This window comes from Schistocerca americana, chromosome 7 (assembly GCF_021461395.2).
Source record: "Schistocerca americana isolate TAMUIC-IGC-003095 chromosome 7, iqSchAmer2.1, whole genome shotgun sequence".
Classification (NCBI taxonomy): Eukaryota; Metazoa; Arthropoda; class Insecta; order Orthoptera; family Acrididae; genus Schistocerca; species Schistocerca americana.
In genome coordinates, this window is record NC_060125.1 from 93,937,271 (window position 1) to 94,225,628 (window position 288,358).

The 288,358-nt window shown below is 40.7% G+C and overlaps 2 protein-coding genes across 4 annotated transcripts in view; both read right to left on the bottom strand.

Moving 5' to 3' along the window:
• Window positions 1-1,803: 1,803 nt before the first annotated feature.
• Window positions 1,804-146,767, bottom strand: LOC124621904. Of its 3 annotated transcripts, XM_047147398.1 has the most exons (7): window positions 146,344-146,767; window positions 144,716-144,837; window positions 93,587-93,852; window positions 63,860-64,054; window positions 52,294-52,662; window positions 29,186-29,425; window positions 1,804-9,238 (listed from the first exon to the last, which is right to left on the bottom strand). In XM_047147398.1, the coding sequence occupies exons 3-7, from the start codon at window positions 93,826-93,828 to the stop codon at window positions 8,464-8,466; spliced, it is 1,821 nt and encodes a 606-aa protein (XP_047003354.1). In that variant the 5' UTR covers window positions 93,829-93,852; window positions 144,716-144,837; window positions 146,344-146,767; the 3' UTR covers window positions 1,804-8,463. The 3 variants fall into 3 exon arrangements, with proteins under 3 accessions (XP_047003354.1, XP_047003355.1, XP_047003356.1); XM_047147399.1 differs by lacking the exon at window positions 144,716-144,837; XM_047147400.1 differs by lacking the exons at window positions 144,716-144,837; window positions 146,344-146,767 and adding an exon at window positions 93,941-94,004.
• Window positions 146,768-277,329: 130,562 nt separating this feature from the next.
• The window catches only part of LOC124622445 (protein broad-minded-like), a 286,578-nt gene continuing 275,549 nt past the window's right edge, over window positions 277,330-288,358 (bottom strand). The window contains exons 8-9 of the mRNA XM_047148144.1: window positions 280,343-280,555; window positions 277,330-277,466 (exon numbers count right to left, since the gene is read on the bottom strand). Of these exons, the coding sequence (XP_047004100.1) occupies window positions 277,338-277,466; window positions 280,343-280,555 (342 nt within the window). The 3' untranslated portion in view covers window positions 277,330-277,337. The remainder of the gene's footprint in view (window positions 277,467-280,342; window positions 280,556-288,358) is intronic.

The window sequence follows — 288,358 nt, forward strand, 5'->3', positions numbered from 1 at the left end:
CACAATTTGCTATCAAAAGTACAGTTTGGCTTTAGAAGTCGTTTAACAACTGAAAATGCTATATTCCCTTTTCTCTGTGAGGTACTGGATGGGTTAAATACAAGGTTTCAAATTCTAGGTGTATTTTTTTAACAACTGAAAATGCTACATTCCCTTTTCTCTGTGAGGTACTGGATGGGTTAAATACAAGGTTTCAAATTCTAGGCGTATTTTTTTATTTAACTAAGGCGTTTGATTGTGCTGGTCACAAAAATAATATTGCTCCAGGAGTTGGACCAATACGGAATATGGGGAGTATCTCACAAATGGTTCACTTCTTACTTTAGCAACAGACAACGAAAGGTCATTATTGACAGTGTTGGGAATGGCTGTGATATGGGGTCTGAGTGGGGTATGGTCAAGTGGGGAATGTGTCCAGGATCAGTGTTGGGGCCACTCCAGTTTCTAATTTATATAAATGATATGCCCTCTAGTATTATGGGTAACTCTGAAATATTTCTATTTGCTGATGACACTAGCTTGATAGTAAAGGATGTTGTGTGCAACATTGGCTTGGGTTCAAATATTTCTGTTCATAAGTTCATAGCTTGTAGAAAATAAACTAATGCTAAATCACAGTAAGACACAGTTTTCTACAGTTTCTAACACACAATTCAACAAAACCTGATGTCTTAACTTCACAGAATTGGCATATGATTAGTGAAACTGAATAGATCAAATTTATAACTGTTCAGATAGACAGTGAACTGTCATGAAAAGCCCACGTTCAGGATCTTGTTCAAAGACTTAATGCTGCCATTTTTACTATTCGAATGGTGTCTGAAGTGAGTGATCATTCAACACAAAGAAAGTCTACTTTGCTTATTTTCATTCACTTATGTCATATGGTATTATATGTTGGGGTAACTCTTCCCATTCTAAAATGATACTTTTGGCTCAGAAATGGGCAGTTCAGGCAATAATTGGTGTAAGTTCATGAAACTCTTGTCGATCCCCTATTCACAAGTCTGGTTTTTTTATGTTGGCCTCTCAATATATATATTCCTCACTGTTATTTCTTGTTAACAATATTAACTTATTCCCAAAAAAAAGCAGCTTTAACTCAGTGAACACTCAGTAAAATTCAAGCCTGCATTTGGATTAGACTTCCTTAACTCTTGTGCAGAAAGGTGTGCAGTATACTGCTGCATCCATTTTCAATAAGCTACCACTAGAATTCAAAAATCTTAGCAGTAACCCACGCACTTTCAAATTGATACTGAAGACTTTACTCATGGGTCACTCCTTCTATTCTAATGAGGAGTTCCTTGAAAAATTAAGCTGATTCTTGTTGTATTGTTGATTGTGTTTCCTTAAACTTATGACTTGACTTTTTTTGGGTTCATAAACATTTTATTTTATCTGTTATTGCTTTTATGTTGTAATTTCATGTACTGATATGTTCCATGACCTCGGATAATTGCTCCTCAGTTTGGTCCTACAGAACTTGATGTGCAAATAAATAAATATACCAAATAACAAGCAAATTAGGCACAAAAGAGTTGATCAAAACAAAACTTTTGACCTGAACAAAGACCCTAGAGAATGAAAGTCACTGCTAAACATGGAGCAGTACTAACAAATTTTGAGTGAAGTCTCTTACTGTCTGCAAGAAGCCAGTATTCTTTTGGATTTCATGATCAATATTCATATAAAATTCGTATGAAATCTGAACCTCTTATATTATCTGCATATATTTTTAAATTTTACTTTTATGCTTCAGTCTATCTATGACTATATTGCAATTAAAAAATGCACATTCCATACTTGTTCCACCATTTATTGGTGATTAAATATTTTCGTTCCCTTAATGGTTTTATAAATTCTACATTTGTGTCTACCACAGAAATTGCATTTATAATAGCAAAAGAATAAATCACTTCTCGTTCAGACACAGCATCCAGGTTACCATTACATAACCAATCTTAAAGAACTACACTCTCTCATCTTACAACAAATCTTTGCATGTATTTTAAAGCTATACAAGTACTAACATATAAAAGAATAATATAAAGGTAGAGATAAAATTAAATATATTGATTATAACAAAAATTATAAAATCTCTGAAATATTTTCAAAGAGTAAGAAGCTGAACACACTAGATCATTTTATCATTATTTAAGACAGATTTTATTCAGTAATTGTTTTCATTTTTGTAATCTGTTTTCTGCCTTATGAATGGTGTACATATGCCATTTTAAATGTTGAAAATAAAACTCACATTAAAACAAATAACAAAGATCATAGCACTTTCTATTACTTAACAGACTTTAAAATTGACTATCAGGTACAGAGCACTAGCAAAAGTATAACATATAAAAATTTTAGAACTAAAGTGATGGTCCTAATACATTTTACAATCAAAACACTGAGAAATTATCTCTCTGAAGTTTTATGATATTTTTGTACTTGAAGCAAAGAATTATGTCTATAAATACAAAACAAACATTTTGTAATTATCAATGAGTGGCAAGACAGTCTTACAATACTGACTCCAGATCAAGAATTTTAAATTTACTTACAGCAGAAACAATAAAGAAGGGGAAAACACCATTCCAATGGCAAGAAAAGCACATATATAATTTAGGCATATAACATTCAGTTTATGCAGGACTAGTCCAACAGTTGTACCAACAAGTAAAATTATATTAACAATCATGGCCACAAAGTACAGTAAAGTGAAAGTATAAAATATGAGTGTAAGATAACAGGTAAAGCAGGTATAGTGATATGTAATGATAATGCCTGTACAGTGGACAACAGTAAGAATTTAAGGTGTACTGGAATATGATATAAATTCACACTATGAGGCCTTAATGAATTTTCAGGTGTAAGACAAGTTTGTCATAGAAAACGATGTAAGTGGAGGTCATCTATCTATAATAACAATCTTTGGTAGGTGTGTTGGAACCAACCAGAAAAATAAAAAGGAAGAATAATATATATATCTTCCAACTAACATTTAAGATGCTTATATGCTTCCAAAAAGATAATTTGATCAAAGGAACAAAAATAGAACTACAAACATTCAATAAAAAGTGTACAAACTATTTACAAAATTTCAAAGCTCAGAATAATACACTAATTAGTAGAAATATGGACTGGAATATCATTGGATGACACTGCAGAATGTTAATATTAGTGCTTAAGGCAATTTGGATGGTTCAAAAAGGTTCCTCTCACTGTGAAGAAGAAATTGTAAAACAGCAGTTCTTTGAGATGTGTGGACTAAGAGAATGAACAACAGCAAGGTAATGATCAGAAAGTTAGAAATTGATCAAACAGTCATGTGGCATAACAAAGTTAAGAAAAGAATCTACTAAGATTATTGAATACTTAGATCCATACACTATTTGGCAAACATTACAAACAATGCAATGGACAAGTAAGACTGGAAATTACTGTTTGGCTAAAATGAGTTGATGGTCACAGTCATAATACTGTATATTGACTTGACAAAAGGATAACATAAGTTCAAGGAAAACAAAATTCAAACTGATGTAAGCAAAAGACAGTCATAATAGTTGAATTCTTTGTTGATATCTGCATGAGTTGACTAAACCATTGTGACATATTATCCACACAGACCTCATATACAAGTACAGTTACACCATGAAAATAATCTCCGGTACATTGTATTCAAATGCTATGAAAAAGATGTTGGTACTCTTAACAGCACAAAAAGCTGAAGTGCATGACTGATTGTCAAAAATGCAGTAAAACCCCAGTTTTATGTTCCTGGATTTATGTTTTACTACTTTTTACATTCATTTTTGTCGGTCCCAGCAGAAGTCCTATTCTCTCAATGCTTTTCCATCATTAATGATTCTGTGCTACAACATTTCCACCATTTTAAGTTTTTTGACATTAGCATCACCTTTAACATTGATTTTCATACATATTTCTGCAAAAAGTGCACCGTATTCCGATTCTTGAAACAAAGCAGAAAACATGGGCTATATGCAGAGTTATTGATCATGTAATGTAGCACTCATGTGGTAAACCAGATTTTCACTGTCAGCATGCTCGGTCATGGCTGCCTGTATTATAGATTTGCAGTGTTTGGAAGGGTGGGAAATGCAGTAGTCACCAGAAAGATCGTGGGAGGCGCACATTGCCACGGCGCATCATGGACAGTAGTTGCCGCAAGTAAAGTCCCGTCCACCAGAGGGCATGCGAGAATTCGGCCACGCCCTCTGCTGGCGGAACAACAACAACTCAGGCAGCACGGGCTGTGCCCAGTTAGTTTTACATCGGGCGTGCCTAGCAGACAGTTCCCAGTCTACATTATGTGAAGTGCGATGGACAACGTGAATCGTGTTAATACAGGAAAGTATGCCAAGTCACTGCATTAACGTCAATAATGATGTAAACAGTTGCTCTAGTAGCAACCTTCCTTCTGCTCATTGCATTGTGTTACAACAGCTTTAAGTTAATTTACCAGTCATTTATACAAATAAACACCACTTCTGAAGATAGCTGTCTCTATAATGGGTTTTCATGAAAGGTTTTTGCTTCTGCATGAAGTACACTACTCAATACCAGGTGCACAGTCTTAGGGTGGTACAAATTGATGTCAGAGATAGACATTCCTCCTCAAGATGCTCCGCAGCATGACAACAATTTCTATCCTCCTTCTCACCCAAGACATCCCTAAACCGAGTGACCTCCTTGTTGGCAACAGGCTGTAGATTTCGGGCCTATTGTTCTCTATTTACAAAGACTGCTAACTTTATTGTTCTAACCAATACTGTGTTATAATTTTTGTTTATCATAATTTTATAATGATTATCAATACTATGTCTCACATTAGAACACATGTATCTTTTTACATTGGTTTCATGAAAGACTTTTGCTTCCAAGTTGCTGATTTTTTAAATGAGCAAACTTTAAATTGTTTTAATTTCATAGTTTGAAAATATAAAGAGAATGACAGTAAGAGTAATTTATTCATTTTTCTCTTGTTGTGTTTCCCATGGTTTCCTGTATTTTACATTTTCCCATATTTTACACTTTTCTGGGTCAGTCTGTTGGAAAGTTTAAAAAGGGAGTTTTACTGCAACTTAAATAATTCTGTTAGCCATGGGTGATTGCCCCTCAAATTCCATACCTCCAAATAATCCTTAATGACTTTAATTGCATGACGATCACAATGATTTCAATGAAAGAGTAATTTTGTGGCAATAACTTCAAATTAGAATGCAGACTATTATTTGATGCAGTAAAGAAGTAAAGAGATGCTTGATTCAGTCAGCATCAATGTGTGACTTGATATGCAAATAATTTTCCATCTATGACAATAAAGGAAACTCCTGGTTGGAAAATTATATAAAATAATGGGAAGTATAGGGGACTGGTGTGTAGGGCACAGTAACATGTAATAGGAAACAGTTAACACTAGCCTTACAACTCTTGCTCTTTTTCTAGCATGCTTGTTTGTGTAGATGTGTGTGCCATACTAGAAAAAGAGCTACAGCTCAAAACCTAGTGTTAACTGTTTTCTGTGGCGTGTTTGTGTGTGCCTAGATCCAGTCTGGTATGGTTAAGCTGTTGCCTTCCCCTTATTTTATGTAATTTTCTGAAGAGCAGTTCAAAAGCGAGAGTGTAAGATATAAAAACTGATGATAGAACAATAGAGATAAAAAATAAGAAAATTGTGTGGTAAGATTGTTCAACGGAATTTTATGTATTGTGAAATCTTTATAACAAGAATTCTAGGATGGATACAATAGTAAAAATTAGGAAAGACAACCACTCATATGAAAATAAATTATGGGTGTCACATAGACACATGGTACATCTAATAGATCAGAAAATCATACAACAAACCTATCTGGAGGGTGAAATGAATCTATACCATAGTGTTACCTGATCAAGAATAGTTGACAATATATCCCTGCTTAGTGAGCTGTTTGATTCCATTCATATTTTGTCGATGTTTTTTTTTTTTTTTTTTTTTTTTTTTTTTTTTTTTTTTTTTTTTGAAAATTGCATATCTTGTTTTCATTATAGGAGTTTTCAGTATCATAATGTTGTCTGGCAACCATAATTTGAAATTTCATTATTCTTAGGAATAGTTAATTGTTATTTTCTCCATAGAATATGTTTTTGTGCTGGTCATTGTTTTCCTTATAAACATCATCTCAGAACTCCTGTTATGTTATCTTACAAACTCTTTGGACCAATGAGGTGGACTATCTTTGTTTCCCACATTATAACTTTTTTGAAAGAGTCTCTGCATTTGGTTTGAGGAAGACAGATGTGGGAAGCCAAGTCTGTGCATTTCTGTATTATGAAATGTATGCCATAACATCAAACTGTATTGAGAATGTTAATGTTTGTATTACATCAGAACTCCTCTCCATCTGAACAGGCCTTGGAAGGCCCAATGGTATTGACTGGCTGCCATGTCACCCTCAGCCCAGAGGTGTCACTGGATGCGGATATGGAGGGGCATGTGGTCAGCACACCGCTCTCACAGCCGTATGTCAGTTTACGAGACTGAAGCCGCTACTTCTCAATCAAGTAGCTCCTCAGTTTGTCTCACAAGGGCTGAGTGCACCTCATTGCGAACAGTGCTCGGCAGACCGGATGGTCACCCATCCAAGCACTAGTCCAGCCCGACAGTGCTTAACTTTGGTGATCTGATGGGAACCAATGTTACCACTGTGGCTAGGCCATTGGCATTTTAAATAAGAGAGAGCAGGAAATATAAAATCAGTGAACATTAAAAGCAGAGTCTGATTGGAAAGTCATCATTTTAACCAGTGTCATTTATTACATGAGTGAGGAGAATAATATTATTACCCAAGTTGAATTCAAGAATATAATATGATCGTCCAACATTAACAGATTTATGTTCTTTTCATAAACGTGTCAAGACCAGGAGCTCTGAAAGAATCATAATCTGAATCTCACAGGACAACAAGCTGAGTGAACAATTTCTATGAGAAATCAAGATGAGTATATTTATTGACTGCTGCTTACTGCCACAATCAACTTAGGTTGCCCGGTCTCCAACTCTGTTTTCCTACTTAAAATATTATAATATTCTATGTTAATTGATTCCAACAAATATGTTGAAACTTGATTATCTTCATTTAATTATGATCATGGTTATTGAACTGAGGAAACAGAGTTTTACAAGGCCAACAGAAGTCTGCATTCTTGTGGTTTGGTGTGTGTGTGTGTTTTGGATTTGATGCAGAGAAAAAGCATACTTATGCCATAAAATAATAATATTGTAGCTCAAATGATATTGTGATTTTCTTGATCTGTTACACATTACACATATCACATATTGCTGTGCCACACGCTAATTACTTGCAGATGAATGGTTGCCTTTTGATATAATAATTTGTTCACAGAAGCAATAAAATTATTGGTAATGATTTCATTTATTTGACATGCTGAAGATGTTACTTAATAATAAGAAACAAGGAGCATTTAAGACTTTCATAGAAGTTGGTAGGAAATTGAAAATAAAATTAAACATCAATGCAACTAAAATGTTCCTCATGAACGAACAAAAATGTAGGATGAAGACAAACACAAGGAACCTCAAAAAATTCTCAAGAGAGTAGTACAGTTGCGCTGATAAACATATGTACTCCTGGAGTGATGGACATGAAAAATACTGAAAAACACTTTTTCAAGTAGTTAGTGCACAGAATGTACACACAAAATTATAAATATCACTGGACAAATTTCAAATATGATGCCATCTTACATAAAATCAATGAAAGTCTTATTATTTGATTATTTGTAACAAATTGTGGGAACAGATAAGGTTCCATTTTCACAGAAACAACATTTCACACCAGAAGAAAGATGAGGAGGTTAAATTGGAAATTACAAGTTTTATTTATGACAAGATGATTTTGTTTGTAGAACTAAAAGCATAAGTGGCTGATCACTTGAATGCAACAATATGAAAAGAAACAAGTCATTAGACACAAATATAGTTTCCTTGGAAGTTAAATTAACAAAGAGCAAAAGAATGAAATGAAAAAAATAATAAACTGTTAAGACCCAAACAAACTTCTTCCACTGGCAGCAAGACAACATTATCTCACACAGCCCTTGTTTGGAGCCAGTTCCCTCCATCTGATTAGTATCGATTTTTAAACAAAGGTATCAACAGAAATGTCTGAAGTGGCAAAAATAAAATAATGTAAAAAAGATACATTACCCCTATAATAGGTATTTTAAAATTTTGTGAAAGACTTTTTAAACCTCTAAGATCAATGCTTCGTCTTGCAGATAAAGCAAAACCACTTCTAAAGGTAATATCACAACAAAGATATTATTTGAAAAATAAGCCTTTTAGTTTTCTATTATCATTATTATTATTATTATTATTATTATTATTATTATTATTATTTTCACAGACTGGGGATGCAAAGCAATGATGTGTGGCTCCATTTATTGAGCCCACATTACTAATACAGCTAAGTAAATGTACAGACTCACATCTACAAATCCACTAGCTGATGAAGACTGAGGAAAAGCTGCTTCCATTTCAGTTCTGCTCACAAAAGGAAAAGAACACTTCTGATATACAGAGAAAATTCTACGAAATTCTTCCCGAAGGCCTATTGCTATCCTGACACTGGAAGTGGCAATACTGGGGGCAGTCTCTTGAGAATTACTTGAATGCAACATTGAAATAATTTCAGCCTCTAAGCCAGCATTTACAGCCTCTTTTAAGTTTTCAGGAATATTCTGAAAGATATAAGAGAATCTTAATGTTGGTTCTTGTCTTGCAAGTGCAGCAGTATCTATTTGAGGAGCAGGTCCCCTCTTGTTAGTAGCAGTGCCATGCTTTCTTTGGTGTATATTACCCAACAAATGTATAAAACGCCCAACAACTAGGTCAATGCTAGACCCTAGTTCAGAAGACATTCCAAAGAAGAAACAGTTGCTAATAATATGTGAAATATTTCTTGGTTCCAAAAATGTGTGGTTGTCTGCTATTGCTTCTGTTAGTTCAACAAACTCACTCAAGTCTTTCTGCAAATCGGAAGTGGTGCATACATTACCATAGGTACAAAACCACTTGTGTAAAGGTGTTCCCACAACTTCAGGTGGTTGCTGACAAACTGGCCTTCCTGCCACTGCCTCTTCACGGACCAAAGTCCAGCCACTTAAAGGAATAATACTGCAGTTACAATTCCACTCGTTACCGCGTAGATCCAACCTTTGATTAACATGGAAATTAAAAGCATTTGTCACATAGTAATAAGGTGTTTACATCAGACTGTTGAAAATTACACAATCTTACAATTTAACAGAGGAATGGTACTGCACATGTGATATCTCACACATGATAGGAAAAACAAAATTAACTTTTGGGGGGTAACACTGCTTTTGAGATTCATCAGTGCAAAACCAGTTTCATAAATATTGCTTGTATGACATACTGCTACATGTCTCTTTGCAAGCAATATTACAAACTGTAAATATATAATGATTAATAAAACTGAAATAACTTCAAGAACAGAAACAAAATACTCCATAAAGCACAACAATTGAATCAAAATCAGTAAACTGTGACCTATATCAAGTACCTCATTTCAAATAAAATTTTGTCACAGTTCAAGGAATGAAAATCCTAGGATGGAATAACAACAATAGGGAAAGACCAGGATGGAATAATGACAATATTATGAAGAGGATAGTTGCTACTCAGTATATAGCAAGGAGGCTGAGTTGCAGACAGGCACAACAAAAAGACTCTCAAATAAGAAAGCATTGGATCTTCCTCGGAGTAGGAGAAAACACACATTTACATAAGAACAACTCACACACACACATGGCCACTGCCTCTGTGTGCAGAGGCCAGATGGTGACTGTGTCTGATGTGAACCGAAACCTATCTGTAGTGGGTAGCGAGGAAGTGCGGAGATAGGATGAGGAGGGATAGTAGGATAGGGGTGGGGAAAGATGTTAGTACTGCCTGTGGGAGCTTGAAGGAATGTAGTGAGGACAGGACAGGACTGCTAGATACAGCATCAGGAGGCAGTACAGGGGGTAGGAGAGGGGCAGCAAGGTTCACAGGACAGCTTCTGTGAAGTTTGGAAGGTAGGAGACAAGATACTGGCAGAAGTAAAGCTGTGAGGATGGGTCGTGAGTCACGCTTGAGTAGCTCAGTTGGTAGAGTGCTTGCCTGTGAAAGGCAAAGGTCCCAAGTTCGAGTCTCAGTTCAGCACACAGTTTTAATCTGCCAGGAAGTTTCAAGGATATTATTTAGGTTGTGTGGGTAGTAGAATACCACTGTGGCATGGGTGGGGAGGTAGTCAGGAGAACATTTCTCATTTCAGGGTACAATGAGATGTAGTCAAAACTCTAGTGGAAAATTTGGCTTAGCTGATACAGTTCTAGTAGTACTAAATCATAATGTAGTTCTGCTTCATGGCTGTACAATGGGTTAAGGGGGTTGTTAGATGATTGATGAGGTAAAGCAAGGGATACAAGGCTGGTATGGTAATTATGGACTATGAAGACCTTAGTGAAAACTATGGCATACTTGGAAACAGACTGCTCATCAACACATATGCAACTACCATGGATGGCTACTCTGTATGGAAGCAACCTCTTGGTATGGAAAGGGTGGCAGCTTTAGAAGTGGAGGTACTGTTGGTGGTTGGTAGGATTCATGTGGGCAGAGATACAGATTTAGCAATCCTTGAGACTGACATCAAAGAAGGTGGCTTGTTAGGCTCAGGAGGACCAGGTGAAGCAAATAGGAGACTAGGGATTGAGGTCATAGAGGAATGTGGATAGAGTATTCCCAGCCTTGGGCCAGATTACAAATCTGAACCAGGATGGTGTTTAGTATTGTGGGTTATTAGGAAGGGTTCCTCTAGATGGCCCTGAATAGGCTGGCATAGGATGGTGCCATTCGCACACTGTTCCACCAATTTGTTCGTAAGTTATACCTTCATGGGAGAAGTAATAGTCTGTGAAGATATAGTTACTCATGGTGACCAGTGATGTGTTTGTAGATTTGGAGGCAATTGGGCAATGGGAAAGGGCATCAGGTCCTAAAGGAACAGGAGCTGTTGAGAGTCGGTGGAGGAAGTAGTTGATGTTTTTTATATAGGAGGGTAGGTTAAAGGTAATAGGTTGAAGGTAAGGTAAGATAAGATAAGATAAGATACTTTATTGTCACATAACATGTTTTTATACAATCCTTCGATTGAGAACATTGGTGACTCGTCAGTCTTTAACCTAAGTTGTTACAGTATTTTATATACTACAGGAAATATGTCACACATACATTGCTTATTATAATAAAAATACAACATTATATTTTAAATCTTTTCGTAACTCATCGAATCATTACTATAGCCTTCACACACCTATATGAAGTATGGATGTACTGAACAGGATACAAACCGCCATATAATTCTATATATAAACATGAATGTACAGTGAACTTGTATACTTTGTATCTATATGGCTTCGAAAGTATACCATTTGTCCTTGCATCTTTACTCCCTATTCCTATTTATAAATTCTTCGAAACTATAACATTGCTTTTTTATTCATTTAGAAATTCTTCTAGACTATAATAACATTTGCTTTTTAGGTATGTGCCAATGGTCTCCAATGTGGATTCCCCAAATATTGACCTTATCTTATTTCTGATCTTCAGAGCCATGTAATATGGAGTATTTTCATATACTGTGAGTCAGTGACAAGGTAGCATGTATCTCAATTTATGTCTAGTTTCATAGGCATGTGTGAATGTATTTCCTACAAACAGATGTGAGCTTTTCTGTTCAAAGGGAAGTATTTCATATATGAAGATGGAAGGGATTGTCATGAAGTCCAGGCATTTGAATAGTGGTTTGCATGAACTTTCTACTATTGGTTCCTGTCACTGCTCTGATTATTAATTTTTTTTTTTTTTGTAGTTTGAAGATTCAAAGGAGGTTTGTCTTTTCAGCACCCCAAAATATTATTCCATATCTTATAAGTGTTATGAAATACGCGTGGTATACAGTTTTCTTCAATGTTAAATCCGTTAATTTGTGCATTAACTAAACTATTTAATCTCTTCAGTAAACTGTCCACATGGTTGGTCCATTGCAAGTTTTTATTTAAAGTTATCCCAAGAAATTTTACAGAATCAACTGTGGTCAGTTCTTTACCTGAATATACTATTTGTGATATACATTCAGTAGTTTGTGTGGTCCTGAAGTGTATGATTTGGGTGTCTTCAAGATTTAATTTCATAGCATTATCTTTTATCCATTGTTCAAGTTCTTGTAGAGTTTGTTTCGTGGTCCTTACTAATTCGTCAGCATTTTTGCAGCAGACTACAGCAGCTGAGTCATCTGCATAAAGTATTGTATCTGTATTTACTTTGCTACGCATGTCATTTATGTGATATAAGAACAGAAGTGGTCCTAATATCGAGCCCTGGGGCATGCCTGCTTGAATTTCTTTCCAGCTAGAGCAAGTTTTCTCTCCCTTTTGATGTATCACCACCCTTTGGTATCTGTTTTTGAGATAAGATGAAAACCATCTTATAGATTTTCCATGGAAGCCATAGGTACGCAATTTTTGGAGCAGTAGCTTATGGTTTACTGTGTCAAATGCCTTTGAAAGGTCACAAAAAATACCAGATACACTTTGTTTGTTGTCAAGGCATTTACTTACTTTGGAGATTAGTTCATTTACAGCTTGTAAAGTGTTTTGTCCCTTCCTAAACCCATATTGGTTATTGAGAATAATATTACCTTCTTTATTGTACTTTTCTAATTGATTACATACTATTCGTTCAACTATTTTAGAGAAAGCTGGGAGTATAGACACTGGGCGGAAATTTACTAAATCATCTTGTTTTCCATTTTTGTAGACTGGACAGACTTCAGCATATTTCAGTCTGTCTGGAATGCAGCCCTCATCACATGATTGGTTTATTATTTTACAGAGTTGAGGTGCAATGCTGTCACTTCCTGCCTTTATGATATTTGTTGGAATTTCATCCCAGCCCACAGATTAAAATTTTTAAGGGATTGTATGATGTTAGCTACTTCATGCCATGATACTGCAGTAAATTTAAACTCTCTTGATTCCTGCAGTACTGCATCAGGTCTTATTATTCTCTCTGTGGGGGCACAATATCCAACCACAGTATGTGTTACCTTATGTTGCTGGCCCTTATGCCAAATGTACATTGGTGGCAGTAGGATCATCCTCAGTTAGCTTCTCTAAATTTCCTCAATAGTGTTCCTCTAAAAGAATGATGCCTTCTTACCAAGGATTCCTAACTGAGTTCTGGAAGCATCTCTGTAATACTTGAGTTGTGATCAAAGCTACTGGTAACAAATGTAGCAGCCCACCACTACATTGCCTAGATGTCTTCCTCTAATCCAACCTGGTACAGATCCTGAACAGTTGAGCAGTACTCAAAAATAGGTCGCACTAGCAACCTATATGCGGTCTCCTTTACAGATGAACCACACTTCCCTAAAACTCTCCCAATAGATTGAAGTCAACCTTTTGCCTTTCCAATAAATCCTTACATGCTTGTTCCATTTCATATCACTTTGCAACATTACAACTAGATATTTAATCATCCTGACTGTGGCAAGTAGCACACTACTAATGCTGTATTCATACATTACAGGATTGTTTATCATACTCATCTGATTAACTTACATTTTTCTAGATTTAAAGCTAGCTGCCTTTCATCACATCAACTAGAAATTTTGTCTAAGACATCTTGTATCCTCCTATAGCCACTCAATGATGACACCTTACCATCATCACAGTGTTATCAACAAAGAGAAGCAGATTGCTGCTCACCCTGTCCATCAGAACATTTATGTGTATAGAGAATAATAGTGGTCCTATCACACTTCCATGGAGCACTCCTGACAATACCATTGTCTCTGATGAACACTTGCCATTGAGGACAAGATGCTGTATTACTTAAGAAGTTTTCAAGCCACTAACATACCTGGGAATCTGTATGCTTGTACCATCTTTAACAGTCTTCAGTGGTGAAGTACGACAAATGCTTTTCGGAAATCTAGGGATATGGAATCCGCTTGTTGCCCTTCATCCATAATTCATATGACATCATGTGAGAAAACGGCAAGCTGCATTTCACACGAGCAATGTTTTCTAAAACTGTGCTGATTTGTGGACAGGGGCATTTTCTTGTCAAGAAACATTATTGTATTCAAACTGAATGTTCAAGAGTTCTAGAGCAAACAGATGTTGAGAATACTGGTCTGCAATCTAGGGAGTCATTTCTTTTACCCTCATTATATACAGGAATTCCCTATGCTTCTTTTCAGTTAATTGGGATTTTGCACTGGGTGAGAGATTCACAATAAATGCAAGCTAAGTAAGGTGCCAGTGGCATAGTGTACTCATTGCAAAAGCAAACTGGGATTCCGTCCAGACTTGGTGACTTATTTGTTTTCAAATATTTCAGTTACTTCTCTACATGAGGGATGCCTATTACAATGTACTCAATACAGAAGTCTGTGTGATATTCAGACTTTTCCACTTGCAGCCTGTAGCTGAGAAAAATATTTCATATTTCTTAGAAGTAAGAGTAATTCAACCTTTTTTCAGTTCCTGGGCTTCACTTATGGTGATTGTTCCCAAGAAACCAGTAATGAAAAAAGGGCTTTTTGCTTCTGCATAGACACGAGTGTGCCCAATAGTGTCACAAAATTGGATACCTATCTCCTCCAAGGATCAATGACATTTTGGATCACCTTGACAAATACAATTCTTCCAATTGTTACATTCCATCCTGGATTTTCAATTGTTTGAAAGATCAGGAAAAGACATTATAAAGAGCTAAGTATGCCCTTTGGCCTCTGACACACTCCTCCAACTTTTAAACATTTTGCTGATACACTTTTAAAGGATGTAAGGCTGATCATGTGTCTAGTATACTTGGGTGCTGTAACTGTCTTCTCATGTGCAATGAGAGAGAATACAGTACAACTGAGAAGTTTCCTAACTCATCTTACTGACACTAATCTAAATTAAAAATTGGAAAAGGGAGTTTTGTGTAGTAACAAGTGCACTACCTAGGCCATGTATTTTCAGCAAATGGTGTAAGACCAGATCTGCAGTTAACAGAAGCAGTAGACAATTTTACAGTGCCAAGGAATGTTTAAAAAACTGCAACTATTTCTGAGGTTAACACATTACTACAGATGTCATTACTTTATCTTCATAGAAATAGCAAGACTGTTTAGTAATGTATAACATGAAGCACAAGGAACTTGCTGAACTGAAAAATGAAATATTAAGGTGAGAACTTGTGTAATTATGTTATTTAGCAGAAAATTAGAGTTTTTGGAACTAAATGTTTACATTTCATATTTTACAAAATTTGACTTTGGAAGACTTTACCTTTTACAAAACTATTTATGTAAAATATGTCTATGTTTCTCCTGAGTATATTGTCATGCATAAATAATTCTGTGGAAGGTTTTTCCATTGTACATAACACAAAATATACTCCTGGAAATTGAAATAAGAACACCGTGAATTCATTGTCCCAGGAAGGGGAAACTTTATTGACACATTCCTGGGGTCAGATACATCACATGATCACACTGACAGAACCACAGGCACATAGACACAGGCAACAGAGCATGCACAATGTCGGCACTAGTACAGTGTATATCCACCTTTCGCAGCAATGCAGGCAGCTATTCTCCCATGGAGACGATCGTAGAGATGCTGGATGTAGTCCTGTGGAACGGCTTGCCATGCCATTTCCACCTGGCGCCTCAGTTGGACCAGCGTTCGTGCTGGACGTGCAGACCGCGTGAGACGACGCTTCATCCAGTCCCAAACATTCTCAATGGGGGACAGATCCGGAGATCTTGCTGGCAAGGGTAGTTGACTTACACCTTCTAGAGCACGTTGGGTGGCACGGGATACATGCGGACGTGCATTGTCCTGTTGGAACAGCAAGTTCCCTTGCCGGTCTAGGAATGGTAGAACGATGGGTTCGATGACGGTTTGGATGTACCGTGCACTATTCAGTGTCCCCTCGACGATCACCAGTGGCGTACGGCCAGTGTAGGAGATCGCTCCCCACACCATGATGCCGGGTGTTGGCCCTGTGTGCCTCGGTCGTATGCAGTCCTGATTGTGGCGCTCACCTGCACGGCGCCAAACACGCATACGACCATCATTGGCACCAAGGCAGAAGCGACTCTCATCGCTGAAGACGACACGTCTCCATTCGTCCCTCCATTCACGCCTGTCGCGACACCACTGGAGGCGGGCTGCACGATGTTGGGGCGTGAGCGGAAGACGGCCTAACGGTGTGCGGGACCGTAGCCCAGCTTCATGGAGACGGTTGCGAATGGTCCTCGCCGATACCCCAGGAGCAACAGTGTCCCCAATTTGCTGGGAAGTGGCGGTGCGGTCCCCTACGGCACTACGTAGGATCCTACGGTCTTGGCGTGCATCCGTGCGTCGCTGCGGTCCGGTCTCAGGTCGACGGGCACGTGCACCTTCCGCCGACCACTGGCGACAACATCGATGTACTGTGGAGACCTCACGCCCCACGTGTTGAGCAATTCGGCGGTACGTCCACCCGGCCTCCCGCATGCCCACTATACGCCCTCGCTCAAAGTCCGTCAACTGCACATACGGTTCACGCCCACGCTGTCGCGGCATGCTACCAGTGTTAAAGACTGCGATGGAGCTCCGTATGCCACGGCAAACTGGCTGACACTGACGGCGGCGGTGCACAAATGCTGCGCGGCTAGCGCCATTCGACGGCCAACACCGCGGTTCCTGGTGTGTCCGCTGTGCCGTGCGTGTGATCATTGCTTGTACAGCCCTCTCGCAGTGTCCGGAGCAAGTATGGTGGGTCTGATACACCGATGTCAATGTGTTCTTTTTTCCATTTCCAGGAGTGTATTAATTATCACAATACTGTAAGTATAGTGTATTGTTGAGATATTATATAAGTGACAATGGCTGCAACCATAGTGGTAGTTGTAATAGTTAATATTATTTGAAGAAAATAGGTTAATACAATGCCAGTTGGTAATGGCAGTAGGCTGTATTGAATAAATGAAGAAGTTATGCACTAAGTGGTGTCTGAATTTTTCATTCCAAAGAAGTTACCCTATGTGAATTGCAAAAATGATGAAGCATTTCCCAAAAGCAATGACAACAGAATTTTGCAATGAAGATATATAGACAGCAATATACACCCCAATTCCCAACTGGTGCTGACTCACATGCAATCTAAAATCAGGTATTTCTCTCCCTCTCTTTCTTTTAATTTAAGTTTTTTATAATGTGCATGAGAGCAGAAACACTACAAGCTCAGTATCGGAAACTCAAAGATGATGAAGCATGGGTAGAGCTGCTAATAAACATTATTTCAACTGAAAATGTGAAATTTTTCAAGCACAAGATTTTGTAATGGTTTTTATGTGAATGATGAACAGCAAAGTGAAATATTTACGAAATTTGAATTTTAATTTACATCAATATTAAGAAAAGCTGATTTCTTGCATTCTGGATATTTCACGAAAACTCCTAGGACTAGGGGAAAGAAAAGGAAGAAGGGAACTTGCACTCCAACACATCCTTTCATCCCGCCATCCCCCTGGACTGAACCTATGTTAAATATTTACTCTTCTCTTTCCCTTTCCTCTTTAGCCATTCACACATCTTTTCATCCTACATAGTTGTGTTTATCTTTATACTATATACCTCTTTACTTCTGTATACATCCTCTTTGGTTTGAAGCTGGCACAGTACTTACAGTAGAATATCTTTGGCTTCCCTCTGAGAACCACTCCTCCATCCTTGCTACCCTCCCTGTTTTCCTTTCCCTGTTGCTTCATAACCTGGGTTGTGAGTAACTGAATCCACTTTCCCTTCTTCCCTTTCTTTCCCCTCTCTCCTCCCTGATGAAGAAACAAAGTTCCGAAAGCTAGGAACGTAAATTTTCTGTTCTGTTTTGTGTATCTATTGGCTGTACTGAGCTAAGTACTGGCCAGGCCCTCTATCTCTTTGTTAGTGTTTGTTTCACACCTTTATATGAGATTTCCATTATTCAATATAATGAGGGAAACATTCCACGTGGGAAAAATTATATATAAAAAACAAAGATGAGGTGACTTACCGAACGAAAGTGCTGGCAGGTCGATAGACACACAAACAAACACAAACATACACACAAAATTCAAGCTTTCGCAACAAACTGTTGCCTCATCAGGAAAGAGGGAAGGAGAGGGGAAGACGAAAGGAAGTGGGTTTTAAGGGAGAGGGTAAGGAGTCATTCCAGTCCCGGGAGCGGAAAGACTTACCTTAGGGGGAAAAAAGGACAGGTATACACTCGCACTCACGCACATATCCATCCACACATACAGACACAAGCAGACTCCTTACCCTCTCCCTTAAAACCCACTTCCTTTCGTCTTCCCCTCTCCTTCCCTCTTTCCTGATGAGGCAACAGTTTGTTGCGAAAGCTTGAATTTTGTGTGTATGTTTGTGTTTGTTTGTGTGTCTATCTACCTGCCAGCGCTTTTGTTCGGTAAGTCACATCATCTTTGTTTTTATATATAATTTCCATTAATCAATAAGATACAGAAGAACACATGATGTAGAAATGTCTTTCCTCTTCTTTCATTTCACCCTCTTTGGGGTACACTGGATCAATCATTTCTTTGTGTGTTTTTCTTTTCTTGGGGCCCAGTATTTCATCATTCTTTCTGTTCTTCTTTTCCTCTCTTCTTCCGAGATGAATGGTTTGGACTTTTGTGTAGATTTGTCTTGGAACCTTATGTTTTCATCTTTAGTAATTAATTTAGCTGTTTGATCGATAAGTGAATTTTCTGAAATCTTTAATTCTACTAGGTCTTTCTCTGTTTCTATTAAACCAGTTGGGTTTCATTTTGCGGTTATGGAAAAAGTCAAAGATTTGTTTGGTTAATCTGTTGGAATTCATTCTGAGAAGCTGACCATAAAAATTTATCCTCCTTTTTTGCATAGTATCTGAAAGTTTTTCAATTTTCTTGTAGAGAGTTTCATTTTTGATGTATATAATCTTATTGTCTAGAAATTTTGGTCCAATGATTTTTCTTAAAATTTTTCTTTCCTTTAGCTCAAGTTTCTCCATTTGGCCTTTGAAATTCATTTTTAAGTGTTTCTGCTGCATGCAGTGCTTCTGGCTTAACCACTGTCTTGTAATGTGTAATTTTGGATCCCCATGAAAGTGATTTGTTGTTGTATGTATTTTTTGTTAGTAGAAAGGACACTTCAAGTTTATTTCTTCTGGATTCCATTGCTTTGCTTTCCCCAGCATTCCAACTAATACATTCTCCAAGATATTTGAATTCTTTTACTATTTCAACTTTTGTTCTTGAACTTTGATGTATTTACATGAGTGCTTGATGTTTGTCAATACCTTAGTTTTTTCAAACGAGGTGTGAAGACCTATTTTAGCTGCTTATTTCTTTAGTTCAAGGATTTGCTCTTGTGCTTCTTCCATTGTTTGAGCAAACAGGGCCATATCATCTGCAAAAGCAATGCAATTTACTTTAAGGTTCTTCTTTTTGCAGCCCTGTCTTATACCACTCTTAATATTTGTATTCCATTCCCTGACTACTTTCTCAAGTGCACAATTGAACAGCAGTGGTGAGAGCCCATCCCCTTTTTGCAATCCCACTTTTATTTCAAAGGGTTCCAATAATTCGCCCATAAATTTAACTTTTGAAAATGTGTTTGTAAGGCTTGCTTTTATGATACTAGTTGTTTTCTTATCCAAAATCCATTTCTTCCAGGACTGATAACAGAGATTCTCTATCAATTGAGTCATATACTTTTTTTGAAATCAATGAAGGAGATTATATGTCTTTGCCCTTGATTTTTGGTATGCCATGATGTTTTTGAGGTTTAGTATTTGTTCTGAACGTGATCTACCCTTTCTAAAACCTCCCGGATATTCCCCAATTTGTGGGTCCCATTGTGACTCCGCCCTGTTCAAAAGGACTTTAGAAAAAATCTTGTATGTTATATCAAGCAGTGATATTCCTCTGTAATTGTTGGGGTCTGCCTTCAAACCTTTCTTGTGGATAGGGTGGATGAGAGCTGTTCTTCATTCTGTGGGGATCTCTTCTTCTTTCCAGATTTTATTGAAAACACACTGAAGGGATGTAATTGCATTTTTGTCAGCTTTTTCGCGTAGTTTGGCCACTATTTGGTTTTCTCCTGATGCTTCGTTGTTTTTAAGTTCTGAAATGACCTTCTGCAGTTCTTCAGCCATCAGTGGTTCTGAATCTGGCTTATCATGGTTATTTGGGTTGGATTAAAATTTTTCAAGAGGTTCTCAAAGTAGCCTGCTAGTATTTTGCAATTTTCCATGTTATTGTGAGTGATGGTCCCATTTACATTTCGAAATTGGAGGGTGGGTGCTTTGTGTCTTGATAATCTTTGTTTGAAAGTTCTGTAAAACCTTCTTGTGTTGTTTTTAGTAAATTCTACATCAATTTGGAGGAGAGTTTTGTTGTCATCTGTCTTCTTAATCCTTTTTATATTTTTATCTACCAGTTTTCTAACTCTAATGAAATTCAACCTGCTTTCCTCTGTTTTCTGTGATTGCCAATTTTGCCATGATTTTTTTCTTGTTTCAATGAGGGCATCTCAATCCAGCAATCACCAGGCATGTTTTTTACTTTTTGTGTTAGGTGCTATCTGTTCGGCTGTAGTAATGAGGTTTTCCTTGATATCCTCCCAGCTTCGTGTCTGAATGGTTTCTGCTACTTTTGTGAACTCATCCGCTTTTAATATCTTTTCCGTGCTGTACTTCTGACCCTTAATTTGTTTCATGCTGCATTTCCTGTTTGGGATGACTTTGAACTTAATTTTAGAAAGGTTGTGGTCTGAATCCAAGTTTGCACCCCTCAGTACCCTAACATTCATGATTTCTTTGCATGAAATCTTCTTGATTGCCACATGATCAAGTTGAAATTCCCCAAGGCTAGGATTTGGGGATATCCATGTCTTTTGTCTTTGTGGTAGTTTCTTGAAAGCTGTGGATTTAAGAATTAAATTGTGTGCTTGGCTAAGTTCTATTAGCCTCACATCATTTCTGTTTGTTCTCTTGTGTGCAGGATAGTCTCCAACTATTTTCTTATAGAGTTCTATAGAGTTTCTTATAGAGTTGTCTAGTATAAGTGTTATACTCAAGAAAAATTTATTTGATGATTTAATCAAAACCATGTAAGTGTGAATTATCACAACATTTGATATGGAGGGAAAAAGAAGATAAAAAAAAAAAGCAGTTGACCATGACAACCCGGTCAATGACCAGGATTATTTATGTACTGCAGTAACATCTCAGTGCATACGTCACACGATAGCATTGACAGAGCTTTGTAGCTGCTAATACAATGCATTAAGTGATCTGTTCTATGCACCGCAGCCAGAATATATGTAGTGCTCCAATTTGTGATACTTTGTCAAAATGCTTTTACTAAAATTGTGTGGCAGTGTAAATACATTTGTTCTAGTAGGGGAGCACTGCTGAGTGAAGTGATTGTTAGCTATACTCTATGCCAGTCACTACTCAACAGTACAGATACCAATATATTAGCAGAAATATAAGAAAAATTAAAACAATTAAGATAAATTAGACAAAATGTCTAACAATATAACAACACTTAAAACTATAGTGACTCTCAAAGTCAGATGATATAGCTGCTAAAGTCAATAACATTTCTAAAACAAAGGAAATTTCAACCAATTTACCAAAGGAGCTACAAACTGAAATACATTAACAATGGTTTTTGGTCTGGAAGGAGGTAATTGAGCAATTCAAAGAAGTAGATGGTAAAATAAAAAAAATGGAAGTACCCATACAGAAATCCGACGATGTACATAATCAAATCTAAGAGGCACAAAATCAAGTAGTAGTACAAGAGCGGAGTAAAGATTTTGGTGAGGTAATTGGTAGCCAAAATGCTTTGACTAATTTGGATGAGAATCTACATCAATTAATTGAATGGAAGGTACAAGAAAAGATTGTATTACATAGTGTTAAATTCTTTGAGTGACACTGTAGACCAGCAAAAGGAGATTCAGAAATTATGTAAAGCACTAGAAAATAACCAGAAAGAACTTAGTAAGAAAACAGTTCTAAACAAAACTGAGTTATCAAATGATGGAAGTAGTATAGATTTATCAAAACAGTTCCCAAAGTTTAAACTTGATGAGGAAGGGTACGTATTTTGTGGGAGTATTTTCTAAATCATTACCTAAGAAGGCAGAATATCAGAAAAAAGAGACTTTGCCATTGATCATTTGGTAGCAGATTCTGCTGAACGGGGAACAGCACATGTGGAAGAATTCATATCTTGGAACGATATCCAAGAAAAATTTAAAAGAAAATATTGGTCAACTAGTACACAGGAGAAATTAACATTGAAATTGCTGGGCCCTAAGTACTGTAATAGTTTATTGGGTGCTTACAAAAGCAGTGTATAGAATGTCATTTAACTAGATATAAATATTTAGACAACCTGACAGAGAAAACTTGTCTTACTAAGATATTGGTACACTACACAGCTACCTCATTATGAAAGAGAAGAACTTTGATGCAGAGGATGGATAAGTGTTAGTGATTTAATGACCTGTGCAAAGGATTAGACACTTTAAGGAAAAAGTGTAATGGTGATGTTCAAGTACACAATTGTGGAAATGCAAATTCAGAAAATTAACATTATCCTAACAATTTTGTAAGAAAGTGGGAAACTAATTTAGGTCAATTAAGAAACACTGGTAACAACAAAAATAATTTACAAATGAGAAAATGAAGTAATACACAGTCACAATTGGTAGTATCAAGAGTAGATAATGACAGTACTAATCATGCAATACACATGAATATGCCCATAGCTAATAGAATAAAAATGGAAACTTTCCTGTTGTCATAATGGGAAACACAGAACATCCTGGAACAGGAGCCAGGATCCAGGACATGGCAATACAACACTAGTAACATGTCCACATATAGAACACATCAGAGCAAGTACCCATAAAATAAAAATGGCTCTGAGCACTATGGGACTTAACATCTGAGGTCATCAGTCCTCTCCTTCCCTCTTTCCTGATGAAGCAACCATTTGTTGCGAAAGCTTGAATTTGTGTGTATGTTTGTGTTTGTTTGTGTGTCTATCGACCTGCAAGCACTTTCGTTTCGTAAATCACATCATCTTTGTTTTTTGATATATTTTAACCTAAGGACATCATGCACATTCATGCCCGAGACAGGATTCGAACCTGTGACCATAGCGGTCACGCGGTTCCAGACTGAAGCACCTAGAACCACACGGCCATACCGGTTGGCCCATAAAATACTTACATGGGAGTGGTTGTTAGACAAAAATGAGGAAAGTGTTGAAAACTACACAAAACTGATAGTTGGGGAACTATACGGAAAGAAAGTAGATATTTATGTAGACTCAGGTAGTGAGGTTTCCCTGATTTCACAAGAATTTCTACAGATAGTTTGGAATAAAGACCTGTGTCCTATACTACCAACTGCTGGTGTGTATATTGTAGGTATTACTCTCAATAAAGGGAAACTCCACATAATGAAATCAACAGTGTAGGGAATGACAGGTTACTACTTACAGGTCTTTGGAATAAAGACCTGTGTCCTATACTACCAACTGCTGGTGTGTATATTGTAGGTATTACTCTCAATAAAGGGAAACTCCACATAATGAAATCAACAGTGTAGGGAATGACAGGTTACTATTTACCGTAAATAAGAAGCATTAAGTTGCAGACTAGCACAATTGAAAAACACTTACATAATGCTTTTAGCCACAGCCTTCATCAATAAAAGACAGACACACACCATTAATATACACAAACAAGCACACTTCATGCACACATGGCCACCAACTCCAGCATCTTAAGCCAGAATGCAACTATCACATGGGATGCAAACAGTGATATCGAGGGGGTGGAGAAGAGGAAGGGATAGTAGTATATAGGCAGAAAGAGAGAAGAGTGCTGTCTGGTGGAGTGTGCAAGGAGTACAATGCCAATAGACACAGGGTCAGGAGGTTGTGGGGCAGGGAGGTGGGGAGAGAAAGAGCAAAAAATTGATAGGAGTGGGGAAAGACTAGTGGATGCATTGGCAGTGGGTGGCAAATAAACAGGGTGGGAGCTGAGAATGTGGAGGAGGTGATGTGACAGCAGGGGTGGAAACTGTTGGTGGAGGGTCTGGGGACAGTACGTTACTGTAAGTTGAGGCCAGGATAATTACAGGGGTGGAGAATGTGTTGTAAGGGAGACTCCCATCTGTGCAGTTCACAGATGCTTGTGGTGGAGGAAAGGATCTACATGGCGCAGGTAGTGAAGCAGCCATCCATGTTGTGCCAAAGGTTGGTCTACTTTCCTCATGGCCATAGTCTGATAGTGGCTGGTCATCCTGGTAAAAAGCTGGTTGGTAGTCATATCAATATAAAAAGTTGTGCTATGATTGCAGTAGAGTTGGTAAATGACATAGCTACTTTCGCAGGTGGCCTGGCCCCTGATTGGGTTCGATAAACATGTGACAGGACTAGAACAGCAAATGCTGTGTGGGTAGATTGGGAAAGTGTTGCATCTGAGCCTTCCACAGGGATATGATCCTTATGGCAAGAAGTTGGGATTGGGAGTGGCATAGGGATGGACTACAATGTTGTGGAGGTTGGATGGGTGAAGGAACACCACTTTAGGAGGGGTGGGAAGTATCTTGGGTAGGATGTCCCTCATTTCAGGTCATGATAATAGGCAATCAAAGCAATGTAGTAGAAGGATGGGGTTCAGCTGTTCTCAAGTCCATGGTGGTACTGGGTGATGAAGGGGACACCCCTTCGTGGCTGGTTCTTGTGGGTGGTGGGAGGATTGGGGTACAGGGGAAATAGCATGGAAGATCTGTTTGCAGACTAGGTCAGGGGGATAGTGCCTGTCTGTGAACACCTTGGTGAGATCCTCAACATACTGAGCAATAGATATTTTGTCACAGCAGATACACTGTCACCAGTTGGCCAGGCAGTATTCCCTATCCGAGGGATATTTTGGTGTGAAAGGAATGACAGCTGTCAATATGCAGGTACTGTTGGTGGTTGCTGGGTTTAATGTGGACAAGGTGCAGATGGAGCCATCAGAGAGAAGGAGGTCGACATCTACGAAGGTGACTTGATGGGTTCAGAAGGACCATGTGAAACAGATGGGAGAGAAGGTGTTGCAGTTGTGAAGTGACAGAGATAGTATGTTCTGGCCCTGAGTCCAGATCATGAAGATACCATCAGTGAACCTGAACCAGGCTAGGGGTTTGGTTTGGTGTTTTGGGAGGCTAGGAATGATATAGTGAGTTTGGAGTCTGAAGAACATTGTGAAAGGTAGTGTTCAATAGCAATAAGACCATGGGCATGAGGAATGTCAGCATATATGGGGTGGCATCTACAGTGATGAGTATGGATCCAGGAGGTAAAGGGCTGGGTATGGTGGAGAGTTGGTGAAGTTAGTGGATGGTGTCTTTGATGTGGGATTCTCGATTACGGGCAACTGGTTGGAGATGTTGATCTGTCAGGGCAGAAATTCTTTCAGTGGGGGCATTATAGCCAGCCACAGAGGGCTTCCAGGGTTGTTCAATTTGTGGATTTTTGGGAGCATATAGAAGATGGGTGTGTGGGGTCTCATAGGGGTGAGGAGGGAAACTGATTCTGGGGAGACATTCTAGCAAGGGTCTAGGGCTTTAAGCAGGTATATGAGGCTGTTTTGGTCTTCTGGGGGAAGGGGGGGGGGGAGATCCCTCTGGCAGAGTTTATAGTTGGAGGAGTCAGATAATTTGCAGAGCTCTTCAGGCAGGTGGTCACTGTGATTCATAACAACAATTGTGGAACATTTGTCTGCAGGTAGGATGGTTAGGTCAGAATTTGTTTTGAGGTTGAGTATGACTGTTCTTTCGTCTACTGAAAGGTAGGTGTTTTGAGGAAGGGACCTAGGGAAGGAGGGTGAGGCTAAGTTGGAGGTAAGGAATTTTTGGAAGGTGATCAGTGAGTGGTTAGGTGGGAGGGGGGAGTATTACAGTTGGATGGTGGTATGTACTGGAAGAGGCAGGGTTCAATGTTGTAATTAGGGTGCTTACGGTAGGAGAGATTGGTGCCAAAGGAGTTTTTCCATTGCAGGGATCAGGAGAAGGAGAGTAGGTCTTTGAAAAGCCCAGCAGGGTTAATTTTGGGTGTAGGGCTAAATGTAAGGCCTTTGGATATGACTGAAGGTTCTGTGGAGCTGGTCACCTTCCAGGAACTCCTTACCTCCAACTTAGCCTCACCATCCTTCTCCAGGTCCCTTTCTCAGAACATCAACCTTTCAGTAGACAAAAGAACAGCTGTACACAACCTCAAAACAAATTTGACCTAATCATCCTACCTGCAAACAAACATTCCACCAGTGTTGCTATGAATTACACTTACTACCAGGCAGAAGGCCTCTACCAATTATCTGACAACTCCAAGTATAAACTCTGCCAGTGTGATCCCATCCCAGAGGTTCAACACAAACTCCAGTCCCTCCTTAAAGTCCTAGGCCCTTCCCAGAACATCTCTCCTCTATCCACTTTCATCCTCACCCCTATGACACCTTGCACACCCACCTCCTACATGCTCCCCAAAATCCACAAACCCAACAATCCTGGACACTCCATTATGGCTGGTTATCAAGCCCCCCACTGAAAGAATTTTGGCCCTGACAGACCAACATATCCAACCAGTTGCCCATAATCTAGAATCCCATGTCAAAGACACCAACCACTATCTTCACCAACTCTCCACCATCCCCAACACTTTACCTCCGGGATCCATACTTGTCACTGTTGATGCCACCTCCCTAATATGTCAATATCCCTCATGCCCGTGGTCATATGGCTATTGAACACCATCTTTATCAATGTCCTTCAGACTCCAAACTCACTACCTCGTTCCTCATACACCTTACTAACTTTATTCCAACCCACAACTACTTTTCCTTTGAGGGGAATGTACCAGGTGATCAAAAAGACAGTATAACTTTGAAAACTTAATAAACCACGGAATAATGTAGATAGAGAGGTAAAAATTGACACACATGCTTGGAATGACATGGGGTTGATAGGTGTGACCTGAAGCCAAACTGTTGTTCATTTAAAATTTTGTTGGATTCAAAATACCTGTATATCTGCTTACGCACACAATTTTCTACTAACTTGGATATGATTGGTACTATTGAAATGGGTCTGTAGTTATTTGGGAGGTTTCTTTCACCTTTTTTATACACAGGCAAAGCAACCGTGAGCTTAAGACAGTCGGGGAATATTCCTTCATCAAGTACTCTGTTTGAGAGTGAGAGAAGTGGCATTTCAATCTCTTTTGCTATACATGTAATGATGAGATTACTGAGTCCATAATAATCTTCTGTTTTGGAATTACTTAATTTGTTTATTGACTTATGAATATCGTTTAATGTGATTCGGGTCCAAGTGAACTTCTCACTTCTTGTCTGTTTTGCACAAGTGAGCAATGCTTATGCATCAGAGGCAGAATTGATAGGTGGGGTGGTGATGCTATTTACAAAATATTCATTGAGAATATTGTAGTCAATAGGGATACTCCTTTCTTTATTGGTATTATTAAGATGGATGGCTCTGAGCACTATGGGACTTAACTTCTAAGATCATCAGTCCCCTAGAACTTAGAACTACTTAAACCTAACTAACCTAAGGACATCACACACATCCATGCCCGAGGCAGGATTCGAACCTGCGACCGTAGCGGTCATGCGGTTCCAGACTGTAGCGCCTAGAACCGCTCGGCCATCCCGGCCGGCTGGTATTATTAATTTCCCTTTCAATGACAGTCCAGGCAGCTTTACATTTATTTTTAGAATTTAAAATATATTCATCATTTGCATTTCTTATTTCTAATCTGTAAAGATTTCTCATTTTAGTGTAATTTTCCTTGTCCTATCACTGTTATGAGATTTGTCTTTCATAATCATCAGTAGTATTCTGAGTTTGTTAAGTTGTGGGGTGTACCACTTGTTAGTATTTTGTTGCTTATGAGTAATATTACTCTGGTACCTTTTGGTTATCAAGGGGCATGTCATTTCTACTATATGCTTGATCTCTGTCAGGAAAATGGAAAAACATTTATTAATCGTTTTCTTGTTATCCATTACATGAGTCCAATCCATTAACTGGTTTATCATTTTGTTTGCATGTTCCACTACTATAATCAGGCTGACAAAAGATGCTCATGATAGTAGGAATGTGTTCAGAACTGTGCATGTTTTGTGTTGATACATGTAGAAATGAAAAAGAAAGCATGCAACAGGACATCACAAAGTGCAACAGCCACTGAGTATTTCCAGCTGCTGTGAAGGGGTCACTTATGCCCGGAAATTGTGGCTTGGCAATGTTTTGGATGGTGGAGAGAAAAGGGCACTGGGAGGAGCAGGAGATGAATTTCATCACTGGAAGCCTCCTATGTCTCAAGAGCTCACACCTTGTGAGGGTAATGTAAAAGACCACATTTTTATCCCTCATACCTGACCCTCTTTGACATCTGTGACATCACATTGTTGAAGCTGTGAATTTGATAACAAGAGACCAACTGCTTTGTGTGTGGCAGGAAATGGGCCACTGTTTTGATAGTTGTTGTGTAACACATGATGCTCGTATTCAATGCATAAAAATTTGAAATTTTTCTCATTCCAGGAATATTGGAATTGTTTCTCTATGTTTTGTAGTTTGGAAGCAATAAATGTACAAAATCTGTTCCATCTTTTTGAATAGCCCTGCAATTAAGAGTCTCCATAACATTAATGGTGTAGACACTGATTGTTTCAGAAATGTGTATCAGCAGGTCCTAATGTTGCGTAGTTGAAAAAGACTAAAAAAACTTTTATGATATGCTTATATTGCCGACAGTTATGATGTAACACAATTGTCAACACCGTTATTTGATCATCAGTAAAATATCAGAAGGATCTTTACACTTAAAGATTACAAATGACTCATGAACAATCTGTGACATGTCAACATTTCTTTAACAGATTTAACAAATTATACAATTTTTCCTGTTCATACCTCTGAAGACCTATGTTATGCTGTAAAAGCAGCTCCATGTCAAGATTTTCCAGTCTGTTGCCTGTAATACCAAGACGGTTGAGCTTCTGACAGTTTTGAAGTGCAGCTGCAGGTAACTGCTTTAAGTAATTATCAGACAAATCAAGCCATCGTAGTTTTGTTGTACTTTCCAGCAAATTTACATTTAGCTCAGAAGAGTGCGTGTCTTTCATCAGCAACACTCGAAGTTCTGCATTGTGGCTGTAACATTAAATTTTGTTTAAAATTATCACAATATGTGAATAATTAATTAAGCTTTATTTGTACATTATATTTAGCTGTTACATTTACAGCGGCTCTGTATTACTGGACAAGTTATCTTCTACATGACAAATTAAAACATTGTTTGCTATAAACAATTAAATCTTCACCAACTGTACACACAAATTTTTATTTGCGCATAATTTTATGTAAGTAAAATCATTAAAGATCTTCACACTACATCTACAACTACACACATACTTCACAAACCACAATACAATGTATGACTGTAGGTACCTTGTACCACTATTAGTCATTCACTTTCCTGTTGCACTCACAAATGGGGCAAGGAAAAAACTATTATCTAAATGCATCTGTATGAGACCTAATTTCTCTTATGTTGTCTTTTTGGTCCTTACATGAAATGTACATTATTAACAGTAGAGTCATTACTCAGTCAGCTTCAAATGCCAGTTCTTGAAATTTTCTCAATATGCCCCTTGAAAAGAATGACATCTTTCCTCCAGGGATTACTATTTGAGTTCACAAAGCATCTCCATAGCATTCACTTGTGGACTGAATCTACCAGTAGCAAATCAAAAATCTAGCAACATACTTCTGAACTGCTTCCTTTAAACTGACCTCCTGGGGATACCAAACACTTGAGCAGTACTCAAGAATGGGTTGTATCAGTGTTTCTACACATGGTCTCCTTTATAGATGATCTACATTTTCTTATTTCTACACATAGTCTCCTTCATAGATGAGCTACATTTTCTTAGAATTCTCTCAATAATCTGAGTCGACCATTTGCCTTCCCTAGCACCAACCTTACATACTTGTATCACTTCATATCACTTTGCACCATTACAATATTTTGAAAAGGATAGCTGCTGCTCACCATATAGCAGAGATGCTGGGTAACAGATAGGTACAAAAAAAGACTGTCAGAAAGCTAACTTTCCTACAGTCTTTTTGTTGTGCCTGTCTGCGACTCAGCATCTCCACTATATGGTGAGTAGCTACTATTCTTTTCATGATATTGTTATATTACATCCTGGATTTTTCATTATTTCATTTTACACACTTACACCCAGGTATGTAATTGGTATGACTGTGTCAAGTAGCATACCGCTAATACTGTATAGGTACATTATAGGATTATTTTACCTCCTCATCTGCATCAGTTTCTATTTTCCCACATTTAAAACAATCTGCCATTCATCACATCAAATAGATATCCTAAATCATCCTGTATACTATGATGTGTGGCTGTTTGCTGATGATGCTGTGGTGTACGCAAAGGTGTAGTCGTTGAGTGACTGTAGAAGGATACAAGATGACTTGGACAGGATTTGTGATTGGTGTAAAGAATGGCAGCTAACTCTAAATATAGATAAATGTAAATTAATGCAGATGAATAGTAAAAAGAAACCCGTAATGTTTGAATACTCCATTAGTAGTGTAGCGCTTGACACAGTCACGTCGATTAAATATTTGGGCGTAACATTGCAGAGCGATATGAAGTGGGACAAGCATGTAATGGCAGTTGCAGGGAAGGTGGATAGTTGTCTTTGGTTCATTGGCAGAATTTTGGGAAGATGTGGTTCATCTGTAAAGGAGACTGCTTATAAAACACTAATACGACCTTTTCTTGAGTACTGCTCAAGCGTTTGGGATCCCAATCAGATCGGATTGAGGGAGGACATAGAAGCAATTCAGAGGTGGGCTGCTAGATTTGTTACTGGTAGGTTTGATCATCATGCTAGTGTTACGGAAATGCTTCAGGAACTCGGGTGGAAGTCTCTGGAGGAAAGGAGGCGTTCTTTTCGTGAATCACTACTGAGGAAATTTAGAGAACCATCATTTGAGGCTTACTGCAGTACAATTTTACTGCCTGCCGCCAACTTATATTTCATGGAAAGACCACAAAGATAAGATAAGAGAGATTAGGGCTCGTACAGAGGCATATAAGCAGTCATTTTTCCCTCGTTCTGTTTGGGAGTGGAACAGGGAGAGAAGATGCTAGCTGTGGTACGAGGTACCCTCCACCGTGCACTGTATGGTGGATTGCAGAGTATGTATGTAGATGTAGATGTAGATGAGCAGTCATTGTCTAAGAACAACTGCTTCTACAGCTTAAGAAGTCTTTGAGCCACTCGCATATCTGGGAACCCATTCTTTATTCTTGGACCTTTATTAACTATCTGTAGTGGGGCACTGTGTTGAATGTTTTCCAAAAATCTAGGAATGTTGAATCTGCCTGTTGCCCTGCATCCATGGTTTTCAGGATATTGGGCATGAAAAGTACTAGAACAAGTATATACAGAATTTGAAGGAAATGTGCTTAAATAATGAGATAACATGAGAGGTGGGCATTATATCACATTCTTGGAGACATACACACATTCTTAATTTAAGTCATAATATTATCCATATTTTTGACACAATGCATTTATTGATTACCATGCAAAATAAGATGGCTGACCTGATATTTTGCTAATATTTAAGTTGGCATATCCCAATGGTATTTCCTTCTTAATTAAGTTTAGCAGATGATAAAGTGTAAGTGACCTAGGTGCCTGAGGGAGGACATTCTTTGAAACATCCTCTTCAGTGATGACCACTACAGAATCTCCTGTTTTCTCATTATTCATTATGTTTCTTTTCCCCCTGCGAATTTTCCTGGCATGAAGGAGAAATATATCAGTCCTTTGCCTAAATCAACATTGGTTAACAAAAGATCACAACAAAATTCTTAGCAAATTAGAGAACTATGTTGTAGCCAGTAGCATCTGTATGTTGTGCTCTTCAGTCCAGAGATTGATTTGATGCAGCTCTCCATGCTAATCTATCCTGTGCAAGCCTCTTCATCTCTGAATAACTACTGCAACCTACATCCCTCTGAATCTGCTCACTGTATTCATCTGTTGGTCTCCCTCTACAATTTTTATCCTCCATGCTTCCCTCCAGTACTAAATTGGTGATCCTTTGATGTCTCAGAACATGTTCTATGATCCCTTCTTCTGTTCAAGTTGTGCCACAAATTCCCCTTCTCCCCAATTCTATTCAGTACCTCCTCATTAGTTACCCATCTAATCTTCAGCATTCTTCTGTAGAACCAGATTTTGAAAGCTTCTCTTCTCTTCTTGTCTAAACTGGTTATTGTTCATGTTTCACTTCTACACATTGTTACACTCCATACAAATAATTTCAGAGAAGATTTCTTGACACATAAATCAATACTCAATATTAACAAATTTCTCTTCTTCCAAAATGATTTTCTTGCAATAGACAGTCTATATTTTATATCCTCTATACTTCGACCATAATCAATTATTTTGTTCCCCAAATAGCAAAACTCATTTACTACTTCTGTGTCTCATTTCCTAATCTAATACCCTCAGCATCACCGGATGTAATTCTACTGCATTCCATAACCCTTGTTTTGCTTTGGTTGATGATCCTCCATTCAAGACACTTTCCATTAAGTTCAGCTGCTCTTCCAGCTCCTTTGTTGTCTCTGACAGAATTACAATGTCCATGGCAAACCTCAAAGTTTTTATTTCTTCTCCATGGATATTAATTCCTACTCCAAATTTTTCTTTTGTTTCTTTTACTGCTTGGTCAATATACAGATTGAATAACATTGGAGATAGGTTACAACCCTGTCTCACTCCCTTCTCAACCACTGTTTCCCCTTCATGCCCCTTGACTCTTATAACTGCCATCTGGTTTCTGTACAAATTGTAAATAGCCTTTTGCTCCCTGTATTTTACCCCTGCTACCGTCAGAATTTCCAAGGGAGTATACCAGTCAACATTGTAAAAAGCTATCTCTAAGTCTATAAATGCTAGAAACATAGATTTGCCTTTACTTAACATATCTTCTAAGATAAGTCTTAGAGTCAGTAGTGCCTCTTGTGTTCCAACTTTGCTACAGAATCCAAACTGATCTTCCCAGAGGTCGGCTTCTACCAGTTTCTCCATTCATCTATAAAGAATGTGTGTTAGTATTTTGCAACTGTGACTTATTAAACTGATGGTCCAGTAATTTTCAAATCTGTTGACGTCTGCTTTCTTTGGGATTGGAATTATTACATTCATCTTGAAGTCTGAGGGTATTTCGCCAGTCTCATACATTTTGCTCACCAGGTGGAAGAGTTTCGTTGTGGCCGGCTCTCCCAAGGCTATCAGTAGTTCCATTGGAATGTTGTCCACTTCCACAGTCTTGTTTCGACTTAGCTCTTTCAGTGCTTTGTCAAATTCTTCACACAGCATCATTTCTCCCATTTCATCTTCATCTATATCGACTTCCATTTCCATAATATTGCCCTCAAGTACATCGCCCTTGTATAGACCCTCTATATACTCCTTCCACCTTCCTACTTTCCCTTCTTTGCTCTTGATATTCATAAAGGTGGTTCTCTTTTCTCCAAAGGTCTCTTTAATTTTCATGTAGGCAGTATCTATCTTACCCCTAGTGACACATGCTCCTACATCCTTACATTTGTCCTCTAGCCATCACTGCTTAGCCATTTTGCACTTCCTGTTGATCTCATTTTTGAGAAGTTTGTATTCCTTTTTGCCTGCTTCATTTACTGCATTTTTGTATTTTCTCCTTTCATCAATTAAATTCAATATCTCTTCTATTATCCAAAGATTTCTACTATCCCTTGTCTTTTTACCTACTTGGTCCTCTGCTGCCTTCACTATTTCATCTCTCAAAGCTACCCATTCTTCTTCCACTGTAATTCTTTCCCCCATTCTTGTCAATCATTCCCTAATACCCACTCTGAATCTCTCTACAACCTCTGGTTCTTTCAGTTTATCTAGGTCCCATCTCCTTAAATTCCTACCTTTTTGCTGTTTCTTCACTTTTAATCTACAGTTCATAACCAATAAATTGTGGTCAGAGTCCACATCTGCCCCTGGAAATGTCTTACAATTTGAAACCTAGTTCCTAAATCTCTGTCTTACCATTATATAATGTATTTGAAACCTTCCAGTATCTCTAGGACTCTTCCATGTATACAACCTTCTTTCATGATTCTTAAACCAAGTGTTATCTATGAGTAAATTTTTCTCTGTGCAAAATGCTACCATGAGGCTTCCCCTTTCATTCATTACCCTCAGTCCATATTCACCTATTACTTTTCCTTCTCTTCCTTTTCCTACAACTGCATTCCAGTCCCCCATGACTACTAAATTTTCATCTCCCTTCATTATCTGAATAACTTCTTTTATCGCATCATACATTTCTTCAATCTCTTCATCATCTACTGAGCTAGCTGGCATATAAATTTGTACTACTGTGGTGGGCCTGGGCTTGGTGTCTGTCTTGGCTACAATAATACATTCACTATGCTGTTTGTTGTAGCTTATCTATGTTCCTATTTTTTTAGTCATTATTAAATCGACTTCTGTATTACCGTTATTTGATTTTGTATTTATAACCCCATATTCACCTGACCAGAAGTCTTTCCTTCCTGGCACCAAACTTCACTAATTCCCACTTTATCTAACTTTAACCTATCCAGTCCCTTTTTTAAATTTTCTAACCTACCTGCTGAATTAAGGGATCTGACATTCCACACTGCGATCCATAGAATGCCAGTTTTGTTTCTTCTGATAATAATGCCCCCCTGAGTAGGTCCCACCTGGTGATCCAAATGGGGGACTATTTTATCTCTGGAATATTTTACACAAGATGACATCACCATTATTTAACCATTCAGTAAAGCTGCATGCCCTTAAGAAAAATTACGTTGTAGGTTCCCCTTGCTTTCAGCCATTTGCAGTACCAGCACAGCAAGGCCATTTTGGTTGATGTTACAAGGCCAGATCAGTCAATCACCCAGACTGTTGCCCCTGCAACTACTGAAAAGGCTGCTGCCCCTCTTCAGCAACCACAGGTTTGTCTTACAGATACCCCTCGATTGTCGTTGTGCCTACGGTATGGCTATCTGTATCACTGAGGCACGCAAACCTCCCCACTGACGGCAAGGTCCATGGTTCATCGAGGGGAGCTTTTTTATAAGGAACAAAATCGTGGGGGTTCCTGCATACTAATTAAAAGTTCTTTAACAGATTATTTTCAATTTGTGTTTGATGAGGATGTATTTGAAAGTTGCTATATAGAATTTGAGAGACAAAATATTCTTATAATTTCAATATACAGAATCCTAGGTAAAGAAGTGACAAAAGAAACCAAAGAGTCACTGATAGTAACTAGAAAATAGTAAAAGAAAAGAATTATAATAGCTGCTGATTTTAACATTTTACTGTCCCTGCCATTGTACACCACAATAGGGGCATACAAGCTGGACATAGGTAGCACAGCAGGATAGTGTGGAATTATGCTATGTAGGGTGCACGCGACATGTAGTATGCACAGACCCATTGACAGAGATGCTTTCCTGTGCATGACAGTAGACTGGACAGGCTAATGGTTACTCGGAGTTTGACCCTACGGATCTCACCTAATGTGTCATACCATGTGTTGTGCCAAGGGCTTAGCTGTTGGTCACCCACACCAGCCACACACTGAATTCCTCCCATGCTCATCTCTATGAGTGTTTTTACTCTCTGCTTCCCCTAGATCAACTTGCACAATGCAAGTTTGTTTCTCTCTCGTGGGGTTTAGTTGCTCAGCTATCATCAAGCCTGTGAAGTATCTGTGCCAATGGTGTAGTGAAGTGGTGTTTTCCTAGTGTTCACTAGGGCCACCATGGACCTGGCATTTCTGCGATGCTGGCAGGAACAGTTGTGCCCCGAGAAGGAGCAGCAGTAGCAGCAACAATAGGAACAGATGCAGGTACTGATAGCCCAGAATGTAGAACTGCTTTGCACCTTTGTCTTCCTGGGGTGGGGCAGGGGAGGGTGGGGAGGGCAGGCATTCACTGTTCTATTTTCTATGTCACTGACACCATCCCCAAAGGCTTTGCCAGTTTTGATATGTCGATGGAAAGGTGGGAGAATTACCTGTGCCAGTTCCCGCTGCAATGCCAGATAAGGTGTATTTTTCGTCCAACTGATAATGGTGCCTTGTTGTTGTCCAGTATCACATGTTTACACAAAGCTGTCCAAAATCTGAAACCCACAACTGAGCCCAAGAAACTTCCCCTTGATAAACTCTGTTGGTTGCTTATGCAATATTTTGGCTATCAAATCCATGCAGTGACAGTGCAGTTGTAGTTTAAACTGCACCACAAGCTCCCTCAGCAGTTGTATGTGGCCAGGATCGCCAATTTGCAAGGCTTCTAGCACAGGTGTCATTTTGAGTATCCCAAATCTGCTACCTCTTATGCAAAGTTGCTAATTTAGGACATGATTGTCAGGTTAGCTTCTGAACACAAGGTTCAGTCTAAGGCACTGACCTTATCCAACACTTCTTTAGCCAATGATGCCCAAATTGCAGAATCGCATGGGATTACAATGGCAATGGCAATAGATGCATTATGTGGCAGGTGGCACAACTGGGCACGCATTCTAACCAGCCCCTAGTGCCCTGCAGGATATCCCAGGTGGCCATGCCTCCCACCAAGTCACCATGCCTTGCTGCTATCGATAATTCCCATGCAGTAGCATCGCGCTGCTGCCTGTCCTCACCCATGCCAAGCTTAGCAGGTTCACACCACTCCCGGTGTTGTAATTCCCACCAGCACTGCTTTTGAGTACCCAGTATCATTCTCCCTCCACTCATCTGATAAGTCAGTGGTCCTACCTCAATTGTCATTTGTTGGGTGTTCACTGCGACTGCCCAAACGTGGAGGCCATGCATGGGGTATGCCGGCAGATAGGTTATCCAGCAACTGTTTGTGACAATTTCTTTCAGGGGCAATTCTGGTTCTCCGTGTGTTATAAGAATGTAGAATGGCAACTCAGCTTGTTAGTAGTCAATTCACTGTCGGTATAAAATATCATTGAGCTCAATATATTTTCTGTTTTTGGCTTTTGGACATTAATGAAGTGCATTTAATTACAAGCAGCAATAAATAAACCCCTATGGTAACGTAGCAGCTGAGCCTATATAGCCAGACAAAATATCATGCAAAAGCAAATCAGTATCTGCACCAGCACACACAACATGTACACTTGTAAACAATCTAAGTACAGTACAGATTGATCACAAATATGTAAATTAATCTGGAATTTTTTGCTACCTTCAAATGAATAATTTGTCACTATGTTATCTATACAGGTTGAAGTTTGTCTACTCTCTCTCATGAATTGTGTGAAGTTTAGCATGAAACCAAATGCTTGAATCAGATCAATAAATTCTGTTAATTCACTAGATTTGTTTATTATTTTATGTTTTTCGTATCTGCACAGGCCTGACAATGCTGCTTCTGTACATAGTCGACACAGATGTTACACAGGATGATGGTGGCGTGATGGTAGCTGGGGAACAGACCCCATGAGAGAGAAATGAAGTCATGCAAGTCAATGTATGGCAGTCCAAATGCATGTACAGGCAAGCACAGGGAGAATTCAGTATGTGGTTGGTGTGTATGAATAATGACAAAGCTCTCGGCACAACACATGACACGATACATTACGAGAGGTACACAGCAGTCAAACTCCAAGTAAGCACTGGCCCAACCGGTTTACTGCTGCCTGCAGGAAAAAATGTCCACCAGTGTGTTCAACCATACCATGTGTTGTGTGCACGCTCCATGCCAGGTTTCCACACTTTTCTGCTATGCTACCCACACTGGCTCATCTGCCTCCATTGTGATGCCCACTGTTGGGATTACCAAATCCTTCACCCCTGAAAGGGCCATATAGGACTGAAAATGACCAGCATTAACTGTGACATCCAGTGCATGTATCTGGGGAAACCGACACCAGACCAATCACCAAGGAATGCAATGCCAAGATCGCTCACTCAACCGCAGGAGTGCTGAGCTATCAAAAATAGATGAACCAGCCATTAGAAATCGCCATCATCATTTAATCATACAGTAAAGCTGCATGCCCTCAGGAAAAATTACAGCTGTAGTTTCCCCTTACTTTCAGCCGTTCGCAGTACCACTACAGCAAGGCCGTTTTGGTTAGTGTTACAAGGCCTGATCAGTCAATCATCCTGACTGTTGCCCCTGCAACTACTGAAAAGGCTGCTGTCCCTCTTCAGGAACCACACATTTGTCTGGCCTCTCAACAGATACCCCTCCGTTGTGGTTGCACCTACGGTACGGCTATCTGTATCATTGAGACACACAAGCCTCCCCACCAACGGCAAGGTCCATGGTTCATGGGGGAAGTCAATGTAATGTGTTATTTGACTTAAGTAAAAGAAATGTTCAAAATCAAAAACATTTGTGTTTCATCTCGTATGGGAATTAAAGTCATGTGGAGATTTTTGTAAATTTGCAATGGTGCTTAATAAGTGAAGGTCAAAATTGTTGGATGTAAGGTCCACTAGTTATGCAAAACACCGTTTTTTCAAAGTTCCCAAACATGTTTCAACAGCTTTGTCCATCCCATCATCAGTGGATTTCTGTTTTATTTAATCTTTACATTCAGTCTGCATGGTTTTGCAGGACCAATTGCATATTATTTCGTACTGGTAGCTTGTCATGTTTTTGTGTGGCAACCCCTTTTTCCTCAGCATCCTGATGAGGTGTTGCGAAGCACTCATAAATATAATATATTTTCAAAAAATTGGTCATAAAGAGCATTTTACACCTCACCAAAACACACTGTGCACAGAGCACAGAGGTGCTGAAACATGTTCGAGAACTTCGAAAAAACGGTGTTTTGCATAACTGGTAGACCTTACATCCAACAGTTTTAAGTGCAAGCACAAAAAATGCAAGAACTGCAAATCCAAATGATGAAGTGAAGATCAGACTCTGTAAACTTACATTCAGGTATTGTCATTATATTGGCCCTAAAGACTATTTTTTCCTTATTTTACAATAAAATAAGGCGGCTTCTTCTTATTTTGAGATTTTCACTGTAGTGGCATCTACACTTTCATCGAGATCTATACTCTGAAACGACTGTGAGGTGCATGGAACAGGATACATCCCATTGTACCAGTTATTGGGGTTTTGCCCTATACAATTCGTGTTTGGAGCATGGGAAGAATGATTGATTGATGCCTCTGTGCACACAGTAATTATTATAATCTTATCCTTATGATCCATATGTGTGCTATACATAGAGGTTTGTGTATATACCTAGTGTAATCATTTAAAGGTAATTCCTGAAAGTTTGTTAATAGACTTTCCCAGGATAATTTATATCTGTCTTCAAGGGTCTGCCATTTCAGTTTCTTCAGTATCTTTGTGACACTCTTTACGTGGATTAAACAAACCTGTGACCATTCATGATGCCCTTCTTTCTATGCATTCATTATCCCCTGTTAGTCCTATCTGGTACAGGTCCCACAAACTTGAGCAATATTCTAGGTGATTTGTAAGCAATCTCTTTTGTAGACTGATTGCACTTCCCCAGTAGTCTACCAATAAACTGAAGTCTACCATCAGCTTTACCCACAACTTAACCTATGTGATCATTCCATTTCATATCCCTACAAAGTGTTACACCCAGGTATTTGTATGAGTTGGCTAATTCCAACGGTGACTCATTGATATTATAGCCCTAGGGTACTACATTCTTTTCATTTTATGAAGTGTACAATTTTATATTTCTGAACATTTAGAGCAAGCTGCCAGTCTCTGTACCATGTTGAAATCTTATCAAGATTTGACTGAATATTTATGCAGCTTCTCTCAGATAGTACTTCATTATAGATAACTGAATCATCTGCAGAAAGCCTGATTTTGTTATTAATACTGTGTGCAAGGTCATTAATACACAACATGAACAGCAAGGGTCCCAACACACTTCTCTGGAGCACACCCAAAGTTACATCTACATCTGACGATGACTCTCTACCCAAGATAACATGCTACAATTATGAAACACTGCATCTATCTGGTTGCCCTGATCCAAAGCTTTCAGGCAAGTTGGGTTTCACACACTCGATGTTTTCAAAATCCACGCTATTGGCATTGAGGAGGTCATTCTGTTCAAGATACCTCATTATGTTTGAGCTCAGAATATGTTATAAGATTCTACAACAAATCAGTGTCAAGTATATTGAACAGTGGTTTTGTGGATCACTTCTACTACCCTCTTGAGGCTTCCCACTTGCCATTCCATCACTCATTGTCAAATGCATGCAGTCTGCAACTGGCAGAGAAAAAAGCCAAGGGGACATTGAGACAGCTTCATAAGACACAAGGTAAGCAAATCTCCTCCTGTTGAGCCAGGAAAATTGCAAGAAGTTTGATGGGCACTCTCATTAACAGTTGACTGATGTAGCCCTCCACAAGCAACAATTTGCTAAGAACAACTTGCACTGTTGACATGTCTGACACAGTAATGTGTCACAGCAGGAACATTCCACATCTCATTATAATTATTTAAGTGTTTAGGAAGGGGAGGATGCACAACAAGGCCTCTTCTTGTACAAATCATCCCTTAAACACACTGAAATTCCCTGGCAGACCTCTTTGTTTGCTGTCTGACCAGGTGGTACAAATTTCTCGCAGACAATGCCTTCGCAGCCAAAATACACATCTTGACCTTTGTCTAGTTAATGCGCACTTTTCTGTATGAGGAGACCCTTTGTCCAACCACTGTAACAATTGTGTTCATCAGCTGTTATAATGGTCTTAAGGAAGTGAACATTACCATTTGCAGTAGCAAGCAGTTCCTAGCTGTTTAAACACAGATCTGCTTCCTACTGTTAATCAACAAATGCAGAATGAATTTGTGCTGACATGATGATCACAAGTTTGTCACTCAAAATTTGATGACATGATCCTACACTGATGCTCAGTCATCTGCAGCTTCTTGAGCAGTTAATTGATGATTTCTACAGATTACACCACAATCTTTCTGTCATGATCATCATCTGTTGACGTGGAAGATTGTCCAGACTTGGGATCCTCACTGATCTTCATTCCACCCTGTTCAAAATGCTTACACCACTTATAGTACTGTGTGCAACTCATACCCTCCCCATATACACACACACCGATGGCAGAGTGACAGCAGCAAAGCAGCCAGAAGCATTTGCACAATGTATGAGGATAATTTCATTGGACAGAGCATTGCAAGAAAATCATTTTCTCATTTTAAGGATGGTTGTTTTGACATTAATGACCCTCCACATTCAAGAAGACCTTTGGGGTTTGATGAAAATCATTTAAATGCATTCAACCACAACTATCCACACCAGTGTACGGTACTCAAGAACCGGCAAATGCAATGCAACATTTGCATGCAATGGGGAAGGTTCAAAAATCAGGTGTATGTGTAATGTATGCTCTAAGCTAAAATCACAAAAAGCAACAGGTGGCCATGTGCATCTCTGCTTGCTTGTCATCATTTGGCTCATGAACAACACCTTGCAGATGCAATCTAATGACCAGGAAGACTGCATGAAATGATGTTACTCCACAATAATGCTTGCCTGCATTCTACTAGACTGACAAAAAATACTACATGGGAGGTGAGTTGGGAAGTAATTCTGCACACATTTTATTCACCTGATCTTGCACCCTCAGATTTTCACTTTGTCTGTTCTCTATTGAACAACCTTCAAGGAACTTCCTTTCTGGATGAAAATGGGGACCAAAAATGGCTGGATGAGTACTTTGCCACAAAACCTTGTGATTTCTACAGTCATGGAATTGAAAAGTTACCCCAGGATTGGTAGACTGTTGTAAATACTGGAGGAGTATATATTATTGATGGCTAAATTCTCTGTTATGTTTATCTGTTGTGTCCATTAAACTTATGTAAAAATGCTATGAACTTATGCACCAACCTAATAATTCACAAATAATAACTTTCTTTAAGAATAAAAATTACTTACAAAAGATTATAATCATATGATTTGTAAGAGCACTTCATTCGATATTAAGTATTGATTAATGAAGATTATATGAAGTCTGAAAATGTTTGCTACCACAGAAATGGAGGTTAGTTAGTTCACAGCCACTATGCAATTGAGATAAATTGTAACAGATGGCTGTTGGATTATATTCAACAAACAGTTTTGTGAACACTGGAGTTACACAAAACTAGTAATTGCCAAGGTATATGGACCTTTTCATAAAAATAAAAACTTAAATTTGTTCAACTGGGTTGTTCCAATATATTTTCTCACTGTAACACTTTGTCTCATAAGTAGAGATATGATAATATTACTACACTTGTAATATTAATTTAGCTAATCTGAGCAGCAATTCAATAATGAGGGATTCCTCAAGTACAAAAATCACCTCAGATCTTTATTAATTTAGCTAATCTGAGCAGCAATTCAATGATGAGATATCCCACAAAAACAACAATCACCTCAGACCTTCCAACCTTCTCTTAGTCACCATCTGCCACTGGCTCTTTATTTGAGTGAGCAGCTGGCTGGTGATCATAGCCCCTTAAAAAGCTGTGGAGAAATAGCAGCAGATTTGATATGTGACATGACTATTTTTGTGAGTAGTCCTGGTTCTAATAGTATAGGAGAATCCTGTGATGGTTGGAAGAGAATGTGCTGGGTGGGAACTTGGGACAGGTCTTATACCTGGCTCTTCCACACAGATATGACCCATGTGACAGGACATTGCAAAAGGGCATGGCATAAGGTCAAACTTTGATGTTTCGTAGATTTGGTGGGTGACAGATTACCCACTTTGAAAGAAATAGGATGGATACTGGGGTAGGTACTTCACTTTTTAGAGCATGATGAGAAATAGCAGATACCCTGCTCAAAAATTTGATTAAGTTGTTCCAGTCCGCGTCAGTATTGGATGACAACATGAGTGCTCTACTGGATCTGGCCAGAAGAGATAGGTGCAGTATTGGGAACATGTGTGAATATGGTGGGATGATCCATTTGTGGACAAGATGTGAGCAGTTGCAACTGCCTCTGAGGCACATCAAGACCTTCAGAATATTGGCATAACTGTAGATATACCACCAATGAGTGGGTTGATTGTTCTGAAGACACTTTTTGCTATCAAAGGACTGGCCTAGTGTTGAAACGGAGGTACTGTTGATGTTTGCTACACTTTATATGGACAGAGGATCTAAGAAATCATTGTTTGACACTGAGGAGGGTGATGTGATGAAGAGGACCACTTAAAAGTATCATCAGTTGACTTAAGCCAGACATGAGGCTTAGGTTTAAGGGGGGGTTATGAAGAATTCCCCTAAGTGTTGCATAAAGAGATTCATGTATGAGAATGCTACAATGATCATCTGAGGAATTTATTTCCACATATTCCCTACAAAGAAAAAGTAATTGTAAGGATATATGTGATTAGTTGTGTAAGGAATGGTGTTGGGTTTAGAGATGATGGGAGAGGTAATGTTTAATGGTGGCAAGCCTTGGGCATTGGAGATTAGTGATAAGGAAGTGACATCAACTATGTCAATCAGGAAATCTAGTGGTACAGTAGTGTGCTGGAAAGACAATGAAGGAAGTATCTAGCATCCTCATTATATGAAGTTAGGTTGCAGGCAATGGATTGGAAGTGTTGGGAAACTGGGGTAGAGATACATTCTGTTGGAATACAGGCACAAGCTACTATGAGGTGTTCAGTGTGGTTATGTTTGTGGACTTTAGGAAGTATATGTGAGGTCAGAGTGCGGAAGGTGGCTGACATGAGGAAAGAGTTGGACTTGAGGGTTGGATTGTGGGATTTTTTTTTTTTTTTTTTAATTGGTTAATAATATCTCATCTGTTTTTCTAAAAGAATTTCATATGATTTTGTACATGATGTGTTATAATTCAAGCTAAAATCTGTAAAATGAAATTACTTTATTTTCTTTATTACAATCGATGTGTACTAGCTCTGAATGTATTTCAATTTGCTGATGATACGAGTGTTCTAATTACAGGAAACTCAGAAGAAACTCTTGTAAAAAACATAAAAGAAACCACTGACAGGCTAACATGTTACTTTGATGACAATGACTTAAAAACAAACACTGAAAAAACTGTAGCTATGGATATACACACAGCACAAACAAAAAATCTGATGTCACCCAATCTAGAGCTATACGGACAGACAATTGCCAAAACAGCGTGTACCAAATTTCTTGGACTTCATCTACAAGACAACTTGAAATGGAAAGCACATATTGAGCAAATGAACAAAAAATTAAGTACTTCTCGTTTTGTGCGGCGCACATTAAAAAACTGTACCAGCTACAACACTCTTCAGTGTGTATATTATGCAGTTATACACTCTCACCTCCGGTATGGGATTATGTTCTGGGGAAATTCTAGAGATGCCATCAAAACATTAAAAATTCAAAAAAAGAATTATAAGAATAATGGAACGGGTAGATAATCGCAAATCATGTAGACCATTGTTTCAAAAAAGGATGATCCTGCCACTTCCTTGCATATATATACTTGAAAATATAATGTATTTAAAGCAAAATTTACATACAAAAAGACCACTCATCACTCAAAATCACACAATACACAGCTATGATATGAGACAAAAATTGGATGTACATGTTCAAAGTGCCAACACAAAGTTATTTCAAAACAGCCTTAGCCATACTAGTATCAAACTATACAATGCCTTACCAGATACCATTAAACACATACAAAACATTAGTCACTTCAAATCTTCAGTCCTGAGACTGGTTTGATGCAGCTCTCCATGCTACTCTATCCTGTGCAAGCTTCTTCATCTCCCAGTACTTACTGCAACCTACATCCTTCTGAATCTGCTTAGTGGATTCATCTCTTGGTCTCCCTCTACAATTTTTACCCTCCATGCTGCCCTCCAAAGCTAAATTGGTGATCCCTTGATGCCTCAGAACAAGTCCTACCATCTGATCCCTTCTTCTTGTCAAGTTGTGCCACAAACTCCTCTTCTCCCCAATTCTATTCAATACCTCCTCATTAGTTATGTGATCTACCCATCTAATCTTCAGCATTCTTCTGTAGCACCACATTTCGAAAGCTTCTATTCTCTTCTTGTCCAAACTATTTATCATCCATGTTTCACTTCCATACATGGCTACACTCCACACAAATACTTTCAGAAACGACTTCCTGACACTTAAATCTATACTCGATGTTAACAAAAAATTCTGTTCTTCAGAAACGCTTTCCGTAAATAATTCAGATCAAAAAATTTCAGCAGTTCAGAAAAACTGCATTCACAACAATCTGTATTTAAACAATGGTATTGCATGATCCAACACTCCAATCAAAAGTTTTCCATCAGAAAATTTACATCCAGTGGATTTTCTGCACCACTGTGGACATAGTTTTGTGTCAGGCATGAATGACAATCAAAAAATTAAATTTGCTAAAAGATGTCTTGAAGGTGAAGCTCTATTATGGGTAAATTTAAATTTTAAGCCAGTGGGAAACATATCAAAGTTTTGGGAAAAGTTTTTTAAATAAATTTTGGTCAGAAGCTGGACAGGGGAGAATTACCAGCGAATTTTTGAATGGTCCTAATTACAGGAATAGGGACGGTACTTTGAAAGAGCTTTGTAAGGATAAACTTGAAAAACTAACACACCTTGACAAACCATTTGATGAGATGACCATGATTACCAGAAAGGTTGTAGTGGAATTTAGTGCATGGACCTGACGATTGTCTTGAACAATTTTTGTGATATGTTGACAGGCTGGATATGGCAGTAGAAAGGAGTATGTACCGTAATAATCGGAATGATAGATATCACAATGGGAATAATTACAGAAACAGAGATAATGGTAACTTATATCAGGATCAAAGTGTCAATAGAGAGAGAAATTTTGAACACCAGGAGGATAGGAACAATGGGGATAACCATGGGCATTTTAATAGGAGAATAATCATAGAAGTAACTACTCAGGAAACGGCAGTTCGCCTCAGTGAAAGTGCGAGGAAACACAACAAGCAAAGGACCCTCAAGTTACACTTGCAATTAGACAATAATAACAGTGTTAATGATATGGAACATGCATCTGAAATTGAACAGGAGTAATATCAGATTTCTCATTTATGTTTTGATCAAAAGTTTTGGGATACTGTCTTTAATTATGGTGATGTAGGTGCTAATCACAACCCAGAATGTGAGAGTAGTGAGAATTTTGATGTAGTGTGTACTAATGATTTCTTCTCTTGGTCAGAAAACAGTGTTATTGATGTATGTAAATCAGGTGATGACTGTATTGGATCTAAACTAGGTGGCATTTTTAATGTAGATGTGAATGAGAGTTGTGAAATAACTTAGGTTGGTAAGTCTGAGACTGGTAGCTTATTGCAAATGTTGGAAGAACATGATGATGATGATGATGATGATGATGATGAGTATCAGGTATTTGTGGAGTATAAGAATAACGAAGCTTCAGAGTTATTTGTGAATGATATTGACAATAAGGGTAGGGTGAGTGATGTATTTGATGATGTAAATGAGAATCATGGAGAGTTATCTGCGAGCCCAGAGAAAAAACTTTTTGAAGTTTGGTTGAGACCAGATTGATGATAACATAGGGAAATGTGCATTCTGGAATAAGTTAGCTGTGGTTAGTCATTTCAGATTGGTGAAATGAAGTGAAAGAAGATCTTATCAGGAAGAGTAAATTTTGACAGCAATGTGTTTTGTGTTCCTTCTGTAACAAGTGATGTTAGTTGTGCCATGGAATCCATTCATTGTGTTCGATCTTTACCTGACAACATCGGGAACCAGAGTAATGCTATGATACCAGTAAAGTTGATGAAGCCCTGTAAACACAGTGTGAAGGTAGCATTTGATGAAACTGAAAGTGATCTTTTACATGAAGTGTCTAACAACAGAGGAGATGTTTAGGATTTTGGGTATCCTTACATTAAAATTAAGCTTGATCAGTGGGAAGATAACTGTTTGACTGAAACAGGAAGCCCAATTTGTGGTATATCTGAACAATTTAGAGACAAGATCCAGTATAGTAAGAATTTTGTGGAAATGTCCATTGCACGTGTAAAGATAAGAGGAGCAACTGGTAAGCAACGCAAGTATGTAAAAGGTCAAGTACTGTTAACTTTTAACATAGAAAACAACACCTTTGAACATAGATGCATAATTATACCTAGTATGGAAGAAAATATAAACTTTTTGCAGATTCATTTCAGGAATTAAGTATATAAGATGTGATTTCTAAAGTTCTGTCTTACATATTGACTGAGTTTAAATCAATGATACACTATATTTATAGGTTCATACAACTATATAATGATGTTTTGTAATAGATTTGTGGTTTATAACTTGATATATATATATGCCATGAGACTAAATGCGTAGATCCTTCTACAATTTTGAAATGGTACAGTGCCATTAAATGTCTAGTAGTGAGTCCTCATTTCCCATACTGTAAAAATTAGCAATAGTCTCTTAGTATATTTGTGTGTATCACCTTATCAGTTCAATTTTTTCATTGCATTTAACTCTGTTTATTAAAGTTTCATATGTGAACACTTTTTAATCCTATCTGACACAGATCCCAGATACTTGCTTTTGCAACATAAATAGGGCGAGCATATGCCGCGTGATGTGAGGAAGGTATTGAACAGAATATTTAGTACACAAAACAATGTTTCAGGATTTGATGTGAATAAAATGTCTTCTTCTGAAGTAGAAAATGCACAAACAATCACACACTCACAGCTGACACACACCTGATCGCTGTCTCTGGACACTGTGACCATACTGAATCATAAATGAGCCTGATGGGTATAGCAATCCAATGGTAGAGGTAAGAAGGTAGCATTAGGTTGGGGCAGGTGGGGGGAGGGAACAGCAAGGGGCGGCATTGAATGGTGTAGTGATGCTTATGGGAGCATGCAGCTCCATGCCGGGCACAGGGTAGGGCACTTAGGAGGTTTGGAACCTAGGTCCAATTACATATATTTAGTCTCCTATTGTGTGTGCATGATGAAGTTTGCTGGTGGTCACTGACCAAAACAGGCAGCAAATTAATAAACTGTTCTAATACAGCCAAGTGTCATGAGTTTCCTGACACATACATCCATTGCTGCCAGTTGCCTGAAGAAAATATTTAAAATATATTCAGAACCACACAACATGGCTTCATATCTAGACTTTTGAGTGAAATCAGGTGAGAACATTATAAGGAATGTCTATAACTACTCTGTGAATAGATAAGCAATGATGCTACATTACATCTGCATCTACATCTACATCTATATGGATACTCTTCAAATCACATTTAAGTGCCTGGCAGAGGGTTGACCCCAAATAATGAAAAGTGTGAAGTCATCCACACGAGTGCTAAAAGGAATTTATTAAACTTTGGTTACATGATAAATTAGTCAAATCTAAAGGCTGTAAATTCTACTAAATACCTAGGAATTACAACTATGAACAACTTAAATTGGAAGGAACACATAGAAAAGGAAAGCGTTTATGAAGAAGAGATATTTGTTAACATCGAGAATAGATTTAAGTGTCAGGAAGTCGTTTCTGAAAGTATTTGTGTGGAGTGTAGCCATGTGTGGAAGTGAAACATGGATGATAAATAGTTTGGACAAGACCAACCAACCAAATACTGCATTTTGTTGGCTGGACACTTAGAAAATATAACAGATCTACTAATGAGACTGCCTGTACTATGCTTGTCTGTCCTCTTTTAGAATACTGCTGTGTGGTGTGGGATCCTTACCAGATAGGAATGGTAGAGTACATCGAAAAAGTTTAAAGAAGGACAGCACGTTTTGTAACATTAGTCACTTCAAATCTTCAGTCCTGAGACTGGTTTGATGCAGCTCTCCATGCTACTCTATCCTGTGCAAGCTTCTTCATCTCCCAGTACTTACTGCAACCTACATCCTTCTGAATCTGCTTAGTGGATTCATCTCTTGGTCTCCCTCTACAATTTTTACCCTCCATGCTGCCCTCCAATGCTAAATTGGTGATCCCTTGATGCCTCAGAACAAGTCCTACCATCCGATCCCTTCTTCTTGTCAAGTTGTGCCACAAACTCCTCTTCTCCACAATTCTATTCAATACCTCCTCATTAGTTATGTGATCTACCCATCTAATCTTCAGCATTCTTCTGTAGCAACACATTTCGAAAGCTTCTATTCTCTTCTTGTCCAAGACCGAGAGCAGCGGTATCTGCATAGAGTTGTCAGTGTTAACAGACAAGCAACACTGCATGAAATAACTGCAGAAATCAATTTGGGACATACAATAAACTTATCAGTTAGGACAGTGTGGCAAAATTTGGTGTTAATAGGTTATGATAGCAGACAAGTGACACGAGTGTCTTTGCTAACAGATCATCATCATCTGCACTGCCTCTCCTGGGCTTGTGACCATATTGGTTGCAACCTAGGTGGCTGGCAAACTGTTACTTGGTCAGACGAGCCCCATTTTCAGTAGGTATGAGGTGATACTAGGGTTTGAATGTGGCACAAATGCCACAAAGCCATGGACCCAAGTTATCAACAAGGCATTGTGCAAGTTGGTGGTGGCTCCATAATGGTGTAGGCTGTATTTATGTGGAATCGGCTAGGTCCTCTGATCCACATGCTACTTGGAGACCATTTGCAGCCATTCATAGCCTTCATGTTGCCAAACAATGATGGAGTTTTTATGCGCCATGTCACCAGGCCACAATTGTACATGACTGATTTGAAGAACACTCTCAACAATTCGAGCGAATGATTTGGCAAATCGACATGAATCACATCAAACATTAATGGGACATAATGGAGAGGTTATTCATCCACAAAATCCTCCATCAACAACACTTTCACAATTATGGATGGCTATAGAGGCTGGGGACTTAGAACGAGTTGTTGGATCCATGCCATGTCAAGTTGCCCCACTACGCCAGGCAAAAGCAGTTCTGACATGAAATTGTGGGATATTCCATGACTTTTGTCATCTCAGTGTATAGTATGCTAAGAACACAACAATAAGCCTGTTTGATTTGCAGTACAACAGGTCTACATTACTCAAGTATTAAAAATATTTTCCTGTGGACATTAGATGTATTACTGTATTTACACCAACAGAATTATAAAGGCATTACTTCAATGAGTTTGATGTAATGAAAATCTGTAGCTTAAAGAACTATGGGATTCCTAGACTATGCCATAGAAAATTTCAATAGAAATTAAGTATAATTGATAATACGTTAGCCTCTTCTGCAGACAGAATAATTACAGAGAAGAGGTGAACAAACACTTACACAAAGGCTCCTCTGTGGGAGTGAAACTATGTTTACAATGCTTCAGAAATGCACCCTGCACTAGCCGCATGCATTTGGACCCTGACTGATGCTCGAAACGAGAAAACAAATTTTTCTGCAGTACTGAAATAAACTCTCAGCTGATAGTGCACAGGTAGGATAAGCAACTTATTACATGGAGTACTGAGACAACATTATGGCAACCAGTGAGGACAATTCAGACAGCAGAATTAAACTTATACAGAACATAGTAAAACATGGGACAAAATGTCTATACTAATCTGGAGGGAACAATACCAAATATATAAACAATCATTTCTTAAATGCAGTGAACATAAATCACATCAAGTTGTTCATTAGAAAAATCAAAGTAGGATACTGATAAAGCAATTTAAACATCTGTAGCTCTCAACCTGAAATTCATAATATTAAAAATTCTTTAAAAAATGAAAGTTTATCTAAACTGATGGTATTTCCCATACACACTAAAAAGTAGTGTATGTAAATGATATAATCCTTTTTTTAAAAAGGTTCTCACTAACTCCGTGTATTCTTCAAGAGAATATACAACTGTTGAACCCCTTTATAAAGAAAGGATAATTACCTAAGGTGACCTTTTTATCTGATTTTAAATTTATTTCTGCTTTATTAAAGTGAATTAAATGCTATTTAACAATAGAAAGATACACATAAACAGGAAATGTATGACTTAGTAGCTGTGTGCATCATATTGAGTGCCGTGGGGTCTAGAACTTAACTCTACACCTTTCATTTGGTCATTCCCCTTTAACCAGTTAATAGTTCAACTACAGTAAGGCATTAGCTTGAATTCAACTAGATGTGATTGTGAAAGTTCAGTAATTTCTAGGTAGTGTCCAGATAAGCATAACATATGTACTGCTATTCCATTTTCTCTTTCATTTTCCCGTTCTGTTACTAGAAATTCATGGTACGTCAATGAGTGTTATTCCAGATTGACAGTGTTTTAAGTGGCAGCAGTTTGCCCTACTAACCCTTTCTTTAACTGTAAGCACAATTACTCTCATGCCCTGTCTCTGAGAAATATTGACTCCAAGAAAGGTATTCTGAAACCACTGAAAATGACTATAAGATGATGCATAAGCTACTTTTGTTACAACAGTTGCTTCTGGTAATTAGCTGTACAAGTAACTTCTTATCACAGCCTATTATATGGAGACCATGCTGCATATGATGCAAATGTGAGAGAGATGCCTTATTTATTACAGACATGTGCAAACATCCCTCTCTCCTAGATGGCCCCAATCTCTGGACTAACAAGTTATCTTAACCTAAAGCTCAATAGTTGCATATCCTCATTTTCTGTTTGTTGTTTCCACCGTGGAATTTCAAGTATCATAACATTTTTGGCCATGAGTCCCTGGAAAAGTGGTGCAATGAGAGAAATAATGGGAGAACAGTTCAAATTTGTTGGAAGATTATTGTTAAAACAGAAATTGTAATTATACAATGATATATTTTATGGGAACATGAGACCAGACTAAAGTTTGGGTGATGAAGAGTTGTACTGAAAGTTGGAAAATCTTTTTTTCTGTGTATCCGCAAGTATCACAAAGCATATGGCATAATATGCAACAACTGATTGTTATTACCTTAGCAAGTGTGGATTGTAACGATTCTTCAAATAGTTTCCATTCAGTATAAGCTCACGTAGTTCCAAATTCTTGTCAAATATTCCTGTTGGCAGCCTTCGGAAATTATTATCAGCTAAGTTCAATAGTCGCAGCTTGGTCAGTGGTGCAAAAATATTAGGAGGGAGAAGCTGGATTCCATTGTTATACAAGTACAAGCTTTCCAATCCACCAAGTCCTTTAAACACATCTTCTGGCAACTCTGGCATGATCCCATGGTCTTGTATTGCCAAATGTTTCAGTTTATTAAACTGCGAAAACATGTCAGCTGACAGTTGCTGTCGCAAACCCACTTCAGTTAAGTTTAGATATTCCAGATTTGGAGTGTATCTGTAACATGTCACATAAAAATATCAGCTTACAATACAGAGTGACAGCCCCCCCCCCACACAAAAAAAAAAAAAAAAAAAAAAAAAAAAAAAAAAAAAAAAAAAAAAAAAAAAAAAAAGCCACATTATTTTTGACAGATTTTCAGTATGTCACTACCTTTTGGCAATCAGGCATCTAGTAAATACAGATTGTATTTGTTTGATCATGAGTATGTTTCTAGTGATGCTTAAAAATGTGATTCTTGTGTCTTCTTCAGTTTCTTTATTAAATACTGAAAGTAATTTCAACTTAAAAATAAATTGTATAGTCATGCAATACCTCTTTTAATTATATAATATAAATATTATGATTTGCTTTTATTTAAAATAAAAGTATCATGAATTATCAAAAATTATTAATAAAAATTAAACAAAGCAAACCTTAGTAACTATCCCACACTGTATTTCTGAATTTCTTAGGTTCGCACATCCCGAGGAATCTTTTTACATTAGTCAAGAAGTTACAAAGGAGACCTCTAGACAACTGGTTACTGACTCACAAAAATAAGTAATGGAAGACCACACAGGAAAATAAGATATCATCCAACAGCGATACTATTACAGAGGAAAACATTAATTATTGCCTGATTTGATAGATAACTGGCACTGCACAGTAAATGAAGATGAGAAATGACAAAGAAGGTTAATATTTTGACTGCACTTTAGAAACTTCTGTAGTGACTGTCATTCTTTGTGTTACCTATTTGAAGCAAGGAAGTCAGTAGGTTTACTAATCTTTCATAGAGAAATTTGATTATATTACTGATTAAAGTTTTATCAATATTATAAACACATAATGCAGCACTATATCCAAAATATTATTCACATTTCAGTTTCATAGACACTTTTCACTTTCATAAATGTATCACCATACCAGATGACACTCCACAGTTTATATTTAAAGCACAAATTTTCTCACATGGCATTAACAAGTGCAGAATGTAGCTTAAAAATTATCCCATTTAACTCAGTCTACAATGAAAATCATCATCATTTAACAGTTCCAGTTTCCCAGGTACTAGTAATGAGCCTCTTCCATTTCATCCTGTCCAAATACATCTGTTCACAGAGAACATCATCCACAGTCCATCCTCTGGTCACTAGATCAGCCTTAATGAAGTCCATCCACTGGGTTTGAGGTCTTCCACCTGTCTTTCCAAATTTGTTTTGGTTGTTTAGTTGGCTCCATTCTCATCACGTGCTCATACCATCGAAATCTAGATGTGCCAGTTCAATCCAATAGGGATGTCCTTATTCCGGTTTCTTTCCTCATCTCCTCATTCCTTAACTTTCCATCTTGGTCTTCTGGATGGTGGATCTAAGAAATTTCTTCTCTGATGCTTGAAACCTTGATGATTCTCTTTTTGTGAGGGTACATGTTTCAATACCATAGGCCAATATTGGTGTGAAATAGCTATTAAACATCATCAGTTTGGTCAGTTTTGGAATCAAGTCATCCCATAAAAGTGATCTTACTTGTTGGTAAAATCCAGATCCTTATTGCACTCTGTTGATTTCATTTATGACCAAATTATCACTAGAGATTACACTTCCAAGGTCAGGAAAACTGTCCACACACTCTAGATGGTTGTCTCTTAGTTTTACACTTGCTGGTTGTCCATCTCTGTTGACTGCCATCACCATTGTCTTGGTCTTGCTAATATTGAGGTTATATTTCTGGAACTGACATTTCCATTCATCGAGTCTGATCTGTACTTCCTCTTCAGTTTCGCACCATATCATGATGTCATCTGCAATGGCAAATGTATTCAGTTCACTTGACTTCTCCTTGATGTTCTTCACTATACGAGGGCAGTTCAATAAGTAATGCAACACATTTTTTTTCTCGGCCAATTGTGGTTGAAAAAACCGGAAATTTCTTGTGAAATATTTTCAAACATTCCTGCTTCGTCTCGTATAGTTTCATTGACTTTCGACAGGTGGCAGCGCTGTACGGAGCTGTTAAAATGGCGTCTGTAATGGATGTGCATTGCAAACAATGGGCAGTGATCGAGTTTCTTTTGGCGGAAAACCAGGGCATCTCAGATATTCATAGGTGCTTGCAGAATGTCTACGGTGATCTGGCAGTGGACAAAAGCATGGTGAGTCATTGGGCAAAGCGTGTGTCATCATCGTCGCAAAGTCAAGCAAGACTGTCTGATCTCCCGCGTGCGGGCCGGCCGTGCACAGCTGTGACTCCTGCAATGGTGGAGCGTGCGAACACACTCGTTCGAGATGATCGACGGATCACCATCAAACAACTCAGTGCTCAACTTGACATCTCTGTTGGTAGTGCTGTCACAATTGTTCACCAGTTGGGATATTCAAAGGTTTGTTCCCGCTGGGTCCCTCGTTGTCTAACCGAACACCATAAAGAGCAAAGGAGAACCATCTGTGCGGAATTGCTTGCTCGTCATGTGGCTGAGGCTGACAATTTCTTGTCAAAGATTGTTACAGGCGATGAAACATGGGTTCATCACTTCGAACCTGAAACAAAACAGCAATCAATGGAGTGGCACCACACCCACTCCCCTACCAAGAAAAAGGTTAAAGCCATACCCTCAGCTGGTAAAATCATGGTTACAGCCTTCTCGGACGCTGAAGGGGTTATTCTGTTCGATGTCTTTCCCCATGGTCAAACGATCAACTCTGAAGCGTATTGTGCTACTCTTCAGAAATTGAAGAAACGACTTCAGCGTGTTCGTAGGCACAAAAATCTGAACGAACTACTCCTTCTTCATGACAACGCTAGACCTCACACAAGTCTTCGCACCCGAGAGGAGCTCACAAAACTTCAGTGGACTGTTCTTCCTCATGCACCCTACAGCCCCGATCTCGCACCGTCGGATTTCCACATGTTTGGCCAAATGAAGGACGCAATCCGTGGGAGACACTACGCGGATGATGAAGAAGTTATTGATGCAGTACGACATTGGCTCCGACATCGACCAGTGGAATGGTACCATGCAGGCATACAGGCCCTCATTTCAAGGTGGCGAAAGGCCGTAGCATTGAATGGAGATTACGTTGAAAAATAGTGTTGTGTAGCTAAAAGATTGGGGAATAACCTGGTGTATTTCAATGCTGAATAAAACAACCCCTGTTTCAGAAAAAAAAAAATGTGTTGCATTACTTATTGAACTGCCCTCGTAGTATCCATAACAGTGATGAATAGTAGTGAGGACAGTGCACTTCCTTGCTGAACTCCACTATTGGTCTCAAACCATAATGATCATCCTTCCCTAATTTGTACACAGCTAGTACAGTCTTTGTACAACATCTGAATTTTTCTTATTCGTCCTTCAGGCACATTCTTTTTCCTCGGGCATATACTATCATAGGCTTCTTCCATATCCAGGAATACAATGACCAGGTTCTTGCACTTCTCCCAACACTTTTCCATCAACATGTGGGTGCTAAAAATTAGATCTATTGTTGATCTGTTACTTCTGAAGCCATATTTTTTCTCCTCCAGCTGTGATTCTATTATAGTTCTCAGTCTCTTTTCTATAATCTTCTCAAGTATTTTCATCCCATGAGACAATAGGGTTTTCCACAGTGAAAATAAATATCTATTCAGCTTCAAGAAAAATTGCTGAATGCTACACATACATAGTTAATACATAGTTAACAGTAGAAATGACTGCATACTTATATGTTGGAGTGTAGGTGGTGGTGGTAATGCGTTTGTTGGTGAACATGTCAGCAAGGCCTTTACTGCTCATACTAAAATTATGTGAGGTGAGTGTGAATAAAAGCACTAAAAAATAAAATTTTAACAACAGTTGAAATACACTACCAGCCATTAAAATTGCTGCACCACAAAGATGACATGCTACAGACGCGAAATTTAACTGACAGGAAGAAGATGCTGTGATATGCAAATGATTAGCTTTTCAGAGCATTCACACAAGGTTGGCACCTGTGGCAACACCTACAATGTGCTGACATGAGCAAAGTTTCCAACCAATTTCTCATACACAAACAGCAGTTGATCGGCACTGCCTGGTGAAACATTGTTGTGATGCCTCGTGTAAGGAGGAGAAATGCGTACCATCACGTTTCTGACTTTGATAAAGGTCAGATTGTAGCCTATCATGATTGTGGTTTATCATATCATGACATTGCTGCTCGCATTGGTCGAGATCCAATGACTGTTAGCAGAATATGGAATCAGTGGGTTCAGGAGGGTAATACGGAACGCCATGCTAGATCCCAACAGCCTCGTATCACTAGCAGTCGAGATGACAGGCATCTTATCTGCATGGCTGTAACAGATCGTGCAGCCACGTCTCGATCCCTGAGTCAACAGATGAAGACATTTGCAGGACAACAACCATCTGCATGAACAGTTCGACGATGTTTGCAGCAGCATGGACTATCAGCTCGGAGACCATGGCTGCAGTTTCCCTTGACACTGCATCACAGACAGGAGCGCCTGCGATTGTGCACTCGATGACGAACCTGGATGCACGAATGGCTAAACGTTATTTTTTCTGATGAATCCAGGTTCTGTTTACAGCATCATGATGGCAGCATCTGTGTTTGGCGACATCGCAGTGAACGCACATTGGAAGCGTGTATTCGTCATCACCATACTGGCATATTACCTGGCGTGATGGTATGGGGTGCCATTGGTTACACGTCTCGGTCACCTCTTGTTCGCATTGATGGCACTTTGAACAGTGGACGTTACATTTCAGATATGTTATGACCCGTAGCTCTACCATTCATTCGATCCCTGTGAAACCCTGCATTTCAGTAGGATAATGCACGACCGCACGTTGCAGGTCCTGTACGGGCCTTACATGTCTCAGTCACCTCTTGTTTGCATTGACGGCACTTTGAACAGTGGACGTTACATTTCAGATATGTTACGAGCTGTGGCTCTACCCTTCATTCGATTCCTGCGAAACCCTGCATTTCAGCAGGATAATGCATGACCGCACAATGCAGGTCCTGTATGGGCCTTTCTGGATACAGAAAATGTTCAACTGCTGCCCTGGCCATCACATTCTCCAGATCTCTCACAAATTGAAAACATCTGGTCAATGGTGGCCGAGCAACTAGCTCGTCATAATATGACAGTCACTACTCTTGATGAACTGTGGTATCGTGTTGAAGCTGCATGGGCAGCTGTACCTGTACACACCATCCAAGCTCTGTTTGACTCAATGCCCAGGTGTATCAAGGCTATTATTATGGCCAGAGGTGGTTGTTCTGGGTATTGATTTCTCAGGATCTATGCATCCAAATTGCGTGAAAATGTAATCACATGTCAGTCCTAGTATAATATATTTGTCCAATGAATACGCGTTTATCATCTGCATTTCTTCTCGGTGTAGCAATTTTAATGGCAAGCCACACACACACACACACACACACACACACACACACACACACACACACACATACACACGGAAATCATTTGTGTTAGATCTAAAACTTATAATAAAAAGTAAAAAAAAAAAAGAGAAACAACTAAAAATTACAACAGGTGGCTGTGGGTTGCTCATTACTGGAACAAAAATTATGTCCCATCCGCCCTGCAATACACTAAAATTTCCAGTCTAAATGCTTAGGATAGAATACAGACACCACACAAAATTTTCAAAAACTTTTGCACAATTGCCTCGTCTTCAACTAAAATAGAGGGTTGATCCCCAAACAGATGCTTCTACCCTCTTATCAAAATGTAAAATGCACTCAGTTGAAATATGGCATATAGTGAATTGTACACCGGAGGTATTAGAGATGTGTGTGTGTGTGTGTGTGTGTGTGTGTGTGTGTGTGTGTGTGAAGGGGGTCAGACAATCAGTTTCACTGACTACATCTTTATTGTCCCTCACAGGAAGCCACTCTTCCTCCCACAGTTGTGTGACTCCTTGACTCAACAGCAAAACTGCAGCATGCAGAAGGATGGCACATTTTGTCATGTCATGTACCCTATAGGCCTCCTTGGCTGCTTGGTTTGCCTGCTCGTTTCCCCAGACTAGATTTCCATGTGCCCTGGTACCCAACAGAAAGATACACATTTTCCTCGATGTTGGAGGAGGAACAGGTGCATTTTGTGTCAATTCTTGTGCTGGGTACTCTGCTGCAATGCCAACAGAGCAATAAGGAACTGGAGCAGATGAGAAATTTTTTGCTTTGAAGATGTCTCATCTACCCCAGTGCCAGTAAATATGGCATATTCATTAGGAAGGCTAATCCTGAATACACGGATGAAAAGCCATAGGAAAACTTTTGCTTCAAGCCAGCAATGTACATTATTATAAAATCGCAAAGCCTATCTAAAACATTATAAAACATTGATTTAAATGTCGAATCTGGAGTGCAATCTTTCTTAAAATTTGCCAGATATAAAGTATTTCTGAGCCTCCTCAAGAGCCAAGATTGAGATATACTCCAATCTTCATGTAAAATTCTAAAATGAGCCATGTTCATCTCTAAAAGGCATTCCTTCATGCATATCCCATTGCATTCTGTCAGTTATTAAAAAGACTGTCCATTGGTGACTGAGCAACAGTGTGGTATGTAGGCGTCTGTGGCAGTGACATTGTCTAATAGGTTTATCACACCATGAGGATTTCTGGCTGACATTAAGCAGTGGCTCACTAGTGCAGAGGCTCAGTTTGAGGCTGGTTCTAAAGGCCCAGTGGCCAGCATAATTCCTTCATGGAGTATAATGTTCAAAATTTTTAAAAATGCAGACCCATAAATCATGCACTCATGATCAAACCAATCACACATGAATATTCAGTAACACTGGAGCATGCAAATTTGATTGGCTCCCCATGAATTATGGTCAATAAATTTTAAAATATTCAATGCTTTTAACAAATGGGCTTTTAGATCACTACGGTGTGGTAACCTAGTAAGCTAAAAATCAAATGTGAGACAGAGAAACCAAACTGTGTCTTTAAAATTGACAAAAGTGTCCCTTATTCTCAACTCAGGAAAGTTAAAACAGAATGTGAATTTTTAAAGTGGACAGAAATGAGCTTCTCAGCTGGAACATTAAAACCTCTCTTCTCCACTCATTCCTCTGTCCTTCTGATAGATAGCTACAGCTAATGGGTTGCAACACTGGAGGAGGAACAAAAGACAGAGAAGCTGTCCATGAAAGAAAAACACTGGACAGGATTTTTAACCCTCAGTACTATATTATTAAGAGTTGTGGCAAAGACAATCACACTTAAAACACTGCCTAGGTTGCAACAGTTCTCTTGTTCAAAGCAGACAGCTAGGATATCACCACCTGTGTATTTATAATTAAGTGGGGAGAGGGAGGACTATATAAGGATGGAAAGTTGTCCCCAGAAGCCCCATTTGTAGAGAAGCCCAAGAAATTATGGCTCCAAGTAGGACCACAGGCCTTCCTAATGTCCAAGAATATACCTATTAAGAGGTACCCATGCAGGAAAGCCTATTATACAGCCAACCCCAGGAGGACCAGGTATCAAAGGTGGAGTGATACTTCCTGAACCCAAACAGAAATTGACTAAAGACCTGTCTGGATTCTAACATCCAGAAAAGGCAGTGGTTAAACATTTGACCCAAGTTCATCTCCACACAGGTAGTGTGGGTAGCACTATAACTACTTGAGCATGTACAGCTCCTTTCCATGTTTTAAGAGTGGAATTAAAACGGTTTGTCTGCATGAGTCAAGAAAGTGTGCTAAAAAGGGCAAGGTGGATTACTTTGCTTTGTCCCGTGAGGTGCAGTTACATGCTGTAGTGGATCCTATCATGATCAGACGATGTGTCATGTGCTGCAGATTATGAAAAATTCCAATCCTACATGCGAAAGGGGCAGCTGTACTCTTCATCATTGGTGAAACTGAAGTCTCAACTGCCTCTAAGAGACACTCTGCAGCACCAGAAGCTTGGATTGTGATTGGCAATGGTGATAACTCTGGCAAAATATTCTGCCACTGTCTGGGCAGTGTCTCATGGTATGGTCTGGAGATTCCATTCCACATTACAGTAGCCACCTCTCACCCCTCTCACAGACTTTCCTGATGGTTTCCCATACGCTTGTACTTGTAGTGGAATAGCTATGATATCTTCTTCCTCTCTCTGATGATTTGGTGGCATTTAGCCCTCACTAACTGAAAGGCTGCAAGGTTGTCTACATGGAGCCATCTGCCTGCCCCTAATAGGAGAGTGGTACTTGTTGACCCACCAAGCAACAGGTCACATTTTTAGTTGGCCTGAGGGCTGTGAAATGAATGCTTCAGTGGTGTGGTGGATTGTTATGGTAATGTGGTATTAACGTCTCTGTCAACTGAGTCCCACTCCCATCTCTGCAGGTGGAACACTTATATTGGCTGACATGAGCTGCTGCTAGAGAGGCTTCACTAGACACTGCCAAGTGGTGCTACACATGCCACCAGAGGATGGTGAATTCAGGTCATCTCACTGCCTCCAATTATGATTAGTCCACGTACCTTTTTAAGCTGCCTCACTCAGAGCTCCATCTCAGATTGTCCTCAGATTACTTTCAGATTATCATTGAAGTACTCTCTGATCACACTGAGCATACAGGTAGCACTGCAGTGAGATTTTACAAATGTAGCACAATGCCAGCAAGACTTTACAAACCTAGTTTGATGTTTCTGCTACTATAACTGCTAGTGAATAGTGATGACCAGGAATAGTGGAGCAGAGAAACTGGAGAGAGACTACAGGAGAAAAGCTATATGAACTTTATATTGAATATATTGTAAATAAATATATTTACTTTACAATCCTTCTATAATGTTTCAAGTATTGTAGAGTGTTCATGCACCTCATTACACTGATGGACACAACAAGCATTTCTGGTACTGATTTTGTGATGCATGACTACTTTGACACATGGAAGTTTTGTTATCTCTGCATACTTAACTAATCAGAAATCAGTTTCTGGTGCAGGAGTCTGCAAATACTATGATAAATGCAACAACCTTTCTCTTCAGAATGGTTTAATTTTAATGCATACTCGTAATGATCAAACATGAGTCATGATTCCCACATCTTTGCAGCAAAATATTTTGAAACTATTACACAGAGGATATTGGGGAGACATCAGAACTCAACTCAACAGCTAGCACACCAGCATTGCATATGGCTCAGGCTTAACAAGCAGATGACCAGCCACTGTCATGCAGACACACACAATCAGGCAGCGCTACACCTCAAATTTTTCAATTGGCCTCTGCCTTACGGTGCTTGGCGACATATGCACATTGATCGTGCTGGACCTTTCTGAATTATTGTAAACGTGCACAGTAGACATCAATTTGTAATTCCAATGAATTTGACAGCTATCGCTACTACAATAAAAGCACGCACTTCTGTCTTTTGTTTAGAACGTTTGGACAAAATATCATTTCAGACAATGGTTCACATTTTTTTCATTGGAATTTCTGCAATTTTGCCAAGAGAATGAAGTTCATCATATTCAAATGACAGCATTCTCTCCTCAGTCGAACAGTGAAGCCAAATGTTTCATTCATGCTTTCATGGGTTAGATACTCAACCTTCATATTTTGCACTAGAGAGCAAAATGGTTTGTTGTTGTTTTTCAGCAACTGCCACACTATACCTTTTCATAATTCTTTAGCAGCAGAATCTCTAATAGCCTGTCCAGATGCCAACTTCACAACAAAGTTCTTCATGAAAGACAATGTTTGTATCATGTCTTTTTACAGGCCTCACAATCGGAAATCTACCATTGTCACTCAGATGATTGGTCAAGCTCGTTACACCATTCATGTCAAATCAGGTACCCACCAATGGCACAAAAATCAACTATGTTTTTTGTGATGCTGCCATAGAATTTCATATTTCAGAAATGCTGTTTACATCCCAGATAGTTGTCCTGGGCAGCCCTTGCGACTGCCTGACATTCGGGCACATTTGACTCTGATATAGAGGTTGATCTCTGCCTGACCATGAATCCACTGCACAGAACATATAGTGTGAGCATTAATAAAACCAGAAAGCTGCAGGTGTGCATTGCTGACTGGAAATGGAGGAAAAAATGACCTATGAACATGTGGTCGGAAAGGGACGGCATGCTGCATGCAATGACAACAAATCATCCCACTGCTAATGAGACAGATCAACCCTTTCCCAGGGATTGTCTGTAGCCCACAGATGACAATTATGCAGATTGGTGATGCGAGTTCTGCTAAAGGTTGCTTTGTTGCTAAAGAGGACTGGTGGCAAAAATCCCATAATTGTGATGGTCTGGTGCAAAAGCCACCAAAAAAACCCTTCTTGTAGAGGGAAATCCACTGCTGATAATCCTTGCACTCACTGCAGGTGATATGGATAGTAGCAGTTGTCATATAGGATACACATAATCATGCTTTGGCTTACACCATGTTGGCAGGCTACTTGCCTGGAGCTTGTACCACAGTTCGTCTCAATATCCTGTTGAATCCGGTTCTCCAAACCTGGTGTACACACAGTCCACCACCTCTCTGCAGTTCATCTGTCTGAAATGATGCATGATCACACAAACACCCAAAAAGAGCTTTAAATGTTTTATGATGTGGCTCGTGTCTGTGAGGGTACTCGTTTTGATATAGCCATGCTGTCTCTCGACCATTACCTTATGCTTCGCCTTATACAAAAAACTATCTTGTTACCAACATGAATACTGGACCATTCTGCTGATTACAGTGCTGCAGCAATCACACAGCCTGCAACACTCACAGAACGCATGAAATGTGGTCAGAGAAACTTTCATTCATGAGTACCATATAATGTAGCAATGATGCATTTGCAGATACATCTTCAAAGAACCTTTTTTCCTCCATTTCCAGTCTAGATCAGTCCCTGCAGCTTGTCAGTTTTATTAATGTTCACCCTGCATATACGGACACGGACACACACACACACACACACACACACACACAAGTGTGCGTGCACTTGCACATCTGTAGTGTTTGCACTACCCTTGCAAACTTGGCAGTGAAGCCAGTTCTTAATAATAGAGATTCGGGTCTCTTAATACTTAATAAATGGTCTTTATTATGTGATTCACTATATGGCAAATGATTTCAAGATTATCAGGTAATATGTGTATATGATACCCACTAAGCATAATTTAGAATTATGGTGAGACATAAACAGTAGGAAGAAAATTCTGTTTTGATAACTCACTTAAATGTTTCTGCAGTAATTCCAGAAACCTTTCGTGATATGAGAATAACTGCTGCAGATTTATTCCCAACACATGAGGGTATCTGATTCAGGTGCAACTCATTACATAATGCTGTTTCATCTTTCACAGCACATGTGCAACCAGATATTGTCTTAAGTATTGAGAAGTTTTCTATTACTTCTGGAATCTGGTACCTGCAATTATGCATTTAAAAATCAAATAAATGTTTGAACACTGTACACTTGTGTGTTACAAACAAATTAACAAGGTAAATCAAAACTTAAATAAAATTAAGTAACTTCACACAAGAATGACAATAAAATTACATACCACAATAATATCAAAATAACAGGACCTAATTAAAAAATATAATAACCACAATCCCAATAACAATCAGCTTCCTCATTCATTGACAGAGTCCTTCAGTATGTATCTAATCTGATATCTCACAAACAAAAATTACTTTAAAAGCAAATAAACTGCTGCCTGATAAGTAGTTATTACTACTTTAGAACTCTATTCAGAGAAAAGACCGTAGCTGTGAGTTAGGAAACTGGAATTACAAAATATTCCCAACATGTCTATTCTGTGAGACGTCTATAGCATTTGATTGCACAGTTCACTGTGTTTTCATAGAAAAGCTCAAATATTATGGCATCACACAACCGGCTGGTGAATGGTTTTCATCCTGTCTAACCAAAAAAATGGAGAGTATTGCATTAAGAAATGCAGAGAGTGTATGCTATGAAGCAGCTTCATAGTTTGTTTTTGAAAAGATAATATATCTGATCCAATAAGTCTCTCCTGACCCAGGGTTTTGGGCAACTTTTCTAAAATCTCCCCATTTCCTGAACCTCACCAGTCCTTTTTCTTCAATCCTCTTCTCTCGCCCTCAACCCTTCTGCCAGAAGAAGCAGACACTGGCTCCAAAAACTTGCAAATTTCCTTAACATTTATATGTGTGTTCCCCTGCTGCTTCTGGGTGAATAGATTTTTGTGTATCCAATTTCTCTATAGTTCATTTGATAAACTTCGGGAAGTGATTCCTCACAAAAAAGGGAACAAAAACATTCACAACAAGATATGCCTGAAAATGGATAATGAGTCTGCAGTGAAGGAATTAATACTGATACATTATGATACACATTACATTGTAATAATGTATAATTTAATTAATGCAATCTGCCACCACTGATGGCACTGAGGAACAGTATTATTCTCCATGTTACAGGTTGTGTGATTCCAGTTAAGTCAAGAACATCTTCATCTACGTCTACACTCCTCAACCCACCATGAAGTGCATGGCAGAGAGTACACCCCTTTGTACCAGTTATTAGGGATTTTTCCTGTTCCATTCATGTATGGGGTGTGGGAAGAATGTCTGTTTAAATGTCTCTGTGTGTGCTGTAGTTAATCTAATCTTGTCCTCATGATCCCATGGGAGAGATATGGAGAGGGTTGCAGTATAGTCCTAGAACCATAATTTAAAACTGCTCATTGAAACTTTGCAAGTAGGCTTTCCAGAATACGCTATGTGTATTGCCAAGAGGATGGTTGGTTGGTTTGGGGTAGGGGACCAAACAACATGCTCATTGGTCCCATTGGTTTAGAGAAGGATAGCAAAGGAAGTTGGCTATGCAGTTTCAAAGGAACCATCCCAGCATTTGCCTGAAGTGATTTAGGAAAATCACAGAAAACCTAAATCAGGATGGCTGGACTCAGATTTGAATTGTCATCCTGATGAATGTGAGTCCAACATGCTAACCACTGCACCACCTCGCTCAGTGTATCTTCAAGAGTGTGCCAGTTCAGTTTCTCCAGCATCTTTGTGATACTTTCCCATGGTTCACGCAAAACTGCAACCATTCATGCTGCCCTTTACTGTATATGTGCAAAATGGTGCATTATACATTCCAAGAGCAAGCTAAGATGGTTTTCATTTATGGTCAAGTCAAGAGAGGGTTTGTCATGCCACTTACCCTGGAGAATACTTTTTACCCATTTTTTGCCATGTGTGTGGGCACGAGTCCTTTCAGAGAGATGAACTACATGGACAGCTGGTGGATGTTTGTGCATCAGCTTAGGAACACAATATTGATACCAACTCCAGTACAAACACCATGCATGTGGATTGCCAGTCTGGAGTAATCCAAAGAGCAGTCTTGTGCATCCTGTGTGAAAATGATACTGTCTTGCAATACATGTAGGGCTAAATGGTGGAAAATTTTCCTCCACAAGAAAGATTCTGTCACCAGCAAATGTGACAGATAACAATCAAAATGGAATTTCTGTCGTAAGTTCCTTTCACTGCTGCAGTAACCTTTGGGAGGGATGTCATCTTAAACATAACCAGTCATCATCCATGTTCGACAGAAAATCCCTGGAAATGGTTAAACTGCCACATCATTAACAGTTTAGAATCAGTGTTTGGAAATGGATTATTGGTGACCATCTACCAGAACATTTGTTTCACCACAACACCTTAAAGGACATTTGTATATGGAATTCCTTCCTCTTTTCGTGGAGAATGTGTCTTAGGCAAGGTAAAATGGCTGATGCATGATGGAGCACCACTCCACTTCCACATCGCCATCTGTCAACACTTCAACACCACCCTCCCCAGGATGAGGAAGTCATGTGCCTGGCCACCCTGATCACTGGAATTAAACCCTTATGATTTTTACTTATAGAGGTATCTAAAAAGCGTAGTGTACATTGAACCATTTGTGAATGTGCAAACCCTTGAACAGTGTGTCCATGTGGCCAGCATCAGCAACCACATATAACAATCAAAAGAGTGAGACAGTCCATAATGTGACATGTGAATGCTTCAGTTGCTTCCCATGTGTGCAATTTGAACATGTTTTGTGCCATGGAAGAAATTAATGCCATGTTATGTATTGCAGCCCAATGTGTTAACTTTGAATATTTTCTGCACCACGGAAGAATTTATTACCACGTAATGTACCAGTACTGATAACTTTATTGCTGACCTCTTTCTGGACATACTACATTGATATGAATATCTTTATTCCATTTGCTGTCAGAAATCTGTGGTGTCACCGCCAGACACCACACTTGCTAGGTGGTAGCTTAAATCGGCCGCGGTCCATTTAGTACATGTCGGACCCGCGTGTCGCCACTGTGTGATCGCAGACCGAGCGCCACCACAAGGCAGGTCTCGAGATACGGAATAGCACGCGCCCCAGTTGTACGACGACTTTGCTAGCGACTACACTGACGAAGCCTTTCTCTCATTTGCCGAGAGACAGTTAGAATAGCCTTCAGCTAAGTCCATGGCTACGACCTAGCAAGGCGCCATTAGCCTTACATAGTTTGATAGTTATCATATGAAATGTCTCATCAAGAATGCTGTATTCACATCCAAGAATAAAAGATAAGTATTCGAGGAGCTGCATACTTTTCTTATGAGAATTCACTACTTATCCTGTTCCAGAATTCACGCCCGTCTGCGTTAGATAGCGTGCATTTCGGCCGCCTCTATCTACAAGGTGTTGGCACATTTACCAACACATCATTGGCGAAGAGGGAAATGTGTTCTTTCTAATTGCTTACATTTACTTGTGTCATGGCTTCGCCAGATGTACTGTCCGAATTTTATCGCTTGCAGAATCAGCAGACGCAGGCGTTATTGGATGCCCTTGGACAGCTCGTCCAGGGTCAACACGCCATTCAAACCGATGCGGCAGCCGCCGCTTCACCACTCCCGCAGCCACAACTCGCAGTAGCACCGCAGTTTCGCAATTTTGATGCGGCGCATGAATCCTGGACTGAGTGGTCCCGCCAGTTTGGATTTCATCTCGCCGCCTACAAAATCCAAGGTAACGAGCGGCAGCCTCATTTATTGTCGTGTGTAGGGGTGCAAACGTACCGTGTGATAGTGAAATTGTTTCCCCGACGCGACGTAGCAACTCTGTCCTGCGAAGAAATTTTGTCGGCATTGGATGCCTATTTCAAAGAAACAGTAAATGTCATTGCAAAAAGGTATACGTTCTTTCGTACAAAACGTACGGCCGGTCAAACTAATTGGGAGTGGGTTGCAACTTTGCCTTACTAGGGATTGTGCGTTTGAATGTGACTGTGGCCTTCCTTATTCAGATACTATGGTGCGTGATGCAATAGCACAGTGATAGACATATTGGATAGGCAAGACACACTTGACTGTGCTCAGGACTCATTTGCAAGTTCGCCAGCCGTGTGTAACATTAACCGGCCCGCCGGGCGCGCTACGCGGCCCGGTCAACTGCCCTCGCGCACACCAATGCAGCTGCCGCCACGCTCTAAACCAGGTGTGCCGCGCCAGCACACAAATGCAGTGAAATCATGCCCGCGGTGTGCAACTAGACATTCGCGTGAGAATTGCCCGTCACGCCAAGCTATTTGCTTTTTCTGTAATAAGAAAGGACATGTTCAAAGTGTTTGCCAGAAAAAGCTCAGATCAGACAATCACAACCATTCCAGGCCCTTTGCTTCGCGCCGGAATCGAACCAAGGACACTCAGGCTCTTGGACCTTCGCCCATGGACATTCATGTAGTTACTTCCACCCCGTCCAGTGCCACTTTCTCTAACAGTGACTGTGTTCGTCCCACAAAAAGTGTGCGTCGACGTCGCCGGAAATCACGTCAATTAGCAAGTGATGCTGTACCTGTATCAGTTCAAATTGCACGAGACAGTCGCTCTTGTCGTCAGCAGGACAATAAACTTTTTGTAGATTTGGACTTTAATGGCAAGGTCATACCATTCCAGCTCGATACCGGAGCTGCAGTTTCACTGCTCAATCACGACACGTACAAACAACTGGGCAAACCTCCGTTGCGTGCCGCAAATGTTCAGTTAAGAAGTTATTCAGGACAGCAGCTCCCTGTGTTAGGACAGTGCACTCTTCTTGCAACATATAAGGGACAAACAAAACTTGTGTCATTTTACGTTCTTCGTTCTTCTTCTGCAGTGAACTTGTTTGGCTTAGATTTATTTCAGTTGTTTAACATGTCTATAGTAAATCAGGTCCTATCAGTGAATCAGACTGTGCCTTCAGACAGTGTTTCTCGTTTGTGTGAAGAATTTGCAGACAATTTTGCACTGGGCCTTGGTTGCGCTAAGAACTATGAAGCACACTTGGAACTGAAAGTAAACGTGCAACCGAAATTTTTCCGAGCGCGCGATGTTCCTCACGCATTGCGTGATGAGGTCGCAAGAACATTAAACGATTTAGCATCACAAGGTGTGAGTGAATGTGCGCAATGCCTCTTCCATTTCAGCTCCGCTTCATCGCTTACGCCGTACAGGTGTTCCGTTCGTCAGGACGACGGAATGCGAACGTGCCTTTCGCCAGTTGAAATCGGCGTTGCTTTCTAATACTTGCCTTACGCCATTCGATCCCCAGAAACCCCTTTTGTTGATAGTAGATGCATCGGATTTCGGGATCGGTGCTGTGCTTGCGCACAAAGTTGGCTCGCATGATCGCCCTATTGCCTTTGCGTCAAAATTGCTCTCGTCTGCGCAAAGAAATTACTCACAGATAGAGAAAAAGCTTTGGCTGTCGTCTTTGGTGTTACTCAGTTCCATGATTTCTTGTATGGTCATCCCTTTACCATCACCACAGACCACAAACCTTTGACGTCGCTTTTTCATCCGAATAAGCCTGTACCTCCGCGTACAGCGCAGAAATTCATTCGCTGGTCTATTTTTCTCTCGCAGTACCGCTACGATATCTTGTATCGGTCCACTGCTAAGCACGGCAACGCTGATGCGTTGTCCCATTTGCCTGTTGCTGAGGATAAAGCATTCGATTCTTCCAAACTTGCTTGCATGTTCATTGATGCGGAAACCGATGAGGTGGTCGAATCGTTTCCGATTGAGTTTCGTCGTGTAGCTACAGCCACAGCTGCTGACCCTGTCCTTGCTACCGTTTTGCGTTTTGTTGCTATGCAATGGCCTTTGTCAAAGTCTCGAATCGAGGATCCGTTGGTTCGCCGATTTTTTGCTCATAGGGAGAGACTTTTTGTACAACGTGGTGTTTTGTTGTTGCGTTCTGATAATGATCAGTCCAGAGTCGTGGTCCCACATTCGTTACAGTCCTCTGTTTTACGGCTTCTTCACCAAGGCCATTGGGGTATAGTGCGAACGAAACAACTTGCTCGTCAGCACTGTACGTGGTTCGGAATCGATGCTGCGATAACGAATCTGTGTTCTTCTTGCATGGCGTGTGCCGAACAACAATCTGCACCGCCGCGGAAAGTCTTTGCATGGCCAAAAGCCACTTCCCCTTGGCAACGCTTGCACATAGATTTTTCTGGTCCATTCTGGAATGCTCGATGGTTGGTTCTGGTAGATGCCTTCAGTAATTTTCCTTTTGTTGTCCGGATGTCTTCCACGACGTCCTCTGCCACCATCCAAGCGTTGTCTGCTATCTTTTGCATTGAAGGTCTTCCGCAGACTATGTTTCCGACAATGGTCCACAATTCAGGTCTGCAGAATTTCAGTCATTCTGCCAGGCCAATGGTAATCAACATCTGACATCCGCGCCGTTTTCGCCTCAGTCAAACGGTGCCGCTGAACGATTGGTCCGGACTTTCAAGTCACAGATGTTGAAGTTGAAAGAGTCGCATTCTCAGGAGGACGCGTTGTTGCTCTTTTTGTCTTCGTATCGCTCTCAGCCTCGAGATGGTCGCTCGCCGGCTGAGTTGCTCCACGGTCGTCCTCATCGAACCTTGATGTCTTTGCTGCATCCGCCGCATCAGGTTCCTGTGCAGCGGCAGACTTCTGCTTTTGCTCCAGGCGACGTTGTATTCTATCGCAACTATTGAGGTTCACGGCGTTGGCTCGCAGGGCGCATTCTTCGCTGCCTCGGCCACGCGATGTATTTGGTTTTGGGGGCCTCTGGTGAGGTGCGTCGACATCTCAATCAGCTGCGCCTCTGTCGTCGCACGGGTTCTGCCGCTCCCCGTCTGCTTTCAGCGACGGTGCCGTCCGGTCAGTGCCCTGGGGACCCATCTACTGGCTCGCCTCATCCCCAGGTGTTACCGACGATGCCTTCCATTTTGCCCCATGGCGACGCACCGCCGCAGCCGCCGCTGCCGCCGCCTGTTCTCCCGCCAGTGCCGCCCGCATTCGACGCTTTGCTGCAGCCGCCAAGCGCCTCCCTGGGTCACGCGCCGCCGATCGCTTCCCGTGACCAGCTGTCCTCCACCATGATACTCTTGCCCGCTCCGGACCACATGACGTCTTCGCGCGTCGGATACCCCGATGCAATGGAGGTCGACCCTTCGGCCCCTCCTGTCTCTTTACGGGCGCATACACCGCATGTTGACGTGCACCCTGGACTAGGTTTTCAGGCGTTTCCTAGATCCCCTCGGACCGAATGGCCAGGTGCGGGTGGCACAGCCTCGCCTGTTGTTCGGCTCCCCACCTCATCGCATACGTCAACATGGGGTCCTCCCCACGGCGGGCGGAAGCCTTATAACACGACCGTTCGCCGATTTGCAGGGGAGGAATGTGGTGTCACCGCCAGACACCACACTTGCTAGGTGGTAGCTTAAATCGGTCGCGGTCCATTTAGTACATGTCGGACCCGCGTGTCGCCACTGTGTGATCGCAGACTGAGCTCCACCACAAGGCAGGTCTCGAGATACAGAATAGCACGCGGCCCAGTTGTACGACGACTTTGCTAGCGACTACACTGACGAAGCCTTTCTCTCATTTGCCGAGAGACAGTTAGAATAGCCTTCAGCTAAGTCCATGGCTACGACCTAGCAAGGCGCCATTAGCCTTACATAGTTTGATAGTTATCATATGAAATGTCTCATCAAGAATGCTGTATTCACATCCAAGAATAAAAGATAAGTATTCGAGGAGCTGCATACTTTTCTTATGAGAATTCACTACTTATCCTGTTCCAGAATTCACGCCCGTCTGCGTTAGATAGCGTGCATTTCGGCCGCCTCTATCTACAAGGTGTTGGCACATTTACCAACACATCAAAATCATCTCCTGAAATTTATCCCTTTACTTAATAAATAAATACATGACAGGGTGACTCTTCTTTTACAACATTCCCAAACTTCAGATTCCATGCCCTTATTGTGTTCCAGTCAAAAAGAAACAATCTGTACAAAATTTTGCCTCAATAAAATAACTGTGATGCAGCCCCCAATGACCATGAAGTTCTGACACTTTTATCCAGAAGGCTACCTGTTTTTAGACAAAAAATTTTGTTAGTTATTTCATTTGCAATCTCTTGAAGACTCCAGTAACAGAAATTAACATGAATTTCATTGCTTTAATTAACATTATTTTCCTTGTTTCCTGTGGTTTGTGATTTCCTACTCAATAGTTAATACGACACTACACCAAATGTTTGCGTTGTGTGAATTTTCATAAATATTATTAGATAAATTTATACAGTTATTATTATATGTGCACTATTATTATTATTATTATTATTATTTAATGGATTTTTTATAACATCTGTATTTTTATAATGTTATAGGATTGACTTAGGGCTATGTATTTTGCAATCAAAAATGAAGTTGTGTTCCACAGATGGTGTTCTATGGATGATTTTTCAATTACTGTCTCAAACAATTTATGCCTGTGGTGCAAGGGGCTTCTGAAATTCCTGGATTTATAAACAAGCATCAGCTTCTTCCACTAGTTCCTTATACAAACTAAAATATCTTTTTCCTGTCTCTCTTTGTGGGATATGTTTCCAAACTACCCTGAAATCAAACAGCTTTAACTTTTTTTGTGCAATTTAGTTTACAACAGAGGAATGGGCAACATTTTTCTTTTAGTGTTTCAAAAAGATTCCATTTTTTTCCTAAAAATGTTCGAATTCCTACTAGAAGAGCTGACCATGACAGTGATAAGTTATTCATATTCTATGACAAATGGAAAAGTTTACTGAAAAATTGACTAGGACTGCCGACATAGAATATATATGTTTTGGAGCACAATGAAAAAAGAAGAATATAACAGTTTCCTAATGTTCTAACCCCAAAAAGAATAGCGGGTCTCCATCTTTTGTGCTTATCACTATGTAACAACATTTTGCTCTGCATCAGATGCAGCAAAAATGAATGATTCAACATCAAGCAATTAGATCAACATCAAGCAATGAGAGCAGCGATGCTGGTGACACCACATAAATATTATCAGCCAATGTTCAGCAAAAATCAATTGCTGCAGGAATAGTTCCAACAAGGCAAGTACTTTGTTTTATTCATCATACTTGATGTTTTTGGAAACCCTGTGCCTATGTCATCAATGATTTAACTTTCAAATTAGATACACTGGACAGAAAATAAAATGAAATGATCGTGTGGCATTGCTGGGTGGGAGGACCTGTTCGGGAAGTTTGGCCACTGGATGCAAGTCTTACATCAGGAGACACCACATTGGGTGACTTGTGCATCAGTGATGATGTGATGATGATGAGACAACACCCATTACATGGGTGGAGAAAATCCCCAACCCAGCCAGCAATCAAACTTGGGCCCGCTGCATGGTAGGCAAGCACATTACCACTCAGCTAAGCAGGTGGACTGCACTGGAAAATCAAATGTTATACAGACAACCAATTTACAAAATCAGCAACAGCAAGATAAAAAACCATTCAAAAAGATAGAACAAAATCTTAAGACACTCCACCATTTCCAAAACTAATAGGCAATGGATTTAATGGAGTAACCAAAATTTTTGTACACCACAAAAAGATACAACAAAAATTCTCAATAACAAACTAGATAGCAAATCGGTTAATTTTTTCCATTGTTTCTCCTGCATATGATAACTGTAGTAATTCCCATAAATATGTGCACTACACAGTAGACCTTACTCAACATCCACAACACAATAAGAACATAATTGAAAATTCAATAGCACAGTAAAATAAATTTTATAATTGACAACTTTATGTTTCTCATGTAATCCTCAGAAAACGTAACACATCTGACTATACACAAACTCTTTCTGGAACAATACTGCCATAAAATCTCTGTAGCACATTTTCATTACAAAAACAAATAGTGTAAGTGATGATTTGCTTGTATGTGTAAGATTCTTTGTAATGGAGGAGGCACAATATTTGTAAGTAGAAAACAAAAATACTATCTCTAACATTAGCATAAAAAAACATTCCATGATTCATTTCTCCAATTTTCTGATGGCACTGTAACCTCAAAAAGACACATGACAAATAGGAAATCACACATGGAAACATCACATAAAATATTAATGCACACAAATACACCTGAAAATAAGAACAAATTCTTGAAATGCATTGTGCTAAGCATGAAAAAATAAGTAACTGATGCAGATTTCCATTTTTAAATCAAGGCACTTTTCACTACTTTTTACTCCCAGTCTGCCTCGAGTTGCTGTTAGGTGAAGTATCAGTGATAGAAATGGTCTTTACACAGTAATGACAAAAGATCTGTTAGTAAGTCATACTTATTTCCTAGGTATTGGAAATCTTTTTTAGAAAAATGAGACACACAAAAAATTTATAAGTTAACCTTTATTAATGCCAAGAAATTACTGTAATGGAAAGATCCTTCCAGTAATCACAGGTGATGAACACATTAACAAACTGGGAATAACAGTAGCACATTAAGACAAGGAGCAATTTCTGTGAGACCATATAATCACAACATTATTAGGAGGAGAGTAAACCATGTGTTTACACATAATGCAGAAGTAATCTACAACTGACAAAATTCATGACAGAAAGAGACACAGATTAGTTAAATGATGCCTGCACAGTTCTAAGAAAAACATTTAATTGTGACATTTAGCACATCCAAGGCCATTATTGTACTTTTGAGCTAACATTTTGAAACAATTTTGATTCACTTATAGGGCAACTTCTGGCCCAGGCATGACTATTTTCAAAAGCTTAAGGGAAAACTGAACAAAACTCATAAAAAGTTTACATGGCTAACAGCAGTCAAGTGCCTCATGATGTCTGCTCTAGTGCTGGATTTCTTGAACACTACCTCTCCACAAGGAAACAACAGTGAGATTACTACTTTAACTTTTGAGTTATCTGGTGGCATTCAGAAGAATAGGATACCATTTGGAATATTAGGAATGTAAGTAATACAAGATGGGTGACCATGGCTGTTTTCAAATTCAAACTACACATCTTTCAAGGTCAATTTCAGTTATTACATAGGGAGAGAAACTCTTATAAAAAGAATACATAATTTTCTTGGTTGAATGTACACATGAGCCTTTTGTAAACGAAGCCATTTCAGCACCTTATCATTATTTCCTAGTCATGTATCACGTGAAATATTATCAGAATACTGATCTAAAAATCACTAAGGCTAATATGAAAAAAATTCCCATGATGCCTGGCAGTTAGTTTCTTAAACTCTAGCTACCATCTTATTGATGTTCCACTTAAGAGATCAATCTGCACAAAAGTGATTTTTCTTCCTTTACAAACAATGTTTCTATCTTTTGTTACTATTGGTAGAAGATTTTTTTATCAGCACTAATTTTATTGACAAAGACCTGTGAAATGCAAGGAAGACACTGAGGTGGATGTTCGGGTCAGCTACACCAAACAACACCATATTAACAGTAGTTCATTTATTCACCTCTTTACACAAGCAAGGCTTACAAAGAACTAGCTATGGTGGAAGAAAGCAAAGATAATCCTAGCTTAGCATCCAAAGACGGTGCTCGGAGTTTAGAGAAAAACTTATATCGATGCTGGTATCAACCTCATTGGCACCACATAGGAACCCCCCCCCCCACACACACACACACACACTACGGAGTACTCTTGAGAGGCTGGGCGGGGAGGGGGGAGGGGGGGGGGGAGGTGACCAAGGCGTCGGCAGGGGTGGTCCCCAGGAGCCAGACAACGGTCAGCTCGACAGCGTCGTCGGGTAGCTGCGTCAGTAGATGACGTGAAGGAAGGCTCGGCCACCGAACCTGGAAGTCGTTGAAGCACACCGGGCGTCATACTGGGCGCACTGGTCGTACAGTGACAGCTGGGCCGGCGGCTTGCAAGTGGAACGGAGCGATGACGATGATGTCTCTGGTGGGCGTGGCGAACACACGAAGCATGTCCAGGTCGACATCGGGTGAGAGGGGAATGGCGGAGGTTGTGTCATGAGCACCAGATGAAGGGAAACACACGACAAACAGTGTATCATCGCATAGTATTAGAGAGATGTTGTGGATAATGTCCAGGGGAACAGGCACAAACACCTTGAGCGAGGGCACATTCAAGATGGGGGGTGTGTGAGAAACCTCGACAGGGAGAGGCAGGCAATGGGTGAGAGGTCAAAGGGACCCTCGTAGGGCCCAGTGGCGAGGGTGTGATCATAGGTAAGCTCGATGTGGAGAGCATGGGGTCACTCGATGGAGTGCACGAGACCGGAGAACTCGGTACGGGCCGGTATAAGGAGGTTGGAGGGGAGCACAGACAGAGTCATCTCGGAGCATGACGTACTCACAATTGTCCAGAGATTTCAGGACGTGAACCTTAGGGCAGGAATGGCTGGTGGCGGGGTTATGTGGAGGTAGATGAAGTGGCGTCTGACGCGGTCCATGAAGGAAGGTGAGTCAGACTGAGGGAGAGAAGCAGGAGGGCTCACGAGTTCACCAGGGAGAGCAATGTTCTGGCCGTATACGAACTCAGCTATTGTGTCTTTGAGGTCTCCCTTACAGATCGAACACAAGGGGAAGAGCCTCCATCCAAAGGGAGTTGTGGCATCGAAGAGCTGCCTTGAAAGTGCAGTGCCAGCGCTCAACTAGCCTGTTACTTTGTGGGTGATATGCTGTGGTATGGATTCGCCAGATGCTGCAAATGTTACAAATCCTGTTGACCAGGCCCGACTCAAATTGTCTGCCCTGGTCAGTCGTGATGATAGCTGGACATCCGAAACGCGATACCCATGACTCGACAAAAGCTCAAGCAACAGTTTCTGCTGTAATATTGGGGAGGGGGACGAAGTGTAGTGAAGAGGTAGAGTCTGAAATCAGGTTTTGTGTGTCCTCGTCGGTGGGTTGGAGGTTAGGCAGTTCAGAGAGGTCTAACAGCGAATGGACGGTGTGACTCGTGAAAGGAAATCACCAACTATATTGTCAGCACCCTTTATGTGTCTGACATCGGTGGTGAACTGAAATATGAAGTCCATGTATCTGAAGCGGCGAGGAGCCAGGTCCGCTGGCGGGTTTGTAGTGGCTGCAGCCAGGGGTTTGTGGTCCGTTAAAACATAGAAAGGGCATCCCTCTACGTCAGTCTTAAAATGCTTGATCGCTTCATAGACCGCAAGCGACTCCCTGTCAAACACGGAACATTTCTGTTGTGCCTTGGTGAGCTTGCGCGAGAAGGACTGCAGAGGCGAAGTCTGGCCATCGATAGTCTGGCTAAGGACAGCGCCGATGGCAGTATCGCTCACGTCTGTGGTGATGAAAAGCTGCGCATTGGGATGAGGATGTGCGATGGTGCAGGCCTCGACAAGAAGATTCTTGAGGGCAGTGAAAGAGGCAGTCATAGCAGGGGTGCATGGAACGGGCCGAGATCCAGAAGTGTTGGTGCCTGCCAAGGCATCCGTCAGTGGAGCCTGAATCTCCGCAGCCCGAGGTAGATGTCAGTGATAATAATTAACTGCCCAGAAAGCGCCGGAGCCCTTTGAATGATGCAGGTCTGGGTAGGTTTAGTATTGTTTATACTTTCTCAGGGGGCGGTGAAATGCCGTCAGCAGAGACCCAAAAACCAAGAAAAGTAACAACGGGTTGATGTAGCTGCAATTTGTCCTGGTTGGTCTCGATACCTCCTGGTGCGAGAGTGTTCATCACAGTTTGCACATGTCAAATGTTGTCCTCGACAGAGGAGCTGAACACAAGAATGTCATCGAGATATGCAAAGCAGAATTTTGTGCAGAATAGCACTTCGTTGATAAAGCATTGCCAGGTCTGGATTGCGTTTTTCAGACCAAAGGGCATGAATCGAAACTGAAATAACCCAATTGGTGTGGTGATTGCTGTCTTCTCGATGTTTCAGGTGCCATGGGGATCTGGTGGTAGGCTCGTTTGCAATCAATGACAGAGAACGTGATCGCACCTGCGAGGAAACTGGTAAAGTCGGCAATGTTGGGTATGGGGTTGTGTCCATAATTGTTCGTGCATTTAATCGACAGTAGTCACTGCACATGTGCCAGGACCCGTCTTTCTTGGGTGTCATATGAATGGGCATAGACCAGCTACTGGTGCTTGGGACAAAGTCGACATGGTTTGTCCACAGCTCACGGTCGTGCGGTAGCGTTCTCGCTTCCCACGCCCAGGTTCCCGGGTTCGATTCCCAGCGGGGTCAGGGATTTTCTCTGCCTCGTGATGACTGGGTGTTCTGTGCTGTCCTTAGGTTAGTTAGGTTTAAGTAGTTCTAAGTTCTAGGGGACTGATGACCATAGATGTTAAGTCCCATAGTGCTCAGAGCCATTTGAACCATCGACGTGGTTTACTGGAGATCGGGGGTGCTGGCACGAGGTGAAGTTTGTGAACCGTGCCGTTGGTGATGACGGAAATGCTGCTGGCAGCAGGGGAGGTGGTTTGTTTACAATGCGTGGTGGGCAGGGCAGGCGAGGCGTGCTCGTGGTGTTCGGAGCCACTCAGCGGATCCGACGGGAGCTGAGGCGGCAAAGTGTCCCAGGAGTCAACGCGACAAGATGGCCGCCAGCCTGAAGCAGTGGCACCGTGGTCAGGTGAGCTCGGTAGAGCTCGTGAGCCGTTAGTGAGAACATTGTCCGAGGGCGTGGCCTATGGCAGCACGGTCGCGGGCGAAGCGCTAGACGCAAGTGCACTGTTTGTGTTGTCAGTGGCAGTCACACGGCGGTGTGCAGGACCCTAAGTTGTATAGTTTGAGGTGTTGTCCACAAGGGGAGAGGTAGGAGCTGTCAGTTCGGGAACATGTGATGCTCGTTGCGCATGCGCACTTGTGTCTGGCCGAGTGTCAAATGCTGCCGTGTTAGGCAGGGGTGTGTGGCCCTGTGGAACTGTCAGTACACAGTTGTGAGGGGTAGCGGGAGGTAAGCACACAGAGTCTCGATTTCTGGGATTACAAGCAGATTCGGCACACTTACTGACCTTGCTGTGGTGTCTGTAATTCCTCTGCTGTGTCGGAGGGCTGGAGATGAGTTTCGTGGAGCCAGAGGGAGAGCTCAAAGTTTTCATTGCATAGGCAAGCAACGTTTTCAAGCTCGACAAGGCACTTGTGGATTGTTTCTTGTAACGAAATCGACAGAGACAAGCAAGTATGGATGAGATGAGCCTGGACGGATGTGTCACGGGGGGGGTTTGCTCGACGGAGCACAGGGGAAGTGAGTCTTGGACAGGTGATGAAACACGGTGTTTTGCATTAGGTCCAGTGAAAGTTTGTGGTTACTCAATATCGCACAGTAAAAAAGTCCACTCGAGTTTGCAGTTTGCGGAGAGTGAGACGACGTGGGAGGTTGAACTCAAGCATTGCAGTTTAGTTGAATTCACAGCTTGCAGTAAAGTATGATGAGGGCAGATGTTCAATGACACTAAGGACTTAGGCAGCAGCGAAACATCGGTGCCTGTGTCCACTAAGAAAAACTATCCTGACAAAATGTCTTTAATATAAAGTCGTCAGTAATTATCCGTTTGTTCCCAGATAAAATGGAGCACTGGGGGGTGGCTGTCATGTTGTACACAGGAGGTGGCACCCAGACCTACCACTGATTGGTGTTAAGGAAGTAGCAAGGTGGTCTGCAGCTCCGTGCAGCCACACCAAACCGTTTGTGGAAGTAACAGTACGGGTAGTGCGGTTGCATTTCCTGCGGAAAGTTCGTTGCCAGAGGTGGTGGCCAAGGTTTGGTGGCCGCAGCAGGTTCAGTTGCAGGAGGGCATGTGACTGTGGGCGGAGCTGGTGACGCCCAGATGCTTGTTTACTGCTTCCCGGAGTGAGCGGAACATTGGGTACAGTGCAGCCTCGGCCGCATCCGGCCACGGGATGAAGAGCCTGAACCTGAGATTTTCCAGGTAGGCAGTGGCTCGCAAAATAGAGCAGTGATGCATCATGTAGTTTGTCAACAATTGTAATTCATTGCTCGACAGGTTCAGGAGACCTCTGAGCCAAAGCAAAGCAGATGTGAGGAGATAGTTTATCTGACCAGATGGTGAGGAGAGCTGTGTCAGAGAGTAGATCGGCACTGACCAGGCATGTAGCCATCTCCACAGCTGGGAAGGTTTGTCATTGCCTAGTTGCTCGACGTGGAGCACTTGCCGTATTGCTGCCTCAGTTGAGCGTGCAAGCCGATGTAGAACTGTCTTTTTGGCTAGAGTGTATCGGGTAGCTGAGTCTGGGTCATCAACCAGGTCAGCAATCAAGTCCTCCTGGTCGTGCAGGTGGGCGATAAGGCACAGAAATCTGGTTGACTCATCGAGTTTGTAATGGTTGAACACTTCGTCTACAATTCTGAACTAGGTTGTTGCCCTGTCGGGATTAAACAGCAGCAGCATCTGTAAGCATTGTAGAATGTTCAGAAGAACAGGTTGAGTTGAATTCATCGGGGCACTGCCTGACGCGAACTGTTGCTGTTGCAGTATTCCAGGAGAGTGTGCATGCAGGGGATGTGGCGACGAGGGTTGGTCGGGTGGCGGCGTGAAAGTGATGTGTTGAGGTTGAGCGCGATCCGTTGTTGCACAGAAGGCCAACCCGGTAGAGGCACCGTAATGTGTCGATTGCGGTTGCACAAGCTCAACACGTTGCGGGTGTGTTGGGATTGATGCATCGCGGAAGACCAACGTGGATGAGGCACCGAGATGCGCCGAGAACGGTGGCGGAAGCTCGACTGTAGTCAGCGCGGGGGCGACATCACCTGTTCAAAGTTTGAAAACACGTGTTAGTCAGAGGAAAGCTCGATGTACGATCAGAGCTGGAGCCACCTGCATTTCAGGGAGGCTGCGGAGGTGCGGGCTGTCCAGAAGCGCAATGCGGAAAATGATGTAAAACGTCGGATGGAATGTGTGAATGTTCACCGTTCATAGTCACTCCACTCAAAATGGTGTGCAGATGAGGTGAATGTCATGGCACAAAACACTGAGGCATAGCAGTGGGACGGAGGAGGAGGTCAGGCACAGCTAACAAGCTACTGTTCCTGTTGCAGGCCGAGGTATCGAAGCAGGAAGGTATGTACTGATGCTGAACCAAGGCAGGTGCGGGCATGGTCGGATGCTGAGGACGTTGACCTGTGAACAAAGCAGTTCCGGCCACGTGGCAGGAATCCGCGTGGTACTGCACAGATTGCGGCATGGCAAATCATTGTCCTGGCAGTGGTAGGTTGTCCAACAAAGCATTTGCAGAAATCGGCATTGGTCCCGCACTGCACGGAGATCTGTAAGAGGTAACTGCACCGTTGATGAGGGAAGGCACATGTGGTGGGAACAAAGGCATCAGATAGGCAGAGTCATGCACACTCCTAACCTCACTTATTGTTGCAGGCTCGAAAACTTCCAGCGTAATTGGTGTAATCGTCAAGTGAGAGGCATTGTGTTGCAGTCCTGGCGGGTGTACATCACCCGCAACACAATGCATGTCGATCACAAAATCCGGCATTAGGCGTTGGGCCAAAGTCATTGTCTGAATGATGTTTTGATGTAGTACATGTGAAAATAACCGACGCAGAGGCTGTGGACACAGTAAAATGGCAAAAACGGAAGACGTTACAACTTGGGGTCACCAGTGAGGTGGATGTTCGGGTCAGTTACACGAAACAACACCTTATTAACAGTAGTTCATTTATTCATCTCTTTACACAAGCAAGGCTTACAAAGAACTAGCTATGGCGGAAGAAAGCAAAGATAATCCTAGCTTAGCGTCCAAAGACAATGCTCGGAGTCTAGAGAAAAACGTATATCGATGCTGGTGTCGACCTCATCGGCGCCACAACACTGTTAAAAAGGTTTAGAATGTTAAAAGCAAAAAATAAGAGTAAAATTGTGTGCAGAAAGAGGAATCAAACTCATTGAAGATTAACATAACTTTATTACAAAAAAATGGAACTTACATAATTTGCTTTAATGAGCATTGCTGGATACTATAAAAAATATCCAACAGTTGCTGAATCCTTTCTGAGGAAAAAAACAATGTTCAATCTCTGTTCACTCACATCACGTTCTGGTACAATAGAATTCATAAACAGATACACTTTCCTCTTTATGTATTTTATCAATGAAGGCAGTTTTTTAATTTCTTTCATTTTTCAGCAAACATTTGAAAATATTTTTTTAGGATATTTTGTTCAAACTACTTTATAACAAGTGCTGCTGTGGTACTATATATTCACATACATTTCTTAATTAGAAAAATGCAAATGATACAGGAAAAGCAAAGTATACCTCTATTCAATGGAGTTAATCAATGAATGTACTATTATCAACATTATGAAAAGGATAGTTTCTTCATCTGCTATATTCTATCCTGGATTTTCCATTGCATGTACTATTTTCCAACTCCAAGGTTTGTTGGAGTCACATAACACAAATTGCAACCAACCGCAGTAAAATAATGTGATGATAATTTGTAATAAAATAGCCCCTTGGGCATACTTTGCAACCCCTAAAGAAACTACATTTATTTTATGCTTAATTAACTGTTTAATGCTACAATGCACCTATAACAATAATTAGTTTGTTTGGGACAACTTATGTAAAATCTCAGTCTGCTATTGTATTCTGCACTCAGTAACAAGTTTGTGAACATGTGAGAAATATTGTGCTTTCAATAATCACAAAGTAATTGATGTAAACATGCTACATCAATGAGTACAAATTGTATTTTGAAGCTTACAAATTTATTTTCAGAAAATCAGCTAGCTATTTTTGATAAACATATTATTTGAAATTCATACACATGGAATACTTTTCATTCTTTTCTTCGACTTTAATTAACTGAAATGCAATATGTATAATTATTTTCTGAAAACTTTTAAGTTACTTTGGAATTCTTAACAAAATTATGTCCATGATCATACAAAATTGTAAGGCATTTTTTTTTTGTTATTTTTCTATGAATGTGAATTAATTTTGTAATACACAAGCTGGTGTTGGTGAGAAGGATCCATTTGGGACAGGCTGAGAAGCAGTCATTGAAATGAAGGATATCTTGTATGGCAGTGCATTCAGCAATAGGATGGTCCACTTGTTTCTTGGCCACAGTTTGTCGGTCACCCTTCATGTGGACAGACAACTTGTTGGTTGTCATGCCTACATAGAATGCAGCACAGTGGTAGACCACACGACTGGTTTCACATGTAGCCCTTCATTTGGTGGGGTAGGTGATGTTAATGACTGGACTGGAGTAGGTGGTGGTGGGAGGATGTATGGGACAGGTCTTGCATCTAGGTCTATTACAGGGGTATGAGCCATGAGGTAAAGGATTGGGAGCAGGGGTTGTGTAAGGATGGATGAGTATATTGGGTAGGTTCGGTGTACGGCAGAATACTACTGAGGGAGGGGTGGGAAGGATAGTGGGGAGGACGTTTCTCATTTCAGGACACAATGAGATGTAATCAAAAATCTGGCAGAGAATATAATTCAGTTGCTCCAGTCCCTGGTGGTACTGAGTTACGAGGGGAGTGCTCCTCTGTGGCTGGACAGTGGGACTTTGGGAGGTGGTGGGAGATTGGAAAGATAAGGCACGGGAGATTTGGTTTTTGTCCAAGGTTGGGAGAATAATTATGGTCAGTGAAGGCTTCAGTGAGACCATTGGTATATTTCGAGAGGGACTGCTCTTCACTGTAGATGCGATGACCACTGGTGGCTAGGCTGTACGGAAGGGACTTCTTGGTATGGAATGGGTGGCATTTGTCAAAGTGGAGGCATTGCTTGATGCTTAGTAGGTTTGATATGGATGTTGGTACTGATGTAGCCATCTTTGGGGTGGAGGTCAACATCTAGGAAGGTGGCTTGCTGGGTAGATTGGGACCAGGTGAAGCAAATGGGGAAGAAGTTGTTAAGGTTCTGGAGGAATGTGGATAGGGTGTCCTCATCTTTGATCGAGATAGCAAAGATGTCATCAGTGAATCTGAACCAGGAGAGGGGTTTAGGATTCTGGGTGTTTAGGAAGGATTCCTGTAGATGGTCCATGAACAGGTTAGCATAGGATGGTGCCATGCGGGTGCCCATAGCTGTACCCTATATTTGTTTGTAGGTAATTCCTTCAAAGGAGAAGTATTTGTGGATGAGAATATAGTTGTTCATGGTGACTAAGAAGGAGGTTGTTGGTGTGGAATCCATTGGGTGTTCGAAAAGGTAGTGTTCAATAGCGGTCAGGCAATGGCCATTAGGAATGTTAGTGTATGGGGATGAACTATTTTCTTTTTCATTGATATGCTCAATGTCCATCCTCTTTCTCTTCCTACCTGTGTTTCTCTTGTTGCCTTACAAACTACACTGCATGCTCTACTTACGAGCCACACTGTATCAACTGTCTTGGCCACATACAACAGACAGCTTCAAGACTACCCTGATTTTTGGTGCAGCGCAATATTGTATTTCACCCTACCAACCCCTACCCACCCCCACACTTTCTCCATTCTATCCCAGTTCACAACCACTAATTCCACCACCCAGTCACATCTGTCATCCCCCTTCTTCCCACTTACCCACTCTCAGACCTGCTACCCACAATAATATAATAGAGGGAAACATTCCACGTGGGAAAAATATATCTAAAAACAAAGGTGCTGTAACTTCCCAAAGGAAAGCGTTGGTATGTTGATAGAGACAATAAAAAACACACAAACACACACACAAATTTCAAGCTTTCGCAACCCAAGGTTGCTTCATCAGGAAAGAGGGAAGGAGGGAAGGAGAGGGAAAGACGAAAGGATGTGGGTTTTAAGGGAGAGGGTAAGGAGTCATTCCAATCCCTGGAGCGGAAAGACTTACCTTAGGGGGAAAAAAGGACGGGTATACACTCACACACACACACATATCCATCCGCACATATACAGACACAGGCAGACATATGTAAATGCAAAGAGGTTGGGCAGAGATGTCAGCCGAGGCGGAAGTACAGAGGCAAAGATGTTGTTGAATGACAGGTGAGGTACGAGTGGTGGCAACTCGAAATTAGCAGAGGTTGAGGCCTGGTGGGTAACAGGAAGAGAGAATATATTGAAGGGCAAGTTTCCATCTCCGGAGTTCTGATAGATTGGTGTCAGTGGGAAGTATCCAGATAACCCGGACGGTGTAACACTGTGCCAAGATGTGCTGGCCGTGCACTAAGGCATATTTAGCCAAGGGTGATCCTCATTACCAACAAACACTGTCTGCCTGTGTCTATTCATGCGAATGGACAGTTTGTTGCTGGTCCTTCCCACATAGAAGGCTTCACAGTAAAGGCATGTCAGTTGGTAAATCACATGGGTGTTTTCACACGTGGAACTGCCTTTGATCATGTACACCTTCCGGGTTACAGGACTGGAGTAGGTGGTGGTGGGAGGGTGCATGGGACAGGTCTTACACAGGGGGGAGGGGGGGGGTTTACAAGGGTGGAGCCAGAGGGTAGGGAAGGTGGTGTGGGGATTTCATGGGGATGAACCAAGAGGTTACAAAGGTTAGGTGGACAGTGGAAAGACACTCTTGGTGGAGTGGGGAGGATTTCATGAAGGATGGATCTCATTTCAGGGCAGGATTTGAGGAAGTCGTATCCCTGCTGGAGAGTCTGATCCAGTCCTGGAAAGTATCCTGTTACAAGTGGGGCACTTTTGGGGTTCTTCTGTGGGAGGTTCTGGGTTTGAGGGGATGAGGAAGTGGCTCTAGCTATTTGCTACTGTACCAGGTCAGGAGGGTAGTTGCGGGATGCGAAAGCTATTTTTAGGTTATTGGTGTAATGGTTCAGGGATTTAGGACTGGAGCAGATTCATTTGCCACGAAGACCTAAGCTGTAGGGAAGCGACTGTTTGATATGGAATGGGTGGACTTCAATATATTCTCTCTTCCCATTACCCACCAGGCCTCAACTTCTGATAATTTCAAGTTGCCGCCACTCGTACCTCACCTGTCATTCAACAACATCTTTGCCTCTGTACTTCCGCCTCGACTGACATCTCTGCCCAACCTCTTTGCATTTACATATGTCTGCTTGTGTCTGTGTATGTGCGGATGGATATGTGTGTGTGTGGGAGTGTATACCTGTCCTTTTCCCCCCTAAGGCAAGTCTTTCCATTCCCAGAATTGGAATGACTCCTTACTCTCTCCCTTAAAACCCACATCGTTTCGTCTTTCCCTCTCCTTCCCTCTTTCCTGATGAAGCAACCTTGGGTTGTGAAAGCTTGAAAATATATATATTAGTTATTCTTTACTTTGATCCTTGTGATTTCTCGCCAATTTTAGTGACTTTTCACCTTTCTCTATTGTCAACGCCCTCAGATTTCATCTTGTTTCCCCTTTTGCATTCATTTCATCCGTTCGTGAATTTTCACATGTATTTGGGGGCATTACTGCAAAATTTTTTGGACGTAATTCTACATTATTTATGTAATTTTTCACATTTTTCCACCACCATGGATTCTTGCTCCTTCCATCTGTGTCAGTACAGAAAAGTTTCCTTATACCTAGCCAGATCCCAGTCCCACAAACTGTTCCTATGTTGTTGCTTGGCTCATGGAATCTCCCCTACTGCCCTTACTATCAAATTACCCATCTCTGACTGCTACCCGTCTTCCACAATGACCTTGACCTATTCAGAATCCGCCAATCCTTAGCACTTACCAACATAGTCCTGCAAAACCATACCAATCAAGCCCAAACCTTCTTGCAGTACCTTCTCTCCATCCACAAAATTCTGCTATGAAATCCCAAATTCCTGGAACTCATAACACACAATGAAACTCTTGCCCTGCAGGAACTTGAGCAACATGCACAATGCCACCTCAAAAAGCTCTCCATCCTGCTCACTTCCTATTCCTGCCTTGGAGTACCACTGTCCACCACCTCTACAACAGCCTCCATCACGTCCCCCCCATAGCTGACAAACCCTGTCTCGCAGACCTACTACACTTACCCCACCCTCCAAAACTCCCTCCCACTAACACACACAACCCAGGACCTAAACAGACATGCAACACAATCATGAACCTTTCCTCCAGAAGCCTTAGCCCCACAAAAATATCAGTCCTTTCCAAAGGCCCCACGTTTTGACCCACTTCAAAATCCAATAATGCAGGACTTGTTAAAAACCTTCTCTTCTTCTTCCGGCCCCTACAGTGGAAACACTTTTTCACCATCAACCCTACCAATCAGACTCAACCAAAGACCAATATTGAACCTTGCCTAACTCAGTTCACTCTCCAATCCAACCATGATCCATCCCCAATACCCCCAAACCACCTCCTGTTAACTTTCCATAATTTCTTAAAGTTGAACCTTGCTTCACTATCATTCCCCAAATCCCTCAACACGCAGACTAACCTTACATCTGCAGAAAGAACCACAGTCCACCGTCTAAAAACTGATCCTGACCATATCCTACCTGCAGACAAAGGCTCCACCACTGTTGCTTTGAGCCGCAAGGATTACCTGGCGAAAGGACTCCACCATCTGTCAGATACTTCCACCTAAAGCCTTGCCACAGTGACCCCATTTCAATAATCCAGCAGGATCTCCAGTCACTACTCAAATCCTTAAGCCCATCCCAGAACCTCTCCCTGGAGTCCATCTCTCTACTCACTCCTACCACTCCTCGCACTTCTAGCCTCGATATGCTTCCTGAAGTCCATAAACCTAACCACCCAGGATGCTCCATTGTGGCTAGTTAGTGAGAGAATCTCTGCTCTTGTAGGCCGACACCTTCAGCCTATTACCCAGAATCTACCCTCCTATATAAAAGATACCAACCATTTCCTCCGCTGACTCTCCACAGTTCCTGTCCCTTTACCACACAGTGCCCTGCTCATCACTACTGCACTACTGATGCCACTGACTGCTATTGAACACTACTTTCCCCAATGCCGAATGGATTCCAAACCAACAACCTCCTTCCTAGTCACCGTGAACAACTATATTATCTCCCACAATTACTACTCATTTGAAGGCATTACCTACAAATAAATCCAGGGTACAGCTATGAGCACCTGCATGACACCATCCCATGCTAACCTATTCATGGGCCATCTAAAGAAATCCTTCCTAAACACCCAGAATCCTAAACCCCTCTCCTGGTTCAGATTCATTGATGACATCTTTGATATCTGGATCAAAGGTGAGGACACCCTACCCACATTCCTCCAGAACCTGAACAACTTCTCCCGCATTTGCTTCACCTGGTCCTAGTCAACCCATAAAGCCACCTTCCTAGATGTTGACCTCCACCTCATAGATGGCTACATCAGTACTACCATCCATATCAAACCTAATAACCACCAGCAATACCTCCACTTTGATAGATGCCACCCATTCCATACCACAAAGTCCCTTCTGTACAGCCTAGCCACCAGTGGTTGTCACATCTGCAGTGACGAGCAGTCCCTTTCGAAATATACCGAGGGTCTCAATGAAGCATTCACTGTCAATGAAGCATTCACTGACCATAATTATCCTCCCAACCTTATACAAAAGCAAATCTCCCAAGCCTTATCTTTCCAGTCACCCACCACCTCCCAAAGTCCCACCGTCTGGCCCCAGAGGAGCATTCCTCTCATAGCTTAGTACCACCAAGGACTGAAGCAACTGAATTACATTCTCCGCCAGGGTTTAGATTACCCCTCATTGTGCCCTGGAATGAGAAATGTCCTCCCCACTATCCTTTCCAACCCTCCCACAGTGGTACTCTGCCATACACTGAACCTACACAATATACTCGTCCATCCTTACACAACCCCTGCTCCCAATCCCTTACCTCATGGCTCATACCCATGTAAAAGACCTAGATGCAAGACCTGTCCCATACATCCTCCCACCACCACCTACTCCAGTCCGGTCACTAGTATCACCTATCCCATCAAAGGCAGGGCTACCTGTGAAGCTGCAACCATTGTGCTGCATTCTATGTAGGCATGACAACCAACAAGCTGTCAGTCCACGTGAATGGAGACCAACAAACTGTGGCCCAGAAAGAAGTGGACCACCCTGTTGCTGATTATGATGCCAAGCATGACATCCTTCATATCAATGACTGCTTCACAGCCTGTACCAAATGGATTCCTCCCACCAACACCAGCTTTTCTGGATTTTGTTGTGCCTATCTGCGACTCAGCATCTCCGCTATATGGTGAGTAGCAATTATCCTTCTCCTAACATTGTTACAGTCCATCCTGGATTTTCCATTGTTTAAAATTAAAATCAGTGCTCCTTACAGAACAGATTTCTTCTGTTAACAATAAAGTTGATTCTGTTGGTCAAAATCTTCAATTAGCTCCAAAGTAGACAATTTGGAAACAAATATGTTTAGTAACACCTATAGAAGTGCAGCATGTGTGTAAATAATTGTAATAATGTTATATTGAAATTTTTCTGGGAGATATGAAATTGCATCCCATGAGTTTTATATACCAGTGCAAGGACAGCTTCCCATCTGCTACGCCAGAACTGCTTAAAATTAAATTAACGGAAAATTTTCTGGATAAAAGAGCTTTGTCCTGGTCTAATCAGCATCTTAACACAGAAATGACTTTTGCCAATTATTAAATATTAAACTTGAACAAATTTTGGTCAGAAGGTAAACGGACCAGAATATGACAGAATTTCTAAGTGGTAGCTGATGCCATACAGGCAATATGAGGATGCCTGAATTTTGCAAGAGACAGCTAGGGATATTAGAGCACCTAGACAAGCCACTGGATGAGCTCATAAAAATTGAGGGAATGAAATGGTGCTTGCCTACCCATGTTCGCAAGGATCTGGTCAACAGACCAGATGCTTCAGTAGAAGACATTCTTAAATATGTTGACAAACTGGATCATGCCTGGGAAAATACTGGCAGGTCAAATCAAAAACATACCAACAACAGAAATAGGCATAATAATAATAATAACAATAATAATAATAATAATAATAAACCCCGTGGAGGCCCGGGAAAAGAATAGGCCTCCGGTATATTCTGCCAGTCGTAAAAGGCGACGAAAAGAACAAAACACTAATAGGGCTAAGCCCCCTTTTAGCGTGATTAGTTGGTTCAGGACAGAACTAATGAAGCCTCAGACAAGCGCTGTCATGGTCGGGGATGACGCTTGAACCCTGTGCCCGTCCACAATGGTAACGACACTGCTAGCCACATGGAAAATGATTTAAATCCAAATAGAGGTGTTTTGCAGGATATGCTTCCTGCAACCACTCTAGAAGGAAAACAAAGACAGAGGATGAGATGGTCAGATGAAGTTAACCGACACCTCATGTTCTGTTATTACCAAGCAACAAACTTAGGAACCAACACAACTGGATATAGATCACAAGTATACACAACATTTATTACCAGATACCCAGAATTAAAATTTTTGACAGAACAACAACTAGCTGATCAGATCCGTGTAATAATCAAAAATAACAGGATACCCCAGTCAGAATTAGAAAACATCAAACAGCAAGTACAACAAATACTGGAACAAAATAATGTGCAATCAGAAGAAGAAGAAAATACAGTAATCAACTCAAACATCCCAGAGCAAACAAACAAAGAACAACACGCATCAATTAAACAATCGAAATCTTAAGACAGCCACCAGAACAGGCACAAATAGAACACGAAGTGACACACATGTTAGATATAGAAGAAAAATTTCAGCAGACATATATAGAATACAAAGACACAAATACAGACATTAGACCACTCTTGCATAGACCACCAAATAACCCACAAGTCGAAACAACAATAACAACTATCAACACAATCATACACAACAAAATAAATGAAAACACAACTATGGAAGAGTTACAACTACTGGTTTATATAGGAGCACTATCTACACTAAATATACACACTAGGCAGAGATCAGAACCAACCAACACACAGAAGAAACCCACAAAACCAGCATGGCAACACAGGCTACAGATCAGAATAGAAAAACTGAGAAAAGACATCGGACAGCTAACACAATTTATAAGAAATGAAATATCAAACAAAAAGCGAAAAAGGTTAGGTAAAATCTCACAACAAGAAGCGATAGAGCAATTAGATGAAAAGAAGCAGAAATTACAAGCATTGGCCAAACAACTTAGGAGATACAAAAAAAGTGAAAATAGAAGGAAACAAAACCAAACTTTCAACACAAACCAAAAGAAATTTTACCAGACAATAGATAACACACACATTAAAATAGACAATCCACCAAACATAACAGACATGAAACACTTCTGGAGCAACATATGGTCAAACCCGGTACAACATAACAGGCGTGCACGGTGGATACAAGCAGAAACAGACACATACAAGATGATACCACAAATGCCTGAAGTGATAATTTTGCAACATGAAGTCACCCAAGCAATTAATTCTACGCACAATTGGAAAGCCCCTGGGAAAGATAAAATAGCAAATTTCTGGCTAAAGAAGTTCACCTCAACACATTCACATCCAACTAAATTATTTAACAATATGAATATAATAGAGGGAAACATTCCACGTGGGAAAAATATATCTAAAAACAAAGATGATGAGACTTACCAAACAAAAGTGCTGGCAGGCCGATAGACGTACAAACAAACACAAACATGCACACAAAATTCTAGCTTTCACAACAAACGGTTGCTTCGTCAGGAAAGAGGGAAGGAGAGGGAAAGACGAAAGGATGTGGGTTTTAAGGGAGAGGGTAAGGAGTCATTCCAATCCCGGGAGCGGAAAGACTTACCTTAGGGGGAAAAAGGACGGGTATACACTCACACACACACACACACACACACATATCCACCCGCACATACACAGACACAAGCAGACATTTGTAAAGGCAAAGAGTTTTGGCAGAGATGTCAGTCAAGGCGGAAGTAAAGAGGCAAAGATGTTTTTGAAAGACAGGTGAGGTATGAGCGGCGGCAACTTGAAATTAGCGGAGGTTGAGGCCTGGCGGATAACGAGAAGAGAGGATATACTGAAGGGCAAGTTCCCATCTCTGGAGTTCTGACAGGTTGGTGTTAGTGGGAAGTATCCAGATAACCCGGACGGTGTAACACTGTGCCAAGATGTGCTGGCCGTGCACCAAGGCATGTTTAGCCACAGGGTGATCCTCATTACCAACAAACACTGTCTGCCTGTGTCCATTCATGTGAATGGACAGCAACAAACTGTGAAGGACTTCATCCAAGTATATGCAAACAAACAGGAAATAAAGAAGAGAACATAGAGGCTTTTCTAGAGGTACTAGAGAGTATAATTACAGATGTGGAAGCAATACTAATGGATGTCCTAAATGCACAGGTAGGCAAAGAAATGCTAGGGAAGAAGGAGATAATTGGCCCATATGAATACGGGAGGAAAAATGAGGAAGGAGAGATACTGGTTGATTTCTGTGAAAGAAACAGGTTGATTGTGGGCAACACATGGTTCCGTAAAAAGAATAGCCAAAAGATAATGAGATATGGATGAAGACGGTCATTGATTACTTTCTGGTGGAAAAGAAAAATCAGAGACAGTTGATGGATGTAGCTGCATTCCCAGGAGAGGCTTTTGATGGAGACCATTGAGTGGTGGTGGCAAAGATGAGTTTCGATGAATAGAAAGACATAAAGGAAGAAAGGGAAAGGAAAATAAAAGTGTGGAAACTAAAGGATGGCATGGTACGAGAAAAGTTTAAGGAGTTACTTAAGCATGAAATTCGTAACACCGAGTATGGCACTGTGGAAGAGGAATGGGGTAAGTTCAAAGAAGCGTTTGTAAGCTCTGCTGAGAAGACCTGTGGCAGAGTGTCCAGAAGGATAAAGGAATAGGAGACACCATGGTGGAATGAGTGGGTGAAGGAGGCAGTAAAAGAAAAGAAGAAAGCCTGGCATGAATGGAACAGAGACCAGGCAGCTGAAAGTAAAAGGAAATACCAGGATAGTAAAAATAAATGTAAGAAAATGGTAGGGCGGCCAGGTGTGGGGGCGGATGGGCGGGGGCGGGGGTGGGGGAGAGGGAGAGGGAGAGGGAGAGGGAGAGGGAGAGGGAGAGGGAGAGGGAGAGGGAGAGGGAGAGGGAGAGGGAGAGGGAGAGGGAGAGGGAGAGGGAGAGGGAGAGGGAGAGGGAGAGGGAGAGGGAGAGGGAGAGGGAGAGGGAGAGGGAGAGGGAGAGGGAGAGGGAGAGGGAGAGGGAGAGGGAGAGGGAGAGGGAGAGGGAGAGGGAGAGGGAGAGGGAGAGGGAGAGGGAGAGGGAGAGGGAGAGGGAGAGGGAGAGGGGGAGGGAGAGGGAGAGGGAGAGGGAGACAGACAGACTAACCATTTTCGTTATGCTGTGGCCAAAATTGAGTAAGCAGTTGTCTCGGCAATGGTGCGTGGTGGAGATATGTGAGAGGAGTTGGGACAGGGAGAGGGAAGAAAAGGAATTGAAGATCTGTAAAATCATATTAGATGTGGAACATATAGGTGCGGACAGGGGAAGCAGCTAACACTAATGCAGGGAAGAAAGGAGCACAATGGAGAACACCTTTAAAAATTAGTACACCACGCAAGAAAAGTCATAATGGTAAGACAATTGTAGTCTACAGAGAATGACATTTTTTCCACTTAGAATAATACTTATTTTCAGTTTACTTACGATGAGACGTGAAAAAGTTTGTCAAGTGAGATTGCACTTGGGTCCAAAGATGGCACCATGTCCCCATGCTTGTCAGAATATGATACTATGTTCCAGTCTTGTTTTGGTGGCACATTACAATAAGCTGGTATCTCTGTATCAAGTTTGGATGTCCAGGCTGAGGCAGCTTCTCCATTACCAACTTTTGCCTGTGTTCTCACAACTGAGACCACCAAAAATAAAAATGTCACTTGTACACCCATTATTCTCAGTGCCAACACAGATTACTAGAAATAAACAGGTAAGTGTATCAAAATGAAGCACAGATAACAAAAAACTGTACAACTTAAAAGTCCAGCTTACTTGTTTGCTTACTTGTTTTACAAATTCAGTTTATTGTACACATTAACACCAACACATCCGTACTGCATACTGAAAAAAAGAGTAATTATAGTCAACAGATATGCAGATGAAAAAAAGAAGACAAAACTGTGCTGAACCTTTTGCGTTGTTCTTTCATTGGAAGAAAGAGGCAGATAAAAATTAAACTGTAGACCAGGAGGGATAATAGGTGTAGGAAAGGAATCAGAAGTAACAGTAGTTGTAACCATGATTCAGCATCTAAAATATGTATTCCTACCACAGATACTAGTCCATTGTTAGCTTCTAACAACTTATTTTGTACATATGTTTCCTGTATTCTATCAGCATTAATTTTCCATATCTTCAGCACCTACACACACTGTTTATATTTCCTTTAAGGCTACTTTACCCATTAAGAACTGCTTTCACAATAGCTACAAATCTGAGTTTACACCTTAATGTCTGCAAGACTTGCACCAATTTCTCCAGCTTCAACAGTAGGTAATAAATATTCTTTTCTATAATACTATGAAAAGGACAGATTGCTACTCACCATACAGAGAAAATGTTGACCCACAGACAGACACAACAGAAATACTGCTATATGTTTAAGGTTCCAACTAAAAGGCCTTCTTCTAAAGTAGAAAACACGAACACATTTACACAAGCATGATTCTCACACACATGAACACCAATGACCAAGAGTGGTCACAAGTGTGTCAGATGCACTTGCGTGAAGGTGTTTGTGTTTTCTACGTTAGAAGAAGGTCTTTGGCCAAAAGCTTCAATGTATAGCACTCATTTTGTTGTGCCTGTCTGTGACTCCACACACTCTTCATATAGTGAGTAGCAATCTATCCTTTTAATAAAATTATCATTATTGCATCCAGGATTTTCCATTGTTTAATATGTCTTTCCTTTCGGGCATAATGTTAATACTTCCAGCTCATGATGAACTTCAAACTCACTGTAGTCATATAATCTGCTACTATGTTTGGCCTGATTCCCATTACATAAAGGAGACAAAGAAAAGCTATTTACTGGAATAAAATCAAACAATGGAAATTCAGGATCCAATAACAACACACGCACAGGCACTATCCCCCAGGCCTAATCCACAAACAGATCTCTAGTGCCATTTCCTCTCACATCCGCAATCCTCCCACCACCCCAAAAAACCAGCCACAAAGGCGTGTCCCCTTCATCACCCAGTATCACCACGTCTTTCACAAGGGCTTTGATTACCTACCATTGTGCCCTGAAAAGAGGGATGTCATATCCAGTATATTTCTCACACCTCCTAAAGTGGTGTTCCATCACCCACACAACCTCCACAACTTCTTAGTCCATCCCTATGTCACTCCCATGCCCAACCCCTTGTCACAAGGATCGTATCTCTGTGGAATACCCAGGTGTAAAACCTGCCCAATCCACCCACCCTGCACTTCCTATTCCAGTCCTGTCACAGGTTTATCCTACCCCATCATGGGCCAGGTCACCTGTGAAAGCAGCCATGTCATTTACCAACTCTGCCGTAATCGCTGCACAGCTTTTTATTTTGGTATGGTTACCAAACAGCTGTCCACCAAGATGAAAGGCCATCACCAAACTGTGACCAAGACCAAAGAAGACCATCCTGTGGCACAACATGCATCTGAACATAACACACTTGATTTCAATGGCTGCTTCACTAACCAAGGCATCTGGATCCTTCCCTCCACTGCCAGTTTTTCTGAACTGCGCAGATGGGAGTTATTCTTACAACACATTCTCCACTTCTGTAATTATCCTGGCTTCAACTTACAGTAATATATTGTCCCCACACCCTCCACCCAACAGTTTCTACCCCCTTTGTCCTATCATCTCCTCCCACCCTGTTTATATGCAGCCCTCTGCCAATGCATCCACTCATCTTTCCCTGCTACTCTTTCTGTTTTGTACTTTTTTCCCCACCTCCCTGGCCCACAACCTCACAACCTCCTGACGCTGCACCTGTTGGCTGTCTAGTCCGTGCACACTCCACCAGAAGTGTTCATCTCTCTCCCCACCAGTGCGCTGCTATCCCTTCCCCTTCCCCACCCCTTCCAGATTTCTGCTTGCATCCCACATAATGTTGAATTCTGACCCGAGATGTTGGAGTTGGCAGTCTCGTGTGTGTGTGTGTGTGTGTGTGTGTGTGTGTGTGTGTGTCTACGCACACACTTGCCTCTTTTTACTGATGAGGGCTGTGGCTGAAAGCTATATGTGAGTGTTTGTTAACTGTGTCTGTCTGCAGCTTGATGTGTCTACTTTACAGTAAGTAGCAATCCATCTTTTCATACTTTATTGACTTCCTGCCTGGAGTTTCCATTGTTTGATTTAAAATTTAGAATGAAAGACATTAGTCATTGTCCTTACCCACCCATCCCCTTCCCTGTTCCCATTCCATCACTACACAGCCCTCATTCCATGATCACACCAGTCTTTTTACTTATCTCCTTTTCTGCTACACCCCCACCCAGTCACCTCTCCCATCATGCACTGGTGCTGCTGCTCGCAGTGGGGCCTCAGTTGCCTGAGACAGCAGTCATGGTCATGTATGTGTGTGAGAGTTGTGTTTGCATGAGTGTGTATGTGTGTCTGTTGTCTACTTTTGACAAAGGCCTTACTGACTGACAGCTTTATTTGTGACAGTCTTTTTGTTGTGTCTATCTGTAACTCAGTATCTCCAGTATATGGTGAGTAGCAACTTTCCTTTTCATAATATTGCTACATTCCATCCTGGCTTTTCCATTGTTTGAATGAAAGGATATAAATGAAATGTTTCACTGATGCATTGTATCCTCAATGAAAGCAAGGAAGAAATGCAGGTCATGTTGAATGGCATGGACAGTTTAATGAGCACACACTCTGGATTGAGAGCAAACCAAAGAAAGACACAAGTAACGAGAAACTGTAGAAACATGAACATCAAAATTGTGGGCCACGAAGTAGACAAAGCAAAAGAATTCTGCTACCTTGGCAGCAAAATGACACCTAACAGATAAAGCAAGGAGTACATAAAAAGAAGACTATGCAGGCAAAGACAACACTGCTACCCAAAAGAAGTCTGGTAGAATCAAATATCAATCTTAATTTGAGGACGAAATTTCTGAGAATGCACATTTGGAGCACAGAATTGTATGGTAGTGAAATATGGTCAATGGTAAAAATGGAAAAGAAGAGAGCTGAATCATTTGACATGTGATGCTACTGAAAGATGTTGAAAATCATATGGCCTGATAAGATAAGAAATGATGAGGTTCTCCGCAGAATCAGTGAGGAAAGGAACATGTGGAAGACATTGATAGAAAGAACAGTGAGGAGTGATAAGACATGTGTTGTTACATCAAGGAATAACTTGCATGGTACTAGAGGGAACTGCAGACTGTAAAAACTGTTGAGAAAGACAGGGATTGGAATATATCCAACAAATAATTGAGGTCATTCGGAGCAAGTCCTATTGTGAGATGAAGAGGTTGGCAGAGGAGAGGAATTCAGAGAAGGCTGCATCAAACCACCCAGAAGACTGATGTCCCCAAAAAAATCTGCCAGTAAGTGTACTGTCCGAAAAAGGCATCTGGATGCTTGCCAGTGGGTCTCAACTGATACGTAGAGAAAGTTCTGATGGAGGCTATGTGGTGGACTGGGTGCAGCTGGCTGCAAATGACACATATCAGCTTGTATGAAGCCTGCCACCTGGGTTCAGAGGCAATCTTCAGTTACTACAGGTGGCTTGTAGCTTTGGTGAAGACAGCTAGCCTCACATGCAGGCTGAAAGCCATGGTAGTGTTTTGCATATTTCATGCTGATCATGGTCCACTTGTTTGGAGACAAGTGGCAGGCATAAATCAGAGGCCCAAACAATTATTTGATGATCTCAGGTGCCGATCTTTCGACCCTTACTATTGGGTGTGGACCCCTCTTAATAGGTTGGGCATGCCCTACATGCAGTAAGTGGTTACTAGGGTAGAAAAGTACGTGTGGCACACACATGTGGGTTTTTCAGGATGGAGAAGTATTTCCACAGTTATTAGAGAACGAGCACAAGCTCAGATTACAAAAAGATGGGGGAGGGAATCAGCCACACCCTTTTCAAAGGAACCATCCTGGAATTTGCCTGGAGCAGTTTAGAGAAATCACAGAAAACCTAGGTCTAGATTGCTAGACAGGGAGTTTAACTGCTTTCCTCCCCACTGTGAGTCAAGTGTAATAACCACTGTTCACATCTTGCCTGGTTGGAGATTTTTGACTCAGATAACTTGTGACAGGGAATCAGCAATAACAAGGCCATTATAGTACAACTGATTAATGGAGTAAATAGGAATGTAGAATGGTAGGAAGTTATTTCTGCTTTGTAAGTGTGACAAGAACAGATTTCAAATCAGCTGAGTAGTCCAAATGAAACATTCATACACGAGGCTGAAAATGTTTTGTATAAAAGGACAAAGTACAACATTCATCAGATAGACATTTGCTAAAAGAAGTTATGAGGGATGGAAAATACCACCCATTGTTCAACAGCTGTGTTAGATCACTCCCCCAGAACCAAAGCCTCCTAGACAAATAGAAACTGAAAACAATCAAAATTAGCAAAGAGAGAACTAAGGATGAAGCATCCCATGAATTTGAAAGTAAAATTCTCTCTTCCAGTCTGACAGTAAATCCTAAGAAGTTCAATTATTATGTTAAATCAGTGAATGGATCAAAGCCATCTCTCCAGACATTCAGTAACCATAATGGTATCAAATCAGAGGAGGACAGAGAGAAGGCCAGAACATTAAATTACTTTTTCAAAAATTGTCTCATTGAGGAAGATCATACTGTGGGTTCTCCAATTGCAACAAAACACCAGAATGACAGACTGCAAAATAAGTAACTGCAAGATAGAAAATCAACTATAATTGCTCAAATGAGGAAAGGTAAGTGCTCCGGATGGTACACTTGTATAATGCAAAAGAATTGTTCCTCTTCTTGCAGCAGTCTACCAGCAGGAGAAGTGATGTGTGTTCATAGTGACTGGAAATATGTGTAAGTCATTTCCATTTTTAAGAAGTATCATTCAACAGATGCACATAACTATAGGCCGATACACCCGATGTCTGTCTGTTGTTACATTTTAAACACATTTGATGCCATTGTTTTATGACCTTTCTGTGCACCAACAGTCACCTGGCTGCACTGGAAATGCTGACATGGATAAAACTGCTAAATTCTGATATTTCAGTGATTAAAATGCTGCTGTCGAAGTGATAGATCTTTAGTTTTAGTACATCTGTGGTTGTACACATGTTAGCATATATGTGTTTACATTAATCAGGTGTCAAATAGTGACAGCAGTTAGAGTTGTAAGGGCAACAAAGTTAAGCACTTATTGTAGTATTGTCATAAATAACAGATTGTATTATATGAAGTGATACAGAAATTCAATCCACAAATATGGAACAAGGATACCTATCAAAATCCATATCATGTACATTATTAGTGATGAATGAATAAATTAATATTATTTGTTTACATAGAACAGCTGCAATATTTTTACCACTTTAGAGGATGAAAATAACAAATTGTGTTACTATGTTTTACTAAAAGCTTTGTTCACTTTATACTTGTGTACTGAACACAACTTAATCTGATGTCAGTCTCTGCTCTACTAGTAGTTCATTCACATACACAAAACATCATATTTTACAGTAAATATCTAGCAACATAATATTCAGCTCTACAGTAGCATTAGTAAACAATATACACAGGTTCCTTCTATAGATTATGTACTGGCCTCATATGCGAACTGCTTTTATTAAATAAAACTGTGAAAAGACACATAATTGCAATTTTTTATTTAGCATCATAAGTGTGAAAACTGTCACAGAGTAATGAGGAATGGTCGCAGTGTGAAAACTGTGTACACTTTTCTCATATAGGCTGCTGTGGAGTCACCAGCTTGGATGAATATGTGGCCAGCCATTGGCACTGAATTCATCATCATAAGTCATTGCACCCATTGCTGAGTATCATGACCCCATGAACCAAGCATCTCCATCCCAGATGGTTACCAGCTTCTCTTCGTGCCTACTGAAGAGGTAGACTGGAGATCTTCTTGATTTGATCTATCCATCTGCTTGCTGCTCTTCCTCTTGGTCTCGTGCCCTTGATCTTTCCCTGCCAGATTATTTTCTCTAGATTTTCTCCATCTCTTCTGACAATATGGCCAAAGAACTGGAGAATTTTTTTTGGTGACTCAAGATGAAAGGCATCTGGAGATATCGAGTTGTTCAATAATGGACTGATTTGTTCTTCTGTCAGCCCATTTTATGCAAAGCATCCTACACCAGCACCAAAGCTCAAACACATCAATGCACTGTTTGTCTCTGGCCTTGAGTGCCCATGTATTGCAACCATAAAAGAAGACAGAAAACACTAGCCCACTACTTGACGCTGAATTAGTTGTGCCTATTGTTCCATGAATACAGATAAAGAGCAGCTGATCTTGAGATTCAATGTTGATTTGGCCACAGCACAGGCAGAATTAAAACAACTGAGAGCTGCAAATGGCATAAGTGAAATTAGGAACAAGGTAGGTGACTGGACTGTATTCAAACCAGTCAGATCGGGCAAAAGATACTCCTAAATGTGTAGTTCAAGAACACTCTGACAACACAGAGAGAAAAATGCAAGTTAAGGTTATTAGCCAGATGGTTAAAAAAATCAAGAAGATCCTTCTGCTAGGAAGTTGTTCTGATAGGGAAATGTCTGAATTAGAACTGAACTCTATGGGTAGTGATTATCAGATAGCTAGTGTTTTTAAGTCATGTGGATGACTCAGCAATGTTACCTATGATTTTCAAACAATGGAAAATCCAGGATGAAATGTAACAATATTAGAGAAGGAAAGTTGCTACTTACCATATAGCGGAGATTCTGAGTTGCGATAGGCACAACAAAAAGATTCACACAATTATAGCTTTCGGTCATTAAGGCCTTTGTCAGCAATACACACACACACACACACACACACACACACACATACACACACACACACTCTCAGGCAAACGCAACTTGCACACACATCTGCTGTCTCAGACAACTGAAACCACACATAGTTTTTAGCTGAAAGCTAAGAGTGTAACAGTCTTTTTGTTGTCCCTGTCAGCAACTCAACGTATCACCTTTACAGCAAATAGCAAACTATCCTTTTTGTGGTACTTTTGATATTCCAACCTGGAGTTTCCACTGTTTGAAAACACACACACTTCCACATACGCACAGCTCACACACACATGACCAGGTGTTTGAGCTCTAGAGCCCTGAGGCATTGGCCGTATGTGTGTGAGTTGTGCTTTTGTGAATGTGAGTATGTTTGCTATTGCAGAAGAAGTATTTTGTCCAAAAGCTTTAATATTTTAACAGTCTGTCCCATTGTGACTGTCTGTGATCCAGCACCTGTGTATAGTGAGTAGCAATCTGTCCTTTCCACAATGTTTTCAAAGAATAAAAATCATAATACATATGAACATTATGAACATTCCCACTGAAATATGAGCAGCTCATTTTATAAGAAAAAATATCTTCTTCTATCAATATGGAACACTGAAAACCCTGAATGCATTCCTGCAGATGTGTTGTGGGTAATGCTGCTTTCAAAGAACAATATAACAAACTGCATTATGTCTAGTCCCTAATGCTAATAGTTGAACAGTGTTTTATTCATTTGATGGTAAACCAAATACAACATTGGACAGTACTAACAAAATGGAGGACAAAATGGTCCACTGATAAGAAAAAGTTATGTTCTCACATAGTATCATGCTGAGTGCTGTCATATTAAAGGCAGGCCAAAATTCCCATATTAACTCTCTCCTGTATTGTGACATCTCCTGTCTTGAAGCAAGGGACTGTTGAAGAACTCCAAAACTGGCTACTCTTTGCCAACACCTGCTTTTTGGGTAGGTGACTGCAAGATGACCTCAGATGGCAGTATATCTCCATCACTCCAGGAGGTCCACGAATCTGCCCTTCTCAGTCTTGTGCAATAACCCTGAACACCCAATTCTGGAGAGGGGAGGGCATGTCCACTCTCAACCAGGTGGGCAGCAATGTTGAATTTCTCAACTACATCCTCCTTGTCCAAAGCTACATGATCACCAAACCTTATCTGAAGTCTTCTACCTGTATGTCCCAAGTAGCAGCCATCACAGTCTGGACATTTTATCCTATACACACCTGATCTGTGGTAAGAAAAGAAAACCTTTATGTTTTGTTTTTTGTAAACTGATCCTGTCTTCGTACTAAACGTGCTATAGTATCCTCCTGGAGAGATGGAGATATACTGACATCTGAGGTCATCTGGCATTCACCTGCTCAATGCGCAGGTGTTGGTGAAGAGCAGACAGTTTGGGAGCTCTTAAACAGTCTCCTGCTTCAAGACAGGAGATGTCACAATCCAGGAGGGAATTAATATGGAAATTTGGCCTGCCTTTAATACGACAACACTAGGCATTATAGCACATGAGAACATTACTTCGTTTTATCAGTGGATCATTTTGTCTTCCATTTTGTTAGTACTGTCCGATGTTATATTTGCTTTACCATCAAAAAAATAAAACTCTGTTCAACGATTAGCCTCAGTGGCTAGATATAAGGCAATTTGTTGTATCATACTTTGTAAGCAGTGTACCACGAATGGAGCTACACCATATGTTATGTAGGAAATTCATGTGAGTAGAGGATGTTTGTATGTTTTTGTTAAAATTCCTGGTTAAATTACCCTTGTTGATCTTCAGTATTTTACTATGATGTTAACAGAAAAGCATCACCTATCCCATCCATGGCTGGGCTACCTGTGAAACCAGTCATGTGTGATCTACAAGCTACACTGCAACTTCTGTGCTGCATTCTATGCAGGCATGACAACCAACAAGCCGTCTGCCCGCATGACCGTCCACCAACAAACTGTGACCAAGAAACAGCTGGACCATCCAGTTGCTGAGCATGCTGCCCAACACAACATTCTTGATTTTAATGACTGATTCACAGCCTGTGCCATCTGGATACTTCCTAGCAACACCAGCTTTTCTGAATTGTGCACGTGGGAACTCTCCCTGCAATATATCCAACATTCCCATAACCCCCCTGGTGTTAACATTGGTTAGTCATTGTCCTTCACTCATCTATCCGCTTTCCTGTTCCCACTCCAGCACTACACAGCACTCTACTCCATCAATACACCCACAGACATTTTACTTCTCACCTTCTCCGTCTGTTGCTCCCCCCCCCCCCCCCCACCACCACCACCACCACCACCACCACCACCACCACCACCACCACTTCCCCAGCCCCTCCTGACCAACCTGATCATCATCCAACCCAGCTGCTCTACCCTCTCTCCAGCTCATCCTTGTATGCTTCCACAAGCAGCACCTTAATATCCCTCACCCCTACCCTGCTATCCCACCCCCTCCCTGCCCCATCCTCCTCCTTACCATAGTCAACCAAATTGTTGCTCACAGTCTCGCCTTGGCAGCCAGAGACAGAGGTCAAAATGGGGAGTCTTTCAGGAAAACCTGGCAGTGGATGAAATGATTGAGAGATACTATGGATATCACCCTATAAAGCAATTTGTCAGACTGAAGCCCATATGCTTTGGATATAAATTTTTGGGCTTTATGTGGTATTGATTGTTACTGTTACAATTTCTTATTGGATTATGAGAAGGACCAGGATGATGACAATGCAAACCTTCCACTGGGTTCCAAAGTAGTTTTGAAAATGCTCATTATTGATTAACTGAACAGTTACAAAAATTTTTTGACACTTACTTTACTAGTCATAACTTATTCATTCATCTGAAGGAACTGGGATTCCATGCAAGTGGAACTGTAAGAGAAAGCAGAAGGAGGAAGTGTCCCCTACCATCAGATAGTGTTATGAAAAAGAAAGAAAGGGGATATTTTGAGCTCAAATTTTATAAAAAGAAGGAAGTTTCGACCAGCAAATGGAATGACAACAAGTGTGTCACATTACCAACTAATTTCGACACTGTGTTTCCTACCATAAAAGTCCAACATTGGAATTCATCCGAAAAAGAAAATGTCAGTGTTCCACAACCACATGCATTGAATATATACAAGAATTTCATTGGGGGGAGGGGGGGGGGGGGGTGTCGATCTTCACACTTGACTAATAGAGAAACATATACATATATTGCAGTGTGTGGTAAAAAGTCGTTCTGATGCCTTTTTACAAGGGTGGTAAATATGACTGTCATGAATGCATTCTTGGCTTTCAAGAGATGCAATGAAGGAACTTTCAGTGAAAGAACACAGATTATGAAAACATACTTGAAGAAAGGTCTCAAAATGAGGTAGCTAAGGGAAGACCAACAAAACTCATTTCACCTTTCAGGAGTACAGGAGTAATATACCAGGTATGGGTATGATCAGAAACTGCACACCATCCAGAAGCATAAAAAGCACAGACAGTGCCAGTATGAGAACTGCAAAGGATAGCTGAAAACATATTGTGTAAAGTGTAATGTTACCGTCAGTATGGAATGCTTTTCCAAATATCATCTCAGGTCTTAACGTAATTTCAGTTTTGGAGAATTTTTAAGTTAAAAGATTTGTAAATGTTACTTATTGTAAAATAAGTAATTGTTTTTAAATGTTATTTTAAGTTTATTACTAGCAATTTCTTTATCCCTTATCATTTTCCCTAGTAAGCAGTGTAATAACAAAACAATAGCCAAGTGCCAAGCATCCACAAATAAGGACGGCCAAAAATTTTACATTTTGGCAACAAGTGAACAAAAATTTCTTCATAGTTCCATAAATTGGGTTGCCAAGACACCGTTTTCCAGAACTACAGAATATATATTTACTAAAAATAAATAGGGTGCTAATGGGTTAGCAGGCCTACAACCACCTAAAATACTGAACTTCCAAAAATAGATTATAGAAATCCCATATTTTATGACTGAAAAAGGATTTGATTTTCTACTTCCAAAATACTTGTGTCTGATGGGATTCAAGATCATTCACTAACAGCATTTTCACCTCTTCTTTGGTTCTGGAGTATCTGGCTCGTAAGGTTCTTCCTCAGGATTCTTACTGTCACTGACTTGAGGATATGGTTCCATTTCTGGTTCTACTTCAAGATACAGAATGTCTTTGTATTCATCTTTGAAATAGATCCTGATGTTCATAATAAGTTAATTTTTTATTGGAATTATTGCACCAGGAAACCCAACTGGTCCATTTCTTTTGGAAAAGATGCGCTGGACAAACTCATTTCCATCAATGCCCATTTTGCAATGTACCCTAGCTTTATAGCTAGTGATGAACTCAAAGTGGATATATTTCATTATGTGAGGTACTGTGTTTGCATTACTGGTCTTCAAGACATTTAGTCATTCCTATGCATTCACAGCAACTTCACCTTTTTCATTTCTAGCAGCAAAAGCGGAGTTAACATGTGTTGTATGTATGGGTTTTTGTTGTTATAGTAACATCAGCTGTCTGCCAGCATTTAGGGTTCTTCCAACTGCAAATTGGTAACTTCTGCAGGCATTTATAACTCTCTTACAAAAAGAGACCACTTGTCTTGTTTGGCATTATGGAATTCATGAAACTTTCTTCTTTTATACAAAGCTACTACGAGCTTCTTAAAATGCCTATAAGATTTAGGAGATACTATTTTGTTAATCACAGCATACACAGCTGTGAGATTTCTCATGACAACAAGATATCCTTTTTCAGAAGACTGATATCAGCTCCTTTTAATGATATTAGTGACACCTGTTTGATTCAAACAACTTTTAAATTGGTATGAGCATGTACAGAATGAAATAAATTACTACAATATACTTGTACAAAAAAATTAAAATAAATATTTTACACATTACTGAACATTTCTGCTTGTATTGAAAATTCTACTTTTCCAACAAGAGGTCCCTTTTCACTTTCCATCTTAGATATTGCTTCTTCCTACTTATATCTTGTGAAAAGACCATGAAGGTATAATTTCTGAGCTCACAAAGAGGCTTACAGTTATTCTTCCCACAAACCATTTGTGATCAGAACAGAAAAAAGGGGGGCATGACATAGGTACACAAAGCACACTATAAGATGGCTTGTGGAGTAGGGATGTAGGTGTAGACATTGGTTCTTCGTTTGAGTTCTGGTCCAGTACTTATTTATAATCTATCAGGAAGTTTCAGACATACTGCAGACTGAAAGATTCATTCTGTAGACAGTAACCAAAGCTGTGGCTAGCCCATTCCTCTGCAGTACTCTTTCTTCCTGGAGTGCTAGTCCAGAAGGACAACTTCCGAGAAGTTTGGAGGATAGGAGACAGGTACTGTGGAAGTTAAGCTGTGAGGTACAGTTTTGAGTCATGTTTGGATAGCTCAGCCTGTAAGATTATTACCCTCAAATGGCAATGTTTTGGACTGAAGTCCCAGTATAGCACACAGTTTTCATCTGCCATGAATTTTGAGGAATGGTGTTAGCAACATCATCTACAAAGCACTAAATCAAACTGATAATGAGGTGGTCATAATTGGTCAACATGGGGAAAGACATACATACTTTTAACGTGGATACTGATCTAGGATATATTGTACTTTTAGACTGGACACCAGTTTTGTAGCTTACACTTGCTACTTCTCAGATATGAATCTGTAAATTGTTGATGACAATGATTGCTTATACAGAGTAAATTGTTTGTTAAGGTTCTCCCAAAGTGCAGAGCTCCAAAAAATACGGAAGAAGTCTGTGGCAGGTACAAGTCTTGAGTCACTCTGTGAGACATGCTCATATATTCCAATTGGTGGTGCACTGCCTGCGGAAACAAGGATCTGGGTTTGAATATCAGAGTGACACACAGTTTTAACTCATTGTACATAACCAACAGATATATATTTTGTAAAGAGTACCAAAGTCCATCACATAAAAGTTAAAAAGCACGCATACAAATTTCTTAGTCTAAGACTTGAAGACAATTTTACCACCCACTGCTTCTACCCCACATTTGTCAGCTATAAGTGATGTGTCAGTATAGAGAGACTGAAGGAAAAGCAAAATAATAGAAAAATCCTTTACAAAGAATGGTCATTGCATAGGCTCTCTTTTGATGAACACTGATTGAAAGACTGATTTGTCTGCGGATAACTGATGCATTATGTAATGCAGTTTTAAGAAAGTAAGTGTGGAATGAACATGAGATGCCTCCAGAAGCTTCTTTCGTGGAGTTGTTCTAGGATACTATGACTCTGGTTAGTATCATAATACTATTCAAAATTAAGACAAGACAGTAAACCCACTTCCAGTGGGACCACGTTATCAAGTGTGGAATGATATTTCCTGAGCTTACCACAAAGTAGCTTTCTAGACTCCAATATCCAGGCAAGATGATAGTTAACACTACTTTCTTCAGTGCCTTCTCTGTGCAGACACTGACGACAAAATTACTGAACAATACAGTGTGGTACATCCCTGAATGCATATGAAGGAAAGAAAGAGAGGGTATAATATCAGCCAACATTATATAGTGTCAGAAGTTCCATGCGGATGATGCTGTAGAAGTTGCAGCATTAGAAAATTGCAGTGAAATGCAGGAAGATCTGCAGCGGATAGGCACTTGGTGCAGGGAGTGGCAACTGACCCTTAACATAAACAAATGTAATGCATTGCGAATACATAGAAAGAAGGATCCTTTATTGCATGATTATATGATAGCGCAACAAACACTGGTAGCAGTTACTTCTGTAAAATATCTGGGAGTATGCGTGCAGAATGATTTGAAGTGGAATGATCATATAAAATTAATTGTTGGTAAGGCGGGTGCCAGGTTGAGATTCATTGGGAGAGTCCTTAGAAAATGTAGTCCATCAACAAAGGAGGTGGCTTACAAAACACTCGTTCGACCTATACTTGAGTACTGCTCATCAGTGTGGGATCTGTACCAGGTCAGGTTGACAGAGGAGATACTGAAGATCCTAAGAAGAGTGGCGCGTTTCATCACAGGGTTATTTGGTAAGCATGATAGCGTTATGGAGATGATTAGCAAACTCAAGTGGCAGACTCTGCAAGCGAGGGGCTCTGATCGCAGTGTAGCTTGCTGTCCAGGTTTTGAGAGGGTGCGTTTCTGGATGAGGTATCGAATATATTGCTTCCCCCTACTTATACCTCCCGAGGAGATCACGAACGTAAAATTAGAGAGATTCGAGCGTGCATGGAGGCTTTCCGGCAGTCGTTCTTCCTGTGAACCACATGCGACTGGAACAGTAAAGGGAGGTAATGACAGTGGCATGTATAGTGCCCTCCGTCACACACCATTGGGTGGCTTGTGGAGTATAAATGTAGATGTAGATGTAGATGTACAGATGGAGAACAATTTCAGACTCAGTAATGATGGAGAAGGAAACTAATTGTACATTCTGTAAGGAAGCATCCCAGCATGCACCTCATGTGCTTAAGGAAAGCCTGAAAGACCTAAATCAGGATGGAACTAGAGGGATTTAAAAACTTCATCTCCCAGGTATAAGTAGTACAGCTAAAAGTTCTCTTTCTGCAGCATGAAAAATAGCTCCACTTCACATATTAAGTCCAAAATGTATATGAACATTTCCTTATCCAGCTGTCAGGTGTCACAAGTCATAATGAATTTTGGCATTGCCTGTTGCAGTGTGATGTGCTGTAGACAACCTAGAATCTAGATCTCAGGAGGTATGGTACATGGATGTGTCCAGACAATTGTAAATTTCATCATTAGTGAAAGTGATGTAAAACTAACCCTTGTATCACAGTGAAAGGCATTCCACTGGTGCTTGTGTGTCAATTCTGGACCCGGTTCGAAGACTGCCACTCTTAATCACTGCAGCTGTACAGTATCTTCAATCTCTCCCTGAAATCAGCTTGATAGTTCCCCATAGATGTGCAGATTTTCTGATACAGCAACTTACATGTGTTTTTTATCTGGGGAACAGGGAGATATTGAAAGGTGCGCCACTACAGAATACTGCACCTTGTCTTTTAAGCACTACTATAAGAGAAAAAAAGTTAGAAGTGGCTGCCAGAAGTAATGCTGTTCATAAACTGACAGTAACAACTTGGGGAACACAAGCAGAAACTGTGGACACTTCTGCATTAGCTTTGTGCTGTTCTACCACTGAATAAACATGCCCTGTATGGTGTAGACCTCACCATAGCACAGCAGTGGATATAGCTATGAACAACATGGTGATCATCACTGGTTGTCTATAGCCTACTCTTCTGGAGAAGTCATGTTGTCTCCCTGGAATTGCACCCCCTGACATTCAATAATATGTAAAGCAAGATAGAGAGGACCAAAGTAACAATATCTGAAGCTTATCCTTTGTTTCCTTTGTTCAGTTACCAGCAAGAACATTCACAGTTATTCCAGCAACAGTAACAGTGTTCATTGTAAAGATGCATCCAAGGAAGCAATGTACTGTAAACATGACTCAAGCGTTGAAAGATATGGGTAACTATAGTCTTTCTAAAGTACAATTTAGTCAAGTAAATACTAAGTTAGCAATAGAAGATAATGAGCAGTTATGTAGCATAATTCTGGAGGCTGTTTTCAAAGTAGCAGCTTTCTTTCCAGTAGTTATACTGTGCACAGTTTGGCTTAACGAACAACAACTATGATAATTTCCTTTTGAACCTATGTTCAGATGACATAGGTCATTCCTGATTTAGATGGCACCAGTACCTACAAAACATTATGTAATCTTAAATTTTTCCACAAGGCACACCCACAGTAGCAGCAACAACATGTTTGTCAATGATAAGGGGAGAAATATGGAACAGAATATGCCACTGATAAAGACACCTCCCCATTTCTCACTATATCTGCAATTACATGCTCATCTGACCCTTCAGACAAGACCAATATGAAACACCTTAGTACTCATTCTTTTAGCATTGTTCTGTTCCTAGCTGCATGGTTCGCTGCTAAAGAAACTATTAAAGTACATACTATTTTGCTTCTCTTTGGCTGGCTGATTAGAGACAGCAATCACAGCTTATATCATTTTTGAGGCACCTTTAAGTTTATTTGGGAGCACAATCCTGCAACAGTATGTGCAAGTACTGGGTTTCCGTGCTCTGAGCTATTTTTCTTATCTGATGATTAATTCTTGTCCACTATTAAGGCAAATGATTTTAATTTTAAATACCTTTCTCATCTCAGAGTACATTATACATGCTATAGCTCATTTCCCAAATCATCTTTTCATCAAAATAGACCACTCACACTCTACTACAGACTGCATGCTATACCGAGCACACGAGACATATGTAAATTAATCAGAACATGAAGTACTTAAGCGAAACTCACCAGACAACACTTAATATGTTCAATATGGAAAGGACAGATTGCTACTCACCACATAGAGGAAGCATTTGAGTCACAGACAGGCACAACATAAAAGACTGCTTAAATATTGAACATTCTCACAAAGTAGAAGAAAGTAGTAAAAAGCACACACACATTTTCACAGCCACAACTCACACACAAATGGTCACTGTCTCTGGGTACTGGGACTGGCTGTGACTGGGTCTGATGTGAGCAGCAATCTGCTGGAGTGAGTGGTGAAGTGAGGAGGGGATGGGATAGAAGGTTAGGGATAGCTGTACTCGAGGGGATGTGGGTTGGTGGTTGAGTGGAATAGGGAGGAGAAAGGGTGAAAGGGTGAGGCGAGGGGAAAGGATGAGGGAAGAAGAGAGAAACAGAGAATGGGAAAAGACAGAGAAACAGAGAATGGGAAAAGACAGAGAAACAGAGAATGGGAAAAGAATAGTAGCTGTGTAGTGCTGGAATGAGATCAAGGAAGGGGATAGAGAGTTGGAGGATAGGGAATAGCAAAGGTGGTGACCTGGGGAAAGAATCCAGATGGTCCAGGCTGTGAAGTAATTATTAAAGTGAAGCACATCATGTGCAGCATATTGAGCAACTGGGTGTTCAGCTGTCTCTTGGCCAGTGTTGAATGGTGGCCATTCATGCGGGCAGACAGCTTGTCAGTTGTCACGCCCACATAGAAAGCAGTACTTGGTTGCATCTTGGCTGGTAGGTCACACAGGTGCTTTCACACCTGGCTCTGCTCTGATGGATAGGAGATGCCTGGGACAGAACTGGGATAAATGATAGTGGCAGGATGTATGGGTAGGTCTGGCATCTAGGGCTATTGCAGGGATATGAGCCATGAGGCAAGGGATTTGGAGAAAGGGTGGAGTAGGGTTGGACAAGTATATTGGGTAGGTTTGGAAAACAGCAGGAAACCACTGTGAGGGGTTGGGACGACAGTGGGGAAGATATTCATAATTTCAGGGCACAACAAGAGGTAGCTGAAACCCTGGCCAAGAATGTGATTCAGTCAGTACTGAGTCAGGAGAGGAGTGCTCCTTTGTGGTTGGGCAGTGTATATGTTGGAATTGGTAAGTGAGAGGAGAGACAAGGTACAAGATATCAACTTATGGGCAAGGTTGGGAGGATTATTTTGGTCTGTGCAGGCCTCATTGAGAGCCGTGATATATTTGGAGAGTGAGTGCTCGTCACTAGAGACATCACAACCGTGGGTGGCTAGGCTATAAGGAGGGGACCTTTTGGTATAGAATGGAAAGGCAGCTGTCAAAGTGGTGGTATTCTTGATAGTTGTTATGTTTGATGTCAATGAAGGTTCTGAGGTAGGCATCCTTGAGGTGCTGGTTAACATCAAGGAAGTTGGCTTGTTGGGCTGACAAGGATCAGGTGAAGTGAATAGGGAGAAGCTGTTGAGGTTCTGGAGGAATATGGATATGGTGTCCTCACCTTCAGTGCCAATCATGAAAATGCCATTGATGAATTTGAACCAGATGAGGGATTTGAGATTCTGAGTGGTTAAGAAGGATTCCTCTAGATGGCCCACGGGCATTGGGGATATTGGTTTTCTACTTTGCAATGACTATGTGTGGTATCATGTATCAATACCCCCATGCTAGAGTTCTACAATTGGTAACAGAATTGCAAGTTTCCATTAGACATTGACAGCAGTTGCACAATATCTGACCCAACATGTGCACCAGCTGATCCACACCTCCAGCAGCCCTGTACCATGAGTGCCCTCTGCTGCCACAATACAGGACAGCCAGTGGCAACCACTGAGCCCACTTACGCTCGGAGCCACTTCAGCACATGACACTATGCAGACGGCATTTAGTCACAGTTCCAGCACCATAGTCCTTGCTTAGTACAGCGAGACTCCTCCTTGTTGACACTGTTGAGCTGGTTTCTGCTTCTTGATGCAGTATTTGTAATGATTCTTCGTTCACTTGGAGAAAAATAAGTTAAGTAAATCTTCTGTTTGCCAGCCGGTGTGGCCGAGCGGTTCTAGGCGTTGCAGTCTCTGGAACTGCGCAACCGCTACGGTCGCAGGTTCGAATCCTGCCTCGGGCATGGATGTGAGTGATGTCCTTAGGTTAGTTAGGTTTAAGTGGTTCTAAGTTCTAGGGGACTGATGACCTTAGAAGTTAAGTCCCATAGTGCTCAGAGCCATTTGAACCATTTGAACCAAATCTTCTGTTTACTATGCTTACTTGTTCACTAATCACTTCTGCTCCTATCCAGCTTTCCTACGACAGTTACTGCACCCCTCTGTAATTCACAGCTCCTTACCATTGTGTATGAAATCTTACACACCATACTATTTCTGAAAGCTCAATATTTCAACAGTCTTTTTGATCATAACTGTCTGTTACTCAACACCTTCTCTGTGTGGTGAGCAGCAAACTACCCTTCACATACTATTACTTTTCATACTAGACTTTCCATTGTTAGACAGTACTTCATAGAGTGTGTGTGTGTGTGTGTGTGTGTGTGTGTGTGTGTGTGTGGGTGGGTGGGTGTCAGGGAGGGGGAAAGGGTGAGAGGGGGAGAGGGGGAGAGGGGGAGAGGGGGAGAGGGGGAGAGAGGGGGCGAGAGGGGGTGGGGTGGGGGAGGGGTTGGGGGAGGGTGGGGGAGAGGGAGAGGGAGAGCACACTTGTTTGCACATTATTTTGCTTCTCTTTGGCTGACTGATACACATACATTTTGAACAGATGCTTACAAACATGTACAAAGAGCTGCAGAAACTGGTAAATGACAACAAATGTCAATCAAAATTATAATTGCGATTATTAATGCAGGAGTGAAACAAAAACTAAAGAATTGTTAATCAGTAAGAGACTGGGGATATGGCACTATACACAACAGATGACAGAGGTTGTACATTAGGAAAACATACCAAAAAGAACAACACGTGTTCCCCCACACATCCTTGCAGGAGGAAGTGAGAAAGCAAATAGAATAAACTCTTTGTGAGAACCAAATGAGGCTAAAGATGAATTTGATTATTTTATCAATAAGCACTGTATATGATGCGGTGATCCTAACCACTTTTGCATTTTTGTTTGAAATCCTATGTGACCTGACTCAGTACACAGTTTGAATTTATGGAGGTGATCTAGTAGGAACTATGCAAGGTACTAGGCGACTAAAGAAGAAAAATCATTTGGGTGCAATGAAATATCAAATTCAATTAGTAAGGTGTGCCTAAAAGAAATCTCTTACCTACATGATTAACTGCAGCAATACAGAAAACATGTAAACAGTTGTAAAAATGAGTGTTGTGAAACCACTGAATAAAAAGAAAAGTTAGGAAGGTGTCTCCAAATATAGCCAATATCACTAATTCATACCTATAGTAAGGCATACAGAAGTACACACATCAAAAAAAGTTTTGCGTCACCCTGGTTCCCAGAACTCCTGGAGATGGACATTGACTGTAGATATTGCATCACACACACAGTCCGTTTGACTGTTCAGAGATGTCACTAAACCCACCCAAAGATGTAAACAACCAAGCATCAGTAGCACCTATTAGATGGAGGGGGTCCAACAGCCAATCAGTTCCAGTCATTCCACCAGGAAGAAGGGACACGGCTCATGTTGTCTGTAGTCCAGCTATGCCTAGACAGACAATATCGCAGTTCGATCATGTTGTTTGTGCCAGTAAGGGCTCTCAATAAGGGAAGTGTCCAGGCATCTTGGAGTGAACCAAAGCGATGTTGTTCAGACATGGAGGAGATACAGAGAGACAGGAACTGCCCATGACATGCCTCGCTCAGACCAACCAAGGGCTACTGCTGCAGTGGATGACTGCTACCTACAGATTATGGTTCAGAGGAACTCTGACAGCTACGCCACACGACAGCGTGTTACGACTCAAACTGTACGCAATAGGCTGCATGATGCCAACTTCACTCCCAACGTCCACGGCAAGGTCCATCTTTGCAACCACGACACCATGCAGCACGGTACAGATGGGCCCAACAACATGATGAATGGACCACTCAGGATTGGCATTATGTTCTCTTCACCAATGAGTGCCACATATGCCTTCAACCAGACAGACAATTGACAGAGATGTGTTCAAAGGCAACCCAGCACATTGTCCAGCGAGTGCAACGAGGTGGAGGTGTGGAGGTTCCTTGCTGTTTTGGGGCGGCATTATGTGGGGCCAACGTACACCACTGGTGGTCATGGAAGGCGCCGTAACAGATGTACAATACGTGAATGCCATCCCCCAACCAATAGTGCAACCATATCTGCAGCACATCGGCTAAGTATTCATCTTCATGGACCACAATTCACACATCCATTGTGCACATCTTGTGAATGACTCCCTTCATGATAACAACATTGCTCTACTAGAGTGGCCAGCATGTTCTCCAGACATAAACCCAATCAAAGATGCCTGGGATAGATGGAAAAGGGCTGTTTATGGACGACTTAATCCACCAACCACTCTGTGGGATCTACACCGAATCACCATTGAGGAGTGGGACAATCTGGACCGACAGTGCCTTTATGAACTTGTGGATAGTATGCCATGATGAATACAGGCATGCATCAATGCAAGAGGAAATGCTACTGGGTATTAGAGGTACCAGTGTGTACAGCAATCTGGACCAGCACCATCGAAGGTCTCGCTGTATGTTGGTACAACATGCAATGTGTGGTTTTCATGAGCAATAAAAAGGGCGGAAATGATGTTTATGCTGATCTCTATTCCAATATTCTGTACATGCTCTGTAACTCTCGGAACCAAGGTGTTGCAAAACTTTTTTTGGTGTATGTATTACCCTTTCCCAGCCTAACGCTTTTTCAAGAAACCCAAGCTGCTTACACAAGGGTCATTCAATAAGTAATGCCCCACATTTTTTTTTCTCAGAACATGTTTATTGTTAAGAGTCAGAATTTGGTGACAATATACATCAAATGTCTTGTCCATGTCCAATTTTTCTACATAGTCTCCATCACATTCTATGGCTCTATGCCAACATTGTGGAAGAGCATGTATTCCCTGCTGGTAAAAGCTCTTATCCTGTAGGCGTAGCCATAATTTCACTGTATGACTGACACTCTCACCGTCTTCAAAGTGTGTTCCCGTAGAGTATCTTTAAGCGGCCCAAAGAGATGCAAGTCCGATGGTGCCGAGGGTGCCAGGTCTGGACTATAGGGTGGATGAGGCAATGATGTCCAACCCAATTTGGTGATGTGTTCATAGTTTCTCAGACTTGTGTGTGGGCATGCTTTATCATGTTGCAACAAGATTTCTGCTGGATTCTTGTCTGATCAAGAACATGTCAGAAACGGTTCTGGAGTTCATTCTGAGTCTTCAGGTATGCCTCTGAGTTGATGGTTGACCCTCTTGGCATCACATTCATGAGAATGACACCATCACAATCCCAGAAGACTGTCACCATGACTTTGCTGGCGGAGTGGGTTGTCTTGAATTTCTTATTTTGTGGTGAATGATGATGATGCCACTCCATGGACTGCCTTCTTGTTTCCTGTGCAAAGTGGTGCAACCAGTTTTCATCCCCCATAATGATCTGTGACAGAAAGGCATCTCCGCTGGTCTCAAAATGCTACAACAATTCAGATGAAATGGTCCTTCTTTGAATCTTGTGGTCCACTGTGAGCATTTGTGGAACCCACTGTGAGCACCTCTTCGAACATCTGAGTCTCGATCATTGCAGACGCACTTTCAATGCTGACCGACACCTATATAGCCAATTGTCAAGTTGTGATGTGATGGTCAGCACAAATCATGGATCTGCATGATTCAGCATGTCTAGAGCAATGGTTGTTGTTGTGACTTGGCAAGACAGCCAAGTCACAATGAGAGGAAGCCGAAAGGCACGCGTTAAGCTCACGCAGATTGGCGTGAGGTCTGGAACAGTTAAAGGAATTAATAGTAGCAAATAAAGTACGTAGTTGATGTAATACTTAACTTTAATCCACAATTGTAGAACATCTCTCTTGACGGTACATGTTATAACCACAATATAAAATAATATCAAATGCTATGGCGCCTTGCTAGGTCGTAGCAAATGACGTAGCTGAAGGCTATGCTAACTATTGCCTCGGCAAATGAGAGCGTAGTTGTCAGTGATCCATCTCTGGCTAAGTCGGCTGTACAACTGGGGCGAGTGCTAGTAAGTCTCTCTAGACCTGCCGTGTGGTGGCGCTCGGTCTGCAATCACTGACAGTGGCGACACGCGGGTCCGACGTATACTACCGGACCGCGGCCAATTTAAAAGGCTACCACCTAGCAAGTGTGGTGTCTGGCGGTGACACCACAGTTGTGACAGGACATCTCGAGTGTGGCTGATCATGGAGCTCTGTTTCTGCATTTCCTGAAGCTGTAACTTTCTTTACCCACTGCCCAACTGTACTCTTATCAACTGCAGTATCGTCATACCCTGCACATGGATGTTGACCACAGTTTCTTTTTCTGCACACAAGAATCCAATAACAGCATGCTGCTTATAATGTGAGTCGTGTGCAGATGTCATTTTGATGCTGTACTGTGGCTCTGTCAACTGCCAGAACAGTTCGAAACCACAGGTGCATAGAACAAACGTCAAATGTGAAGCACCAACAAGGACGTTTGTATATGTACATTACTGGCTTTTTTAAAAATGTGGGGCATTACTTATCGAATGTCCCTTGTAGATTCTCAGCATGGCTTTAGGGAAGGGCTAAGCATGACCACAGCAGTTACACAGTTCTTCCATGAAGTGTACTGTCTGTTGGACCACAGGATACAAACTGCAAAAGCATTTGGCACAGAAAGCCATACGACACTTCTAAAAAAAAAAAAAAAAGTCGTATTGTAATGGGGATCCATTTGTGCATGTTATAGCAAGAGACACCTGTTGAATCTTAAGCAGTGCACTAATCTGACAAACAAATAAGATGAAACAAGTGAAACAGTAACAGTAGATATGACTCAAGGCCGGTCCTTTCTCTTTCTCATACATATTGCACATTCCAGTATTACTCTACAGCAGAGAATATAAGAAGATAGAATCTTTTGGGGCAACAGAATTACAAAAAACCTTGACAATCAGGGCTTCAAGGTGAAAGTCACCAACCCTTCCTCATATATATTAATAACACTGAGCATCTCTTAATTCTCTTATCATAAACCACACAAATGATACCTCAATATTATTCTATGGCAAAGAATATAAGAAGCTAGAATCTAGTGGGGTGACAAAATTAACAAAGTACCTCAACAATCAGGGCCTCAAGCCAAATTTTTCTCATCTATATTAACAACACTGCACAATTCATTAAATCCCACATGATAAACCACACAAATGAGATCTCAATATTATTCTATGGTAGAGAATACAAGAAGCTAGAATCTAGTGGGGTAACAGAGGTAACAAAACACCTCCACGATCAGAGCCTCAAGGCGAAAGTCTCAAAATCTCAGTTGTGGTCACTAAAAACAGACATATTTCATCACACCCATGTAAATATGTACATAATATATTGGCAGCTATAAATTTCTGTGTATGACTGCTGATGAAAATCTGCAGTGATCAAACAACATTAACTTTGTGTGTGGGAAAGTCAGTAGTGGCTTATATCTCCTTCACCAGCTCCCAAAGACAGTTCCCAACCAAACTTAAAAATAATTTACTATGGAATGATTTACCCCTTCCTCAATTTGGGACTGAATTATGGGGCTGTGCAATGGATGCCCACTATTGCTGCTACAACAAGCAATAAGATTTAAACATGTTGTGAAGTGTTTGTGCAGCACAAATGCTTAAAAAGATATATACACATTTAAATTATTTACATTTTGTATGAGCCAAGAAACTGAAGGTATCAAAATTGTTTATATTCATTGAGTGCATTCTAAGACAATACTTGTGTTGTGAACCAGTAGTATATCATCCATAAATATATAAATGGATGAGTTGCAACAATTGTAGTTTGCAACCTCCTCTATGCCAAACATCACAGATTCAACACACACCAACCACGCACAACCAAGCTTGCACTTTTCTCACAACATTCTGAAAACTATAAACTGAGGCAGATGGGGAAATGCAATATTTGTTGACTTCTGCAAAGCATTTGACTCAATACCACAAAAAAACAATTATCAACCAAATTAGTGACTGGATAGGAAGGAGACAGGATATTATCTTCAATGGACTGTCATCAACAGACATAGAAGTTACTTCAGGCATCAACAGTGAATTGTGTTGGGACCCTTGTTGTTCATATTGTACATTAATGGCCTGGCACACTATATTAATGGTAACCTCAGACTTTTTGCAGTTGATGAGTTACCTATAATGAAGTGGTATGTGAAAAAGCTGCACAAATATGCAACCAGATATTGATAAGACTGTACTGTAAAGATTGGCATCTTTTTTTAAATGTTCACAAATGTAAAAGTGTGTACTGCACACTACACTACAGAAAGTATCGCATGACTTCACCAAGTCACAACTGGAATCAGTTGACTCATACAAATACCTGGGTGTAAGAATTGGTAAGTGTATGAAATGGAATGACCACTACTGCTCCATTGTAGGTAAGGCATCTGTCAGACTTCCAGCTCATTGATAGGATACTGGGAATATGTAGTACGTCTAAAAAGGAGGCTGCTTACAAAAACTTTTATGTTCCATATTAGAACATTGTTCAAATGTGTGGAACCCATACCAAATGTGCATAACAAGACACATTTAAGGTATACAGAAAAGGGCAGCATGGGTGGTCACAGCTTTGTCTTCTCACAGGAAAGTGTCAGAGAAATGTAAAATACCTGACTTTGCTGACAACAGTTATCTCACAAAAGCCTCTTGAACCAGTATTACATGATGAACCTTGACACATTCTTCAACTCCCTAAGCATCGCTTCCACAGAGACCATAAAGGTGTGGAAGTCGCCAGCAGAAAATCCGTAGACGCATAGTGAAGGATAGCATTATTCTGTGGCGGCGCGCACAAGGGACAGATTGCTTATTCTTTGATTATATATAATAGTTCTGTTGTTATTGATTCAATGTTATTATGAGCTTTTCGTTGCAATAAAAAAAAAATATTATAGCCTAACTACTTCGTGAGTCTTTCTGAAGATTGTAATAAGTAGTACGTGGCTAAAGTGGTCACCCCACATAAAGAATTTCGTTGTAGACGAACAAATGCAGCCCAGTTCAATTTCGTCTACCAGGAGATCAGCGAGTCTGCACGGCACACAGAGTGTTACTGATCGGCACAACGTTTTGCTAAAGAACATTGAGGAATTACGACGCGACATTGAAGAACAAGAAAACGTTGTGTTGAATTTTTCTGCGCCATCAAGTAACGGCCTTTCGACAGAGAACAGTAGCAAGATGAAATTATGCCCACCGCAGTTCATACCTGATAAACCTGAACTCTGGCTTGCAATGCTTGATCTGACTTTCCAGCATCATGGCATTGTAAATGAAGAGACAAAATTTATGATCGCCGTTAGTGCGCTTGACAATAAAACAGCAATAATCAGCGCACATATAATATTTCAGCCGCTCGCCACGCAAAAGTATATGCGTTTTAAGCAGTTACTCATTGAGCGACTACATCGGCCAGTGGAACAACGTATCCAGCAAGTATTGGACAGTGAAAAGAGAGGAGATAAGTCACCTTCGGAATTTTGGCAGCACCTGCAAAGTTTAGTCAACGACACCGAGTTGCCAGTTACAACACTGCAACATGTATGGCAAGTGCAGTTGCCAGAGGTAGTTAGAACAGCTGTGGCGCTCTCAGATGCACAAGATATCTCATCGTTGATCTCATTAGCCGACAAGGTCTACACCTCAGACGCAGTGCATACGTCGACGGTGATGTTCTGACACAACAGTACAGACTCACAGGAAACGGCGGTGATACGACAACGCCAACAGCCGGACATTTCTCAACAACTGGATGACCTACGAAAAACAAGTTGACGGATTGAGGCAGCAGATATCAATGTTGCTTGGAGACAAGACAGGCACAAACAAGAAGAGCAAGGAAGATGACATTGTGTCTAAGGAGCATATCTGCTGGTACCATTGACGATTCGGAAGCGATGCGACACGTTACACATCACCCTGCAATCACCCAAATGGCGACAGCGGCCAGCGTTAGTTGCCGCCAGTCACGAGTTCGAGCACCAGCGCCTACTGTTACGAGGCGAGGTCAACGAGGAGCAGCTATGGGTGAGTAACCTTTCTTCTTTACCTTCACTGTCCCATCGGCTGTTTGTTAGACGTTAGTCCGGCCATGCTTATCTAGTCGACTCAGGTTCGGACGTTAGTGAATTGCCTGTCAAAAACTGTGATGTGAAGCTCCCTCCATCTCAGTCGAAGCTCACAGCAGCAAACCAGACATCGATAGCGACTTATGGAAAATGTCAGATAGAGGTAGACCTCGGGTTCCATGAAAGTTTACCATGGACTTTCGTTATTGCTGATGTGTCAGACGCAATATTGGATGCAGATTTCTTGTTTCACTATGCACTTGAGGTATCTATTAGCTCAGTGAGCATTCAACGGGGGACACAGTGCATTAGAGGCACCCTAGGACGAAGCCCTAGGTCCACGTCTGATTGCAGACAAGTAGCAAACTGCGAATCCATGTCTGGTGGGCAGACAATAAAGCACAATACGGTACATCACATCAGGACTACACCTGGTCAACCAGTGTCTCAACGCCCACACTGGTTAGCCCTGGATCGTTTTGCTGCAACGAGGCAGAGTTCGAAGAATTATTATGCTCGGGAATCGTCCGTAGATCCGACAGTCCGTGGTCATCGCCACTTCACCTCGTAAAGAAGAAAGATGGAACTTTGAGATCATGCGGAGATTACAGGGCACTAAATACTCGTACCATCCCCAATCGTTATCCAATACCACATATCAGGGATTTTACGCACGCACTTGCAGGCGCAACCATTTTTAGTGTCATTGATTGCAAAAAAAGTGTATCACCAGATACCGATCGCACCTGCTAATATACCGAAGACAGCTGTCATGACACCATTCGGTTTATTCGAATACCTCCATATGCCATTTGGGTTAAAAAATGTGGCACAAACTTGGCAGCATTTCATTGATGAAGGCCTCAAAGGTTTACCATATTGCTTCGCGTACCTCAACAACATCTTGGTTTTTCGTTGTCTGAGGAACTGCACGAACTACATCTAAGGACTGTTTGCCAACGTATTGAGGCATATGCCATTTCGGTCAATGAATCAAAGTGTTTACTATGACAATGTCAGGTGTCATTCTTGGGCTACTCAGTGACAGCAGCCGGTATCAGCCCACTACAAGACAAACTCAACCTTATCGAAGAGATGACTCGCCCCATCGACTATCGCCAACTACGCCGGTTTCTTGGAGCAGTTAACTTCTACAGACAACATCTGCCTAACACGGTGGCCATTCAAGCACCTTAGACATCAGCACTAGTCGGCAAGGATGCAGTAGGCAAACGACCTATACAGTGGACATCACAGATGCAGATGGCATTCGACAAGATCAAAACCTGTCTATGTCAGGCAATAATGTTGGCACATCCGGTTTCTCAAGCTTGACTGGCAATTGTTGTGGATGCGAGCCAGCAGGCAAATACGTGCAGCTCTACACCAGAAGGTGGGAAACAATTGGCAGCCCCTAGGTTTCTTCTCCTGCAAGCTTACATCATCACAAGTAAAATGGAGTGCCTACGATAGGGAGCTACTGGCAATTTATGAAGCCATCAGACATTTCCGACCGCAAGTAGAAGGAGGCAAACTATTCACTGTTTTCACAGACCACAAGCCAATTACCTTTGCCTTCAGTAAGAACAAGGATGGTTGCTCACCACGACAATTTAGACAACTCGAGTTTATTGCCCAGTTTACGACAGACATAAAAGGAGCTGAGAACATTGTGGCAGATTTCCTGTCTAGGTTGGAAACAATCTCTCAGACTATTGACTACAAGGAAATAGCTGCAGCACAGGAAACAGATCAGCAACTTGCTAAATTCTCTCATGATAGTACGTCCAGGTTATGCTTGCAACAAATACAACCTACTGGAGAACACTTCCGAGTTTAGTGAGATGTAACGCAAGGAAAACTGAGACCGTTCGTACCTGAGAGATTGTGATGACAATCATTTGATAGCATCCATGGACTGGCTCATCCAGGAATTGGCCAACTTCTGTGGGTTCCAACATCATTGCACAACATTGTACCACCCAGCAAGCAATGGGATGGTGGAACACTGGCATAGAACACTAAAAGCTGTATTAATGTGCCATGCACAACCTTGGTCGTCAGCATTACCACTAGTTTTGTTGGGCCTACGCACAGCATTGAAAATGGATTTAGGGGCATCCACCGCACAATTGGTTTATGGTGAACTCTTACGGCTGCCTGCAGAATTCTTCACTGATAAAGAAGGGGCACTACAGACCAAATTGCCGTTTACATTGCATATGGTACGCGAGCATATGGCCAGACTTTGCCCATCTCCTGTCTCGAGACATGGAGCAGTAAATACGTTCGTGCACAAAGATCTACGTTCATGTACACATGTGATGCTACAGACGGACGCTGTCAAGTCACCGCTGCAGCCTCCATATTCTGGACCTTACAGAGTGCTCTCACAGGATGAACATACTATGCAGATAGATCTAAATGGAAAGAGTCAAGTGGTATCATTGGAACGGCTCAAACCTGCGCATATGTTAGCGACTGAAGAGGACACAGAGGTCAGGCACCAAGCGCCACCTTCCACACCACTGGACCAGGATGACACCACCTCACCACTACAACAGGAAGCGGTACCGTCACTACCAGCAACAGAAGCTGAAGAAGTTCAACCAATGCCTTCATTACACACAAGAGCTGGGCGTCGGGTGAAATATAAATACTCCTACATTCCCGGAGCTCCGCTCTATCGGAGGGGGGCTGTGTGGGAGTCGCCACCAGAACATCCATAGACGCACAGTGAAGGATAGCATTATTCTGTGGCGGCGCGCACAAGGGACAGATTGTTTATTCTTTGATTATATATAATAGTTCTGTTGTTATTGATTCAATGTTATTATGAGCTTTTTGTTGCAATAAAAAAATAAAAAAATTATAGCCTCACTACTTCGTGAATCTATCTGAAGATTGTAATACGTAGTACGTGGCTAAAAAGCCAAGATTAGATTCCTTACAGAATGCACACAGGTATTTCAGCAGTTATTCTTTCCATGTTCCATACACGATTAGTAAAGGAAACATCCCGAACACGTGGTACCAGGCTAAGTGTTGTGTTCCACACCACTACTTCTGCAGGGGAGTTCACCCTACTGTCACTGTAGTGTGCTGGTGTGGCCTGCATCGTGGTGAAGCCAGTGCAGAAGGAATTTCAGCCATCTTCCACAGAGGTCACCGGAAACAGCCATACTACTTTGATATGCCTCGGCACGTGTATCAGTCAGAAAGAGGGATAACATCACTGCATCTGAGGAGCCGATGACCGGAAAGGGTGTTATCACCTGGCAGCCACAGCTGATCATGCAGATTCCCAGTATCAATTGACATGTCTGTTTAACTCGTACCCTGGCAAGTCAATGCAGTTCAGCTCGAGTTCAGATACAGTTTGTATCCGGACCATTAGTGGAACACCAATATGAAGGTAGTGGGAGTAAATGAGGACAGCTGCCACCACTGCCATCATCTCTCAGAGCTGCCACCACTGCCATTACCTCTCAGTGACATCGGTAAATGACTTAGCTCTGCCTACTTATCAGAAGTGGCTACATTGTGTATAGGACATACTCTGAGCCAAGACAGATCCACATTTGTGTTTAACCTGAACTGGATGTTATGATTTGGCTGTGTTGCAACAAATAAGTGTTCATGTGCATTGCACTAATTAATTTGGTAGTGGTGTTACAGAACCTCCATACATCTGTGGCACAATAACAGGAAACAAACTGCAACATTTCACTAAGTACCCTTTGCAGTGCACTTCACAATGGTTTGAGAAGTAGGTGTGGAAGATTTATTACCATGTTTATATAGGAGAAGAGATGGTCAGAATGCCATATTAATAATGAAAGAAAATGATATGCTGGGAATCGTGCCAGATAAGACATACATAGCCAAGCCAAGTATAATGAAAGGTAAATAAGGTTGATACGAAGGTATTCAAATAGATTTCTACTCAGCGAATAAAGGAGGTGTTGAGTGTCAGACAGGCACAATGAAAAAAACTGCTAAAATATTAAAGCTTTCAGACAACATTTTTTTCTTCCACAAGTATAGTGGCATGTGTTTGTTTCCTACTGCAAAATAAGGACTTTGTCCGAGAGCTTTAATATTTTAGCAGTCTTTTTCATTTTGCCTGTCTGTGACTCAGAGCCTCCTCTACATGGTGAGTAACAGTCTATCCCTTCAACATTGTTTAATGAAATTGGATAGGTTAAAAAAACATACTACCTAAGCAGCAGCAGGAGAAAAAAACATATAAAGGTACTGAAATTTGCCAGTTTTCAGAGCCAATGGCTCCTCCTCCTCCTCCTGCCAGAAGGGTTGAAGGGGAAGGAAGAGGACTGGAGACGTTTAGAAAAGGGAGAGAGTTACAGAAAAATTGCCCAGACTCCCAGGTCAGGGAAGACTTCCCGGATGGAATGAGAAAACTGGGCAATATTATGCGTGTATCTAGTTCAGACAAACTATAAAAAAGATTACTATTAAGTATTACAGGCCATGAATGATCTTCATAGCAATACTAATAACTTTGCTTGATCTCGTATATAATTTTCAAGTTCTGCCCTACTCTAATTTTTTTCCAAATTACTTCAAATGTAGACCAGTATCCAATGGGTCATCTTTCACTATGAAATTCTTCCGACATTCTCGTGACTGCCATCCCTGGTACCTGGTACTGACACACACTATTCATTTCAGCTATTTTTGGCCATAGTGTCGGAAACTACATGTGGCTCTTTCAAACAGTAATATTCTCCAAATATCAGTGATGCCTCTTTTTGATCACAATATTTTTATTAAGATTCAGATAACCTCAATGTATATTATTCTTTTTGTGAAAGCTCAGGTTTCAGATGTTTACATTAAAACTGGTGCAGTTGATTTTTATAATATGTGCAGTTTATATTCCTAAGAATGAGAGACTACAACCAAAAATTTGAAAGTAGGCCTGAAGATCTAGTGTAATACAACTAATATAATGTATAATTAGCAATGTAAATAAAACTGTATAAATTAACAATGGATCCATACAACCAGTTGGCGGGTTTTTGCATCTAGGGCAGCTGAAGACAATAACTGGATGGACAGGAAAAGATACAAACAGAAGAGTAAAAATGAGTACTTTTGGTAAATTAAATACGGTTTTCAAAACTAAGCTTATAGTTTGTACTAACAGGAAAGTTTACATTCAATGTGTACTACTATTTTTGACTTGTGCAATGAGAATTAGCCTCTTAATACAAAAACTGAAGCTCACTTAGTGAACAATGGAAAGATGTGTACTGAGTAGTACTATAATTACAGAAAGTACCACCGTGATCGTGCCCAGAAGCCCTGTGACGCCAACCAGCCACTCTTATCATCTTCTGCAATATAGCATCACTTTGATGCATTATGCAGGGGCATGGGGTTAACATACTGCTCTCACTGCTGCTATATGCTTTCCAGACCTCGAAGGTGCTAGTTATCATTTGAGGAGCTCCGCAACTGGCTTCACAAGCTGAGTGTACTCCGTTCGAGACCTGCCACGAAGAAAATCCCTGACAGTAATGGGAATTGTACCCTAGTCTTCTATATGGCAGTCAAATGTGCTGACTGCTCACCAATGGAGACAGACAGTATTAATGGACAGAAAAATTAATAAATGGACTGTGGAACAAACCAGTGCAGACATGAAAAAGAACTGGAGGTGGTCAGGACATGCTGCCAGGCAAAGAGATGGTAGATGGACCAAGCAAGTTGCCTGTTGGGTTCCCAGAGATACGAGTAGACTGAGGTGATGACGTAATAGAAGGTTGGTAAATAATATCGGAAAACATGAGAGGCAGCATGGACACAAATAGCTGTAGACCAGGAGTAAACTGTAAAAATGCAAGGAGACAGTATTTACTTTAAAGAGGTGAAATTCCAAGTATTACCAATAGACAAATTTAAAACTAGGAAGAACTATACCTACCTTGCAAAACTGTCTGTTTAGAAAAGAAGAAGAAAGGAAATTGGGGTTATGCAATGTATACTGTACTGCAAGATGAAGATAGTATTTAATGCCAAAGTCTGAGTGTGGTGAGTAGTTCCATAGTTACAACGAACTCCCAACACATTTATGTACGTATGTGGTTACTCTCTTGGAGATGTCTCACAAGCTTGATGAAGAGTGCTCTCCTGTCAGATTTCTTTAGAACATAAATAGTGCTTTGGTTGTATGTGAGTTAGTGGTACTGCAATGGTGTGAAAAATGAAGCTTTCGCAAAACTGGGATAAGTAACAACTTTAGGACACTGGTAGAAAAATAAGTATTCAAAAACATCATCTGTCTAGTTGGAATCTTTCTTATGAAACAGATGAAATTTTCTGAGAGAGATACGCTAACCAAACTATTCAATAACATATGTAGGTCATAAAGTGGAAACCTTAGATAATTAAGAGAGACAATAAAAGCCCTCTACAATGCCACCTACTAAAATGTTTTCCATCACAGGGACTAAAACAGCATGTATACCGCAAATAAATTTTGAGCAGTCTGAGAGTTCCCTACAGTATAGTTCTGATGCAAATGGCTTTTGAAAGAGCATTCAGTATTCTTCTATAAAAATATTAAAGAGATAAATGTTTATGAATATAACAATAACAACAGGAATATTTATACCATTACTTCGACTACATGTGATATGTTCTATTCCAGGTACCATGAAAGGGATTCACTAATGCTTAAACATTAAATTCGTTTCCTTTGCCCCTTTGGTACTGGGCAGATATGAACCAAATGTTTCTCTCACATTGCTGGGTTGGGTTGTTTGGGGGGAAGAGACCAAACAGCGAGGTCATCGGTCTCATCGGATTAGGGAAGGATGGGAAAGGAAGTTGGCCATGCCCTTTCAAAGGAACCATCCCGGCATTTGCCTGGAGCAATTTAGGGAAATCACAGAAAACCTAAATCAGGATGGTCGGACGCGTCACATTGCTGGAAAACTTAATTCACATAATTATCTTAGGATATGTGAAGAGCTATTTTGCTGATGCATTTACAGCAATACAGCAAATGCAAACACACACACACACACACACACACACACGTGAAAGACATCCTAAACTCCAGAAAATTTTAACATTTGGGACCTCCTTTTGTAACCAAAGACAAAGAGTGAAAAAAAGTGTTAGAGAGTTTGGAAGTCACATGATGTACAATAAGAAAAATGTAATATTGACTAAACTGGAAACGAACAATGGAGAGTGCAACTCCAGTTGCAAATAATGTGGTCAACATGGGAGGATAAATTTACAAAAAACAAATACATATTAGAGGAAAAAGAATGGGGCAAAAATAGAGACAGGAAGATATATTGTTCTTTAACACACTTTTTAAATGAACTGTGGCAATGTCGCAAGAACACAGACTGATTAAAATACATTGTTGGAGTTTTTGTAGTGAACAAAGATACAGGAAAATGGATTAATGGAAATTTATTCTAGGTAGCTAGTTAGTGAAAGATGATACAAAAAAACTAAAAAGTAAAAGATTACGAAAATACTGTTGTTTCAGAACTGTCTAACCTCAAAAAATTGTCCATTCTTTGACATCCTAAAACCCAACTAACTTTAAGAAATAGATGATTAACCTATTCTGTCTAACAGTTGTAAAGCTATATAAAACACACACACACACCCATCAAGTAATTAGTTCTAACTTAGGCTGTCTCACTATTTTAAACATTTCTTGCATATGCAGTTAGGTACTCTTGACTGAGTTACCATACAGGTCAGTTTTTGTTAGGTGTTCCTAGATACAGGTGGCTATGACTGGATTGCTGCCAACTTACACATTCTCTTCCATTTCTCCAGAGCCATAAATGGATACTGTTGACTCAGGAATGTGGGCAGCTCAGTGCTCCATTTATTGTTTGTTGCCGATAGCATATGCCAATTTGTGAGTCTGAGCCAGTTCATGAGTTTCATATGGCTTGTGTACACTCTCAATGTGGATGAAACTGTCCTAAAAAAAAAATCTGGTTCCCATTATTACATGTCAGATAAAGAAGGTTTGTTTCAATATCTGACTTATAATTCATTTGGTATACCCCCTACATTACAGCCACCCAAGCCTTGAAAAACTTAGCCACATCCTTAGCCAGCGTTTTCACTGTCTCTCATCAAGACCTGAAATGAGGAATATTCTACCAAAAATCCTATTTTAACACCAAACCAATGCATAATAGCATACTCCGTCCTTGTGATAATTCTACTCGCAACTCTGCACATCAATCAATCCTCCTATGAATAACCCAGATGAAAGATCTCTCCTATACACTCATCAAGTACCTCCAGTTACAGACAAGACCCATAAAAGGTATGACCACGTGCAAAAGCAGTCACATTTTTATCAGTAGTTACATATTACTAGTGCTCTATTTGGCAATGAAAACTAACTGTAGTGTACCAACTTAAATGGCCTCTACCAAACTGTGGCTTATTGTACATATCCAGTTGCTGAACCTGCTGGAAATAACATAAATGACTTCTGTAGCTGCTTCACTATCCATGGTATTTGGATGTTCCACCCCCATCTCTCTGCAAACACAAGCTTCACTGCCCTACATATGTGGAAGCTGATCCCCTCATTCTAAATCTCAATTAGCCTTTTACCTGTACTGTACCTTCTGATTTTCTGACTTTTTACTTTAGACTCAACTACTCCTTTATCCAAATCTTGCTCTCCCCACCCTCACTCTGTTTTGCAATTATATCATTTTCAGTAATTTTGCTACTTCCTTTGAGAGACACAGTTCTACTTTAACGTACCTTCCACGACCTCACCATCCTTGCCACATGCTGCTCGTTTCCCCACAGCATCAATCTGAGCAGTTACTCGAACAGTGTTACTGTGGCTCCTCTGTGCAGGAGTGGCAGTGGTAGGGGGATGGGGTGGGTAGAGGCTGCATCCATGATTGTGTGAATGAGTATGTGTCCACTACAAAAAGACTGGTATCTCTAAAGGTAGTTAAGTCTGTGTGTTGTTGCGTTCTATGCACCAAATGACAGTCATCTACAGGTAAGTGGCTGCCTTTCTTAAATGCGATTTTTAATCTTACAAAATAGTTTTTTTCCTGTTAATCAAACTCCTTCTGTGGAAGGAGAAATATTTCTTAATAAAACAACTGATGTCCTTATAACACAATAATCAAATTATGAAAAATAAATTCAATCACCTGTAGACTATAGCAGTAATGTAAGTGCAATTATTTTGTAATCTATTCTGAATATTTCAGCAAACTACATCCATATAAATGAATGTAGCTTACAGCAGTCAATGAAAAATGTTCCATGTTTACAAGAGCTTTTACATAAATTTTTCTGTATTCTCAAAGGCTTACCTAGGAATGTAAAAAACCATTCCATTTAATTCTAGGCTGTGTAATATACTACTTTTCAAAAAAATCTTGCATCACACCATAATAAGTGGTAGTAGTGTCCATTACCAAAAACAAGTTTAGCAAAAGAACATTTACAACAAATCAAGAAGCTGGCATGCACACCAGAACTTACTCCAGCAGGCACTTACATTAGTATGACAACACCACATTGAATTTATGTTAGTAAACTGTTACATATGTAAGTAGAATTTAATACACGAGTCTGCAGAAAATGAAAGGCAGGTTTATACAGTTAATATAGACTATCAGCCATTAGTCAAAGGTTTCACACTAATATAAAAATGTTATGTAAATGGTTTTGGGAAAAATGTTACAGTTCCACCATATTGCAGAAACATTACAAATCTCAAGATTGACTTTCAAACAAGTGTGGTTACCCACACCTTTTTTGTTTTGTGTAGTCAGTAAGTAGAGGTAAATTAAAGTCATCTCGCTGTTCTTTCAGGAACATTCAAGGAATTTGGATGGAAGCAATAACGGATTGTTAAATTTAGTTTAATTTATTTATTGTTTATTTAAAGTTGTACAACACACTGTTAGTCACAAAAGAAGTAAACAAGACACAAATAAATGTAGATATACTGACTGACAAGAAGAATAATTAGAAACTTATATTTACCAATAACAGACATAACAACTAAATTTCTAGCAACACAGTACTGTACCCACATATATAATATGTATGAGAACTGTTTGGCACCTTGAAATGATTTTCTGCATATAGATGCTAAGTATTTACTTGTTTGCTTCTGTTATTTCTTCCCCTCTTTTGTTTCAGAATTCTCAGTGTGTCATACTGTCTTATACTATACTGTGCACAAAAAAAGTTGAAATAGATGTCAGGTTGATAGTTAATTTCCCCTCCTAATGTTAGTTAAATGGAATTTCCTGCTTATAAAATTAGGAGAAGACGGACTGGCTAGCCAATACTTACCATTAGGAGGTGAAATTCCAGTGATGCTTAAAAAAAACACTATTCCCAGTTTTCTGAACTTCCCTTCTTGATGTGGAACTAACAGTTCCAAAAACTAGGAATAGTTAGTTGCTACTTTTAAATGTGTATATCAGTAGCACTGGAATTTCATCTACTCGTGGTAAGACATGACAGTCATTCAGTCATCTCATCATTTTATAGTTTTCTCAAGTGAATTTTCCTTTTAGTGCAATTTTTTCCTTTTAGAACAACAAGTATTTCTGGCACTAATAAATCAATTTTTTAGCTCCCACTGTATATATTGTTAAAGTAAACATAACATTACGGTGCAAAATGTTAAGTCCACCAAATAATAAAACTTAACAAAAATAAAATATACTTAGTTTAGCATTTAAATTAACATAATGAAACATATTTTTTTTTCTAAAAGATACATTACCTCATTCTGTAATTACTGAATTCATAAATACCAAAGAAAATTCTTGCACATAAGACACCATATTTCCTCCTTTATCTATTTCTTATTTTTTGTTATACTTAATAATTTATGAAATAATGACGTATTTTAGTAACAATACTTGCTGCATGATGCACCATGATGACTACTTTAAGAACAGACAGTAATAATTAGTTGAATTCAAAAATGAATACAATACAATACTTTTCTATATTTTACAGTGAGTTATGTAAGAATAGCTAATCTAAAAAACGTAGGCCCCTACTTCAATAGCAATGAAGCATAAGAACTAAAGCAAATCTCAGCTTTAAGAAAGTAAATTCCCTTCCACAGAATCCAGTGAAGAAAGGGCAGAAAAGAAAACAAGGGGAATATAATAACGCAGCTGTTCAGTTTCTATGCAACAGAGATCATTATGCGGTAAATGAGATTTGGTACCACAGAAGGAAACAAAAACTCAAAATCAAGAAAGAGATGAGACCAAAGCAATAAAATATTAAATGCTGGAAAGAACAATAAGCAAAAGCACCTGGGAGGCTAAGAAGGGAGTGCCCAAGGTGCCCAAGAAAATAAATTTTCTATGAGCAGCTTGATATTCTTTGAATCTGGAGTAGTGTATAATAGCCAGAGATTTGTCAGAAAAAAATTTACACTTGAAATAAAAATAAAGAAAATTATGCAAAAGTTGTAATTCATATTGTGCTGGATACTGTTGAGTTACAACTGGAATGTCACAGAACTCATAACACTTTAATTATGGATACAGCTCAAGAGGAAGAGAGTCTTGCAAACCATATTTAAGGTGAAAGAGGCAGCCTCGAGGAAAAACGTTGTTGTTGTTGTGGTCTTCAGTCCTGAGACTGGTTTGATGCAGCTCTCCATGCTACTCTATCCTGTGCAAGCTTCTTCATCTCCCAGTACCTACTGTAACCTACATCCTTCTGAATCTGCTTAGTGCAAAAACATTAAGCACATAAAATTCTTAGCTGCTTCATTTCTCGTAATGAATGATTTTGAAAACATGAGGTCTTTCAATTATTACACATTTACTGCCTTCAGCACTAATCATTCCTATGTTTTATACCATTTGCAGAAAAACATTGGCTATTGTTGTTACTTGTTTGGGTTCTTTTTACTATTTATTTTTATTGTCCTAATGTACTGTTGTTAGTTCCTTAAACTTGATACAGGGGCATGATCTACTGTTATCTGAATAAATTGTTTGTGTAACACTATTTTCAATTAAATTTGTTTTAGTACCATTTATCTACTTTTTAATATATTTTATTTTGCTACTGTAACAACTTATGACATGTTTTAGTTCCAGAATAGATTTTTACTCACTTGTACATTTTTACTGATCTGTAGGTACATAATTGTCAAATATATATGAAGTAGCAACATCTGATGAATTCACATCACAAACATGTTTTCATATAGCAACTGGACCCCAGTTTCCCGTTAACAACAATACCATTCACATCATGAGTCTGCTGGCACAGTGACCTGACCTGCACTGCATTATTATAGCTTTCCAATGATGATGCCACAATGACTTAATCATGTTCAGGTACTTTTCATCACATGAAAAAGCTCACATTTGCTTTGTATATGAAATTAGTAGATTTATTATGAAAAGTATAGTTGCTACTCACCATACAGTGGAGATGCTGAGCCACAGATAGGCACAACAAAAAGACTATCAGAAAAAAGAGCTTTTGGCCAACAAGGCCTCTGTCAGAAATACACACACACACACACACACACACACACACACGTGGTGTGTGTGTGTGTGTGTGTGTGTGTGTGTGTGTGTGTTTGGTTTATTTATTTCTGATGAATGCCTTATTGGCTGTAAGATCACTTTCTAACAGTCTTCTTGTTGTGCCTATCTGCGATGCAACATTTCCGCTATATGGCGAATAGCAACTATCCTTTTCATAATATTGTTACATTCCATCCTGGATTTTACATTGTTTAAATTAGTAAATTTCCAGTATTTTACAATTTATTGTTTACGCAGTGTATGTATGAAGGCCACTCATTCACCAAATAAGGGCAGAAGAGGTTACAGTGGTCTGTCCACAATTTTTTGAGATGAGGGATCCCTCGCAAACCACGTCCCTTTCTCGACCTGCTCGAATATGCCCTAGGAGACATCCAAGAACGCAGTGGAAGGATTGAGTACGAACAATACTTAAACAAGTGATGGCAACAGCAGTGGAAGACGAAGCTAGAGACTGGCAGTGATTGACTACCATCTGTAATACATTGTGATTGACAGACTTCCTTTTTTGTTGTGGATAGCATGCTCTTTTATAATTTTTTATAGTGTGCTACTTTTTTCCCTTTTTATTGTGGTTTTTTTCCTTTTGTTTTTTACTGTGGGCCTTAAAGGCCTGTTAATGCAACAGATGGTGATGGTGGCGGTGGTGGTGGTGGTGGTGATGATGATGATGATGATGATGATGATGATGATGATTTATATCACCCTGCAGCTGTATTTGGTTTCTCTTTTCCTGATACATCTGAATACGGCCATGGACCAAAATCAATAGTCTGATGATAATTTGTTGGTGATGATTGACAAATTACAGAAAGAAATGTTCTCTGTTTCCTCAGATGGGAACCCATCGCCTGGCAGGCATTTCCAGAATGATGGTGTCATTCGTCACTGGGAAAAATGCGTTTCACTTCACTGTGGATATGCAGGGAAGGACCAACACTATCAGAAAAGTTCCAGGCCACAGACTGTTGTTGTTTTCTGTTACTTCTTTTTTCCCAATTTCAATCTAGTAAATATATCTTGTACATATACAAAAATAGACATTGAGACTACAAATAACGCAAGTACAACATTGTTCAAGTATGTGTATAACTTCTTGGTTGTATGTATAAACTGTAATATGGAAGGCATAAAGATTGGTAATTAACAGCTGCTACGATATGCTAACATGATTTTGCTTTTTGTAAGCTGAACAACAAGAGAAACTCCTATCAAAACAGAGATATATTTCTCACCATGTACAACTCAGTTATTTAAAAGAAAATTTCACAAAAATGCACATGACCTCTATATTTTGTAATGAAAGGACAATACTTCATAATACCAGATCCCAAGCACATACAAATTGTTTGTAATCTCACATTTGTGATACACAAAAGTCTTTTCTGTAACAAAGCAATAAAAGTTGGTATTGCAGCCTACTAAACTAATTTAAACCCGCATTAACAATAAAAGATGGTACTGCAGCCTACTAAACTAATTTGAACAATATTACGAGAAGCCAAGTTGCTACTCCTCATATAGCGGAGATGCTGAGTCACAGACACGCAACTTGTGTGAGACAGCAGTTGTGTGTGTGAGTTGTGTTTGCGTGGGAGTGTGCATACGTCTGTCTCTAGCTGATGAAGGCCTTAATGGCTGAAAGCTATAATTGTGAGTCTTTTAGTTGTGCCTATCGGCGACTCAGCATCTCCGTTAAATGGTGAGTAGCAACTTTCCTTCTCATAATATTGTTACATTCCATCCTGGATTTTCCATTGTTTGATTAAACTAAGTTAAACTCGCATTAAATTATTGGCAGTCAAAATACAGGATGTCTCAAAATGAATATATGGGTTTTAAGACTTTATATCATTTATTACATTCAACTTACGATTATAAATAATACCTCAGACGAAAGAGCAACTCAAATAGTTTTTTTGTATACTTGTGCACAAAGGGAAGGTTATGGAACGATCAAGAGTGACTGAAGAATGTGCTGAACGAGTGAGAGTCATTCATGCGTAGCCCCAAGAAATCAGTTCGGAAGGCTGGTAATGAAGTAGCAGTTATAGTGAGGTCCGTTTGGAGACTTATAACTGCGTTCTTATTGCCTGCAGTTTTTACAAGGTCTAAGGCCTACAGACTATGGTTCATGTGCCAACTTTGCAAATGAAATGATGCTGCATGGTGAAGATTTTCTGGATTATGTCACCTTCAGTGATGAATTGACATTTCACCTACATGGAAATGTGAACACAGAATGTGTGCACCTGAGGGTCGGCAAATCCTTATATGATGTTACACATGTAACGAAACTCCCCTAAGCTGAATGCTTTTGTGCCATATTCTGGAAAAAAGTTTATAGGCCTTTCTTTTTGGGTGAAGGGACTTCAACTGGTGTCCTCAATCCAGAGTGACACTTTCCTAGATATTGACCACCTCCTCTCAGATGGCTCCATCTGCACCTCTGTCCACATTAAACCCTCCCACCACAGACAGTACCTGCATTTTGACAGCTGTCACTCCTTTCACACCAAAAAATCCCTCCCATACAGTCTGGCCACCTAGGAACAGCATATCTGTATTGACAAAAACTCCCTCGCTCAGTATGCTAAGGATCTCACCAAGGACAGGCACCAAGGACAGGCACTGTCCCCCAGACCTATTCTGCAAGATGATTTCCCTTGCCATGTCCTCTCACACCCCCTATCCTCCCACCACCCTGAAAAGCCACAAAGGAGTGTCTCCTTCATCACCCAGTACCACTCCAGACTGGAACAACTGAACCACATCTTTTGCCAGGGCCTTAATTACCTATTACCATGCCCTGTAATGAGAGATATCCCACCCCTTCTAAATCGGTGTTCTGCCGCCAACCTCCACAACATCCTAGTCCATCCCTATGCCACTGCTAACCCCAACCCCTTGCTGTAAGGATCATATCCCTGTGGGAGATCCAGGTGCAAAATCTGCCCAATCCACCCGCCGAGCCCTGCCACAGGTTTATCCTATCCCATTAGGTGTTGGGCCACTTGTGAAAGTAGCCATTTCATTTACCAGCTCTGCTGTAATCATTGCACAGTTTTTTATAATGGTATGACTACCATACAGCTGTCCACCAGGATGAACGGCCACTGCCACACTGTGCCCAAGAGCAAAGTAGACCACCCTGTGGCACAACATGCAGCTGAACATGACATGCTTGACTTCAATGGTTGCTTCACTGCCTGAGCCATCTGGATCCTTCCCTCCACCACCAGGTTTCCTGAACTGAGCAGATGGGAGTTATCCTTATGACACATTCTATGCTCCTTTAATTACCCTCACCTCAACCTAGGGGAACATACTGTACCCATACATGCCACCCAACAGTTTCCCTCTGTCCTATCATCTCCTCCCCAACCTTATTTATTTGCAACCTTCTGCCAATGCATCCCCCCCCCCCCCCCACCCCCAATCTTTCCCTGGTCCTCCTCCTTTTTTCCTCCAGTTTTCCCCACCTCCCAACCCCACTAACTCCCAACACTGCACCTGTTGGCAGTCTAGTTCCTCCACACTCCACCAGACAGAATTTCTCTCTCTCCCCACCTGTACACTACTGTCCTTTCCCCATCCCATCCAGATTGCTGCTTGCATCCTACATGATAGTTACACCCCAGCCCATGATTCTGGAGCTGGCGGTCGTGTGTGGGTGAGGTATGCTTGCTTGTGTCTACGAATGGTATGTGAGTCTCTCTTTTACTGATGAAAGCTTGGGCCAAAAGCTTACATAAGTGTCTTTTAATTGTGCCTGTATGCAACTTGACGTTTCTTCTGTATTTTCCTTACAGTAAGTAGCAATTTGTCTTTTCCTACAATGTTGTAATTGGTGTTTCTTATGTTGCTGCAGTAGAACTACAGTTCTTTCCTCAATTTGAAGAACTTTAAGCACAATTCATTTAGCAACAGGTTTGTGCACCACCTCACTGGCATAACTCCATACATGATTTCTTAAGTGATATTGTATCCAAACACTGGACTGGCCTCAAGTGGGTGGATGACAGAGCTCGTTTTGCATGACCTCCATGTTTACCCAATCTGAAGCTGTGCGAGTTTTACCTTTGCAGGTTCATAAGCCCCTGAACTATGGACCGTGCAGTTGGTGGGGTGGCTTGTGTACCTCAGCAATACACACAGCCATACCGTAGGTGCAACAGCATAGTAGGGGTATCTGTTGAGAAGCCAGACACACGCATGGCTCCTGAAGAGGGACAAGCAGCTTTTTCAGTAGTTGCAGGGGCAACGGTCTGGATGACTGACTGAGCTGACCTTGTAACATCAACCAAAATGGACTTGCTGTTCCAGTACTGTGAATGGCTGTAAGCAAGAGGAAACCACAGCCAATTTTTCCCGAGGGCATGCAGCTCCACTGTATAGTTAAATGATGATGGCACCCTCTTAGGTAAAATATTTCAGAAGTAAATTGGCCCCCATTCGGAACACAAGGCGAGGACTATCTCAGTGGGGGTGTCATCATCAGGTAAAACAAAACGGGCATTCTATGCCTCAGGACGTGGAACATTAGACCTCTTAATTGGCCATGTAGGTTAGAAAACTTAAAAAGCGAAGTGAATAGGTTGAAGATAGATATAGTGAGAATTATGAAGTTCAGTGCCAGCATGAACAGAACTTATGGTCAGGTGAATACAGGGTTATAAATACAAAATCAAATAGGGTAATGCAGGAGTATGTTTAATAATGAATACAAAAATAGGAATGCAATTAAGCTACTATAATAGCATAGTGAACTCATTATCATGGCCAAGAACAGACATGAAGCCCACACCCATCGCAGTAGTACAAGTTTATATGCTTAGTAGCTCTACAGATGAGGAAAATATTGAAATATATGATGAGATAAAAGAAATTATTCAGATAGTTAATGTAGATAAATATTTAACTGTGATACACTGGAATTCAATAGCAGGAAAAAGAAGAGAAGGAAAAACTTCGTAGGTGAACATGCATCAGTGGAAAGGAATGAAAGAGGAAGCCGCCTGGTAGAATTTTGCACAGAGCCTAATTTAATCATTTAATTTAAGAATCATGAAATAAGGTTCTATACGTGGAAGAGACCTGGAGACACCGGAAGGTTTCAGACTGATTATATAATGGTAAGACAGAGATTTCGGAACTACATTTTACATATAAGATGTTTCCAGGGGCAGATGGGGATTCTGGCCACAGTTTATTGGTTGTGAACTGTAGATTAAGACTAAAGAGTTTTTGCAAAAAGGTAGGACATTAAAGAGATGGAATCAGGATAAGTTGAAAGAACTGGAGGTGAGTGTGAGTTTCAGAGAAAGCAATGGGCAATGATTGACTAGAACATGGGAAAGGGTCACAGTAGAAGATGAACGGGTAGCTCTGAGAGATGAAGTAGTGAAGGCAGCAGCTGATGATCAAATAGGTAACAAGGCAAGGGCTAGTAAAGCTCCTTGAATAACATGTGAGTTACTGAATTTATGTGATGAAACGAGAAAACATAAAAATGCAGCAAATGAAGCAGGCAAAAGGGAATACAAATGTTTAAAAAATGAGATTGACAGGAGGTGCAAAATAGCTAAGTACAAATGGCTATAGGATAAATATAAGGGTTCAGATGCATATATCATTAGGGAAGAATAGATACTGCCTACACGAAAATTAAAGAGGCCCTTGGAGAAAAGAGAAGCAGCCGTATGAATATCAAGAGCAAAGATGAAAAACCAGTCCTAAGCAAAGACAGGAAAACTGAAAGTGGAAGGAGTTCACAATGTGTCTATACAAGGGAGATGAACTTGCTGGCAATATTATAGGAATGGAAGAGGATATCAATGAAGAGAAGATGGGAGACATGATACTGTGAGAAGAATTTGACAGAGCAAGGGAAGACCTAAGTCAAAACAAGGCCCCAGGAGTAGACGACATTCCAACAGGCATACTGACAGCCTTGGGAGAGCCAGCCATGACAAAACTCTGCCATCTGCAGTGCAAGATATATAGATATATAAGACAGGGGAAATACCCACAGACTTCAAGGAGAATGTTGTAATTCCAAACCCAAAGAAGGCAGGTGCTGACAGGTGTGGATATTACTGAACCATAAGTTTAATAAGTCATGGTTGCAAATTACTAACATCAATTCTCTACAGAAGAATGGAAAAACTGGACGAAACTGACTGCAGGTAAGATCAATTTGGATTCCAGATAAATGTGGGTACACACGAAGCAATATTGATGCTACAACTAATCTTAGAAGCCAGGTTAAGTAAGGGCAAACCTACGTTTAAAGCATTTGTAGATTTAGAGGAAGCTTTTTACATTGCTGATGGAAATACTCTCTTCAAATTCTGAAGGCTGCAGGGGTAACATGTTGTTGTTGTTTTTATGGTCTTCAGTCCAGAGACTGGTTTGCTGCAGCTCTCCATGATACTCTAACCTGAGCAAGCCTCTTCATCTCCAAGTAAGTACTGCAACTTACAGCCTTCTGAATCTGCTTAGTATATTCATCCCTTGGTCTCCCTCCACGCTTCCCTCAAATACTCAATTAGTGATCCCTTGATGCCTCGGAACATGTCCTACCAAATGATCCCTTCTTCTATTCAAGTTATGCCACAGATTCCTCTTCTCCAGAGTTCTATTCAGTACCTCCTTATTAGTTGTGTGATCTACCCATCTAATCTTCAGCATTCTTCTGTAGCACCACATTTTGAAAGCTTCTATTCTCTTCTTGTCTCAACTATTTATCGTCCATGTTTTACTTTCATACATGGCTACACTCCATACAAATACTTCCAGAAAAAAGGTTCCAGACACTTAAACTACACTTGACATTAACAAATTTCTCTTCCTCAGAAACGCTTTGCTTGCCATTGCCAGTCTACATTTTATACCCTCTCTATTTCGACCATCATCAGTTATTTTGCTCCCCAAATAGCAAAACCCATCTACTACTTTAAATGTCTCGTTTCCTAATCTAATTCCCTCAGCATCACCTGATTTATTTGACTACATTCCACTATCTTCATTTTGCTTATGCTGATGTTCATCTTATATCCTCCTTTCAAGACACTGTCCATTCCAGGTCCTTTGCTGTCTCTGACAGAATTACAATGTCACTGGCTAACCTCAAGGTTTTTATTTCTTCTCCATGGATCTTAATTCCCACTCCAAATTTTTTGTTTTCTTTACTGCTTGCTCAATATACAGATTGAATAACATCAGGGATAGGCTACAACCCTGTCTCACTCCCTTCACAACCACTGCTTCCCTTTCGTGCCCCTTGACTCTTATCTGGTTTCTGCGCAAATTGTAGATTGCCTTTTTGTGCCCCTCCATTCTTACAACTGCCATCTGGTTTTTGTACAAATTGTACATAGCCTTTTGCTCTGTGTATTTGACGCCTTCCATCTTCAGATTTCAAAGACAGTATTCCAATCAACATCGTCCACAGCTTTCTCTAAGTCTACAAATGCTAGATACGTAGGTTTGCTTTTTCTTAATCTATCTTCTAAGGTAAGTAGTTGTAGGGTCAGTATTGCCTCACGTGTTCCAACATTTCTATGGAATCCAAACTGATCTTCCCCGAGGTCGGCTTCTACCAGTTTTTCCATTCGTCTGTAAAGAATTCGTGTTAGTATTTTGGAGCCTTGACTTATTAAACTGACAGTTCGGTAATTTTCACAACTGTCAGCACTTGCTTTCTTTGGGATTGGAATTATTATATTCTTCTTGAAGTCTGAGGGAATTTCGCTTGTCTCATACACCTTGCTCACCAGATGGTAGAATTTTGTCAGGGCTGGCTCTTCCAAGGCTATCTGTAGTTCTAATGTAATGTTGTCTACTCCCAGGGCCTTGTTTTGACTTAAGTCTTTCACTGCTATGTCAAGCTCTTTACTCAGTATCATACCTCCCACTTCATATTCATTTATGTTCTCTTGCATTTCCTTAATATTGCCCTCAAGTACATCGCCCTTGTATAGACCCTCTATATACTCCTTCCACCTTTCTGCTTTCCCTTCTTTGCAAAGAACTGGGTTTCCATCTGAGCTCTTGATATTCATACAAGTGGCTCTCTTTTCTCCACAGGTCTCTTTAATTTTCCTGTAGGCAGTATCTATCTTACCCCTAGTGAGATAAACCTCTACATCCTTACACTTGTCCTCTAGCCATCCCTGCTTAGCCATTTTGCACTTCCTGTCGATCTCATTTTTGAGACGTTTGTATTCCTCTTTTCCAGCTTCATTTACTGCATTTTTTATATTTTCTCCTGTCATCAATTAAATTCAATAGCTCTTCTGTTACCCAAGGATTTCTACTAACCCTCATCTTTTTACCCACTTGATCCTCTGCTGCCTTCACTATTTAATCTCTCAAAGCTTACAATTCTTCTTCTATTGTATTTCTTTCCCCCATTCTTGTCAATCATTCTTTAATGCTCTCTCTGAAATTCTCTACAAACTCTGGTTCTTTCATTTTATCCAGGTCCCATCTCCTGGAATTCCCACCTTGCAGTTTCTTCATTTTCAATCTACAGTTCATAACCAATAGATTGTGGTCAGAGTCCACATCTGCCCCTGGAAATGTCTTACAATTCGAAACCTGGTTCCTAAATCTCTGTCTTGCCATTACATAATCTATCTGAAACCTCCAGGCTTCTTCCATGTATACAACCTCCTTTCATGATTCTTAAATCAAGTGTTAGCTATGATGCTCTGAGTAAAACTCTACCAGGAAGTTTCATCTTTCATTCCTCACTCCCATTCCATATTCACCAACTACTTTTCCTTCTCTTCCTTTTCCTACTATCGAATTCCAGTCTCCCATGATTATTAAACTGTCGTCTCCCTTCATTATCTGAACAATTTCTTTCAGCGCATCATACATTTCTTCAATCTCTTCATCATCTGTGGAGCTAGTTGGCTTATAAATTTGTACTATTGTGGTAGGCATGGGCTTTGCATCTTGGCTACAATAATGCATTCACTATGTTGTTCATAGTAGGTTACCTGCACTCCTATTTTTCCATTCATTATTAAACCTACTCCTCCATTACCCCTACTTGATTTTGTATTTATTACTCTGTATTCACCTGACCAGAAGTCTTGTTCCTCCTGCCACCGAATTTCACTAATTCGTACTATATCTAACTTTAAGCTATCCACTTTCCTTTTTAAATTTTCTAACCTACCTGCCCAATTAAGGGATCTGACATTTCATGCTCCGATCCATAGAACGCCAGTTTTCTTTTTCCTGATAACGACGTCCTGAGTAGTCCCTGGCCTGAGATCCGAAATATTTTACCCAAGAGGACATCATCATTATTTAACCATACAGTAGAGCTGCTTGCCCTCAAGAAAAATTATGGCTGTAGTTTCCCCTTGCTTTCAGCCGATTGCAGTACCAGCACAGCAAGGCCATTTTGGTTAATGTTACAAGGCCTGATCAGTCAATTATCCATACTGTTGCTCCTGCAACTACTGAAAAGGTTTGCTGCCCTTCTTCAGGAACCACATGTTTGTCTGGCCTCTCAACCGATACCCCTCCATTGTGGTTGCATCTACGGAATGGTTATCTGTATCGCTGAGGCACGCAAGCCTACCCACCAACGGCAAGGTCCATGGTTCATGGAGTAACATATAGGGACGAAAAAGCTAGTTACAACTTGTACAGAAATCAGACAATAGTTATAAGAGTCGAATGGCATGGAAAGGAAGCAATAACTGAGAAGGAGTGAGACAGGGTTGAAGCCTATCACCAATGTTATTCAATCCGTACAATGAGCAAGCAGTAAAAGAAATGAAAGAAAAATTTGGAGAAGGAATTAAAATTCAGAGAGAATAAATAAAAACTTTGAGGTTGGCCACTGACATTGTCATTGTGTCAGGGTCAGCAAAGGTCTTGGAAGAGTATTTGAATGGAATGGACAGTACCTTGGAAGGAGAATATAAGATGAATGTCAACATAAGGAAAACAAGGATAATAGAATGTTGTCGAATTATGTCAGGTGATGCTGAGGGAATTAGATTAGGGAAGCAGACACTTAAAGTAGGAGGTGAGTTTTCCTATTTGGGCAGTAACATAACTGACAATGGATAATGTAGAGAGGATACAAAAATGCAGATTGGCAAGAAAATTATTTCTGAAGAAGAGAAATTTGTTAACATCAAGTATAGATTTACGAGTTTGGAAGTCTTCTGTGAAATTATCTGTCTGGAGTGTAGCTATGTACGGATGTAAAACTTGGACAATAAACAGTTTATACCAGGAGAGCATAGAAGCTTTTGAAATGTAGTGCTACAGAAGAATGTTGAGGAGCAGATGGAAAGATCACCTAACAAATGAACAGAATTGGAGAGACAAGAAATTTGTGGCACAACCTGACTAGAAGAGAGGATCGGTTGACAGGAAGCATTCTGAGACATCAAGGGACCAATTTAGTATTTGATGGAAGTGTGAGAGGTAAAAATCGTAGAGGCAGACCAAGAAATGACTACAGCAAGCAGATTCAGAAGTATGTAAGTTGCAGTAGTTATTCGGAGATTATGAGACTTGCACAGGATAGAGCATGGAGAGTTGAACCAAACTAGTCCTCAGACTGAAGGCTGCCACAACAACAACAACAACAACAACAACAAAGGATCAGCTACCAGCTGATCTACCAAAATTTAGCAACAGCATTGTTGCAACAATTACTCTTGACAATATGATCAAGGTTTGAGAAGAACTCACCTATCGACAAGATGTGTGACTAATAGTGCTCACATTGAACACTTGTAAGTAAAAGTTCAGCTTTCCAACACTACAGAATGGCTGCTGGGAGAGGCAGTTGGGATTTCAGTTCCACCACTGATGAAGAAAGCATCTGTCCCTTCTCCATGTGGGAACTGTATTCTGCATTAGCTACAGCCTGTTACACGTCACCCTGTCATGATACGGTCCATTACAGTACATTATAGCAGCTCACAGGGTGTTTCTCTTTCATTTGAGGTATTATTTTTAATTGGGTGGGAAGCCTTAAAACCCATACTGAAGCACAGCACATGTCATACAGCATTCATTTGACCACTACATACATGAGTTATCATCTGAATGAAGAAGTATTAAATTAAAGTTAAACTGGGAATACACACATAAAATGGGATTATAATCAGAAATTGACTCATTTCTCACATTATTACAAATTAATTGCTTGGCATTTTCCTGCTTATTGTCTGAAAGGATATGGAATATATACATATAATTATAGCACGACAAAAATGGAGTAGGCTTACAGACTATAACTACACCATTAAATTTATATTCAAAGTTGCAAAATTCTCTATGCCCACAGCTGGTACGAATAAAGGGAAATAAAGTCACCTGTGGAGTTATTTGCTCTATAACGCATTTGTTGTTCAAGTGACTGTAATTCTATGTACAACAAGGATACAGAAGACAAGATTAATTACAGTGTACTTGAAAGCAAGCACATAAACATTAATTATAGCTTTGTGTCTTTTTAAACAGTATGGAGTAAAAAGTTACTTTTGAGTGAAATAAAGCAGGCAGTGCATATTTATTAATGCAGTTGCTAACAGCTGCTTCCTTTTGTTAATGAACATGTTGCCCTGTCTGACACCTCTGAAGGTTCTTCTTTACGATGGGATCTAAAGAATGTGAATAAACAAAGAAATTTATAAATTGAGTCATTATCACAAGACAAACATGCTATTAATATGTTATGTATCTATTATTTGTGTATAATGATTACATAGCAATAAATGTAATAGAAGTCTTAAGCATACATTCTTAGTTTAAAGACTAAGTGGTATACAGTATTTATTAAGGATATGCAGTGAACATAAACAACTGAGAAAAATGTGCACCGAAGAAAATCGGTAGGTACACAGTCTACAACAAGCAACGTGATCCTGTGTTATAATAAATGGGAATATACTCAATGCTGGATCTAACCAATATTGATATTCTACAGCCTGACTCTGGAGCTACATAATAAACTGAATTTTAAGCAAAGCAGCAAATTTCAATTCAATATATGAAGTCTCACAAACCTAATCACTGAAAATATTTTCTCATTCAACAAATTGGAAGTTTATAACACTTATTGCTTTTACAACAAGTTATTTATTTCCTTGATAAATTAATGATAAGTGTGCGATGATAGGCCTACTACTGTTTCGAAAGGTTAAGTTTCCGGTGAGTTCCAACATGTAGTAGCCTAACTCATCGCTGTACTAGAAATCAGAATCCCAAACATGTTACTCCATAACAATGAAACCACGTATTATATTCCAGTGGACACAGAGCTATCCTGATTTGGATTTTCTAAATTGTTATTTACTTGCCGTATACTGTTCAATCATAACTACAAATTATGGGGCATTTTTCCCTGTGTGGGGAAACTCGGGAGTATCTTAAGAATTTCCCAATACCTACAAATTATTCATTGCGCCTTGTTGGGACTTTATTAATTACACCGTTACGCCTTTTCGTTTGGCATCCGCACTATCACAATTTGCACAAATAAAATATAATCACGAATCGAAAATTTAATCTGTTTAATATGCTGAGGCATACCACTGTTAAATTCGTCATATAAGGTATACTTTGTTAATTCACTAGTTGTTATTCAGAATCTCTCAATCCACATTATTTTCCTATCGTTGCCCTCGCCAGCAGTTAATTCACTTCTTAGTTTATCATAGATTTCAACAGCGCCAAACTACACTGAACCATACTGTACACATTGTGATAAAATAGTGTTACTGTGTTAGCATTAGATATCGAGCGCGGCAGTAACGAAAATCTGCACTTCGTTGGCAAAGTTAACATTGAAATACAAAACCACAACCAGTTCCAACAAAGACGTTTCATTTATCAATCTTCAACTATTTCTACGTACACTTTCGTGTGTTTCGTAATACTGTTTGGTCCTGCAGTATTATATACCTCAAAAGTGCGTCACTTTCGTTTAGACATGTATGGTCCTAATACTTTGTTAAGTTGTAAAAGTGAAATGGCTCGTTGCGCTTCCGCCTCTTGTTTTACATTTACATTTTCTGTATATTAGTGGCTTCCGTGTTGCAAGTAGAGTTCACATTAAGTCTTTCAGTATAACAACATGCCTACGAACAATATGACAATGTACCTACTTTGTTACTACGTTTCTGGTGTGTCATCAAATAAGAGCTGAAATCTTCCAATCAGAATGTTTCTATGAGGCTCATTTCATGCTTTACATATAATCGAATTTCATTTCAGCCAATGACTACTACAGGCTTCACCGGAACCACATTCGTAGCTTCATTATAATTATAAACAAACAACTAATCTTGTACACTACTGGTGGTCACGTGATGAATGTTGACGTCATTTTCCTCGGGCACACTGCAGAAAACACGTGACTAGCCTCCGCAAGATGCATTTTTTTCTGTTCAACTTTCAGCATGCGCTTGTATTTTCAACAGTGCAAGCACGCATGCGTAATTTGTCCGAATTGAAGAGTGTGCTTCATAACGCGTTTCTTCTCTGCATCGGTAGCAATCTCTTGCGCTATTTAGCAGACGACAAGCAGCTGTAGCCATTGTAGGGATGTGCCTGACGATTTTGTGCACTGATATCTAAATTGAAAATTACAAAGAAAGAACTTTATGGAGGAATACAAACGAAGAGATGTCATATGGAAAACAACTAGTATGAATTATTGAAATAAAAATTTGGAGTATGAAACGTTTTTTACTGATTACAAGTATTGCTTTGATTTGGCATTTGCCATTAAAAAGAATTAAGGTCATTGGGAAGTCAAATACCTGCATAACACACGGGATTTAAAAAAAATGAGCTATCACCTTACAAAACCTAAGCAGACATGCCAAAATGAACACTACAATAAAAGCGTACCGGCCCAATGAAAATAAAAATCTATGATAAAGTTTTACAGGTAGCAAAAAATCCAAGTAATGATTCACATATCAACAAGGGAAGCAATAATTCGAAAACGATTTGGAATATTATAAAGATAGGAAAATGTAAAACTCCAACCTACAGCTTCAAAATCAAAACTGAGGGTAAAGTGATAGAAGATGCGCATCAGACTCCCAATATATTCAATGAACGTTTTGTGAGCATAGCACCAATCGTAATTAAAGTACGTACAATCATACAAATAAAAAACATGAAAGTACCAACTTGTGAAACTATAATGTTTCTATACCCAGTAACAGAATCTGAGGAGAGAAATGCTATTAATAGGCCTAAATTAAAAAATAAAATATCCAGCGGTATTGACAGAATTCCAGATAAGGAACTCAAATATAGCTATACCAGTATAGATTCTCTTTATTAATACTTCCTTCAGGACAAGGGTATTCCCATCTAAATCTAGTTACCATAATAAAGCCTCTTTACGAAAAGGATAGTGCAGCTGACGTAAATAATTAGAGACCAGTGTCATTACTGACAGTGTTTTCTAAAGTAACTGAAAGAGTAATGTATAAAAAGAGTACAATATTAAATACGCACAACATGGGTTTAGGAAGAACAGATCAGCAGCCATCAAGCCTTCAATTTATGAAAATGGTCCTAAGTGCCTTCGATGTGAATGAATTTAAGCTGTGGGATATTCTTAGTTTTATCCAGAGCATTTGATCTAATTAGCCATGACGTTCTATTTCTGAAACTACACTGATGGAAAAAATCGCAACACCAAGAAGAAGTTGAGTGGCATAAACGAAAGTTTATAGGCATATTTCTACATCTGACAGACGATGTCCATTCAAATCACACGCCAGTCGCTTTACAGTGGCGCCAGTAGCGCCGTCTGGCGTGCGATTTCCTACGACAGCAGGAGCACTCTCGTGGTTATCCCTTGCACCCTGACTGCAAATTTGAACGCCAGTTTCGTGATTCGACCTCTTGTGCTGCCATTCGTGAACAGAATGAAGACGCACATCAGGTTTGTTTTAAATACGCGTTGTAAAAGTCGTGAGCGTTAGTTACCATGAGACTGGACCTGGTGAGTTACTGTTAAGGCCCGTCCACACGCAACGATCTGTCTGCGCAAATGGCTGCGCACATTACATCTGCGCAGACAGATCGTTGCGTGTGAACAGAAGATTTGCACCAACCTGAGGTGTGTGCAAACCTGGAAGTTGGAGTTGGAGGTTTGAGCGAAACCTCTCAAATCTGTCGGTTCAAACCACATCTGCGCAGACAAGTTGGAGCGTGTGGACAGGAGATCGTCGCAAATCTGGCGCGAAACAGCTGTTTGCTCAGTCTAGTGTTTGTATTTGTGTACACAGGGCATTAAAATGGCTGATACTCGTCAGTGTTCTCGAGAGTTTGTAAGTGAATTCATTACAAATGTAATGTATTGCGAATACATAGAAAGAAGGATCCTTTATTGTATGATTATATGATAGCGGAACAAACACTGGTAGCAGTTACTTCTGTAAAATATCTGGGAGTATGCGTACGGAACGATTTGAAGTGGAATGATCATATAAAATTAATTGTTGGTAAGGCGGGTACCAGGTTGAGATTCATTGGGAGAGTGCTTAGAAAATGTAGTCCATCAACAAAGGAGGTGGCTTACAAAACACTCGTTCGACCTATACTTGAGTATTGCTCATCAGTGTGGGATCCGTACCAGGTCGGGTTGACGGAGGAGATAGAAAAGATCCAAAGAAGAGCGGCGCGTTTCGTCACCGGGTTATTTGGTAACCGTGATAGCGTTACGGAGATGTTTAATAAACTCAAGTGGCAGACTCTGCAAGAGAGGCGCTCTGCATCGCGGTGTAGCTTGCTGTCCAGGTTTCGAGAGGGTGCGTTTCTGGATGAGGTATCGAATATATTGCTTCCCCCTACTTATACCTCCCGAGGAGATCACGAATGTAAAATTAGAGAGATTAGAGCGCGCACGGAGGCTTTCAGACAGTCGTTCTTCCCGCGAACCATACGCGACTGGAACAGGAAAGGGAGGTAATGACAGTGGCACGTAAAGTGCCCTCCGCCACACACCGTTGGGTGGCTTGCGGAGTATCAATGTAGATGTAGATGTAGATGTAAAATATACAGAAACCACCCATGTTTGTGGAAGATTAAAAGTAAAGAATATAGTGACCGAGACAAAAAGACAGCAGCATACAATGCTCTAATTGAAAAATTGCGGGCAGTTGGCGCCTCGGCGAACAGAGAAACGGTAATAAAAAAATAATTTCGTTGCGAACTGGCGAAATTATTTGCGGATGGATGTCGAAACTTATAATTATCTCTTAAAGCATGTAACCCCTCATATTATGAGAAAAATACTTGTATGAGAAGGGAAATTTCTCCTCATGAACGCCTGGCAGTAACATTAAGATTCCTAGCAACAGGAAGGAGCTACAATGATTTGGAATTTTCATCTGCAATATCGAAACAAGCATTGAGTGAAATAATACCCAACACATGTGAAGCTATTTACGCTTTCCTGAAAGATGAGTTCATGAAGGCAAGTCAAGTAAATTAGTCTGTCAGCGAACTGTTTACCGAAAAGAGTTATCCAAAGTTCAGAAATCTAGAAGATCTGGTGTAGGAGTAGATCAAGTATACCAGCCAACGTTATGGTATTATGATCTACTTGGCTTTCTTAGTGATCAAGAAACGCCAAGACCAAGCAGGAGTACAATTGAAGATGAAATTGGAGTGCCAATGTGCGAGGAAATGACACGAGGTTATGTAAAACAAAACAGGTTCGCCCTGCAACTCTCGCAGTAAATTTACGTGACAAAACTGCTTTCGCTTTAGCAGCCACTGTCTGCACCATTTTGACCGCTTTCTCTGTTTCCTGCGGTTGGTCTGAATGTTTTTTGCAACACAAGTTGCGAACACAGACCACAGCAGAACTTCCTCCATTTCTATTTTTCAAATTAACTGAATTAAATTTTGACGTTTTCGGGGAGCGTAGTCGCTTGCCTCTGATATTTCTTTTCTACACCGACAGATGGCGGGCGAGTAGTATATTGGGGTTTGTGTCGTGTGAACACACCACATTTGCAGCGATCTTTTGCATGTACAGGCATCTGCGCCGATGTCTGCGCAGACAGATCGTTGCGTGTGGACCGGGCTTTAGTTAAAAATACCTTTAAGGCGACAAAGGTGCCATTATCAACACTTCACTGAGTCTGATCGAGGTCGTATAAGAGGGCTGCGAGAAGCTGGATGTTCCTTCTGCGATATTGCAGAAATACTTAGCAGGAATGTAGCCACTGCACATGACTGCTGGCAGCGGTGGTCACGAGAAATGTATGGTCGCAGGAAGACTGGTCTCCAGACGGCCACATGACACCACTGAGAAGGAAGGCCATTGTGTTCGGAGTGTGGCTCAGGCGCATCGTACTGCATCTGAGCAGCAGTTGGCACCACAAGGACACAATGAACTGTTACAGATCGCTTACTTCAAGGGCAGCTCTGAGATGGATGCCCTGCAGCGTGCATTCCACTGATCCCAAACCACCGCCATTTGTGACTTGAAGCGACAGCTCATTGGAGGACAGGATGAAGGTCTGTTAGGTTTTCTGATGAAAGCTGATTCTGGCTCGGTGCCATGAGGAACGTGTGTTGGTTAGGAGAAGTCAGTTGTGATCCTGCAACCTACCTGTTTGCATGGAGTTTTCATCTGGCATGCAATTTCCTATGATAGCAGGAGCACTCTCGTTGTTATCCCGTGTACTCTGACTGCAAATCTGTACGTCAGTTTTGTGATTCGAACTGTTGTGCTGCATTTTAACAGAAAACCACTCGCCCACATACTGCTGTTGTAACCCAACATGCTCTACAGAGTGTTTACATGTTGTCTTGGCCTGCTCAGTCACCAGATCTGTCTCTAATTGAGCACATATGGGACACCAACAGATGACAACCCAACATCATCCTCAAACAGCGTTAACCATCCCTGCATTGCCCAACCAAATGCAACAGGCATGGAAATCTATCCCACAAACTGACATCTGGCACATGTCCAACACAATGCATGCACATGTTCATGGTTGCATTGAACATTCTGGCGGTTACATCAGTTATTGATGTACCAGAATTTCAAATTTGCAATGACTTACCTTGTGCTGACATTAACCTGTGATCTTGCAATGTTATCATTTAAATATGTTACCTAGACAAATCTATTCCCGAAATTTCGTTACTCTAATTTAAATAATTTTGGTGCTGCGATTTTTTTTCTGTCAGTGTACATTGTTATGGGATCTGTTTGCTGGCCTTCAAAAGCTTCAAGTCATACCTCTCCAACTGATAACAGAAGGTACAAATATGTCAAGAAGGCAAGGTATGTCTTTCAGAGACAGGTTTGATGCAGCTCTCCATGCTACTCTATCCTGTGCAAGCTTCTTCATCTCCCAGTACTTACAGCAACCTACATCCTTCTGAATCTGCTTAGTGAATTCATGTCTTGGTCTCTCTCTTCGATTTTTAGCCTCCACACTGCCCTCCAATGCTAAATTTATGATCCCTTGATGTCTCAGAACATGTCCTACCAACTGGTCCCTTCTTCTTGTCAAGTTGTGCCACAAATGCCTCTTCTCCCCAATTCAAATTACAAAAAAAAAGAAAAAAATGGCTGTAGAGTGTCCCCAGAGATCTGTGTTAGGCCTTCTGTGGTTCCTCATATATGTACATGATTTGTCAAACCATCTGAGGGCCACAGAGACAGTAATGTTTGCCAACAGCACAAGTATTTTTATAAACGGATGCAATGAGGATTATCTATAGCAGAATTTCTCAAAGATATTAAGTGAGACAGGAAAATGGGTTGGCGCAATACTTTGGTTACAAACAGGGACAAAATAGTATGGATGAATTTCAGTAATATTAGAAGTACAGCTAGACTCAACATAAAAGCTTCATACACAAAATTTCTAGACATTGTAGTGTAACGTCGTAAGTTTTGTATAAATGATTTTCTTTTGACATATGACCATGTGCAGACTTCGTCATCAACGTCAGTTACAAAACACTTCAAAATTATTTAAACTCTCTTTAAAGTTGTCTCTGAATGGTTCTTGAACGATACTGCAATTAAAACATCACCATTTGAGTCGTATGTGCAGAATTACGTCACTCAGTCCAATTGGTTTGTGCAAACTTTTTTCAATTTAGATGTCGTTTGTTTCTTCTCAGAAATTATATTAATGCAAGTTATCTGCTTTAATAAATATTAAAACCACATTGAATAAACTTTCAAGACCCAAACTCGCGATGAACGTTGTCAAAAATTAATAATCTTGTCAAATAAATCAGTAATACTTCTTCCTTAACATAATTTTTCATAAACAAATTCTCGGAACAAGTATTTAAACTTTTGTAGTACACACTAGTTTATTATCTTCATATATACTACATATAGACGTGAACATGAGCCTTGACAAGATAGGACTGAACATTTAGAGCATGATTAAACTTTCTATGACGTCATTGTTATAGAAACATTACAAATTCTTATTTTTTCAGTTTTTAGAAGCACGACACAACAACTCGGTTTCAGGATCTTCTGTTGCTCTTTGGCTATCGACCCGCGATGTATAGTGGCCAGCAATTTTCTCTCTGGTCCCGGCAGTGAAGATGCTGTCTCCATTCGTTGCGCCGCCCTCTCCGTACACGAAACGTAAAAATAAATACAAAACTTCAGATTATTCACAACCATTACAAATATTACAAAATACATAAACAAAACACTAAATTAAACTTATATTCATCTGCAAACTGGGCTGACACTGGTGGATGGGTGCCACTTTAATTTCACGTCCCACTACATACCCCACCCACAAGCTCAGTTTGTCAGATTTTAACCGAAAATAAAACATCTTCTATATACAATATTTAACTGTTAATATTATACATTTTTCTCACATTTTCTGTAATCTAAAGTCCTTGCTCTTAGATTCAATCCTTTTATGACGATATTGTTGAGATTATTTGTCATTTACTTTTAATTATGCTATTATGGTAATTCATAACTGAATATATGGAGATTACTCCTTTTCATTTAATAGTTGCTAGTAAACAATAATTTAGTATGTTCTTTAACATTGTTACATTAGGACAGAGCGTTCAAATTGTGATAGGTTAGTTTCAGTTTTATTCATTTACTAGAGTTATTCTTTCCAAAATATATATTACTAATAAGTTTCTCACAATAACTAATAGTACTATTTACTTTACGTCGTTCTTTTCCATAATGCTTTATTTATGCCTGAGGTCAAGAAGAAATCAAGTAAACTTTCTTTATAATCTCGGCATGGCTTTCTTGACCTTCGGACACTGTAGGGTAAAGGCAATTTATTTAGGAGAAACAAGCAAGAGAGCCCTGTTTGGTGTGTTCTATATTAACACTATTAGAAATCTCTATTAAAGGCACTCTGCTATGTTCTCGTGAGCCATATAGCTCTGGGCGCCCATGGTCCCTAAAATTATTAACCATCTCATTTGGTTCCTACTATCTGAGTAAATATAAAATATACAAAATTCCTTCTGACCTAATAACAAAAATTTCTTCCATATAAATCCCTTTTTAGTTATCTTTCCCTTTTTGAAGTACCGGTAGATTATTGTAGAACACTTGTTTAAACTTCCTGTCATTTCTTTAAAATAACACGTAACTATCACGAAAAACTTCACATGAATAAACTGTGAACGCTCATCCGTATGTAACATTTCCTAAATATTAACTTATTTAGGAATGAAGGGTTCAATTTGATCGACACTATATAAGCCTTTAATTACACCTGATGAAGGTTCCATAAGAAGTAACGCTTTGGGATGTACAATCTTATGAACAACATATGGACCTTCAAAGATAAAGAAGAATTTTCTGCATTCCTTATTGATCTTCGAACTTTTAGGATTAGATTGTACTAATACAAGGTCTCCTACCTGAAATGAGGGCTCTATAGCATGTTGATTATAACTTTTAATTCCTATTTCAGCATTTTTAACAATCTGCTCGCGAATTTTGTCGCTTGGAATGCATTGTTGGATCTCATTTACTGGTGATCAATGTAGAGGAGCTAGTAAAGGCTCACCTATAATTCATTTGCCTAAAATTTCTATAGGTGATAATCCCGTCGTTAGATGAGGCAATTCATTTAATATCTTTTCGAATTCAGGCATTAGTTTGGCCCACAGAGTATGTTTAAATGCACAATAAGTTCTGCATAATCGTCCTAATTCTTTCATGACTCTTTCCACTAAATTACTTTGAGGGTGATATTTCGAAATTAAGATATGTTTGATTCCATATTGTTTTATAATATCTTGAAACTTTGGACTAATAAAAGCACTACCGTTGTCAGGAATAAGTCGTTTAAGAATGCCCCAGTTAACAAAGTAAATTTCGAGTAAGACAGCGTATAACGCTTGCTGTATTCGCTCGTTTCAAGGTATATAGTTTCACATGTTTGGACCAACATTCCATTACAACAAATACATAAGTAAATCCTCCTGAACTACGAGGCAGAGGGCCAAAAAGCTAATGATAGTAGATACCATAGACCTCGAGGAATTACAGTATATAATTTATAGCGCTTAGATTTGTTATTAACTTTAACCTTTTGACAGGTTTCACAAGTCCTAATAATACTTCTCACAATATGGGACATATTTTTGAAATAATAATACTTCATTAGATGTTTAATACATTTATGAATTCCAAAATGACCGTAACCTTCATGAATATAAGTAATAAATTCGCACACAACAGTTTTTGGAATGCAGATTTTCCATCTCTGGTGTTCCCTCTGTGCTTTCCAATACAACAAGTCGTTGAAATATAACCACACACCCCAGGTGTTAACTGTTTCTTCCCCATTATTAAGGTTTTGTATAAGTTCCCTATATTGATCGTCATTTCTTTGAATGCATCTAATAGTAGTTACTATCCGTTTAACTTTACGTTTGTTCTCCTGAGTTAAAAGGAAATAAACATGGTAATTTGTTCCTGGTTCTTCTGCAATGTTAATATTATCCATTCTTACTGGAAGTCTCGACAAAACATCCGAAACTACATTTTGAGATCCTTTTATATACCTAATTTCGTACTGAAATGCTTGCAAGTATAATACCCAATGTAATTATCTATGGTGAAGTAACCGGCAATTGTTTAAAAAGCTTAAAGCCTGATGATCAGTATATACAATTGTTTTTCTTACAATTAATAATCCTCTAAATCTTTGAAAACACCATACCACTGCGAGAGCTTCCTTCTCGGTTACAAAATAATTTCTTTCATGTTTATTTAAAGTTCTACAAGCGAATCCAATAGGCTGATATAATCCATTTTCATTGGTCAGATCACCTTGGAATATTACGCAAGACACACCATAATCAGAGGCATCCATACACATACAAAAGTCCTGATTGAAATCTGGATGGTATAACACTTTAGCTTCTGTTAATGGTCCTTTTATCTTATTAAAAACTTCCTCTTCCTCTTTCCCCCAGAGCCATACTGATTTCTCTTTTAATAAATCGAGTAATTTAAGATTAACAATATCCTACCTTGGAAGAAATCTTCTCAGAAATCCTACCATTCCTAAGAATGATTTCAGTTGTTTCCGATTTCTAGGAGTCGGGCATCGAGCAATAGCTTCAATACATGCTGGGTCTGGCCTAATACCTTTACTGTCCACTATATGCCCCAAAAATCTCACTTCCTCCTTTCTGAAGTAAGACTTAGATAATTTTAAAGTAATTCCTCTGTCAATTAAACGGTCAAACAATTCCCGTAATATCGTTACGTGTTCTTCCCACATTTTAGTGGCTTCCAAAATATCATCTACATATAAAATAATCTTTTGTAATAATTGCTGACCCAAAGCAGAATCTAACGCCCTAATGAAAGTTGACACTGATATATTAAGTCCAAAAGGTAAAACTTGGAACTTATATGATCTGCCTTCAAAAAGAAAAGCCGTATATTGCCATGAATCCGGGTGTAATATGACTTGATGATAGCCAGCAGTTAAATCCGTTGTACTCATATAATGAGAACAGGCAATCTTAAGAAGTACCTCCTCCATAGGAATAGGTCTGTCTCTTTCCATCTCTATAATTTTGTTTAATTCACGAGCATCCAGAACCAGTTGTACACCACCAGTAGCTTTCTTAACTACCCACAAAGGACTGTTAAAAGCACTATATGATCGTTCAATAATATTTTGTTCTAGCATCTTACTTATTTCTCTACTAGCCGGTTCTTTGAATTGTACTGGAATAGGATAAGGTTTGTTAAAGAATTGTTTTTGATCTTTAATCTTAAGTTTACAAACGTAATCTTTGATTCTCCCCAGTTCATCTGAGAAGACGGCTCTAAATTCTAACAATAAAGATTGCAACTCTTCCTTTTCTTGTTCAGATAGACAATTCATAGAATAACATTTTTCTTTCACTTCGGTTTCGATAGTATTACTAGCCTCACATTGGTATACTTTACTTTCAAGATCACTAGAATCTATTAATAGGTTAATCTGTAAGGATTCGTAGCAATTTTTAGGTACTTGATTATTAGAAAACCTCACTTTAAAAGCACATGCCTCCTTATGGATGGTTAAGGAAGAGTCTTTAAAATCTAATATAACTTTATATTTACACAACCAATCTATACCTAAAATTATGGCCACATTTAAGTTGGCTACGACAAGTACAGAGTGAGAAATTAATTGTTAAGAAATTTCAAAAGTTAAATAAACTTCCTCAGTAATATTTTGACTTCTTTTACCAGTAACTCCTATAATTTTCTCCCCAGTTACAGGTAAGGTTGGGAAATTCCAATATTTCCTTTTAAGCTGAAATAATTCTTTAGATAAAATACTTACTTAGCTACCCAAATCGATTATAATATTTAATTCGGTATCTTTAATATATCCTTTAACAATGGGTTTATAAGTTATATTCTCCCTTATCTGATTGTCTTCATGAAGTAAATCTTGTTGCCAATCACCTTCCTTTTGGCAGCTTAATGATAAATTGGAATTGGGTCTTGTATAATTTTCACTAACAGTTCCCTTTAGTCGAGCTGTACTAAAGGACTTTACTAGTTTTCCAAACTTTCTATGATAACGTCACCTGCAACTTGACCTTCATTAATTACTGGAGGATGACTCATCTCATTATCGTTGTTGTGTAATTTCCGAATTTTAGAGTTATTAACCCGATTTTATTAGCTCTCTTTATCTATAGATTGGCATTTTATATAACAAAACTGGCTATGATTGTTGTTGTTAAATTTTCGTGGTTCTGAATTATTATTATTTCGAGAATTGTCATTTCTACCAAATCTAAATTTCTCGTCTTCCCATTCTCTGTTAAGTATATCTAACTGTTCTACTATCCTAATAATTTGCAAGGTTATGACCATTATCTTTCTATCCCTCTTTCCTTTACATAATATGGTAACCTACTAATTGGGACTCGTATTAGATGACTTTCAATAATTGGTTCTTCAATTAATTTAGCACAGTTTAAATGTCATTCGAAATAATTGCTATAACCTCCCCAGCATTTAGAATAAGGAGGACGATCTAACAACTCTAAAGTTAAGTGTTGTTTTTTTCCTCTTGACCAATAATTTTGTTTAAACTGCTTAACAAAATCATCCCAGTCCCTAAATTCAGTTCTATGCAGTACTGCCCATTCCGCAGCTTCTGCTTCTAAATGTCCTATTACAAATTGAATCCGTTTTTCAGTACTCCATTTAGGAGATAATGAAGTTTCAAAAGCTTTTATAAAGATTATAGGATGAAGTTCGCCTCCTGGTTTGAATACAGGAAATCGACTTGCTACATTTGAATTTGTTGTTATATCATCCCAATATTCTGCGACAGACATAGTTTGATTTTGTTTAGATTGCAGAGACGGAGTTGCGTCGGATTTGCTTGCCGTGATTTCTTGATTTGTATTGTTGTCGTCCGAGCTAGCAAACACGATGCGACTGTTGTCTCTGATTACGTTATTACTTCTACTACTTGAAATGTTTTCATTATTATCTAATTCCGATAACCGTTTAGTAATTTCCTGTATTCGCATTTCTGTACTGGATACACGCACAGTCTAACATAATTAACATAACAGTCGCGACACTCACTGCTGTAAAAGTTGTTGCCGTTTGACAGATGGAGCGACACTAGCGCTCCAAGCGGCAGGTAAGGTGAACGTCAGACGCGTCGTAAGCATGATGTTTGTTTGCATCCATTTTCTACGTAATTTCCGAATTATTCGAGTTATTTTCTTGCCTCCAAGAGTTTGTGTAGTATCAGAAGGCATATACCTTTCTAAAAATGATTCTAAAATATGCGCAAGTGTGGACAAAAACCATTAGTAGAGTGGCAAGGTACAACACATTCGTGAAGAAACACTTGTGACATTGGACAGAATTTCAGTTTACCACGTTGATATCAAAAGAATATAAACACATAGATTCACATGTAAGAAGCACTGACATGTACCTCTACATGCAAAAGCGATCGACAGCTCGTTTATCGTTCTGTAGGCTTACTGTGTTTGTCGTTGTCGTCTGTTGCCACAAGTACGACCTTCATTTTTATATTATTCTAAGTGGGACAAGCAACTGCCAAATAGTGGGAGACATATGCTGAAAACATTATAATGAGCTGATTACATTACATTTCACGAAAAACCAAATATTTGAATAATTTTCAAACAATCTGTGTGTAGGCACTTTCCTTGTCCCACAATAGTTTCGCTTCTGCACATTCTGACACTTCACACGCCTTTGTAAGACACAAACAGCTACATTTAATTCAACCACTTCATTGTCAAAGCAGATCTGTGTTGATAATTCACACAAATCTGGCACTGATACATGGAGAGTCGAACTGGCTGCTTACGTGTCATAGGACTGTTTTACAGCTTTAGATTGACTGTCGAATCTTTGTGGCAGTTTCTTCTTCATCGTCAGTTGAGGGGGCTTATTTGGAATGTCAAACAGTGTGGGTACTGCATTCCAAACGAGTTTGTTATTGTCTGCGTTCATGAACTGGTTTTGTTGGTAATGTAGCGAACAAAACCTAGTATTATTATACCGGTAAAGTGGGTCTTTCTTCATAAGGTCTTCTCGTCTGCTATTAACTAGCCATTTTCTGCTCCTAAAGCGAAACATTCATCATTTATACACATACAGTTTGCAAGTGAATCCTGACGATACAGTTTAGTAACATGATGCTATATACCTCCCAGGATCCTAAGGAAACCTAAAAAAAGACAGCTGTGGTGTTTTCTTCCTGTTGTTGCTGCAATTTATTGCGCTACAAACGCTCCCGATGGTAAAAACCATTGTATAAATCAAAATAAACAATCACTATTCACTTTCACGATCGCGCCGAACTCACAGTTCAACCTACCGGCCGCTAGGGGCGCTGCTGGCACTGTAGGCAACAAAATAGAGGCGAAGTGTCGCGACTGTTATGTTAGACTGTGATACACGGTTAGCTAATATCGATTCTATACTGTGTTCACGATGTGAAAGCTCTGTATGTTTCTTCTCAGAAATTATATTTATGCAAGTTATCTGCTTTAACAAATATTAAAACCACATTGAATAAACTTTCAAGATTCAAACTCGCAATGATCGTTGTCAAAAATTAATAATCTTGTCAAATAAATCAGTAATACTACTTCCTTAACATAATTCTTCATAAATAAATTCTCGAAACATGTATTTAAACTTTTGTAGTATACACTAGTTTATTATCTTCATATATACTACATATAGACGTGAACACGAGCCTTGACAAGATAGGACTGAACATTTAGAGCATGATTAAACTTTCTATGACATCATTGTTGTAGAAACATTACAAATTCTTATTTTTTCAGTTTTTAGAAGCACAACGTAACAACTCGGTTTCAGGATCTTCTGTTGCCCTTTGGTTGTCGACCCGCGATGTATAGTCTTTCTCTCTGGTGCCGGCAGCGAAGAAGTTGTCTCCATTCGTTGCGCCGCCCTCTCCATACATGAAACATAAAAATAAATACAAAACTTTAGATAATTCACAACCATTACAAATATTACAACATACATTAACAAAACACTAAATTAAACTTATATTCATCTGCAAACTGGGCTGACACTGGTGGATGGGTAACGCTTCAATTTCGTGTCCAACTGCAACATATGGGTGGACTAGCACTTGAGATGGGAGAATCATCTAGAAGCTTTAAATAAAAGAGTAGGTAAATGCTGTTATGTGCTAAGAATGCTTCGCGACTGTTCCAGCATTGAATCATCCTCAGGGGAAATACCAGTATGGCTAGATAAATTTTCAGGATTCAAAAAGTGCTATCAAAATAATGAAAAGAGGTCCCTATGGAAAGTCATGCAGGGAAATATTTAAAGAATTTAAAATACTGACACTTCCTAGCTTATCGGTAAGCATGTGTTATCTAATATGTTCCAAAACCTGTACATAAAAACAAGATTCTTCTAAGGCTCATACCTCAGGATCTGTTAGTGACAGGAACGTAGTGTCAATTTTTTGGATAGCCCTAGAAGTAGGGGCCATTTGTATACTTCAAGAGAAGGACCGTCTTCATGTCGTTATCCTACAGTACCGGGTCAAAGTATGAATATTACACACCTATTCCTCCTTAGGCAAATGAAACAAACTGTGTGCTTTTTTGCATTTGATGTGGGCTACAGTGGAGCTAAAGGAGCTTATGAAGGCACCATTAATTCATGGGTGGATCCATAGAGTAAACGAAATTTTTTTTTTCCTTTCTTTCATACCAGACCCCAGCCACACATTGCACAGCAAATGAACTTTTATTATATATTTCTAAGCTCCAGACCTCGAACATGCTTGAACATTTTTTAATATCTTTATCCATTTCTGAGATACAGATGTTCAAAGCTACTTTGATTATACACATAAAATGCGCTCATAAATTCCAATGTGGGGTGGAAACGACGTTTATAAACTGATTTAGCATGGTGAATATATTTATTTAGTCTTTCAAATCCTATATGTATAGAATATATACAAGGATATTGGATATGGTTAAGTATTTACAATATAAAATACAGTTTGTATTGCAATCCTAAGGACTAGATATTGAAATTATTTAGCAAAGATTCATACATACAACAAATGTTACAGGAAACATACAAAGTAGAATATTAATAATGCATCTTTATTTTTGTTGTTTGGCTTTTATATATTCTGTCAGACTGTAAAAGCAATGATCAATTAAATATGCCTTTACTTCAGCCTTAAAACTACAGAGTTTACCTATTGATTTGATATGGTTAGGTAGATTATTGAAAAACTTTATCCCAGTATGTAGTGTGCCTTTTTGGCACAATGATGTTCTCACCTGTTTCATATGAAGGTCAGATTTTTACGTTGTATTGTGTGCAGCCGACTGGAGTGGCCGAGCGGTTCTAGGTGCATCAGTCTGGAACCGCGTGACCGCTACGGTCGCAGGTTCGAATCCTGCCTCAGGCATGGATGTGTGTGATGTCCTTAGGTTAGTTAGGTTTAAGTAGTTCTAAGTTCTAGGGTACTGATGACCTCAGCTGTTAAGTCCCATAGTGCTCAGAGCCTTTTGAACCATTTGTATGTGTGCATGTATATCTTCATTTTTTAATTAGATATCTGGGTGTCCATCAATATATTGTTTGATGAAAACTGATGTTTCGTAGATAAAAATGCAAGGAAGAGGAAGAACTGACAGTTTTTTTTTATTTGGGTCTGCATGATTTCGTATTGTTCACCCCTTCAATAATTCTTAGTATTCTCTTTTGCATCCTGAAAAGTTTAATATTTTTTGTTGTATTGCCCCAGAAGATTGTGGCATAATTAATTACAGAATGCACATAGGAATAGTATACATTTAACAGGCTGGCTTTGCTGCAACAAGTTTTTGAGATCCGTATCATGTAACAGGTTTTGCTTAGTTTTCTTTGCAAATATTCAATGTGTACCTCCCATTTTGTGTTGTTCTGGAGCCATAGTCCCAGAAATTTAATGCTGTCAACACTTTCAAGAACTCTGTCCCTTAGTTCTATTTCTATGTTTGGGTGGTGTCTTCCTGTTACATTATAGAAGTTCAGTGCTACTGTCTTTTCTTTGTTTATAATTAACTTGTTATAGCTGCACCACTGTTCAACACTGTTCATTGTTTGGATAGTGGAGTCTGTCAGTTTTTCTTTTGTTTTACCACTAATAAGGAAGATTGTATCGTCTGCAAATTGGAGGGTAGTTTGGCAATACTTGCACATAAGATCACTGACATAGAAGAGAAACAGAATGGGTCCTAATACTGATCCTTGAAGGAGGCCATATTTCACATTTTCAGATCTTGAATAGTAGTAGCTGATTTTGTTATGGTCTGTATATTGCGCTTCAACCACCTGTTTGCGGCCGCATAGGTATGTCTTGAGCCACTCATTGGATATACCTCTAATTCCTAATTGGTCAAGCTTCTGCAGTAGGGCGTTATGGTCAATGATGTCAAAAGCTTTAGATAAATCAAGACATATACCTGTCACAAACTCACTTGCATCCAGTTTAGTATAGATTTCATTAAGAAATTCAAATATTGCACTTTCATTTGAATAGCCTTTCCTGAAGCCATGCTGTGAAGGAGAGAGAGTTTTATTTTGTCATTTGCCATTGTTTTAGCTTTCCTTACAACATTTTTGAGGATCCTCTTATAATTCTTAAGGTACAAATGAAATTCATGAGGCATGTTCTGTGCCTTTGCTATATCATATTATCTTCTTTTCTCTGCACAAGAGATTCTAATACCTGTTGTAATCCATTTCTTCTTTTTTAGGTTAGGTTGACATTGTTGTTTTTTTAATGGAAATACAGCTTCAAAGTATGACATGAAGATTTCCATGAATTTTTCAAACTTTTTGTTAGTATTTTCAAAAGAATACACTTTATACCAAGTTTCTTCACTTAGTCTCTGTACAAAAAGGTTTATTTATTTGTTAGTGAATTTCCTTGCTTCTTTTACAAGTTTATCTTTCTCAGTGTTTCACTTGGGATGTGCAAAGCAATAAACTGTGCATAGTGATCACTGAAGCCAGAATTAAGATTTCTGGCACAGAAATTGTGATTTACATTTGTGTTTGTTAATATCTGATTACTTGTTGAGCTAGTTGTAGGTGTAACTCTTGTAGGAGAGTCTATGGTGGCTTTTATATTATATGTTTCCAGTAGGGTCACCAAGCTTTGCTGGTCTTTTGAGATTTCTTGAAAATCAATATTAAAATCGCCACATATGATCACTGTTTTGTTGAAGTTTTTTATAGTATTTAAAGCTGCTTCTAACTGATGACAGAAATCATTTAAGTTCCCATCAGGGCTCCTCTATACACAGATGATTATTAATTTTAATGCAGAGAGTTCAACTGCAGATATTTCAAAAACTTTCTCTTCAGCTAACAGTTCAATGGGTTTTATGTTACAATAATCAATGCCACTTTTAACAAATATACATGACCCTCCATGACCGAATGTAATTCTAGAGAATGATGATGAAAGATTGAAGTCTGCAAGTTTTGTGACTGACATTGCATCTTTAGGCAGCCAGTGTTCAGTCATGCACATTACAGAAGCGTTTTTTAGCTCATCAGTACATAAAATTTCAATTTCACTTAATTTGTTTAGCAATGATTGGACATTTTGATGAATCAGCATGAAATTAAGGGATTTGTTAGGCTTTGGCATATTTTTAGACTTTGGAATATTTAATTGATCACTTACCTTTACCTTGTCAATAAAAATCATTAAGGTGTGCTGGAAGTACTGCTTTTCTTTTCCCGACTGCACCTATTCTTCTTTTATCACCTGCAGCAGAATTTTCTTCTGTGTCTGGCTCCCCTGGTAGTTGTTCAGCTGCTGATCCTACTGCAATTGGTAGAGCTGTTACTGCATTCATTGTTGTTGCTGTGCCTGAATATTGGAGGCACCTTGTTCCTTCTTTTGTTGTTGATGTTGGTGAGTGAGGTCTTGCTGGCGTTGTTTCCTTCGAATATTTGGGGGGCCAATCCAGGATTTTGCTTTTGAGTGTTTGATGCCTCTTGATGATAATTTCTTCAATTTTTCCGACGAGCAGTTTTTTCCCCATGTTGTTAACGTGCAATCCATGTAATGTGTGGAATCTGCGACCAATATTGTGAACATTTACGAGTTCTACATTTCTGAAATGTTTGCAAAGTAATGAAGTTTGTTGGTTGGCATTGATTATTTCTTTATTTACGCATGACCAAGACGGTAAGTTATGCCGCTGTGGGATGTTCAGCACTAAAACATTTGTGTGTGTCAACTGTCCTAAGCACCTTTTTAGTTCTTGTTTTGCTTTTTGTGTTTCGTTTTTATATACGTCATTTGACCCACCAATTAGCACAACAAAATCTTCAGAGGATAAGTCAGCAACGTCTGTGGATCGTACATGCTTGCAAACTTCCGACACAGACGCACCAGGCTTTATGTAAGCGATTGTTTGTACACTGGACTGACCGTTCAGAAGGCGAGCAAGTCCACGACCATGACTGTGTGCCATCACAACTACTTTTCTGCGTTTATGTTTCACTGCATGTTTAGAAGGCCCACCGGCGTTATGGCCAAACAATTTAGTATCAGCGCTGGACAAACGCTTGATATTTAGGTCACGCAAGTGTTCAGGTCTTTCAGTTTCATTTCTTTTCACAACAGTAGTTGCGTTGTTAGGCACTCTTTTGGATGTATCACTCCGCGTATTTGTAGTTTCATATTCAGCTCGGAAGTTAGTTTTATCACATGCACAATGTTTCTATTCTTGCACAGTTGATTTCACACTGACCCTGCTTGTAACTGCGATATTAGGCTCATACAATAAGCTTCGTTGAGAATGAGGCACTTTGTTTTTCACTTTGCCTGGAATTTCGTGGTTACTGTGAGGCAAGTTTGATGTAGGTTCACACTTTATGGACGTAAGTTTTTTTAGTTCGCTCATCAGAGTATTAATGGTTAGTTGCAGACTACTAACACGATCATTTAACTTTCTGATTTCATCACTACAATTCGTGCACACGCTGTTTTTATCGGTGTAATTTTCACTTTTTTTCGCATGAACACTATGTATATCAACACTAGCCGCCATCTTTTTTATACTATAAAGCGTCTCTGTTATCATCAAAAGGAATATGGGAGCCCAACTTGTAGTGCTGAAGCACATGCAAAACTTTTGTGCAGGTAAAATCTGGTCTGAGATGTAAGGTTAGTTTTGCATTGTCTCAATTTCACATAAGTAAACTATCAAAAGTTCACTGACCCATAATGTTCTTTCCATATGAGTGACATGCCCTGCTCTGGCAAAGTTAAGAAGCAGACCAGCATAAAAATGCTTCTATCAGAGCAAAAAAAGACCATTATGCTCTTGTTTACGTATTTGTACTTCTTTGTGCTGAGAGAGACAGTGGCAGTGGGAAAGAGATGGAAGAGCAATGAATGTGGAAGATAGTGGTTGTCGAACAGAGTGCAGGAGACAATGACAATGTGAGAAAAAGAGAGGGATACAGTTGCAGTGGAGCATAGCTGACACAGACAGAACAGTGCCAGAAAAAGAGTGAAGGTGACAGTGCTCATGGGACAGCAATAAACAGAAGGAAAAAGTGTAAGCAGATCAGAGCTAGTGATAATGAGAGACAGGGTCTATGACAATTATAACGAGGAATTGAGAGATAGTTACAGTGAGAAGAGTCAGTAGTAGTGGGAAGAAATGAATGAGACAGTAACAGCAAGAGAGAGCAAGAGAGAGACAGTAAGAAGGAGATTGTAGCTGTGGGACAGGAGACAGTGACAGAGGTACACAAAGAGATAATGATATTGATTTGGGCTGAACTATGAGTGAGAATGGGCAAGTGGGAATAGATCATTTTGAGTGACTTATAGCACTGACTAGTGTGTATGTGAACGGTTTACAATTAGGTGAGTTGCATTAAGAAGTGTTTGGATATGTTTGTAAGACAACATTTTGTGAAAATATTTGAAGGTGCTGAGGGAGGTGGAATGAGGTAACTGGTACCCCACTTTTCAGTCAGAGTCTTTTAAACAGGAGCATATTCACCTTTTTTGTGCTCTGATAGAAGAATTTTTCTGCTGATGCATTTAGAAATGTGGGTGTTTTCTGAAAATGCCCCAGGAATTTTCGGCATTGAACAATCAGGTTCATAACTAAAAAACAAGGAACAGAGATGATTTTCACATTGAGACCCACAAAAAGCTCTTTACCCAAAATCTGAACGTTATCAACCCAAAATCCTTTTAGTGTGCAGCCTGCTACAATAAACAAAATTAGAGAATTTCATAAATTCAAAGTAGAGCTAAAGCGATTTTTAATAACTTGTAGCTTTTATAACACTGAAGACTACCTGAATATGAAAAAGTAAAATTATTTAGATATATTGATGTAAGATGATTATATTTAAATGTACGTTTGTAAACAACGTAAATATAAGAAATTTTGTTGTAAGTAACTGGCGCGTCGCAAAAGCCGTCAAGCGCCGACGCCACATGACAACACATCGCCATTTGATGGGTCCAGCTCAGCTTCTATGACCACACGACATCCTGGCTCCGCCATTTGCAGCGTGACCTGCATAGGTCCTTCCCATACACTGGACCAATGCACAGAGAAGGTGTAATTCAACAAGAGAGAGCGCTCCTGCCTCAAACACTTTGCTGCATCCGCCAATTTGAAGTGCAGCCAATCGGGAGAAAGTGTACCTCTACCGTGCAGGTATTTAGGGCCGCGCCCGCGCCTATCACCGCAGTTACGATGAGCCAGCCAAGAGAAGAAGTCTGCTCTGGATCCAGCGCTGCCTCGACCACACGCCACCTTCGCCGCCAGGGACCTCGGAAACGTGTTCGCGGGACTGTTGGTATTCTGTCAGATTCGGTTGCGAAGACTGTAGAAACTGTAAACTCGTATTGAACGTAACTTAAGTGTTAGTCTATTTCAATATGCTCCGCTCAAGCAGAGTGAGGACTTAAACATTTGGTAGTCAAACTAGTACAGAAAGAACTCTCACTGCAGAAACTTTTATTGTGTTGTCTCCTCAACCAAGACTTGTATTCAAGTACTTGAATTTAGTTTTGAATGTATTTCCCTGCTGGGAACTAGTTACAAAGTTTGTTACTTATTTGTGACGGTCAACGAAGTCCATTTGTGTTGAATTCATAGCGTCCTTAAATATAAAGGACGAACTACATGCTCATGTGTTTCTCGCAGATGTGTTCCAAGTCCAGGATACTTTAGTTGGCGATGAGGATTTAAACTAAGTTGCTATGCAACTGTTACAGATAGTGCCGGTGTTCAGGCAGTTTGAACCATAGCAACTGCTTTGGAACTGGTGGACTTAATCGCCCATTCTGCTGCAGAAGATGTATCACACCAACGAACTCCTGATGGAGTGACTCGCAGCGATCTTCCAGACGACTCCGGAGTTGGCCATACAGTCATTGCAACTGAATGCCTCCATGTGCAATGTGCAACGTCTGGCTGCTGCCACCACCTTTCCAGGAATTCGATCATAAGGCAGAACCTTGCTTGTGCTGTATTACAAGGGTGAAACATCATTTTCTGGGTCATGACATCATGGGAGAGACACAAAAGTGTGCTTCCCTCCTGGCCAACGCTGGTCCATCAATTTATAAACTGTAACAGTAGATTCACCCAAAAGTAGAACTCCATGCCCTCCCTTATCATATGCTGCGATCTAGTCTGCTTGATTACTTTGATTACCACATACATGTAGCGGCGGCACACCACAAATTTTTTGTTGTTGTCATAAACTGTCTTCTGAGTCATACATGGAATTGATAGCGCACCTTCAAGTACCCTCTAGGGAATGCCGTTTCATTTGTGCTGACTCACAATGTAAGCACTCTTTTCACTCATGTAAGACGTGATCCTTGTACATTCCTTGGATGAAACGTTATCTCATGATCTCTTGAAACTCAAAGACCCATATCTGGAAGCGTGTCTGCCTATCATTCGCGCCTTTGAGCAATTTTTGCACTGCTCTGCAACTTTGCAAGATCCATTGTCGATAATTGCCTCCCACCTTGCTGCTGGCGCTCCTTCTACCTCTCACACCTGCCGGGTGTCGTATATGGTCATGCTGCGGCCGTGTCGGTCTAGACAGCACCCTTCCTGCAGCCCGACCTTTGTCAAAACCCAGCACCAGAAATGTCGCCACCGACGGGCAAAATGCGCCGTCTGTGGAAAATCAGGTCACAAACCGAAAGTCTGCCAGTCTTCAAAAGCGATGCAGATGGACTGGACTCAGGTTGAGTTACGTGACTCAGGGTGGATGCTGCTGACCCCATTGTGGTCTCTTTGGTACAGTCCATTATTATGTCTTCCAAGAAGCTGATGTCTATCACTGTTCTCATTGATGGAGTACCAGTGGACCCGCAGATAAACATTGGCTCCTCTACTACAATTATATTGACTGGGCTACATGTCAGCCACTGGGAGCACCCTCCCAGCAAAATTTTGGCACCCTCTCTATAATTTCAGTAATGGCTTTGTCTCTGTCACAGAAGCGTTTTCAGCCCAGATCCAGTGTGAATCTAAGACTCTCGTTGCTGATATATTGGTGGTAGCCTACCCTGGCGTTTGCAACTCCCTGGGCCTGTACCTCTTGCCTGCCTTGGGCTTACATATCTGCAGTCATAACCTCGCAGTCAATGTCATGAACAGTGGCCCTTACACAGAGGAGCCTTTTTAACAAATATCCATCGATCTTCTCAGGATCTTCCTCCAGGGTAAACAATTTTGGAGCGCAAATCACTCTTTTGCCTTTGTCAGTTCCAAAGTTCTGCAAGGCGCATTCCATGCCATTTGCTTTACAAGACAGGCTCAGTCAGGGACTGCAAGACGAGGGAATTCTAACACCAGGTTCAAATGGAAGATGGGCTTCTCCCATAGTGATTGTGGAAAAGCCAAACAGTTCTCTCGGAGTCTTTGTTGGTTTTAGTGTTACAGTTAATTCTCAAGCAGTAATAGACTCATGCCCCATCCCCAAACTGGATGGCATCCTCACTAAACTCGGAGCTGGTAAGGTGTTTGCGAAAATTGATCGATGGGAGGCCTACTTACCGTTGCCACTGGACGCAGCTTCTTGGGAAGTGCTTGTGATCAACACATTTTAGGGTTGTTTCAATACAATCAGCTTCCATTTGGCATCGAACGCGCGCCTGCCGTCTTTCAAAGGTGTCTTCAGCAATTAATCCGTGATGTCCCTGGTCAGCTAATTGTCTGGATGATATCATGGTCGCCGGCACATATGTTGAGGACCTCGCAGGCAACTTGAATGCTCATTTTTCCGTTTTTGATAAAGTTGCACTTGCAATGAACAAGGACAAATGCACCCTCTTCGTTCGACAAATGGAATACCTGGGACATGTGTTAAGTGCTTCCAGACTTCGCTGTACCCCCTAGTATGTAGAGGCTATTCAAAGACTGCCAGTGCCCATAGATAAATTGCAATTGAAGTCAGCGCTTGGACAACTCAATTATTATAGGCGATTTATTCCACAAACTGCAGCGCCAGTTGCTTCGCAAAAATTTTCTGTGTAACTGGTCGCCACAATGTGACAGAGCATTTCACGCCCTACAGCAAGTACTCCTGCAGCCCACCTGCCTGATCGCATACAACCCAGCCAATAGTCTCATCTTGTAGTCCACTCAGATGGGGTGGATGGCACAAAACGACCAACTGCTTTTATTTCGAAGGGCTTGAATGCTGCACAGCGCAACTACAGTCAGATCGAGAAGGAGGCTTTAGCAATCATCTTAGAAATTAAGAAGTTTCATGACTGCATCTACAGCCAGCAGTTCACCCTTCTCACTGACTTTAAGCTGCTGATTCAACTGCTCCAGTCGACTGCCCCCATCCTCATCAAGATAGCATGATGCTAACAGTGCTGGGCCCTCTTTCTATCGAGCTACACGCATGAGATCCAGTTCTGCTCTACAGCACACCATTCTAATGCGGGCTTACTTTCCAGGCTGCTCACTGGACAAGAAGCAGACTTCAATGTGAATCCAGAGATGTGTTTCCACTTGGATGAGGTGGCAGCACAGGCACTCTCCCAGCTTCCATTGGGTGTAGGGCTCATCAAAAGCATACAGCCAGCGATCCAGTCCACAGAAGAGTTCTACACTACATCTTCTAGGCTGGCCTTATAACTGTAATACACTGCCATATCCCGACCTCCAGGCATTCTAGGGGCGCTGACAAGAGCTGTGTGCACTGAAAGGCGTCAGCCTCATCTAGGGCGACAATAGCAGATGTGTGTGGTTGTTCCACATGCCCTTCACAATAGAGTCCTGGACCTTCTCCACGAAGGCCACTGGGGGAGAGGGGGGTTGGTAGTCTTCACCAATTAGCTGGCTTGATAACATGTCTACTGGAGGGGCTTGGACACTGCAATAACCAACATGGACACTGCCTACTCCATGTGGCAGAGCAGACAAGCTGCACTAGCTTAATGACACTTCACCTGGCTCACTACTACCACGCCTTAGACCCAGATCCATCTCGATTTTGTGGTCCCCTTCGTTAGTGCATCCTGGCTCATCATCATTGTTGCTGGAATGGGGTTTCCATTTGTAATTAAGATGACCTCTACTCTTGCCACACAGATAACCAAAGCCCTCACACACATTTTTGCCTTAGAAGGTCTGGCTGAAACCATTGTCACAGACAATGGATATCAGTTCACCTCCAACGAATTCGCTTCCTTTTGTACCACGAATGGAATATCTCTCACTCATATGGCACCATTCTGTCCGCCATCCAGTGGCATCACCGAGTGGTTTGTCCACACATTCAAGAACCAAATGCCAAAACTGTGTCGTCATCACTACTTGGATCATGCACTCATTCGCTTTCTGGCATCATATCAGACTGCTCCATAGGAGGGGACCTTCCTGGCGGTATGTTTACATGGTTGACAACATTGCTCCTCTCTTTTCATCCTTCACTTGCAGGAACAGCAGGACCACCCCCCAGTCCAGACAGCACTGCTTCTCCTTGCAGGACCCAGTGTGGACAATGAAGTTTGTCTTCAGTCAACCTCACTGGCTCTCTGTTACAGTGACCAGCATCCTTTGCCATGCAGTGGTGGAAGTTACACTACACGATGGCTCCCACAGTCACAAACACATCTGACAGATCCAACCACAGCATAGCTCTGATCCACAGACAGAAATTTATCTCAGTTTTCTGATCCACACAGATACCATGACAACAGGCTCCCTGGGAATGCTGACATCAACGCTTCTCTCCAATGCGATGGGAGGTGTCCATTGCCATAGTCCAACACCCCAATGAAAGTCAATACTACTAAGCTCTCACCTGCTTGACCAAGCCTTGAGGGTATTAGTGACCTCATTCGGGAGCCAGACACCTGTGTCCACATTGTCTCTGTCACTTTGGGAGGAGTAAGTGGAATGACCTATCGCAAAAGCCGTCAAGCGCCGACACCACACAGCAACAAACCGCATTCGAGTTGGTTGCCAGCTCAGCCCCTGCGACTACATGATGTATCAGCTCCACCGTTTGCAGCTCGACCAGCAGAGGGCCTACACATACACCAGACCAAAGCATGGAGGGCGTGTAAATTAGCATGAGAGATCGCTACTGTCGCAAAGCTTTTGTTGCATCCGCCAGTGTCATGTGGAGCCAATCAGGAGGAAGTGTACCTCCCCCATGCGGGTGTTTCGGACCACACCCGCGCTGATCACGGCAGTTACGATGCAGCCATCCAAGGGAAGATGTCTGCGCCAGATCCAGCGCCGCCTCCATGGCACGCCGCCTTTGCTACCAAGGGCCCACAGAAATATGCTCGCGGGCTTGTTGGTTTCTGTCAGACTCATTTGACGAGACTGTAGAAACTGTTGGAGCACGAACTCTGACTGTAGAAGGTTTCATTGTGTTGTCTTCTCAACACTTGTATTCCAAGAACTTGCGTTTACTTGTGAACTTATTTCAGTATTAGGAACCAGTTACAAAGTTTCTTACTTGTTTGTGACGGTCAACGAAGACCATTTGTGTTGAATTCATTGTGTTCTTAAATATAGAGAAATGACTGCCTGCTCGTGTGTTTCTTGCGAAAGTGTTATAGGTCCAGGATACGTGAGTAGCCTTGGTTATGAACTGACTATATCCATATAATGTATATTGTTAATAGGTGAATACAGAGATTGAATGGAATTGAGATGGGGTGCTCTGATTACCAAGTCCTGACGTGCAAAGTACTAAAAATATGATAAAAAGTATCGAATCATATTATAGTAAAAAATAATATAAAGTCTCGAAGTAAAAGAAGATCCTACAAATTTATGAAAATCCCAAGGGATAACTTTGCACAAATATTCATACTAAGGCGACTTAAAAGGACAGAAACTGACGACCTGAACCAAAGAAAAGTTGGGAGTGTTGTGGTTCCTCTACGAACTATTACAAATTGAAATTAATTATGCAAATTTTGGAAAACACGATTTAAATTCCAGTAGATTCCGGCAACTAAGAAATTCCAGATTTTTATTAAGTGACGTTGGTTAAGCAACTTTTTTTTATAAAATGAAATACAAATGACGTATTGAATGTCAATTGACCTTCATATTACGAGTAAGAATCCATCATTCATTTTCTCACTTTCGGGAATATTCATTTAAATACTTTGTTTGAAAATGCTAGAGAAATAGCTCCAGCTGGTATGTAAATCACTTGTTATCAGCTAACGAAATATTATTGCCAGCCTTATAACTGAGAAACTGCATTACACGTAAAAGTATCTTGCCTAGAAAGATACAAGTTCTTGCTGTGACCTTCTGATGTTTGCAAACAAAACATCGCCAGCACTTTGCACTTCTCTTATGTAGTACCTCTGTTATCTATATACTATTTTATCCAAGGAGGTTACAGTAATTCTAAGCTCATTGATTTTAGCCATACAACCGTTGTGTTTTCTTTTTCTGTTGGTTCTGTTTACAACAACCGCAGCACAAAATGCATAATGAAGAAATGGATGCATAACAGATGTTAGAACGCTCAGGTGACATATGGATATGAGAGCACATCTGCATACAGTGCCAGTGGCATGTACTCAGGAGAAACTGGACTGCTTCAGTAATAATAAGTGAAACAATTTGTTATCTAATTATAATTACATGGTTATTCCACAATATCTAGGTAAAACTGATACATTTCTTCGAAATGCATAGAACTAATATGTTAATTACAATACATTTTTGATAGAGCATTGTGATCCTAACCGCAGCAACGTCCATGTATAGTTGGAGTCACAAACGGTGGCAGTCAAGTTTAATTTGTTCTGCACATCTATTTAATGCATTATCTGACAACCAATGACCATTCAGTGCTGTTCTCGGCGCTCTGCCGTGACTGTTGTAGTCAATGCGAACATTAAATGCGACTGTAGCGTGTTATCTAGTGTTTTTTTTTTCCATTTGTTGCGAACTGTCACAGCTGATGGTGGTGGTAAGCGACAAATTCTGCAAGACCAAGAGGGAGACATAATTTGCAGTATACAGGCTTTCTTCAAGGCCGAGAACGTGTACGAACTTACCGCAACTGTTGCATGGAACCGGCAACATTGTAATCCCTGTCCATGTCTTAAGTTGTATGAACTACCATGATTCACATATCAGACTATAGTTAGCTCAGCAGTGAGAGACAAACGTGCACATCTGTTGCTCACAGGCCATGTGCGTGTTTTTCTGCCACATTAGAAGAGTAACAGTGTGTCAATAACTCTTCGGTATTGTTTCATTCAGCTTGTGGTTTTGCAAAATGTATATGAAAGGGTATTAATGTGCAAGGATGTATCTACAGTAATAATAAATATGTAAACGTGTTTTGTCTGGCTGATTGAATACGTTAATCTCCAAAACAACTAGTCGAATTTTCATGGGGTTTCGTGGATAACTTGAAAATAGCTTGGGGCACTATGTAGGTTATATTTCATCAAATATGGTTCTTGCAAAGAAGATATAGTGATTTAAAGTTGTATGTAAAAGTGCCATACTTACCTGTTTGGATATGCTAATATCTTTCGAGGGATTTTCACAGGTAACTTGTTTTCTTTTCACAAAGTCAGATCACAGAAGACAAGGATACTGTATCGTAATTGAAAGTTTTATCCACACTAATATTCAAATGTGAAAGTAGCTCTGTCTGTTACATTTTTATGACTAACTTGTTTCAGAAAGTGTCTAGTACAAGACACTTATTGATTTAAGCAATATTACAAGAATTGGGGAAAAATATTTACTCTTTGAAAAGCTATTTACTCTTTGACTTTTGATCTTTACCATATTTGTGAAACCGCTTTTATTGGTTGATGTTTGCTATGTGATCTGATTCAAGGCAATGAATACAATGCCTATGCAATCTTCAGTATTTTCAATCCATACTTCCAGACTATTTGTTGCATAATGTATGCATAGTACAATGTACAGCTACTTCAGTAGCATGATGGATAGATGCACACTCCTGCCCATAGCCCTGTGTACGCAGTACTCAACAGAAATGCTGCATATGCTGACATACGATATGTTGGGACAGTTTGGAAGGGGAGGAGAGTGGGGAGCACATCATGAGCTATGCTTACCCAAACAGGCAGACACGTGAGAGTAGCTGATGTTATGGCCCTTACAGCAGCTTACTTACTTACCGTCACTCATCATAACGAAGCTACTGATACTTGAGCACAGCCACGGGTAACGGCTAGTATAAGAATATAATACAGAATATGTCTAAGTGAAAATGAGCTGCCAACACCAGAACTACCAAAATTGGTTCAAAATATCAGTAAATTCAGCGCACAGTTTCAGTGTAATAAACAGGGTGATTCACAAAGATCCACAAATATTTTAATATGTAATCCTACAAGTAAAACTAAAGAAGAAAGTTCATATAAACATAGCTCTGCAAATGTTTAGTTACAGAATTACGGCTAATAAAAGATTTCGCCTGAAATTTAGCAACTTTGGTATTATGAAGCCATCACAAAAGCTTAATTTCCATTTATTTTGTTGTTATTAGTCTGGTGAATCTAATAAAACATGTACCAGGAGTGTACTTAGAGTAATTTTCGAGAACATCCAGAGAAGTAAAGTTTATGTCATTGTTGGGATTTTTGTGTGTGGGGGTGGATGAGAGACTTAGTTTATGAGGAAAAAGTCGATACATATGAGGCACTACTTGCCCGCATTATGAATTCAATAGACGAAATTAAGAACAACCCAGTGAAACTGAAACGAGTAACAAAATCTGTTCATACACATGCAGCTAAATGCATTGAACTCGATGGAGAAAATTTTGAATATTTATTGTGATGTATTGTGAAATTTTATGTAACTATAAAACATCCTTAACACTGAGCTTTATTTTTTCTGGTTTAACATGAATTCACATATGCTTTGGTATTAATAAAAGGAGATTGTCTGACACATTCATACAGTTTCAGTTAACATTATACCATCATTTTTCGAAAACTGAATTTTCTACAACTTCCATTGAAAACTTTGTGCAATTGTCTGCCGGCTGCTATGGCCGAGCAGCTCTAGGCGCTTCAGTCCGGAACTGCGGTCCTGCTATGGTCGCAGGTTCGAATTCTGCCTTGGGCGTGGATGTGTGTTATGTCCTTAGGTTAGTTAGGTTTAAGTAGTTCCAAGTCTAGGGGACTGATGACCTGAAATGTTAAGTCCCATAGTGCTTAGAGACATTTGAACTATTTGTAATTGTCTGGAATTTAAAAAACAAATTTGGCCAAGTAGTTAATAAATTAAAATTTTTACGTTATTACATCTTTGCTTCTCTGAATGTTCTGGAAAACTACTGCAAATACACATGTGGGACATGTTTCGTTACATTCATCACATCAATAACAACAAAATAAATGAAATCGTGCCTTACTTTAACCTCATACAGTTTTGTGATGGATTCTTATTAGTAAAGCTGCTGAATTTCAGGCAAAATCTTATATTAACCATAACTCCATTACTAAACATTTGCAGACCTATGTTTATGTGAACTTTTTTCTTTACTTTTACTTGTATAATAACATATTAAAATATTTACTTATCTTCCTGAATCACCCTGTACAAAACAAATGTGACTTGTTAGTTGGTATGGTGGCCTAAATGTGATGTCTTGCGGGTATTCTGTGTTGTTTGGAAAGGATGGAAATGCTAGTTGGACCCAAACCAGATACAAGTATTTGGAAAATTTAGTGAAGTTGATAAATGATCATGGTCTGATTGTCTGTAGCTATAGCTGCTTTTGGGGGAAATGGAATAGAAATTATGCTTGATGACCAGCTTAAAAATGATACGTCTCTACACAATCAAAAGGTAAGGCTGTCCAGGGGCATCCACAAAAGACTGATGCATGCAATGTATTTTCTGGGAAAACAAGAGTTGGCCTTTTGATGACATTATGAAACAACAAATTCTCTTAATCAGGGAAATTATGTGAAACTGGTGAAGTATATTGGAGAGTGTGGTCCTCGTTTAGTGGAGCAGATAGAAACCACAACTACATTTAAAGGAATTTCTAATCGAATTCAAAATGATCTAATACATACCATAGGTTCAACCATTTGAACAGCTATAATACATGAAATTGTGGACCCTCCTTTTGTAGCCATCATGGTTGGCAGAATTTCAGATTTGGAAAATAAAGCACAGTTTACTTTTGTCCTACATTATGTATATGATGGAGAGATAAAGAAAATATTCTTGGGGTTCTGTGATATAAATGGTGACAAACATACCCAGGTTTTTGCAGGACTTATCTAGCAAATCTTATCAGAATTCGGATGTAATGAAAAATTGATTGCACAGACATTTGGTGGTGTGGTGACTGTGACGGAAATCTGAATGAGGTTTAAGCAAGAAATAAAGTCACTGTACACCCATGCACAAACCTCATTTTGTCTTGAGTGTAAAATGTTTTTATAGTTGGCTTAATGGACTTGCACCTTTTTTCCATGGCCTCCTCAATGTCTTAAATTTTTAGAACACTGTCTTGCACGTATCTGTTAAACGAAATGGAATTGCTCATCAAGATTGGTAAATAATGTGTGCAGGTATATAGATAAACTTTGTGGCATGTTTAGTGCTACGTTAGAATATCACCAAGAAGCTGATTCAGATATTTAGCACTAGTAAATGGCCTTATGGCACTTTTAAAAGACTTCAGATTAGTTTTTCTCTTGTACATATTCAACAAAATATTTACCTTCGCCAATGTATTGTACAACAGCCTTCAGAACAAAGCATGTGATATTTTGCACTATGTATAGAAAATCCAAGAAACTCCACATTCCATAATTCAACTGTGGTGACAGTGAACAAGATTTCCAAGAAATCATGTCTCCTGTAAGAGAACCTTCAAAGACTGTCAATATAACTATAAACACATTTTCTACAAAGAGTTTGATTATGTAAGTAGCCACATGGATTTAAGATTTCAAGGTTGCTCTAAACTGAAATTTTTAAATTTACTATCACATGAAAACTGTGATTAATATTCTGACTAGTTTCCTAGAGTTCCAAAGTTTTTTAGATGCACATGGAAAATTCTTCAATGCCATTCAATACAAAAATGAGCTGACTGTAATGTTCACTACTGAAAAGTTTAGAAATAAAATCATAGTGAACTTGCAGAATTACTGAGTACTAATTCAATGCTAAATAAAAGTTTTCAGCAGTTTAATATGTTAGTGTTACTACTTTATATACATCCTGTGAGTATGTTTTTAGTACAAAGGTCGTTTTCAGGACTGAAGAGACTCAAAAGCTACTTACGAAATTCCACTGGACATGACAGACTGCCTAAGCTTCGAATTATTTCAGTTGAAGCTCGCCTACTAGGGGAACTCAGAAAGAAACAACATTTCTTTTAGGAGATGGCCAACAATTTTGCTTTCAAGGAGAGAAGAATGGAATTTAAATTCTGTTGATCTAGCAGAAGTGATCTACTGAAGTGTCAAGGGTGTCAAGCTTAAAGTCAAATAGTAAAAAAGTTTGTTTATGGCATTATAAATGGATATGATTAAGTTAGGGCAGTTGTTCTTTATTTTATAGAAGTAATACAGAACAATGGATAAAATTAAGTTAAGGCAGTTGTTCTTTAATTTATGAAAGTAATAGTCATGGAAGAAACCATGACATCAATGGACAAAATTAAAGAAAATATAAATTATTAGTATGCATTAATAATACACCTGTTATAGTTAGGTCCGAGTACAGTACATTCTTTCTACAATTTTTGTGCATGAGTTCTGTTTCCTTGCATCTGTGCTAGTGTAAGATGAAGAAGGCACCATGTGAACATACTTTTAATAAGTGTCTATATGATGCCTTTCTTCTGTTCAACTTTAAGGTACACCCAAACAATGTCTTTTTTCTGTTCAGCTTTGCACACGCACCTACGTTTCCTACAGCTCAAGCATGCATGCAAAGTTATGCAAGTGTAATTTATTTTAGTAACAGGCTACTAGATATTGAAGTGAAAAACACTAATGATACAAGAAATACATATTTTGAAAACACGGCACCCATTCCAGTGGATTCCAGGATTAATGACATTCCTGAATTTGTCAAGTCTGAGATGTTAACCTATGTATGACCTTTTTAAATGAAGTTTTGTAAACAACTTGTTGTGTGTGAGCTAAGGAGAGAAATCAGTATCCAGTTAACTCTAGTGAAACACAAAAATTCTATTAATTGGGGAACAACTTATCTTTCATGGATCACCCAGATGTGTGTAGTTGTTTAGTACTTGGTCGTTGAATTGCTCCAAGATGAAGCAGCTAAATAACAACTGTGCTGTGAGGTAATACTGGTCTGACAAGTTGACCCAACTGCTGCAGACAAATAGGTACACTGGTCAGAATCAGTAAGTATGGCAGTACTGTAATGTACAGTACTACAGTGAACGCTTGTAAGAACTATATGTTTGATGCACAATAAGAACTATTCCACTTGTCAGCCTGACAACAGCACTGTGAACTGATTGTACGATGGTAACTAGCTAACAACACTCAAGGAACACTGTAGCAGCTATACACAGCCATAATGATGCAACTCCCAGTACACTAGAACTGATTAACTGCTGCAACTATTCTTATGACAAGGCCACATGATGGTATCGCCCAGTAACGAGGGTTGTGGCCAAAAGCCCACTCCAACTGGCTGCATTAGGTTATGTTGCATTAGGTTAAAGTAATTTTGTGGTTGTAGACCTCTTGCTTTCAGATTCAATATTTTACAACACCGCACAATGGTTTTATATAATAAAATACAAATGATGCATTGAAAGCCAATTAACCTTCTCATAACGTCCCAGAACAATTCTTAAGCATTTCTCAGTTGAAGGAAAGATCATTGAAGTGCTTTGTTTTGAGATACTATAGTCCACATCATGTAGTACGGCACTTCCGCTCATAGAGGCGGAGCGGAAAAGAAGGATGGGGGGGGATGAGAACTGCGCATGCGTGGAAGCAGAGAGCGGGCAAACAAAGTCCACATTGCTGAACTGCGTTGCTGTCGAAAACAGTCAGGCTCGTTTGCCTACGTTCATTTTATTATACGTTCAAATCTGTGAGGGGATTAGTATATATTGAAACTAATTTCGATCAATCGTCATCAGAGAAATATTTATTCAAGTTTTGACGACAATTTGTCCACTGCTCTACAGATTTACTCTGTGGGATATCAGGAGGCGAGAACAGCTGATACAGGTTCAAATGGCTCTGAGCACTATGGGACTTAACTTCTGAGGTCATCAGTCACCTAGAACTTTGAACTACTTAAACCTAACTAACCTAAGGACATCACACACATCCATGCCCCAGGTAGGACTCGAACCTGCGACCGTAGCGGTCGCGCGGTTCCAGACTATAGCGCCTAGAACCGCTCGGCGATCTCGGTCGGCTCCGGACACAGCTTTGTGCAGATGCGAAGTACAATTTTCCTCAAAATGACAATTGTGTGACGACATGATCATCGAAACGGCTTGTAATAATTACCATTTATTGCGATTTGAGCTGTGTTATAAGTAAACTTTTAATACACCACAAAATTGACTTTGAGCACAAACCGAAATCATTATCTTTGTTGGACAACTGCTTCTACTCAATAGAGTTTAAAAATGTGTAGGATGCGTGTGTGTGTGCGTGTGTGTCTGTGTCTGTGTGTGTGTGTGTGTGTGTGTGTTTGACTATAGTTAAGTGCAATCACTGCACGTAAAGAAGAATTAGTGGTAGAAAAGACTAATGTAAAAACTGTCTTAAAAATGGTCAGTAAGTTGTCATATTTTTCGCTGTTAATGGGCACTATGAGTGAAAACTAACTCGTCTACATTGCAGTGAGAGACTGCATCTATAATCCAATGAACAATCAAATAATTAACCATCATCTGCAATTAACTCCAGGGAATGCTGACCCATAACTTCGAAAACCACCGATATCTCGACAATTACTGTCATTTTAGGGCCTTGTCCATTTCGCGATTTGAAAATGACAGGGGTTTACATGTGGATATATCGGGCTTCTGACAAATTTAATCAGCTGCATTCTAACGTGTTATTGGAGCATACTATTGGTGAGGGAAGCTTAACTTCTCCTTGGGCAATATGTTGAACATTATAGTCTGCATAATTCAAAGGATACAAAGTCCTAATCAAAAAGGCTACAGAGGTCTCATTATTATGTATGCAACTGATACGTTGACAAACACATTTTTTAAACCATAAGTCTTTAAAACTAAGAAATATTATTACTTTATTCCAGAGTCTACATCGTAATATCATCGTCACTTCTGTTTGAGTCTGTTTCCTAACAATCTGATTGCAAATTTACGTTGAGAGGTTGAAGACTTATATCCATTATCACTTCCCTGTCAAATTCTTCTTTCTAAAGCTTCTCAGCACGCCACACAGCCTATGCCTACGCAACAGGTGGAATGTTGTCTATAGCCTCATTCACAAGCGATTCAATGTATGTTATCTTGAATGTTTTTTTTCTCCCACATAGCCCTAGCCCTATGCCCAAATTAATTCCATGGGGCTACACTGATAGGGTCATATGGGTAAATGCAAAACTGTGTGACCCCATTCACGTGCAACGAAGTTAAGTTTGTACGTTCTGTCACGTGACTTGTACAAATTAACGAGTCTGGTTTACACTGTGCTTAATATTTTTATTTTTAAGCCAGGGAAAATATCCGCTGTTCTGGTGTTTATACTTGGTGTTTTTCATCCATAACAGTTGAATTATAACTGACAATGACTGACTTCGAAGCAAGGTATGACAAGAATTGTGAATCATGTCACGAAACTGATAGCATTCATTTCCAAATAGTAGTAGCTGCTGTTTTTCTTACACATAAATACAGATCTCAGAAACAAAAGCAGAAAAAGAGTCAACATGCAGACTATTCCTATGAGAACTTTAAATCGCCAGTATCATTACTCATTTTCCAGCAGATCTTCCTGGAATGATTCTAATTGACCCATGTTTCATCATGGTAATACACTTTTCAACTTCCTCCTTCTCTTGTAACGTTTATATGGGATGTAGTTTGTGCTGTACCTATGTCACTTCTTTGAACTAAAAAAACTATTCTTAACATATCTGGAACCAACGTCTTTTAAAATTCTTTACATTGACGAAGCGCTTACCATTGAAACCAATTTCCTCCCGTATAACTGCAACACATTTTTGTTATGTCGGGAGCACTTTGAAACATCGTTGTTAAAACCATCCATTTGTGTTTCAGGTTACTTGCGATTTCTATGCTTTCTAGGTGACACGAAATCAACTTTTTGTAGGTTCCTGCAGCTGTGACTCTGTCGTTTCTTTAGTTTTCTTGCCGACACTATATATTTCTGGACTCCGTACTTGTGTCTTCAGATGTCAACAGTAGGGGACCTGCTTTCAAATTCACGTTTGAAAAAGTTATAAATCCGGAAATACATCCCCCACGCCTGCTTGTGAAGCACTTCACATTTGCAGCCGTCGACTGAATTTTTTTTTTTTTTTTTTTTTGGTCGCACTGAAATGATTACAGATACACATTCACAGCTGTACTGCTGCAAGAAAAAAAAAACAAAAAAAATTGACAGTTGAATGAATAATTCTGTTGTCGTGAAGTACAGTAACAGTGCAACATGTAGGAGCGAGGTTCTCCCTCTCTAGCTGTAACTCGCTGCCAGCTGCTAGGAAAGAGAACGAATATTATTGACTGCCAATGGCCTGTGGAGGGGGATGCGCACAACGGCTGAAAATTGGGCCGCCTACCTACATGAGGCAAACTTCAAATAAGCTCCAACTACACTCCAGGAAATTGAAATAAGAACACCGTGAATTCATTGTCCCAGGAAGGGGAAACTTTATTGACACATTCCTGGGGTCAGATACATCACATGATCACACTGACAGAACCACAGGCACATAGACACAGGCAACAGAGCATGCACAATGTCGGCACTAGTACAGTGTATATCCACCTTTCGCAGCAATGCAGGCTGCTATTCTCCCATGGAGACGATCGTAGAGATGCTGGATGTAGTCCTGTGGAACGGCTTGCCATGCCATTTCCACCTGGCGCCTCAGTTGGACCAGCGTTCGTGCTGGACGTGCAGACCGCGTGAGACGACGCTTCATCCAGTCCCAAACATGTTCAATGGGGGACAGATCCGGAGATCTTGCTGGCCAGGGTAGTTGACTTACACCTTCTAGAGCACGTTGGGTGGCACGGGACACATGCGGACGTGCATTGTCCTATTGGAACAGCAAGTTCCCTTGCCGGTCTAGGAATGGTAGAACGATGGGTTCGATGACGGTTTGGATGTACCGTGCACTATTCAGTGTCCCCTCGACGATCACCAGTGGTGTACGGCCAGTGTAGGAGATCGCTCCCCACACCATGATGCCGGGTGTTGGCCCTGTGTGCCTCGGTCGTATGCAGTCCTGATTGTGGCGCTCACCTGCACGGCGCCAAACACGCATACGACCATCATTGGCACCAAGGCAGAAGCGACTCTCATCGCTGAAGACGACACGTCTCCATTCGTCCCTCCATTCACGCCTGTCGCGACACCACTGGAGGCGGGCTGCACGATGTTGGGGCGTGAGCGGAAGACGGCCTAACGGTGTGCGGCACTGTAGCCCAGCTTCATGGAGACGGTTGCGAATGGTCCTCGCCGATACCCCAGGAGCAACAGTGTCCCTAATTTGCTGGGAAGTGGCGGTGCGGTCCCCTACGGCACTGCGTAGGATCCTACGGTCTTGGCGTGCATCCGTGCGTCACTGCGGTCCGGTCCCAGGTCGACGGGCACGTGCACCTTCCGCCGACCACTGGCGACAACATCGATGTACTGTGGAGACCTCACGCCCCACGTGTTGAGCAATTCGGCGGTACGTCCAACCGGCCTCCCGCATGCCCACTATACGCCCTCGCTCAAAGTCCGTCAACTGCACATACGGTTCACGTCCACGCTGTTGCGGCATGCTACCAGTGTTAGAGACTGCGATGGAGCTCCGTATGCCACGGCAAACTGGCTGACACTGACGGCAGCGGTGCACAAATGCTGCGCAGCTAGCGCCATTCGACGGCCAACACCGCGGTTTCTGGTGTGTCCGCTGTGCTGTGCGTGTGATCATTGCTTGTACAGCCCTGTCGCAGTGTCCGGAGCAAGTATGGTGGGTCTGACACATCGGTGTCAATGTGTTCTTTTTTCCATTTCCAGGAGTGTACTATTACTACAGCATGCCATGTTGCATGTGAAGTGGCGTCACAAGCTGATGTGATACGGGATCTTCTGCTCAAACATGACCATCACCAACAACAATCATTTGTTAGTATGTATCATTTCTGGAAGGTTCTCGCAATTTCTTATGTTTGTATATTCTTGAATAATCGATATCTGTATAAACATCAGCACACTCCATCCATGAGGTCAGTTGAGATCAGGCTGTATGTCGATATTCCGAAACAGCGTGCTTTCTGGGCCAACAAGTAAGTGTTATGCTCCACAGATGGTCCCAGTTTTGGATTTGGACTTGACTATGGTTACGACATGATATTGTTTGGTGGAGATACTGGTTGCTTCAAAACTTCTACATCGCTGTGGCTCCAATTATGCAACCTAGAAGACTACACGGACAGACATCAGACTACAAGCAATTCATCATTGCCAGGGTCTGTATATTCAGGAGAACAGTGGTTTCCAAGATAGCAACAACCCAGCTGCACGTCAAGCATCCATCAGCATCTTCCAGAGACACTAGTCAGGATTTGACAAAATGGCTGAGAGGATTCGCTTGAGTTGCTAAACAGGGTATGCAGGATGGCATGAGGTGTTTGGCAAATGTGTGCTTTTACTTGGACAATTGGTTCAATAACAATGGAGAGGAGTTTAATAACTGGAACAAAATCCAATCCAAACTGAAAAAAAAACATTTGGCGACAATCGCCAGCAAATCTGCTTTCAGCCACTTGTTATGATCATGGAGTAAATCCAGGAATGGCAACCAAAGAATAGGCTAACGACAGTGTAACTGGGAGTGTGTGTTGCACGACGCCATTTTATTCACCAGTTAGTTATTCCTGGAACAGTATTCCCATCCAGTTAAGTTGGCGACAACTGAAGAGCGTGATGGGTATTTATACCCACATTATTTATTAATCATTGTCTGCGGAAATAGTGTCTTTTAAAAGTCCCGCACATGAACGACAGATCACAGCGATCTGCAACATGGATGATGGATTGATTCATAGATCACACATGTGTGGGCAAATCACAGCGATCTTTCGCTAATCGCAAGGAAATGCCAGCTAATCTGATGGAGTGCATGAGTGATTTGTGCGTACAACATGGCTGCCTCGCCAGTTAGAGACAATGTGTGGTAATGTGGCTGCATCTCATTTGTCTAGTTATTAAGTGTGGTAGTGAAGTTTTTCTTTGTTTCACTTTGCCCATGTCGAGGAAGAGCTTCACTTGAGAATTATTCTCGGAGCAACAAACTACCCTGAGAAGTGAAGTTAAGGTTGGAGTTGCATGTAACATTAAGAAGATATACAAAATACACCTTTCGATTGTTCAGTCATTACCATTTTGAAGCTTGTGCTGCAGAAGTACAGTTGATTGGAAGTAAGTAATAGTCACGAAGCACCGGGCTCCATCAGATGTTTTGAGTTACTTATGAAACAATTACTCACTTCCTTAGAGTTTTGAATGTCAAAGGCCAATTCGTACTACATGTCAACATACGGTTACGTCACGTCACGGTCACATCAGGGTTTGTTTGTTCACGCTGGATGTCATACCACTTTGCTTAAAACAATGTTCTGTCACATCCGCTGCCATGTACAAGGCTTCTTCGTAGGTGACTTTTTTGTGATTCGGTCCGGCTACGTGGCAGTACGTTACGGAATGCTCTTATAAAAATTATTGGGTAGACCTTTTCTGACTCGAAAATCCCTGAAATTGTCAATGCTTTAAGAGAGTTTCATCTACCAACACTATCAAAAGACGTTGTTCTGTCCCCAGTGAGTGTAGTACAGACTTGTGTGGCATGGTGCAACTCATGGTTAGTCACTAACGTTGGCGATTGTTTTTAAGTGTCGAAATCTCTTTCAGCGGCATTGTGAATCTGCAGAGATGAAAAAGTATTTTTTTCTCCCGTTTGCTAAACTCTCCTGCATGTTTCCTGCATTAACTGAAGTCGATTCATTCGAATTCTGCCATTGGCCAGTTCAGAACCATTTCGTTTTACAGCAGCTTTGATGTCCGCATCTACTTTGGTAACAATTTTGTTTTCCTTTTCGGATATCAATTTTTCTGCTTCGCCGGGTAAGTTCGGTGCCGGAGTTCAAACTTTTCGCCAGTGTGGTGTCACTGTCGATTGCCCCCAGTTGCTCGCGGTCGTCCAGCTTCTTTACGTCAGCTTCAGCACTTCTTTTCTAGTTTCGTAAACCCTGTTTCCTCCGACACTTACTCGGGAAGTTCGTTGCAGATTGGTTGTAGCTCTGAAATATCTCTCTGAACTGTATATACATTCTTAGCTAACTCGTCATTTGCAATTTGCAGACTGTTTTGCTTTTCGGTCGGCTCATCTAACCTACAGGTAATTGCTTTTGTTCTTCGAATAGTTCTGAAAATTTCTGAACAAAATCGTTCGATATTTCTTTCATATCAAGTTTTTGATTGAGAATAATCTGACATACTTGTAAACATATTTTTTTAAAAACCTGCATCATCTCATTCATGTCGCTCTACTCAGATGAAGTCGCGTTTCTTGTCAGTTTTAACGCCATTTCATCGACAAATATTTTTTGTTCTCGCGACGTAGGACTCTTGAAAATACTGCATTCTTTTGCAATGCCTCTCTCCAATATAAGCTGAGAAAAAATACTGGTGGTAGCTGAGACGGTAATTCATCTATCGTTTGCCATACGAATATCTCCTAGCAAATCCCCTCGGTTGTATCCCACGTCAAATTCGGGTTGTGACTACTATTTATGGTAATGTCATTTTGATGATGGTCAACGCCAGTTATTTCTGTCTGCATATCTGTAGCATTTATTTCTTGACTAATCGCTTGGAATACTTCCATTAACTTCTTTATTTTATGCCCGCACTGCACTTAATATGAATACAAACGAGAGACGACCCCGTATCGCACGTCATTCGCATCGTTACCGCTGCTATCAATGAAGTCACTTCACACATCGACTGAGCAGTGATTATCTAGTACTTATGGTGTAAATAATGTCCAGTGTGGAAGCGGGCAAGCTCATGAAAGACTGAAAAACCAGTCCACAGGTAACTGCTCATTCAGATGTCATTCAGTTAGTGCTAACAGTTCACTGCTACTCATAATAATGTTTTCTGCAACAAGATAGCGTCGGGTATAGGAGTTACAGTAAACTGCTCCGTTAAATTTAGTAATGTAATCAATATGAACTGCGTGTTGTGTAGCGAAGAAGTTACACAAGGTATGAAATTGTGTCCAGTGATTAATAAATGGATTCACTAATCGTGTTTGTCGAAAAGACAAATAAATCCCACTTATAGTTTTGGCTTGGTGCATTGTACCCACAAGCAACTGCTCTCTCGAAATTTTTAAATTGTCAAAATCAATCCGTTGAAGAGTGTTCACAGCAGGATATACAGAATCCAAGAAGATACATCCTCGACACTGACAAAGTGATAAGTACTATCAAAAAGACGAAATTCTGTAAAAATTGTTATTAGCAAACGATTCACTCAGAACCTCATAAACCTGTGTTTACGTTATTTCAACCTCAAGTTTGTTCTAACAGCTGGTATCATTTACTTATCAATTAAATGTTGTGTTCTGCATAAAGATACAGACATACAGACGGACTTCAAAGAAGTGAGTGACAGCACCATCCAGAAGAGACTAAGAGCTGGTGATACACAGCATACTGCTTTACAAGTGTTGCACCACAGACAGGATGCACCATGGAGGAGAAAGATGATTTCCTTAATGAATTTTAAGAATAAATGACAGAAGAGAACACCATCGTTATGGTCGACCTGAATGCTTAAGTTGTTAAAGAAAGACCAGGATGTGAAACATCATCAGTCTTCATGGCTATGGGAACAGAAACCCGGAGCCGGCCACTGTGACCGAGCGGTTCTAGGTGCTTCAGTCCGGAACCACGCTGCTGCTACGGTCCTGCCTTGGGCATGGATATGTGTGGTGTCCTTAGGTTTGTTAGTTTAAGTACTTCTAAATCTAGGGGACTGATGACCTCAGATGTTAAGTGTCATAGTGCTTAGAGCCATTTGAACCATTTCGAACAGAAACCTGGAAGGAGAAACCTAACTGATTTCTGTGTAAGAAACAACTTAGCATACAGAACACTGGTATCAGAAGAGGAGATGTCATAAAACAACGACATACAGCTGGGATGGTAAGGTAAACATTATGATAGATTTCATCATCACTCATACAGCTGAGATGGTAAGGTGAAGACTATGATTGACTTCATCATCACTGATACAAAAGATGGTCAGTATGTTACAGATGTTAAAGTCACATCCAATGAGTGCCTAGATCGCGACCACCGACTGTTAACTGCTGACCTAAAAGGTGTTCAAGCGCCAAAATTTAAACAAAGGCGAATGCCAAATATTAAGATTTGGTTGTTGAACGACATGGAAAGAATAGAAAGTATAAAGCACAAATAGCAGCCAAAGTACCCAAAACTGAGAAGGGGAGAGTAGAAGAAGAATGGTCCTTATTAAAAGAAACCCTTGTTAGAGAAGCCACAGACATATGCAGAAAAACGAGTGCTACATCAAAAAGAGAAGGAAACACCTTGGTGGAACGATTGGGTAAAGACGGCAGTAAAAGATAGGAACGTACTGAAAAGAAAATCTGACAATGAAAAACAGAAAACAGATGATAGATTAAATGAATTAGCAATTGAACACCTAGCGCTCAGGAATACTGGGAGAAAGAAACTAGCTGTTAAAGACTGACCCAGGAAGAAAAGAAAAAGTGCTGAGAAAAATTTAATACAAGGATACAGGAAGATTGTCAGGTAAGTAGAAAATTACCATCGAAAGTACTAAAGAGTAAATGAAATGAATATGTAAATATCCTTGCCCTGGAAATAGATGACGGTAACTTAAAACAGAGGAAGTGATCAGCGATGAAATGAAAAAGTACTTCAACATGTTGCTAAATGGAGATAGGGACAACACAACCATGAATGACTGTAGACTAATTTATGAAGCCCAAAACAACAGACACTCATTAACATGGCGTGAGCTAGAAACAGCATTAAAGAGCATGCAAAATGGAAAGTCGATGGGCTTTGATGATCTCACCTCAGACATGATAAAAGCAACTGGCATATTAGGCTTAAATTGGCTACACAGAGTGTTATCAGTGGTTTCGGAAGAAAATAAAATCCCAGAAGACTGGAGTAAAGGAGTCATCATCCCTCTGTTGGAAGAGAGCAATCGACGAAAATATGGAATTACAGAGGTGTCACACTGCTCTCACACACCTGTAGGCTGCTAGAAAAGATAATAGAAGTGCGAATTAGAAAGATAGTAGGATCTTCGCTTGAGGAAGAACAGCATGGATTGAGGAAAGACTGTGGTACTGTGAATCTTATTCTTGCAGTAAGAATGCTGACAGAAAAGTACTGGGAATAAGGAAGAAATCTTCTGATTGTATTTGTGGACACTGAAAAAGCATTTGACAGTGTTCCTCGAAAAAAATATGGGAATGTTTGTAAGGCCTAAAGGTGTCAAAGTACGTTACTGATAATGTCAACATGGTATACCAAAAATATAACAGCTGCGTCTGGATACGCAACGGACGATCACAATGGTTTGAAACAAAGAGAGGTGTCCAATAAAGAAGTGTCCTATCACCATTCCTATTTGTAATAATAATGGCCAACCTCACAAAACCTATCAGGAAAATGGACTGTGAACCAAATGGCCTGGCTTTTGTTGATGATTTGATAGTTTGGGGAGAGACATAAACTGAAGCACAGAAGAATCTTAATGACTGGAACAATTCATTCAAAAATTTCGGACTAAAAGTAAGTAAAACAAAGACAGAACAAATGACCATCAACAGGCAAGGAACAACCTCAAGCATATTTCTAGGCGGAGTCAAAGTAGAATCTGTTTCGCGTTTCAAGTAACTAGGAAGCATAATCTCGAAAGACAACATCATTAAGCAGTATATACTTAGGAGGACACGGAAAGCATCCAATTTTTAAAATCAGAAATCTTCTGTGGGATGATAAAATGCCACAAAAAGCTAAAGTGACCATTTACTACACCTATTTCATACCAGTCCTAACATATGGTTTAGAAATATGCACACTACCAAACAAAGACCTCACCAGAATTCATGGAACAGAAATGAGATTCATTAGCACTACGAAAGTACAAAATCAGGAATGAGATGAATAGAAATGTAGATGGTATTGAGGTTCCTGTTACTAGTGTCACAAAGAAACGCAGGCTTCAGTGGTATCGGCACATAATGAGAATGAGAATGACTTGCCAAAAAGTATTTGAACCTGAACCCTGTAGGAAGAAGACCATGCGGAAGACCAAGAAAACACTGGATAGAGACTGTAAGATCAGACGTGGAGGAGAAAGGACACAAATGGGAAGCTGCCCTGGAACAGAAACTGTATGAAGACAGGGATGGCGAACTTTTGTACACGACACCTGGGAAACTGGAGTTGGAAAACGATGATCATGATGATGATGATGAAATGTTGCGAAGGGTTTGTGTAATTCTGTCAATATCGGAAATACCAACCTCAAATATGAACCTAGGACAAAGAAGTATAACGTAAAGCCTGTGCTGGAAAAAATCCCGATATGTTCCTTAGGAGACAGCCATGCCAAAGGAGTAGCCAGTATAACGGCTGCTATGCAGTTTCCCAAAGGCTACCTTTACTAACGCAAACATCAAGGAGAGAGGCCACTTTACAAGGCATGGCATGCACACAAACACACAGGAAAAAGAAGCTACGTGCAAACAAGTGTTAGACGCTATTAACAGCACCACAGTGGAAAACATGCAATAATACCTCTGCCAGTGAGCTTAACAACAAGAAAGGAAGGAAATGAGTGCATCGAAAGTGCCTATTGCTAGATGCTGAGATGATCCAATTTCGTCATCAACTAGGGAAAACTTAGTAGTTACATTTACTTAAGAGGGAAATCGCACTGGCAACAGAAAAAGAAACACTACGACTCATTTAACCTACAGTAGCACTGTTGTGCACCCATCTGCATGCAATCATCAGCAATATCATCTTTATCAGAAAGGACAGCTCAGTGTCAGCAGAAGGAAAATCAACAGCCTTCCAAAAAGCACACAGATCACAAGTAGATGTAAAGTACTCTGGCCTTTTTTAACCACAGTCAATAGAAAGTAACACCTCAAACAACCTGTCCATTATCTATCAAAGTATATGGGGGCTAAGGAGCAAACTAGGTCAACTAGAAGTTAACATAAATGACAAAAACTGTGTAAACAATGCTCAGATCTTGTGTTTCTCAGAACACCATAGTACTGAAGGAATTGAAATGTTACATAAAGACAGTTAAAACATTGCCATCCACTACCGTAGAGATAGCAAGGGACAAGGTAGTGTAGCTGTTTTTATTAAAAATAACTTTATATTTAGATGTGTAGACAAAAGAATATATTGAATTGACCAACAGTTTGAAGTATGTGCAGTAGTAATAACATTAAACAGTTCAACATTAATAGTGGTTACAGTTAAAAGGGAACCAACGCCCAATTTCGAAGCGTTTATGATTCACTTAGAATTATTATTATCAATCTTATTTTCAAAAAATAATGAAGTTATCTTATTTTGAGATTTAATGTGAACTTCTCAACCAAATGCAACAGTAAAGTAGATCTCCAGAACTGATTAGTTACCACTATTTTACATCACACATTGACTTTCCTACTTGGGTCACACCTGACTGCCAAGCTCTGCAAACAATATATTTTTAGATATAAATTTGTACCAGAACTTCATTGTCACCCCAGTCTTAAATGGTTTATCAGACTATGATGGATAGCTCCACATTCTATGTGTCAATAGACTTCTCAATAAACAATCTCCTAGAAATCAAGCAGACTAATAAATGAAGAGTCCCTGGAAATTCTTAGCCATAAACAGCAGGACGAAGTTTGCAGTTCAGTACACAGCGTAGATAATGTTGATACCATGTTTAACATATTCATTAATGAATTCTTAGCACCCTTTGAAGAAGTTATTCCTAAAACGTTTGTTAGAAACAATATTTCCTCATCCTTAAAGAACACATGGACCACAAAGGGGTTTAGACAGTCATGTAAACAAAAGAGGGAGCTTTGTATTCCAGTTAGCATGTCTGAGGACATTGAAATAATTAGCCAATATAAAATTTACTGTAAGATCCTAAAGAAAGTGATTCAAACAATAGAAGCACTGTAATGTGAACAAGAAACTGATAACTCTAATAATAAAATGAAAACTATTTGACATGTAATTATCAAAGAGACCAGGAGGAATAAAAAAAGATCTGTAGGAAACTTACAAATCAATCCACAAAAAATAAGGACTTCTGTGGAGCAGATAGTATTTTTAGAAAACTGTTAAAACAGGGTTCTACTTCTGAAACTGATATTCTATGTCACATCTTTAATGCTTCTTTGCAGCAAAGAATCATTCCTGGAAGACTCAAGTATGCTCTGGAGAAGTCTCCCTTCAAGAAAGTAGAGAAACCTGATGTTCTAAGTTTCAGGGCAATATCTCTCCATTTTTCATGAAGCCAGTCGTTCTTTCAAATATACTTGAAAAGCTTATGTATTCTAGAATTTTAGAACACCTGCATAAGTTCAATAAAATCAGTTTGGTTTCCAAAAGAGTCTGTCAATTGAACAAGCAATCTATGATTATGTAGATGAGGTTTTCGACTTTCTGAATGACAAAATGAAGACAACAGGCTTATTTTGTGATTTGTCTAAAGTCTTTGAAACTGTGAAACACCAAATATTATTACTGAAGGCAGACAATTTAAGAATAAATGGTATACCAAATAATTGGCTACAGTCATACCTGAAAGATAGGGAACAGAAAGTAATTTTAGGAAGATTGTAAGATTTGTGTGTGGGGGGGGGGGGGGGGGGGAATGGCTTCATCAGAATGGGCAAGCATTAATTGTGGAGTGCTACACGGATCTGTTCTTGTTCCTTTACTGCTCTTGATATTTATAAATGATTTACTTCATTCTACAATGACTCAATGTAGTTTTACCATCTTTACAGAAGACAGTAACATAATGTTTAATGTTTGTAAATGTGAAAATGTTCAAGAGTCTACGAATAATACTCTTATAATTTTTATTAAATGGTTTAATGCCAACTGTCTTTCTCTCAACTTTAGTAAGATTAATTACATTCAGTTCACTCAAAGTGGCAAAACTGAGAAAAAATAATTGTTTAATATATCACACAAGTAATAGAGCTGAAGTAATAAAGTTTCTGGGTGTTAAGTTTGACTGTAGAGTAACCTGGTCCCATCATATTTTAGATCTTTAGAGGAGACTCAGCTCATCAATTTTTGCACTGAAAATTATCTCTGACAATGGAAAGTTAAGCACTAAAAAGGCAGCATACTATAGTTACTTCCATTCTTTGATGGCATATGGAATTATTTTCTGGGGAAATCAACATGAAAATATTCATGTCTCAGAAGCGTGCTGTAAGAGCGATGGGTGACTAGACCCTAGATGCAGTTGCACAAGCCTTTTCTGAAAACTGGAAGTTGTTAAAACTGTTTCTCATGACATATATGTGTTTCATAAGTAAAAACACTAGTTTATGCCAGGTGTAATTGTGAATACTAACAGTAGAACACAAGATTCCATGTACTGAATGTAAAAATTTGGAAGTAACACTGACCAATGTACAATAATCTGCTATAAAACTAATTAATGCTCTTCCTCCAGAAATGAAATGTGGCATAGGGAAAAACTGAGGCAATTTAGTTTAGCTATGTCATATTACAGTTTGGAAGTGTTTGTGAAACACAGTGAAAAACTGCCTTAAAACCTGCCTTAAGATGTGCCATGCTAGGCAGCTGCACAGCCCCCCTTGGGCATGGGCGTGTGTGTTGTCCTTAGCATAAGTTAGTTTAAGTTAGACTAAATAGTGTGTAAGCCTAGCGACCGGTGGCTTCAGCAGTTTGGTCCCATAGGAACCTACCACAAATTTCCAAATTTTTACCTTGAGATGTCTTTTCATATAAATTGAGCATTATGGTGTACATTCGTGTCAGTGTTGTCCAGCTTATATGTGATTTTCTGGGTTATATGATTTTCTTGTATTTAATTTTACACATTCTATATTTGTAATTTGTCAGGTTCTCATTCTTGTGATCTTGTATTATGTAACAGTTTAGTAGTTATGTAAATCCATCCTGTCCTACTTGTATTTAAATCTGTGGGCTATGGGGGCGCTTCTCATATAAGTTCAGTATTATACACATTCCAATCTTTACTTGTAAAAAAAAGTATTAAGTACTGGTCATTAACAATGTAAAAATTTTGACACTCACTACATTCATTTGTAAATAATAATTCTGGTTAAATACCAAAAAAACCCGTAATTGCCCTGTATCTCTGTTTATGTGATGTTTTTTCTTATTTTGTATTACATAATTTCTCGTGGTGTGTAATAAGAAAAGAAAGTTACATTCATTATTGCTTCAACAATTAAATATTTTATAATTGTTTACAAATATAAAATTATCTGTTACAGCTACAGTCCCTTTGAGGTCGCCAATGAAATATTTATATTGTTATGTGTAGAGAGAAAGAAGTGGCGTTCCTCACAGAGAACATTATTATTATAAGGAAATAAAGAAATTTTTTACAATTGTCTTTCAAGCTGGATTTAACATTCCTTGCCATATTTTCAATGTGGTGTCCAATAAAGATTACCTTTTCGAAGTTTTCCTTCTTCCTGGAGGTAGCACATTTTCCCATTTGCCATAATGATTTATGATGTGTACAATTCTCATGGCTGGCTGTTGTGACCGAGCGGTTCTAGGCGCTTCAGTCTGGAACTGCGCTGCTGCTACGGTCGCAGGTTCGAATCCTGCCTTGGGCATGGATGTGTGTGATGTCCTTCGTTAGGTTTAAGTAGTTCTAAGTCCAGGAGACTGATGACCTCAGATGTTATGTCCCATAGTGCTTAGAGCCATTTGAACCATTTTAACAATTCTCATACAAGGCGATTGGACTTTTAGCTGTGCTTTCTTCTCTTCCATTGCTAATTACTATTTGCAGACTGATTTTTAAAGAACTCTAAGAGAATATTTAAAACTTTCTTGAAGTAGATTTAAATAAAATGTACAAATTTTGTCATGAATTATTCAATTAGGGATTACTTACTGTGCAGCTCATGCAACAACACAGAACGCAAAACAGAAGTTAAAACAAGATCAGAAATGTTTCTTTTTAATTGAGATTTATTTGACATCTTAACTTTCCTGTACATATTTATACATCACAATTACAGATTGTCAATAAAAATGTGTTTTCATCATCAGTCCTTGTACCATTTGTCATCCATTAATATTTTCATCTCATTTTTCCCATACTTACGTTACATCACAGCATGCTTGTCAAACCACATGATAAATTTGAAACTTTTGAAGTGATGGAAATTTTCAATAACATTCCCATTAATTTCCCACAGATCCTCTTAGCTTATAGGTTGACTCTTACACAGAAGTTTACAGTATACAGCCACTTTTTACACTCTGATTTATTTATTTAAACAGCGTCAGTACTGGTTTCGAACCGACAGGTTCGTCTTCACTGGTTAGTTCACGTTTTTCAGTCTTTTAAAAGCGTGAACGTACCTGGCGAGGTAAGCTTAATCCTATTTTGTCAAAAACTAACATATTGAGCCTGTGGGTATGTACAAAATGCAGTTTGACTCTTACACAGAAGATTACAGACATTGCTATCGCCAGCTAAAAAGTAAGAGCTCAAAAGAGGCTTTCATTACAATAATATTTATTGGTTTTAGGTCTCTCTCATGCTGAAATGTGGTACTGGTTTCGAACCGACAGGTTCGTCTTCACTGGTTAGTTCACGTTTTTCAGTCTTTTAAAAGCGTGAACGTACCTGGGGAGGTAAGCTTAATCCTATTTTGTCAAAAACTAACATATTGAGCCTGTGGGTATGTACAAAATGCAGTTTGGCTCTTACACAGAAGATTACAGCCATTGTTATCACCAGCTAAAAAGTAAGAGCTCAAAAGAGGCTTTTATTACAATAATATTTATTGGTTTTAGGTCTCTCTCATGCTGAAATGGAGCTATGACACTTTCAAAACAGAGTAAGGGGTTCTAAAACTGATGTAACCGAAACTTTCCAGTCTGACCATACGGAAACAATAACTATGACAAATAATAAGAGGCAAATAATTTTATGAAAACACACTGCTAGAAAAAAAAGTACACCTGGAAAGACGATGTTGATTCTGATCTGATGATGGCATATGCCAACTGGGGGATAGTAGATGTACTTCTAATGGCTTCAGCTTCATCTGCCAATAGACAGGTAATGGCATAGCTACCAGAGCGCCATCTGTGTCTATCCTTTAATAAGGAATTCTCACAGCCAAAAGACTCAGCGCAGTGTGCAGCAAACAGGCGAACATGCCATGAAAAAGCACTTGTTCTTTCTACTGTGGTATTGGCTGCTGTCCTGTTCGCCACACTTTCAAATATGCTATCCACCAGTTACACTGCCAAGTTTCCTACAGCTGACAACACAAGGGCGCTGCCATAAACGGCTACACTGCTGTCAATGAGATCCAAATATCTCTTCTCTGGAGATCCAGCGGAGGGTATGCATAAGTTTAAACATTCATGAACTGAGCCGATTTTGTGTGTTTGCCAGTTGAATATCATTTACAGGCTTTCATAGTGGCCAGGGCTCGACATATCTGGAATAGACATTATATTGAAGAGTGACACATTTACAAATCTTTTGTATCTGTATATACTTCTACAATCAAATATACAGTTACCAACAGGTGCTGCAACTTCAACACCAGACTTATGTATTATTTTTGCTGTTTGATATTATATGTAAAACAAATTACTCTTTGAATTTTCTGTTCATGAACAGCGTTTGTCCCTCAATCCCACATCCACTAAAAGAACCACACAGCGTTCAAAGGGAGATATATCACCTACAGCCAAGTGAGGGAGTTTGAAATGGGTCAAATTGTGGTCTGACAAGGGGATGTTCATTTCAGAGAATTGTCACACAAGTTGGATGTGCTGCCTCAGTTGTGCAATGATGCTGGTATCAGTGGTCACATGAACATTCTCACGACGAGGTTCTGGACATCCAAACAACACAGATGTCTGCCAGAGCCGTCATATTGTAAGGGCAGCTACAACTCTCGTTCATCTTTGGAGTTCCCGGAGGGGACACTAACCAGCACTCAGTATGTGTAGAATGTTGTAAGACCTGTTCTTTTGCTGTTCTTGCAACAAGGAGGTTCCAGCAGGATAATGCTACTCACACACTGCCTGTGATACTCAACGTGGTCTATAAGAGGTGCAGCAACTTACCTGGCCAGCACGATCTCTGGATTTGTCTCCAGTCGAGTAAGTATGAAATATGATGGAACGAGAAGTGACTGGTGCGATTTGTCCACCAACAACTCTAAGAGAACTACGTGAACAGGCTGAGCCGACGGGGAATAATGTTACCCTTGACAGTATGTCCCATCTGTAAAATCGACTGGATGTAAAACTCAGCACCTGCATCGCCAGCCATGTAGAGTACACCACATATTAATATTGGTTTATTACTGTGGATAGATACTTGGTGTCTCAGATCTGCTTGTGCTATTAATCTATAAATGTAATCATATCATGCAATCCACATACAATGTTCCAATAATAAATCATGAAAGAATCGGAAAACTCTAAAAGCGTGTTCATTTACTCTTTTGGAGTAGATAAAAATATTTACAGCAAACATATACGTTACGAATTTCTGTTACCACAGCATCGCCATAGCCTGTCCCTGAACACAAAGCATTGATGCAGTAGTAAAGCATACACACTGCACATCAGACATGTAAGTGGCGAAATAACACATTCTTGCTTTACCAGTGACCCTGGCATTATCAATAGTTTAACACGTAGTGACAAACTTTCATGTGTGTGATTGACGTGAAACCAGTAGTGGTCTAATACTTATGTCTTCATATACTAACTGTGATTTGTTTGTGGACAAACAATGCAGAACTTGGCGCTAATGGAAGATGATGGCCATGGAGGAATGGAAACAGACAATATGCAAAAGACAAACGACAGTAGATGAGCTGTTATTACACAACCAGAGGCTGGAGAGTGGGCTATAAGCACTCTCCTCACCAACAGACTCCGCACATCTGGAGCCAACTCAGGCAAACTTCCACACACAAGGCACAGCCACACAGACAGCTCCAACTACTATGGGAGTGATTGATAGCACAGAATGGGTGATGATTAGGCTGCTGCCATTTTGGCCCGGTGACCAAATCATGTTGTTTAGCCAAGTGGAGGCGGTTTTCCTGAGCAACAACATCACATGTGGCCTCCCGAAATTTGGACACATCATGAGGTAGGTAGACCAAGTGGGGGACATAATTACCACTCCATCAGAGAAGTCTACATATAGGCAACGATAGGTAGCAACTATGTGTGTGTCAGTTGCTTGTTTAAAAAAAGCTAATTTTTAATCATCTCACATAAAATACCTATCACCGTTCCGAATACTAATCCAAAAACCTGAATACCATGAAATTAGTTGAACACAGAGCCTTACCTAGAAATCATGGTATTAAAGGCTACAACAAATTAAAGAAATCAGAATAAATTTATTCCATTATGTTGCAGGTGTTTCCTTTTCAAAATGAATTACATCATATAATGGTATCAAGACCAAATCAAACACTGAGAAAAGTGAAATTAGTGAGACTAGATCAAATATTTCCATTCTAGTAAAATATTTGAGCAAGGCTAAGAGGAGAAACCATAGAAAAAAGAGTTATTTAAAAACAAAGAAGTAAGAGCAGGATTTAACGAAAAATTTAAAGTGTGGTCTATGCACTACAAAATTATCTGTAATGATACCAATGTTAGTAAACTTGATACCATTAATGAATAGACAGATTATGTGACTGAGGTACTCAGTTCTATTGTAGAAGTAGCTAAAACGAGGTAAGCTGAATTAACAACCACAAATTCAAAAACATTTTCTTCAATTTCTACAGGATGTAAAGCATCAGATAATATTCAACAATCTGTTTCAATTTTTGTGCAATTGAGATATATTGACATATGATGAATCTGTTGATGTAGTAGATACCACAAATACTGAGAAGAGGTTGCTTAGAAATAAGGAAACAGTTCCTAGAAATTGCGATATAGATTCATGCTGTTACCTATCAATTGATGGTGTTTGTATGGCTACTTACAGGCCATAATATTTGCCTAATGGAAAAACTGCTCTGTTGGATAAAAAATACAGAGAAAATTATAGCAAATAGTCTGTAGCTTGGGTAGCAAACAATGATATTCAACACGCTTTTCATGGTGGTGAAGTACGTTTAGCTGGAGCAAAAGAAAATAGTTTTGATAAAGAAGCCAACACTGTTTACCAATTTCATGGTTGTTTCTAGCATAATTGTAAGAAATGTTTTAAAACTGAAACGAATAACAATAAAAATAGTGAATCAAGATATGAGTTGTATCACAAGACATCAATAAGTACTAAAACACGAATGCTGGATTTAATTTAGTAGAGGTGTGAGAATGTGATTGGATTTACCCAGTAGAATATAAAAAACCTTGAGAAATTTAAACAGTTACCTGAAATTGTTGAGACTTTGAATCCAAGAGATATCTTTATGGTGGTTGTACAAATACAATCAAATTAGGAGCTAAAGCAGGTGATGTTAACACAAAAATAAAGTGTGTAGATTTGTTTAGTCTTTACCCAACTGTTCAATATTTTTATTATTATCCTGAGCAACATCCAATAAGAACATGTAGACAAAGATGTTATATTAAAACATGCTGTGGATTTATAAAATTTAAAGTTTTGGTATCTAGAGGATTGTATCATCCAATTTTACCACTGTGGATAGCGACTGATAAAAATGAAAAACTGTAATTTTCTTTGTAAAATGTACAGAGATGAAAATACATAAATGTAATCGCAAAGAATGAAGTCTGTGATGTTACAAAATAGAAGTGATGTTGCTATTCAATGGAAAGTTGGGAATTGAGATTTAGCTTACTGTTTTATCAATCGCAATTGGCGTAAGAATCATGGATTGACCATTGTCATAAAATATTGCATTATGAGATGTGAATAGTTTTTACTTGCGGTTTCGCGTGGCTTGAGGCAGTCTCAACTAGCGTGCTATTGATTAAGAAATTGCGTTATCGTCTTTCTAATTACTTCATGATCGTAGATACGATCATACCCGGTTGTGAAGTTATTGTTATGACAAAACAATTTCCTAAGGGACCAGAAAGTTCTTAAGGGCGCAAAAACAACTGTAACATCACACAAAAGGGAAATTCGATATTAAAGCTGATGCAAGAAGACGATAAAACAGTTTTCTTTTTATCAATGTAACACGCACATTGGACTGCTGATCTTGGCGTCTGTAATATTAGCAAAATGCATAATTAAAATGAAAATAATACTGAGGAGATAATAGGAATGAGCACTGCTAAATGATTCAGTATTCCCAGAACAAATATTTATTATAAACTAAAACATTTCGTACCTTAAGCTTAGTACTACAATGACGGTAGATTTTTATGTCCGTATCATGTCCACTGAGCGCTCTTTTATATAGCCATTGTCTTCTTTGAGTCGCTCGTGCTTCGTCACGGTAAGTTATAACAGTTCTTTACACTTCACTCAAACTTAAACATAACACATTTTTATACATTTAGTAAAAAATTAGATCAGACTGCCACAGATCTGCGTCCGTCTTACTTGAGAAAAACAGTACAAGTCTTCTTAGCGCTCCAGGCTTCATTTGTTCTCCAGCGAACAAAATAGTGTAGGATCGCATATCCATCCGTACTTTTCTGTTTATATTGCCGCCCAAAGACGACGAATTACATTATCTAGAAAATTCCACCGTCGCCATGCGACGCCTTATTATATATTAATCATTCTTTATAAACAAGTATTTGCCTTCTGGCTGAATTTGCTGTTTTAATTAAGCCAAAAATAGCGAATATCACAAGTCTTATTGGAACTTGTACAACTGGTGAAATCAATTGAACTATAGGAATAGAATACAAGAATTTAGATGTCCATGAAGTATGTTACATGTTTAAAAATTATGTTAAAGGCTTTATAGAAATAAAACTAGAAGCCAGTCTTCACGATTTTTAATGCAGTGAAAGAAAAATGGGTATTGAATTAGCTTATAATAAGATAAAGGAAAATCCATAAAATGGGCTGTTGTTGAAATATATCAAAATTCATTATGTGGAAAATTTAGAAACGAACAGAATATGAGTACAACCGAATATGTTGCAGATCTGGAACAGTTTCACGAGATATTATTGGATGACTGGTTATGCATACACATATCTACCTCATTAATGAGACTGTGGTTCAGATGAGGTACACTTGGAAGATTATCATATGGAAAATAGTATGTATACAAATATTTTTACAGGAGCATTCACTACATCAAATGCAAGGCTAAGGTAATATGATATCTTAGATAAGCTAGGAGAATCTACTATATATTCTGATACAGATTCTATAGTATATGTTGATGCAGAGCTGCTGAGAGCCAGGACTGGGTCTGGGGCAAGATGTGCGACTGGTCCCCATCTCCAAATACAGCAACCCAATCCTACTGTTGTTTTAAAGAAGGTCTGACATGCTTTAAGTATAATGTAATTCACGGAATATTGGACATATAGAAAAAATACACATTTGGGTGAAATACCATTAAATATAGTTCCTTACTAAAAACTAAACATGTCTTCACAAATACAATTGGCCCATACACAATACCAATATGTTCCTAAAAGCCAAGAGCGAGATTGTAATTCTTCAGTAGGTCATATCTCGGATTCCATTAATCGCTGAGATAAGAGGTCAACAGTTTTGGATAGCCCTTGTCCTAGGCACTATTTGTATACTTATCGGAAGAAGTAGCATACTGAGAGACAAGGATATCATCAGGAGTGCCCCAGAGAAGTGTGATAGGACTGCTGTTGTTTTCTACGTACATAAACGATTTGGTGGACAGGATGGGCAGCAAACTGCAGTTGTTTGCTCATAATGCCGTGGCACATAGTAAGTTGTCGCTGTAGGAGGATACAAGACGAATTTGGTGTGATGAATGACAGCTAGCCCTAAATGTGTAAGAATATACGTTAATGTGGATGAGTAGGAAGAACAAACTTGTAATGTTCAGGTACAGTATTATTATTATTAGTAGTAGTAGTAGCTTTATTCATCTGTACATCTCTCTTTAAAGGCTATAGGACATGTCAAAGTATTTACAAGTTCAGAACAATTAAAAATAAGCTAATTAGTATACACATACATTTACAGACTTTTAGTTGGACACAATCATTAGATTTACTCTTGGTGTACAACACTTTTTTTTTTACAAATAACTTATTAGATAATGTCATGCCACACTGTTCACTCATATCTCACTATTAGTCACTGCACACACTATACACACATAGTTTCATAACACTTCACTCACTACACACACAAACACACACACACACACACACACACACACACACACACACACACACACACACTGGTGATCTCTGGGCCATTCTTTGTACAGCAACTTCCCATTTGCTGTCCTGAAAAACTTGTCAGCATCCCTCTATAATGAGTTAGATGTTGAGCTCAGAAAGAGGAAGAGATGTTAGTACTGTGCTAAGCATAACTTGGGGGTAAGTACTTCTAGAAAAGGAAAAAAGTAAAAACATAGTGTAAAGATGTTATGTGGAGTGTTTGATGTTTTATAATCATTATTATTATTTACCTGTATAACTTCTTTTTTACCAAACCCTTGCTCTGTTTTGTCTACGTAAACCTTCAACATATAAAATGTATTGCATAACAGGTATTTTTAGCTGCCTTTTAAAATAAGTGTATTTCTGTAATTTCTTTAATTTCCTTTTGTAATTTATTGTACAGTTTTATTACTTCATAGAAAATGCTGTTTTGAGTTTTATGTTTATTTTTTTCTTGGTAAATGTAAGTTAAGTCTAGCTCTTGTTCCATGGTCATGGACAGAGCTGTTTATGCAGTAATTACCGATTTTATTTCTGATGTGTACAACTGACTTGTAAATGTATTCACATGGAGCAGTTAAAATCCACAGTGTTTTGAACAGACCTTTACAATGAGCTAGACTACCATTTTTGGTTATATCCTTATCGCTGGATTTTGAAAATTGTGTTCATATTTTGTGCATTTGTTCCCCAAAAAAGAATGCCATAGCTGAGAATTGAGTGTATATATGAATAGTATGTAACTAAAAGACAGTGCATGCTACACACTGATGATAGGACATAGCATACTGATAACATTCTGTTTGCAAGTACCTTTGTGTGTTCACACCACTTCAACAAAGAATCAATATTCATTACTAGAAATTTTGCATTTGTTACACAGTCTATGCACATTTAATTTAACATTGTCATTTTTGCTCTTCAAAATGAAATTCATGGCATTAGTTTCCTTTACGTTCAATGTCACTTTATTGCTTATTCAACAATCATAAACTTCCTTGAGAGATTCATTTCATTTCTCTGCAAGGAGTTCTGTTGTTTCCTCAGTGACTATAATTTTGCTGTCATCGGCACATTTTTTCACCATGAGTACTGGGAAAGTCATTGATGTATATCAGGAATAGTATTGGTCTTAATATGCTACCTTGCGGAGCCCCTATATTAATGTATGTCAGTTCTGATAAGTGTTTTACTAGATGTTTAGATCTATTTGAAGTACGTGTTATCTTTACTCTTTGTACCTTATCTGCTAGGTGTGACAGAAACCAGTCATTAGCTACCCCTCTTATTCCTCATGCTTCTAATTTGTTTAACAGAATTGTATCAAAGGTCTTAGAAAGATTCAAAGATGTGCCTGTGCACACTCATCTTTGTCAAGAGCATCAAGTACAACTTTTGTGAATTCTACTACGGCTGACTCCGTATTTTTGCCACTTTGGAAACCAAACCGTGATTCACTTAAAATATGGTATTTATTCTGTTAATTCATTAATCTGTCCTTCATAATTGCTTCTATTATTTTTGAGAATGATGACAGTGGGGAAATGGGCTGGTAATTTTCTGTATCTTCTGCATTACCTTTCTCAAGCAAAGGTACAACTCCTGCCTGTTTTAACTGTTCTGGAAATGTTTCGATGTGAACGACTCATTTATTATATTTCTTAAGGGGCCTTGTATAATCTCTTTGCATTGATACAGTACACAAATTGGTACTTCATCTAAGCCTACTGACTTTTTATTTTTTTAGTTTTCCAACAGTTTTACTGATTTCATTCTATGTTGTTGGGAGTAACATCATTGTACTTAGTGCAACATTATTTACAGGTATTATATTTGTTTTGGGAAATTCTTTATTAACTTCTCTGCAATTCTTGAAAGATGCTTATTTACATAGTTTGCTACGTGTTGTGGATAATTTATTACCTTATCCCTCTCCCTTAGCAGTGTGTTTGTTTGCCTCTCCCTGTTTATTTTTTATAACATCCCAAACTGTTTTGCTTTTATTCTCTGCATTATATATTATTTTGTCACTAAATGACTTTTTGCAACAATCATAACCTTCCTATAGATATTTTTTTATCTGTTACAGAAAATTAAGAATTCTGGATCATTGCAACACTTTTTCATGGAGCTGAGGTATTTAAGTGCTTGGGAAGACTTCTTAATACATACTGTTATCCATCTGTTTTTGTGAGATGCTGACATAGACATGCATACTTTTGGAAATGCCTTTTCAAAGTTCAATTTAAATAATGTGGAGAATTTAGAGAATTTTATAGTCAAGTTGGTTTCCTTATACACTTAACCCCAGGTTTGTTTTGTTAGTTCTTTTGAAAAATCTTTTATTTTGATTTCTGATAGATGTCGTTTGTAGGCTTGCAGTTTAGGGAATGGTCCAATGCCTGATTTTACTGTTGTTGTTTGACAGAGATGGCCTGATAGTCCGAGATCCCTTACAGCCACATCACATTTTTCCCTGTCCATATTTGTGGCTACGTGGACAATTACTGATGCACTCACTGTAGTAACCCTTGTTGCACTATTGACCAATAGGGGCATGCCAGAACTGTGAAGGATATTTATGAGGGTGATGCTGGGTTCATTTATGATATTAGTTTTGATGTTAATGTCCCCACACAGAATTATGTTGAGCTTTGTACGTGAGACTTTATCTAGAACTTCTGTTAATTTATTGGAAAAAGTGTCCACACTACCACTGGGAGATCTATACACTCACAAAATGATTAATTTCTTGATGATATCAAGCCCTGTTAAGTCAGTAGCTGATATTTGAAAGGGTTTATCTTCACTCACTGTACTGAGGTCATGTCTTGATTGGAACGATGTTCCATCTCTGATATAAATGCATGATCCTCCACTCCTTGAAGCAGTTCTGCAGTAAGAGTTTGTCGTTTCATGCTACGATAATACTACATGTTGCATTTCTGTGAGTATTCCAGTGCTCACTAATACAAACTACTGTGCAGTTGAGAGATTCAAGCTCAACTTCTAATAGTTGTATTTTATTTTTTATTGATTGCATATTTTGATGGAGGACTGTTAAGTCTGTCAAATGCCCCATGTTACTCTTTCCAGTGGTTTGTTTTTCTGTGTGACATCTGGTATGCGTGATATTTGAAGTGTTAAAATCTGTCTTGTAAGTGATTGTTTCAGTATTTTTTAAACTGCTGGAGATACTCTTTAGGCAGGGGAACTTGTTGTCATGATTACTCCTAAAAAAGACCTACTTTTCCTACCAATGACAACAGGTATTTGACCATGTGTGGCCTGAGATCCACTCTCTATACTTTTGTCAATCAGCTGTACCAATCTTCCCTTCCCAGTCCTGTTTAAGTGTAGGTCATGCCTAGTGAAACTGTATCAGGTGATAGTCCCAACGGGCACCAGAGAAACATGAGAAAAGTTGGCTGCCTCAGAGCCATCCCTTACCCCACACTGATTTGCCTCACAGTTCCATCAAGGTGTGGTCAATCATGTTGCCAGAACAGCTCAACAAAGTGTACATTGGTACCATGAGTCAGGGAAGCTATCTTCTACATGTCACCACCTATGTCATATGCCCCATCTCTGCGCAAACTGTTTCCCACCCCAGCCACTATTACTTCATGGTCCTCTTTTGTAAAGTCCTTACATAATGACCCTAAGTCCTCTATTACATGACTTAGCCCTACATTTGGGTTGAAGATACTGGTGGCCTGGTATGCTGCCCCTGAACATTCCTGTAACTGAGGACTTACACATCGCCCATGGCTACTACCTATCAGCGGCACTTCCTTCTTTCTAACAATTTGTACATTCCTAGGCTTCTTGGCCTAGGTTAAAGTGTGCTGCACATTTCCTGCTCCTCGTTCTACCTGAGGCTCTTCTCCACTTAATTCTGGCTGTGGTAGATACCTGTTTCTGGAGTTGACGATAAAACTGTCAGATCACGTTCTCTTTCTTCCCATCCTCCTACCAGCTGCCGGTTCCCAACCATCCTCCTCCCCCTATCTCCCTTGATCCTTATCAGTTCATTCCTTGCTTCATCTAACTGTGTCTGAAATGCACAGATTTTGCTTTCCTGTTCCCCAATCAAAATATTCCTACTGCATACTCTGCAGTTCCAGGAGAGAGCCTCTTCTTTTCTCCCAAAATTCTCCCAACTGCATCCACCCCAATGAAAATATTTCTTACAAGATTGGCAACAAATCCCTCTACTCACTACCCTATAACAGCTCCCACATTTCTCACTCATTGTCAGTTTCGAAAGAATAATTAAGTTTAAAGAATGTTTTAAATTTGTCAATGGCGCGAGATTGGCTGTGTATAAACAAAAAACGACACAAACATCTTATGTGCAGTTGCTGTTGTTTTTGTGCTGATTTAGAGATACAATGACAGAAGAATGAATTAGTAATTACTTTGTTTTTAGAGAATTTACATTATCAAGCGTGTTTGGTCAGGTTTTTAAACCGTTTATAACTCCGAAAATTTAGGCCTACATCACGTCTATCTAACTAATAAACAATACGAAATGTGTTAATTAAATAAGATTTAGTAACGTTTAATTACACTTTTACTGCGGAAATAGACACTGATGAAACCACTAGCTGTCTTTTTTAAACGAATTTTGCACTATGATGAAAACTTGAATTGAATTTTTTGTGTTTATGTCACGCAAAATTTCGGGTTATGTCGCGATTATCGAGACTTCAGATAACACGAAGTTTTTTCAAGAACAAGCTGTGGCCAGGATGCGAATATTCAGTTGTGTGACAAGAATGGTCACTACAGCAAGTACACAAAACAACGAAAATTTAAATTTGAATCTATTTCCTATTAAATAAGTTCTTTTAGCGGACGAAGAAAATACCTGTCATCTCACTTGCCAGCCATCTTGGAAGATATGTCCTGCTTGACACAGTCAAGTCGTTGAAATATCTGGGTGTAATGTTGCAAGGCAATACGAGTTGGAACGAGCATGTAAGAACTGTGGTAGGGAAGGAGAATGGTTGACTTCAGTTTACTGGTAGAATTTTAGGAAAGACTGGTTCACCTGTAAAGGAGACCACATATAAGACCCTGGTGTGACGTATTCTTGAGTACTGCTCCGAGTGTTTGGGATCTATACCAAGTCGGATTGAAGGAAGACATTGAACCAATTCAGAGATGGGCTGCTAGATTTATTACTGATAGGTTTGAACAACACGTAAGTGTTCGGGAACTCAAATGGGAATCCCTGGATGGAAGGCGACGCTATTCTCGAGAAATCCTGTCGAGAAAAATTTAGAGAACTGCCAATTGAATCTCACTCCCATACGATTCTACTGCTGCCAACATAGATATCGTGTAAGAACGACGAATATAAGATACGAAACATTAGGGCTCATGCAGAAGCATATAGATATTCGTTGTTCCCTCGCTCTATTTGCGAGTGTAACAGGAAGAAATGTGACAAGTATTGGTGCAGAGTACCCTCCGCCAGACACCATGTGGTGGCTTGCGGAGTATCTATGTAGATGTAGCATTTCTACAGTACACGGCCAAAATTTAGACATTATAAACCTTCTCCAGGCAAGGCAGTTTGAGCAAATCATTTGGTTCCTCTGCATTATGCGTGGTCCGAAAAATCATGATGTTGTTAAAATGATATTCTCGTGGAACTTAGAAACTTTTTTGGATATCATTATCTGTTACAAAGCTCCAGGGTTGAAAGCTGTAGTACTTATGCAGTAAAATATGTGTGTAGTATCCAGTCTGAGATATAAATGTAGTTTTAACTGCCATTGTGACACGTGGAAAAGGTTCTAAGGCAATTGCAAGGATTCTCAGCTCATCAAACTATGTTTTTAGTCAGAAATTGTTCTCTAGTAATACTTTGTGGCGTTCTGTTTCTATATAATAGGCACTTCATGTCTACACAAATGTGCTCAAAGGGGAACTGCAGTAACAAAAAAAAAAAAAAAAAAAAAAAAAAAAATGGGCTAAAAAGGATCTTAAAGTTCCTGAAAATAATTTAAAATGACTGGCAAAAAATATGTAAAAATGAAAAGACTGCAAATTCAGTAAACTATTTCTAATAAAGTTTTTACTCTTTTATGTTACAAAACATAAGTTGGTCATTTTCGATGAATTGTGATCGACGAGCAATATATTGAGAAAAAAATGTAAAGCAAACGATTTGTATTAACCTTATGTTATGTGTATGTATTTGTTGTTTTATGTGTCATTATATGAATGTGTCGAAGTGTATAAATTGTAACACTTTACTGACCCGTAGACTCGTTTTATATAATCTGCATACGCTGTTGTCACAGGGAAAAGAAACTGGTGGCAAAATGCTCCTGCCACAACACAAAAAGGCGAATATGTTCCCCTTTAAAAGAATCTGACAGATAAGTGGGGAACCACCTCCCTCAATCCTCATTCTGCCATCCTAGGCAAAAATTTTGGCATTCGAATTTATTCACTCTTTTTTATGCTGAACGAAAATGGCAGAGACAGTGATGGGGGAAGACAAAGGAGACAGCACCAGTGGGAAAGAATGAGAGAGGAGACAGTGGGAGAGAGAAAGATTCAGTGAAAGAGAGAGAGAGAGAGAGAGAGAGAGAGAGAGAGAGATAGAGAGAGGGGGGGAGGGAGACAGACAGAGATAGATCCAACAGTGGCTGTGGCATCCAAAGAGACAGGAGGTACTGACAGTCAGTGAGAGAAAGTGCAGGTAAAAGACAAGGTTGGAAGCAGTGGAAGGAAAAGAGCAAGGAGACAGTGGAAGTGAAAAGAGATAAATGAACAAAATACATAGGCTTTGGGGTGGGGTGGGGGGGGGGGGGGGAGGGAGGTGTGTCTGGCTCCTCGCAGTCCACCGAACTTCAACACTTAGGTATAGAGGAGGGTGTATCTTGGACCTAAATTTTAAACACTTTGGTATAGGATAAAAATTAGTTGGCCCCGCCCCCCAGTTTTCAGCTGGCGAGGTTTGGTGAAGACTGCACCAGTGGCAAAGAAAGACAAAAGGGAACAGTCTAAGTGAGAGTGGAGAAAGTGGCAGTGGGATATTCTGTAAATCAGTGGAAGAAATACTAGACAGTGGGAGAGAGACATAGACAGTGTCAGTCAGAGGGAGTTGTTGAATTTGGAAGCTTCACTACAGAGGGAGACTGGATAAAAGGATTTAGAAGGTTCTGTGTTACAAGAGCACAATTATGTTCGCATGCCTAAAGTTGTGGTGAGGATGGTGGAATGAGGACTGAGACGGCTGGTTCCACACTTTTATGACAGAGTCTTTTAAAGAGGAAGACATTAACCTTTTTTGTGCTCCAACAGGAGCATTTTTCCGCTGGTTTATACTGTGGTACTCTAAGCTGCATGAGATACTGCCAGCGAAATTCGAGCAAATGAAGAGTTATTCGTGGTACAATAGATTGAATCAAAATGCATGGCAGTATATACACTGTATCATTGAGCCACTATTAACAGTACTCACTTTGGTTGCATGTTGGATGCACTGTTGTCCTGTATTACAGAACATGTGAACATTCGAGGAAATTCTACAGACTGTGACATCACTCTCATTTTAGATGCTTTTTGCAGTTGTTATTCTTGCCATGAGAACAATGAACTACTGGAATTAGTCTGGCACATAACTTCATGGAGTTTTTATTTTGCGTGTTGATATTCCCATTGCTATGGGTTTATTTAACGATTGTCATTTTTTCTTTGTAGTTCTCTGTTGGTATCTGAAATTACAAATTGTCATTTTGTCATTAAGAGATAATGAATGGAGCTGTGTACACTAAAAATGGAGTGCTAAGTGGATAAATCAGAGGATTATATATGTATTCTTCTGTGTGAGGTCAATAGAGGGGCGAACGCAGTGGAGGCAGCCAGAAACATTTGCGCCATGTGCGAGGATAATATCTTGGACAGAGCATGACAAGAAAATGGTTTTCTCTTTTTAAGAAGGATCGTTTTGATATTAATCACTCTCGAGGCTCAGGAAGGCTTTCGGGGTTTGATGTAATCGTTTAAACGCATTAATCCACAATGTAGAACTGGCAGATGTGATGAACTGCATTCATTCCACCACTGTACAACATCTGCATGCAATGAGGAAGGTTCAAAAATCGGGTATATTGTATATTCTTAAGTCAAAATTACTGGATGGACATATGTGAATCTCTGCTCGTCATCAATTGGCTTGGGAACGACGCCGATTAGTCCTATCTGGCACCGTTACAGTTACGAGAAATAGCGACTTTATGCTAACAAAAGGAAAATAAAGGAACAGCTGAGCCCAAACAAAGCAGCAACTCCCCATCTTCATCAAACCGCGAAAGTCTTCCTGAACCACGAGAGGGATTAACGTCAAAACAATCCTCGTTAAAACGAGAAAACCATTTTCTTGTTGTGCCCTGTCCACCAAAGATAATGTTACGCACCTGGTGGAAAGCTATGGTGTGGGTGCTACGAATTCCTTCTAGAGGTGTACCATCACTGCTGACATTTATTGTCAGCAACTGAGACGTCCTACAGATGCAGACCAAGAACAACAACCATGAATACTGCATTAAGTGATACTGCTCCACGATAATGGCCGCCCACATTCTGCTAGACTGACAAAATACACTATACAAGAAATGGGTTGGGAAGTCTTGTCCCGCCCACCTTATCCATCTGCTCTTGCGGTCTCAGATTTCCACTTTTTCCATTCTCTATTGAACAGCCTTGAAGGAACTCCATTTCCAATGAAAATGCGCTCCGAACATGCCTCAACCATGTGCATTCTATAGCTGTGGAATCGAAAAGATGCTGATGGGTTGGTAGACTGTTGTAAATAGTGAAGGAGAATACATTATAGGTGACTTAAGTGTCTGTTATGCGTATCTGTTGTGTTTATTAAACTTCTGGAAAAACGCTACGAGCTTACGCACCAACACAATAGTTTGTTACTATGGGTCACAGAATATATTCCACGAAATTTGTTTACTTATTTTCGGGCATAAAAATACGTAACACTATGTCTCCGATAGTAGGATAAGACAGGCCATCTAATTACAGAATTGACACTGAGAATTAAATTTGCTGCCTCCAGTATGTATTTTTTCCATGTGCACTTTCTGCATTCTTATTTCTGATTTGCACATACATTGTTCGATCAGAATTAGAGTAGATGGCGGCAACTACGAATTTAAGTAAGATTTTAAAATATGTTTTCAGTTTTCATTATATTTAAATATAATCGTTTCATAGAAGGAAACAAAGTTGGTAGCACACCTGTGTGATGTGCCTTTGCTAAGATCATATTCCAAATTTCACGCTCCTTTTGCAGTGTATTCCTGGCGCGCAAATCGTATGTAGCATGAAAGAATATCCAAAGGTTAAATATACAGGAAAAATACCAGGGTTGTAATGCTTTCATGTAGTGGGAAACTAAAAGAATAGTAATAAATTGGTTTGAAAAGTGGAGATGGAGACAGTTATCAGGAGCCCAAGATCACCACAGCTAGGGAACTGGATTTTAGCTCAATCATGTCCTACATAGCAAGGAAGAAAACTGATGCAACTGACAAACTTACACGTTCATTTTCAGATGCTACTCAATAATGAATTATTGTAAAATGTTAGTATGCTCCATTTCATTTCATTTTTTAAATTGGTTTAATTCCCTTTCACTTCACTTTTAAACAGAAGGTTAAGAATTATATGGATTTGTACATTGACGAAATGTCTGGTGCAAGTAACGCTGCGATATGGAATGTTCTGTCACTGCTCATTCCCTGGCGTGTCCACACATTCAGTAAGCGCACATCAGTACGCTCGCACGTAAAAGGCAGTGTCTCGTTCAATGGCCTTGCCTATAACGTTGTCAGTGGTGCACTGCGGACCATTCTTTCAGAAAATGTTTGAACCACAGCATCAAAATCTAGGTGTCTGATATCCACTCGCCAAGGTTCCCAAAACAGTGAGACGTTGTTGATGCATAGTTGATATGAGTCAGTTTTTAACATGGGCCAGAGCATGAATAACCTTCCTGCCTCAGGTACAATCCCAGGAAGGGTGTAAAATAGGCGCAAAGCTACACATACATTCGGAAATAAGCTTGAAATGTTAAGCTCATGTATCTTATTCTGCAGGTCTAATTGTTCCACAGCAAAGTATTCAAAGTATTAACTGTGAATTGTTTTCAAATATTTAATTTCTTCTTCTAAATCTGTTGTGACATCATTAAAGTACTCATTAATTCAGAGATCTGATCGCCAGTCGTCTTTGAGTACTTCGATAAAATCCAAATGTTTCATCTGAAATCTTCAAAGTTTCGTATTGGATTTCCAAGATAGACACTAGACTGTCAATAATACCACAAAATACATTATCTTGAATAAATCTTCTGAATTAAAATCTGTCACTGCCTCTCCTTATTGCACACCTGCAGAATTCGGGCTCGATATTAATTGCATTGGCAACAACTTTAGCTCAGGAGAATGGCGTCGCAGTTTTTGCGAAAATATTTTAAATCATTTAATAAACTCTCAATGTCTTATCTCACCATCAACTGACCTGCACTTTAGCTAAACTGATGCCATGATTAAACACTTGAATGATCTCACGCAACCAAAAGGCCTCGTAGCACAGAACGCGTTTCAGCTGACAAATTAAACTTACAGAGTTTCAATAGCAATGGCAGTCTCATACAAGGAAGCTGAAATTGGTTTTGCAGCGTCCAACTCTCTGTTTTAGAATTTCCTATCTTTTAGACCGCTTATGAACAGGTTGTAAGAGTTTGAATCACTCCAAAAAAAGTACCTGTTTCATGAGAAGTCTTAACTGCAAATACTGCACATAAGGATATGACAACTACACAGAGAATATCTTGCAAGAGGATTTCACGAAGAAAATGTGTCTGAAGTCCTTTATAAGACCCTCTAATACTACTTCCATTATCATAAATGTGTCCATAGTATCTACTATTAAGAACTGAGTGTTTCTTAAATGTTGATCTGTTATGATTTGAGCTTTAAATGAATATGTGGTTCCAGTCTGAAACTAAGTAATAAATTTTTGTCAGTTAACAGAACGAAAGTGACACAATTAGCTTCCAAACGAAAAATACGCAATAGAGCACATACACAGGCTGTTTCAAAATGAACATACCGGTTTTAAGGCGTTGTAGCATTTATTACATTCAACTTACAATTGTAAATAATACACCAAATGAAAGAGCAACTCAAGCAGTTTTGTTTGCATACCTGCGCGCAGCAAGAAGAGTATGGAATGACAAAGAGTGACTGAAATACATGTTGAACGTGTGCGAGTTTTTCACACTTAGCCCTAAGAAATATCCCCGCGGAACGTTTATGGGCCTTTCTTTTTTGGTGAATCAACTGTAACTGATGTTTCTTATCTTGATGTGCTATGGGAAGCTGAACGACACATCTTTACTTGGGAGCAAGATGGTGCGCCACCTCACTGGCATAACTCAGTAAGCGATTGGTTAAACGACATTGTATCCGACCGGTGGATTGGGTGCAAGGGGCTGTTGACACAGCATTTTATGCATGGCCTCCACATTCACACACGATCTGACACGATCATATGTATGTGCCTCTGATACCAGCTGATCTGTCCAACTTTAGAAACAGTGTCATTGCAACAGCTACTCCTGGCACATTGATCAAGGTTTTGGAACAACTCGTCTATCGACTCGATGTGTAATCAGTGTTCACACTGAATAATTGTGAGAAAAACTGTTTGTGTTTCTCTTTGATATGGTGTGTTATTTATAATTGTAAGGTGAATGTAATAAGTGCTACAAAGCCTTAAAACTCGTATTTTTTTTTATTCCGATTTTGGCCGTATAGGGACCGCGTTAAACAACTATTTTTCAATGTACATTTCTCCTATTGCGCTCCTCCTCTTTTCTCTTCTGCCAATATGTCTTCATCCTCTCTCTGTGCTGCTCCCTTCGGTCTTCTGTCCACACTGTTCCTCCAGTTCTTCTCTTCTTCACTTCAAATCCTTCAAAATGTTGAATTTTGTCTCTCATTAAGTCTCTGTTGGTTATATCATCTTCTCCTATACCCATCTCCTCTAAGTCTGCTTTGACTTCTTTGAACCAGGTAATTTGGGTTCTGGGGTTCTTGTCAAAAAACATGAATATTTTCCTTGTCAGCCCTTCATCATTCATTCTTTTCAAATGGGCGCAATAGCTTACTCTTCTCTTCCTCATAGTATCTCCCACTTTCTCAATTTTGTCATACACTTCTCTATTACTTCTAAGTACTCTTCTAATGATTTTTCGCTCCTTTTTTGCTATAGCTTCCATTTCCTTGTTAGTGTTCATTGCTAAACATTCAGATGCATACAGACACTCTGGCTTAATCACAGTGTTGTAGTGCCTTATTTTTGCGTTAATTGATACTGACTTCTTCTTGTACACATTCTTTGTTAGCTGGAATGCCATTTCCATTTTTCTTGTTCTTGTTTTATTTCCTTCTTTATCTGAAGCATTGGGCTGGATGATTTCCCCTAAATATTTGAAATTATAAACCTTCTTTATCTGGCCATACTTTGTAATCATATTGTTCGGTGCCTCTTTTACATTGGTTAGGTACTCTGTCTTTTCAAAGGAGATTTTCAGTCCTGCTTTTTCTGCTGTTTCATTCAGAATATTGATCTGTTTGACTGCTTCTTCCAAACTTCCTGCCAGAATCGCTAAGTCATCAGCAAAAGCGAGGCAATCTACTTCTAATCCATCCTTTATTCTTCCTAATCTGATTTTTTGTATTCCTTCTTCAGTCGTTTTCTTCCTCCACTCTCTAATAACTTTTTCTAACACACAGTTGAATAGGGTAGGTGACAACCCATCTCCTTGTCTTAATCCTGTTCTGATTTTGAAGGCTGTATATTCATTTTGAAACACTCTATATAAAATCTTCCATAGTAATGACGCCAAAGATGAATGTTCTAGGAGAGGCACTGATCCTAAATGAAATTTCCAACACCCCAACTACATGCGATGCCTCTCAGTACTTCAGCTTCGTATTCCAAATTCTTCAGTTAGCTGATGTGTCCGGTTCTTGGCAATGTCTGCGAGCATACCTCTCATTGAAATCTGCTCCACTGTGATTTCTTCTGAATCAATTTTTTCGCTGAAGAAGTGATGTCTGACGCCAATGTGTTTAGTATGGCTTTGTATCCACTTGTATTTTACAGATCAATTGCAGTTTTTATGTCACAAAACAATTTAATAGGGCCTTCTTTTTGAAAAGTGGATATTTCTCTTTGCAGCTGTTGCAGCCAAAGTGCTTCCTAACATGCTGAGGCTAATAGCATGTACTCTGCTTCTGTTATCGAGAGACCTACAGTTGGTTGTTTTCTGCTGCTACACGAAATTGCTGCAACTTGTGACATAAGCAAGAAACTGGTAGTCGATTTTCTATCTGTAGTGGCTCCATAGCAGTCAGCACCTGTGTATTCTGTGATGTCGTGGTCCTCATCTTTAGAAATTTAAAATTTGAAATCTTTAGTTACTTTTGGATGTTTTAGAATTCTTTTTACAGCTTGCCAGGGGGGTACTCCTGGGTTAATATTAAACCGACTCACCTCTCCAATTACATATGCTAGATCAGTTCTAGTACCTAGTTGAGCAAACATTAAGCTACCTATAGCTTCTCCGTATAGGACATTCATCATAGCAGTTTTTTCTCTCTGTCTTTGGGCTAATTTCATGAGTTAGTATTTGACTGTTATCCAGCAGTGTGGATACTGGATGGGAGTTTGGTCCAACCATAAAAGTCCATGCTTGCGATCTCTTGTTACTCGGTTTCTTAAACAACTGGATGCATCTCCAAGGCCTTTTAGTTTAAAGTCTTTCTTTGGTTTCTCTTTAAATGCAGTGTTTTGCTGCAGACTGTTGCAAAAAAATAGCATATCTGTTGACTAACGATGTTGTGGCTATCAATTTCTTCTCTGCATCACAAATTCGATAGCTTCTATCATCAAAAATGACAGAGTGACCTGTTTAACTATTTTGCTGACGTATAATAAATTTGTACTCAACTGAGCGACATAGAGCACATCTGTCACCCAAATGTTTGTCGTCTTTCTGCAAGCTTGGGGTTCAATGTAAGTGCATTCTGTCCTTTTAATGGGTAAATTTTCGTCGCTAGCCACTAGAACTTATGAACTGGTCGCTGGCGCTTTGAGATTTAAATCGCATGGGTGCATTGATACATGTGCTGCTGCACCAGAATCCACGACCAGTCTTTGCATATAGCTTTAGCTGACGCTGGCGTCATTAAGAATGTCTTACAACTAGTTTCTCTCATGTTAGATTTTCCGTTTGCCTTGTTTTTACTGCCTCTTCGCTTTGTGTCTATATTGGTTGCAGTTGTGACATCTCGAACCTTGGTACAGTAATATGGGTTGCGGTTGTCCTTTTTATTTGCTTGAAGAGCTGCGTCATTAAAACTTGAATTGCCACATGTGTAATCCTTCACTTCCCGTAGTAATTTGTTTTTAATGGAATCACCTGTTAATCGGCATCTTGGAATTCTCTAAACCTATTATCATTGGTTTGTACTCATTAGGCACTCCACATAACAGAATACATCCTACACATTCGTCTTGCACTTCAAAGTTAAGACCATTTAATTTGTTTGATGTTGTAATTATTTTCGACATATACTCTTCCACCGACGAACACTTCTCCAGTCTTATAGTTAAATGTGTTCTCAACAAACCTACTGTTCGATAAAGTCCAGAGTCTTCAAAAATTTGTTTTAATTTGTGACTACGAAGGCTTTCCCGGCGTATTAATTGATAATATTCTTCTCGGGTATGCAGCCGGATCATAACGTCTTCATGACACAATATTTCCGTGGTCCGACTGGCCGCCATCTTCAGGTGAGAGTGCTGGTGCACGATCTCACCGGAACTGACTTCCCAGCGCAAGCGGCGGCCCCTATATAGGCCGCAGAAGACCCACAACGCGTGCGCGAGAAGGTGCCGTAACTGCCCTCTAGCGCAGTAGACATACCCCGCCGCCAGTGGTGGAAACAGGCGAAATCGAGATATCGCTGTCAAAAATTAAAAAATTTTATTCCGACGATCGAACCACAGACCGTTGTTTTTTAAAGTCAGATAACACCGGGTCCCAAGTCTTACTTAAAAGGTAACCCTTGTCTCTATTAATAAGACTGTCAGATAAACGAATCTCTATGGATTCTTTTAAAACACAGTCCCAATAGCGAGATGCAGGGGCAACCACTTGTGTCTCGTCATATAGCATTCTGTGTCCCTCGGTGAGACAGTGTTTCGCCACTGCAGATTTCTCAGGTTGAAGCAGCTGTGTGTGCCGCTGATGCGCAACACATCGGTCCTGAATGGTCCGGATTGTCTGACCAATATAAGCCTTCCCACAGTGGCAAGGGATCTTGAACCCACCGGGCTTCCTCAAACCCAAGTCATCCTTAACAGAGCCAAGAAGCGCTCTAAGCTTGGCTGGCGGACGAAAAATACTTTTGATATGATATCTTTTCAGAATCCTTCCTATCTTTGAGGAAATGCTCCCAGCAAAAGGCAGAAAAGCCACCGATATGCAGGTATCTTCTGGTGGTTCAGGCGAAGGTCCAAACTGGAAAGCACGACGGATCTGTTTATCTGTATAGCCATTCTGCTTGAACACAATCTTAGGATGGTCCAATTCTTGTGTCAAGCTTTCTCCATCTGAAATGGCATAAGCTTTTCTCGCCAACGTCCGCGGGACCCCAGTACGCTGGAACGATGGATGACAGCTAGAAGCATGTAGGTAACGGTCCGTGTGCGTAGGCTTTCGATAAACACTGTGTCACAGTGTCCCATCATCCTTTCTGTACACCAGAACATCCAGAAACGGAAGCTTTCCATCACTTTCCACCTCCATGGTAAACTTGATGCTAGGATGCAGGGAATTAAAATGATCTAGGAGGCGGTCAAGAGCTTCTCTCCCATGAGGCCACACCATAAACGTATCGTCAACGTACCTCCAAAAACAGGTTGGTTTTAAGGACGCCGTCTTCAGCTCCATGTCCTCAAAATCTTCCATAAAAAGATTGGCGACTATTGGGGACAATGGGCTCCCCATAGCCACTCTGTCAGTCTGTTCAAAATATTTGTCATTGAATAAAAAGTACGTCGACGTCAACACGTGGCGACAAAGGCTGGTTGTTTCCTGATCCAGTTTCTCACCAATTAATTGCAAGGATTCTTCCAGAGGAACCCGGGTAAAAAGCGACATGACATCAAAGCTCACAAGCAAATCCCAGGGACTAAGAGACAAGGACTTCAATCTCCGAATAAACACTATAGAATTGGAAATGTGATGTTCGCATTTACCGACGTGAGGGCCAAGAACAGATGCTAAATACTGTGGTGTCACCGCCAGACACCACACTTGCTAGGTGTTAGCCTTTAAATCGGCCGCGGTCCGCTAGTATACGTCGGACCCGCGTGTCGCCACTATCAGTGACTGCAGACCGAGCGCCACCACACGGCAGGTCTAGAGAGACTTACTAGCACTCGCCCCAGTTGTACAGCCGACGTAGCTAGCAACAGACACTGACAAAGACTCTCTCATTTGCCGAGAAGATAGTTAGCATAGCCTTCAGCTAAGTCAGTTGCTACGACCTAGCAAGGCGCCATCACCAAGTTATATTGAAATGATAATACTGTATCAACAAGACCAATGTTCCCCAATTGTGGATTAAAGTTAAGTATTCCAGCAGCTACGTACTTTTCTTTATAGCATTCATTACGTATCCTGTTTCAGACCTCACGCCATCCTGCGTGAGCTTATAGCGTGCATTTCGGCTTCCTCAAACGACACGGTGTTGGCACTTCTGCCGACACTTCATATTGGCGACGAGGCTTAAAAGAGGATTTCGCGTTCGTATTGCTCTAATTTATTTGTGTCATGGCTTCGCCACAATCTCCAGATGTACTGTCCGAATTTTATCGCTTGCAGAATCAGCAGACGCAGGCGTTATTGGATGCCCTTGGACAGCTCGTCCAGGGTCAACGTGCAATGCAGAACGATGCGGCAGCCGCCGCTCCACCGCTCCTGCAGCCAACACACGCAGTTGCACCACCTTTTCGACCGTATGATGCGGCAATGGAAAGCTGGACGGAGTGGTCACGCCAATTTGGATTTCATCTCGCCGCCTACAGAATTCAAGGTAACGAGCGGCAGCCTCATTTATTGGCGTGTGTAGGGGTGCAAACGTACCGTGTGATAGTGAAATTATTTCCCCGACGCGAGATAGCAACTCTGTCCTACGACGAAATTTTGTCTGCTTTAGATGCCTATTTCAAAGAATCAGTCAAGGTCGTTGCAAAACGGTATACGTTCTTTCGTACAAAACGTACGGCCGGTCAAACTAATCGGGAGTGGGTTGCAACATTGCAAGGCCTTACAAGGGATTGTGCTTTTGAGTGTGAATGTGGACTCCCTTATTCAGACACTATGGTACGTGATGCAATTGCACAGGATGTTTCTGATGTTCGTATACGGGAGCAAATTTTGAAACTAGTCAATCCCTCCCTTCAACAAGTGATAGACATATTGGATAGGCAAGACACACTTGACTTTGCTCAGGAATCATTTGAAACTTCGCCAACTGTGTGTCACATTAACTGGCCCGCCGTGCGAGCTGCACGGAACTGTGCACAGCCCTGGCGCATCTCCGCGCAGCCACGTGTGCTGCGCAAGCATGCAACTGCAGTGAAATCATGCCCGCGGTGTGCTACTAGACATTCGCGTGAGAATTGCCCGTCACGCCAAGCTATTTGCTTTTTCTGTAATAAAAAAGGACATGTTCAGAGTGTTTGCCAGAAAAAGCTCAGATCGGACACTAAAAACCGTTCCAGGCCCTTTGCTTCGCGCCGGAATCGAACCAAGAATACTCAGGCTCGTGAACCTTCGCCCATGGACATTCATGTAGTTAATTCCAGTCCGCCCAGTGCCACTCTCTCTAACAGTGGCTGTGTTCGTTCCACAAAAAGTGTGCGTCGACATCGACGGAAATCACGTCAAGTCGCGAGTGATTCTGTACCAGTGTCTGTTCACGTTGCACAAAACAGTCGCTCTTGTCGTCGGCAGGACAATAAACTTTTTGTAGACTTGGACATTAATGGCAACGTGATCCCATTCCAGCTCGATACCGGAGCTGCAGTTTCACTAATCAATAACGACACGTACAAACAACTGGGCAACCCTCCGTTGCGTGCCGCAAATGTTAAGCTCACTAGTTATTCAGGACAGCCTATCACTGTGTTAGGACAGTGCAGCCTTCTTGCAACATACAAGGGACAAACTTGTGTCATTTTACGTCCTTCGTTCTTCTTCTGCAGTGAACTTGTTTGGTTTAGATTTATTTCAGTTGTTTAACTTGTCTATAGTAAATCAGGTCCTATCAGTGAACCAGACTGTGCCTTCAGCCAGTGTTTCTCGTCTATGTGAAGAGTTTGCAGACATTTTTGCACCGGGCCTTGGTTGCGCTAAGAACTATGAAGCACATTTGGAACTGAAAGTGAACGCGCAACAGAAATTTTTCAGAGCGCGCAATGTTCCCCACGCATTGCGGGATGAGGTCGCAAGAACATTACACGATTTGGAATCGCAAGGTGTGATTGAACGTGTGCAGGCTTCTCTCTGGGCCTCACCCTTAGTAATTTTGCCAAAACCTTCCGGTAAATTGAGACTTTGTGTGGACTTCAAGGCAACGGTGAATCCACAACTAGTGATTGCAACTTATCCTTTACCCCGCCCGGAAGATCTTTTTGACAAACTGTGCCAGGGTAAATATTTTTCGAAGTTGGACCTAGCAGATGCGTACTTGCAAATACCAGTGGACGACGAACCCCAGCGCGTCTTGCTGGTTAACACGCATCTTGGTTTGTATCGCTTCAAAAGACTGCCATTCGGGTGTGCATCCGCCCCTGCATTGTTTCAGCAATATTTACAAACTGTTTGTGCGTCGGTCCCTACTGCAGCAAACTATCTGGACGATATTGTGATCCCCGGAAAGACGGAAGAAGAACACCTAGCCAATCTCAGAACATTATTTCAGGTCTTGCGCCGAAATGGTCTTCGGTTGCGGAAGGACAAATGTGTGTTTTTTGCTCGTGACTTACCATATTTGGGACATGTAATCAATGCCCAAGGCATACATCCGAGTCCAGAGCACCTCCGTGCCATACAAGACTTGCCTTCGCCGCAGAATTTGTAGCAGCTACAGAGTGTGTTGGGAAAAATTAATTATTATAATCAATTTGTGCCGCGCGCTTCTTCCATTTCAGCTCCGCTTCATCGCTTACGCTGTAAAGGTGTTCCGTTTGTCTGGACCACGGAATGCGAACGCGCCTTTCGCCAGTTGAAATCGACGTTGCTTTCTAATACTTGCCTTACGCCATTCGATTCCCAGAAACCCCTTTTGTTGATGGTAGATGCATCGGATTTCGGGATCGGAGCTGTGCTTGCGCACAAAGATGGTTCGCATGATCGCCCTATTGCCTTTGCGTCCAAATTGCTCTCGTCAGCGCAAAGAACTTATTCACAGATAGAGAAAGAAGCCTTGGTTCTCGTATTTGGTGTTACTAAGTTTCATGATTTCTTGTATGGTCGTCACTTTACCATCAACACAGACCACAAACCTTTGACATCGCTTTTTCATCTGAACAAGCCTTTCCCTCCACGTACAGCGCAAAAATTCATTCGCTGGTCTATTTTCCTCTCGCAGTACCGCTACGATATCTTGTATCGGTCCACTGCTAAGCACGGAAACGCCGATGCGTTGTCCCGTTTGCCTGTTGCTGAGGATAGAGCGTTCGATTCTTCCGAACTGGCTTGCATGTTCATTGATGCGGAAACCGATGACGTGGTCGAATCGTTTCCGATTGATTTTCGTCGTGTGGCTACAGCCACAGCAGCTGACCCTGTCCTTGCTACAGTTTTGCGTTTTGTTGCTACGCAATGGCCCTTGTCAAAGTCACGGATCGAGGATCCGTTATTTCGCATATTTTTGGCTCACAAGGAGAGACTTTTTGTTCGACGTGGTGTTTTGCTGTTGCGTTCTGATAATGATCAGTCCAGGGTCGCGGTCCCACGTTCGTTACAGTCCTCTGTCTTACGGCTTCTCCACCAAGGACATTGGGGTATAGTGAGAACGAAACAACTTGCTTGTCAGCACTGTACTTGGTTCGGAATCGATGCTGCGATTACGAATATGTGCTCTTCTTGCATGGCGTGTGCCGGACAACAATCCGCTCCACCGCGGAAATTCTTTGCATGGCCGAAAGCCACTTCCCCTTGGCAACGCTTACACATCGATTTTGCTGGTCCATTCTGGAATGCTCGATGTTTGGTTGTTGTCGATTCATTCAGTAATTTTCCTTTTGTTGTCCGGATGTATTCCGCGACGTCATCTGCCACCATCCAAGCGTTATCTGCTATCTTTTGCATAGAAGGGCTTCCGCAGACTATTGTTTCCGACAATGGCCCACAATTCATGTCCACAGAATTTCAGTCATTCTGCAAGGCCAATGGTATTCAACATCTGACATCCGCGCCGTTTTCGTCACAGTCAAACGGTGCCGCTGAACGATTGGTCCGGACTTTCAAGTCACAGATGTTGAAGTTAAAAGAGTCGCATTCTCGGGAGGACGCGTTATTGCTCTTTTTGTCCTCGTATCGCTCTCAGCCCTGCGACGGTCGCTCGCCGGCTGAGTTGCTCCACGGTCGTCCTCATCGAACCTTGATGTCTTTGCTGCATCCGCCGCATCAGGTTCCTGTGCAGCGGCAGCCACCTGCTTTTGCTCCAGGCGACGTTGTCTGTTATCGCAACTATCGCGGTTCACAGCGTTGGCTCGCAATGCGCATTCTTCGCTACCTCGGCCGCGCTATGTATCTGGTTTTGGGGGCCTCTGGTGAGGTGCGTCGGCATCTCAATCAGCTGCGCCTCTGTCGTCGCACGGATTCTGCCGCTCCCCGTCTGCTTTCAGCGACGGTGCCGTCTGGTCAGCGCCCTGGGGACCCATCTACTGGCTCGCCTCTTCCCCAGCTGTTACCGACGCTGCCTTCCATTTTGCCCCATGGCGACGCGCCGCCGCCGCCGCCGCCGCCGCTGCCGCCGCCGCCGTCGCCTGTTCTCCCGCCGGCGCCGCCCGCAGTGGACGCTTCGCTGCAGCCGCCAAGCGCCTCCCTGGGTCACGCGCCGCCGATCGCTTCCCGTGCCCAGCTGTCCTCCGACATGGACCTCCTGCCCGCTCCGGACCATCTGTCGTCTTCGCCAGTCGGGTGCTCCGACTCGATGGAGGTCGACCCTTCGGCCCCTCCTGACTATCTTAGGGCGCATACACCGCATGTTGGCGTGCACCCTGGACTAGGTTTTCAGGCGTTTCCTAGCTCCCCTCGGACCGAATGGCCGGGTGCGGGTGGCACAGCCTCGCCTGTTGTTAGGCTCCCCACCTCCTCGCATACGCCAACATGGGGTCCTCTCCACGGCGGGCAGAAGCCTTATAACACAACCGTCCGCCGATTTGCGGGGGAGGAATGTGGTGTCACCGCCAGACACCACACTTGCTAGGTGTTAGCCTTTAAATCGGCCGCGGTCCGCTAGTATACGTCGGACCCGCGTGTCGCCACTATCAGTGATTGCAGACCGAGCGCCACCACACGGCAGGTCTAGAGAGACTTACTAGCACTCGCCCCAGTTGTACAGCCGACGTAGCTAGCAACAGACACTGACGAAGACTCTCATTTGCCGAGAAGATAGTTAGCATAGCCTTCAGCTAAGTCAATTGCTACGACCTAGCAATGCGCCATCACCAAGTTATATTGAAATGATAATACTGTATCAACAAGACCAATGTTCCCCAATTGTGGATTAAAGTTAAGTATTCCAGCAGCTACGTACTTTTCTTTATAGCATTCATTACGTATCCTGTTTCAGACCTCACGCCATCCTGCGTGAGCTTATAGCGTGCATTTCGGCTTCCTCAAACAACACGGTGTTGGCACTTCTGCCGACACTTCAAATACTTGGCTAGATTGTAAGGTAGGAGCACCCAAATTACGATAGGACGAAGCGGGACCCCTTTCTTATGAATCTTGGGTAGACCGTATAATCTCGGTGGCACGGCAGCACCAGGACGAAGTTTTTTCAGAACGTCGTCAGGTAAAGAACTCTTTTTCAGCAGTGAAGGCGTCTTCCGTTTTATCCGTTCAGTTTGGTCGTCCTGCAATGTTCTGTATGCTGAGTCTTCAAGTAAGAGATCCATCTTTCCCAGATAGTCATCACGTGACAGAAGAACCGTTGCGTTGCCTTTGTCCGCTGGTAGAACTATCAGACCTTCGTCTTCTCTAATGGACCGGACAGCTGCCCTTTCGAGAGAGGAGATGTTACTCCGTGGAGGCGGCGCCCGCCGCAATGTATGTGAGACCTCTTGCCTAATCTCTTCAGCTTGATCCTCCGAAAAGCTGGACACTGCTTGTTCGACTGCGCAGATGAATTCGGTGATAGGCACATTCCTTGGTGTAGAGGCAAAATTCAGGCCTTTCTCCAACACTGACGGCATGGCGTCGTCCAGTTCTTTACTCGTGAGGTTAATCACTGTCTGTCGACGGGTGCCGTCATCAGATATCATGGGTTGAGCATAAAGCCATTGAAACTTCGAAGACTGTTTCCTGACGACGCTCCTATGCGTCCAATCTGATAGTGCCCAAGAAGAACTATCCACCCATTCCCAGGATGCATCCGCCTGAACCACCAGAAGATACCTGCAAATCGGTGGCTTTTCTGCTTTTTGCTGGGAGCATTTCCTCGAAGATAGGAAGGATTCTGAAAAGATATCATATCAAAAGTATTTTTCGTCCGCCAGCCGAGCTTAGAGCGCTCCTTGGCTCTGTTAAGGATGACTTGGGTTTGAGGAAGCCCGGTGGGTACAAGATCCCTTGCCACTGTGGGAAGGCTTATATTGGTCAGACAATCCGGACCATTCAGGACCGATGTGTTGCGCATCAGCGGCACACACAGCTGCTTCAACCTGAGAAATCTGCAGTGGCGGAACACTGTCTCACCGAGGGACACAGAATGCTATATGACGAGACACAAATGGTTGCCCCTGCATCTCGCTATTGGGACTGTGTTTTAAAAGAATCCATAGAGATTCGTTTATCTGACAATCTTATTAATAGAGACAAGGGTTACCTTTTAAGTAAGACTTGGGACCCGGTGTTATCTGACATTAAAAAACAACGGTCTGTGGTTCGATCGTCGGAATAAAATTTTTTAATTTTTGACAGCGATATCTCGATTTCGCCTGTTTCCACCACTGGCGGCGGGGTATGTCTACTGCGCTAGAGGGCAGTTACGGCACCTTCTCGCGCACGCGTTGTGGGTCTTCTGCGGCCTATATAGGGGCCGCCGCTTGCGCTGGGAAGGGATCTCCGGCGGTACTCCGCAAGTTTACCGCCCTTCGATTGCGCCATTCCAGCACTAATCGAAGTGCTAGGTTTTTCAGGTGCCAGCCAGCCAGCCGAGCAGCAGCAGCAACAGCAGTCCCGGTCCCGGTCCCGGTCCCAGCCAGCAGCAGCGGTCCAGCTGGCAGCAGCCAGCCAGTTCTCCTGCAGCAGCAGCAGCAGCAGCCGCGCCGGCCCCGTCCGCGGTAGCAGCAGCAGCAGCTGGGCGTTCCTGCCACCCGTTGTCGCCGTCGCCATCGCCGTCGCCGTCAGCGCCAGCGCCAGCAGTGTGGGACTCAGGTCTTCCTTCGTCTTCATCCTCCTCCGTCTTCGTCTGTCCCCAGTTTTTCTCCTTTCTTTTTCGTCCTGTGCGTTTTTGTTTCTCCCTGTCGTCATGTCAGCCCCCACCACCACTACCACCACTACCACCACAGCCATAGTTTATACTTCCCTTATACTGCCGCCACCACCACCATAACATGGTGTGCCCAGTCACACCCCCCCTCTTTCCATCCCGCCTCTTCTCACTCTCCCTTCACCCTCGCTCTTTGTCGCACCCTCTCCAGCTTCTTCCTCCCGCTCTTCACCCTCTGATTCTTTCCCCGCACTCCCCCGGCCTGTCACTGCACCTCCAGCTAGGGTGGTGGCCCGTCAGGCCACTGCCCATGCCCAACTCTCCCCATCGCCTTCGCCATCACCGCCACCACCGTCACCGTCGCCTTCACCGTCACCATCTCTGGCGCCGACTGCTGCGTGCACGCCGGGACCTGCCCCTTCCCGTCACCTCCCTATAGCTCCCGTCCCTCATATCACCACCCACCTTCTGCCGCCGTTAAACGCCCTAGTGGCACCACCACCTCCTCCGCTCCCAAAAAGGCCCCAATCCGTCCTCCTTCCCCCCCCCCCCAGGATGCCATGGATGTCTCCCCACCAGGCCCTGCTCCCTCCGCCTCCTCCTCCCCCTCCTCCTCCTCCCCCCTCCTCTTTATACAAATACCTCCTCTCCCGTCCCAATCCTTCTCTTCTCGAGGCCTGGAATATTTCCCTCCTCCTCCGCCAACACTTCCCTGGTGCCCCCATCTCTCTCCTCACTCCCAGACGGGATTCCGTTCTCATCTCCTCCCCCATCCCAACCCTCCATACTGACATCCTCTCCCACCTCCCCATCACCCGTTTTGGCCCCAACGCCTCCCTCACCCCTGCTCCTTCTCTGTCCGCTACCCGCCAACCCCAACCCCCACATCGCCAGCTGACCCTCACTGCCGTGATCACTCGGCTTAGTCCGACAATCACGGAGGAGGAGGTGTTGGCGAAGCTCAAGGCGCATCCCACTCTGGAGGTGCGGGCAATCCGCCGCATTTTCAACTCGGCCGGCCCCACCCGCCTTATGCGGATTTTCTCTGAGGATGCCCCCTCCATTGACCGTCTCCTGAAGGAGGGTGCCCTCCTCTTCAACCAGCACTACAAGGTCGACCCCTCCTGTTCCCCTCCTCAATCCCTGCACTGCCAGAGGTGTCTGCGCTATAACGCAAACCCAACAGCCAAGTGCCGCGAGGCCCCCACCTGCCCGCATTGTAGGCAGGTGCACTTCCTCCGGCTGTGCCCTAACCTTCAATCCCCTCCCTCCTGCAATACCTGCAATCTCCCCCATCCCACCTACTCCCACAAGTGTAAAGCCCGACCCCCTCCGACCACTCCTGAACTCACCGTCCCTGCCCGTCCTCTGGACGCCCCCACCCCTCCCGGCAATTCCCTTCGCCCACCCCCTACCGCTGAGGACATCATCAGATTCCTCACCATCGTCCATCAGAATGTTCATCCTTTTCAGCGCCCCCAAACTCTCCAACAGATATCCCTCGCTGCCCGTTCCATTTTCCAACTCAAAATGTACGCCATGTACTCCAACAACCAGGCTCATTTCACCTTCTCCCGTCTTGACTCCCTTGTCTAAATCCCTGACATGGTGCGACAGCACCGTATCCTTTTCAACAATATCCGCTCCCTTCCCGCCAACAAGAACCTCTTCCTGCACACCCTTGCCACCCACCGCGCGGATGCCTTCCTCCTCAATGAAACCTTTCTCCAACCCCACCACACCGTCCACACTTCGCCCTACCTCCTCCACCGCTCCGATAATCCCCTCCCAATTGCGCGTGGCGGATTTGCCATTGGTCACCACCGCCAGATCCCTGTTCGGCTCCAACCTCTCCTTCCCGACCCCACCGAGCACCTGATCCTTAGTCTCTTCTTCCCCGGCCTTACCGTTACCTGCGCCACCATCTATGTCCGCCCTAACGCCCTTATTCCCTTCGACTTCCTCTCCCACATTGACCGTACCTTCACCTCCTACATGATCGCCGCCGACCTTAACATCCATAGTCGTTCCGCTGCCCAGTTATGGCGGTGGCATCGGTTCCTCTCCTCCCTTCAAGGCGACCTCATCCCCATCCCCCAGCACACCCATTCCGAATCCAACTCCACTCCCGACGTTATCCTCTCCTCCCCCAACCTCCTTGGCCGCATAATGGTGGATGTCCTGGAGCCTATTGGTAGCGACCATCTCCCTGTCCTCCTCACCGTTTCAGACAGTCGTCGCCCCCGCCCTGACTCTCGTAATGACCCTCCACCTAAGTACGTCCATGACTATTCCCATGCCGACTGGAATGCCTACCGGGATACCCTGTCCATCCAGGTCGATAGCCACCCCTTCACCTACCACCACCCTGACGATGTCACCCATGCCACCTCCTTTCTCCAGCAGACCTTGTCTGAGGCCGTGGAGGCCCACATCCCTAATGTCGCCATCCACCCCCACCATCCTACCTTACCCCCACAGGCTGTCCTCCTCCTCTGTGAATCCCGCCGTCTCTACCGTGCCTTCGTCCGCATGCGTGACCCTGACACACTACGACGCCACCGGCAACTCCAGCGACACATTCGTAATTTGCTCGCGGCTAAGAAACGCCGGGACTGGCGACAGACATGCACCCGTTTAAATGCTACCCTACCTATCAACTCGTCCAAGTTCTGGTCAGCCTTCCGTCACCTTACCGGAGCTAAATCCTCCCCCTACTATCCTCTTCTCTATGATGATCACCCCTTTCCTGACACCCTTAGTAAGGCCAATCACTTTGCCTCCTACCTCTCCGATGTGTTTTCCATCCCCGATGATCCCCAGTTCGATTACTCCCTCTTCCCGGATGTCCGCGATGGAACTGACACCTCTGTCCTTCCCCTCGCACCTGGTTTCCAGTACTTGGACAACATTGCACACACGGAACTCAATGCCCCTATCACTACACAGGATCTCATTACTACACTCCGCACAAAATGCAACACCGCTCCTGGTCACGATCGTGTCACCTACCGTCACCTTTGTGAAGCTCCTGTTGCTTCCCTCTCCACGCTGGCCAGGCTCTACAATGTAGTCCTGTCCACCGGTTACTACCCCGACCTGTGGAAAACTTCCCGTATCCTGATGTTCCTTAAACCTGGCAAACTGCCGTCCGCCGTCTCCTCCTACCGTCCCATCAGCCTTACCTTGGTCTTCAGCAAGGTCCTGGAATCTATCCTCACCCGACGCATCCACCAGCATCTTCGCCAGCACCTCCTCCTTCCCGTTACCCAGTGTGGCTTCCTGCTGTCCTTCTCTTCCGACGACCTTCTCCTTCACCTCAGTTATCTCCTTTCCGACCAGCTTAATTCCCGTCGCTCCACGATCTTCCTCTCCCTGGACCTCGAACATGCTTATGACCGCGTATGGCATTCCGGTCTCCTCTTCAAGCTCCAAACCTTCGCCCTTCCCATTAACTACGTCCGTCTGATCGACTCCTTTCTCTCCCACCGTCCTTCCTACGTCACCATCCATAACACGGATTCCTACACCTTTTTCCCCTCCGCCGGTGTGCCCCAAGGCTCCGTCCTCTCCCCCCTTCTGTACCTTTTGTACACGGCGGACATGCCGCCGCCGTCACCCCCTGTCCACCTTCTCCAGTTTGCCGATGACACCGCCTTCCTTGCCATTGCCCCCACCCCGCAGCGCTTCCAACACCTTCTCCAATCCCATCTTGACTGGTTCACCGCTTGGTGCAACCAGTGGTTGCTCAAGATCAATCCCTCCAAAACCCAGGCGATCATTGTAGGCAAAACCACCCCTTCCTTCCTCCTCCTTGATTTCTATCTCACCATCTATGGCCGTCCTATCGCCCTCACTCCCACCCTTAAGTACCTCGGCATCACCCTCGACCGTTGCCTCTCCTGGACTCCCCATCTCTGGACAATCCAAGCCAAGGCACGCTCCCGACTCTGTCTCCTCGAGCTCCTTTCCGGCCATACGTGGGGTCTGGACCCCTCCACCATCCTCCACACCTATAAATCCCTCATCCACCCTATCCTTTGTTACGCCCATCCGGCCTGGATCTCCGCCCCCCCTACCTTTTATAAATCCCTACAAATCCTTGAACGCCATGCTCTCCGCCTCGCTTATCACATTCGTCTCCCCTCCCCCATGTGGATCCTGTATGATCTCATCCCCTTCCCCCACCTCCTCCTTTTCCTTGAAAAGATACGGATTCTGTACACCTCCCGTAAACTCGATCCTCCTCATCCACTTGTCTCACCCATCCTCTCCCACCCCCACCTGCTGCCGCACCTGTATTCCCACATCCCACCCGGTCTCCATCTCTCCACCCTCCTTACCCTCTCCAAGGTGGCTTCCGCCAGCTCCCCCTCCCTGATGATGTCCTCCTCCCCTCCATCTACCCCTCCTACCAACTTTGATCCTCCCTCCCTCTTCCTGTGTCTGTTCCTTTGGGCACCCTCCCTCCCTCCTCCCTTTCTCACCACTCCTCCCCCGGGCCTCCCCTCCCCTCTCCCTCAACTCCTCCTCCCATCTCCTCAGCCATTGGCATCTTTGTTCTCCCCTCTCCACCCCCCCTTACCCTTCTTCCCCTCTTGAGTACGTTTGTTAAGGAAGTGTTTTGGTAGGATTTCTAACAACATTTAAAGAAACTGCTCTTACGACTCCATCACAAGATGGTTATAGTGCACGGTGTATAAAGAAAACGTTGTGCAGTCCAGGTTAATCCACAGTCTAACATAAAACCATGGAGGTAAAAATAAGAGGAGTTGTCATGACGTCACAAACTTGAAGCCGACTCAAGTGAAGATCCGCCATGTTAGCTACCCCAAAACATTCGCTTCTGGTGTTTTGATTCCGTGTAGTCATGAAGTGTTTTGATAAAAAATGCTGGCTTGCATCACTTACGGGTGTACTAATCATTCTGATTGTAGTCTAAAGTTTAAACAAATAACATTTCATTTGTAAGTGCACTTATGTAAGGGCTATTTACTTATATATACTTGAAATTTTGATGCACTTTACAGTTTTGCAGTATGGTTTTATTTCTGTGATTTGACTTTAGATTTACCATCAATTCAATACGAAGAGGTCTCTGGAGGTAAGCAATAGAATTGGTTTTCATTGTTTGGTTATTCCCTAGTAACTGAAAACTCCTGGCAAGAAATATCCTGGAAATGGGGACTAATATTTTAAAATGCAATAATTTAATATAAAAGTAATATAAATACATGTAGTTAATTAAATCTTCAGTAAAACGTGTGGAGCACCTGCTACAGTGGTTAAATTATACACTACTGGCCATTAAAATTGCTACACGAAGAAGAAATGCAGATGATAAACGGGTATTCATTGGACAAAGATATTATACTAGAACTGACATGTGATTACATTTTCACGCAATTTGGCTGCATAGATCCTGAGAAATCAGTACCCAGAACAACCACCCCTGGCCGTAATAACGGCTTTGAAATGTATGCGCATCGAGTCAAGCAGAGCTTGGTTGGCGTGTACAGGTACAGCTGCCCATGCAGCTTCAACACAATACCATAGTTCATCAAGAATAGTGACTGGTGTATTGTGTCGAACCAGTTGCTCGGCCACCATTGACCAGGCGTTTTCAGTTGGTGAGAGATCTGGAGAATGTGCTGGCCAGGGCAGCAGTTGAACATTTTCTGTATCCAGAAAGGCCTGTACAGGACCTGCAACATGCAGTGGTACATTATCCTGCTGAAATGTAGGGTTTTGCAGGGATCGAATGAAGTGTAGAGCCACAGGTCGTAACACATCTGAAATGTAACGTCCACTGTTCAAAGTGCTGTCAATGCGAACAAGAGGTGACCGAGACGTGTAACCAATGGCACCCCATACCATCATGCCAGCTGATATGCCAGTATGGTTATGACGAATACATGCTTCCAATGTGCGTTCACCGCGATTCACCAAACAAATATGTGACCATCATGATGCTGTAAACAGAACCTGGATTCATCAGAAAAAATGATGTTTTGCCATTCGTGCACCCAGGTTCATCGTTGAGCACACCACCGCAGGCGCTCCTGCCTGTGATGCAGCGTCAAGGGTAACTGCAGCCATGGTCTCCGAGCTGATAGTCATGCTGCTGCAAACGTCGTCGAACTGTTCGTGCAGATGGTTGTTGTCTTGCAAACGTCCCCATCTGTTGACTCAGGGATCGAGACATGGTTGCACGATCCGTTACAGCCATGCGGATAAGATGCCGTTGGGATCCAGCACAGCATTCCGTATTACCCTCCAGAACCCACCAATTCCATATTTTGCTAACAATCATTGGATCTCGACCAACGCGAGCAGCAATGTTGCGATACGATAAACCGCAATCGCGATAGGCTACAATCCGACCTTTATCAAAGTTGGAAACGTGATGGTACGCATTTCTCCTCCTTACACGAGGCATCACAACAACATTTCACCAGGCAACGCTGGTCAACTGCTGTTTGTGTATGAGAAATCGGTTGGAAACTTTCCTCATGCCAGCACGTTGTAGGTTTCGCCACCGGCGCCAACCTTGTGTGAATGCTCTGAAAAGCTACTCATTTGCATATCACAGCAGCTTCTTCCTGTCGGTTAAATTTCGCGTCTGTAGCACGTCATCTTCGTGGTGTAGCAATTTTAATGGCCAGTAGTGTAAGTACTTAAAGGGTTACATATTTGTTAAAGCAAAGTTCCATATATACGTCCAGGCTATTTACATCATTACATTAATCACTGTGTTGTCGTGTTACTCTGTAAATTGCAGTTATCTGCCACACTGAATGTCACTTGGTAGGTACAGTTTAAAAACAAAGCACATGTGTAAACTACAATGGGCCTGACAATCTTAAATTCAGTTCTTTTCCTTCATAATTTAACGAATCTTTCACTTTTTTGACATGAACAGCTGGCTTGTTTATGTCATCCCTGCATACATCTATGGGACACCAAAGGAAATAAGGTAAGTTTCTCGCAAACTTGAACATTTAAAATTTACATTTGACTTGAAAATGCATCGAACATAAATCGGTGCCTCTAAACATTCAATCATTGCTATTGGAGTACTGGCTTTATCAATTATCGACACAGACACAATGAAAGTGAATAGAAATGGATTACAAAAGCACGCTTGTCATAGCATGTACTTCTCTTCTCGGTTATTCGAAGTGTATAAACAAAAAGGAATTACAGTACTGAGGCCAGAAGCGTCATATTTTCGTGTCGTATTACTGTATCGAATACGCATTTAAGACCAGAAAAGCGTTTGAAGTTACGTTCCTTATGGTGTGTTGTTCACTAAAACAGTGTAACACCTACAGCGGAAGTCTGTATAGTCGGTCGGTAAACTCAAGAGCGAGCGAGTCCCCACTCCGCCAACCGAGCAACGTCACGAAGCGCTTCTACAGGCTGTTCCACAACGTAGTACTAATGTTAGACTGTGGTAGTACCGGCCCTGCCGCGGCGCGCGCTTTAAATCCGTGGCGATGCCGTGCACTGATACGTCCCGGCAGCGTTTATTTTTACACAAATGCGTCAAGACCATAATGAATACTAAAGACGATAGCTTCTTCCGAAACACAACATTATAGAGTAAGTAATATTAACATTAGAACGGAAGTCAGGATTCTACTACAAACATAGAACCGACTGCCTGTTCATGTGAATCTATGCACCTCTATTGTTATTCGTAAAGAGAACCCCGTATAGTGCAATCAATCTGCAGAATTTAAGGCTTGTTCTTACTTCGTGTTTCTACTAAACGCTAGAAATTTTCTTTGAAGGGTTGCGTTGAAACTTGACAATTCTTGCAACACGAAGAGTGTTTAAAAAGTAAGGATGAATTTATAATTTCGCGTGTTGTATTAGTCCGATTTGCACTACATTTTTTGTCACTGTCTTCGTAAACATGTCTGAAAAGTGTGTGTATAATGTTATGCATATTGGGTATTTATTCTGTTGTCAGCTGTCAAAAAGGTTACATGTGTTTTGTAGTATCAAGGATTATTTGTTTTGTATATAAATAGAGTAGAGAATCTATATTAAAATTTTTAATAAAAATGGAATAAAGTGTATCAAATTTTTAGTAAATTGCCAGCAGGCCTATGAGATTAAAAATACAGTTACGAGACCCATAAACTATCCCGAAGAAACCGTTCCAAATGTGTTTCGGGAATTGGAAAAATCACTGGCATAAGTGTACAATAGCTATTGGGGAATATTTTGAAGAGGTTAACTTGCTGTAATTACTGCCTATAACGACCTCCCAAAATTATCAGTTTTCCTTCGTGGCAGTTCCGGTAAACCACGCAGCTTACTTTTGCTTTTACTTCCTTATGCGTCAGCTGGCCAGTGTGGCCGAGCGGTTCTAGGCGCTTCAGTCTGGAACCGCATGACCGCTATGGTTGCAGGTTCGACTCCTGCCTCGGGCATGGATGTGTGTGATGTCCTTAGGTTAGTTAGGTTTAAGTAGTTCTAAGTTCTAGGGGACTGATGACCTGAGATGTTAAGTTCCATAGTGCTCGGAGCCATTTGGACCTTATGCGTCCTATTGTGGTGAGACTGATGTTTGCATAAATTGCAGCCCTCTGACTGGGACTGGTTCAAAAAATGGTTCAAATGGCCTTGAGCACTATGGAACTTAACATCTGAGGTCATCATCCCCCTAGAACTTAGAATTACTTAAACCTAACTAACCTAAGGACATCACACACATCCATGCCCGAGGCAGGATTCGAACCTGTGACCATAGCGGTCGCGTGGTTCCAGACTGAAGCTCCTAGAACCGCTCGGCCACACCGGCCGGCGACTGGGACTGGTAATATTAGCCAACAGTTCTTTTTGTGCCGCCTCTTTAATACACGCTGTAATAACATTAGAGACGATCGAACACTCGTTACTCCGCAAATACCTCCACTTCTTCGTATTCTGCATATTTTCTTGCAATACTAGATGATTATCCATCACTTCCGGATATCGAAGTACATCAGTAAGTATACAAAGTTAACTCACTGACGCTGACAACTAAGATCCCACGAACAGAAACGGCCAGCCGTTGTGGCCATGCGGTTCTAGGCGCTTCAGTCCGGAGCCGCATTGCTACTACGGCCGCAGGTTCGAAGCCTGCCTTGGGCATGGATGTGTGTGAAGTCCTTAGGTTGGTTAGCTTTAAGTAGTTCTAAGTCTAGGGGACTGATGACCTCAGCTGTTAAGTCCCATAGTGCTCAGAGCCATTTGATTTGAACAGAAACAACGTATATCACTGCACGCCGATCTACACCGCTAGATCGATTACGGGCAACAGATTTTGGGTGCCCCTGTAGGCCAGTGGCAGCATTCTTCCGGGAAAGGCCATTTCCCCCACCAAAAGCACTGCTCACTCTTGAGTTTACAGACAGACTATAGCATCATCTCCCCTTATTCTGTCTCCATGGGTTAAACACAAAATAGAATTGCACGCAATTCTCCTGTATGACTGATAAAACAGAAGAAATGCGGTGGAAAGGTGCTGGGGTAAAGGTCTTTTATTTATGACGTGATACTTCTTTTTGTTTATACCGCAGCTAATTTAGTACCTTGAGGTACCAAACCTTGAGAGACTTGGGGCGTACCATGAGGCTTGGGCCTTGGGGATTTTGCTTCTCCCCAGCCCCTCCCGCCCATCGGAGCCTGCATTGATGATGATAAAAATACTGTGGAAAATGGTTCTGATGAGTTAAGAAACACATTAAAAACTGGGCATTATTTTGAGAAAAATGATAAATATACTGTGATGAAGGTAAAGGGTATTACTTTAGCCTATAAGAATATTCAGTAGTTGAGTGGTGAATCTATGATAAGATTAACTGAGAGTGAAGTGAAAGGAAAATGCAATTCGAGTGCAACCAGATATGTTAATACAAAAAATTTAATCAACAAGGAAATTAAGAAAGAATTCTTATTTTGGACGATTATGATACAGTGTCACACGTATATTACAATTATTTGATAAAATAAAATTAAAATAAGTTTCCTATATCCTTTAGTGTTGCATGAAACATAGTCATAATAAGTTTTCAGTGTGTTCTAACATGAAAATAAAATTCGTATTGGGAAGTTACTTAAAACAATTGTATCAATGCAATAACTGTTTTTTATTGTATTCTTTGTTTTCTATATCTATTTCCTCTCTAGTTTTCTTTTTTAAATCTTTTAATTCGTAATTTTGAGAATCATGAAAAATATCAGAATCAGAAAAGGAAAGAAATATGAATAATATTTTTTTTTAAAAATGCTTTATTAAATATAAGTAACAGATTTTTGGGCAAGGTTGTAATTATTATGCAAATATTCATATCTGACATATAGACTTTGTTCTGTCGGTCTCAAGTTTTTTTTTTATTAATTCTTTCAAGCATATTTCCATTCTTTATAAGAAGAAGAAATTTTTATTATTTCTTTTTTTCACCAGAGTTTCATGAATAATATTGTTTTCACAAAAAGCTTTGCCAGTTTGTGCACTGTAGTCAATTTATAAAACATAATCTTTTTTATCTTACTAAAAACTTTTTCAGTGAAAACGGATGTACTACAGAAGAATCTCAATAACATATACAGTTCTATTTTGTTTAAAATATTTGTAAACTGCAAGTTAAAGTTTTACATGGTAGTACCAGATCTGAATATTTGAATACTAGATGTGGAGAAGAAATTTGTATGGAGTTCAATAACGAGTTTAAGATTATTTTGCCAGACAGATGTCATAAATTAATTAGTGACTGTGGTTTCAATTTTTTGAAGATGAAAATGTTAAACTGAGATAAAAGGGAATCAAGAAATTTAAAAATTTTATGATCTGGAATTTTTGGTTTAACGATTTTGTGTCTCAAATTACTAGTCAATATTATTTTAAACGTGAATGGCGGTTTTCTCTGGAAAGGTGTGCTCACAAAATGTATGCCCATGAAAAATCCCCTAAGTGCACCTAACTTGCCTGCTAACTACTCGCGTGAACTGACTGCAGCAAAGGACGACATTGAGGTAATGTTGTGACAAGGCATTTTTCAACTATCATGCAGCCCATGGTCTTCTGCCTTGCACTTGGTCTCCAAGAAGGGCAATGTGTGGCAACCAGGCAGAGACTATCATACCTTAAATTCATGAACGATGCTGGATAGATATCCAGTACCTCACCCACGGGATTTTGGCCACACCTCGGTGGGCTCAGTTATATTTAGCAAAATTGACTGCGCAAAGGTGTTAACGCAGATTCCTATGGCACCTGAAGACATTCAGAAAAGAGCAACTGTCATGTCCTTTGTGCCTTTCGAAAGCTTGTACGTGACATTAGATGTTTGTAATGCTGCCGAGACCTGGCAGCGTTTCCTAAATGGCAGCTTTTGAGGCTTGCAATGGTGTTTTGTATATCTTGATGATATCAGCATCTTTTCGAAGTTGCCAGAACTCTGTCGCCACTGCCTTACTACCACCTTTTGGTGCCTGAACGAGGCTGGCATTGTCATTAACCCCTCAAAGTTCAAATTGGGTCATGAAAATTGAGTTTCTAGGGCATTTAATCATCCCTAGCAGAACTATGCCACTACCAAACAAGGTATACACAATCTTGAACATGCCACAATCTGAGTTGCACAAAGGCTTATGCTGCTACCTCAGCATGATAAATTTTTATTGGCGCCATCTACCTAATGCTACTGCAGTGCTGGAACCACTAACTGTGGTGCTCTGTGGTTCCAACTGGAGAGAAACAATATATGTTTTGTGGATGGATGCAAAGAAGAGAAGCTTGATTGGGTCCAAATGGAGCCTCACCGAATCAGTGCTTTTCAGCCTCACTGAAGCAATGCTTTTCACTCACCCAGTGCACCCTGCTGAACTGGCCACGATCACAGATATGAGCGAGACCAGCTGTCCTTCAACTATGCACCAGCTGTATTTAGCAGCCACTCAATTTCGTCTTGCAGATGCTATCAGAGTCGTAACATACCTCGGGTGCTTATGACTGTGAGTTGCTTGCGGTGTTCGAGGCAGTAAGATACTTCTGCCCATCTTTAGAAGCCCTTACCTTCATAAGTTTCACATTTCGGAACAATTGTACCGAGTGTAAGCCGTGTCAATTCCAGCAGTTAGAGTATGTGTTGCAGTTCTCCACAGACATCCACCATATTTCCAGAATTAACAGTATCGCTCTGACTGCTTCTCCATTGCTGGTGTCATTATCACTTCACTTGTTGACTTTGAGAACGTTGCTCAAGAACAGGACAAACTACTCAACAGACTCTGCCATGACGCCTCCAGCAGCCTACAGCTCGAGCTAGTGCCCATTCCTGGCTCTGTTGGCAAGATTTGGTGTGATGTTTCAACGAGTACACACTGCTCATGGATCATCACACTTATCACACCCTAGCATTATCACCACTGTCGTTCATGGCTGGCCAGTGAACCACAGTTGTTACGCACCGTCGTGCACCCATTGGCACCTTCCCCAATGTGACACGCCACTTTGCACATCTCCGTGTTGACATTGTGGGTCCGCTCCCCCCTGCTTATGCCAAATATTACTTGCTGAGGATGGTGGACCGCTTCACTCCCTGGCTGTAGGCAAAACTCGTAGCGGACATCACAACTGAGACTGTCGACACTGCCTTCGTTGACACCTGGGTGCCACACTTCAGCTGTCCCAGTCATGTCACAATAGACCACAGCCATCAATTTGAATGTGCTTTGTTCACACATGTCACTGGACAGTGAGATTTACAGTTACACAGAACTACTAGCTACCTACTAACAGCATGGTTGAGTGGCTTAAATGAACATTGAAAACCTCCTTAGCTTGCCATGACAGTGCGTGGATGGAAGCTCTCCCATTGGTACTGCTCCGCCTGTGAGTAACACCAAAAGAAGAGATCGGTGATTCACCTGCTGACCCCGTCTGTGGATAACCCTTTGCCATCCCTGGTGATTTTATGGAGGAGTTACCAAAATCCCATGACACCTCAACCCCTACACTGGCAGAAAGTCTGCACACTCACATGCCCCACCTCTGACTGCACGCACTGATGTGGCATGGCACTGGCAAAGTATTCATGCATGCTGATTTACTGTGCTGTACACACATCATGCCATACACTGACACAGAACTGCCACCCCTTCAGCTGCTCTACTTAAGGCCACACTGTGTCATCACCTGCAGTGAGAGAACACTTGACATATTGAGTGCAACAGCAAGCTCACCAAAGTATCAACTGACCAAGTCAAACCTTACATCTTGGCACTCTGGCCACCATCCACTCCTTTGCCCCATCAGAAGAGCTGTCAATGGGTGATTGTTCCTCCATCAACTGTCAGACAACACCACACGCATGGCTGCCAATGATGTACACATGCCATGAAATGTCACTGTGCCACCACATTCACCTTGGTCTCACCCCACTTTGTCCAGCCAGCTGTGTTCACCACAGACACCCGGGTCAGCCCGCACCACAGCTGCCAGCGTACCACATCACGAGTGCCGGCCGCTGCAGCCCAATCCAAATGTCAGCACTACATCATAACAATACCCTAGTCGCTGCCTGCCATAGGCTAAGGCCACAGGAGCATGTTTTTCATACACATGTCTGCTGGGATTCATGCAGCATGCACAGTACTATCAGTGCTGGCCACATGAGCATTTGCAGCAGAAGTGCATCGGTGCAATCTGCAGTGACATTTACTGTGCACAGTTAGTATCAACTATGAGCAGAATTTCACTAAATAAGAATTCCATTTTTGTACTATGTGCTGCAATAGTTGTCCACAGGTGTTGTATAAGGTATAAAAACATGTGCAATTTTTGAGTAATAATAGATCTTGATTTTGAGTTTCACTGCTAACTCTGTGTCAATAACTAACTAAAATTTTTGAGTGGTTTTATACATTACACTAAAAACAACAGAACGATGCAGCACCTCACGCATGGAAAAATCGAGAATAAGTGGCATAGCATACAGGAAACACACTTGAAAATGGGAAAAATTTTCTAAAAAGCATCATGCAAACTATAAATCAAAAGAAATCTGTGGGCTTTCACCAACCATTTCTGTTGGATCACATCAAATTTTACAGTTATCTATGGACTGGGAATTCGATGCATTCTCTGCTTTTTTTGTTTCTTCTTGGCCAATCTACAATTGCTCGCATTATTAGAGACACATGCGCATTCGTGTGATAGATGCAAAAAGAGGAATGTATGAAATCACTGACCACAGAAGACTGGCAGAATGTCAGCGACCAATATGAGAATACAGCAGTCTTCCCACGTCATGTGGGATTCATAGATGGAAAGCACATTGGAATTGTTAAGCCGTGGAGGTCAGGCACCAAATATTGTAATTACAAATAGTACTTTTCTATTGTACTAATGACCACGGCAGACAGCAATTATCATTTCAGATTCACAAACATAGTGGCATCTGACCATCAACAAGGCTGTAAAGTATTCAAAGAAACTGAATTAGATAAAGAAATTTACAATCACACTTCCTTTTTGACAGATGCAGCACTGTCTCCAAATGATCCTGAAAAGCCCTTATGTGTTTGTGGCTGATGAGACATTTGTTGCAATGAGTGACAACTTAGTGAGAACATACCCTACAGAAGATCTGACTAACAAGCAAAAAGTCTTTAACTACAGGCTATTATGAGCACAGTGCTATGTAGAACTTTCCATCATCTGATTGATGTTAAAGTGGATGTGGAAGAGATACTGTTATTCAAGTGTGTTGCTCACTTTACAATTTTGTGAGACTACATGATGGCTGCAAATTTTGTAATACACTGACATGCATAATGGAAAGAATTCTTGCACATGGGAGAAAAGAAACTAATAGGGGCAAGAGTTTCAGAGCTCATTTTGCTGATTACTTCTGTTCCCCTCAAGAATCTGTACCATTATGACAAAATCGTTACACTACATCTTCATATGAAGACCAGCTTTTTAATCAAAAAATTGTCTTGTTAAAATTTTGTTCATGAATACATTCCAGGGTACACTGTTTATAAAAGTGAATGAAATATTTATTGCCAATGTTCATCAAGCTCTGATTTCTGCTTGACATACATTCCATCCCACTTTTCTCCCCGAATGATCAGTGTAACTGCTTACCGTGATTCTCTCTTTTTATCTCTGTTTTTCTACTCCTCATCTCATTTGTTGTACAGCAATGGGTGTTTCTTCACTTCCATAATAATTACTTCACTGACTAGAGGCTCCATTTTGATACTTTATAAGATGCAACAGTATGGCTACAATGACAATGACATGAGAGTGGTCTAGTCTGTCTGCAAACTGAACAGCAAGCTGCCAAGTCCGCAGTCCCCTCATAGCTATGTTTGTGACTCAACATTCCCACTATATGATGAGTAGCAATCTATATTTTCCAAAATATTGTATTATTCCATCCTGGATTTTCCATTTTTTGATTTCAGCTAAGTAGCACCTGCATACTGACTGGTCCAGGGAGTTATAATGAGTCTTCCACAGTGTGATTGTCAAATCTGTCATGACTCATTGTGCTGACATTTCTGAAGTGTGCTAAATTTTTGCTATGGCATACAAAATACAGTAATTATTAATTAATTTAAAAATGCAAGAAATTCACAAAAACAATTTAAGTACCAGTCACTGCATTGTGCTGCTACATACATAACAGATTCTTAGTCCAATACATCCGTAGCCATCAGCGGATACAGTATGTTATCTGCTCAGACTCTCTCAGCTCTCTCCTCAGTCTCCAAGCTCTCTACCCTGTCCACCCTCTGGTCCACTGGATTCAGGACTGCCTCCACTTGCTCCACTTGGGGGGCATCTCTAAGGCATTCCTCTGGATCCCAGGACATGTTGGTATCTGTGGAAATGAGGCGGCCGATATAGCGGCCAAGGCTGCAGTCTCTCTTCTTCGGCCAGCTATTCGCACGATTCCCTTCGCCGATCTACGGAATGTTTTATGTCGTCGTGTTACTCTTTTATGGCACGCACATTGGTAGACACTTCCCAATAATAAATTGCGGGACATGAAAGCTCTTCCCTATGCTTGGACCTCTTCCTTCCGAACTTGTCGTCCGGAGGAGGTAATTTTAACTAGACTCCGGATAAGGCACTGTCTTTTTAGCCATTGACATCTTTTAAGCAGTGATCCTCCCCCACTCTGTCCCCACTGCTTTCAACTGTGGACAGTGAGACACCTTTTACTTGAGTGCCCCTATTTTACTCCATTACGCACCCGTCTACAGCTGTCGCCTGATATATCTTCCATTTTAGCAGATGACACGCGATCAGCCGATCGTGTTCTCGAGTTCATTAGTGCCAGTGAGATGACGTCAGTCATTTGAAGCTCTTTTTGGGGACGAACAACCCCCCTTCTATAGTAGTGTTTTAAGCTTTCCTTCTGTTTTTGGTTTCCCCACTTTTTTGAGTTTTGCTCCCATTGCTGCTGGTTTCCAGTTTCGGTTTTTTAGCTTTTCCTAAGTCACAGATCAGGCGCTAATGACTGTAGCAGTTTTGCACCCTAAAACCATAACAAAAAAAAAAAATTCTTATTCATTCTATACTGTAGTTCTTCCTGGAAGGCCTCTCTGGCAGGTCACATCTTCAGCACATCGTTTCCAGTTGAACTCCGGACATCATCTCCTGCATAAACAGCTGCTTGTCTGTTGGAGTTCCTGAGCTTGGATTCACCACTGCATTGGGTATTGAGGCCAGATTAACTTCCATACAGGTTTTCTTTGTTTGTTCCCATCAAGCTTTGGACATCGTGCTCTGTGCTGATGGGGTAGTCCATCACAGTTCTGGGATCCGCGTTCAAGTCACGACGACACTGTGCTTGCATGAGTATACACACTTCATACAGCATCCACACCTTTGCTGTCTCAGGCACCAACCGAATGATGTGATACAGTGGTTAGTACACTGGTGGATGACAGTTGAAACACATGTCCTGCTAACCTGATTTAGATTTTCCTTGATTTCCCTAAATCACTTCAGGCAAATGCTGAGGTGCTTCCTTTCAAAGGGTATAGCCAATTTCCTTCCCCGTCTAACACTAATCTGAGTTTTTGCTCCATCTCCAATGACGTCACTGCTGACGGGACTTTAAACACTAATCTTCTCCTCCCTTCTCAGATGTCAAGGCTGGATCAGATGCCGTGCCATACTTCTGTGACCGAGTGTGTTAGCAAACTCTGAACAGTGCAACTGATGAATCTTTTATTTAATTATCGTGTATTAACAGTACTCATGAATGCCTTCTTTCATTACCTTTTGTTCTCAATGTTTTTCAACTTGACACCTTTTGTGTGACTTACAGCCTCTATGCCAATCACATATTACTTTGGATAGCTGCCTGTCACTACTGCCACTAGCTAGCAACTTGAGGACATGCCCACTGTGCACTTGACCAGACCTGCACATTGGTGTCACTCACCAGCACACAAACACCACTGATGGCCTGCCACCATCACACTTGTACTGACAGCACTATGAAGTACATGACAATCAAACATCTGTAACACAAATTGGCTGCAGGCTGGATGCCTGTGCTTTCTCACGACTGCTGATCTCCACTCTCTGAGGGGGACCTTTGTGGCAGCCATATAGCAGAACTGCAGGAATGAATCAGAGCTGTTCACGATCAGCACAAATTAGCTGCATCAGGTGTCGGGCTGTGGACACTCTTAGTGATAGTTGAAATCCTGGCAACATATGTGGTGTACATGGACACAGGTCAGCAAAAAGCAACAGCTGTGTGAGTTGAGCCACCAGACAGTACAGAACTGCTTTCCGGATTCCATTTCTGTGGGCCATGTGGGTTGAGCCAAACACAAGCTCCCACCGATGTGTACAGAAGTTTGTTCGGCATTCTCCATTCTTTCTTGCTTTCCATTTCATCGCATCCACAAAGCATTCAGTGTCCCAAACTCATGGAAAAAGTTTGCTTCATTTGGGACAAATGGCCATAGTTCTCCTGCAGTCATGTGATCGGTCGATGCACCCATCAGTGAGGAGTGTATAGCCTCCAGGAAAGTGTTAGAATGGAACTATTATGTACACACCATTAGTGCAATCACCAGTTAATAGACATTGTGAACATTCCATTTGTCAATTGCTCATTGACTCTTTCGGTGTAGACCAAATATATTGATGCTAAATGTGTACATTATGAATACCTATTACCACACCATTACTGAAATCGCTTCCCAGAGCATAATGTGTGGGTGCAGCAGTAAAGTCTACTCGTTGCACAACTGACATGTAATCAGTGAAACAAAATGTTCCTGCTTCACAGTCATACCACTTAAAATTGTGGAACACCAACAAAGCATGTCTTCCACTTGTGGATGTTAACAATAGAATTTGCAACAACACTCACATTCTTTCAACATTTTAACACTTATTGTGTATGTTGATTAAGGCCTCTTAGGTACACAGCTAGTTTCACCTTAAAAAGCCCTTTTTGAGTGTTTATGCAAAGAAAAATGCTATACACATGAAAATGGCAGCACACACACACATAATGTGTTACTTTTCACAATCATTTCAAATAGTAGTAGAAGTACTGTTTGTGAAGGTTTGATACGTTTCCTCTGCACTTAAGGTGGCAAAAAGCTGTGGAAAGATACAACTAAAATTTCTAAAGTATAATGAACAGTAAAATTTCATTTGAAAACACTTAACATTTGCATGTGTATGGCACCTTACTCTCAGTTAACACCTAAAAATGTTTTTAAGCTGAAACTTCACATGGATACCACTAAATATCTACAAGTGGATGACTTTTAAGGCACAGCGGTAATTTAGTGTATGGACCACTGTGTAGAGTTACTATTGAAATCCAGAGAATGTTAGATAACTGAATGTTAACTTCAAATTCTGCTCACTTTTATATAACTTAAATGGTTCAAGCAGTGTATGTCAGGAGAGTTCTCAGGAGGCATAACTTAACTGACAAACTTTATCATAGTTCCGGTAATTTGCACATACCTTCCATGTGCATCAGTCTGTCTGTTAGTGACAATCATATCAAAATCCCTACAGTAGTTCTTGATATTAGCTGCCATGTAAAGACAGATAAATGCAGCAGGGAATTTAATTTATAATATTTAGTTATAGTATCCATCTTAAAGATGGAGTTCCACATGTAACATACAGCAACTGATGCAAGAAATTGTTTCTTACCTTTCAAAATAACTTTTTTTCTGCATTCCTCTAATAACATAAAAATTAAGTCATTTAACAGGTCATTAATTGATGAAATTCACGCAAGAGTATTAGAAATTCATTGTTTATTTAAGCAAATATGTTACAAAAATGTGAGCACACTTCTCTTTGTATTTGCCCAGCTTAACGTTCATGTGAAGTTCTTGTGATATTGTTATTTATTGTGGATTAATACTGTTAATGACAGTAGTTACTTCTGTTTAAAGAGTGAAATTTCAGATCACTGTAGTTATTTCTCAAAATTATTCTATTGACATAACAGAACTTAGAAAACGTAGAAGTTTAATTGTTTTCAGTAGCTGTAAAAGTTTTACAATGAGTGAGAAGTCCAGGCTTTGTCATAGGTTTGTAGTAGGGGATTATGGTGTGAGATTTGTTCAAAGTATTTTCATTGGGGGAATGCAGTGGGGAAGTCAGTGAGCATTCTGGTGATATCCTCTACTGAAATTGCAGGTTAAGTACCAAGAATAAGTTAATAGAGGAGCAGGAGCATAATATCAGTGCCCTTCAGTTGCAGTTACAAAATGCAAAGGTGGAGCTAGATGGAATGAGGAGGGAGGAGGGAGCTGGGAAATGGGAACTGGCAGTTGGCAAGAAGGCTGCTAGGAGAAGGAGATATTCAGATAGTTGTGCTTTGCTTGTTAGCAACAGATTTGACTAACTATCAAAGTCTAGTGGAGAGGAATCTCTTGTAGCTGCAGATGTGGGAAATATGCAACAGTCCTCAGCAGTTATGGAGCCTCAATCAGTTGCAAATTCTAACAGAAAGAAGGAAGTTCTGCTGCTTGCATGGCAGAGGTGTGGGCCAGCAGTTGCAGGAAGTGTTGGGGAGTGAGTACCAGGTCACCAGCATTGTGAAGCCTAGTGCAGGGTCGGCTCAGGTGACTATTAATATAGGGGAGTTATTTAGGAATTTTATGGAAGAGGATCAGGTAGTGATTGTGGGTGGAGCTGGGAATAGTGTGAATAGGGATGGGGAGTATGATGCAGTATGATGCTACCCAAACTTGTGGCACAAATGTGCATTTTGTGCAGCTGTTTTACTGTCATGATCGGCCTCTTGTTATTACAGCAGTCAGACATATTAACCTGAGGCTTGAGAGGGCACTGGTGGCAGAGGGCATGGCTCACTTTGCAGTGGTGTTTGATGAGTCTATCTACAGGGTGGGTTTCACTAGGTATGGCCTACACCTCAGTACATATGGGAAGGGGAGGTCCTGTAGAAGCCAGTGTTAGAGCTGCACCTTTTCTAGACTGAAGTCAGCTCATAGGTATTCCTGCTTAAAGGAAGTCTCCCTACCAAAGGGACCACTTTCAACAAAGGTTAGGTATTCAAGTAATGAGAGAATTAGCATATTTCATCAAAATATTCAAGGTATTAGAAATAAGTTAGTGAAACTGCTTATAGATGTTGACTCTGACATTACTGTGTTTCAGGGCACTTCTTAAATTATGTGATAATTCAGAGGCTTTCTTTACCGGACAGAGGCTAGCTGGCTGTTTTTCTATGAGTACTTTGTGGTGTAGAGGACTGGCCATGTATGTGACAAATGATGTTCCATTTGAGTCCACTGATGTTTCAAAGCACTGCACGGAACAGGTATTTGAATGTTGTGTAGATGTGGTTGAATTTAGTGGAACTAAACTTCTAACTGTTGTTATTTATAGGTGCCCTGACTCTGATTTCAGAACTTTCTTGCTCTTGGTTCACTTTATAGGAAGTATAAAAAATTAGTTGTATGTGGTGACTTCAGTATTAATTGTGTGAATGATTTTGAAAGGAAGAGGATGCTGGTAGATCTCCTTGATTCATATCATCCAATGCAAACTGTATTCTTTCCAACGAGAGTTCAGGGAACAGTAGCACAACCATAGACAACATTTTTGTGCAGTCTTCTTTACTACAGGGGCATTCTGTTAGCAAAAGGGTGAATGGCCTTTTGGACCATGATGCACAAATTTTAATGCTAAAAGTATACACTATTTAGAAAAGCTAATCCAGTTGCAATAGAGACCTTTTCAAACCTCATTAAGGAATAAGAGTGGCAGGATGTTCATAGTGCTGATAACTTAGATGATAAATAAAATGCTTGCCTCAACACATTTCTCATGCTCTTTGAAAGTTGCTTTCCACTAGAATGTTCAAAACAGGGTACTGGCACTAACAGGCAGCCTGGATGGCTGACTAGGGGAACATTCAGACAGAGCAATATGTGGTGTAAGTTCGCAAACATCTTGTTCACCTCTGTTCAGTAGTCTGGGAATTCTGTCATTGGCTTATCAGTAAATATTTTCTTTACTTTTGTTTGTTGTTAATAATGTCAGATTATTATCAAGAGTTAGCAGATTTCACTCAGTTAATACTTGGCAGAACTCCAAACTGCATTTGGAATGCACCTCCTTGACCCTTTTTCAGAAAGGTTTGCAGTATTCTGGTGCAACCATTTTCAGTAAGCTGCCACAAGAATTCAAAAACCTTACCAGCAATCCACACACTTTCAAGTCTAAACTGGAATGTTTCCTTATGGCTCACTCCTTCTATTCTGTCAAAGAACTCCTGGAAAAATTAAAAAATCGAGCTAAATCCTATGTTACATTGTAGAGTATGTTTATTTAAATTTATGGCTTGTTATCTGCATAGGATTTACATAAGTTTCATTTTATCTGTTATTACTCTCCTATTATAATTTGATGTACTGACTTGTTCCATGACCATGAAGTCTTGCTCCTCAATTTGCACCTACCAAGCATGACAAATATGAATAGAAACAGAGAAGCATGAGAAGACAAATTACATTTTTATATGCATTTTCATTTGTTTAAAGACAAATGAAAATGAGAAGGTAGCAGAAATAGAATTACTCTAGGGAGTGTGTAATTAAGTAAATGACACTTGTCAAGAAAAATAAAGATGAAAACACTACATTAAACCATGAAACTACACAGAAAAATTTATGTTGCAGCAGCGGGATGAGAAGTATATTACAGCCTCCAGTTTTAAAGCAGGAGAAAGCTACAAATTCAGTAGTATTGATGTTGATAAACATGTATCTTTTCATAAAGAAAAATAATTTATTTATTTAGCAGCTTATGATGTACATCTATGGAGTAAGTCCAAGTACATATTTGCTTTGTCAGTTTTCCAATAAAATACATTACTTTTACTGATTCTAACTATAGTTTTGCTAAGATAACTAATAAATTTTATCAAAACTAGACATGATTGTCTTATTGGGATTGCCGTGATCATTCTTTAAATAAAAATATGGCATTTTAGTCTTGGATCGCTATGTTTTATTTTCAATGACCGGTTTCAGGCTAGCTGCCCATCTTCAGATCTGTTAGATAAAGTTAAAAAATATAATTAACAAGAGCGATATACACTCCTGGAAATTGAAATAAGAACACCGTGAATTCATTGTCCCAGGAAGGGGAAACTTTATTGACACATTCCTGGGGTCAGATATGTCACATGATCACACTGACAGAACCACAGGCACATAGACACAGGCAACAGAGCATGCACAATGTCGGCACTAGTACAGTGTATATCCACCTTTCGCAGCAATGCAGGCTGCTATTCTCCCATGGAGACGATCGTAGAGATGCTGGATGTAGTCCTGTGGAACGGCTTGCCATGCCATTTCCACCTGGCGCCTCAGTTGGACCAGCGTTCGTGCTGGACGTGCAGACCGCGTGAGACGACGCTTCATCCAGTCCCAAACATGCTCAATGGGGGACAGATCCGGAGATCTTGCTGGCCAGGGTAGTTGACTTACACCTTCTAGAGCACGTTGGGTGGCACAGGATACATGCGGACGTGGATTGTCCTATTGGAACAGCAAGTTCCCTTGCCGGTCTAGGAATGGTAGAACGACGGGTTCGATGACGGTTTGGATGTACCGTGCACTATTCAGTGTCCCCTCGACGATCACCAGTGGTGTAAGGCCAGTGTAGGAGATCGCTCCCCACACCATGATGCCGGGTGTTGGCCCTGTGTGCCTCGGTCGTATGCAGACCTGATTGTGGCGCTCACCTGCACGGCGCCAAACACGCATACGACCATCATTGGCACCAAGGCAGAAGCGACTCTCATCGCTGAAGACGACACGTCTCCATTCGTCCCTCCATTCACGCCTGTCGCGACACCACTGGAGGCGGGCCGCACGATGTTGGGGCGTGAGCGGAAGACGGCCTAACGGTGTCCGAGACCGTAGCCCAGCTTCATGGAGACGGTTGCGAATGGTCCTCGCCGATACCCCAGGAGCAACAGTGTCCCTAATTTGCTGGGAAGTGGCGGTGCGGTCCCCTACGGCACTACGTAGGATCCTACGGTCTTTGCGTGCATCCGTGCATCGCTGCGGTCCGGTCCCAGGTCGACGGGCACGTGCACCTTCCGCCGACCACTGGCGACAACATCGATGTACTGTGGAGACCTCACGCCCCACGTGTTGAGCAATTCGGCGGTACGTCCACCCGGCCTCCCGCATGCCCACTATACGCCCTCGCTCAAAGTCCGTCAACTGCACATACGGTTCACGTCCACGCTGTCGCGGCATGGTACCAGTGTTAAAGACTGCGATGGAGCTCCGTATGCCACGGCAAACTGGCTGACACTGACGGCGGCGGTGCACAAATGCTGCGCAGCTAGCGCCATTCGACGGCCAACACCGCGGTTCCTGGTGTGTCCGCTGTGCCGTGCGTGTGATCATTGCTTGTACAGCCGTCTCGCAGTGTCCGGAGCAAGTATGGTGGGTCTGACACACCGGTGTCAATGTGTTCTTTTTTCCATTTCCAGGAGTGTAGTTACTGCAGTAGCCACCAGAAAGATCGCGGGAGGCGCACATCGGCACGGCGCATCACGGACGGTAGTTGCTGCAAATAGATTCCCGTCAACCAGAGGGCACACGAGAATTCGGCAGCGACCTCTGCTGGCAGAACAACAACAACAACAACAACAACAACTCAGGCAGCACGGGCCGTGCCCATTCAGTTCACATCGGGCATGCCTAGGACACAGTTCCCGGTCTACGCTAAGTGAAGTGGGCCGGAAAACGTGAACCGTGTTACTACACAATTGGCGCCGAGTACGGTCGTTCTTTCGCATGTTGCGTCGTTGTTCCGGTTTCGCAGCTTTTCCACGGCATGGAGGATTTAGTGCGGGTTTTGGTTGAGCAGCAGACGGAGCTCATGGCAACCACGAGACAAGTGCTTCCTGCGTTGCTCTCCACGCAGTCTGCTCCAGCGCCGTTCCCTCCTCCCTTTCCCCCGTATGACGAGACGGCGGAGGATTGGGACACATATGAACATCGCCTTCGGCAGAATTTCCAGGCGTTTCATGTTACCGATGTGGAGGTATGTCGTGCTCTTTTCTTGTCTTGGATATCTCCCTCGCTGTATCAAGTTTTGCGGCAGCTGGCGCTGTTGCAGGAACCCTCGTCCTTGTCTTTTGACGCATTGTGTTCATTGCTGTCTTCATATTATCACCACCGCACACATGTTGTGGCGGCTAGGGTCGCGTTCTATCAATGCAAGAAACAGCCCCATCAGTCTTACCGGGCGTGGTCCGCTACCCTGCACGGTCTTAGTCGCAAGTATTATTTTGTCACGGTGCAGTTGCGAGAGTCGTACGCCCACGTTATGGTGCGCGATGTCATTGTTCGTTCGGCCCCTGATAGGGAGGTCCGGCAACGGGCCCTGCAGTTAGAAGACCCTTCCCTTGAGGAAGTCCTGTCCATTGCTCATTCGTATGAAGTCTCTCACGCTGCAGGTCAACAGCTGGAAGCGTGGTGCGACGTTGCGACGGTTCAGGGCGGCGTGGCCGCGTCCACTGCGTCTGGGGTGGACGACGTGCGAGCAGTACAATCCGGCCGTTACAGCCGCTCCCGCATGGTGCGTAAACAGAGTTCCGGCCGCTGGCCCCTGTTGCCGTCCTGTGCGTCATGCTATATACATCACGATCGGTCAGAGTGCCCCCAGCATTGGGCCATTTGTCGCAAATGTAATAAGAAAAGACACATTGCTAAAGTTTGCTGCTCAGCCTCAAAAGAATCGAAGGAAGCAGGTACAGAGGACATGGACGTTGACATTCAGGAAGTTTCATCGGGCCAGGCTCCCGACGCTAAAGTTTGCCGCTCAGCCTCAAAAGAATTGAAGGAAGCAGGTACAGAGGACATGGACGTTGACATTCAGGAAGTTTCATCGGGCCAGGCTCCCGACGCATCGGCACACAAACTCTTTATCGAGGTGTCGGTTCGGTCGCGCCGACTGTAACTGCAAGTAGATATGAGCGCGGCAGTTTCTTTGTTGAATGCACAAACTTACTCCGACCTTGGGTCGCCCCTGTTGGCGCCAGTTTACCGGCGTCTACATGGTTATGGTAAACAGCTCATTCCCCTACTGGGTCAATTCACTACCGAAGTGACTTACAAATCAGTCACTTGGCCTATTACTTTTATTGTTGTCAGTGATGCGAGCTCCGCTAACCTTTTTGGCTTGGATGCCTTTCAAGCTTTTGGTTTTTCTGTCACTGACACCATACAGTTGGTCTCCAAAGACGTTCCCTATCAATCATTGGAATCTTTGATCACTGACTTTCTGGATATCTTTGAGGAGGGCCTGGGGTGTGTTTCAGACTTTGAAGCTCACTTAACATTGAAGGCGTCGGCTCGCCCGCGTTTTCTACGCGTGAGGCAGATCCCCTTGGCTCTCAACCCTCAGGTAAAAGAAGAGCTAGACAGGCTGACAGCCCTGGGGGTCGTTCTTCACATTTCTTCTAGTGAGTGGGCTTCGCCACTCATTATTGTCACTCGGGAAAATTACGGCTTTGTGGCGATTTCAAGGCCACCATTAATTCCCAATTGGTGGTGGACACCTATCCTTTACCTCGTGCTGATGAATTGTTCTCCGCTGTGGCGGGAGGCCAATATTTTTCAAAAATCGATCTTTCGGAGGCTTATCATCAGATACCACTTGATGAGGACTCCAAATGGCTGGCGGTCGTCAACACCCCGTTTGGCCTTTACCAATACCAGCGGTTGGGCTTCGGAATATCCAGTGCCCCGGCGATATTCCAGCGTTATCTTGAGCACGTCACGTCGACAATCTCTCATTGTCTTAATTAGCTGGACGACATAATTGTCACAGGCCACAGCACGAAGGAACACTTGCTCAACGTTCGCACCCACTTTCTCAAATTCAGGTCAGTGGGCTTGCGTTGCAACCTGCGTAAGTCAAACTTCTTCAAACCATCCATTGAGTATGTGGGCTACACCATCTTTGATTCGGCGTCCAGCCGCTAGGAAGTTTGGTCCAAGGTATCGTCGACCATCCTCGGCCCACTTCGCTGAAGGAGTTACAAGCTTTTTAGGCAAGATTGCTAATTACCACCGGTTCATTCTCAGGCCTTCCACCATAGCCCGCTCCCTGTACTGCCTTCTGCGCAAGGGTGTTCCTTTTGATTGGTCGCCTGCATGCGAGCGAGCGTTCACCTCGTTGAAGGGCCTCCTCACGTAAGCGCCTTGTTTGGATACTTTTGACCCCCATAAGCCATTGGTCCTGGCTACAGATGCTTCACAGTATGGGGTGGGGGCAGTCCTGGCCCACCGCAATGTGGATGGTTCCGAGCAGCCACTAGCATTTGCGTCTAAAGCTCTTGGTCCTGCGCAGGCCCATTACTCCCAGGTGGAAAAAGAGGCTTTGGCCATTGTCTATGCTGTTACCAAGTTTCACCCTTTCTTGTATGGCACGAAGGTTAAGTTAATCACTGACCATAAGCCGTTAATATCGTTATTTGGCCCCGCCTTTCAGATTCCGGATAGGGCGGCCCACAGACCACAGCGCTGGGCCTTGTACCTCTCTAAGTACCATTATGACATTCATTTTCGCCCTACCGGACAGCATGCCAATGCAGAAGCTCTTTCCCGTCTTCCGGTGGGACCGGATTCTAAGTTCGATCGAGAGGAGATTATGTGTTTTCATTTGGATGTGGCGTCTCGCCAAGCAGTTGATAGCTTCCCGATCACTAGTTCTAGAGTCGCCAGGAAAACGGGAGCTGACCCGGTTCTCCGGCAAGTAGTTCGCCTCATTCAGCAGGGGTGGTCATCCTGACCTCCAGGCTGGGCCTCGGACCCTCTTTGTAATTATTTTGTTCTATGAGACCGCCACTCCATCTTGGAAGGAGTTCTCCTTCTGGCTACCGATGATACAGCTCCTCGCGTGGTTGTTCCTGCAAGTTTGCGAAGGGAAGTCCTCACGTTATTACATGAGGGGCACTGGGGTGTTTCCCGTACTAAAACCTGGCCCGGTATTGACAGAGAAATTAAGCACTCGGTGGCCGCCTGTTCCCAATGTACAAGCCAACAGGCATCTCCCAGGTCAGCGTTCTCTTCATGGCCGCCTGCAACCCAGGAATGGGAACGTGTTCACATCGATTTTGCGGGCCCGTTTCTCAATGGCTTTTGGCTCATTGTCATTGATGCTTATTCCCGATTCCCATTTCCCATATGTGGTTCACTGCTCCTCAACCACTTCAGAAGTTGCAATCCAGGCACTAGCAAAAATCTTTTCTGTGGAAGGTCTGCCAGTCACCCTGGTCTCGGACAATGGACCTCAGTTTATTTTGCAGACCTTCCAGGATTTTTGTAGGCATTTTGGTATTCGGCACGTTTGCTCTCCCCCCTTTCATCCACAATCGAATGGGGAAGCCGAGCGCATGGTGCGCACATTTAAGACACAGATGAAAAAGTATGTGCACGAATTTCCTGCGGAGGAGGCATTGATGTTTTTTTCTGATGGCATACCGGACCACACCAATGGGAGAACGCAGCCCCACAGAGCTCCTCCACGGGCGCCAACCTAGGACTCTGCTGCACCTCCTCTCGCCTGGTCCTTGCCAGTCTTCACAAAACGGAGTACCTGGCTTTCCACCGGGTATCTCGGTCTGGGCACGTGGGTTTGGTCACAATCCACGTTGGATACCGGCGGTGGTCCTGCGCCGAAATGGCCGCCGGCTGTATACCTTGCAGGTGGGGGACCGGGAGGTACATCGTCACCAAAATCAGCTACGTCCACGTTTGGGCTCCCACCCTCCGAACCCTCGGGCGCCGGCTTCCCCATTGCCAGCACCCGTGTTGGTTTCTCAGGGGAAGTTACCGCCCCTCCCCGCTGTGACTCCGCCGCACTGCGATGGTTCTCAGCCTTGGCAGCATCCAGTAGTTCCAGCACCGGCATCGCCATCATTAGAGATGCCCCGGCGAGAGCTGGCCCCCCCTCGCAGGCCTGGTTTCTCAGGAGGCTGGTTCACCTGTGGTCGTCCCCCCTGCGGGTCCGGGGATTAGAATAGGCCCGAGGCATTCCTGCCTGTCGTAAGAGGCGACTAAAAGGAGTCCCTCCCCCTCAAGGGGGTAGTTAGCGACTGCGTCCGGAGACGGACGGTTCCACGACCTCTATTTGCGGTCATTTTTCTTTTTCACTTCCCGTTTCTTCCTTCCTTTGGTTGGTTCCTTTCTTTGCTCTTCTCCACCTCACTGTCTTCCTTACTCTTTCCCTTGTCTTCTTCTCCTTCCCTTCTCATTGCCTTCTTCTCCTTGCCTTCTCATTGCCTTCTTCTCCTTGCCTTCTCATTGCCTTCTTCTCCTTGCCTTCTCATTGCCTTCTTCTCCTTGCCTTCTCTGGTCTCCGCCTCGGCGTTTGGGACAGTCTGTCCTCTCTCTCCCTCTCTCTCTTCTTTTTCCTCTTCTTCCTTCCTCCCTGTGCGCGCCTGAAGGCCGACCCACGCGTTCGCACGCGTAGCCGGTGACGGGGTAACGCGTAATTCCCCGCCCTGGGTAGACATGTAAGGCACGCACGTACCCCCTGGTAAAGGCCAGGCCCAGGGAGGGGTGATTGCCTGAGCTGATACCTTCTGACCATGCCGATTGGTCCCTCCGTCTGTTTCTCGGGAGGTGTGACCTGAGGTGTAAACATTCACCTAAGGTGGGAGTGCCCTCTGAGAGGGTCCCCACAAGGAAGGAGCGCGCCATCAGAGACGCTGGCAATCATGGGGGATTCCTCCGCAATGGATTTCACTCCATCTCTGTCGACTTCTGCCCAAAAACGGAAACATGACCGGCCACCAGTGACAAAAGTACTACCGCCTGCCCCACAGTTCCTCGTCGTTTCTCGATCTGAGGACGGAAAGGATTTTTCCTCTGTCAACCCTTTCGTTATCCAGAAGGGCGTAGATGCCATAGCCAGATCTGTCAAATCTTGTACCACGTTGTGTAATGGTACCTTATTACTAGAAACTGAGAGCGCCTTTCAGGCACAAAAACTGCTTCGGGCCACACTCCTGTACACGTTCCCTGTCCGGGTGGAGGCTCACCGACTTTGAATTCGTCTCATGGTGTGGTCTATACTAGATCCCTCGACGGATTGACTGACGAGGAGAATCAATCTTTCCTCGCTGAGCAGGGCGTGACGGCTGTACATAGGGTCATGAAAAAGGTCAACAATGACCTTGTACTGACCCGGACACTTTTCTTGACCTTTGATAGTGTTAAGCTGCCATCGCGCATCAAGGCGGGCTACGAGGTTATTTCTGTTCGCCCCTATGTCCCGACACCTACGCGCTGCTACCAGTGTCAACGTTTCAGTCACACTCGGCAGTCTTGTTCCAATGCGGCTAAATGTGTCACTTGTGGCAGGGATGCCTATGAGGGTGACTGTCCACCTCCGTCTCCTCGTTGTGTGAACTGTCAGGGTGACCATGCCGCATCCTCCCGCGACTGTCCTGTCTATAAGGAAGAACGCTGTATCCAAGAAATTCGGGTCAAAGAGAAAGTGTCCACCTCGGCTGCTCGCAAGCTATTGGCTAGTAGGAAGCCCACGCTGCTCCCAGCGGGGAAATACAGTACTGTCCTCGCCTCTCCTTGGACTACCAGGGAGGTGGCAACCCAGACATGCGATCTGACCTTCAGCACCACGGTCGTCTGTTCAGCCAGTGCTAAGATCGCGCGGTCGACCTCTCCTCTTCCTCCCATCACCCCACAGACACCAGCCCCTTCATCAGCTTCTGCTAAGACGAAGACCCCGAAGTCAGGTGCACGGGCCTTCAAGAAGGAACCGTCGCGTGCAGACTTCCTACGTACCTCGACCTCCCAGCCTTCGACCGGTACTTCCACCAAACGACCTTCCAAGAAGGCTCATAGGAAGCACAGTTCTCCTTCTCTGCCATGGCGCATTTCTTCTCCTGCGCCACCCAGCGGTTGCCGCCCCAGGCCGTCATCTGTTTCACCTGGCCGCACTGCTGGTAGCCGAACATCTGGCCGTTCACCAGCGGAGGAAGCTCCCCCTCCCGGCCATCTTCCCAAGATGGCCGATGAACCTATAGACCCAATGGACGACGACTGTCCGCCTACTGATAGCGGCGGCAGTGCTCGCTTGAAGCCAGGCCCTCAGCGGCCTTCGAGGTGACCCCTTCTTTCATCTTCCTTTTCTTCTTAGGATGGCACTTATTCACTGTAATATTCGCAGCATTCGCTCCAACCGAGAGGACTTGAAGTTGCTGCTCCGCTTGCACCGTCTGCTCGTCGTAGCCCTCCAGGAAACGAAGCTACGCCCATGCGATCAAATTGCCTTGGCACACTACACCTCTGTGCGTTTTGACCTACCCCCTGTGGTAGGTATCCCGGCTCATGGAGGGGTTATGTTGCTGGTCCGGGATGATATTTGCTACGATCCCATCACGTTGCACACCGGCCTGCAGGCAGTTGCCATCCGCATTACTCTCCCCACTTTTACATTTTCCATTTGTACCGTTTACACTCCATCGTCGTCTGCCGTTACCAGGGCAGACATGATGCAACTTATTGCTCAGCTACCTGCACCATTTTTGTTAACTGGAGACTTCAATGCCCATCATCCCCTTTGGGGCTCTCCAGCATCCTGCCCAAGGGGCTCCCTGTTAGCAGACCTTTTCAACCAGCTCAATCTTGTCTGCCTCAATACTGGCGCCCCTACTTTTCTTTCGGACACATCTCACACCTATTCCCATTTAGACCTCTCTATATGTACTCCCCAACTTGCACGCCGGTTTGAGTGGTATGCACTTTCTGATACATATTCGAGCGACCACTTCCCGTGTGTTATCCATCTCCTGCAGCATACCCCCTCTCCATGCTCATCTAGTTGGACCATCTCCAAAGCAGACTGGGGGCTCTTCTCTTCCAGGGCGACCTTTCAGGATCAAACCTTCACAAGCTGCGATCGTCAGGTCGCACACCTCACGGAAGTCATTCTCGCTGCTGCTGAATATTCCATCCCTCACCCTACTTCTTCTCCACGTTGCGTACCGGTCCCCTGGTGGACCGCAGCATGTAGAGACGCTTTACGCACCTTTAAACGCCACAGTGGCGAATTGTATCAATTATAAACGATTACGTGCACAGTGTCGTCGTATTATTAAAGAAAGCAAGAAAGCCAGCTGGGCTGCTTTCACAAGCACCTTCAACAGTTTTACTCCTTCTTCTGTTGTCTGGGGTAGCCTGCGCCGGCTATCTGGCACTAAGGTCCACTCACCAGTTTCTGGCTTGATGGTCGCGAATGACGTCCTTGTGGCCCCTGAGGCTGTCTCCAATGCCTTTGGCTGCTTTTTCGCAGAGGTTTTGAGCTCCGCTCATTACCACCCTGCCTTCCTCCCCCGCAAACAGGCAGAGGAGGCTAGGCCACCTGCAAACAGGCAGAGGAGGCTAGGCCACCTAACTTCCGCTCCTCGAATTGTGAAAGTTATAATGCCCCATTCACCATGCGGGAACTCGAAAACGCACTTGGCCGATCACGGTCCTCCACTCCAGGGCCTGATTCTATTCATATTCAGATGCTGAAGACCTTTCTCCTGCGGGTAAAGGTTTTCTTCTTTGTACTTACAATCGCATCTGGATTGAGGGACATGTTCCCGCATGCTGGCGCGAGTCTATTGTTGTCCCGATTCCTAAGCCGGGGAAGGACAAGCACTTGCCTTCCAGTTATCGACCCATCTCGCTTACCAGCTGTGTCTGTAAAGTGATGGAGCGAATGGTTAACTCTCGATTGGTTTGGCTGCTCGAGTCTCGACGCCTACTTACCAATGTACAATGTGGATTTCATAGGCGCCGGTCTGCTGTTGACCATCTGGTTACCTTGTCGACCTTCATTATGAATAACTTCTTGCGGAAGCGCCCGACCGCGGCTGTGTTCTTTGATTTGGAGAAGGCTTATGACACCTGTTGGAGGGCGGGCATTCTCCGCACCATGCATACATGAGGCCTTCGCGGTCGCCTCCCTCTTTTTATTCGATCCTTTTTAATGGATCGACAGTTCAGGGTACGTGTGGGTTCTGTCCTGTCAGACACCTTTCGCCAGGAGAATGGGGTGCCACAGGGCTCAGTTTTGAGCATCGCTCTCTTCGCCATAGCGATCAATCCAGTAATGGATTGCCTCCCAGCTGATGTATCAGGCTCCCTTTTCGTGGACGATTTTACCATCTATTGCAGCGCGCAGCTTACATGTTTCCTGGAGCGCTGTCTTCAGCGTTCTCTTGACCATCTTTACTCCTGGAGTGTCGCCAATGGCTTCCGTTTTTCTGTCGAGAAGACGGTCTGTATTAACTTCTGGCGCTACAAAGAGTTTCTCCCACTGTCCTTACGACTCGGTCCCGTTGCTCTCCCATTCGTGGAGACAACAAAATTTTTAGGTCTTACATTTGACAGGAAACTTAGTTGGTCTCCACATGTGTCATATTTGGCTGCCCGTTGTACCCGTTCTCTAAATGTCCTCCGTGTTCTCAGCGGTATGTCGTAGGGAGCGGATCGAACTGTCCTACTTCGCCTATATCGGTCGATCGTCCGCTCCAAGCTGGATTATGGGAGCTTCGTATACTCCTCTGCACGGCCATCCATCTTACGCCGCCTCAACTCCATACAACATTGGGGTTTACGACTTGCGATCGGAGCGTTTTATACTAGTCCCGTCGAGAGTCTTCATGCTGATGCTGGTGAGTTGCCACTCACCTACCGGCGCGATATACTGCTTTGTCGGTATGCCTGTCGGCTACTGGCAATGCCCGACCACCCGTCTTATCGTTCCTTTTTTGATGACTCTCTCGACCGTCAATACGGGTTGTATGTCTCTGCCCTGCTACCCCCTGGAGTTCGCTTTCGTCGCCTCCTTCAACACCTTAATTTTTCACTCCCTGCAACCTTTCGAGTGGGTGAGAGCCACACGCCACCTTGGCTCCAGGCTCAGGTTCGCGTCCACCTTGACCTCTGCTCGCTCCCGAAGGAGGTTACCCCCGGTTCAGTCTACCACTCCCGTTTTGTCGAACTTCGTTCGAAGTTCATTAATATGACCTTCGTTTATACAGATGGCTCTAAGACCAATGCCACGGGAAGAGGTTTCAAGGCCCGAAGCTTGTTGTCTGTAAGTGCAGCCCAATCGGCATGCCACAGCGATAAAATGCGCCGACAAATGACCCTGCTACAATCTGACGAAGGGACACAACAAGAAGCTGTCCGAGGCTGTAGGACCGCAGCCTTGGCCACGGCATCTGCAGCTTCGTTCCCAGGGATACCGACATGGCCAGGAACCCACATAAAGCTAACCGGAGAACCGACGTCCACCAGCTGCTGAAGAGAGCGTCGGATCCGGGGTTGGGTGTTCTTTTATTGTCGGGGCACAAAGTTTCAAATACTGGCTCCATGGGCATTGTTCGGTCTTCACAGCTGAGCTCTTTGCTCTCTACCAGGCTGTTCTTTACATCTGCCACTGCCGACATTCTGCATATGTCATCTGTTCCGATTCCCTGAGCGCTATCCAGAGCCTCAGTGATCCGTACCCGGTTCACCCTTTCGTGCACTGGATCCAACGCTCTCTTCAGCAGCTGGTGGATGTCGGTTCTCCGGTTAGCTTTATGTGGGTTCCTGGCCATGTCGGTATCCCTGGGAACGAAGCTGCAGATGCCGCAGCCAAGGCTGCGGTCCTACAGCCTCGGACAGCTTCTTGTTGTGTCCCTTCGTCAGATTGTAGCAGGGTCATTTGTCGGCGCATTTTATCGCTGTGGCATGCCGATTGGGCTGCACTTACAGACAACAAGCTTTGGGCCTTGAAACCTCTTCCCGTGGCTTGGACGTCCTCCTCATGCCCTTCTCGGCGGGAGGAGGTAGTTTTGGCCCGGTTACGAATTGGACACTGCCGGTTCAGCCATCGCCATCTGCTGACGGCTGCACCGGCGCCGTTCTGCCCATGTGGGCGATTGCTGACGGTCCGCCACATTTTAACGTCCTGTCCGGATTTTAACACACTGCGTCTTGATCTTGGCCTGCCATGTCCTCTAGAAGCCATTTTAGCGGATGACCCACGAGCAGCTGCTCGCGTTCTTCATTTTATCAATGTGATGACCCTCTCTAAGGACATTTGATTATGCTGTTTTCTTTTTTTAATCCTATGCCTGTCAGTCTGTCTTTTATCGTATTTTCCGTTTAGTTGCTGTTTTAAACTTGTGACTCGCGGTGAATTCCTAATGTAGTCTGGGCGCTAATGACCGTTGAAGTTGTGCGCCCAAAAAAAAAAAAAACCTGTGGTCGTCCCTTCCCCATTGTCCCCACCACTGAGTCTTGCCCCTCCCGAGGTGGACCAGGATCCAGAGTTCGAAGGCTTGTCTCCCGTTCTGTCCCAGGCTCCAGTGGTGGGACGACGGGGGCCTCTCCGTGTGGGTCACTTTCAACGGTATTCGAAGGTTCCGGCTCGAGGGTTGGCAGATCCCCTCGACTCCGGCCTACCGATGGACGTGGAGGTCATCGCTCCTGCCCGATGCACCAACTTCCGACGCAGTGGATCACAATGGCTTCACCCCTCCCCCCCCCCCCCCCGAAGGAGGAGGAGTGCAGTAGCCACCAGAAAGATTGCGGGAGGTGCTCATTGGCACGACGTGTCACGGACGGTTACGGCAAGTAGTCCCGTCCACCAGAGGGCACGCGAGAATTCGATCGCGACCTCTGCCGATGGAACAACAACAACAACAACAACAACAACTCGGGCAGCACGGGCCATGCCCATTCAGTTCACATCGGGCATGCCTAGGACACAGTTCCCGGTCTGACAGGTTACTCTGTAACTGCAATATGTGGTATGTTGGCACTTAATACATTCCAAAATTTCTTTTTGTAAACTAAGAGAGTTCTATCAGTACTATATCTCTCTTGTTAATTATATTTTTTAACTTTATCTAACAGATCTGAAGATGGGCAGCTAGCCTGAAACTGGTCAGTGAAATTAAAAAGAAAGGTCAAAGACTGAAATGCCATATTTTTAATAAATTTTAGGCACAACATTTCTGGAAATTTACCTCATAGTTAAAAAATTTAGATATTGTAAAGTAAATGGATTTTGTAAGGCATACATAATCTATGTACCTAAATTACAGAACATTTAATTGCAATAATTCTATACTATGGGTCCATCATTTTATATATACGGTATAATATAGTCATACAGCAAATACATATTCTAGATCCCATTTTGTTTACATTTATAAAAAAAAATTAGCTGCAATAATACTGTAGAAAACAAAATATGTAGATAAAACAATGCTGTTAAGAAGTTAACACATTTTACTTTTTCTTTTTCTCTATACCTGTGTACATTTTTTTTAGTGTACTATGCCTGTTTGCCTCAATTATTTTCGTTTGAAAGAAATTCTGTGACTGAATATAAAGGAGTTTCTATTAGCAGTTGTTTGATTGACTGTTTAAACTTATCCTTCGATTTGGCAATAGTGCTGTGTGGTGGTAAAGAGTTGTACAACTTTACTGCCATGTAACCACTGCCTCTCTCATATTGAGTTGTGTTATGCTGCGGATTTCTTAATTTCTTGGTGTTTCTGGTCTGGTGGTGGTGTACATCTTCATTTTTGTTGAATTTATCTTTATGATCCCAAGCAAGGAGCAGAATTTTATATATGTACAAGCTGTAGAAGGTTAGAATCTTATATTTTTTGAAAAGAGGCTTGCAACTATCTCTTGTTCTTTTGTTTCCTATTATTCTAATTGCTCTCTTTTGTGATTTGAATATTTTAATTGCCTCAGTCGAGTGGCCCCAGATTTCTATACAATAGCTGATTATAGCATTGAAATATGAAAAATACACCATGCGCACATCATCTTCAGTTATTAGTGGCTTAATTTGTCTGAGAGCAAAAACAGCACTGCTAAGTTTATTGCTGATATTGGAAATATCTTCCATCCTAAACAACTGTCCACAGTGATCCCTAAAAATTTAGCACTTTCAACTACTCTTACATCTAGCTCGTGCAAATTTTCGGTTCACTTGTTCTTCTTTTGTTGTTCCTAAATAGGATTGCATTAGTTTTCTCATAATTGAGGATTAACCTATTCACTTCAAGCCAGTGGGTGATCATTTCAAGTGTTTGACTGTTTTTACTGATGGCCTCCTGTAAGCTTGGTCTCACAGTTATGCTTGTTGTGTCATCTGTGAAGAGTATAAATTCACTGTCTACGGTACAAGGTAAATCATTTATGTATATAAGGAAAAGGAGGGGTCCTAGAATAGTACCCTATGGCATCCCATGTTTTACATCTTGTAGTTCTGATAGCTGTTTCCCTTGATTGTCTGACACTTCCACTGCTTATTTTCTGTTCTACAGAAATGACTTCATGATATCAGGAGCAGTTCCTCTAATTCCATAATGGTGTAGTTTCATTATTAATACGTGGTGATTGACAAGATCAAAAGCTTTAGATAAGTCACAAAAACACCAACCAGGATTTGGCCTTGATCTAGGGCTGCAGAGATTATATTAATAAGATCAAATGCAGCTGACACTGTAGATTTTTCCTTCTGGAACCCAAACTGTCTACAATTTATGATACAGTTTTTATCAAAAAAATGCCATTAACCTAACAAATATTATTCTTTCTAGGATCTTTGACAAAATGGGATGAAGGCTAACTGGTCTGCAACTATCCGGGCATCTGTAACTATCTGGGCACATATGATCACTTTTTTTTAATAGTGGTAGTACTCTGACAATCTTCATTCTATCTGGAAAGATTCCTTTTTCGAGACATGAGTTGACTAAGTGACAGAGGGGTTTAGCAGTTTACCTAGTAGTTAGCTTCAAAATTTTATTTGGCAGGCTATTTATGTCTATGGTCTGTGGGTGCTTTATTTTTTAGTTTCTCTATTATTTTTATCTCTTTTTCAGTTGCCGTGTACAGGTAACACGAGTTACTGGGTGACTTTCGTTTATTCTCAACTAGCTCTTGGGCTTGCAGAGAATCACTATTGTTACCCTGTGTAAGTTGTTGGCAGATGCTGGTAAAATATTGGTTGAAAGTGTTGCTAATGATTATTGGATTAACCGTTACATTATTGATTTTTAGCCTTAAGCTTTTATTGTTATTTCCTGATGACTTTCCTGTTTCTGTTTATTATCTTCCATATTCTTCTTACTTTGTTGGGAGCTTGTGTAATAACATTTCCATTATACAGTTTTTTTACAGCTATTGAAGTTTTATTGTAAATCTTTTTATGTTGTTGTTGTTGTGGTCTTCAGTCCTGAGACTGGTTTGATGCAGCTCTCCATGCTACTCTATCCTGTGCTAGCTTCTTCATCTCCCAGTACTTACTGCAACCTACATCCTTCTGAATCTGCTTAGTGTGTTCATCTCTTGGTCTCCCTCTACGATTTTTACCCTCCACGCTGCCCTCCAATGCTAAATTTGTGATCCCTTGATGCCTCAAAACATGTCCTACCATCCGATCCCTTCTTCTAGTCAAGTTGTGCCACAAACTTCTCTTCTCCCCAATCCTGTTCAATACCTCCTCATTAGTTACGTGATCTACCCACCTTATCTTCAGCATTCTTCCGTAGCACCACATTTCGAAAGCTTCTATTCTCTTCTTGTCCAAACTAGTTATCGTCCATGTTTCACTTCCATACATGGCTACACTCCATACAAATACTTTCAGAAACGACTTCCTGACACTTAAATCTATACTCGATGTTAACAAATTTCTCTTCTTCAGAAACGATTTCCTTTCTATTGCCAGTCTACATTTTATATCCTCTCTACTTCGACCATCATCAGTTATTTTACTCCCTAAATAGCAAAACTCCTTTACTACTTTAAGTGTCTCATTTCCTAATCTAATTCCCTCAGGATCACCCGATTTAATTTGACTACATTCCATTATCCTCGTTTTGCTTTTGTTGATGTTCATCTTATATCCTCCTTTCAAGACACTGTCCATTCCATTCAACTGCTCTTCCAAGTCCTTTGCTGTCTCTGACAGAATTACAATGTCATCGGTGAACCTCAAAGTTTTTACTTCTTCTCCATGAATTTTAATACCTACTCCAAATTTTTCTTTTGTTTCCTTTACTGCTTGCTCAATATACAGATTGAATAACATCGGGGAGAGGCTACAACCCTGTCTCACTCCTTTCCCAACCACTGCTTCCCTTTCATGCCCCTCGACTCTTATAACTGCCATCTGGTTTCTGTACAAATTGTAAATAGCCTTTCACTCCCTGTGTTTTACCCCTGCCACCTTTAGAATTTGAAAGAGAGTATTCCAGTTAACATTGTCAAAAGCTTTCTCTAAGTCTACAAATGCTAGAAACGTAGGTTTGCCTTTTCTTAATCTTTCTTCTAAGATAAGTCGTAAGGTTAGTATTGCCTCACGTGTTACAACATTTCTACGGAATCCAAACTGATCTTCCCCCGAGATCCGCTTCTACCAGTTTTTCCATCTGTCTGTAAAGAATTCTCGTTAGTATTTTGCAGCTGTGACTTATTAAACTGATAGTTCGGTAATTTTCACATCTGTCAACACCTGCTTTCTTTGGGATTGGAATTATTATATTCTTCTTGAAGTCTGAGGGTATTTCGCCTGTCTCATACATCTTGCTCACCAGATGGTAGAGTTTTGTCATGACTGGCTCTCCTAAGGCCATCAGTAGTTCTAATGGAATGTTGTCTAAACCCGGGGCCTTGTTTCGACTCAGGTCTTTCAGTGCTCTTTTTATAGGCTCTATAATATTCAACAAAATGAATAGGCCTATCTGAAGCTTTCAAAATTGCATGAAGAAGTTTCAACTTTTTACAGGATACTAATAGACCTCTTGTTAGCCATGGCAGATTTCCTTGCTTTTTCTTTATTGGTTTAGTTTTGGTTGGCAAACACTCTTCAATGATTTTTATATAGATATCTAGGAAACTGTGATATTTATCATTAACACTATTAGATAAGTACATTTCTGGTCACTTTTCATTTTGTAGTTTTATCTTTAGGTCTGTTATGTTGGAACTTCTCATATCTCTGTAAGGGATAAAGCTGAGTGAATCTAGTTTCCCTACTTCTTTTATTATTACTGTCTGTGAGTTGTGATCTGATAAACTCATGTCTTCTGTAAGGCAATTATATCTGCCAGACTGAATATTTGTAATTATGTAATCAATGGCAATTTGAGTGTTCATACCTATTCTCGTATAGTTTTGAATTGTGTTATGTAAACCATACATTATAAGTAAGCTCTCTAGTTTCGTTTTATATTTTGATTAAGATAGGGAGTCAATATTCAAGTCTCGACATAAAATTAACTTGTTCTGCCAAAATTGTATAGCAGCCTATCAAGGTTTTTATGAACACACTGAAATCACCACTGGGAGCTCTGTATAAAGACATTATTACATAGGTTACATTTTGCAGTTCAGTTCTTATACCACTACACTCAAAATGTTTTCCAGCTGCATACCTTTCCAATGGAATTGCAGTTACAGGGCAGGAGGTGCAATCTCTAACAAATATGCAGCTACCACCATTTTTTAAATTCTTTCTGCAAAAGTATGATACTAACTTATAATTGTCTAAGTTTATACAAGTTATTTCATTGTTTTTTAGCCAGTGTTCAGTTACACAGAGAACAGTAGGTCTTATACCACTGCTTTTTATAGCTACTTGTAAGTTTAAGAGTTTGTTTCTGATTGATTGAATGTTTTGATGTGTAATTATTAATGTATTGACTGAGGTATTTACTCCTCCTGTACTTAAGTTTTTGTCCTTTTTCTGGCTCCCATCAGAAAAAATCACTTAACTGAGCTGGAGTTACTGCCATTCTCTTCTGTAGATGAACCATTGCTGGCTCTTTTGATGCTGGGCACTTCACTTCTGGTGAGGCTGTAATCTTCCTTCTCGGCACTGGAACTGCTGTCTTATTCCTCTTCTGTTGCTCATCATTAGATGGTGATTTTACTGTCTTCTTTTTCTCCTGCAGAGGATTATTTGATGTTTCTGATGTCAGATTCACTTCTACAGTGGCATTGGATTGGTTTATATTTTTTGTATTGTTTTCCATTTCTTTTGTTTCCTCCATTGAAGAATGATGTTGTAGTTTTGATTTAGAGTCTGCTGAATTTTTCTGTGTACTTGAATTGAGAGGGTAATGCCAACGAAGAATCAGCTTTTTATCAAAAGTTTTTTTTCTGTCTTTCTGACACAATAGTGGTTATTTCTTTGGATTTCCAAGATTCAGTAAATCAATAAATCAATTTAGTGTGGCTTATGGCATACGACAAGCTCTTTGATTTGATGCCACTCAAGTAGATAATTCATCAGTATTGTTGCTTATTAATTCAGGAAGTTTCTTATTTGGTCTCACAATGCTAGTGTACATAGGATACCAGTTTTCAGAAATAAAATAAAATGTTGTTAAATACTGGCAGTGGAAAGCGAGAGTAAGAATGCCAACATTTTTATGAGCACTCTGTAAGATGTGCACATACCTACTTTACACATTATTGTTTCTGATCAATTTATTTATTGGTATTTTTTGTGAATGGTTTTCAACTTTCATTTTTGAGCTTCTTACACAATTTGTAGAAAAACCTTTTTGTCTTTCTTGTGTAGGTCTAAATGAGCCTTTCCAGCAACAGGTACAAAAGAAATAGTATCCACACAATAGTTCCAGGAATGAAATCTATCTGCCTGAGTAAATACAATGTGTGTGTATATGTTTGTTGATTCTTTGGCTTTTAAGTTCCTTGCTGCAAAATTATGTGATATGTTTAAGATATTTATGTATTTTGTTTTGGAGTTTTGGATGTACGTATATGGATCAGATCCAAGTACATATTTACATTTTCAGTTTAACACAATAATGATAATAAACACTACTTAATTATCAAGTTATATAATTTTCAAATAAAATAGCATTATACGTAATTACACATTTTATGTTTATTCTACCATACATAAGAACACATCTTGAATTTATTACAAAACTATGTGCTTTTAATTCCATTACACTGTATGCAAATTTCCAATTTCTTGCATTTAATATGCATTCATTGACTGAATAAAAAGGACTTCCTATAAGTAATAGTTTTATTGTTTGCTTAAATTTCTCTTTCAAGCTAATGTTTGAAATATGAAATGCTAAGCAGTTGTACAGTTTTACTGCCATATAAACAATACTTCTTTCTAGATGGGAGAAATGTATTAAAAACAAAGATTCCATGACTTATCAAACAGGAAAGCGCTGGTAGATAGACACAATAAAAAGACACACACACACACACACACACACACACACACACACACACACACACACACACAAAATTTCAAGCTTTCGCAACCAACGGTTGCTTCGTCAGGAAAGATGGAAGGACAGGGAAAGACGAAAGGATGTGGGTTTTAAGGGAGAGGGTAAGGAGTCATTCCAAACCCGGGAGCGGAAAGACTTACCTTAGGGGGAAAAAAGGACAGGTATACACTCGCACACACACACACACACACACACACACACACACACACACACTCACACACACACACACACACCCACATATCCATCCACACATATACAGACACAAGCAGACATCAAATGTAGCTGTGTTGTGTTGTTGAACTATATAATGTTTCTGGTGGCATTTTATGTACATCTTCATTGTTATTGAACTTGTTTTTTATGTTCCCATCTGTTTCATGTACACAGGGTGATTCAAAAATCATGCTACATAGGGCAATTCCATTATTTGTGCAGGTACAAAAAAAAAAAAAAAAAAACAATAGAGAGCAAAATTTTTGGATGTAAGTTTTAAATCACAATATTGATGTTGAATTCATATTTTTTTGGTAATCAACAACAAAACAACACGAAAATTATGTTATAAATCAATACTTTAACGTTGAATTTTTCTGCCTCCCTGCCTCTGAATAATCTACAACAGTGTGCCAATACTCAGTTCAGGAAAGGGCAGAAATGCTGAAGGCATGAGTCTGTGGGAAATGGGTTATTAGAGGTGTGATAGCAAAATAGTGACACATCATAGAGATACAATTTCCACATTATTTATTACTGGACACAATAAACATAACTTGTGTGATTGTTACAAGTGAACGGAGCATACTAACTCACTTTACCTTCTGGGACAGTGATCTTCCTTTTTCTCCAGTCAAAGATGTTACATCACTCAAAGTCTATGGGAAGCTGCTGAGGAATATCACAGACTGCATCCAGATAAACCACCCCCATATCATGCAACCACTGGTCAGCAGTCTAAGGCATCAGGCAGTATCCATGACAAACAATGATCTGGGCGGCCATGTGCAGCAACAGATCATGCAGCCTCAGCTAGCAGACAGTCAGTCCAACATGGTTAACAAGAAAAGTGGCTCACATGTGTGACATCAGTCAAGCATCTGCATCCAGGATATTATCCAGAAATCATTTCCATACACATCATCTGCATTTCGTCCAGAAATTTCATGTAAATGATGCAGCTAGGCATGTGCAGTTATGATAGTAATTGATAAAAAGATGAGAACATCAGCCGCAGCTTGAAGCTGATATTCTTTCCAACAATGAGGCCAGTTTCCACCTGAGTGGAGCAGCGAGTAGACATAATGCTGTTACAGTCAATAAAATTGTTTTGTATTTGTGATCCCATTGTCAATATGTTTCGGTCACTGTTGCAAGTGACATTCTTCAGGGTGTTTATAATGCTGTTTATTGGGCAACTGAAAACCCATGCATTGCTGTAGATGCTCGTCATCAAACTGACACAAGGCTAAATGTGTGGTGTGGCATAAACAGGGATGTTCTCATTGGCCCCATATTTCTTAACAACAAGCTCACTGCTGAACTGTGCAGAGTGCATCTTGAGATGACACTCCTGCCCCATTAGCATAATCTATCCCTAAAAATGATGGTGTTTTTCTGTCACCAAGATAGACCACCACCACATTTTGGACAAACAACTCACGAACTGCTGAATGAAGCACTAGATAGATCAAAGAGGTCCAATGGAATGTTCGCCTTGATCACCTGATTTGCCACCCCTTGACTTTTTCCTCTTGAGCCATATCAAATCTGTAGTGTACAGAAATGGACACTAAATACAGCAGGAACTGCAGGAAATCATCCGAGGAGTGCACAAATGTTATATGACCTGTATTTAGATGTACCTTCAACACAATGAAAATCACCAACAAGTGCAAAGCTGGTTGGAAGCTAATGAATAGTGTCACTAAATATGAAAGAAATGTTACAATTAATATATCTCCCCAAAAATTCAGTGATTATTTTGCTAAATCAGTTGAAGAAGTAGGAAGTAGTATTGTTAAACCCAAAATCAGCTCATCACAGTTACTGTCAAAAAATAGTTGTAGATCATTAACAAATACAAGTATCTTCAGTTTCTCTGAGGTCTCACCAGATTTTGTATTAAGAATAGTAAAACAGGTAAAATCATCAGACAGTCTAGACATATATGACTTATCCTGTAACATACTGAAGAAAGTCGTAGGCAGTATAGTGTACCCCTTAACACATTTTATAAACAAATTTCTAGCTGAAGGATATTTTCCTGATGAGCTTAAACTATCTGGGGTAGTTCCAGTTTATAAAAAAGGGGATAAAGACTCTGCCTCAAGTTACCGGCCAATTTCCATAATCCCATCTTTTTCTAAAGTTCTGGAATGCACAATTTATAAACAATTATCTGATTACATTGGTAATATAGGAACTATTAATGGATCTCAATATGGTTTTAGGAAAAACATGTCAACAATTAATGCGATAGATGCTGTTGTAAAATACATCCATCAAGTATTTGAGGATAAAGACTTTGCTCAGGTCACTTTTTGTGACCTAAGCAAAATCTTTGACTCTGTAGAACATACACTACTACTTGAAAAAATGGACTTCTATGGTGTTACAGGTAATAGCCTTAAACTATTAAGATCATTTTTACAGAACCGTAAGCAAGCTGTCTGTGTTGGCAAAGAATTGTCCACTGTAGAACTAGTTAAGGTAGGTATCCCACAGGGATCTGTACTGAGCCCTCTCCTGTTCCTAATAATGATTGACCTGCCATCATGTATTAAATAAAAAACTGCACTATATGGAAATGATAAAAGGTTTCTGAACAACAGTAATGAACTCAATAGCCTTAGAACTTGTGTTGCAGAGACAATTGCTCGAGGATCGTACTGGTTTAAAGCAAATGGATTTTTGCTTGGTGAGCATAAAACTCAACAGATAGTTACAGCAAGCACTAAGTGAGGAAAATGCAGATGTTAGAGGTTACAGAACATGGATTGTCAAATACTTTAATTACAATGACTAAATTTGACAACTATACTCTGAGTAGTAATTTCTGTCGAACAGAACATAAAAGAGGGGGAGTTGCCATATATTGTAAAGACCATCTACATGTCACAAAACTGGATTTTATCACAGAACTTTGGAAATGACATTTGAAATTTCAGTAATAAAGCTGTTGGTAGACAAAGTGCCCCTGATTGTTATAGGTCTGTACAGATCTCCTAGTAGTATTGTGGACAATTTCTTACAAAACATGGAAAAAAAACATAGGTATTGTTATAGCTGGTGATTTTAATATAGATTCCTTAAAGTATACTAAATATCATAAAAAGTAAATGATATTCTATGTAGCTATAATTAGTCAGACAGGATTAATGGGCCAGCCAGACTAACTAAGGACTCTTCTAGCTGTATAGATCACTTTTACACCAACTTAGATAACTGTAGAGTTGACATAATAAACCTTCACCTTTCTGATAATCTTTGCCAGACAATGGAAATACTGAATATGTATGATTCACAAAGTACATATGAGACGATTGAAATAAGATGTACAAATGAAAAATGTTTAGAGAAGTTGAGGTCTGCACTGCAGCCTGAGTCATGGAATGACATACATTGTGCAGAAAATGCTGCAGGAAAATGGAATTACTTTTATAACACTTTCTTTGCCCATTTCAATGTAACATGTCCAGTTACTTTCAGAAACAAATATACCCAAAACCACATAAGACTTCCTTCAGAAGTAAAACAGCTGAAGAAGAAAATGTTTATTACTTGGAAAATATATAAAGAGTTCCAGGACACATCAACTAGACACACCAAACATGTCAAAAAGCCTATAAACAAGCACTGAATGTATACACAAAGGAAACTATACAGCAAAAAATTGCTACCTCAAATAACATAAGCAAATCAATATGGAACTGTGTAAATGAGAGAATCAGCAGAAAACCAAAGCCTAGTGCCAACAATATCCAACTAACAACTGATAATGTAAATATTTCAGATTCATATATGATCAGCAATGTTTTTAATACCCACTTTATAAATTCAAGTAACATGTGTGTGACCTCTGACACTGATGTCTACAGAACTCCTTACCAGGTACAAAAATCAGTGTTTATGTATAAACAGATACAACTGAAGTAGAGGGAATAATAAATAAAATGCAAAACAAATTCTCTACGGGATGGGATAAAATCTCCTCCATTATATTAAAACGATGCAAATGTTGTCTAATACCTGTTCTGGTCCACCTCTTCAATGAAAGTTTGAATAAAGGTGTGTTTCCATCTGAATTAAAATGTACAATAGTCAAGCCATTTCACAAAAAAGGTAGTATCGACATAGTTGAAAACTACCGACCCATTAGCTTAATTCCAATCCTAAGCAAAGTATTAGAAAAGATTATTTCACTATGGTTAGAAAACTTTCTTGTCAAAGAAAAAGTACTTCGGGAAACCCAATATGGTTTTAGGAAAGGCTATTCAACATCATCTGCCATATGTGATGTAGTACATACGATACTTATGGAATTAGATGAAAAAGAAAGGGTGGCATGTTTGTTCCTAGATTTATCACATGCATTTGACACAGTATCTCATGAGCTGCTAATTGAGAAACTGGAAACTTATGGTGTTAGAGGAATAGCCAAAAGTCTCAATCAATCATACCTACAAGACAGATATCAGGTCACACAAGTCACACACAAAGTGGGCAATGTTATTAAGAAGTACAGCTCCAGTCCAGCTATAGTAAAGTATGGTGTGCCCCAAGGGCATATGTTAATGATCTGCCCACAGAACACAACAGCAAGATACTTAACTATGCGGATGACACAACCGTTGTTAACTGGTGAACCAACGAGAATGATTTGGCCCAAAATTGTTCTGATGTCTTATTTGGATTGAACTACTTCCAAAACAATCACTTAAGCTTAAACATCAATAAAACAAATCTAATGGAATTTCAAATACACCACAAACAAGGTGAAATGCAATGGAGTGTTGTGACTGACGATGGTTCAGAAATAAAATTGAAAGATAAAACCTCCTTCCTTGGCGTAATGTTAGATCAGCATCTCTCTTGCGAGCATCATGTCGATTTCTTTTGCCAAAAACTTAGCAAATCAATTGTGGACAATGTCACAATTTATTAAATATGAGCAAATGAGTATAATCTACTATGCTTTAGTGTATCCATACCTCACATATGGAATTGAAGTATGGGGATGTGCTGCTGCCATGTTAGGATCATTCGTAAGCTTAGATATAATGAGTCTTGCAAAGCAGTTTTTAAAATTAAGAAACTACTAACACTCCCCTCACTATATATTTATAAAATTGTTCAGGTGATGCTAAAATACAAGCAGTACAATCATCTAAATAGAGAAGTGCACATGTACAATACTAGGAGGGACGATGATTATCACCTGGAAGGAAATAGTACAAAAAGTGCAGACAAGAGTCCCTATTACATGGGGATCAAATTTTATAACAAACTTCCAAAAAAATTAAAAAGCTTAAGTGGAAGCTGCCTTGAAATTGCCTTGAAGGAGTTCCCTCAGCAATAAATGTTTTTATAGTATTAAGGAATTCCTCTCAGAGGAGTAGAATACTTTCATTTGTATAAATAGTATTTACATGTACCAAAAAAAAGCAACATAATTTTTTATCTGTTAGACCTATTTTATATAATTGTTTCCCACAATGTTATAAGAGTAAATTATCAATATGTAAACAATCCAAAACAAATCCTTGTATTTGTCCATGGAGAATAAAAATAAAAATAAAAATTTAGTCTAAAAGACAAGCTACCATCTGATGATCCTAGTTATGTTAAGTTTTTAGGGGTATATTTGGATGACAAATTATCTTGGGGTCAATATGTCAAGTATCTTAGTGGTAAGTTGTATAGGGTAATCTATCTGTTAAAGTGACTAATGGATTTTGTACCTAAAAATTATGTTGGAATATCCTATCTCTCATTCTTCCAAAGCATAGTAACGTATGGTATCATTTTATGGGGAAACTCCAGTCATGTGCATGACATCCTTCTACTACAGAAGAAAGCTATTAGGGTAATTACAGGCTCATCATATAAGGCACACTGTAAACCTTTGTTTTCTGAGCAAAAAATTATGACAGTAGTAAACGTCTTAATCTACACAAAAATGAAGCTACCCGAGCTACCGGAAGCTAAATGCAGAGAAAATTATACATTGCTACAACACTAGAATGAATAGATGTATTTATACTCCATTCCACAGACTCTCAAAATCACTGAACAGTTATGAACTAATGGGGCACAAATTATTTAATAAACTTCCACTAGCTATGCGAGATTTACCAGAGCAACCATTCAAACAAGCACTGTATGACTGGTTAGCTGCCCACCCATTCTACGACATAAAGGATTTCATCAATTGCAATATTATACTGTAATAACAAACCGATTGCTCTTTTGCAACAGGAATTATTTAGTAATATAAGTATGACTTTGTAGGATTTCACCAATCGTAATATTACCCTGTAATAACAAACCTATTGTTCTTTTGCAACATGAATTATATTGTATTATATGTATGACCTTGTCAATTGTAATATTATACTGTAATAACAAATCTATTGCTCTTTTACAACAGGAATTATATTGTGTTAGAAATAATACTTTGCAGGATTTCATCAATTGTAATATTACACTGTAATAACAAACCTATTGTTCTACTGCAACATGAATTATATTTTATTATATGTATGACTTTGTCTATTGCCTTAATGGCCTAATGACAATAAAATTATTTTATTCTATTCTATTCCAATCAATTTTAACAGTTCCTCTGATACTGGCCAAGAAGTGCAGTTTGCAGGATTTTGCAGTTCAAGTCATTAATTTGTTTCAGTTTGTCACTCTGTTTGCTATTGTGACTGTCAATTTTGCGGTTATTGTGTATCAGTATGAAACTAATTTGTTTATTTCAGTTTGCCATTTTGACAGTCTCTCTCTCTCTCTCTCTCTCTCTCTCTCTCTCTCTTTCTTTTTTCTTTCAGGCAAACTAATAAAGTTACTCAATAATTAATCTGATTGGTGAATCTTACACAGTTAAACTCATGGTTTAAAACATTGTCTTTCCAACAATTTTGCCCTCTGCTGTTTTTTTTGCACAAATAATGGAGTTGTCCTATGTTGCACAACTTGAATCACCCCATATCCATACAATAAAAAGTTAAAATTTTAAGTTTTTTGAACAGCGGCCTAAAACTATCCATTATTCTTGCATTATCCAGTATTCTGAGGGTTACTTATTGCAGTTTGAAAACTTTTTTTGCATCACTTGACTGAGACCATATTTCTATTCCATACGTAATGGTACCATTAAAATATGAGAAATACACTATTTGCATAGCAGCATCTGTTACTAGTGGTTTAATGTTTCGTAAATGAGCTTATCATCAACTGTGGCACATGCTCTCCATTTTTATTTACTGTTCTTGTGTTAGTTGGTAGGCACTCTTCTATAGGTTTTAAGTAAATATCCAGCAAAACAGCAGTGAGTATCTGCCTTCACAGCATCATTTATAATTAAAGACTGTGAATTGTGGTTCGAGAGCCTCATCTGAGTTATAAGGCACCTCTACCTACTGGATTCTGCATTTGTAATTATAAAATCAGAGTATTCTCTCTTATTTTAGTAAAATTCTCAACAGTATTGTGAAAACCATATGTTCTAAGTAGAGTGTGAAGCTCTGTTTTGAGTCTTGTGTCAGATAGAGAGATCAGATTTAAATCCACACTTCTGGAAGTATGACAGTACACTGTCCATATAACATCCAAAATTTTCTATCTTCATTTGTTTCAGCTTTTATTATACTTTACCATCTATAGTACTAGTTATATATTGTTACTGAGAAACAAATTACTATAAACCATTTATGTGGAAAGAAACTGTAAGTTTTCTGTCATTTTGTGCATTCTATATTTTCATTTTTGTGTATGACAAATCCAATTGTAGACTATTTCATTTTGTATGCAGTGTCAGGTAGCACCTGAAGAAGGCAATGAGTTACGTGGCCGAAATATTGTGCCAGAGCGACACAAACATCCGGCAGTAGACCCGATTCTTCCACATGTCAAGATCTCACCGGGAAACCCTGAAGAGTTACACAAGTCCTATATCATTTGTACGATGACATGGATGCTAAGTAAATATATAAATAAATAAATTATTTGTATAAATCTGTGGAAATTGCCACTTGGTGACCTACAGACAGATATTGTATTATAAGTTATGTTTAGTAGCTACAATTTTGCACCACTGAATTCACAGTGCTTTTCTACAGAATATTTGTTCGTGGGGACTGCTGCTACTGGGCACTTTATGCTTTCCTTTACAAATGTGCAGCTGCCTCCATTACTGATCTATTTCCTGCAAAATTGTGATAGTAATTTATAATTTCCTAGTTTTATATACTTAGTTTCATTTTTCCTGTGCATTTTTTCTATTATGCATAGAACTGTGGACCTTAATTCTGTGTCAAACAGTGGAAAATCCATGATGGAATGTGGTTTCAGTTGCCTGAGACTGCAGTCATGTGTGCATTTGTGTGTGTGTGTGGGTGGGTGGGTGTGTGTGTATTGTTGACAAAGGCTTTAATGGCCGAAAGCTATAATTGTAGAGTCTTTTTGTTTTGCCTACCTGCGAACCAGCATCTCCGTTATATTGTTAATTCTATGTCAATGTTATTTATGGATACCTGAAAGTTCAAAAGCTTACTTTTTATTTAGGAAGGAGGCAAGATGACTCTAGAATTTCAGAAACAGCAGGAAGCTGTATACATGGAAAATTCCATAATTTTTATTATTGGTGCATCTTATACATCTTTATTGCTTAACTTTGTGTACTTAAGTAATTCTGTCAATGAATCTGCTTGATAGCTCTGCAATAGTTTCTCCATGTAATGTATATTTTCACTCACTTTATATTTTGAAAATGGAGGGTCCTGTAACAAAAAATGGATATACAAGTTTATACAGTACTTATAACTGAAAAAGTAAGATATTATATCCTAACAGTTGTTAGTAACTCATGCAAAAATGAAGACACTGGTACAAAAGGAAAAACGGACTTAACACAACTCTGTGGCTATGTAAGCGGTTCTTCAAAATGGCATGTGATGTTATTTGTGACCTATATCTATATATGCCAGGCACAGGCTTATCCAGCAGTTCATGCTATGAAACGTATCAGCCTGTGTTTTAAAAATGTGTTACATACTTTTCTTGCTTCACCTTTCACTTCAGTGATTCAGTTACTTATTGTCCATAGACAGGCACAAGATTGGTTTTAGATTATGGACACATGTTACAATTCACACCATAACTTTCTGAGTCCAGTTACAAAAACATAACATATCTCAATTACTCATAAATAATATGATGCAGATGAAGATACTCTAGTTCTATAAATGGAATTTTTTATTCCAATAACCACTTATTAGTAAGATCCTCCTTCAAATACACTTCCTTTTAAAGTATTTTACACTCTGGAAGTTTGTTATACAGTTTCTTCACCTTTCGTGTTATGCCTTGCTGGGTGATGATAACGTTTCTCCAAGTGTTGCAAACATGTATAACTTTGTTTAAACTATTATTATACTTGTACCTTAAAATGTACAATTTTAGTATTACTGATGTTATGTAAGTAATTTATTACTCTTGAATAGCCCAAAACATAACCCTCATGTATGAGACTCCACAGAATCATTCACATCATAACTCCATTATTGTTCACTTGGATGAAAAATGTATCAAACAATTGTAGAAGGGTATACATTGTCACTGTTCTGTTGAAGATCACTGGGATATTGTACACCCTTGTATGATTTATGCCAAGATTATTTTAAGAAACTAAATATAATGACAGTGCCTAGCCTGTATATTTACAACTGCCTTGTCTTTGTTAAAGAGAATCTGAGTAAATTTGACTTAAGGAGAACAGTTCATGACCATAACATGAGAAGTGGACATACAAATTAACATGTCATATGCTAGACTTGCAAAGACATATAACAGCTATAAATATCTTGGTCCTGTCTGTTTCAACAAATTACCTGAAACTGCCTACACAGAGCCAGTAAATAAATTTAAAACTAGTCTTTCGAGGTGGATCAAAAGTAAAGTAATCTACTCTGCTCAAGAGTTCCTTGAGTATGTGACAAATGACCCACTTTCCTTATGAGAATGAACCATAAATTACTTGCAAATTATACATATGCCACACTGTGCAACTATTTTATTACTGTTTCATGTGCTTATTGTTAATTATTGTTTGATTATTTATTTGTCTTTCACTGAACTGTGTAGTTCATTTATCTTGTAATTGATCTATTAGGAAACTTCTTGTTGTTATTGACATTTGCACAAATATGTATTGTATCCATCCTGGATTATTATATTGTAGTTAATAACATTTGTCATGTTTAAATTTATATTATTATTACTGTTATTATTATTATGATGTAAACACTGATGACACCAGTTGCATGTAAATATGCTCAACGGTGGAATAAAACATTTCTATTTATGTTAATCTTTATTGTGAAGTGAGTCACCATGAATACTGTTGTAGTTCATAATGAAGCCATAACATATGTAAAAACCATGTCATATTTAGTATAAGCTCACTGTCAGCAGTAAACTGCTTGAGTAAATCATGATAAGCAACATGTTTCTCCACACTGCTTGGGTTCAGTTCAAGTACTTTAGTTTAGCAACCAAGTACATCTTTCTCCTGTTTTATTAACATTGTGCATGGTGGTGCAGTGACTAAAGTGGTGGTTTTGCATTTTGGAGAAGTTGAGTTCAAATCGTATGTGAATAACCATGTTATATATCAACATGCATGCAGGTACTGTTCAGCATTAGCTTTTGATGTCATGATATATCAGTATTAATGAGCATTGATAGAGAGATACATTGACAATATATAGCATTCAATAGGAGTTTGTTTTGTTACTAGATACATTTGGGTTATTTCCCCTATTATCAGTATTTCAGAACTATGACCATATCAAGTTGTTTTTTTGCTTAAATTTTTCATTGTCATCTCATAATGGGTAAGGAGTTACCTCTTATGATTTCTATCAAGAAAGTGCTACCCATCAATTTAATAAAGATTAGTCTGATAAAGTTGTTTGTTGTATTTTTAAAATATACCAGGTAATAGACAGTAATGCAAAATACAGACTTCTGGGTTATGACTTTCTTCAATTTACACCCACTTTTAATATACTTATTTTTGTTGTAAGCGTCTCTCATTTCCATTTATTTTTAAATTTTCTTTTCTATTTCTTGCATTCTTTTGTCTATACATTTGTCTCCTTTTTCAAATGTTTCAATGTCTTTCAATCCTATTTCATCATTGCAACACTATGTTTACGTATATGAAGGCTATCTATTTGTTTCACTACTTTCCATTTTAATCTATATTTCCCATAAAATTAACTTCTTACTCTCTGTGCTTTAGGTCTAAACTGCTATACTTAGGTGTACCTTTCTTATATTCAGTTTTTACCTGAAGTCTCTCAGAAACTAACAAGTAGCTTGTGGGTATCTAAAATAGGGTATTTTAATCGTTCCCTCTGTAATATTTGTTTCATGAACTGGAATTCTAACTTTTGTTCTTTTCTTCTTTCTTCTTAGTTCCAGACAAATGAGCTTCTGGTTACAAGTGCTAAGGATTCTGTTACTTTTTTGAGTTACCTTCTAATTTATCTGTTGTTTTCTCAAGAACAACTGTTCCTTTGTGTTAAATAATTTTAAAGTTTCATTTATATTGCTCTCTGACTTAATATTGTTATTTTAAATAAATAATTACCTTTAGGCAGTTCCAAATTTCGCCACAGGCTGCAGCATCTAATATATGTGACTGTATATGATGGATTAAACTGACACAAAAGTAAACAATAATTTCTGGTGGATAGAGCATGCACAGTAGTAGCCAGTGACAGATCTGAGCCCAGTCCAGTATAGACCAAAAATTCTGGGCAACCCATGAATAACAAATTTGTGGCCATGGTACGTTCGACATCTGCAACATAAAGAAGAAGTATTTTAGACAGTGAGAAAAATATCAGAATGCATTGATCCGTGAGGGAAAATGCAGCTTGATGGAGGATGTTTGTAAAATAAAAATCTCTTCAGCTTTGGCAACTATTGTTGTTCTGTTTGTGTGCAAATCATTTATAACTACCAGACTGATCTGTCAATTTTCAGGTTTTTACCAAGTGTCTTGTTGGTATTTGTGATTTCATTTTTGCAATGTGTAGGTGCAGTCAAAACAAATACTACTAATCACATCATTCGTGCAATGCCCATGTCAACAAAATGCATTAGTTTGTTTCCCATTACAAGCAAAATTATTTTTAAACTGGAATTTTATGTGCACGTTTAATAGAGCAGTCCCAAATTAGTCTATTGCAATAAAGGGTGCTTATAAATTAGTTATAAAAAAGTAAAAGTAAACTTTAATTGTAGTAAAAGTAAACTTTAATTGTGAAAAAGGTAAAGTTTCATACAACACTGAAAGCAGTATATTTTCATGTTTTATTTACAAATTTTCAATGTGGCTACCATTTGTAACCTGGAAAATGCCCCACCTGTAGTCAGTTTCTTGTTAAATCCTATGAAACAAATCTTGATGTATGGTGGATACTGCTTGTGTAATCTGCTGTCGCAGCTCATCAATGTTTCCCGGAAGTGGACAACAAACACCCTGCTGTTAATGTATCACCATACATAGGAGTCTATTGGGATTAAATCAGGTGATAGTGCTGGCCAGGATATTGTTCCACCACATCCTGTCCATGTTGGCACATTCCTATCATTGGAGATACATGACGACCTCGCGTTGATAAAGTGGTGTTACACTATCTTGCTGGAAATAATAAAGTCTTTGCCCATATCCTGTTGTAAATGAGGCATTGTTCAGGTATGATATACCATTACAGTTGACTCAGCAAAAAGAAAGGACCATAAATCTTGTTACAGCTTACAGAACAAAAAACATTTACTTTAGGCTAGTCCCGCATATGTTCAATTACATTACACAGTTTCTGCTCACCCCATATCAGAATATTGTGCCAGTTCACTTTACCACATGCATGGAAGGTGCCTTCGCCAGTGAGTACATTTTCAAATCATCTTCAGACTGCTCTTTCTTAAACATTCCTACACAAAACTCAGCGCTTTTTTCTTTGTCACTTTCTATAAAGCTCACCATAGTTCCAATTTGTAGGGTTTGAATGACAGATGTTTTTGAAATACCTTCCACACTGTAATGCTACGCATATTCAGTTCTAAGCTGTCTCACGTCTTGTTGATTTATCCAGACCACAAATTTAATATTGCTGAGTTTATTCAATTGCTGCATCAGAGACTGCCAGCTGATGCTGACCCTGCATCCTATGTGATATAAAGCCAGTTTCGGTGAAACAATTGTCCCAATTAGTAACAGTCTGTCTTTGAGGTTGTGGCTTGTGATATTTAGTCCTTAACAGTGTCTGAGGTGTAGCACCAGATTTGAATTCATGAAACCACAAAAAACACTGTGCATGCCCTGCAGCACTGTGTGTCTCCATGATGCCTATTGGAATGACTCGTTCCTGCATGCCACCCAGCAGGAACATCAGGATTAGCAGTGTTAGGTGGGAATAAAACTTGTATAGGCTTCATTCAGTGCTGTATAAGACATTTCTGTAAGTTATTTACCCTTTTCATAATTAAAGGTTACTTTTGTATAACTAATTTATAAACACTCTGTGTTTCGCTTATCTATATGTATTAACAGAGATAGTAAAACATGAAGAATAATGAGTACTCCAGCAGCGATTGAGCAGTGCTTCTGCATGGGGGCACAAGTCAGCTTGGGTCAGGACTGTGCTATTGGTGTTGGAGTACTGGTTATTCCTCATGTTTCATGTTCCTGTTAATACATACTGATAAAACAAATATCACATTAGACCAATTTGGAACCACTCTATTGAATAAGCATACAAAGCTCTACTTTAAAAAGATATTTTGTTTGTAATGGGAAACAAACCAACACTTTCTGCTAACACTGGGCATTGCATGAAAGTTATAACAAGTGGCATGTGTCTGGCCTGACTCTAGCTACACATGCAAAAACAATATTGCAAATATTATTCTCCACATGAGATGGCACAGTAAAAAGGGTAAGTAAGTAAATGTCATGCAGCTACCAGTCCATTGCAAGCCTTTCGACTTGACACCACTTCAGCAGCTTGTGTGTCAGTTCTGCCCCTTTTTAGTTCAACAGCTTCTCATTAGTTTGATAGGATCCCATTCCAGACCTTCCGACTACAGAAAAGTCTAAAACGGTCAGTAGGAATAAAAGCCAGGACCTCTGCAACCATAAACAGCAACACCAACCCTGAGACCACAGTAGAGGTAAGATGAAGTTCCGCTTTCTTCTCCTGGCTGGACCTGTCAGGTCCAACGGATTGTTGTGTCATCCTCTGCCAATGGTGTCATTGGATGTAGTATGGAATGGCACGTGGTCAGCACGCTGCTCTCCCAGTCATCACATTGGGTTCCTTGACCATGGAACCACTCCTAATCAGTTGAGTAGCTCCTCAGGTGGCCTCATAAGCTGGCAGCCTGTACCAGTCCTACCACCAAGAAAAAAATCACTGGCAGTACCTGGAATCAATCCTGGGTCCTATGCATGGCAGTCAGATGTGCTATGGAGCAGATGTGGGACCACGGAGATGGCACTAAAAATGAGTGCAATATGAGAGAATAAACCAGCAGCTGTCAACTAATTTGCACATGAGTACAGCTATGATTAGTAGGCAATGCTGCAATAACTTATGGAATGTCATTAAATTTCAAGTCATTTGAAAGAGTAATTAAATTTTTTTTTTGGCTCTGTTTATGTAAATACATGTTTTCATCTATATATGAGTGTGCAGACATCCTGTAAAAAATTGGTTGCAATGTGTTCTTTTCTTTCATTTTTCCCCATTTGTTTTTCCCCATCATTTAATTATCTTTGTTTTCTGTTTATTATCTGTAATCTTATTATTTTGAGCTTTCTCTGTCAGAGATTCAGAAAACACACATCACATTTGGAAAGTAGGGTGCAGTAGGTCTCCCTCCAGTATCAACAAATAGGGAAGAGGTTTCAATCTGACTGGGGCCTCACATGGTTCTGTTCTGGGTGCACTGCCTTTCTGGATATAAATCAGTGTCTGTCACTAAGCAGGACATATGACTTAAATATGTAGCTAAGAGGGTAGTCAGTAACATCAGCATGTGGCTTTCAGAGAACAGATTTTAACTGCAACAAAACACAATTCATACAGCTTATGACAAGGAACTCTTGCAAAAGTGACATCATATATAATTTTTTTGTTTGTCTGGCAAAGTGATCATGACCATCACAGTTTTGAGATCTTAAACAAAGGTTTAGTTGAGTCTCTGGTTTGCATCAAGCGTGATTCTTACGGCCCTTTCTTGCAGTTTGAATGTGCTGATAGGTGCTTTCTAGTTTTTCCAAAATGTGACCCCTATTTAAGGTGAGAATGAAAGTAGAGATGATATGTGTTATTTGCTGTTTTCTCACTACAGCACAATTTTAGGTACCAAAAATGGTAGCAGATTTTATTCGATTTTGTGTTAAGATATTTTATACATTTATTCTGTTTCACATTTCAGACTTAAAGTTAGCATATTGTTATTTAAAAAAAATGTTTCAAGTGGAATGCAGTATATTTAGATGCAGAATAACCTAATTAATTGGGTGAATAAATCTAACTTGCGTCAGTTAGTATAAAACAACAAAGGTGCACTATTGGAAATAGAACTGATCTTTTACCATGCACACCATAACAAGATATTTATTGAGTAGCAATCTGCTTATGGGTAATAATGGAAAGGAGCCCATTGTCAGCCATTATTCTGTTGCAAAACTTGGTTGTTTCCCTTTTGGAAAATTAAACTGTTGTCAATGGTGATAAATTCAAAGTTGAAGGTGCCCCTGGTTGATGTGTAGCTACCCCCCTCCCACTCCATTTCCTAACAAGTATGACCTTGCAATATAAATATAGGAAAATGTACTTGCAATGGAATAACAGATGATTTATGAATTATGGGAGTACCACAAGTAAACTATAGAGATTAATCGGGTTTATCAAGATGAGCTGAATCAACTACAGAATGGGCTGAATTAACTGCATGATTATTTGTCTGTTCAAACTCTAACATTGATTTTCAGGTTTTTATATCCTGTTTTTTTTATTTTTATTATTATTATTATTATTTTTTATTTGCCACAGAAAAGTCCTCAATACAGACTGAAGGGTGTAGTGCAACATCCATTGACAATATGTGTTTACACCCAAATACCTTCAATGATTTAGATGTACAAGAAAGACTGAATAGTTTATGTGGCAACGGCAGTCAAATGTTAGCAATAAAAATGCTGCCCAGTTAGGCTGAGATAATGTAAGAAGAAACACAGTATGCAGGATTGTAAGAAGGACTCTTTCACAAGTATGTTCAAAAATTTCTTATAACTAACTTACATACTAGAAACAAAGCAAAAAAAAGTAGAAAAATACAGGTAAGTCCAAACATATGTTATAGTCCATTGACATTTTCAGGCATTTCCAAGTTTAAGCACTTGTATCATACAGATGTGTTTAATACATTGTTTATCTCCCACAAGTCTCTTTCCTTTCTTGCTCAAAAGTGTTTTTGGCTTATTGTTGTTCCCACTGCTTTCCCAACTCTTATTGGTGAGTGCTGTCTCTCCACCCTCAGTTTGTCACCTCAGCAATGCAAATAGATAGTAACTGTGAATGGTTTATATGGCTTGGTGCCTTGTCAGCAGTGTGTGGAAATATTCTGCTCTAAGATTTATGACAGCTTGCATGGAGTAACAGAGTTGAAGGGTACAGAATGCATGGCATACAAGCCACAGAATTGTCTGGTAAGTACCCAGATCATCCTCTTTTTTTTTTTTTTTTTTTTTAACCATAGTCTTTTGTGTTCAGGAAGTTCCTTAGAATGTGCATTCATTCATCATTGATGTGCTGATCAGCAATTTTTGAATGATGCCTCACTTTTCACTTGACATAGCAGTACGCAGTTATACATTTGCCTTTTCAAGTAGCATTTGCTTATAGCTTTTGATCACTTACACTCTTCTTTATTCTTGAATATTCATTGCCCCCAAATACATTACAATGTATCATATACTGTACAATGATTACAATTGAAATATCATTTTCAACACAATTACATACAGGTCTATGTTTAAGAACAGACACATAAAATAGCGCTATAATTCTACATTTCTACCTTATGGACAAGGACAGATTTCCCCATCCTGATGATCATATCTGTGCACCACCTAAAAATTCTGTACCATACAGAAAAATTAACAGACCCATTTGCATCCATTGTATTTAACTACAGAGCATACAGCTTTGTAGATAGTTCGACAGTACTGTGAAAAAGGATAGTTCACCATATAATGGAGATGTTGAATCACAGAAGGCACAACAAAAAGACTGCTAAATAAGTAAGCTTTCAGCCAAAAGGTTTCCTTCTGAATTAAGACAATGTACACACGAGTGTGTTAGATGCGTTTGCATGATGTTGTGTGTTTTTGTTGTCTAATTCAGAGAAGGCCTTTTGGCCAAAAGCTCAATTGTTTAGCAATCTTTTTGTTGTGCCTTTCTGCAACTCAACATCTATACTATATGGTAAGCAGCAATCTATCCTTTCCATAATGTTGTCACTAGTCCATGATGAGTTTTCCATTGTTTGGTTTCTCCAAAGTTCAGTATAAAAGATTATATACTAAAAAGATTAGAAAAAATTACTATTCACAAAGCAACGTAAAACTATTTCAACATGAAGTCACCTCATATTATCAACCAGAGCTTACCTGATTGTCAACATTATACTCATCCAGGCTCTCCAGCATCTTGCTACACCCACATGGTGACTTAATAGTGGATTTTGTTATTATGTGTTCTTGTGTGTTGCTTTATAATGCGTGACATAAGTATTTTCTGGCATCTTTCAAAGGTGGACTTCAGTACAGGACAAGTTCTCATACGCAAATGTATTTTCCTTCTACAACTAATTATTTCTTTTTTATGTAGCAATTCATCTAACACAGAGTCTGAAACAGCACTGATTTATGTATTTGTTGACGTGTTCTGTTCAGTGTTTTCCACAAATGTGAAAAGACAAACTAAGACAACTATGCAAAGTCAAAGCACCTTATAACTTCTTGTTATAACATTGCGTAAGATTTACGTATACAGGTGTACTTGTAATTGCACAAATGTGGGGCTATATAAAGTTATAGTACATTAGTAAATGTCATGGCATTTTATGTTCCTTCAAGGCTAAGGTAAAATAGTCTGTCTGCCTTTATTAGCAGTCATATTTGTTTTTCCATTGACAGGTGAATATTCCAATGTACTGTTGTTGTTCTTGTGGTCTTCAGTCCTGAAACTGGTTTGAAGCAGCTCTCCATGCATGCTCTTCTGTGCCAGCTTCTCCATCTCCCAGTACTTACTGCAACCTACATCCTTCTGAGTCTGCTTAGTGTATTCACCTCTTGGTCTCCCTCTATGATTTTTATCCTCAACGCTGCCCTCCAATGCTAAATTTGTGATCCCTTGATGCCTCAGAACATGTCCTCCAACTGGTTCCTTCTTCTTGCCAAGTTGTGCCACAAACTCTTCTTTTCCCCAATTCTGTTCAATACCTCCTCATTAGTTATGGATCTACCCATCTAATCTTCAGCATTCTTCTGTAGCACCACATTTCGAAAGCTTTTATTCTCTTCTTGTCCAAACTATTTATCGTCCATGTTTCACTTCCATACATGGCAACACTCCATACAAATACTTTCAGAAACAACTTCCTGACACTTAAATCTATACTCGATGTTATCAAATTTCTCTTCTTCAGAAATGCTTTCCTTGCCATTGCCAGTCTACGTTTTATATCCTCTCTACTTTGACCATCATCAGTTATATTGCTCCCCAAATAGCAAACCTCCTTTACTGCTTTAAGCGTCTCATTTCCTAATCTAATTCCCTCAGCATCACCCAGCTTAATTTGACTACATTCCATTATCCTCGTTTTGCTTTTGTTGATGTTCATCTTATATCCTCCTTTCCAGACACTGTCCATTCCGTTCAACTGCTCTTCCAAGTTCTTTGCTGTCTCTGACAGAATTACAATGTCATCGGCGAATCTCAAAGTTTTTATTTCGTCTCCAGGGATTTTAATACCTACTCCAAAATTTTCTTTTGTTCCTTTACTGCTTGCTCAATATACAGATTGAATAACATCGAGGAGAGGCTACAACCCTGTCTCACTCCCTTCCCAACCACTGCTTCCCATTCCTGCCCCTCGACTTTTATTACTCCCACCTGGTTTCTATACAAATTGTAAATAGCCTTTTGCTCTCTGTATTTTACCCGTGCCACCTTTAGAATTTGAAAGAGAGTATTCCAGTCAACATTCTCAAAAGCTTTCTCTAAGTCTACAAATGCTAGAAATGTAGGTTTGCCTTTCCTTAATCTAGCTTCTAAGATAAGTCGTAAGGTCAGTATTGCCTCACGTGTTCAAATATTTCAACGGAATCCAAACTGATCTTCCCCAAGGTAGGCTTTTACCAGTTTTTCCATTCATCTGTAAAGAATTTGCGTTACTATTTTGCAGCTGTGACTTATTAAACTGATAGTTTGGTAATTCTCACATCTGTCAACACCTGCTTTCTTTGGGATTGGAATTATTATATTCTTCTTGAAGTTTGAGGCTATTTCGTCTGTCTCATACA

What these genes read in the sequence shown, in the direction of transcription:
- LOC124621904 (XM_047147399.1), bottom strand. Translation starts at nt 93,828, where the DNA reads ATGGGTGTACAAGTGACATTTTTATTTTTGGTGGTCTCAGTTGTGAGA. An exon ending in AAACTTTTTCACGTCTCATC is followed by an intron (nt 64,055 to 93,586) that starts GTAAGTAAACTG and finishes GCATAATTGCAG; the next exon opens with GTACCAGATTCCAGAAGTAA. An exon ending in CATAACATAGGTCTTCAGAG is followed by an intron (nt 9,239 to 29,185) that starts GTATGAACAGGA and finishes TGTTAATCAAAG; the next exon opens with GTTGGATCTACGCGGTAACG.